We start from the raw sequence: 247,292 nt of genomic DNA, 5'->3' as shown, positions 1-247,292 counted from the left end.
AGCCTGGCAGCCCTGAGCACTTTCGAGTGGTGCTGGGTGCAGGGGGTGGGACACACTGTCCCAGTGCCACCTGCCAGGGCCACCAGTCCTCTGGCCTCTGCCCCTCGCCCGGAGGAGGGAGCAGGGAAGGGAGGACAGCCCCGACAGTCCCCTCCTGCTGTGCCCATCCCTTTTAGGGGGGCTTTTAGGGCCAGCTGGGGGGTGGCACTGTCCCCTCTGCCCAGCAGGTGGCCCCCGTGCCACACCAGTAGCCTCCCACTCTGCCCAGTACAGGGCAGATCTGGGCCCGATGCTGGGTGCCCTCCCTGGGCACCTCCCTGTCCCCGGGCAGCGGCCCCATCGCTGCTCTGTCCCGACCATCCCCTGGGTACCAAGTGCCATCCGGTGTCCGACCACCCTCCCTGGCGGTTTTGGGCTCGGTTTGACCCGGCCCGAGCTCCCACGGGGTCTGGGGAAGTGGGTGCTGCTTGGGGGGGCTCAGTGCTGGGTGGGCGTAGGGGGACAGGGACCCGTAGCTGGCGGTGGGTGCTGCTCGGTGCTCCCGGGAGCACCCAGAGGCCTCACCCTGCCCTGTCTGTGTCGATGCTGAAGGGCATCAGAGGGCAAAGCCTTGAGCCCAAGGGGCCCCCAGGCTCTGATTGCCATCTCACAGGGCGCTGGGTGCCTTCCCCACGGGGCTCTGGGTGACATCCCTGTGGGGCTCTGGTTGCCATCCCCATAGGACTCTGGGTGACATCCCCACAGGGCTTTGGGTGCCTTCATCACAGAGCTCTGGGTGCCATCCCCATAGCCGTACAGCCCCTGTGACAGAGCTGGGAGCCACTTGGGGCTCTGGTTCCGTGGGGTGAGCAGGGCATTCCCTCCTGCTGGCTTTGTCCCCACACTGGTTGCCAGGACCTTCCACTGTAGAAATTGCTCCCATCCCCCTTGGGGACCCAAAGGACCCTGGGGCCTGCCCCAGCTGAGGGGTGCTGCGCGCCCATCCGGATGCAACCCCAAGGGGTGCCAGCGCTGCAGCCTGGCCCAGGCTGCCAACCCTGGGGGGACGTCCACCTCTGAGCCCCACGAGGCCATCGAGATGGGCCACTTGCGGTGACCCCGAGGGCCATGGGGGACACCTGAGCCTGCTCCGCCTGCCCCGTGCCGGCTCCAGTTACTGGCCGAATTGTTCCTCCCAGCTGGAAGAAATGCCGTCAGCGCCGGTGGATCGGTGGCCATTACTAATGCATGATGCTCCAGCAGGAGACGGCTGTGCTTGGCCCCCCGCAGCGGGGCTGGGGCCCCCCTGGACCTCCTGCGCCCCTTGGGGAAGGCAGGAGGGACCAGGGTTTGGGGAAGGGTCTTGCTCCCTCTTCGCTTCATTCTGACCCCAAGCGCTGGCTCAGGCCGGCACTGGATGTGCCAGTCCAACACAGCCGGCCTGGAAACGTGCGTGCCCAGCTGGAGCATGAGCACGGTGCAGCTGGAGCTGTGGCCATGCTGCCAAATGGGCCTTGGCCAAGAAGGACCTGGGCACTCCTGCCACATCCCAGGTGACCAGGAGTGGTCCTGCAGAGAACATTCACAGCTCAGTGCGTGTTTGCTGACAAATATCTCTGTTTTCCCCATAACCAGTGATTTTGACCCATGGGCAGCTGGGGAGTCTTCCTCCCCACGTTGCTCCCTCCCAATTTTTAGCTTTTTGTCCCAGACTCCTCTCCTTCACTCCCAGGTTTCCTCTCCCGAGATGAGCAGCTGCACCCCTCGCCCACCCCAGACCAAGATCCCTCACAAAGCTGGGGTGGTTCAACCCACCGGGGTGGGATGATCGTCCCTGCACATTCCACCTTGGGGTGATACCCATCAGGATGAATGATGACCATCACCTCCCCATCCCTGACCTTCAACCCCATTTTAAGCTGGGATCTCACGGAGGGGGGGTTTGCCAACACCAGCCTCACCAGCGCTGTAAAACACGCCGGGGAGGGCTCCCCGGCTAATGTACTTCGGTTGCGTTCCCTCATCCCTCCGCATCAATATTGCATTATCGTTTCCATCCCCATCTGAGCCCAGAGAAGAGCTGCGGAAAGAAACCCGGCCCCGGCCGAGCCCCCACACTGAGCGCCGCTGGGTCTCAGCGCCGGTGGGGCGGCTTCGCCTGACCCCCCTCCACCTTTCCAGAGGCTCTTCCAGGTCCATTCACATTAAATATTCCATTGAGGAACAAAAGAAGATGATGTAAATTTTTAAACAGAGCCATTTGCTCCGCTCAGTTTACATGGGCTGAGGCCTCGACAAAATTTCGGCCGTAGCTTTGTGGAGCCGGAATATTGATGGTGCTGGGGAGAGGGATGAGCCCAGTGCTGAGGGGCCCCACGCTGTGCTTGGATTGGCACCATGCAGGCCATCAAGGTGCCTCCTGGCTTGGAGATCATCCTGGGATCTCAGGGGCCTTCCCTGGGCACGGGGACCATCCCAGGTGCTTCCTTGCTTGGGGACCATCCTGGGGTCTTGGGGATCACCCTGGCTTCTGGGGATCATCTGGAGTGCTTCCTTTCTTGGGGATCATCTCAGAGTTTCAAGAACTATCCTGGGGTCTGCAGGACCATCCTGGGCTCTTTGGGGACCATCCTTGCACCTGGGGATCATCCAAGGTGCCTCCCTGCTTGGGAACAATCCTGGAGTCTGGGGGATCATCCCTGGGCACAGGGACCATCCAAGGTGCCTCCCTGCCTGGGTACCACCATCCCAGGACCTCAGGGACCTTCTCTGGGCATGCGGACCATCCAAGGTGCCTCCCTGCTTGGGGACCATCCCAAGATCTCAGGCACCATCCTGGGCTCTTGGGACAATCTTTGCATCTAGGGACCACCCAGGGTGGGTCCCTGCTTGGGGACCTTTGCAGGGTCTCAGGGACCATCCCAGGCTCTTGGGGACCATCCTGGGGCATGGGGATGATTTGGGTTGCCTCCTTGCTCATCAACCATCATGGGTTCCCAGGGACCATCCCAGGGTCTGGGGACCATCCAGGATGCCTCCTTGCCTGACAACCATCCTGGGGTCTTGGGGACCATTCCAGGTCTTGGGAACCATCTGGGGTACCTCCCTGCTTGGGGAACACCCTGGGCTCTTGGACACCATCCAGAGTGTGTCCCTGCTTGGGGGCCATCCCAGGTGACCATCCTGGGGGACAACCAGGGTCCATCCTTTCTCCAGCACCACCCTGGGGTGCCACAGACACCAGCATCCCAAATGCAACCCCATCCCCAGCACAGGGGCCACGCTTAGCCCCACCGTGGATGGGGTCACCCCAATGTGCAGCATCCCTCACCCCCATACCAGCCCTGTCCTCCTCCCCTTCTCCCTTCTTCCATTCTCACCCCCCCCCCCCCCCCCCCAACTCTCCTCCCCAAAATTCACTTCCCAGGGGGTTTGACACCAGCCATAAAAAAATCCGGGAAGCACCAACCGGCTTCTCCCACTCTCTTTCCCAGCGGCCTGCGGCAACCCGATCCCAGTCCCAGCGGGCAGCCTGGCCCCAAACTGGTCCGGCTGGTTTGCCGAGCTGGAGCCCAGTGCTGCACGCGCACTTTCGGGGGTGTGTGTGGGGTGGGGGGTGGGGGGGGTCTGCAGTGACACCCCCCCCGGATCTTTCTCTCTCTATTTTTATATACGGTTTGCACCTGTGTGGTTGCGTGGATGTGCATTGGGGGTGTTTGTGTGTGATTTTGGGGGAAGATTTAACTTGGGGGGTGGGGGTGGGGGGGAGGTAATTGTAGGGGGGTTGTGTGTAACTGTAAGGGGAGGATGCACCGGTGTGGCCCATCCCCGTGGCCCCGGGCCGGCGGGAAGCGGGGGGACCCCTTCCTCACCCTGGGGACAACCATGCCCCCCACCGCAGCAGCCACACCAGCCGTGCCCCCCCCCCCCCCCCCCCCATTCAACCGGCAGCGGGGCTGTGCCGCCCCCCCAGGCGCCCATCTACGTCCCCTCGGGGCGGGCGGCGGCAGCTGCGGCCGCGGCGGCTCCTCTCGAGTTGCGGTCCGGGGCGGGGGGGGCGGGATCGTTTTCCGTCCCCGTCCCCCGCCCCCCCGTGTCCCCTCGCTCCCCTTCGGGGGGGTTTGGGCGCGGGAAACCGGATCGGCGGCGGCGGGGCGGCTCAGGTGCGCGGCCGCGCTGCCGCCGCCCGCCGGTGTCCGGTGTCCGACAGCCGGTGAGCGGCCCCGACGGCGGCCCCGGGGCGGGCCGGGCCCGGCTATAAAAATCCCCCCCCGAGGGGAAGGAGCCGCCGGTTGGGGCTCAGCCCGCCCGGCCCCGGCCCCGGTCCCTGCCCGCTGCCGCCGGGACGGAGCCGCCCGCCCCGGCACCGCGGGGATGGGCGGGCGCCGCCTCCCACCCCGTTAGGGATGGGAGAGGGAAGGGCGGGGGGCGATCCTCGCCGCCCTTTTAGGGCCCCCCTCCCCCGCGCTGGGGGGGGGCACGGGGAGGGGGGTCCCACCACCAGCCCCCCGGCGTGGGCGAAGGGGTAACGGCGAGCGGAGGAAGGAAGCGGGGGGGAAGGTGCCGGGCCGGTAGCCCCGGCGGGGCGGCCCCGGGGGTGGGGTACCGGGGGGGTGGGGGGGTGGCCCAAGGTGAGCCCGGCCCCCCCCGGCCCGGCCCGGCTCCACCTTCCGGGGCACCTGGGCCAATTGGCAGCCGCAGGGGGGGTCCCCCCGGCCGGGCTAAGGCCGCCGCCGCCGCCGCTCCCCGCCACTTGGGCGAGCGCCGGGGCGGCGGGCGGCGGCGGGGACCCCCCGGGGAGGTGCTGGGGCCCCCCCGTCTGTCGTGTCCTTTCGCCCCCGCCCCCCCCTCCCAGCCCCGGGGTGACCCTCCCGTCGGGTCCCGCTTTGGCCGCCCGGAGCCGAGGCAGCGCCCGGAGCAGAGGTAAGTGCGGCCGCCTCGGCCCCGGAGCGGAAGGCGGGTGGGGGGTGGTGGTGGGGGTGGTCGGGGCCGGTTGGGACCCCCCGGGGCTCAGGGACCCCCCCATTTGGCTGTCCCCTTCTCCCCGGGTCCCCCTTCCCAGGCAGGATCCGGCGTGTCCTCTGCTTTCCCCGCTTTTCCTAGACATGAGGTCCCCCGCCCTCCTCAGGCTGAGCCCCCTTCACCCCCGCCATCTTCCAGCGCCCCCCATCCTTCCCGGGGTCCCCCTCAAACCCCTGCCGTCGGCGCGAGGAGTCGCAGCGATTGCTTCCCACCAGGGCAAAGTGGGTGACAACGAAATGGGGGTCCAGCCCCTTTACCCACAGCCACAGCCACCCCTCGGCCTGGGGGGGTTTATTTTGGGGTTCAGGGGTGCTTCCCCCGCCCCCCACAGTGCGACGTGTCGCCGCTTTGCAGCCCTGGTGACACCAAATAGGGCCTGCAATGAAAGCCTGGCCGAGGGGGACTCCCCCAACATGGGGGGATGCTGCTTTGTGGGGGGTGTCTGTGCCCCCCAGTCCCCAGGGTAAGTACTCACCCACGCACCCCCCGCCCCCGCTCAGTGCTGCGGAGGGTGGAGGGACCCCCAGGACAGTCAGGCGTGTCCCCAGCCCTGCCTGGGACACCAAAACCTCAGTCAGAGGACGCAGGGTGGGGTCCTGCCCTGGGCTGGGGGATGCTGTGGGGTGAGGGTGGGTCCCCTGGGTGCTGGGGCAGCTGGTGGGGCCATGGCGGGTGTCTCCAGCACTGCGGCACAAATCTACCCAGTTTAACCCTGAAACGGGGCTCCCGGCTGCACACGGCAGCTCCTGTCGCTGTCCCTGACCCCGTCTGCATCTCCATCTGCATCCCTGCCCCATCCCAAGCCCCATCCTCATCCTCGTCACTGTCCTTGACCACATCCCTGTCCCCGTCCCCATCTCCATCCCCATCTGTCTCCATTCTCATCTTCATCTTGGTCTCCTTCCCCGTTCCCGTCTCCTTCCCCGTTCCCGTCTCCTTCCCCGTTCCCATCTCTGACCCCATTCCCATCTTCATCCCTGTCTCGGTCCCCATCCCTGTCCTTGTCCCTATCCCCGTCTCCTTTCCCTCCTTGTTCCCATTCCCATCCCCATCCCAGTCCCCACCCGGGCTCTCCCCAGCCACCCACTGGCGGTGCCCACAGAGGGGGGACCCGCGACCACGTGAATCGGGGTGTCGAGCACAGGCAGGCACCTGCCCCACCACACCCCACGATGGGGAAGCCATCAGCAGTGGCCATGGCCCCCAGCCACCGCGGTCCCATCCCTTGGGGTGGCAGAGGTGGTGGCTGAGCACCATCTTGGTGCTGTTGGTGCCACGAGCATCCCTGGGTGATGCCGGTGGCCTTTTGGGAGTGGGGACAGGGTTTTGCCCTGCTGGGCTCCAAACCAGGGCTCGGGGACCAGGGGACCCCCATGTCTCCATACCAAAGGTGTCGGGCCTTGCGGCAGAGCCCGCCAGAGCCCTTGGAGGGGGCTGCCGGGAGCAGGGCTGGGGGGGGGGCCCGGGGGGGGCAGCATCCGCAATGCGGCAGCTCCCAACGTCATGAGCCGGGGTGCGGCGGCTCCGCAGAGGGGCAGGCTCAGCCCCGGGCCCCGGGCTGCCGCAGTGGCCTTGGGCGGAGGCAAGGGGATGGGGACGAGGGGGCACCCCCAAAGCTGCCACCACCACCCCCACCAGGCTGGGTGAGATGCGACACCCACCGGCATTGGCATCGGGGCGCAGGGGGGTGGCAGGGAAGGGCCGGATCCTGCCTGGTGCGGTGCTGGGGCCAAGCGGGCCAGCCGACGGCGGGGATTAGGCGAAGCCGTCTCTTTCAAAGTCACACCAAGGATGGCGGCGGGCGGATGGCGGCAGGCTCGGCCTCACCCGCGGTCCCCCGGGGACCGGTGTCCCCAAGCCACTGCAGCGCCGGGGCAGTGTCCCTCAGGTGAGGATGGTGCTGCGGCCTCGGGGGGCTCCCCTTCCCTTTGGGTTGCTTGGCTGAGCACCGCGGGGCTTTGGGGGGGCTCTGCCAGGCTTTCGGGGTGCTTCGCTGCAGGGCAAGGACTTTGCCGATGGAGCCTGAAAGGCGGGTGTAGATGGGGGGGACACATCTGTCCCTGCCGGCATTAACCCATCCATGTGCAATGCTCTCCAAATCACGGGGATGGCCGAGCCAAGCAAGCACCGCTGCTCATTGTCAGCCCCAAATTTGAAGGCCAGATGGGGTGCGAGGGGTCAGTCGTCGCATCCTCAAGGGGGGTCAGCTCCCGCCGCTGGATCCAGGACACTCTGAGCTCATCCCGGGGCCGCTGGGCTCGTTGGGGCCTCGGCTTGGCCGACACAAAGGAGACTTTGTGCCTTCCTCCTCCTCCACCGCCGCTGCCATGGCCGCTGGGGATGGTGTCGCAGCCAGCCGGGGGGTTCACAGCCACCCAGGACGGGGGCTTTGCAACCAGCCGAGGGGTTTGCAAGGTTTGGGGAGGGTGTGCAGCCATCCAGTGGGTTTGCAACCTTTTTGGGGGGATCTGCAGCTGTCAAGAGGCTGTGCAAGCTTTTGGGGGATTTGCAGCCACGCAATGGGTTTGCAGCCTTTTGGGCAGCTTGCAACCATTTAGGTGAGGGGGAAAGCATTTAGGGGGTTTGCAACCTCTTGGTGGGGGGTTGTAACCTTTTGGAGGGTTTGTAGCCATCCAGGGGGTTGCAATCTTCTGGGAGGGTCTGCAACTATTTCTGGGAGGAGGGGTTTGCAGCTATCTGGATGCTTTGCAGCCATACAGGGGAGGTTGCAACCTTTGGAGGGTCTGCAGCTATCTGGGGCTTTGCAACCTTCTGGGGCTTTTGCATCCATTCAGAGGGGTTGCAACCTTTTGGGGGGCTTGCAGCCATCTGGGGTATTTTCAGCCTTTGGGGGAGGGGGGGCGGGTTGCAACATTTTAGGGGGGGTTGCAGCCATCTGGATAGTTTGCAATCTTTTTTGGGGGGTTGCAACCTTCTGGGGGCTGTGTGACCACCCAGGGGCTATGCAACTCTTCAGGGGTTTGTGACTGTTTCAGGGGCTTGCAGCCACCCGGGTGGGTTTGCAACCACCTGGCAGCGTCCGCTCCCTGCAGACCTGGGTCTGAAACACCCGTGCAACCCTGCAAAGGTGGCGGTTGGGAAATGGCTTCCAGTGCCGGTCCCCGTATCGCCTTGGCCCCATCCTGCTGCAGCACATCCCCAGAAGTCCCCAGCACTTGACTAGCTGAGCTGGGGACCAGATTTTCCCCATCCTTCTCGGAGAGGCGGCATCAGGGCGAGCATCTCCCTTTGCTTGGCAGTTTCCGAAGCATTTTTGCCAGTCGATAATAATTTATTCCCTTTTTTTCCATTGCTGTTTTGAGGCTGAAGACATTCGGCTCTTGCTTATGGAGGATTTTGGGGGAAATTAAGGAAAAAAAATAAAAAGGAAGGTGCAAGCTCGCTACTCCTGTTCTGTGTATGGCACTGGTAGAATTCACTGTGCAACCCCGCGGTCAGTGAATTACCATAGGGCCATAAACAGAGCAGAGAAAGACCCGCGAGCCCCGTGGGGCCATCACCGACATCGCCTGGCCCGTTTTGGCACTAGCACATTTTTGCTTTTATTTGTAGCTTTTGAGCAATTATGTGTAGTGCCAATATGGGAGAAGGTGGAGAGAGCAGCGCCGGGGTGGGGGACAGACAAGCATCAGTGCTGGGGAGGTGGTTTTGGTGGGGAGATGCTGGGAGCGAGGGATGCTGCTGGGGATGGGAAGGTGGAAACCATTCGACACTCGCTGGGGTGATGAAGGGATGTCTGTCAGCCCCATCCATGGGTGCCATTGAAGAGGTGTCCATCCCAATGTGGTGTCCCAGCCCATGGAGGCATCTCGGCCAGGCCGTGTCACCGTGGTGGCCATCACCAGCAGGATGGGACCCCCAGCTCCTTGTCCCCTCCTGGACCACAGTAGTGGCATCTCCCCGGGGTTGAGCCAAGCATCTGCATGGGGGGATCTGCAGGGGCTGCACGTGGGGTTTTCTGGATGGACAGGTGAAATTATATTTTTTTTTCCTATTTTTTTTGCAGCTTTCCAGGCCTGGCACCGTGGTCACATGTCCCTTGCCCACCTTGGGGCCTGGCTGCTGAGATGGTGCCGGTGGTGCCCGGCCTCGGGGCTGCCTTTGGCAATGGTAGAACTCACACTGGTGCGGTAGCAGGATCCGGTGGTTCTAGACTTGCCAACTACAGCCCTGGGGAACCACGGCAGACATGGACCCCTGGCACCCACGGGTGCAGCCTGGCACCCTGTGCATCCTCCACCCACCCACCCAGGGCACTGCTGCCAGGCTGGGAGGCTGCTCACAGGGTCCTGCTCCATCCAGTATGGATCTGGGGGCAATGTGGTGGGTGGCCATGCACGCACGGTAGGGGTAGGACAGTGATGGTGAGCCCCCCCTGAGGAGAGGGTCTGGCATCCCAGAGTGTCTTTATGGGTGGGGGGACAGGGACCTGCTGGATACTGGTCATCGGAGCAGCGCAGCCACGTGTCCTCATGTGACTCCGGGCGTTAAGGGCTGGTACAGCCCTGTGATGCGGGTGGGACAGCTGGGGGGCAGGGGGCACTGGATTAGGTGGCTGGCTCCCACCCCCAGCCCTGGATCCAGCCCTGACCCAGCCCCCTGTCTCTGGGGAGGGGGGGAAACCGAGACACCCATGGAGAGCTTGTGGTGGCAGCTGCCATGTCCTCTGCCTGTCCCTGGGTGCAGGAGGGATGGTGACAGCTTTTTTGGGGGGGACAGGGGGTAGCATGGGAAAGGGCAGCTCTGGGCTGACATGTTGGGGGCGGGTAGGGGGCTGTGCACCCCCCCTTCACACCCCACACCCCCCCCCCCCATCGCCCTGGCTGCGGGGCGGCTGGTCAGGATATGTAGGGCAGTGCTGGGTGATTATGGGGCTTTCGGCATAAGCCTGCGGAGATTGGATCACGCTGGATTAGGCTGCACGCTCAAATCATCCTCCCTGCGCTGGGGGGGAGGGATGGACGGGGGTCCCCACTGCCCTCCTGGAGCAGGTGGGGGGGTTGAGGGGGGCACAGGCTGTCTGTGTGTCTGTCTGTCCATTCATCCATCTGTCTGGTCATCCAGCTAGTGAATATCCATCTATCCGTTCAGCCGGGCCACCCATCCATTGCCTGTACAGCCATCTATCCCTCTGACTGTCTGTCCAGCCACTGAACCATCCGTCCATGCATCTGCCTGTCCATCTACCCATACAGCCGTCCACCCATCCATCCATCTGTCCATCCATCTATCCAGCCGACCATCCATCCACCAGTGTGTCCATCCATCTGTCCATCCAGCCGTTGATCCATCTACCAGGCTGTCTGTCCTTGCATCCATCCATGCATCCATCCATCCATGCATTCCTCCGTCCGTCCAGGCAGCCACTGATCCATCTACCAGGCTGTCTGTCCTTGCATCCATCCATCCATCCATTCAGTCATCCCTCTGCCTGTCCATCCCACCAGCCACTGAGCCATCCACCAGGCTGTCTGTCCCTCCATCCCTCCCTCCCTCCAGCCGGCTCCGCAGTGGGGCCCTGCCCCAAGGGGGGAGCAGGGGCCGAGCATCCTTCCCAAGCCCCGCCCACAACAGGCCATACCCACACAAGAAACTCCACCCCTCCCAAAAGGCTCCACCCCCAGCAGTCACCCTAGGGGAAGCTGGTGCCCCCCAGGTCTGCCCCCTCCCCAGGACCAGCACCCTACTGGGGGTCATCCCGAGGCACCTCGTCCTGGTCCTGGCCCTTCCCAGCTGCCGCAGCCAGGCCTATCCTGAGCACCCACCGGTGCTTCTGGGGGGCAAATCCTGCAATTTGGGGCCAAATCCTACAATTCATTGCCCACCCTGGGCAAAGCAGCGCTGCGATGGGGCAGGGGGGAGCAGAGGCGGCAAACCCAGCTGGGCCACACGCGGGACCCCGCTGATGCCCAGAGGACCTCCCCATAGGGCTCAGGCTGGGGAGGGGGAGCAGGATCTAGCCCCACCAGCCTCTCCCCAGCTGGGAAATACAAAGCGAAGCTTGCTGGTGTGCCCAGGGCGAGCTCGAGCTGCCCCAGTGGGAGGCCCCGACCTGCTTATTAAAGACCGATTAACAGAGATTAAAGCCTCATGGCAGCGTCTGCCAGGCCAAGCTGCCTCCCCCTCGGCTGTGCTGCTGCATCCTGCACCCCGCCGGGGCACCCCGGATGTCCTAGGGTCCCCAGCAGTACCTGGAGCCCTGGGTCACCCTCCCAGTAGATGCAGGACCTTTCATGTCCAGGGATATTGAGCTCTGCTGGAGATACCCATGAGCACCCATGGGTGTTCTGGTAAAGCAGCCACATTCCTCCTTTCCTTCCTTCTGTCCAGCTGTCCGTCCTCCCAGCCTTCCTCCACTCTTTCCCTTGCCCCAGTCTACAAGAAACCTGCAGGATTCACCTCACTGGAGCCAGGGCTGCAACCATCCTGCACTGGCATTCAAATAAAGCTGCTGAAACCCATCACTGCGCTTCCCTGCTCCTCCTTGGGTCTGCACCCCAAATAATGCACCCTGGTTTGCTGGGACCCCGTGAATGATGGTGCCTGGGCTCGGTGGTGGCTGCTGCAGCTGAAAAATGGAGGAATTCAACCCAAAGGCCAGCTCAGCCCCTGGGTGGGAGTGCAGAGGGATGCTCGAGCACCCCCATGGTTTCCATCCGGCCCCCAGGTTGCTGTTGGAAGAGTAAAAAGGATAAGATAAATTGCTCAAAAGAAGAATTAAGCCCCAAAAATCACCCCAGCTATGCTCGGCTCTTCCTTTCCAGCCACAACAGCACAGCAGGGCAGAGTGGGAGCTGGCTTGGGGAGGGCTCGGGAATATGGGACCAAGCCCCAGAACACCTCTACCAGGTAGGGAGGGACAGCAGGATACACCAAGCCCCCCCCAAATACCCCAGAACAGGACAGCCAGATGCAGGGGTAGACACATTTGTAACAATTTATTGAATGAGGCAATAATAGACACTGGGAAAACAAGGGGGGGTCCATGCTCTGCTACTTGCCTGGTTTTTGTTTTTCTGGGGGGGTGGGAGGGTAGGGGGGAACCTCTCTGACTAAAAGAACATCATTTCATCGCCAAAGAAACACTGACTTGAAAGCCACCAACATCTTCACAACGACAATAAAAAAATAATTAAAAAAAAATAAAAACCAAATTGGAGAACCAGGACTGTTTCTATGGAAAGATCTCCCTCCCCTCGTTAAAGTACAGAAGAAATGTATACAAAGAACATTTGATATTTTTCCATATAAAACAAGTAAATACAAGAATCTGAAAACTTCCTTGAAGGCGGAGCGAGATGTGGAAAACGTTGTTAACAGCCACTTGGAAATAAAAATAATTAAAAAAACAACAACAAAAAACCCCAAAAACCAAATGCCAAACCAAAACCCAAAAATTAAATACCATGCACAACTGCACACGCAGCAGGGCTGCGGCTGACGGAGGGCTTGGCTGGGTGCTGCCACTGGGACACAAGGGTTTGGCCTGGGGGAAGTCAAGTAGAATTTGTCCCCCAAAAAACCCCCTGAGGTTTTTTTTTTAACCCTCCTGGAAAAGTTTTTGGGTGATGGGGATTAAAAGTTCGCAGCAGCAGCAGAGCTGTGCTAGGAGATGCACGTTGGGCAAGGCCAGGGGGGTGTCTTGGAGGGTTGGGGAGGCCAGAGGGGTCCATCGAAGGGAAAGGTCTGCACTCACATCCCCCCCACTACCTTCAAATGAAGCTTTGCTTGTGGGAACCGGACTCTCCGGGGATGGGCAGGGGAGGATGCAGGGTCCTGGGGATGGCAGCGGGGACAGGGATGAGCCCAAGGCAGCATTTTGGCAAGGGAAGTCCTGGGAACATGGTGGGCACGCAGCAGGGGGATGCAGCCAGAGCCCCTCTAGAGGCATTTCCACTCCGGTCTAGATCCACAAAAATGGGAAATAATAGTAATAACAACAACAACAATAATAATAATAATAATAACAATAAAGAAAAAAAAAAGAAGATCTAACATGGCAGGTACATTTTGAGAGCAGAGAAATAAGAACAGGTCTCCAGTGTGCACCAAGGGGAGCCAAGCGGAGCACGGCTGGGTCCGCGGCAGTGCTTACGGCCATCAAAGGCAGCAGTGGCCTCGCTTGCCGGCTCGGGGAGGGCGGCAGTCCCGCAGGCTCTTGGAAGAGCGTTATCCCTTCAAGAGGTTGCCACCCCCCTGCAGTCACACATGCATGGTTTTTTTTCGCCAGGAGAGAAGCCTTTTCCAAACTCGCTTCCTTTTTTTTTTTTTTTTTTTTTTTTTTGTGTGTGTGTGTGTGTGGTTTTTTTTTCACTTGTGTGTGTGGTTTTTTTTGATTTTTTTTTTTAAAATATAAAAGTCCATGTTAAAATCTTTGAAACCTAATTTTCCAAGTGCGGATGGCTGTGCCTGGGAGCTACTGCGGAGGAAGGTGCCGGTGCAGCCTGGGAGCAGAGGTGATGCTGCTGGAGCAGTTTTGGCTGAGGGCATCTGTGCTCCAAACCTGCCTCAGCCCCCTGCCAGGCTTCACCCCACTCCATCCCACGCTGGGCAGAAATGAGGGCTAAGGGGTTGATTTGCTTTGTTTTCTTTTAAATCTCCTCAGAATGAAAGTCCCATCACAATTTGGCTTCTCATTCCGAGAGCAGAGTGGCGCTATAAAAATGCACTTAACACACATCCTCTGCTAGTATTTTTTTCTTATTTTTTTTCTCCTTTAAAAAAAAAAAAAAAAAAAAAAAAAAAGGTTAACAAAACCTTTGCTTCCAAAGCTGGGAGACTCAATGCCACCTGATTGCATCTCTGGAGAGGTGTAAAAAAATTATTCGCATAAGAGACAAGGAAAATCACCATGATCCTGCTCTGGGCATCATCACTGTTCCAAGGTCACCACTTCCACTGCCTGCCCGTCCATAGTGACGGCACTGTCCGCTATCCTTGTGGTAACGGGTGCCATCGCCACCTGAACAGGGCCGTTGCCTTGGGCCAGGCTGGTCACCACAGTCTGGTACATGCTGACGGGGATCTGGACGAGACCTGAGGAGACAAAAAAAACCCAACCGAGAAATAGGAGTGGGGTTGGGAGGGAAAAAGTGGAGCAAGACCAGCGCAACAGATGAGGCTGGTATGGGCACATGTTGTGGCTGCTCCAGAGATGATCCTTTGGATTGCTGAAGTCCTCCCCGACCTGCAGCACTGCATCCAGCTCTGGGGCCCCCAGCATAAGGAGGACACGGACCTGTTGGAGCGAGGCCAAAGGAGGCCATGAAGATGATCAGAGGCTGAGGCACCTCTCCTAGGCAGACAGGCTGGTAGAGCTGGGGCTGTTCAGCCTGGAGGAGAGAAGGCTCCGGGGAGACCTTGCAGCGGCCTTCCAGTACCTAAAGGGGCTGACAGGAAAGCTGCAGAGGAACTTTTTACAGGGGCCTGTAGTGACAGGACAAGGGGGAATGGCTTTAAGCTGAAAGAGGGGAGATTTAGGTTAGATCTAAGTAAGAAATTCTTTACTGTGAGGGTGGTGAGGCACTGGCACAGGCTGCCCAGAGCAGCTGTGGCTGCCCCATCCCTGGAAGTGCTCCAGGCCAGGTTGGACGGGGCTTGGAGCAACCTGGTCTAGTGGAAGGTGTCCCTGTCCATGGCAGGGGGGGTGGAACTACATGGTCTTTAAGGTCCCTTCCAACCCAAACCATTCTGTGATTCTATGCAGGGAAAGCCAGCAACTGAAGACACCTGCCTCCCACCCAGCAGTGTCTGTGCTGGTGTAATTATTTGTGGCTTGGCGGCCTCACTGTGCTGGACTCGCTCACCATGATGCCATGTGGGATGGGAACAGGGATGGGATGGGGCAGAGTAGGGTGGCAGCACGGCAAGCTCAGCCTGCACCGCAGGGCTGTCTGGCCACAGGGAGAGAATAAGGTTAAGGAGGAAAGAGATAAGAAACTTTTGGAGGAGGAACCCAATACTGGGATGGTACACCAGGTACCTGTACAGCCAACCCTGTCAGGCCACGTTTTGCTGGAGGCAGGGATTGCTCCCACGTGTTTCTCTCAGAGCTGTGAGTGTGCCACCACACAGCCCAGCAGTGGTCACCACCCATGGACGAAGAACATACTTCTGAAACATATTTTTCCACTTGACTTGCCCAGAATTGAGAACCCTGGGGCTAAGGATAGGATAAATTTGGCTTCTCCCTACTGTGACTCTTCCATCCCCTGTAACTCTACACACCACTCAAACACCTTCCTGTTGTGATGTGTGAGAAGGATTCCAGGTGGCAGGCCAGAGACCACCCATCCTGCCCACGAGCCCCAGTACAGCTACCAACCTCTCTCAAACACGATTCACTTCCTCCAGCTCACTTTCCATCCCAGCTGGGTCCTTCTGCCTTCACACCAAGATGGGTGAAGGGCAGCATGGGACCAAGCCCTGGCCAAGCCATACTGGCTCCGGGCACTGACTATAGGCACTCTTGCACATGTATACATGACATATAAGAGAAATAAAGGAAAATAAACCAAGTTTCTCAGCTCTTCCCCCATTATGGATGGGTCCAGCAAAGTAGGAAGTATCTTCTTCCCAAGGGTGGCTCAGCTACAGAAAGGGATCAGATGCTCCCAAGCTGAAGGTGGCAAAGCTTAGGGCATGTTTTTGGCCACAGAGGAAATCACCACTGTGCTAAACGCAGTGAGTCCTGGTTAGCTAGGTAACACCAACCAAGATGACAACAAAACAACGAGGACCCGAGGATATTGTGATGTGAATGATGAAAAGAGATGAAAAAAATAACAAGGAGCACTGGTACTGCTTGATACAGCTGGGCAGGGGAATAGCAAATCCTGCCGGCTGGCAAGTTAAACTTCATCCTTCTACTCTGATGTTATCTGCCTGTACCCACCACTGCCTTTGGCTTGGCAAAGTGTGACTTAGACAAGCAAGCCTGTAAACGCTACCTTATACACAACGTTTCTGAAACTATCTGCACCTCTCTTGAAGGGGGGTGGGGGGAAATGCTTTTAGAGGTCATCAAATCCTTCCAGCCAGCAGCACAGGATGGCCAGCCCCTGAAACAGCATTCAAACGATATAAGACAGCAGGTTCCTGACCCAGGCTTTCCCAAAAAAGCAGTACAATCTCTTTTGATTCAGGTTTCTGTGGCAGAGAGCAGACCTCTGTCCTGCCAAGGGCACTTGTTTAATAACACAAGGCAGCAGAATGCGGCTCGGTGTCCTCAGATAACTCACTGTACAGACAGGAAAGCTTATGAGTTAATCGTGCTGACCAGGTGGGTGACCCCAGCAGAGCGCAGCGTGCTTCGCAGTCCTTCAGCATTCCTCCTCTTGGGATCTCAAAGCGCTCTGCAGGTAGGAAAGTTTCATGATCCTCCAACCAAAGGGCTGCCCTATGCCCAGAGACTTATGTTCCATGTTCGCCCAGTTCACAGCCCAAACAAGGAATTGCTTTCCCGGTGCAATGATTCAACACTAACTGCTACGAACGGTGTGGAGCAGTCAGGAGAAGGTACAAAGCTCCCAGAGTGCTTTCTAATAGATGAGAGTTTTAGGCAACGAAACACTGAAATGAGAGCTCACACTCAGCCCTCTTGAAGAAAATCTCCCAGACTCTTCAAGGAAACATAGCACATCCCAGTTTAAGCAGGTGCTAGCACAGACCTGGAGATCTGACCTGGGATGCACCTAAAATCCCCGCTCCAGACCAACAACACAATTAAGCCCTTTGGGTTATGTGGGTTGCTAACTCGAAGACAACTGCTGGAGCTCTCAAATGACAGTCTACTACCCATGGCCAACCCAAAGACCAGAGTCACCACCATGTTCATGGACCACAGAGCATGCAACATTAAAAGCCTGATTCCTCCATGCCTTGCACGTTGGCCAGGGAAGGGCTGCTGCCAAAGATGGGTGCTATCAAAGGACTGAGAGACCTGAAGACCCAACCAGTGTCTTCTTTGTAAAGGATGAGTTCATGTCACCCAAGATTTGACCAAGGCTGGCCACATCTTGGAGCACACAGAAGAGCAGGGAAGTCTCCGTGAGAGACGGCGACACGCAGATCCCTTTCTGCATGGGATTAAACTAAATCGTCTCAGCATATGACGTAGCAGCCTTCCTGCCAGGGGTGGTAACAAACCAAAGGAGGAGAGGGCTGGAAAGTCTGCTGTGCATTAAAGCAGAGATGATCGCCCTTGGGAGAGAGACGATTAAACTACTGAGATACTGTAATCAGGTCTAGGATTGGCCCTGCACTGCATCTGCTCAGGCCTGCACCCTGATTAGCCCTAATCTAGCTGGCATATGTTAATCTAAAGCGTGGATTTGAGACCCTTTCAATTGTATTAAAAACAGGAAATCCATTAGACAAAAAACCCAACTTCTTCAAGTCTTTGAAAAATATGTACCTGCAAAGAAAGTGGAGCTGTGCCGGGGTGCTCTGTGAGGAATGGAGCACACAGGGAGAGCCCTGGCTGAGGCAGGGAAGAGGGATCCCATCGGACCCTGCATGCAGCTCAGATCAGCTCCTGCCTGGGGAGGGATGACAGTGGAGGTGACGAATCATGCACCAAGCAGCACAGACCATGGCCACAGGCTCCTGGCAAACAGGAAGATGCAGCTCAACTGTGTGTTTGCTTCCCCTTTGTGAAGTCCCCAGAAAGCCCCTCTGGAAGGAGCGGTGGGTGAGACATGAAGCCCAGGCACCTCCATCCCTCTGCGAATCTCCCGTTCCTGGCCACCAATCTCACCTACCTGCCAACACTTCCCATCCTTGGCAGGGATGAAAAGCCAGCTCCAGCCAGCTGGGCACAAGGACAACATCTACACAGGAAGCTGGGGCAGAGCCAGCACTGAGGTCCTGCCTCTCTCTTACCTGCAGCGTGCCAGGGAAAGACTTTTTTTGGTGGAGGATCAGATGGCTTTGCTAGGAAGGAGGCCACGGCATGGCCAGCATCACCTGACAGCCATGGAGGGGAATGGGTCAGGACATGAGGGTGGCCAAAAGAGAAGGAGAGCCACGGCAGGCCTTAGGGATTGAGATGGCCAGCATGACTCCAAGGATTATTGTAGATTGACTCTGAGATGGCTGCAGTTGTACTCTAATGCTGGGTCAGGCAACATTAGCAGCTGCATTTTAGCTGGGGGACTGTGATGGGCCGTAAGAGATCATGAAACTCCTGCTGCTTCAGCAGAGAAGAGGTGACAGCTTACAGAAGATGGGTAAGGGTTAGGCTCTACCTGCAACCAGAGAGCTACAAGATTCAGAAGCAAAAAGTCATGTGATGGCTGACAGAGACATCTTACCTGGCATAGAAGGCAGATCATCATCAGCAGCATAAGAACAATTGTTTTGATCCTAAATTACAGGTGACTGCATTAAACCACCACATACAGGGCTGGGGGGGAGAAGGCTGGGTGGGTGGGATGATTCTGTGCCCTGAGAACTGGTGTCAAGGTTCAGAAGTGCCCTGGACATCCACGACAGTCACAATGCTCAGGGAACTGGGCTCACTGGTCCGAGCTTCTGCCTGGCTTTAACACCTCTTCACCCTTGAGATCAAAGCAAGGGCAGCATGAGAAGGAGATACGACCAGTCTCCAGCTGTTGCGTGCATTCCCAGTCGTATCTGCAATACTGTCCTACTCAGGGACACGATACACACTGGTTTTTTCACAGTATCTTTGGCTGAGTCCATTCTGCAAGGTGCATCCTTATCTCCTGTTCAGTGTCTGGTAGTTTAAAGTGACTCAGGCCATCTGCTAAGGTGCTCAAAGTACCCAGATAGCTAACCATGCAAGCAGATGGGCTCTTCAGTGTCCCAGCTCCACGAACTGGTTACTTCCTGACCATAGATGAGGTGAGGTCTATACCACCCAAGCCCATCGCCATGTTGTTTGACCACACCTGGAGACGTGGGCTGAGGTCTTGTTTATCAACATCCCATGTGGCTCCACATCCAAATGCCAAGAGTCTGAATAAAGCTTATTTAGTGGGTATCTCATTCCAGGTATGAACCAATCATACTAGATGTGGATGGAAGATGGGCTAGAATGGCAATGCAGATCCTACCACCGCAAAGGTCCCATCAGTGAGGAAACTGTAACAGCCCAAGGCAACCTTGGACAAAGCTCTGTCTGAAGGTGGACTGTAAGCACCCAGTTGTGATCTGGCACAGATGGTATGAAAAGCCTTGCTGCCTTACGTCCTGTGAATGCTTGGTACGCTCTCATTATGGCAGCAGTGGGAGTTTTCAGCTGGACAGTCAGGTTCTGCAAGCCTTGAAATGCACCCTAGAGTAGAAAGGCCTTCATTGATACCAACAAGACAGAAGTTGTTTCAATATCCTGTATGGACATTCAGTGTAACACTTCTGAAAGCTTAATCTTCACATTAAATGTCCAAAGACACACAGAATGGCTGGGAGAAACTGAACAGTGTGCAACCTCAAGGGACCCCTCAGCTGCCAGTCACTCACTGAGAGATGTCCTCTTCCCAGATGAGACGGGTTTCTCCAGTGAGGAGGACTTGGCATGGCCCTCTACACCATGGAAAGGCTTAACAGCAAGAGCTCACATGTAACTTTTTCTGTATGGAGCTCAAACAGGAACACAAGAATAAAGTCTTGGAGGGTCAGGAGACAGCCCCATTCTGGACCAGACAACAGCAACCCCCATCATCACGCTGAACATCAACTCAAGAAAGGAAACAGCTTCCTCTTTAAAAAAGTGCAAAATCCTCTTCTTTGATAGCATCAGCTACAACAGAGAGCTCATCTCCTGCCAAAGCAAACTCCTGTGGGAACAGCCTCTAGAAAGGGAGGGTTGTGAGCAAGCAAAGGCAAATGGAGAAGCATTACCATTTGGCTCCTGCATCTGGGAGCCAGGAGTCTCAAGCAATGCTCAGCCCTGCTTTGCGGTACTAAGCCAGCCTAGCCCCAACAAGAAAGGGAAGGGGAGATGGTGCAAGCCTCTCCAACACACCCTTCAGGTGTCCTTCATGTGTGTTGAAAGGTGAAGGAAGTTTGAGAGGGGTGCTGTTAGCGGAGCTGAGTTTATGGTAGCAAAAGCTGTGAAGCCACAAGAAACAGTGCTCTGAGTGCAGAGCATGGAGGAACAGGGGGCACAGGTCTGGAGTCATGAAGTAGCACAGAAGTATTGCTCTTGCAATTTCTTTTATGGGGCAAAATAGAAAATGCACAATGACTTTAGCAATCACCTTGGAGCCCTTGACAGGGCACAGAATGTCATCTGTTTTTTAGCTAGGCAACATAATTTCACAAAGAAACAGGACCTCGACTGAGACCTGCGTGTCCCCTTCCAAAAGGAGTCCAAAGCCTGTTTCAAATTGCCAGAAGCATAAGCCACAGTCAGCTGCAGCCAGTGCTGCTCCTGGGGATCCACTGACACCAAAAGCCTACTCAGCACCAAGTAGAGAAAGAATATCTGGTGCAATAGACGCCAAACTTGAAACATCTTGCTCTGTTCTCTTGGATACCAAAGAGTTTAAGTGCTGAAAGTTGTTCAGTTCATCATTTGCTTTGAACATCTGCAAGAACTGCAGAGTCAGGAAACCACTGTCAGTGGCCTTACGAGTCTCTCAGGCTTGCTTCTACGTAGAAACGCTAGAGGTAGAGCTCTGAAAGCCTTACAGTGCTCACACCAACAATGGAGAAGGCTAAAAAGATGAAATTTTCCATTGGACTTTCTTGGCCATTCACCTCAAACTTAGGGGACTTTGTTTGCTCCAGTCTTCTCAGCTCATGCTGAAGGGAAACTAGTAGAAACTTTGCTTTGCATGATCCTGCCATAGCATTTCACAGTAGATACTCCTGCAACTTCTCTCCCCCTGCTCCAGAGGCATGGGGCTGAGCAATCCAACAGCAATCCAACCAAAATTTATGTGCTCAGGAATGCACTATGGGGCCCTAGCACACACGTCAGCAGATACCATCTCATTGCTACATTTTGTTCAGAGCCAAAGCCGACTTCGAAGACACGAGGGAAGAATTCTCATAGACAATTCAAAGTGACCAGTGTGCAGGTTTTAATGCACAAAAATCAAAAAGGAAAATGCATCACTAGAGGACCTCTGAACAATGAAAACATTTGCCCTCGGTAGCTAACACAATGAAAGGGCACTGGGTGTGCTTTGATCTAGATACCTAGGGCAGCCTGTAAATACATCAAGACTGATGCAGGTAAGTAAGGAATAACCTGATCATCTTTTCCACAATGGGGCAGAGTAAGATAAGAACACAACAGCTAAACATAAGGTTAGTGAAGCTCTGGAGCAAAGTCACCATCACTGGAGGTCTTCTAGAGCCAGCTAAGACTGAGGCTGGCTCAGGCAAGCGTCTGGTGTAAGTGATCACATGAATTCCTTTCAGCCCAGTCCGTCAACAAGATTTTGGAGGCTCCATTTTATGTGAAGAAGACAGAACTAGGACATACTGGACAAATCGGTTGGCACTAGAGGTATTTCTTCACAGTAAACTTAGTTCATAGTCAAACACAGGACAGACTTAATTCTCCCAGCCATGTATAATTCCTTTTAGCAACATGGCAAAACAGGAGGGACTCTTGTTACGCTTCACTGCTACCAGTTTTAAAAAGGACAGTCATACAAACAGGATATTGAGCAGCTCTGTCCAGCTGTTTGCAGTCACATACTTGTTCTGGCAACATAGCAGGTATTTGCCTACAATAAAGGTAGCACAACTACCAGTACTTAACTGCAGAGCAACTGTGTCCTTCAACTGAATCCTGGAGCAAAGACCATTCTTATCCTCACCAAGACAGATAGCTGCAGTGCTGGAGACTACCTGGCGTGTTCCAACACAAAAGAGCACTGTTCAGCCTGCACGTTAAAAGCTCCCACAACAGATTTTTATTAAATCTGTATTGCTTTGTGTGGGAACCTGGCTCACCAAAACTTCCAGAAATTATCATCTTGATGACTGCCCTTTTGGGGGACTGACTCAAGAGGCCTTCAAGAGGTGGGGGAAGGACAGGCAACTGGTGTGAGCATGTATTTCCAGAAAAACAAAACAGATCTCTGTATCAAGTTCAAATTACACACCAGCTAAAATGAGTGCTCTCAAAGTCACATGTTACTCTGAAAAATCCTCTGACCGTAAAGAAGAAACATCCGCAAACTAAACGTGTCCCTTAAGATATGAGGTGTTGACGTGACACCATGGATGAGATTTCACCCAAAGTCAGCTGCAGAAATCAAGCATTTCAGGAATCCTACCACACTCAGTGGTGACAAAGGAAGCAGAAGACACCTCTTAACACAGGCACCTACTTTAAGATAAGATGAACTGTCTTTTGAAAGCGTGCCTCTCTCTCTCCCCCCTTCAACTACTGCTACAGCATCAATGACTAATTCAAATTAGCTCTCTTGTAGGACAAAATGATAATTGGAAGGATTTTCACCATCAGAAATGGCTTACTGACAAATCACAAAAAGCTCATGCAGGGATTTAAGCTCTGAGAACTTCCTAGGCAAACAGCAGCCAGGATCTTCCCTATGTATCCTCTACACCATTAATTTAAAAACACAAAAATTGTTCCACCAAATTATAATCTGAAAAAAGCTACAGTTCTTATTCTGCTTGCTGACCACAATCATACCTCAAGATCATCCATTATCTGTCTTTTCAAGAGCCACTCCAGTCAAAATCACAACAAAGACCAATATAACAAGGCACCTGAAGTTTTGATAGTGAAGTTGAGTCATGGCAGCTCACAGATGGAGCACTAAACTGAGTGTTGCAGTCCAGCAGGCTACACCATAGCCTTGACTTTTCCTGAGAACAGAAGATTAGCACAGGAGACAAAACAAGATGCAACACTTCCATCAACAACTGCATGGGATATCGGAAGGAGAGCCCTGGAGCCACTCCATGATCACATCTCAGTCTCTCAAGACTGTGCCTGGGCATCACCTACCTGCTTAATATTCTCAGTGACTTGTTCTTTCCTTAGCCTCGGCTCCTCTTGTTCTGTTTCAATGAGCTTTCCTTCTCTGCCTGTTCAGAGCAATGGGAGCTGCTGCCTCAGTGCCCCAGAAGGCCTGGCTGATCTGGGAATTCCAGCCTTACACCACCAGAAAGGCATGGGCCAGGATGCAACACCATGCTCATATGGCTCATTCTTCCTCCAACTCATTTAGCTACAGCAAAGACTGTTAGATGCTTGGTATTTTGTGTGAAGGTGTTGTTTTAAAACCCAAGTTTGGATGTTTGGGTTTTATTTATCCTCAAATCTCAGTCAGAGACCTTCTCTAGCTGCGAGGGGACAGCTCACTGCACTAGCACCTTTGATACACTTGTTTTCTTCCTCTCTACAAGGAAAGAAGGGTCACAGCTTAGCCAAGTATCTGAACACCTTTGGCTTAACCTCTCTTATTTCTTGGTCTCTTATTTCTTTGCCTCTAGGGCAGAGGAAGGCAACCCATCCTCACAAAGCAACCACCCAGTTACTTTTGGCTCCTTTCAGCAGACCACCCAGGGCAGGTGCATCTGCACCTCCCGCTTTGTTTGATAGATATACAATCCAAGAGAATACACAAGCCCCGTCTTCTCTTCCCAGAGAGATGACCTAGAGGACACCACTCTCCTTTGTCACATGACTAACAAGATCCCTGAAGATGACTCCAGAGCTTTTTTTTTGGGGTGGTGGTGTGAGGGTGTGGTTGAGTTTCTGGAGTTTTTTTAGGGCTTGTTTTTCTTTTTTTTTTTCTTTGAGTTCTTTTTAAGTTGCAGTACTTTCAGACAAAAACACTGGGGCTGGAATTCCTGATTTACAGGAGTCTCTGCTGCTGGAGGGGACAGCCCAACCTATCAAGTGACATACAGACAGGGGCTCAGCTGTGTTCATGGAATTATCTCCTCTGAAGCCCCAGCATTTCCATGGAAATAGGAAGATCCCAATGAGCCAACCTGATACCCAGTCTCTTCCCTGACACAGCAAAGATCCATAGTCTGCAAGCAGTGGTGACAAATACCTCCTTCACCGATGACACTTCACAACTGCTATGAACCTCTGTCTTTCCAGCCCTTTCCTGACATACTGGAAGTCTTCCATCTGCAATCATCTGCAGTGAGGACAGTAACATAAGGAAAAACTTGTAATTATTTTTAACATTGGAAATGATTAATCCAAAATCCTGGGTGTTCTGTTTCATCCTCATTTCGATGTAGCTGAAAACTCCCATGAAAACGGTGCTTGGGAAAGCAGGCAAAGCAGCAGTCTGGCATCCTGACGGGGGATTAGCTTCATGCCTTCAGCCCTTATCTCTTGCGTAAGGTTACCTGTCCCTCCCTCTCCCCATCATAGGGTGCTGAGGGTGAGTTTAGAGCTTGACAACAGGACCTGGACGTCAGCTGAGGCAGAATAAAGCTGTGTCTATTCAAGCTCAGTTCTTACCTAGACCTCACAACACTAGTGCTGGGTCCCCAGAGTACGTCACTCTAAAACCAAGCCAATCTGGTGTGTAGAAGAGGCGACAAACACGCAAGGAGTGTATGTGTCTACCTGTGAAAAGAAAGCTTTTTTTACCAGACTCCACAGATGAAAGCTTAGCTAATAACACTTCTAAGCTTCCTTGATCAGCTGGCTTTGCTGTGGAGTGAAGGGCATACCTGATAAGATTAGCAGTCTATCATGGTCAATCATGTATATAGGAAACAGTTAAAAATAAAGTACAGCAACCCCTAATATCTGCTCTGGTCGGGATTCACTTTTCCTATGATCTGTTTTCTGATAATAAAAAAGATGCAGCAGACCAGTGTCATTGGTGCCAAGCTTCTCAGAAAGCAGAGATAGGTAACACCTAAGAATAAGTTTCTGGACAATCATCTAATGCAGATCCCTATTATATTTTGCCATAAAAACTTTATTGACTTGTCTGCTATGTTATTAACATCCACAGGGGCTCTTCCAGAGGAAGAATTGCCTATCAAGACTGATTCTTATCCTACCTTTAAAACTAGCCTTTAGAGTCCTGTATTTCCTCTATGGTTTTATTAAAGGCTACGGTGAGAATGAAGGCAGGGTACCATTTAAAATTGATAAAACGTTGTATTACTTTAATCACAAAAGTCCATCTTAGAATAAAGTAATCTGAATTGAATTTTTTTTTTTTTTTTTAAGCACTGAAATATTGCCTGTTCTAATGAAGTAGATAATTATTTGGCAGAGTTTCTGCAGGAACAATACTCTGTGCATCCTTGCAGATCATGAATAGCATGCAAGGGGAATAAAGTTGCGTATCAAGAGACAGGTGTGTCCACAGTCCAAAAGCTGGTGGATTTCAGCCAGCAGATGTGTCAACAGTCACACACATACAAGCTCTTGTATCTAGCCTCCTGTGCTGTGTGACACATGGGACAGCCTACTTCTTTACTTAGGTTTCTGCTATAGTGTTCAGCCTATAGTTTCTTAAAGCTGGTGGGTGCTGAAAGTGTATTTGTGGGGGTTTGCCTCCTTTGCATCGTGTCTGTGACCTTTAAAAAGCCAAATTTTACAAATCCAAGAATCACAGCATCCCCATAAACGCCATCCATCACCACAGTACCGCTGCTTGAGTGTCATTAAATACAGGCTCTGAGCCCAGCTCTGTCCTGCTCCTCACTATCTTTACTTAAGTAACAATTATGAGAGAGCTTGGCTTTCACAAGGCTAACAGGATTGGGCTGTAAGATATTAGCACACCCCAAAGGCATGTGCATCTCTACACCAAGCCCAGTGTCAGTGTCCAGGCATAGAGCAGCGGCTCAGATAGCCATTGCAGGATGCCTGGCTGTAAATATATATCTGATGTCTGATATCTTCCCCTTGAAAGTGTGAAAGGAGCAGGGGGGGGGACACGAGGACGGGGGACACACCCAACAGATAGATATAGCCCCTTTTAAACAGCCCAATAAACACCATATAGTCAGGAATCTAAAGGAACAAGTGGCAATACCAGCTAAATCCCATTATTCCAAACCACCACCACAAAAATCCACTCACCTGGTGAAAACTCTGTTAGGCTCCACTTGTAACCTGAATAGTCTGTTGTTAGGAAGCCTGACAATAAAATGCAAGTGTAAAAGGCTGAACAAAGGCCAAATACTACAGTTGGGGAGGGGGGCATTAAGTACGGTAATTAATATATTAATAAGAAATACATCCTTTTGCTTACTAGGTGAATTAAAAAATTCAGTGTCCTCATAAGAGTAGAAAATTCAATATCCACATATAAGTAACACCCCAATACTAGGCACAGTAACTAAACTACCTCTATATAGAACATTATGTACATTACTTACGTACAGTAAGTGGGAGGCAAGCATAAGATAATTCCAGATATTTGTACTGTATTTTACAAGTATTCAGATGAATGGCTTAATTGGACCAGAGAGACCCAGTGAGAAACAGCTGCACAGAAGTGAGAGTAGTAAAATCCATCTTGGAGAAGCTAAGACCACCTCTAATAAAGCTCTCTACTATTCCCCAAGTAGAGGGATGAGAAATGAATGAGAAGCAGAAATGGCTGCCAAAGTGGCATTTCTATATATCCCAAGAGCACGAGGCTAGAAAGTTCATGAAATCCAGGCACTTGGCCTCATCAGTCTCTGAAAAGAGTTCGATGTATTTTTAAGGCTATGACAGACTCAGACCTCGATGAGTTTCACAAGTTCGTACGCTGCACGATAGATCACAGGTGAACACGAACATTAGCATATACTACAGAGCATTTAGCACATGGAGATATAAAGCAGCTATTGTTCTGGCAGTAAGGTAATACGTAACCAGATAGTCTCCAGCTTCATCTAGAAAACATTTTCCCAGCATTTCACTGACTTGTTCAGCGGGAGCCTCTCCGCTACAACAGAGTGCACATTCAAGCCCAACAAATGGGTCCAAAGTGATGGGTTCTCCCCCACAGTGCCCCATTCCTGGCCCCTGTGCCTCTTCGCTGGGGGAAATCATGCTTTTAAGCCAAGAGAGGTGACATAAACCCACAGTCAGGCAAGATGCACAACTCTGGGAGGAGGACGATGCCTTGGGAGGGCATCCAAAGCTCTACCTTGCAGGTATGGAAAGCTGCAACTCTGGTGTCTCTACTGGAGCCTTACCTCACTCTAGTTTCTGCACTAGCTACAAGGAGGTAAGCACTCTTCTTTTTAACTCGGGGGGGGGGGGGAAAAAGGGCTAGACACATACCTTAAGGGTCTTTTTTTCTCTTCTTCAAAGCATACCTTTCAATTCTAGCTATAAAAGCATCCCTGCTACGAACCAGCACACACCCTCATTGCAACGGGTCACAGTGCTTTGGTGTCTGCATCCTGTCTTCTTTATAGGACAAGGGACCCATGCAGCACAGATCCCCCTCTTTCCCCTGTGTAGGGCCTGGCCCATCCTCAGCAAGGTAAACAATAAATCATGGTGAATACATGACTCAGATGTGGAACTCATCATGTAAGGAGCAAGTTTTTACAGTCCACATTCCTCCTTTTTTTGTACATCACTGTCTTCCACTGCCTGGGTTGTGCGGCAGGTGGGATGGGTTCCTACCTCTCTCTCTCAAGAGTACTTATTCTTGGTATGCTATGCCTCTGGCAGATTCCTCCCTTTTAAACTCTGCACATCTGTTGATTAAAAAAAAAAAAAAAAAGCTTGGACTCTGGCCTGGTGACTGAAGGCACAGAACATTTGTGCATCTGGGCAGAGCCCGAGCCACGAGCCACACAGGCTGGGTGGTAGGAAGCCTCTTTGCACACCAAGAGTAGGCGACAACGATGGCTGCTAGGAGAGAAATGACCCTTTGCTTTCCAGAAAGCAGGGGTCTTTTAAGTGTTTTGTCCCTGTGGGCCTCATCCCAGGTGCACAGGCACAGGGGCCTACAAAGGGGATACTCATGGCACAGGGACCCACACAGACAAAAACTGCAAGAAGAATCAAGCAGCCACTCTGTGTAACAGCCTGTTCTGTCGCTTCCTGAAGCGGGACGGAACAGGTTGGAAACTGCTTCCTGAGAGCAAAAGGAACTGCAGTGGCTGGAGAATCCCTTCTGCTTTGCATCTGTTGTGGACAATTCAGACTGAAGTCCCGTTCGCTGGCTGCCCTGGCTCAGACCGCAGGTTCACCCAGACCAGAAGCAAGAAAGCACATCTCTGACAGCAGCAAACAAGCAGAAAGCCTAAAACCTGGCCAAATCCAAGTCTTGTTAATTTGTCACGGGACTTCAAACCTCTTCACACTTAACTCCTATTTGGAAGTACAAATCAGACCCCTTTTTTCCCTGCTCCACCCCCCCACCCCCCCACCCCCCCAAAAAAAAAAAAGAAAATGCACCAGGAAGCCTCAGAGAAGATCTGGCCAAGGACATCATAATGCATCTGCAGGTTGGAGCAACAGGGAACAACCACAGGCCAAATTCACTGATGGTGTGTAATTGAACACAAACACCCCCGGCTGCTGATCCCTGTGACTTCAAAGGAGTTGAATGTACTATATGCCAGCACTAAAACTCGGGTTCCATTAGCTATATGTTCACCATTTAAATGCAGTGGTCGTGTGGTGCACACACCAATTAAGAGTCCCCTAATGCTTGGGAGTACAAAGCTTTTTTTTTTTTTTTTGGAAGGGGTGGAAGGGAAGAGATCAGCTGGCTCAGGGGAATAGCAAAAGAGCCTTTCACTGCAAGGTCTCACGTTCAAATCTGTCACAGGCCAGCAGTAACAGATGGCCACTTCTGAAGGCTGTTCTGTAGCTTACATGAAATGAGGGATTGTCTCGGGCCACTGGTGGACAACTTATTGAAGCCACAAACACACCGCTGGTGGTTTCTGGCACAGACAGTAGAGAAACCAAGGGATTACATGGGTATGAACTAGCTGCTGCCTACCTGATCAAAGGCACCTCCTTCCTGGAGGGAACCGGGGCAAATTGCTGGCAGCTGATGGCTGCCACGGCCTGCGCAGTGTAGGAACCTCTGGCTGCACAAGCCTGGGTCTCTGTCTGAGACCACCTGCTTTAGATGTCGCTGGCTCTTTCAACTCATCAGCACTGTTCCCCATTCACTGAACTTCCCCTCAGACATGCTTCAGGCTTTGAAGATTAAAATCACAGGGGAAAATGGAGATAAGGAAGTTCAGGGATCTGCAGCAGCAAGGAGGCAAAGCCACAGGGAGGGAAAGTTTGCTATGATCTATAAGCTGGGTATGGGAATAACAAATAATACCATTATTAATTTTAAATCAACTCCAAGCTAGTGCTCCCTCAGTCTTTCCCTTCTCAGAGTCTGTGTCTTCTCCAGGGCACACTTTTAACTTTCTGTGGGCTGATGGCAAAAAGTCCACCAGTGACCAAGTGTCTCTGGTGGGGAAGGGAGTCCATGCGAGCAACCAGAAAGCGTTACCTACAGAGGAATTTGTACACATCAGGGAATAAATTAAGCCAAAGGATACAGGGGGTGGGAAGAACAAGTAAAATTCAGGCTTAGAAATGCCACCTCTGGCTTTGGAAAAGATTTGAGGAAACCACTTCAAGAGAAACTGCTTTTTTTTTTCTTCTTGGAACCTGTTTCGCAGCTTCATGTCAACTCACAGAAGCACGTGTGTGCACCTAACCTGGCAAGCATGTTTTGCTGCGATGGCTGGAGTGGCTTCAAACATACCAACCTGTAGATGGACTCATGCAGCGAAAGAGGAAGCAGCCTCCCACAGCAAGCAGAAGCCACTGTCCTGCTCTCATGTGCTGGCCTGCCAGGGTCTACAGTGAGGGGAAAATAGGGCGATTCCCCTGCAATCTTCCTGCACAGCTGTTTACTAGCTGCGGATTACTGCTGTCACATGAGCTGCTTTACAGCAAAGCCAAGCTGTCTTCATGAGCTGAGAAGGTCACTGGGAGACAGGGGCCGCCAGGGACAAACACACCACCCTCTACTGCAACTGTGAGTTACTTCCCAAAGGGATGCCAGGCAGCGAGCAAAGTGTTCCCGACTGATCAGAAGACAATGAAAAATGGTTTTACCTTCAAGCCTTCTGCACAGCTACCATTAGGACTCACCCAGTGAAAGGGGAGAGGAGGGATACCCCCAGGGCTCAGTCTCACGCTGTCCATTTACCAGGCTGCAGTCAAGGTGTTGGAAGGCTGGACAGTCCTTTCAGTGACAAATTTACCTTCTCTTCCTTGTGTGCCCACAGGCGAGGGCATCCCACCAACCTTTTGGACAAGTGTCACCAGCCAAGGGATGCCAAGGTAGAGTTGCATCTCCCCAGGCTCTCGTGCGACCTGCTGATGTCTCGAAGCATACACAAATCAATCCTATAGCAAGGAATGTTGTCCTCTTCAAACCCAAAATCTAACTGCTGAACATCAGGGCCAATGAGGAGGAACAAGTTTCACTTAGAAAAACAGAAGTCTGAAGGTCCAGTAAGGCCACTTGGAAAAATTAATTAAAACCTGCCATCTTCATCATTCTGCCATACACACGTCTGGTGGACAATGAAAACATTTCTGCAAGTGAGATCGCTCACAGACTCAGTGGTTGCAGGCCGGGGCTCTTTACTACGCCCCAGAGGCACAAGACAGATGGGGTTGTGCTTTTAGGCTTTAAAATCAGCCCCTGCTACGGAGATCCAATGAAGAGGATAAATAGAGCCACAGAATGATCCTCTAGACATGCTCGAAAAAAAAAAGCAACAGAGGAACTCAATAGGTCAAACCCTGCTAAGAAAGCAGCTAAGGCTTTTTTCAAAGAGGGGCAGAGCACTTTTTAAGACAAAGAAAACACACAGCCCCTTGAGCAGTTTGGAGAAGTCTACTCTGCATCACACACCTGGGAAGTGGGAACGCACAGTCTGAATTGGAGCATGGAGTAGGGGAGGCTGCGCCGAGAACAGAAAGTACAAATAGCTCCGCAAGGAGGAAACATTGGTCTAATTCACAAGACTATGAGCTTTATAAATGGAGAGACATGCAAACCATGCCTCGATGCACTGAAGAGCTGTACTTGGGGAAGCCCTAGCTTGTGGCTTAGCTTACAGGGTATTTCTCCTTCTAGTGGGGTGCCTGGCAGGGGGGAGAGTTCACAAACCCCATCTCATTTCATAAGATGCCTCACACAGTAACAACAGCTTGCTGGGATTTCAGCCAGCTTCCCATTTGGATCAGATTGCACCCTACGCCCACTGACAGCCATTAAGAGCCTGGAGCTCACAAACTGCCCTCGGGTCAGACAAGCCTCCATCCATTCAAAGCCCAGCAACATTTTCCACAGCTCTCCAGTGTACAGCAGGAGAGGGTGGCCTGATTCAGCCCAGCTCATAGCCACAAGGGTACCTGCTAGGGAAGGCAAGAACTGTACCCTGCTGTCATGAAACAGCAGATTGCAGCCCAGTTCTGCTGTGACATAGGGGTGCAGGGGGATTAGAAAGCCCCTCTCCATCTGCCCTGATTCAGTGTAATCAAAGGCTGCTCTTTCAATTCCCCAAGCCCCTGAATGGTGTAACGGGTAAAAGTGGTACAGCACAGGTAGGAAAAACAGCAATGACATCCCCAGCTTTGTCTGTGGTTGCATTACTCATCCATCACTACATAGATGGGGACGAACAGATGCTACTTCCCTGAGCAGGAAGCCAGCCACCTTGCAAGCTAAAATCTGCACTGAAAAAGGTGCTACAGCTGCTGCACAGCAGGGACCATTGCTCACCTTTATCTCCAGGCAGCAAGGCATCATTTGGAATCAGGTGCAGAAGAAACAATGCCCTACAACTCAAGACACAAGTCTTGCTTTGCTCTGGGAAGCAGCTTGCCATGCCAACGTGCAAGATCGCTGAGCTGAGACCTTTCATTTCAGATTACCTGGAGGAGCAGGAGAATGAGCAGAGATTATGCAAGCAGGATGAAGTTGTCCTTGGTTGTCTCCCATCTGCTGTTAAGCTGGAAGGTTTTCCAGAGATGGGCTACAACACCCAAAATCTCACAGGGCTCAAAAAGCTGAAGGGGGGCTGCCACACGCTCAGCATGTTTGAGTAAGCTGTTATTACAGGCAGAATCCACCACACATGAACTTTGTCCTGGGAGCACTGAGAAAGGAGCAGCAAACCAGAGGCTGATTTTGATCTTGGCTTAATCTACCATCCACCCAGTTCAACACTTACGGGTTTGAATGCTCAGATTCAGAGTTGGGCTCTGCCAGCATAGATGCGTCCAATAGAAATGGCAAAAAGCTGCCTTCCCCAGCCTGATGTTGTCTGTGGTCCTTTCCAGAGTACCACCGCCTTATTTGCAAAGGTGGCAGGAGCCCCATGAAGCAGCTCTGCTGGTATAGTTCTGCCAACCAAGCCTCTGACCTGGGTTAGGTTGGGCATGGAGGAGGAAGCCTGGAAAAGTGACTCACCAGCACCTGTGATGGGTCAGGAGAGTGATGCAGAGCTAGGCAGCTTCACAGAGCTGGTTTTCTGACTCCACCTGTGCCTTTTCTTTAGGCCAAGAGCTATAAATACAACAGCACCATGCTGAAAATCTGCAGCTTGTCAGGAAAGCACCTCCCTACCCCAACTTGGGGCCAAAGTACGGATCCTCAGACAGCGGCACTAATGAGGTCTGCTTGCAGACTACACAAAAATCTCCATCCGTTCCCATCCTAATTCCTGGACTAGAAACAGTAGCAAGTAAGGAAATGTTTGTCTATCCATTTCTGTGCTTCCATACATATTTAGGGAAACATGCTAAGTATATTGACTGCCGTTCCTTTCCTGCCTGTATTCAACCTCATCTCCTTTAGACAAAAGCTTGTCAAAGGATTAGAATACCCATCTCTTGCAGACACCCCAGAAACACTGCTGTAATCAAACAAACTGGTTTAGGTCCAAAGTCCTTCTCAAATGTCTAAGTCTTACAGTAAGCATGCATAGACATTAGGGAGATAAAAAACCCCACAATATACCATCAACAAGAAAACCCACCCCTCTCTCAAATAAAATCCTATACACTTCTCAATCACGCATTAGTTAAAATGAGGACTGTACTCCATAAAGGTGACCAGGCCTCTTCCTTCTCCTGCTCAATGTTCATCTTGGCTGAGCAAGCATGGAGTGGTGTAGAGCTGCCCATCCCCATCACCTTATGTAGACATCAGGTAGAATGCACCTTCTCCATAAGCAAGGGTGATCTCCAACTATCCAGTAAGCCGAAAGCCATATGCTCTGTCACCTCCAGATACCCCGATTCGGGGACGTTAGTATGAGTGGACCAGCAAAGCTCAGGACTTCAGTAACTTGGCTCTCAAAGCCAAGTCGTTGGGGACTTTGTCACCATAAATTGAAACAAATGCCTGGATTTTAATGTGAATGTTGGCAATAGTAAAGTCAAATGAAAAGTCTCATTAAGAGATGGAGAAAAGCAAGATCCAGTGAATAAAAATATATGCCACATACATCACTTCACCTGCCAAAAGGCTTGGCCTCTTTTCAGTAAGCATCCTGCACTAAGCAGCTCCTTCTGAAGCCACGTGGATTACTGAGGGACTGTGAGATGAAAACACAGAAGCGTGGACAAATATACAAATACATCAGTGGGCTTCAAATTCAGTCTAGAAACACAATGAATTACTAGTCAAGCAGCACATTCACTCAGAGTGTTACCAGCCAAATTGACTTATTACTCTTTTGTGATGAAGAGTTACCACGGGAAGGAAGCCCTATCTTGGGAAACTTGGGAAAGCAATAACCCTATGCAATGAGAAAATAGGGTCACTGCTGCAGAAGAGAAGCAGGAAAGCCATCCCACAAAGGCCCTTGTTAAAACACATCTCTGCAAGGAAGGCTATGGAAGACACCAACCCTGTCTGCTTCCTTAAACTCATGTTCATCTGCAGCCCAAGCCCATGCTGCAGCTAGGCCAGGGCATGGTGGGAACAGCACCTCCCACACCCAACACACTCGTGTTTCCATCCTTCCATGCATGAAGCAACCACATCCTTTTGCCTTCTCAGCCCTGAAGATCTGACCAGACATTCCTTAAAATCCACCTGCCTCAGGGAAGCTAGGCCTTTAAGGAAAGAAAAAAAAAAAAAAAAAAAAAAAACCAAGAAGAAAGTTTTCTTCCTGACTGCTGCCCCCAAAACAGCTGCATTTAGGCACTAGAGTGGATGCCCGTGTAAAACAATTGGGGTGCCTCAAATATGAAACTTCCCAACACAACAATTCAGAAGACAGATTGATGAACACAGTGTCAGTTGATCTGAATTTTCCATGAGAAATTCAAGATCAGCAGAAAGAAATTAAGCTTTCTGTTACGATTGCAAAGATGGGAACTGCTTTAGGTAGTAAGACCAGAACTGCTTTGAAGTATTGCAGCCATCAGGCAGCTTCTCTTTTCAAATTTATGGATAAAGAAGAAATCCTGCCCAGCCTGGAGTCTATACCAGTCCTGCTTCCTCTTCCAGACCAGAACAAAAGGGAACATATTGCAACTATGCTGAGAGAGGAGGGCTGCTGTCTATTTCTTTAAATGTAATGTTAATGCCTTGTAATCAGCTTTAATTTTTAAACAGACCCAGCCCTCCTGTCCATTTCCCCTAATTCAGGACACGTGGAAGGTAAATGGCCTATGCTTAAACCCGGACAGCATCAGCTGTGACAGCTGGAGAGCCTGTAAGTCTCAACTGCCTGATAACAGGAATGGATGTCAAAACTCACCAGGGGAGGGGAAACAGGGAGGGCAAGGGAGGTGCTCGAGATGCCGTAAGGTCACTGAGAAGCCAGGAGATAAGGCCAGACGGGGCATGGCTCATTTACTGGACTGAAACTCACTGAAACCAAAAGGACTCGAAGAAATGCTAGAAGCAATGAAACAGCAAAGGACTTGGCAGTGACTCCCCACCTCTAATGAAGTTGGCTTCTCTTTCAGGGTATTGCTAACACCATCACAAACATGCTGAGGAGGAAAGGTGAGCATGTTTTAGGGGACAGCAATAGATTAAGCCAGGAACTGAGCAAGTCCTGGTGTCTCCCCAGGATGCTGTTTTCTCTCTTTGCAATCTCAAAGGCATGTTTCAGAGCTAAAAAGCAACCTGTACTCTCTGTAAGACGTGGGACACAAAACGGGGGCACAAAACCACCCGGGAGGCTCTCCTCGTGCTCCTCTGACACTGCTGCCTTCACAAAAAGGAACGAGACCTGTGAGACATCATGAGAGCTCATCATATAAAAATGTTTTTCCCCAAGGAAATAGAATGACAGAGCCCATAAGCCTCCCCATCCCAAAAGCCAAACTACCCAGTTTGTACCTGCATCTCCATCAAGAGACTTATCAAGGTCACTCAACAAGCCAAGGGAAGCCCTAAAGCCAGCAGCACTCAAGTGCCGTGGCATCCACCTCCAGCCTCCTGCTCTACTCAAACCACCCAAACAAACTCTCGGTGCTGGGCTGTGCAAAGCTAGCTCCACATAACACAACTGCAGGCTGGTGTAGGTAGCACCTGGTTAGCTGGACCGAAGGGAAAATCTGGCTACCAATGCTGTACAAAAGGGACTTGTCTGAGCCACTATTTTTAGTCCCGGTTGGTGGGCAGACAAATCCTAATCAGCAGCAGCAGCCGCTTCGTCACCAGTTCCAAGATGTCAAACCAAAGCCGCCCAACACCCATGACAGCCCAGCATCAGAAGGACAGCCTGAGCTGACTGCACCGCCAGCGCCACCCGAGATTAGTGCCCAAGAATAATGTAGGACAGCAGCAAAAACCATGAGATCCATCGTGATGGGTTTAAAGCATCAAAGTCAGGAGAAATCATCTGTGCTGGCAAGGTTCAGCGCAAATGGAGCAGCAGTCTCAGGTCTTGGAAACACTTTGGCCCTCATTGTACTGGGAAAGACCTAGCAGCACCATGCTGACTGCTGGCATTAAACTTGTGGCTGGTGTCCCACAGTCCCAACATCGCATATTCCTTACTATCCGTGCTGAGGCTCCCCGGAAAGCCAGATGCTGACATGGAAAGGGTGCAGACGCAGAGATGGCTGAGCTGCACTGAAGTACCCCCTCTCTACAGGGCACATGTAGGGAACTGCACATACTTGACAAATAAGAAGCTTGTTTTAACTAAGGTTTATGCCAACATACTTAAGAGCACATCACAGCCCCGTTGCTGACAATAACTCATTTATGCACAGCAGTTAGTCCTCTAGGAAACACCTCTCCCTGTTCCTGGACCTGCTCAGCACATACAGCCAGAAACTCAAACTCATCCACTTCAGCTCTCCTTGCTGGCTGCCACCGGCCTCTCTTCTACCCTGTCATCTGAAATACATCTGCAAAAATTATTTTCCTTACTTCTCCTTCAGACTGGGATTAAATCATACCTGTTTCAGGGCAGCACTCCATCAAAAGAAAATCTGTTTCCACTGGTAAAACCCTAAAAAAAACCTGTCCACTTGGATGCAAGCAAACTGATCTGCACTTTGCCAAGTTGCTAGTGACTCATTTGGGTCCAACTTCCCAAGGAGATCCAACAGGAAAAAAAGTAATAATTTTTCTTTTAAGTGCTGACATTTGCAGCAGATCAGCCTCCAAGCCTCCCCCCATCTTTTTTTTTTTTTTCTCATGCAAAAAAGCCACCAGTTACCAGGGGATCAGTGTGCTGCACCTCCCTGTCCTGAGGCATCAAAAAGCAAGAACAGGCAGTTCCCTTCTCTGGGTTTGCCCAATGTATCTCCATTTGCTTTCACGCTCTCTAGGAGATGTGCACAGCCCAGAGAACAGCATCTCAACTCTTGCCTTCTCCTCCTGGACGTGTTTTCAACTGTAAACAGCCTACACAGAGCCGGACGGGACTGGCAACCACGCTTCAGGCCTGGAGGTGTCTCTGTTGCCGAGAGGAGGGTTCCCCATCTCCCATCTGCCCAGCTGAGGGTGGAGACAGGTTTCCACCTGACACCTTATTGATTTTGTGTGGGAAGCTCAGCAGCCTCACCCAGAGCTGAAGCCTTTTCAGCATGTAAACCACTCTTGATCTAGGAGTCACCAACTAGAACAGCTCTTCGGCGCAGCAAGCATCACCCTAAATGCCGCTATAGGCTTTTTATCCCATGCTAACTTGCAAAATACACTCCTGTACTAACGCCTTATTTCCTCTGTTTACGAAAGCAGAGAGCTTGCTAATCCCTCTCTGCCCACGTCAGAGTCCTAATGCTCTCCCCGAGCTTCCATCACAACTCGATAATCCTGGCTCACCCCCAGCCATAAGCATGGCTCCCTTTGGTTGTACGGAGAATTGGGTTTGGATATTTTGGATGACTAGTGGGGTACGGAGAAGGACAAGACACGTTGTAGTCTCTTAGTACCCACCTGTATGCTGCCACACCACCACCAGGTACATCAGTGCTCCCAGGAGCATCTCCAACAGTACAGGCAGGAATTATGTCAGTAAAATGTGCTTTGGGGCCAGGAAAAAGGGCAGCAGCTGCTGCACATGAAGACCATGGTTGACAAGCAAAGATCTATTGGATCTCTGGCTGTGCCTCACTCAGTTCTGTTAAATTAATTCCCTGGTCACAGCATGATTTCACATCTTCTACTTTTCAGCCTGGAGAAGAGAAGGCTCCAGAGAGATCTTACAGCAGCCTTCCAGTACCTAAAGGGGGCTTATAAGAAAGATGGGGAGGGACTTTTTACAAGGGCCTGTAGCAACAGGACAAGGGGTGATGGTTTTAAACTAAAAGAGGGCAGATTTAGACTAGCTATTAGAAATAAATTCTTTACTGTGAGGGTGGTGAGGCACTGGCACAGGCTGCCCAGAGAAGCTGTGGCTGCCCCATCCCTGGAAGTGTTCCAGGCCAGGTTGGATGGGGCTTGGAGCAACCTGGTCTAGTGGAAGGTGTCCCCGTCCACAGCAGGGGGGGTGGAACTACATGATCATTAAGTCCCTTTCAAACTAAACCATTCTATGATTCTCTTCCCCACACCAGCTCCTTCCACCATGCCTCCCTTCCATGCCATTTCAAACTGCAGCTGGAGCTTCAAGCATACCACCCCTCTCATCTTAAAATGCCCTTCAAAATGCCGCACACTGTGCAAAACTGCAATAACCCCAGGCTTGTGACGACACCAAGGGCATTAAACCAACCTTCCTTGGGCAGGGAGTCTGCTCTGTCCTTCACAGACAGCACTGCGCACTACTACAGCCCTGCGCAGGTACTGCTTAAGCAAAAGCTTCATCAATATTTAAAGATGAAGCCAGGAAGCCTGTAGCCCAAGCAGCTTTCAAGCCCCCGATCAGATCAATGTCAAACAAAAGGCTGCAGCATGAGGATGCTCCAGCGAGCAAGGCCCAGATTGCAGGCTGGCACCATCACCTCTCCTTCCCAATGCTGATCGAGTTTCTCTCCTCTGGCCACAGCGGGTTGGGACAGCTCCAGCACCAGCCCATCACATGGAGCTGCCCACAGCGCACACCAAAAGCAGCCCCAGAGCGCTGTTTCCTCTTACCAGAGCATTTCCAGTTTTCAGCCAGCTTCAGAAATTGGTGCTGCTACAATCCCCTTCACTTGCTTTGATGATTACTTTGCTTTAATGCCAGCCACTTAAGAGCAAAACATCTGAGGCTCAAACCATGGGGTCATCGGTTCCACCATCCCAACTCAGAGCAGATGCTTCAGAGTAGCAAGAAAACCGTAATGCACGTAGCTAGTTTGACACTGTACGGGAGCAGGAGATCTTATTTCCTTTAGCTATAAACGTAACTGATTGTAAGATTACCCACAACCCTTTCGCAGTTCAGCCACGCTCCTGGGCTCCCTACTCCCCCCAAGGACCGAATTCAGCCCTAGCTTCTGAGACATCAATGAAAATACAGAAGTTGCCTCTTTTTAGCTGCCTTGGTTCTCTTGTATCACTTAATTATTATTCAGATGCCAAAGAATGGATGGGGGAAATACCATATCAAGATAGAAACAAAACAATTAAAAAAGAGAATAATTATATCTAATGGCTAAAATCAGGAATTAAACACTTTAGCTGACCACAAGCAATTCTGGTAAACTACTCTCCCTTTCCTTAACAATAAGATTGGCATAGATTTATGTCCCTTGCAGGGAAAGTGGCATGGGTAAGGGATTGCAATCCCTAAGAAAGGGCCTACAGAAGGGTAAGAGCATTCCCAGAGAGAAGTGTTTATTGGAAAAATCAGCAAATTAAGACTTTGCAAGCAATCAGGAGCAGGGGGAATCTGCTGGTTAATACAATTATGGCTCTGGCAATCATTTTCCCCCCTCTCCTTCCTGCAACCAATTGCACTGAATCATTTCCCATTTCACCTCCTCCTGACAGAAGGGCATGCAGAGCTCTTTGCCCCCACTGCATAAAATAACCGAGCACCAGTGTCCAGAAGGATGCTTGCACTCATACCCTGAGCTTCAGGGTACAGAGAAAGCAGACAAATCCTCCACAACAGTGCCAATGCTGAAAATCCATCTGCTCTCCATCCCCAGACAGAGACAGTGGGAATGGATACCAACATCTCCTCCATCCCTAAGGGAGATATATTAGCTGGTTACGTAATAAAACTAACAGCATGGTGCTTCCAAGGACTACCACGCCGACAAAGCCCTTCCCCTTAATACCACTGGAGATTAGAGCAAATCGAAGAAGAGTGGAAACAAGGCAAGGGGCTGTGGGCGAGGTTTTGCACAGTAGAAAATGCTGCAGTCTCTCCCCTTAATGCACTCTAAATCCCATCTGATTTCCAACTCTGCTGCTAAAAAAAAGAAAAAAAAAGAAGGGGGGGGTAAGCCCCGCCTGCATTATAATTATATTAATGCTGGGTGAATGAGGTAGGGTGACTTAGGAAGGGTGTGGAGAGTTGTTTAGGGGAAGCATCCAGAGGAATCCAAACCATGAAAGCATTTTGGAAGCAGACCAAAAGGAGTCAGGGGTGCAGATCTGCTAAAGGATGCTAACGTGCTTTTACAAATCTGATTAGTTACTGGTTTTGAGCATCCAGGGTCAGATCCTTCCTTTGATAAACACACATCACTTATCCCCCTCATGCCCGGCTGCTGGCAAAGGAGAATACAACACAACCCTACTCTATTCTCTCAGAATCAGATGCATTCCCAGCTCTGAGTAGAGGGTTTTCACTTCATTTCTGCTCCCTCTTCAGGCTGGCTGACTCTACAGCAAGAGATGTCAAGTCGAATGCCCCAAGTAAAATTACTCTTCCCTCCACTGCCCGGTTTTCGCTGCACAAAAAATATTCATGTTTTAAACGAGCACATTCCCAATGCAATGAAGATTTTGATGGAAGTCAGAATCGAGGTCTCATTTAGCTAGATGTCTGCTTTACGTGCAAAGTGACAAGGCAAGAAGTCATCGCTCTGCCACCCAACTGCACATGCTTGTTTCCCCTTTGATAATAAGGCTTCAAATAGTACCATCCTCAAGGCGGCGTTTCTTTACAACTTCACACTTTGCATCCTTTTTGAGCTTATTTTGACACCCCCCCTTCCATTTAACTGAAATAATCACAAGTTTCATCTTTGAACTTGGAAAGCATGGTAAAGGCGTCAGGCAGAAGTACAGTGCAACTGGAGGCAGTGGATGAGCACCAACTAGACGTGTTCGTATGTTCCAGTATCATCTCTTGAACCAGTTTCTGTGAACATACTGTATTCACTATGAACTTAGTTTGAATAACTACAAAAGTCACCAGACTTGGCAGAAGATGCATCCAGATAATAGGTGAGAAACACTATGGAGAATCCCTAGAACTAAGTGATTGACTATGGTAGCAAGATGGAAAATAAAGCAGGAGGCAAACAAGCCAAGACTGACTGCTGAGGGATGACTGAAAGGTGTCACCCAAGCAGAAAAGCGACAGTTGCTCAAGAGCAGCCACTAAGCAAACCAAGAAAGTCTTGAGAAAGGAAGGAAATGAGTGGGTAATAAAATGCTGGTCATACTCTACCACTTCTCAGTGAAGTGTTTTGGAGATGAGGGGCACTGACTAGTTGTGTTAGTTGACTAAGTCTGGTCCTCCCTGTGGTAGGCACTGTACAGATACAGAGAGTGGGAAGCAGTTTTTCCCCAGAAAACTAAGGCTAAATAATAAGCTGGCAGAAAGAGGAAAAGAGCTCAGCCACCAACACTACGGAAGTAAACAAGAGGTTAGTGCTACCATTTTTTTCTGAGATTTTAAGTCACAACCTAGTTAGTCAGCATCTGCAGTGAGGGAGAATTATTTTACTAGTGAAAACCTGACATGTCAAGTAAAAGAGAGCAAAAACCCCCAGCTAAGAGCAAAGAAAAATACTCAGAAAAAGTAAAAACTTTCCGGCAGCCTTACCATTGGCATCTTGGACTCCAGTAAGTGCTCCTACCGCTGCTGCAGTTTCACCAGATAGAACAATCTGTCCTCCACCTTGAAGAGTGGCTTCAGCAAGCGTGGCTACTGCATGGGCAGCTGCTTCACTGCAGGCACAGGAAAGGAGAAAGAAGAATTAGGAGAACCAAACAAATAACGCCATTCCAGTAGCACCTATTTTAAGCAGGCACCATATGTCAAGAGAACAAATCCAGAAAGGAGGGATTCTTACTGGGCCCAGATGAAGTTATCCAGAGCAGAAAATCTACAGTGGAGGACAAATATGTGGGAAGAAGCTGCTCCTACTGGCTTTTTTCAGCTTGTAGGTCTCTTTAGTCAGAACATCCCTACATTCTTACCTTCACATTCCTTTGCTTGGGAACTTAAGTAAACCTTTTAGACAATCCAAGTAGTTATACCATGTGACTCCTAGCTGCCTCTGGTTTCTGGTACAAAACTCTTCTTTTGGCACTGTTATGTTCTGGGTCTTTACAGATTTGAGAGCTCTACCCTTCATTACTGTTTCTGCGAGTTCACATTGCAATGGAACAGGCCCAGAGGTTTACCATCACCAGGATCACATCAGCAGCTCTGTATTTAGCTAAGATGGAGTACTACTCCCCAGCCAAGTGGTTTAATAATTCTTTTTAATAAGTGATCAGTAGCTCAGCACAGTATTGTTAAATTTCTTCATACAAATGAGGTCAGACCAAAGGTCCCTCTCATGCAGCAACCCTGCTGTGAGAAAAGCCAGTATCAGATATTAGGAAGGAGTGTGTAAGATCCTTCCCTTCCTACACCCTCTCAGCTTCTGACAGTTAGCAGTGTATTGATTTCCTACATCAGTGACTGCATCTGGACCATCAGGTTTGATTTGTCTAATCCCCTCCGAAGCCCATTTATACCTTTTGCTTCCACAACACCCTGTAGCAATGAGTTCCACATTTAATTTGGTGCCATGTGAAGAAAAATTACATTATGGTACTTGAAAAACTACTGCCTCAGTCTGGCTGGGCAGGCCTTAAGTCTGATATTGTGAGAAACAGAAAATAACTGTTCCCTTTTTGTTTTCCTCACGATTTCATAGATTTCCAGTAATCTCTTTCCCAAGCCAAAGAGCCATAGTCCACTTACTGTGCAAGGACTCTTCCTGGCTTCTGATCACTCTTGTCCTATCCAGATTTTTTCTAATGTAAGACATCTATTTGCTGGGGATGACCATTTCTCACACTATTCAGGACATAGACACACCATGAGTTAGTCCAGGGGTCTAATCCTGGCTGGTTCACTATGCCTTTCCCTATAATTCCTATATTCAACTTACTCTCTTGATAATATCTTCTCAGCAGTGATAAAACATTCCTGGAGGACAGTCCACCAGATGCTTTCTGAATGGTAACTGGTAGCATACAGTTCCTCATTGGATACACAGAGCCGTTATTTCTTTGTATGTGTATCACTTGGCATTCGTTGACATCATATTTGACTGTGCAACCAAATGGCAAATAAGAGTGCTGTGAGAATCCTTCAGCAGCTGTCCAAATTTCTCCAGACCTGTTGGATTAGCCACTTCCGGTGACCAACTGCTAGTCAACAAATTATTCCAAAGCCACCTCCTTCCTGCAGCTGAATCTCCCACCATTTCTACCTTAAACTAAAAAAGTAGGTATTTTCTTTAGCTTCCCCTAGGATGCTCTTTCTTAACTGCCATGCTCATTCTTTGGTAGTCAACGGACTCAAATATTTTCAAAGTACTTCCTATTCGTTCTTTCTCTTTCCTAATTTCCTGCTTAGATGCTGTATTCTTTATTCACTCAGGATGTATTTTCATTTCTAAATAGCACTTCTGTCTCTTAGAGTAGCTCTTAAACACTGTTAGTGAACCAGAGTAGTTTGTTGTTCTGCTTTCTTACTCCCTTTGATCTCTCTTCTGAACCTGCAGCTACATGAAGGCAGTTACACTGCAGGAAGGGCAACTACAACACAGCAAACCTGGGGTAAGCACACATTTATTGGTGTAACCCTGTTTCCGACTTCACACAGCACTTACTTGAATCCACTTTCAAGGGCAATTGAGCATTCTAATAATCTGTTACAGTTCCATCCCTGAAAATACTAATGATCTGTGGCATAAAAGCTTTTTCCAGTTACAGTGTGCTCCATAAACATTAACTGGTTCAAATCAATGAATTAATGGCCCACCTCCACTTCATCCTATTTTACTAGAAGGCCTAATACCTCCCATCCTCAAACCTGACAGAGGTTGCATCATCCGTTATGCCATGCTATTGGCAGGCGTACTGCTCTACATGGGGCTGTGAAAGACTGCGCTCAGCCAGCAGCCATTGGAACAAGATTTAGATGGCAGCTTTCAGCTAAATTAGGCATAAAGTTTCCAGAGCTAGGATAAGCCACCAGCTTTCAAGGACCAGAGCCTTGCTGAGATCTTCTTACAGGCAGGGGAAAGATGGCAGTCACAAAATCACAGAATGGTTTGGAAGGAATCTTAAAGACCATCTAGTTCCACCCCCCCTGCCAGGGGCAAGGACACCTTCCACTAGACCAGGTTGCTTCAAGCCCTGTCCAACCTCGCCTTGAGCACCCCCAGGGATGGGGCAGCCACAGCTTCTCTGGGCAGCCTGTGCCAGTGCCTCACCACCCTCATAGTGGGGAAGAAGTTCTACAGCTAAAAGCTACAAGGAGCATTTCGTGGCAAAGGACAAAGTACACCTCTTCCATGTGGAAGGGTGTTGGAAGGCAGTCACCTAGAAAGGTCTCCAGCGCTACCATGGTCAGCAGACAAAGAGGGTGACAAGCTGGGAAATAAAACATGAGGCCTCTCATTTCCACTGCAATGCTGCTACAGGCTTCGCATCGCTCCTGAACTACAAGCTATTTGAACAGACTTATCATAGGGCTTTCCTGGGTATAAACTGAGCTGATCCTGTCTTGAGGCACAGTAGAGACTAAATGACTTGTTGAAGGCTCTTCCGTTCATATTTTCTAGGAGTTCTAACAACACTTCTTTTTATTATGGAATCTGAATTTCTTAAGTTAATACAGGAAAAGGAACAGCTTTGTGACCTTAAGAGCTAAAAGCTAGTAGCAATGGGATGAAATTAACATGGAAAGCCCACGATGTTCTACTCCAGAAAAACTTCTGATAAAACAATAAAATAGAAAAATCTATTGCCTGGAAATGTGCAGGATAAAATCCTGCAAGTCAGTTTTTGGGAGAAGGGCCTTTTTCCTGCAATTCCATGCCTAGTTACTTCAGCTGTTCTTACAGTGCCGTACAAAGATCACTTGTTTATAAAAGGCAATTTTACAGTGAAACTGCTAGTAAAAAAACCCTACTTAACCAACCTTGTGTGGTAGCAGAAAAGAACTTATCTGATGGTCCTGAATCTGGACCACAAAGAGAATAAACAGTTCTAGGCGTGTTTGTGCTTCAGTTGTGACAGCAATTTGGAAACAAGCTGTTGAAAGCCCCTGCGATTAAAGTGGGTCCTTTAGCAATTTGTGTATACAACAAGGTATTGAAGCTTTACTCCAACCATCAGCAGTGTGGACTTGTGCCTTGTCCTGACCCATGGCTGCTCAGTCAACAGCCTCTAGGCCAGAATCCTGATTCAGATGAGGAAAATATGTCTACACCTCAGCAGTGTGAAGCCTCCCATGCTGTTGGGGCTGATGCCATGTTTCCTACAGTTCTTCTGCTCTCTCAGGGTGCAGCTGTGGTGTGCCACAGCCATTTCCAGTTTTTAAGAAGCAAAGGTTAAGCAACTCACCAGAGCCAAGCAAAGATACTGCTTCCTGCTACACGGACCTGTAGAGAACTATACTGCAGATTTTGGTAACCTCAATAGAATAAAAAAAAAAATAAAAAAAAAAAATCTAACAGAGCTCATTCCAAGCCGAAGAGGCAGCATTACTACTGCAGCTCATTCACCTTCTATTTCAGAAACACATTTGGGAGAAACCCCAAGAACACTGGCCTTGGGAGGAGATTTTTATTCCTGAAGAGAGATCATACTCAACAACAGGGAAATTCAGCCTTAGCATTTTAGTAAGAAACCATTATTAATATTGAGGGAGACCCAGACCAGCAAACTTAAAAGGTGCTATTAGCACATCACAACTCTTGCTTTCTTCACAAGCTCGGTTCTGTAACTGGACCCTTGCTGTACAAATAAGATCATTTAGAGGGGACAGTTACTACCCATCTTTTCTTCTTTCAGGAAATTACCATGTCAGTGGTGTTCTGTGGTTACAGCAGAAATCAGGAACTGTCCTGCAGAGACCTGGACGCTGGCTGATGTAGGAATTTGTTATGGGAAGAAGCAGCCTCTACTGGGACTGTACAGAGTGATCTTTGCACCATTAGAGTGAAAACCTGGAAGGAAATGTCATGCATGCATGCTTCAAGCCTTCGTCTCTCACCCATACCTGTTGAGTGCCATGGTAACAGTTGCTCCTTGTTGCATCTCCTGAGATGCTGCCACTGCTGCTTCTGCTAATGATGCCACCGCCTGCGTGGCCTCTGATGCCTGCGTTGTCTGGATAGTCATCTCACCCCCCTGTAGCGTTGCCCAGTTCTGCTCCACCTATGGGGAAAAACAAAAAGAAAGGCTCTAGGATTGGATGTCATCCCATGAATGGACGGCTGCTTCCTAAAACAAAAAGAGCCAAATTTCAAGAGGTCTGTGCAGACTCCTGCACATGCTCTGACTTTGAGAGATAGGTAAAAGAGGGAGGAATCCTGGGATCCACCTGACATTGCTGGACACTACAACCCTCTATCAGCCATGAGTGAGTTTCTAAAGTCAGCTCATGATTTTAGTTGCTGTTCTCCATATGTTCAACTTCCGAACAAGAAATCTAGTTTTCTCATGCACATGGAAAGTGCACCCCATAAACATCCATGAATCCCCTCAACCTCCCAGAAATCCCTCTCCACAACAAAACAGGACAGCGATGATCGTTGTCGTACTTGTATCACTGCCTGCCAACCAGCCTGGGCAGTTTATTAAGTAGCTGCATTTCCGCAGTGTTAGAACCCCAGTGCGGACAACATCCTCCCATGGAAATCGCCTGCGCTTATCTCACTGTTTCTACTTGTCTGCACCCATCTGCTGTCATTCGAGGGAGCAGTCCATGTTTTACTTGTACAGCACTTGTGAACTCAGATGGGTTTGAGCCAACTGGAATTGGAATTTCTTTGTGCTGCAGCAATATATTTTAAAAGAAGATGGCAGATGGAAAGTACTCTGTTCATATATCTCAGGTACTTTCAATTCCCTTACTTCAGACCTTCACATAAATAGGTTGCATATTACTTGAAGTTCACCCAGTCTCAGTTGCTCATTTTCCACCTAACCCACATTTCTCCACTTGCGACTTCGCAGCTCATGAGATAATGAGTGTATGGCCACAAAATCCACCAGGATGTGAATTAGAAATATGCATTGGACAAAAACAACTAAAGAAATGGAGGATGAAGGCCCATCAGCTGACAAATCCTACTGGCTGCTTTGCAAGATGAAGATCTTCCCCCACCCCGCCATCACTATTCTCATCCCCATAAACATTTTAGGCCACTCACCATCTTGCTGAGACACACAAATAAGAATGCCATAGAAGATGATGAAAAAACCCCCCTCAATTTGTTAAGATGGAGAAAGCTAGAAAGTCCATAGAAGCAGAGCTGGCTCAAGGCTCAAGTAGGTTTTGCACAAGTAAATTTTGCTGCCTTTGGACAAGATAAGGGTTAGTCCCATCACAGGATGGAAAGGTAGAGAGAGAACCTGTCGCGCTCTCACTCACATCTGCTATCACACATTCCTCAGCAGCTGCCAATCTCGTTTTCCAGCACTTGGGCACAGGCAAAACTGGCGCTCGTCGTAGCTCTTTAGCCATCCCCAGCCGTCTGACGTTCAAGGCAACTGCTTCATTCTCCTGTGCCCAGAGCTGACCCTGGGCGAAAGGATCCAAAGCAGGGAGGAAGCAGTGAGATAGTGCATTGTGAAAAGGAGAAAGGAAGTTGATTTTAGAGAAGGCAATGTCTTTTAGGAAAGATTCAACCAAGTTTGAACGCTCACGAGAGGAAGAAGTTGCAGATGGTAGAGATCTCGAGAGAGTCAGATCGAGTTTGTGGAACTCGCTAGCCATGCCAAAACCGAACCAAAGCAAGCCCGAGCTGGGAAAGGCACCCTTCCCACCACCATGCAGAAGAGGAACAGACATATGTTTTTCAAATACATGGCAACACACATTTGAGTGATAAGGCAGGTCTCCACTGTGACACACAGTGCCCTGCAAAGATGCCTAAGCTGCTTCAGAACAGGGACAGAGCAAGGCCTGGAAAAGAAGAGAGGACTGTCCAGGCCCTTCTCCACACTAATGTGAAGGTTGTGCTGCTGAGATACCAGCGAGCATCCCTGCTCCATGTTGCTCAGAGTCCTGTAAACACATCTATTTACTCAGAGCTAACTCAGATCTTCACACAGCAAGAGATTTCAGGACAAAAATGTCCCTAGAGAGGCTGCCAGCAGGCTGTGGATCTGTCTGTGTGGAGAAATTACACCCGTCCCCAAAGCAAGTTTACTTGTGTATTTTTCTTTTGTCCAAGATATCACCTAGACGTTCCATTCACATTAGGAATTAGATGCCTGTCTTCCCCTGATTTCTATTTGTTCCCTCGAAAAATTTCTTTCTGATCTCAAGAGATATAACTGGTTCTTGAAAACCCTTATAGCAGCTGCAAAGTACTTCAAGGTCACGGCTCCAGAGCCAGGCTGTTTCATGATGGGTCTGAGATGGAAACAGGGTCTGGTGCAGGCCAAAGCTGTTCTGTGCTGCCACCTGTCGCTGTGAAAGCTTGATCCACGCAGAGCGGACCAGACCCCGCCGCTCCTGCGCACAGGCTGGCCAGCCAGAGATTCTACTGTGCAGCAAAGGGACAGAAAGTGACCTGCAGCCTGATTCAAAGGTGGGTTTGGGGATGAAAAGGATGAAAAAAAAAAAAGTTAAAAAAGTCTTCATAATCTTAAAGGCATGTTCCTTAAACACACACAAAAAAACTTTATTACTCAATTAAAAAAAAAAATAGTGGAAAAATAAATGTATACAAATTTGAGTGTTCAGATTTAGTAATGGAAATGGCCTGATCGAGTCCTTGACAGAAACAACTTTGCCAAGTTGTAAAGCAGTGGAAGAAACTGTCACAGGAACAGAACGGTAACTCCGCAGTACCTCCTGTTGTCTCTAAAGTACTGTGCATTTATACAGCCGTGTCTGGGATTTACTTGCAAATCTCCCTAAAAGCTGCAGCAAAAGAACAGTCCCATTTCATCCAGAGATCAGTGGCCAAAGACTCACGGGATGGGATCTGCCCACAGCCATGCAATACCCACTACTAACCACAGGCTCAAAATATCCCAGCCATCACTCCCAACCCTGAACTGACAAACAAGCAGCCAGGATCTACAGCACACGTAAAACAGTTACTCAATACGAATACACAAACGCGTACTTGTGTATGTCATTAAGCCTCTACCTGCTACAGCAGATAGTAATTTATAGGAAATATATATTTTTTTAAAAAAGGGTTAAATTCAGGACTGAGTCTTCCACCATAATTTTACAGTCCTGAGTCAAAACGACAACAGTTCAGCACTTTCTATATAAAATTTTACAGTCTCATGTTTACGTGTAGGTTAACCCTTAACACTGCAGGGTGGGGAAACAAGGCTTGGTGTTTTCTGTGACCACAAATTCTAGAAAATTTTAACTTTATTGAAATTCAGACAGGACAATTCTGGTTTGTGCACCACAAACATGACCCAGATCCTTACCTCCCCATCAGTCACTGCAGAATAATTGACTTGTGCGACGGTAACTGTGGTGGGCAACTCTGAGGCATCGGCCAGTGTGGCAACTGTAGCACCAGTGCCAACCTATGGAAGTCAACAAAATGCAGTTAAACATTATTGCAGGAAAATATCCACATAATTCAGGCAAAGGGACACTTAAATGGTCTCAGAATAAAAAGCATTGCACCCACAGAGAATAATAGTAATTGCAGAGCTCACAGAAAATATGGAGCCGTCTCGAAGGGCTGGGGGAGGAAATCACATGCTAGAGCCAGGTTAATCTGTGGTGGCTTCCAGAGTGGATGTGGCCCAGAGTTCACACAGGAGACAGAGTCCTCACTATTCTCCCAGCCTCAGGAAGAGCAGCTGCGGGGTGCTGCTGCCATTCCCAGGTGTGAGCGTGGTGCACAGGTGGAGTCAACACGCTTCTCCCACAAGGTGGAAGTAACTCAAAAAAACACTGGAGTAGACCTGGATCAGAACATCTTGCACAGCAGCCCTCATTTGTAATGCTCCTTGCTTACCATTCATCTCTCTCATCTCCAGGCCCTTGGCAAACATTAACTCATCCTCAATACTCCCACTGCCCTTGGAAATGACCTTTTCCCCATTTAACAGCTGGGAAAAGACAAAGGTGGGGAGATGTGCAGCTTTGTTTCTAAGGAGAATTAAACCTATAAATGCCAGAAATTCAATGGGATCTCAGGTGCCCAGCATTTAAATGAACACTAGTCAAAGGAAAAATGCACCTTAGCAGATGAGCAAACAGAACCAGCTTGGCAAATCTGCCAGGCCTTGGTGTGGAGGGCAGAAAGCTGTAACAATCGTGGAAAAGCTTTCATTTGAAAAAAATCCAAATAAACAAAACAAACCCACACATGTGGTTTTATCTTCATGACTGTGAGATGAGAACACACAACAGAAAATCATGTTTGACAATGAACTAAAAACATGATACTCAAGAGGGACAAGCCACTGGGCCAGTTAGGTATGAGGGGGCAGTGGTGGTTTGAAGGCAGGAGCAGAGGGGAAACAGAGGTTCAAACCTCACACCCACCTGGAGCTTTTGGGAAGTTTCAAGAGAGCACTTACATTTTTGACATCCTGAGCTACCAGAACCTGCCTCCCCACATGGGGAACACAGGGAGAATAGCGGCATCACTGAGCCACTGAATGCAGCCTCTTCTGCCCTGAATCTCCCTCTGTAAAACGGTGTAAGAGGCATCCTTACTGCAGGATGATGATGAGGATATCCTTATCACGAGGATAAATATACATTTGATATGTGTAATATATATATTATACTTCAGGTGTAAGATGAACAACAGAAATACCTTATGCCATAGATTAAGTTATGTTGCATGCCATTAAAGAAATGCAGTCCCACCACCTCTCCTCCCATCACTCCATCCGATTGCCACCACAGATATTGTGTGGCCACATCACAAACTGTATCTGTTCGCAAACAGGTTCATTAAACTCAGGTCAGATCCCTGAATTGCTTGACCAAATAGCTGCAGCAATCCTTGTACTTTCACAACAGGAGAACAAGGGATGGGAGTGTGGAAGAGAGTGGATGGAGACTGCTTCTTTGGAAGGGAGCATTGAGTTAACAAGCCTGCAGGCTAAAACATACAGATAAAGACAAAATTCTTGAAGGACAAGTTAAACTACCCAAAAGAGCTTGCTCTAAACCACCTCCCTGATGAAGGCAACTTGATCCTGAGTCAGCCATGCTGGAAATGGAAAAGCCAGAGGGTTTCACTCACCTGGATGAGGGACACTGTGCCATCAGGGTTACTGAAGGTTTGTACCACTGTCTGTGACGGCACCAGGTGCGCTATACTATGTGTGGTCGTAGTCTGCTGCTGGGTCTGCTGATCCTCAAATGCATAGAGCAGGTCTTCACGCCCATGCTGCTTGTAGCAGTTTTTCACGATAGTCCGCAATGCTTGGGTCCATGACACCTACCAGGAGAATGATGATTGAAGAGTCAGCATAAAAAAGTTTTATGAAAGACTGCAGTGCTGCTACTGCTGCGATTTGCATGCTTATCTTTACTGGGTGGTTTTCAACAAATTCTCAAACAAACAAGAGGCCCCAGTATTTAATCCCTCTCTCCTCATCCCCTCCTTTCCCCAAGACTCAGAAATCACCCTGGTGAGCTATTGCGTTGTTGTATACTGATACAGAACGAGCACATCTGGCCAAGGGAAAGGGAAGCTTCTCAGTGAAATTCATTTCACCAGCTTAAAAGGAATTCTAAGGAATTGGGGCTGACAAGTAGAAAACCATCCTTACCTAGAAAAGCACTGACTGCCACAGCACCATTTCCAGCCTCACTAGGCATCCCCGCTCATCCACCCAGACCTACATCAGCCTGCACAAGTCCTGCCACTTGCACACTCTGGTAGCTTTCTTTGATTATATTTGTGAAAGGTTGGTAGAAACATCACCTGCATAAAGGATCCATAACTACAACTGATTTCCAAGACCTTTTCACCCAGTTCTTTCATTTTTTCCTGGCTGCACTGCACACCTTTGACTGCTTCCCTTTAAGTATAAAGTGTCCTGACTTCGGCTGGGATAGAGTTGTTTTCTTCTTAGTAGCTGGTACAGTGCTGTGTTTTGGATTTAGTATGAGAATAATGTTAATAGCAACAACTAAAGCATCAGTGTGTTAAGTAGTGCTTACTCTGAGTCAAGGACTTTTCATTTTCCCATGCTCTGCCAGTGAGCAGGTGCACAAGGAGCCCACAGGGAGCAGAGCAAGAGCAGCTGACCCGAACTAGCCAAAGGGATATTCCATACCATAGAATGTCATGCTCACTATATAAACTGGGGGGAGTTGGCCAGGAGAGGCTGATCACTGCTCAAGGACTGGCTGGGCAGCCAGGCACCAGTCAGCAGGTGGTGAGCAATTGTGTTGTGCTTCACTAATTCTGGGGTTGTTGGGGTTTTTTCCCTCTTGGATTTTACTCCTCTCTCTCCCTCTCCTCTTCATTACAATTATTATTGTTGCTGTTATTATTTTTACTTTATTTCAATTATTAAACTGTTCTTATCTCAACCCACAGGTTTTAGCTTTTCCCAGGTCTCCTCCCCATCCCACCAGAGGTGGGGAGTGAGTGAGCAGATGTGTGGTACTTAGTTGCTGACTGGGGTTAAACCATGACACAAAGGTCCCTGCTACTCAGGATGGGACAATATTCCTTCAAAGGCTTCAAGAGGCCATGATACAGACTCTACAGTAAATGACCTGCACACCTGGAGAGTAGACTTGTCTTAGGCTGGGTAGGGTGCTTCACAAGGCCACAGAGGCGAGCAGGTTCTGCAGTTAGCGAAAAGGGTACCTGCTGCAGAGAGAGATGTGGTTCAAATATCTCATCACACAAACCCAGCAGGGGACAGAGCAGTCTGAAGGTTATGCCTCTCCCATCTCATTGCTCTCCCAGGCTGAATGTCTGACACGAAGTCAAGGAAGGGCCAATGTCATAGGTTCTTCTGTCACTCAAGGGGAAAACTATTCCCACAAAAGCTGGTTGCAAGCCCCTGTGCTCAATTTGAAGGCAGACAGACATGGGAGATACACACCCGCTGCTTCTGTTCCTCTGTGCGGACATCACTGCGAACGTTGGCCCATGGAATGTCCTCAGGCCACCAGATGGGCTTGCAGCTTTCCTTGCCCCAGCCTGGTTTCCCACGACCCGTGGAATATTTCAGCATCTCGGGGATGAAAGCTCGCAGCTGTGCCTGGAACAAACCACATAAGAGTTCCTAAAAAACTCTCAGCCCTCTTATCTCTGGTAGTGTTGAGGTGCATAGTACCAAGTTAGTTATTACATTTAATTTCCATCCTCTTGGAACCATCAACTGGAAGAGGTCTGAATGCCTAAGGAAGATGGACAAATACTTTACTACCTTCTCCAAAGACTCAGCTGAGAACAGTTTAGTAGCATGTGGAAGAGCAGAAACAAAATCAAGTCAGCCAGTGCAACAATAAGGCACAAACACATACTGTATTAACACACTTCATGGTTCAAACACTACCATGAAAAGAGCTAGCCAACCTGAAAGTGAGCAAGAAAAAAAGGTCAAAATAACACAGAAAAAAACCACACTCCATGTCCCCACAGCGACAGGAACTCAGACATGAGCTGATTTACATTTTACAGAGATGCTGCAAAGAGGACGGGGCTTCAGTGAGCCACTCACAGTAAAAAACAAAATCTCACAAACACGCTTCACCTGTGCAGAACATAACACACTTGACTAATTTTCTGAATTTATTTTTAACTTTTGCCAGAGTGGGGACACCTTTCAACCTGATTTTACTTCAGCTTAGCACCTACAAAAACTGGTCAACTAGCGATCAACTTTACCATCAGAAGACAATACTTTAAAAATAGACCTGCAAAGTAAATTGAGCAGACATGTCACCAAGAACAAATAACATCCTTAGCAGGTTTTAGGACCATGTACCATGGATTGCTTGGAGCCTCAGGAAAAGGTTAGGTGCAGAAACAGAGCAGGAAGAGAAGGAGCGCTCACGACCACATACATGAGAGAAAACCACCTTAACTTAAAGCCAAATAGCTGCGTTTAAGAACAACTCCCTGCATCCCTTTATAGCTTTAATAGCAAGTTATTTGAGTTTGTCACAGTGCCACTGGGAGTCCTCGGGCCACCTTACAACCCCGAGATGCCTGCACATTCAGGGCTCTGGGGCACAGCCAACGGAAGAGCATGCCAGGGCCAGCATCAGTTGCTGCCACAGCCATGACATGGTCCCAGCTAGCAGAGACATGGGTGAGCTCATGGAGGACTTCTCACCGATCCCTGATCATCTGCCATGGGAGTGTCCCTTCCTCCCAGCCATCATCCTGCTTGAATGACATCCTGTTTTCAAGTCTGGATATTGTATCCATTGGCTCCAAGCTGTTAAGTCAACTCATTTACAAGCTGCCTTTTCCACATTAGCATATGGGAGTATGTACCAAAGTCCCCTGTAACATCAATCTGGCAGGAACAGAGGAGTGCTTCACAGGAACAGGAGACTGCAGATTGTCTCTGTGGTCTCTGCAAAAAGCCTGAAGCCCCTAAGCACACCACTAAACACACTGGGATCTGCAGCAGCTCTTCCGGACACAGGACTGCTCTTCAAAGCCAGAGCCCAACTGGAAGATGTAATGTGGGCCCTAGCTTACACAGTTAAATAGAAAAATTGATGTGTTTTGGTAAAAAGAAAACAACTTCTTTGTATGCGCGATTTACTACATTGCACACAGTTTGCAGTAGTGGCTAGGGACTTTAAAGGTAACAAAAATCCAGTATACTTGTGGCTCCATATATAGCATATCTGCTTTACACCCTAGAAGAATCACCCCTGCTCAGAGAAGCAGTTGCATTTCCGTTTTTCCATGGACATCCTGAGCCACCTAAGAGAAGCCGTACCAAACGCCTGAATTATAAATAGCCTTTCTGCCCAGCCCAAGCCAAGCCTGTCCATGATGAATCTTCCACTGCAGGGCCAACAGTCACCCTGACATGCCTCAGGTTCCCCAGTCGAGGCCTCGTTTATTCCAATAAACCTCCTAACGGCATCAAGTTGCCTGGTGCAAAAACAGTTAAAAGCTCCTTCCCTGAATTGCTATCTGCAAGTCATGCTCCTTGTTACCAGATGGATTAATTACTGGTCCTAGGGAGTTCAGTGGCTCAAGCTACTCAAGGCACTTGTTAAGAAGGGTTTGCCTTTAATCCGCCAGGGAGACAATCAGCAGTGGCGTTACAACCAGCTCCTGCGCAAGGACTTCTCTAATTAGTGCCATAATGATACCTCACCCAGGTAGCTTGCAGGGCTCTGACACACAATATGGCACAGAGACAAAGACCCCACATCTCTCGGCACAGCTGGGAGGAACTGATGCGACCACTTCATCCACAAGAGCCATGGTTCTGCTGTCTTCATCCACAAACCATACAAAAATCAAACCTCTGCTAAAAAAAAACAGACAGCAGCACTCTGGTTTGCACAGTTGTCAGCTCTGGAAAGGGTTCATATAATCTCTAGTATGGAGGGTTTGAGAGAAACTGTAAGAAAAGTTTCTTTCACACCCTTTGGTACACAGACAGTGTCTTTTAAGTTTTAACATTAAACTCAAGTGTTAGCAGTAGTGAGCTCATCCTGATTCTACCATTTGCAATGGCCCAGAGAACAGCATTCCAGCGCTGGAAAAAAGTTTTCCTACATGAGGAGCACCAAGCAATTCTCTGGTCTTAAGGTTTACACCCTGGTAAGAAAACTGGGTTCTAGAAGGGAGCAAAACCCGTGGCTGGGAATTTTCTACCTGTCCCTGCAGCTCAGCCTTTGGATCAATATAAAGCAGCACCTGGGAAAAGCAAAGTGGAGTCCATGCAGGACCTCAGCTGCACCTGAAAGTGGAAGAGGGCAAAGCAGCAACTGCAGTAAAGCACACAGGTATTTTGTTCACTGGCCCTTCTTTTTGCAACAGCCAATTTTAGACTAAATGCTCTTCAAGTTTAAAAGTTCCAATCAACATTTAAGCATTTAGATGAGAGAGCCAGGCATCTGTCAAGTTGGCAACCAAGCTGTCACCATGAATTTCCTGCTATGAAAACCTGTGTGGCTCTGACCGTGGGTCAGACCATGTCTCTGTTCTTGCAGGTCTCACTGCTGGGGGCTTTCTGGCAGGCAGGATAAGAGCAGGATTGCCGCTGTCAGAAATTCATCATGGAAAAGACAAGGTGCAGGGTCAGCCTGGGTGTCCTCAACAGGAAGCAATGGCACTCAGCAGACGCAGTAGTTTACGCCTGGCTACAGGAATCAAACCCAGAATTAACCACCTGGTCATCAGTGCAAGAAGCAGGAGGTGCTGTGGGTCTCCCCACAGCAGTGTCTGCTCACAGATTTACTCTTTATGCAAACCTTTCCTCTCTTCCACTCTGAAACCATGGTTGAGTCTTAAGAACAAGTGAGTAACTCTAATGTTTCAGAGGGGCACACCTGAGACCAGGCTTTCCCACTCAGGATCACCACCTCCTAGCAGAGTCTGGAGACCTGAACACTGGACACAACTGCTTGTTCTTGCTGGAAACAAGGCACGATGCAGGCTCTGAGCTTAAATGCTGTAAAAGCAGGCAGCTGCCTGCACAACAGTTCAAAGCAGACACTCATACCTGCATCCAGCAGTACCTTGCAGGACTCCCTACCCTTCCCACTGCTCGAACAACTGTCCAGTGCTAGAGCTCAGCTGCACAGGGGGACCCGATTCCTAACTCTGGGGTGCCTCCACTGCAAAACAAGGATGTTCCCTCTGCCATACACCAACGACCTTCTGGGAGAGCAGAAACGCAGGCTGTCCTCATACCACACTTCTGATGTGGACCAGGAGGCAGCACCAGCAAGCCTCATACCTGGGCAATGGGGTCCAGCACTGCAGGATCCCTGCCCCTACATGTAGAGGATCTGACAGCCGTAAAGTGAGTTTAGGTTCCACCTTTTGCTGCTTGGCTTCTCCTACATAGAAACATTAAGTACGTAAAGGTATCTGCTGTTTGTGCTAAAGCTTTTTGCAGGGCAGTATGCAAACGGATGTCAAGATGATTTTTGAGAGGCCCAGATAAACTTTGTTGGCTTGTATAAGCAGACTGCAAATCATAGGGGCATATTAAGTTTAAAAAATGTCAGATTAAAGGACAAATCACCTGTTCAGAAAACAAATTCTAGTCACCTCAATGAGAGCCAACTGAAGCATCAGCCTCAGCATTACACAATCTTACTCCTTAATCACATCAGCAAGCAACTGAGAGCAAGTTTATAGGCAAACTCAGCTCTGACGTATAGTGTCAACGCAGCCAAAGTCCATAAAGCAATGAGATTTCTCTGTGTAATGGCTGCAGAGTGAAAGTCCCATTGCAATACAATATTTTTTTTCTGCACAGCCAAGGTGGGTGATCCTCTCCATTTGCAAGCTTATAGAAGCATCTTAGCTCAAGCTAGTAGAGGCCTTATTTCCCTCAAGACCACCAGGGAAGCACAGCAATTAAAAGGAGAGTTATTTTCATCTCCTTGTGGAGGAGCTAACGCCTCTACCACCTGCCTGCTGACACCTGCAGCTGCTGAAAGCACAGGCCTCATCCTTCCACTTCATGACACACCTCTTAATTGTGCTGCCCAATTTGTATTCATAAATATTTCAGTTTTCCATAGGGGTTTGTGCAACTTAGTTGGAAAAGCTCATTTCTTGTTAGCAAATACAAAGAACTATATTGGCATCTCTGGGAATCGAGGTTCCCACAAAAAAACAATGGCACTTCTGGCAGCGCAACGGGTTGCAGCAATGTAGGAGTCCAAGTTATCATCCAGTCTCTCAAACAAATGTATTTCAAATTGCAATTGTGGGAAAAAGAAAGAAAAAAAAAAGACAGCATGGTGTCTTCATCGTGTTCACCTTATCTCTATTTTGTTTCTATTTAAAGTTTGCCCCCAAGTCTGGCAAAACTATATAGCAGCTGGATGCTTCTTTCAGCAACAAAATCATCTCCGAAGCACCACATGCAGCATCTTAATCCTTGAGAATTTTACAAGATAGCCAGACCTGCTAGGCTGTGAAAATCCACCCAGGAGTCTGCAGTCCTGTCCATTAATTTTAGTGCTCTGTCCTCACATGGCCTGTAGCCATTAAAGGATCACAAAAAAATTTTTAAGACATTTACATCATCCCTATACAATATGCAGGGAAGCTGAGGCAGCATGATGCTGGGTTCCCACAACACACACATACACCACAGCAGCTGGGCTAACTGGGACAGTGATGGTTGGCCAAATGGGGCACAAGGAGTGTAGACACTGTCCACAGCTCAGGAGAAACATTCTTCACGAAGCTGTTTTCAGAACAATGTGGTAACTCAAAAGATAAATGCTATTCCTAACAAGATACTTGTTTTACCATAATGCACCATGAGAGGACTTGAAATACAAAGCTCTATGTTGCTACGCTGTTGCATCAGCAGTTTGCATGCTTGCTGACCAAAGGCCCTGCAGACCATGGAGAAGAAAAACACTCTCATTTAATAGAGCCACAAGAAGCCTGGGAGCACAAGAGTGTTGCATGTGGACAAAAAAATAAAATAAAGCCCTGCCATCAGCTACTGCCTTGGACTGGAGAGCTGCTTTACATGTGGAGATGCAGAGCAATCAAACCCCAGGGGCAACCTGGCTTGGACTAATCTTTCTGCGAGGCTTCCTGAAAACCAAGGCCATGACATATCTGAAAGAAAAAAAACACCTCTCCAGCCTTATTTTTAGCTTAACATGAAAAGTTGTTATTTCCATAGAATTCTAGGGATGTTAGTATTTTAACCATAAAACCGAAGCAGAAAACACTTCAGCAACCTTTGATGTTAAAATATTTAATTTCCAACTCTATCACAAAAAAACCCAAACCAATAATGCATTATCAATCCAGCTGGAGGCTTCTCTGAAGTGACAGCTTGTCACTTTTATTGCTGCTTTGATGGCATGTGCAACATTAACAGCCAAACAGTTGATAGATCTTTTTATTGACCTTTTTGTATGTGCACATATATTCTGCACACTACAAACCAGAAAAGTTTCTCAGATGTGTTACTGGATTGCAACAACCTTCATGTCCTGATCTCATTATCCATGCCCACTTCTCTCTCTCTCTCTCTCTCTCTTTTCTTTCCAGCACTCCACCAGCAACAGCTCATTGTCTTTGTTCCTTCCTCGAGCCCATGTGCTGTGAGTAGAGGCACAACCAGCTTCACTACTCGCACCATGCTAGGATGGCCTCCCTCTGCCACAGCAAATCTCCAGATAAATGTCTACTTTGCTTTGTTTTAAGCCCTAGGCATGTTTCTGTTACTCAACTACTACAATGATGAGGCCATAAAGAAGTCAGATAAACACAAGCATTTTGTTTGCCAATACAAATGAACTCAGCTACATACCTCTGACCTTTTGGCGGTCTCTCATTTTACTTTAAAAGTAAAATGTTTAAACTTTTTATTTTCCCTTTTCATGTGAAACTATTAATGACACAAAAGCTGTCCATGAACAGCTCTTGCAGACACCACCTTTCACAATGGCTTAAAAATCCAGCAACTAAGTTTTGTTTTATGTTGTTGTGGAGTGGAGCTTAGGTACGTGGTTTAGTGGTGGGCTTGGCACTGCTGGGTTAATGGTTGGACTTGACGATCTTAAAGGTCTTTTCCAACCTAAATGATTGTATGATCTGTTATCAGCCAAGGCACAGTAGATTTCTTTGTAAAATTATTAAAGTGTGAGCTTGTCTGATCCCACCTAAGTAATGAAAATGGTGTTTTGATCAGAATGTGATCTTTCTGCAGAGCACAGAGGAAATCCACACATCTTTGCTCCACTATGACACCTCTTTGTATGTTGCCCAAAGTCTCCTACCTTTCCATCTTGCTACTCCCTCTAAAGAAACTGGCTTTCAGCATTTAAAATTTATCGTGGTGCATCAGCCTGAGTGCATCCAGAGCCTCCCCTGCAAAACACACCTGCCTTGCACTCAGGTCCTGCACCCCAAGGGAAGGAGATTTCCCTAAGGATGATCCCTCTCACACCAAGGAAGCTTCCCTGGGGGGTTTCTCTCCGCTTTGTCCTAGCCATAAGGAGGTCAACAAAGGGCTGGACCTGGAGAGACAGGGAGTCCCCTACATGCCTAGGGCAGATGACTCCCTGCCTTTGTCAGAAGTATCTCACTCGGGGTCTGATCTGGAGTTAAAACCATTGGCAAGCTCCCCTGTGCTCCAATCCACAGCACAAAACAGAGGAGGGAATGAACTAGAGCACACAAGAAAGGCCCAAGGAGCATTAGCCAAAACAGTACTCCGCAAGCAACCCTCCTGACCTCAGTGCCTAAAAATCACTGTGAAGTGTAGAACAAATATCTTCCCTGTTCATAGTTTATGAGAGGTGACAAAAACAGCTCAAAGGGGAATGCTCCCAGCAGCCTGAGCTCTAGTGCTTACTAACATTTCTACTGTTTCATGCAGAAAATAAGCACCAATAACAAAGCTTCATATCTAACTACTATCTGAGCCATTACAGTCCCACAGGAAAGAGCAGATCAAATGCATCCCCTGGAGATGTAGACATAAGCTCCACTACAAAATAACGGGATGTGACTGCAAGATGGCAAATCTATCTCTCTCTCTCTGGTTCTGCCATGTCTGGCTGCTTACCTGGGTCATCTTGTCCACTGAGACGGGAATGCCATCGATGGTGAGGGGTGGCAACTCTGAGTTAACCTCCTGAGGTGCAGGAGCATGCTCTGCTAGTGCAGACTCCAAGTCTTCCAGAATCATGCTCTTGTACTTGCGTACCTGTGGGGAATCGTTAAGCTCAGGTAAACAAGGTAAGGAGCACCAGGAGAGGAGAGGGCAAGGACACAGGGCCAGCCACCTTCCCCAAGGTGCTGCAGAACAGAAGGAGCAAACAACACCACAGCTGGCAAGAAGAAATACCCATTGGCCCCAAAGACTTGGCCAAATCGAAGAGCTGATGATGAAACATCAAGAAACACTGGCAAGTGGAAGTATTTATGGGATTAAAAGTTAAGTTCCGAAGCAAGACTTATCATGGTCAAGGATCTGCTCCATTTACTGTCTGGTCTGTAACAAGGTGCAAGCACTGACAGCTGAGCCGAGTTCAAACATGTTGTCACTACCATCTCCCTTTGATTTTTAATCCAGGACATTCAACCCTGGTGAGATGTGCTAGGCAACAATTCATGCAGAGAAGAATCATGTCCATACAATCTGAACTGTTCTTCCCAGGGTTTTAAACATGACCTTCAGATCAGTACCGGGCTTGCAAGACTGCCTTGAGCAGAATGAAACTTGCAGAAAAGGTGACCAATTTATTACACAGGTTTTCCTAGAGACACCTACCACGTTCTCCAAGGGTGCCGCACCAAATACTTTAAAGACAGGATTGGGTTTCGAGGGCGAGATGCACAGAACGATGGCTTGCTGCCCCACTCTGGTAGTGTACTCATCCAGCGTGGCTCGGAGCTTCCTGAAACAGTGAATAGGTATCAGCTGAAAGCCCTGCAGAAACACAATCCTTCACATTGTGAACTGCCTTTCTTAATGCTACTCATTCACAAACCAGGTGAAAAACAGAGCCACAGCTGGTCAGGTTAGCCACATGTACTGCTTGTTCCTCCGCTCCTGCAAGCCTGCTGTGTTCCCTGCAGTCACCCAGCAGCTCAAATATCAATTATTCTCCCTTCTCTCCTTTTTCCATTGATGTGAAAGTAAAGAGAAATCACCACAGCAGCAAAGCTAGGACAGCACGAGTCTGCATATCCACTCTGTCACCATCTATGTGTATTAACAATACAAAACTTGTGAGGTAAAGGACTTGAATGATTCAACAAAAGAGGACTGCAAACACAGGTTATTTTTACATCCAGCCTCATAACAGTGCATTGTAACTCTCTAGTACCAAAGTCCTGCTCAAACCAGAACTGTTAAGAATATGACTACAGGACAAGCAAGAACCAGAAATATTGCAACAGCTCAGCACAGGAAACCCAGGTATTCAGACACCTGCTACATCAGCAAGTCCCTTTGGAACCATCTCTCTGTAAAAAGAAAATGTTCCATCATATACTTCTCACCTCATTCACCTTTAAGCAATGCAAGAGAATGTGTCAGAAAAGTTGGCAGAAACTCAGAAAGCAAGAGAGAAGTAGTGTTTATCACCAGATAACCCGAGTGCTCCATAAGGTGACAGTTTAGTATCCACCCTGGACATATCAGATCCTGCTGTTAGCAGCAAACACATTGCCAAAAAGCACCAACACCACCACCAGCTACACAAAGATCCAAGAATCAGAAGTTTTAACTTCCCACTTGATTCACAGTGATGTAAAAATCAAGCACAAACTTGTTAAACTGATCAGGTTGGGGGTGGGGGGAAGGCATTTTTATCAGTATCTTACATGTAGTAAAATGAAATAGTGGCATGAAAGAAGAATAAATAATGCTTTTACAGAGAAGTTTATTTTAAAAGATGGTTGTTCATATTTCAAGAGAGAAAAGAATCTGCTTTTCAGAAATGTTGGAATAAACATGTCTGAGTCAGCAGAATTGGGGAAAGGAGAGAAAACCAGAATGGTGCTATAAAAGAAAGGGAGTCCGCTCCCAGGGAATATTATTTAACCCTAACCCAACTCCACTTCGTTCTGGTTTGATCATGCGCAAAAGGTGTTGCAGGGCTCAGCAGATGAGTAGGCAGAATAAGGAAACCAACTTAATTTCTAACCAACTCTACAAGAGTTAGACTAGAAGAGAGGGAGAAAAGGGAAAACTCTTGCCATCACTACTTCAGTGCGTTAAGTGTGCATGCAGGAGGAAGTCAGCAAGAAACAGAGTGATAAACACTCCAGCTCCTCTGATGTAATCCAGTTAAAACAAAACAGTTTAAAAAGCAAAAACTGCTTTGTTCCAAAACCTAGTAAATAGTTCCAGCCAGTATTTACAAATATTTCCTGAAGATGGAATTGCAGGTGATCTCTCCAGGCTTGCAGAAAGCCTGTGCAGTCACTTCAGCACCAGTGCTCCTAGGTGGCCATCAGGTGGGCAGACAGCCTCAGAGCACCTGTAATGCAACACCTGAAGGACTACAGAAGTTTGGTGTATACAGAGCAAGTTTCTAGAGCCAAAGAAAGTGTTTCAGCTCTGGCAGGCATCTCCCTTCAATTATTCTCCCCCAACACTGCACTACAGGCTGGGTCAGTCTTCAGCGTGGAGCTCACACAATGGGATCTGCTGGCAAAGGAAATTCAGGTACACATACACTAGATTTATCCACAGAGCCATTTCATAATGCAGAAAAGACTTTTTTTGTCAGGTAGGCAAGTCCCTCATGCCACTGCAGAACTGGGATATGGCTGTAGCTCTAGATTCTCAGGCCAGCTGCTATTAAACCAGAATGGTGGATCCCCCAGAATGGTTATGTCAGTCCTAGTGATCATAATAACACATTAAAGATGAATAGACCTGCAGTTTAACCCATTCCTGCAAAGTAAAACACAGCTCTTGGGTTCCAGAAGAGATGACCCAAAAAATCCCCAAGCTGGGCAGCTCCTGGACAGCACATGGTCTCACCATGCACAGCACTGGAGACAGACTGAGGATGCAGACTGAGGTGTCAGAGTGCAGGCGGCAGTCCTTACCGTAGCAAACGTGTCTGTTGCCTCTTGCGGATTGATGGGTTGGATTCAAAAACATGTGGTCGCTTTCGTTTTTTACCTGTTGCCACGGCAGCAGCTGCTGCCATCCCCACAGGGCCTGGAAATCAAACCACAAAGGGTGAATCAGCACACAGCAGCTCAGGAACTGGCCAGAAAGGACATTGCTGTTGCCCCCCCACCAAGGATGGGTCCCAAGGGCTCAGCTCACCAGCCTCCACCCTGGACCAGGGTGACCTGAATTCCCTGCTGAGCTTCCCAACAACTAGGATTTCTCCTCTCCAGCACTGGAGATGGGTATAAAAAGGCTCCATTCCCCAGACGGGCAAATCCCAGGCCAGTCCCAGGTGAAAGTCACATATTTCAGTCCAGAGTCTACCTTACAATCACACAACGTATTTTATCCTCCAGACACACTGAAAAACTCTCAAGTATGCCAAGACTTTAAATAACTGACTGCAGTTCAGGATATCCCGGTGGCAGGGGAGAAGAAACAGGGTACAACGCCATGAACCCTGCTCAGACACCTCAACTACAGCATCAGCAGAGTCCAAGGCTTTCCCCAGGAATTAAGGACCAGTTCTAATGGGAAAGGAATTGAAAATCCAGAGTTGCTGGCAGCATCCTACAACAGCCACCTGAAGAACAGCAGGGACCACAGCAGGGCAGCATTATTACTTTAGTGATCAAACTCTAGATACAGAGTCTATAAGGGGGAGTTTCATTAAGGTAACTGGAAGTAAACCAAGTAACACGCAGCACATTGTGCTTCTATTGGTGATCTCCAGAAATGGGTGGCAAGGTCAGAGTCAAAAAGGCCTGGGGTCTAATGTCAGCTCAAGGACTTGCCTTTGACTCCTGAGCAGACCTCAGTTGCTCTGTGTGTAGTCTCTCCATACATCAGAAGTGAAAGAGCACATCAGGGGTCATAAAAGCACTATATTTTTGTGTTTAACAAAGATGCAGCTACTGAGTCTGGAAGTCCTAAGCTACTGATCACTGGAAGCTGGTAGATGATAAAGAAAGTAGTGTCTGATGATACATTTTCTCTAGGCAGCTGCTCTGGGAGACAGTGCGCTTGTAACGGATGGAGCTCTAGGTGACACTCCAGAGCCAGGTTTTGTTAATCAGTAATGAATTACCTGAATGCTACCCATGGCAGGCACAGCAAACACTGCTGCGTACTGCTCCAATGATCCTGTACTTATGGGGAAAAAAAAGAATAAAAAAAGAAAGAAAAAAAAAGAATAAAAAAATAGAATAGAAACGTTGCCTTTTGGGGAACTGGAAAAATATTTGCCCTGGAAGTGAGGAAAAGCCATGCTGGGCTCTCAGACAAGCTTCGGGCTGGATGGGCCAGCTCATGCTGTGAGCTGCAGCCGCCCGCCCCAGGGAAGCAGGGCAATTCCTGGCATGGGATGCCAGGCAGCCCGTGCACAGGGAGGACTCGCGAGCAGACAAGAGCCATCAGATGCCCCTCCTGCAACCACCACCCAGGACTGAAAAGCTTGTGTCCTAGAAGGAAAGGGGGAAAGAAAAAAATCCTGCAGGAGCTGAGGTTGGAAAATGAATAAGCAAAGGGTGTGGGATGCCCAGTGGGGTGGTGGGACTTCACAGGTTCAGTCAAGCAGATCAAGAGCTTTATTAATCAGATAAAAGCTGATAACAAAGTCAGACCAGATTCTGAGTAATTATTTATCACTGCATTTTTCTACCGAGTTAGATCTGCTACAAGGCAAATCTGGAGGACATTTGGCAGGGGCTTCACTAGAGATCTGCTACAAGGCAAACCTGGAGGATGTTTTTGGTAGGGGCTTCACGGGAAGGAAATTGTGATTCTGAAATACTTTCCCAGAACATATAGGCCACGATCCTTTGTGGCATCTCCCCTAGCATGTGAGACACCTAGATAAGCAACATTGTGTAGCACTCCTGGGTTATTTTTGCAGTTGCTTACAGGGGCCTGAAATAAGCTTGCTCTTTGACATATTCAGTATTGTAGTTTTCTTATTTGAGGCAGCATTTACCAGGGGCCTTTTTTATTGTACAAACCAGTCTCTTATTCTCACCATCTCTATATTACACACAGGTGAAGCAATGCAAGATTCAAGCAGCCAGCAGACCTTGCAAAGACACGTTATTAAAGCCAGAGCAATAAGGAAGCATTCACAGCATCCCATGGGTGATGACAGGATCACCCCCCACCCCCAAATGCTGTTTGCAACCTCTGCACAAACACTAAGTTGGGTGAAAGACACTGAGCATCCCATTGACATTACCTGCTGCAGCCAGGTGGGCAGTGACCTCATCGGTAGCCGTAGAGTTGAGGATGTCAGAGTCATCATAGGAGGTGTCCTCTGGCGAAGATGGTGAATCTTCGTCTGCGCTCAGCATGCCATGCTCTGTGTAGGTGGCTACATGGACCTGCTGCACCTGCTGGGCCACTGCATGGGCCTCGATGGTGGCCATGTGCTCTGTTTGGGTCACCCCGTGTTCTTCCATCAATAGTTACTGTCAGAGAAGACAAAACCAAAAAAATCACAGGAAGGGGTTACTGACATTGAGGCACCATAAGGGAGGGCAGCCAAAGGGTTCTGAGCCAGCTAAGCGAGTAGGCTGTGACCAAGAGGGAACAGAGATTACCTCCCCCAGTGATGGTAGTCTTCTACAAAAGGGGAAAATAATGACTACACCAGAAGCCAGAGGAGGAACTTTAAGTTTAAGAGTTCTGAAAAATCCATACTTCCAAACAACATGGCGTGTCACCTAGAGGCAGTCATTGTTGCTGGAGAAAAGGTCTTTAAGGATCTTGTAGCCCCAAGATTATGTGCCCCTCACTCACTACATATTAAGAGGTCTGATCAAAGCTGGAACTTATTTTTGCTACTTCAAGATCTAGTTTTCAGGGAAGATGCTCAAGGGTGATACACAATCTCTCTCCTCCAACCTCAATAGCTCAGGACATGAACGAGGATGCCAGTACAGAAGTTTACTGGCAGCAAGTTAAATTCCGGAGACCACTTTTGTTGCGTTACTTGTTTAGAGTCCGGAAGCAGGCAAAATCATTACAACCCAAGCACAAATATTACACAAAGCATATTTATTTAATGCATCTAGTGGTAAACCACTGAGCAAAGTAGCAGCTTAAAAACTCAGCAGGACACTGGATCACACACCCCGAACATAAATCTGTACAGAAGGAACAAGACAGTAGGTATGCAAATATTTTCAGTGTGTGTCTGCCACACATTTGTGGAAAGGGAAAAGCACATCCTTAAGATATTTTCAAACTACATTAGAAGAATTAGGACACCAACCCTCAAAAACAGCTTCCCCCAAACCCTCAGGGCAAACAGCAGAAGGGAAGAGATGACCAGCTGTAGGGAACAATAAAACATACCCAGCAAATTCTGACCTCCTAAGTACAGTCATTGGATTTAAAGCTCCCGATTGACACCCTCTTCATGGAAAGCTATTCAGCTTGTCAGGAGAAGAGAGCTAGAAGCATGGACACAGACCGCAGGGTGGTCTCAGATACATGGCTGGCTAACTGCTCTATGAACTCAGACAAGCTGTGCCATCACATGCAGCTTTGTCCTTTAAAAGCTTTCAACAGCTTCTATTATCCATATTGTGTCATAAATACATGACACTGCAAATAATCAACATGACAGAACCCTCAGCCTGGCAAAATAATCACCAGGCTTCTACCGAACACAAAAAACATGTCATGATGACCAAACCATGGAATGCCACGGCAGGACTGATGAGATGCTGGGACCCAGACCAGAAGGCACTCTGTCAAGAGGGCTATTTTGACCAAATTAACCAACAGTCACACACAAAGAAGGAACAACTAATCAAGACATGGCAGGAGACTATTATGAAGGTGGGATGCTCCGTGGAAGAAACGGGTAAGAACAGAGGATACCTCGGCTGACGATGTGAACACAGGAGGCAGAAGGAGGTTAAAGAAGAGAACCGAAGTCTTGCTCTGAATTCAGAAGAGAGTACGAAGGGACAAGGCACAACCAAAGCTGTGGAGGAAGAAGTATTTTTTGCAGCAGCATATTAAGCAGCAGAAGCTCAGAAGCAAGGAAGTGGTTGCCATAGTTCAGACAAGAAATGGAAGAAAAGGTAGGGTGGGGAGTGACTGGTATTTAGATGCATTTATTTCTGCCTCAAGTCTACTGACCAAAGACCTGAAATATGACAGATACTTCTTTCTTCCCCATCACCAGCTGATTTCTAAAGGCTCATTTCCACATGCCTCAAAATGTCTTCTGCAGCTCAATGAACTGAATGTTATGGACATTTATAAAACAGCTCTTCCAAAGGCAGTTCCAACTTGAAGATACCAAAAATAGGGATGGAATTATTTTAGAGAGTCCTGTCCTCAAAACAGGATGCATTTTCCACATTTTACTTCAGTGCATCTGTTTTTACAGGGGAAAAAAGCTGCATCTCAAACACAGGGAAAATATTCCCTGGACAGCACTAAGAGAAAGCTTCCCGTTCAAATGTCAGAGGGATGTACATTGTCAAACAGAGGATGAGATGAAGTTTCTGGTGTAGCAGCAGGACCGAGATATTGAAAGGAAACTTGGAATGAGCCAAAGAATTCCACTGAATACAAAGTCAAAACGCTCATTACCATGCATACATTATAACAGCCAAACCATGCTGCTCTCACCCTACTTCAGCCACAGAGGGTGGCTGCAATCCATCACCTTATCTGGACTTGCCCAGACAGCAGAGATGTTTGCAAACAGTGTGTTATCCCTGAAATCCCATCTGACTGCCCACAGCCACCCTCTTGCTCAACAGATGGTGGTTTCCCAACCAGCATATCCTAGGGTTTAGGATGAGTTAGCTCCATGTATTCCCTTGCAAAATGAATTAATTCCTTCTGCAGCTGCGGTAGCAGCCTTGGTCTTCCTGAGAAGCCAAATCTGACCTAGCCACTTCAGCATGGTTTCTCATTTACTAATACAAAGAAATCCAGGTGCATCTTTCCAAAGCATTACTGAACTTTTCAAAAAGCCAAAACCAATTTCCAAAGTGTTTTGCCCTGCTCAACTCTGTCCAGTTAACTGAAAATTCAGACCTTTGAGGCTGGGCTCCCTGGGAGGTACCAAGAGGTACATCTCCGCTGACCAGAGAAGGCCACAGCAACCTGCCTTCCAACACAGACATCATGGGTTTGTAGCTAAAACACAAAAAATGAGGTCAGATTACAGAACCCCTTTATTTTCCATGTCTGTCTATGGCTGGTTTCTCACCAACACTATACACACTTCTAACAAGAAGAATCACATAAAATGAAGGGCTTCTAGTAAGAGACTACAATACTGACGCATAACGCCAACTTCATTGTGGAGCATCAAAGCTTACCCCATTAATTCTGACATCTTCATGAAGGACAGAAGCAGAGAGGAACTGTATGTATGCAGTGGATTTTCATTCATGAGGTACCAACAGTGCTCTAATGCACAGCTATATTCTAAATGTTAGGGTGATACCTGTTTGCTACCGGTTTGGGTGTCCTAGCTCAGGAGAGTCAGTCTGGTTAAAACCAGGGACCTGAATGCTCAAGTGAGATGGAAGGACTCGGTCACATACTTAATTACGCAGCTGGCTGGCATGTAACTGAGGGAAGCATGGTCTAGTGCCTAAAACAAAGTAGTATCAGGATACAGGTCCAGTATCAGAAGCTGCCCAGATGCTAAGATGACCGAGGCACTAGAATTGCCCTCCATACTGGGAAGGCTGGGAAAGAGGCACATCTATATTTACACTCCCACTAACACTGCCCCAAGAAAAGTGATGGGGTTTGTCCATGAAACACTAAGAGGTCTCCTAAGAGCTCCCAAATAGTATGGACACAAAACGAAATTCAAGTTGGAACATGAACAGGTGTGTCCCAGCTTCTGTCTTCTATCCAGGCACATGCTAGAAGAACTCAAGCCTGCAGGACAGCAGAAGTGCTGTTGTGAGACTGCTACAAACCTACTGAGGTTATGACTAAAGCCAAATCACTTTCAGACTCACAATCCTCCCTCAAAGGCTGCTAGAGTTAGATGTTGCTGTTGTCCAACCCTGTTTACAAGTCAGATTGTAATATTAGAACTATCCAAAAATAGCACCGATTCAAATACTGCCAGTAAGGAAGGGATTAAGATGCTGAGGTACATGGAAGCAAACTGAAAACTTCTGGCTGAAAAAAAAGAATCAGCAGTAACCTCCTTCTAAGGAACTTATTTTGCCAGCACCACAGAAAAATGGGGACAGAAAGGAAAAAAAAAAAATTATTTCAAGCAAACCATTAATGGAATAGTTCAGCAGGCCAGCCTTTCTCAAGCCACTGTGCTTTTTCTGAAAGGGTATATTGCTGTTTTTCTCATTGGAGCAATACAACTTTAAGTACTTTTCATTAAAATAAAAGATATTATTTATCCACAGAAAAATATGATTAGAATATAATTGGCAAAGCCTAGTAACCTTTTAGCTCATCAGGAGACAAGACTGCAAGACAATGGATGCTTCTGATGCCATTTGTTTTGGAAGGAAACCTGCTTGAATCAAGAGGCAGTCTACACCTGATGCCACCAAAAACAATACTTTTTTTTATAAATAAAATTGGTAGTAGACTGAAACTATGCATTTCTGAATCAGCAGGTGGACAGCTGAGCAAGCAACATCAATACCCCTCATGGGCAACCATGCAAATTTAAACACACATGCATTTCATCTAGATTTTATGGGCGCACGTTCTGCTTCACTGCACGGTGCCTGGTTGAATTTTGGCATTTTTGAAAAGAGTTAGCTATAAGCAATGACTGGGATAACAGCAAGGTCGTCGTGTTTATTTAAAGATTAAGTCCACTTGGTTCAAACAAGGTTTAATAACCACCAATCTACTACAAACGCTTTCCTCTCTCCACTGCCTCCCTTCCAAAAGAGTCCAAGGTACATGCTGCAGCGTCTGAAGGTCACTTGCTTTCTCAGTGGCCCTATTAGTTTTCCTCTCTCTCTTTCCTGCCTGTATAAAAGTAAGTATAAGATGCAAAAAGGCAATAAACTAATGCAGCTCTTCAGTAAATGGTGCAGCCTGCCCAACTGTGTACACACCACCACCACAAGCTCTAGTAATTAATTTTCAAATTGTAACTTGGATTAATTCTAGTTTAATCTTATAGTTGGCTTCATTCAATGCAGGTTTTCTACTTTTCCAACTTCTGTGCTGTTTATTTTCATACCTGCACATTTTCCTTCCAGAAAATTTCCAAATCATAACTGAAGGTCATTGAGCCTTATCTTTTGAGTGTTGAAACCTTGGGTAGTTATTCATATATTCAAATTATTCCCAAAGGATTTCTGATATAAGTCAGGCTTTGTGGGCAAACACTTTGACTGGCACTTTGTGCCGGTGATGACCAACCTGTTCATACTGTTGCTGCCACAGCAGCAAAGCATCTCTGCTAGGCATCTGAAGCGCCCATACTTGGATTTGAACAGGGATTCAGGTAGAGGATGAAAGTTGTTCATGATTAATTTTAGAATTGAGCATTCAACGTTCCAGAAAAGAAAAATTTATTCCTGTTTTACTTCAGAAACCAGAACAGTTTCAGGTGTAAGGAAACCCTAACGATATGATGATGTCTGCAAAGACATTTCCTGGTAGTTGTAGCTTAGTCCAGGAGCCTTGGATGACAGCCAAAAGTATTTTTAAAGTCATTTAAAGTGCTTAAAAAAATATGAGGATAAAGTCCCTCTCATCACATAGTGCAGTTGCTTTACGACTGTGTCAGAGGTTCCTTTGATGTACTGTCAACTATGATCAATGGCTGTTGACACCATCGCTGGAAGAATACCAGACGCAGGGGGAGCAAAGCAAGCTAAATAGCAGAAGCCATACGATTCAAACCACCAGAAAACAACAGAAACTGAACATAAACCCCATAAATTCTGCATTAAATTTAAAACCACATGGATTAAAGACAAGGTCTTATCTGCTCGGTGTAGTTTGTGGTGTGAATGTGAAGAGATATAATTCAACCCATACAAAACCATGTGGGTTATCCCACTGTAGAAACTGTCCTCTACCACTGCCATCTAGTTTAATGTTGCTTCATGTGTACTTTAAACTGAGCCAAAAATAAAATGTCCACACCATAAAAAACTATGAGGTATACCAGCATGGCTGGAAAAACTCTTCTACACAGACAGGGCCTGGACTTATTTTTAAGCTTTAAACCACTAAAGCAGTTTTCCTTTAGATGCTGTAGAAGCACAAGACATTGCCCTCTGAGACAGTCAACTTAGAGATAAGCATTTATCTGCCAGCATTTTAAATCACACAGCCATTTTTAATAACTCACCCAACACAATGCTTAATTACTCTGAAACCCTGTTCAGATTAACAATAAATAAAAGAATCGCTGGGACTCACTTCTTTGGCAGTTTAAGTAATTTTAAAAGGATGAAAAATGTGAATTATCTGATGAACATTGAAGGAGAAGGGCTGAGAGACAGAATATTTTGACAGAGACCTGCTCTGCGCTCTCCCCAGCATGCATAGCTCACTCCAGCCACGTGTGCTCAGATCCCTCCCAAGAGAGCAGCTGCTGCACAAAAGGGACCTCGAGGAATGCAGGGACACAGGTTTTAAATGAAAAGAGGGTAGATTTAGATGAGATACTAGGAAGTAATTATTTATGATGAGGGTGGTGAGGCACTGGCACAGGCTGCCCAGAGAAGCTGTGGCTGCCGCATCCCTGGAAGTGTTCTAGGCCAGGTTGGACGGGGCTTGGAGCAACCTGGTCTAGTGGAAGGTGTCCCTGCCTACAGCACTGACGCTGGACTAGATGATCTTCAAAGGCCTCTTCCAACCCAAACCATCCTGTGATTATTCTACGATTCTACCATCCAGAAACAGGGTGGTGGGAACAGCTAACAGACTTGCCAACATCCCAAATACCAAATATAAAGTTCTCACATTCGAGTTTTGCAGCTAGACCTTCCTTCTGCTTGGGCATTTGAGCTCACTTGATGAGCAAACCTTTCTTCTGTAAGCCAACACCATACAGCCCAAGTAGTCACTGAAAAAGGGCGTGTTTTCCTTGCAAAACTTGCTGCTTCATCAAATAGAGAGTTCTGTGCTTTCTTTGCAAATAATTCTGGTTGTCAGAATTCAGGCTTCAGATTTTCATATCAAGAGTGGGTCACTATGGGTATAACACCGTAAGAGAAGACTTCACTTGTATTCTGTAATAGCATTGACATAAAAAATGAGGATGACATTTTATACCTAAAATGCAAGAATTAGCAAAAATTAGAAAATAAAAGAATTAGCACAACCTTTCTTAACCAAAGGCTTTGGGAAGAATTCAATCCCATCCCAGCCAGCTGCATAGCACTGAATTAACCTTATTTGTCAGACCCCACAAGCTCAAACAGCAGCTCTGCCTTCTACAGTGATATAAGCAAGGATTTAGAAGTTACACAGAAGGAAAGACCAGACACATGCACTTTTCAGAATCTACTTTATAAGTGATCAAAGCCAGCAATCAGTTTAATAGACATATTAATCTTTCCAGCTTGGGGTACTGCCCCCATACTCATTTCAGACTTGCTCCTCCCAGTGATGAGACCCAGAAGAAAGGCTGCGTTACATGACCCACCTACCGCTTTCTGAAGAACTGGCTTCGAATTGCTGAAAAGATGTTACATTTAGATGATGCAGGAGCAAACCTGATGCTACGGGAAGCCACAGTAACTACTGAAAAAAGAGGCGATAAGCTTGCATCAGCTCGCATCTCTGAAAAAAGCCTGCCAGCCTGCATCAAGCTTCTCCTCATCCTCCTCCTTTCACCTAAACATCAGGAAGGTCAATACCTAAACCTACAAAGGTGTGTGCAGAGGTCTAGGCTGGTGTCCACAGAGGTCTGATTCTCCACAGCACAGATGGCTTGTTTAAAAAGCTACAAAATAGCCTGTTAGCTAGCAAGGGACCCACTGAAATACAGACAGCAGGGCACTGACGAACCCTCACGGCCTGCAAACATGCTCTTGTAGAGGAGAGTTTATAATGGCATTTTCCCCAAAGCCATGCCTTGTATTTGGCATGCTGGAAAGGAAGCAGAAAGAAAGGAAGAAAGGAAAAGGAAGAAAGAAAAAAAGCAAACATTGCAGTTGTTCTGTTGGCTCAGGAGACATCAGATGTTCCTAAGGTTTGTTAATTTATTTATTAATTTGGGTTTTTTTAAATACTTAATTTAGAGGACTTACTCAAGCAGGCCAGTCCTACATATCCACTCTCAAGAATAATCCCTGTGGCTCATTTCCCAATTTGTTTCAAAGGGATGGGAACACTCATGTTTTTTCTTTCCCAAACCATTTTCTGTTTGATCCCTGCACCGTAGTCAATACCAATTCCTTATCAACAGCCCTGCTCCACACAGGAATGCTGCACATAATAACTTTGTCTGACACTACACAGCAGTCTGGAGACCACTACAAAAAAAAAAAAAAAAAAACAAAAAAAAACCAACCCACAAAACAAAAAAGGAAAAAAAAAGAAAAAAAAAATAATCTGGTTCAGCATTCAAGTCGGTCACCCTCTTCATGGTTTTAACTTCAAATACTGCTCCATGAGCTGAGTTTTTTCCAGAAAACATGCAACACCTCCTCCCTTTCTTCTACTCTTTTTGTAAAGTTGACAAGCATCTGGAGTTTAATACGGCCTTAATGGATTCAAGCCTCTGCTGTAAATAAGTTGTTTGCTCTGCATTAAACAACTGACATCACACCGGCACTTTTGTTCTTGGAAGCGATTCTGGAGAGTCAATCAACGGGGCTCCTGTGATCTGGGTGTGTTACTTCTCCTGCAGCAGCTCCATAGGCTGCAGGGTGGCTGCTGCAGCCATCAGTCGCCACCTGCTGAGCCCCTTCTTGCAGCTCTCTAGTGGTGTTCAGCCACATAGACAAGCACCTACCTCTGCTAGGAAACAGGCCTCTGAATAAGGGTTTAGCCATTTCCTGCTCAGTTTGCTTTTCCCCTTCCCCTAGCTTGAAGGGGAACCACAGTACTTACTAAGTGCTGCTTCTTCAACGATGCTGTGAGGAAGTAGCATCAATGCTCAGCATTACTCTCGTGCTTGTCTGCATCCCTTGCCCATTGCAGCAAGGCAGGAGGAGAGTTTTACAGCACAGGATGCAAAGATGCTGGCAGTATCACCCAGGTCTTCACACATGCAAAGCACGTGCCCCCCCTTGAGCCACCTTCCTCGCTCCTAAGAGTCTGCAGTAGCAGGCAAGGTAGACCACACTGCCCAAATTTATTTTAAGAACCACCAACGGTTTGCAGCTGTAACAGCTCATCTGCCTGCCTGCCAAAGCAACCATCAGCATCCAGCATCAGTGTCATCTCATGAGAAGGAGGGATCTAAAATACCTTTGATGATCTGGGCCACCATGACATGAAGGAGTTTTTTTCAGTTAACTAGGTTTCATACTTCATGTATCCAATCAGGTTAAAAAGCTCTTCCTATGCACTTAGTACATAAGAATGTTTTACTTAAAAAGCTATTTCCAACTTCTGGCTGTATGTCTAGATAAACTCCAAATTCCCTGTGAAGAAAGCCTGGAATAATTCATAAGTGAAAATGGATCCAGCAAGAAATACATGTTTTGCCATTTACTAATAAAATCAAATCCTGTTTGAGTATAATTACACCTGTGAAATTGTCTAGTACTGCTTTTTGCTATTCTGGCACAAAGCCCTCTACACATTTTTTAAAGTACATACATCCTTATATAGTTGCTTTCTAATCAGCAGGTTTCAATGGTTATACTAACCAAGAACTAACCTCATTTGGAAACACCACCACCACAAACGAAGAGATCACACGCCATGATTTCCAGAACAAACCTTGACTGAAATCACTCATGTTTGTCAAACCTCGTTAGTCTTCAGACACTTGTATCTACTCTGATGACAACAGTCAGAAACGGTCTGGGTTTGGTAGCTCCCCAAGACGGTCTGAATTAGAGGAGCTGCCAACCTCCAGGTGAGGGAAGAATTAGAGGACAACTTTTAAGAGAAGATGGCCAGTCTCGGTTTGGTGTTGCCCTGGCTGCTTTTCTCCTCTATCTGCGCCAACACTGGCTGGTACCTGGAAGCCACATCTCACACAAAACCATCCACCTCCCAGCCAGGCCTAACTCACATGCGCACAAAGCTTCCTTGAAGCATTTCCTGACGATGCTCATCAAGAAACCACTTCCAGGTAAAATCTGAGATGGCAGGAGGTCTACAACAGCTATTACAATTGCACAGGCTTCTGCAAGTGCAGCTTGCAGCCGAAAGCAGACAGGAGTCACCGTGTCCCACCACTCAGCTGCACTACATACCAACAAGCAAGACCCAGACCTCTTCCTGGTCTTTCCTCCATGGGAAGAAAAGATGTGCACATAAACAGGTGGTTTCAGACTACTGATAGCAGAGATTTAGCGCTTTCTGTGATGTCCACTTGTTACATTGCATTGGCATCTTTCACTGGTTAAATTAATTAATTTACCATTTTTTCTCTATCTATCTATATATATATCTATAAAATTAATTCACCACCAGGATAAATTTGATACTGTTCTTGTACAAAATTCTGCCTAGAGGGAATTACCAGTGCAGGTTTGGTAAGGAAACTATGGTATCCACCAGGGACAAGATTGATTAATATCTCAATTATCAGCACAACTCATTTAAAATGTACATTTAAATCCCTTTTTCCATGGCCACGGGAAAAGCCTTGCCTTGCTCGTGGAAAGAATTTGCTGGCCTACACCTCAATCCAATAAAAAATGGCTCTTTCTGGTGAAGTATCTGTCTCGCTGGAAGCCGCAGAAGGTTTTAGATGGGACTGACTTCCTGGGACTTGAGACATTGCCTCCTGTCAGCAGCAACAACTGATACCCTGCACAAAGGCAAGATAAGACATGCTAGTTTACCTCTCTCCTATCAAGAACAAGGCAAACATCTTATTTCATAGTGGCTTACAGTGGCACATGGACAGTTGCCGCATGTCAGCAGAGATGTGGTAACTCAAGCACTAAGAGAAACTACACAAATTAGCTCTCGTTCCACAGCGTCCTCCTGTGGCATAGTATTAGTATAATGATCCTTTTAATTAGGATGGAAAAAAACCTCCCTATGCTATCAGTCTCAGCATGAAAAGACCTAAAATAAAAATTGATTCTAGAAAACAAAACCAAAACCTCTTCTATTTATGTGATTTTTTTAACAGCATCTCACATAAAAGAGCAAACATATCACACTGCAGGAAAAACTTCACACACAAAGCCTGGAAAAGAAACAAAAAGGATTTTACACATATTTATTAGGCATAAAACTCCTGTTTGCTGCTGAAAGCCACCACTGGCAATGTGATAGGACATTCATTTCATGATGTATGATGCAATTTGCAATGGGTCCTTTTTGCAGCTTAATTTCATGTATTTAGCACCAAATGCCTGCAGGAAGCTATGGGTTGAACATTAGGATGAAGTGGTTTCTACTTGAAGACTCTTCTCAGTCCTTGGCACAAAGGCGATGACAAGGGTGGGCAGGACTTCACCACAGTACTTTACCCAGGTGCACAAGGCGAGCTGGAGCAGATGCCTGGTCTCCCACCTGCCCAGGCCAGCAGGAAGCAGGAGCAGCACATCAGAGAGAACATGAAGCTCTCCAGGAAAGAAAAAAAAAATAAAATAAAACCACCACAGAACCACTTTTAAGTTACCCCAGTAGCTGAGCTGGGCTGGACTGGCTGCCAAAGCAGTTTCTCGCCTCAACCAGAGCAACGGTACTTCACAGGGAAAGCACAGCATGTACATGCAGAAGGACTCCGCTTTTTTTTTCAAGCGATTCATGTAAGTTTTTTATTTAAAAAAAGGTAACAAAAAGTACTATGGTGGAATCAATCCTCCCCATGAAGACAGCAAGAGAAAGGTTAGAACACATCTAGCATTCAGAAACCCATGGGAAGAGCATGCCACCACATCTCGGCCCATGTCAGCCAGCGAGTGTAATCCAAAACTGGAAGTCAAACTACACCATAAAATCGTAAACCATGGGGCGGAATTTTCATTTAGCATTCCCATGCCTCCCCCCAGGTTCTGCAGGTTTCACATTAAGCACGGGGGGGGGGGGGGGGGGGTATGCGATACACAGACATGACTCTCCCTTACCAGTATCCACCAGTAACACCTGGGGCAGAACCTTCTCTCCTAAAATTGTTTGCAGGATGTGTAGTCTGACACGAGTCTAGGAAATATAACATGATAAATGGCATTCTCAAAGGTAGTACTTTGTCAACTTACACATGCTTTCATTTTATTTAAAGAACCACACAGAAACCCCAATTTCATATTATTTTACTTTGACCTGCATAGCCCAGAAGTCATTTTAACAGCGTGAAGCAGGTTAGTCATCTCTAGTCAATACAGCTCTTTTAATTAACACACAAAGTGGTCTTTTAAGAATTACGAACCCAATAAGCGCAACTGCCGAGAAAGCTGCTATTTGCTGATCGCGACAGCATTCTTGGCACCGCACAAAGGCACAGCCCTCGCCCCAACAGGATTACTGCCTAAAAGACACAGCGAAGCCCTAGCTGGCTGCATTAAGGTGCAAATGTTCCCAGTTTTAATCCTCTTTTATCGAGAGAGGATTAGCGGTTATGCTGGACTACCACAGAAAAACATAATGGAAGAGTGTTTTACTAAGGGATTCGAAAAAGAGTGTGGTGATGTGACCGAGGCTCAGCAGTGTGAAGTATCACATTAACCATAACGTCCAGTATGGATAAAGTCTGCTGTCTTCAACCTTGGCTAGATGGATCACCTTAAGGACCTGGTCCTCACATCACATTAATTCAACCAGATCAGTATAAGGTAAAGGCAGATGCCACAACCCTAACCACATTTAATTATTTAACTTCCACCCTAAAATGACAAGCCTGGCCCACCCCTGGCTGATGGCTCTGTTAATGATGCAGTCCTCAGGAAGATACTTAATAGGGTATGGCTGATTCTAAACCCAGAATGAGTTACACCAGTATGACTGTAGCTGGTGTTAAGCAGGGTGGTACCACTGTAGCTGGATGAGGAAGGGTACAGGTATTCAACCTGTGTGCACAGAAGGTCACAGGCAACAGATTAAGCAGTGAAGAGCTGTCCCAGACCACAAAAAAAACCCCAACCTCTCTCTCTCTCCTCTTGCAGTTTTATACTTTCACCCTTTCAATTCATTTGCCTTCCAACCCTGCAACATGTACTGAAGCTCTCTGTTGTCAGCCAATAAAAAAATTAAGAACCCAGACCCAGGCATTCTGCCTTCAAAACAAAAAAAAACCCCAAACCCAACAACAAACAACAACAAAAAAACACGCCCCCAAAAATCCTGTAGGGAAAATACACAGTACAGTAACATTCGTTTTCAGGGTCGTCTTTTACCTAACTTTGAAGGTTTTTTCCTACAGCCGTTTTATGAGGAAAGGTGGTGGATTCACAGGTCCACAAACAGCCTCTCACATCAACTGCCTCACCTGCATCCACACAGGGAAAAATTTGGGGATTTTCCTCCAGGCTCAGGAAAAAGGGCATCTCAAGTTACCCTGCTGTGCCCTTCAGGGCATCTGAGGTGACAGAGTACAGCAAGGCTTGGTTCAGTGCCAGTAAAAAATGGGATACCTCCTCCCCTTAGCACCAGGAGCTGGGAAAAAGGACTGGACAGACTCCTTCCCAATGGTTTCCTGTGGTTCAAGAACACGTCTGCTTGCCTGCCCTGAAAAAGACTGCAGATGAGGAGGAAAAACTCCCCGGCAAACCCCCTGGAGAACTAACTGGAGAACTAACGCGCAAAGACCCTGAAAAGTGCAAGTGTCACCTCTGTAGACAAAGCACCAGACGTGAGAAAATCCAGCGCATGTTACATTTGCAGCTGCATATTGTACAGGATTAAGATTTGTGTTTTCTGGAAAAAACTGCACCTACAGCCCAACTACATGAAAGAGATTTGTGTGTGAGTTAAGTCTTAAGTACCTGCACGCTGGATTTAAATGCTGGTTCAAACTTTTTTTTTCTCTAGTATTGACAAAGAGCCTGTTAAGCAGGCCACAGTGCTCTCCAAGCATCCTGCTTCATCCTCAGCTGTCTTCCTCACAGGCAAAACTGAACAGTCAAGACCCAAGCCGTTTGTTAAAAGACAAAGCGGGGTTATTAGAATCACTCACTCACACACACAGACACAAACACACACAGACACCCCCCAATACTCTTCTTACTACGAACAGTTACTTCCTTCTGCCTTAGTTTGAGAAGGGGCACAGGTCAGTATGGCTTGCAGGAGTACTAGACCAGAATCTCAAACTTCCCGTGCACATGGAGAACATCCGAGATTGAGCCATCATGGTTTTCCAGTCCTGACCCACCTTAAGTCAGTGTTCAAGCAGGGTTTTTCCTGCTTTGAATACACAGCATAGTATGCAAATCCTGTGGGAATTCAAAATTTTTAGAGTTCCTGCAACACACAACCATGCATTTGAAACACTGAAAAAGGACCATGGATTTTTATTTGCTGCTACATTTTGTACTTCAGATGTCTTTCACATTTCTTCACCACCACCTCCATCTACATATGCTTCTCATTATCAGGGTTTAAGTATTAGAACTACCACAGGAAAATACACCATTTCCTTCTCGAGCAAGAGACCAAATTTACCGATTTACCTGCAAATTGCCATGAATACTCATGATGCAGAAATAATAAGCCCGAAAAAAAATATCCAAAAGCCCACTTGTAACCCAAAGCAACTATGAGAAGAGCTTCAAAACAACTAACTCCTTCTAGGGAGGAAAGGGAGCAGCACTATTTGAGGTCTCTTCTCCTTCAAAAGGGAAGCCAGGAACTAAAGAATTTTCTTTGTGCCCAAGAAAGTGGCTGCAGAAGCAGCAGCAAGAGACTCTAATGGCTGACACCTAAAATAAACTTATGGGGAAAATAATTAATTTACACATAGAGGATGTTGCAACATAAATAAAGCATGGAGACTCTGGGGGTGTGGTCTCGTAAGTATTTTTGACCCAGACTATGGGGAAGTTTTCCAAGCCTTGAAGTCACCCCCATTTGATTACTTTAATTAGCTGGTTATGTAACAAACAGTGGGAGGGACTCAGTTTCTTTTGGATTGCATTTCTTGGTCACACTGGTTACAAACAAGAAGCTTGCTCTGTAAGTGAAAATATACTGTTTTTCTGCTTATTCATTTGAAGTCAGGTGAATTTTGTAAAGGTACTGAAAAAGTTGAGTTACCTTCCAAGTTGCTATCAGTCTGCAGCATCTGAGCAATTCATTTATTATTTACAGGCCATACAGACAGCACATAGAGGAAACAGATAAAATTCACACATCTGTCTTAGACACAGACTCACAGAGGCAGAAAGCAATCAACATCCAACAGAAATAACGTGAGGAAGCAGAGGCTCAGAGCGCAGCACCAAGCGCAGAATGCACCTCACCATGCTCCATACCAAGGAGACACCTGCTTTCATCCTCCAGCACAAAAGCAGGCTCCATTACCCACTGAAAGAAGCGTGGTCTCTAAGAAAGGATAAAAACGGGAAGAAAAGGAGATGCTGGACTTTAAATCCTATAGAGCCAACGCTCAGATGGAATACACCTTCCATCATGTCCTAAGAATCTTTGTACAGATATGTCTTTCTTACAGGAGGAAAACCCAAAACAAAACAACACAATAATTCACTGACAGCAAAACATCAGCGCACATCAGGATGCCTATCACCCTCCTACATGCTCCACCAAATACAGTCTCCACCTCCCCATTTTCTATCTGTCAATATAAGGGACTCCTTCTGGGAGTCTGGCAGGCGCCTTATCCACAGCAAAACCAGAGCAGCCTCAAGTCCTTCACAAAGCTAAACACATCAGGCAACCTCCAAAACAAAGTGCGTGCACAGCCTTGATTACTTGGCCATCCTCTCCCAGCTCCCCTCTTACTAAGACTCCTGGCAAGAACACAAGGTCTGCTCCTAGTTATAAACTGTACTGTTCCAAAAAGGATAACAGGCTCTGAGGTTTCACAGCAAGTAGTGCCACTGCACAGGGATGAACAACTCCAGCCAGCCCTTTCAGTGGGACTGTCCAACTGGCCCAGCCTCACTAGTTTTTGGGAAAAAGCAAAGACAACAGGGCCAGAATTATCAAGACACCACAAATACTGAACCTCATTGCAATTGCTGCAGTTGATACAGAATAGACCTGAATACTCCCCAAAGCAGTATGGTGCCTGGATGGTCCAGGTTGAGCCCGGAGAGGTGACAGGTTCCTGCCATTCACGGTACAAAGCCCTGGTAGTCTGCACAACACTGGCTGGACCTTAAAACTTTTCTCCACACTCCGCTGCTAATGGTACAGCCTTTACATTGGAAAGCAGCGAGTTTCTGGTGGAATCTTGTTTCAGGTGGGAAAAAAAAAGAGAACATGCTAGTAATGTTCAGCATTTTATGGTGTGCAATACTTGAAAAACAGAAGGGTTTGCACCGTATTTACCTGATTTAGATTCACATGCAAAAAAACCAAGCTGATAAAGAGATCCACAACAGCTGACACACAAATTCACTCACTAAAGCAAGTGACAAACAGATCGGGACAGGGGCGTGTATCTGCATTCAACAGTGGAAATGTGAGAAACCATTAAACTGACCCTCCAACGAACAACCGTATTCGAAACCATAAAACAATAGATTGCCTTTAAAACAGACAGACATTGCCCCAGCGCGGAGAGACCGTGCTAGAGACTAGGTGCCACTTGACTCCTTCATATGGAGGGTCTACAGCAGTTTGTGAGACTTCCAATAGGACATGTCTTAAGATCCAGAAGAGCACAATAACCAGCAACAGAGTTCTGAATCTTGTGTGAAAACTAAACTGGAACAAGTGGAAACTTTTACCCTTAATTTTGATTTACAATTTTGTCCAAATTTTAGACAAGCATGCTCAACAAATGGCTATCTATCAAAGAGCTCATGAAGTTCATCAGAGGAGAGCCACATCAGTCACAAGTAACCTGCTTCAAGTGCCACCTCAGCACTGTTTTCCATCTTTTTACAACATTAACTACTACATAGTAGAAGATTCCCACCATGCAGAGCTAGTTATTTAAAAAGACCAAGGGGTGTATTTTAACATTATTTTATTTAATAACTCGAGCACTGGGTAATCAGCAATACAAAAAATCATAACTATAGTTTACAGATCTACTTCAGAGGCAGTAGAAGACAGTTAAAGTCAGCAGGTAAATTTTACAATACTTCTTGCACTGCAAGTTATCAATACAAGCCAATTCCTACTGACAGCACGCAAAATTCTTACATACAAAAGTCTGCATTAGATTTTCTTGGTAAGAGAGATGCAGGGGCACAGCAGAGTCAGTGCACTCCACTTGCTTCTTTCCTAGAGGGTACTTCTCCAGATCAGAGGAGGGCAAGGCAAAAAAATAGTAATTCCCAAAGCCTTCAAGAGACTGAGAAGCTGCATGGAAATCTCCCTCAGTTGGTAAATGAAGAGCAGGTGCAAGCAGTAATGGAAATATTCTCAGAGCATATACATGCACATGGCAGCAGAAGTTTGACATGATGTAGCCTAGAAGTGAGATTTACTACAAAAGCAGCTCCAAGTGCTCCCAACCTGGGCTCCTACAGACACTTGTGGTTCTTTATTTTCACGTACAAGCCCGAAATCTTCCAGACTTGAGCTTGCCAGAAGTGAAACTGGCTGGTTTAAGTCTAAGAAAAGATGATTCAGGCTCCCAAGCAACAGAAAAATTATGAAATTCCAACACTTGAAGTAGTACTCATGCCAAAATACCTGCAGTCTGAAAGTTGACATCTGTGCAGCCAACCAGTCACAGGGCTTTTGTCCAGGAAAGTTGAGACAATTAATTGAAGTGCAATATTACCGTGCATAATACCCTGCATGGCCAACCCTACTCAGAAGCAAAGTGGCCTTCGCACACCATAGCTTAATCCTCTATGAACAAGTTTATGCCACATGTTTTCCTCGACAGAGATACAGAGAAGGGCAACCTCCAACCGACACAGCACACACTAAGGACTCCCACTGGTACACCTGGTTTTTGCCAGGATGGCTTATTTACTTCTGTCAGGGTATCTGTTGTTCTGGCACACTGGGCAGCACAGTTGAGATGGCACAGTCCACATCCACAACGTAAACTTGTGTCAGGATAACTTACATGCTTGCTATGCAGAGCACGGCCAGGCCAAGTTACCTTCAAAGGAGCATCCCTGCAGCTCAGCAGGTATGGAGTGAAACGCCATGAGTTAATGGGGTCCATGGAAAGATTTCAATTAAACAGAAAGGCAGCATTTTCACCGCTTCACGCCAAAAATCATATTGCCCACACACATGCGAACACTGGCTCTATCCAGCTGCCAACGAACGACGCTTTACAAGAGCCATGCTCCACTCCACCTATATAACGCAAATGTATATCGGGCCACACACTTTGTAAAGCACAGATGCTATTGCAGTACATGGAATTGTAAGAACTGCACAAAACACGTACTGGATGAGGCAGAGGGTTCCCCAACTTGCTGTATTTATGGCCTGTGCATAACAGCCCATGCCTCACTTGTGGTAAAGCCTGTACATAAGTGACGTGAGACTTCTGAAAAACAACTGTGATACAATAAAATACAATAAAACCCAACTGCAACACTCTATAAAATTGTAAACACATGTAGAAAATTACATGAGCATATGAGATCATTTAATTAGACACTACACTGTAACACTTATCCAAGATGGAAAAGATTGAAAACTTGAGTTAATATAACTCCAACACCTTTCCAAAGTCAGTCATTGTCATACACTTCCTCTTTCACCCTCAAAGAAAAAAAGCTGTTGCTCCCAGTTTTACCATAGGCACAAAAATCTAAATTAAAGAGATGAACAATTTCTCTCTCACCTATTTTCCCAACATTAGGGCATTAAAAGTTCAAAGTAACAGGTTCTACAAATGAGCAACCATGATGCAGATGAACCAGAAGACAAGGTAACACTACTACTAAAGTAAGGATGAACACAAGTTGCCATGATGTCACAAACGAAACTCTGAAAATAACGACTGCACACAGCCACCGCAACACTGAAAATACTCTCATCATGTCCAGGACACAGGAAGAGGGTCTAAAACCCTGCCTGGACAGCACCAAGGCTAATGCATGAGAGACAAAAAACAGAACAGCAATGCCTTTCTTAAGAGAAAAATCCCAAGATCTGGAAAGAAGAAAGATGGTTCCAGTGGAGGAGAAGAAAAATAAAGCAGAGATCCAAATCTTGATGAGGTGCACAGAAAATACCTCTCCACGCTATGAAAATTATCCGTAGCTGCAAGAAAGGTACAACTTAGTAACCCCATGCGCGTGAAGAGTTTTGAGCCGAACACTTCTGCCCTGTAATTATTCTTTACACTAACAAGGTCCTGAGCGCTCCAGTCATGAACCAGGTCTCTCCTGAGCCAGATGTTGTATAACCCATGAACAAAGAGACAAGATTTGTACCCCTTTTGGGGCATATGGGGGGAGGCGGGTGATGCGAATTCGGCTTGCATGATTAGCAGCATCTAAGCTCGCTGCCCTCCCAGCAGCAGCCCCGCTCCCCGACTCGCATACAAAAGGGCAGCGGCGGTCCAAGACGCTGCCACAAGGCATCCATTTGCAGTCAGAAAAATAAAAAAGTGGATGAAAAAAAAAAGGAAAAAAAATAAAGGGGGTGTGGGGGGACATAAGGAGGAAAGAAAATCAAAGGGAAAGGGAAGAAGAAAAGCCCGGCAAACGGCTGCGACCGCGACCCAACTTCCCGCCCCGGAGCGGGACGGGCTCAGGCCAGGGCCGGAGCAACCTGCTCCCGCAGCCTGCGGCACCCGGCTCGGCCGGACGCGTGGGCCCGGCGCCGGCCCGCGCCCACCCGCCCCTCCCCTCCCCTCCCCTCCCTGCCCCCGCCACCGCCCCGTGCCCCCCCGCGGGAGGGCGCTCCGTTCCCCCGGGCTGCCCCGGCCGCGGCCGCGAGAGGCCCTCGGCGCCCCGCAAGGCCCCGCGGCCGCCGCCCCGCCGCCAACCCCCCCCTCCTCTCCGGTGGCCGGGCGGGAGCGGCCCGCGGCCCGCCACGGGGCCGCGCTCCCCCTCCTCCCCGGCGGGGCCTAGCGCGGCCCAGGCGGCCCTGCGGCGGCGCTGAGGGGAGGCGCGGGCGCCGGAGCCGGGGGTGCCTGGACGGCCGGCGGGGGCCCCCGCGTTGCTGCGGCTGCGCCGGGCTGGAGGAGCTGGGAGATTGCGCGGTAGGACACTCACCTCAGAGCGGCTGCGCTGCGGCGGGCCTGCGCCGTGGAGCCTCTGCCGGGCGGCGGCCGGGGAGGGAGCCGAGCGGGGACGCGGCGCGGCTCGCCCTGAGCCGCCGCAATGGCGAGCGGGAGAGGCGGGGACCGGCGGCGGCGGCGGTGGCGGGAGGAGGCCGGGGGGGAGAGGGAGAGAGGGGGGGAGGAGGACGTATGGCGTCATAGCCCGGCGCCGCCGCCATGATGAGGAGGGCGAGGGCCGCGGCGGGAGGCGGCGGCGCCGCCATGTGCGGGAGGTCGTGGGCGGTGTGAGGGGCGACGGAGGAGGTGGCGGGGCGCGGGCGGCCGCCGGCGCCATGTTGAGGAGGTTGCGCTGCCTCTTCCCCCGCTGGGAGGGGAGCGGGGGGGGAGGGGGCACGCCGCGGGGGTGTCGGCGCCATCTTGGGGAGGTCGCCCCGATTCTCCCCCTCAACGAGGCGGTGTGAAGGGGCTTCGGGCGGCGGGCGGTAGAGCTCTGAGGCGACGGCGGGCCGGGCAGGGGGTCCCAGCCTTGGCTGCACTGGACCTGGCACCTCAGCCAAGCAGACTGCGGTCCCAGGCGTGTTTTTCTGGGGAAAAAGCCCGTTTAAAAGCACCATAGCCTGCTGCTGGGCCATGGCTTCCCTGCCTTGCGCTCAGCCATGTGCCACCCTGGCAGTTTTTGGGTAGGAGAAACCATATTGCTGAGCTAATCTGGGTTTTAAAAAAAACCCAAAACTAAGAAAAGAGACACAGATGAAAATAACACGTCAGGAGGCCGGCAGGCTGTGCGAGAGGCCATCTGTTTGTAGCTGTAAATCTTTGCCTGCTCCCAGCGAGGGCCGCTGGCTTGAAGCAGCTGTGGCTCCTGTGCTGGAGCTCCTCCGAAACACAGCTTGGTGTCATGCCAAGGGGATGGGTGTCCCTGCTGCACGTAAGAAAACAGTGATAAGACCATTGGTGGCCTGACCGCCTGTTCTCTGCCCTGAACACCAACGTACTCCACAAGGCCTCTCGTTTCCGCTGCCAACGAGTGGGTATCAAATGGAACTCGGCTTTAGCCCCACTAACTATCCTTCCTGGTATGTGGAAGCTAGTAATTTCTTGTATTATCATACTAGGGCTCAGAGACGTCTGTTGGGATTGTGGCCTTGTTCTGGGGGAAGGTGTTCACATTTGAAGGCTGTTGCTGTCCCAAGGCAGCCAGGGTTTTCAGTAGAAACCTGCAATATAAAGGATTTAAAACAGAGGGAAAAGGAGGTGAGGGGAAATATAAATCTGTGCTTTGTAGGAGGGAGTCTTAAGATGGGACTTGATGTCTCATCCACTGAATCTGTCAAATATGTTTTCCCCACACCTGAAGAGTTACATGGAAAATACAATGAGAACAGGTACCAGGAGAAGAGTTCACAGAAGCTGGTTAAGAGCAGCCTGGAAAGCAAAATATTTTCAGTAATGCTTCATTCAGGATCTTACATGTTTCTTATGTGCTCTGTGCTAAATATGTGGCAGATCAAAAATTCAGTAGACTTTTACGTTAATCATAATTTTATTTTTGTTGGCGTAAAAGGTACACAATTTGTTTCATTTCAGGACATCAGCCTGCCATCTGTGCCTAGTAGAAACCTCGTCCATGGGTATGTCATTGTACTAAAAATGATAAAATTTTGGTCATTATACTAATATCAACTACTGGGATTTTACAACTTCCCTTGGCGTGTAGTACCAGTCCCTGTAAAAGGGGATGTGTCCTACATGCCTGCCAACTCACAGCACTCTGCAAATTTACTGATACTCAGGCAAAACCAGAAAATGCAGAAATAACTTTCATCTGATAGGTGGAATAAAACACAGCCACCAATTTTTTCTATTTACAAATAGAATAAAGCAATAGTAGGTGACTTGTTAGGGTAGGAAGAGATGACCGCACTATACCCATCTGAAGATGCAAGCATATGGAAAGCACAGTATGGAAAACAAATGCTAACTGGTGTGCCTCCTTTGCAGAGCCATCCAAGGCAATTGGCATGTGTATCGGGTCAGCTCAGGATTGACTGTCCACTCTGTAGAGTCACATTCCAGTTGTCACTTGCGCAGTGCCCCTGCATTTTTTTGGGATCTTTGCTACAGCATGCACACTCACAGCACATTGTGGGGAAAATAACACCTCTGCTTTTCACGGGAATGTCACCTCAGACCCTGTAGACTCAAACACGCTTTAAGTTTTGGATGCTCTTGATTTTTGTCATTGGCCCCCCATAGGTATGAAGTGTGGATCCAGGCCAAGTGGTGACTTATGCCAGTTGCTGAGATGAATGTATCTTCTGCTGCAGAGCTGTGAAGGTGTCCTGGCTGGGCTTGCCACTCCTTGAAGAGAGGGGAGTGCCTTGCCAACGCAGGCAGACATGTGGAGGCAGCTGATGCGGACTGTAACAGCAGTGGAATTCCCTTGTGCTAATCAGCAGTTTTGGAGCTGGGCCACAAGCACTGAGACCTGAGGCTGTGCTAGTCGACAGGCCTGGTATAACCCATAGTGACCCAGAGTCTCCACAGGAGGAAGATCACTTCCTGATATGTAACAGGAAAGTAGTTTTAGATGAGCTACCAAGAAAATTTCATAATGGTAGGATCTGATAATACTGGAAGAGCTTTGGGACACTCTGGAGTCTCCCCCGTTGGAGGTTTTAAGAACAGGTTAGACAAAATACCGCTCAGGAATGCTGTAGGTAGAGTTGCTCCTGCCTCAGGGAGAGGGGTGGATGACATGGTCATCTCAGAGTCCCATCCTGGTACATATTTTCAAGGCCACATGTTGCTAATCAGTTTGGAATGGGCAGATCAAACCATAGGCTCGTGAAAGTGCATATCTATGAGCCAATAGCTATTGAGTGTGCTGGGACAGTGGCTGGCACACATACTTACTTTTTTTCCACCCCTCTCAAAATGCTCTTAGTTACATGAAGAGAGGAGTGCACACAGGACCAAAGTCTCTTGGTAGGGAACAGCACCGACATTCATTTGGGATGTGCCAAAAAGGTCCTCCAGAGAGGCAGCATTTCCTAGTATGAACAAACTAACACTTTCTCTTTGAAAAACTGAGCATCAGCATGTCTCTCCCCAGGTTCTCACGAGGATGCAGACCATGCTGTGTCATTCACGCATAATCCTGCGTGAAAAGGGTTGGGAAAAGAATCCTGGTGAGTACAAATCTACATTTGGCCAGCAGAAGGGTAGGTAGCCTGACTTGCACACCCATGGGAATGCCAGGGACTGGTTAGGACATGCTTTATCCAGCATTCAGGGAAAGATGAGGAAGGAACAATGATGCATGGTGGGGAAAGGGAGCTCTGGTGGCATGGCAGGCCCAGAAAGGTTAACCTGTCCACATCCTGGGTCTGAGAAGAGAAAATGTGAAAGGGATAACGTGAGGACAATGTTACCAAGCTACCAGCTGGATGTGTCTGATCAGGTGCTGTCAGGCTGTAAGAGAGAGGTCAGAAGACTATGTACAAGCTGTTCTAGCAGATCCCCTTGTCTTTGGTTGGTGACTTCTGGGACATAACAAGAAAACAGATGAGTAACAAGGAAGGATTGCCTAGGAAAGGACGCACAGGAAAGCATAAGGGGAATGGGAGTGCCTGGGTCAATTAGCTGGTGCTGCTTTGTAACATGGGTGGGTTACTACCATCAGCATAAGTGGCTTTTGAGCTTTGGCCAAAAGCCTCAGACAGGTCTGGCCTGAAAGTGCCACCAGCCTTGGGTCACAGATTTTGTGTGTTTTCAGGTGCCACAGAAGGGTCCATGCACAAATAAGAGTCAGAGTCTTGGCTCCAGTGAAGACTTTTCTTCTGTGGGAGTGTGGCTGTATTACAACCAGAAGGTTTGCAGGTGTCAAAAAGTACTATTAACTTTTGGGGACCACAAACATCAGGTTTTCCTAAGGGGATGAAACACATGCCCTTGCTGGTGTATTTAGCACCTCTCAGACCAGGTCAATCCAACATACTGCTCCTGTCAGCTAAGACAATGTGGGCGGGGGGTGGGGGGGGTGGGGTGTGTAAGATTTCTCCAAAAAGTGTTTCAGAGCCACAGGTGTAGCTGCAGGACTTCTGAACACACCAACTCTTGCATATTGTGTGAACAGATACTGTAACAAACAAGAATCTGTTACTTTCCTGGATTTATATGGGAAGGCTGATCTCTGGCATGCTGGAGGTGAAGGACCTGCAGGTAGTTGTGCAGCAGAAGATCCATTCCTGGCAGCGGCAGCAATGCTCTTCAGGGTCTGATTGCCACCGAATGTCCTAGCTGCCTCGGAGTTAAAACATCTACTACTGCCTGTTGGCACTTGCAAGGCCGCCTGTGCTTGCAAGTGATGGAAGAGGTGGAATCCCAGCCGCTTGGCATCTTGTATCAGCAGGGGAAGAAAAGTGGATGGGTCTGTTGTCTTTCATACAGAGTTCTTATTCTCATCTTAAGCCCATTGAAAAGTAACTGATTAACCCACTGTGCTGTAAACAAAACACCCTGATGATTTAGCAGAACTAACTGAGCAGTTTTTGAACATTCACAGTGGAGCCTGAAGGGGGGAAGAATACAGACACAGCTGCTTGGCCTTTTTCTTTTCTCCCTCTTTTTCAGATTAAAAAAATTGCATCCATTGCTATTCTTTAATGCAAGTCTTCGCAACAGCGATTGTTCAGTAATGTGCAATGAACCAGATTTGCACGGCTCATAAAGAGCCAGGCTGGGTTTCATTACTCTAAGGAGGATGTTGATAGTGCAATGAGTTTGTTGTAAGTAGCCTTGATTAGGCTCTCTGGTTGCCACAGCTTCTCTGGAGCCCGATTAGACCAATGCTGAGTCTGAGTTTTGCAAGGATTCCTGTGATGAGAAGCTCTGTTAGTTTTTGTAGTCACCAAAATCTACACAGGTGCAATTGTTCTGGAGAGCTGCTACTGCTAAAATAGTAGATTCCTGCAGCATATCCCAGAGCCTGTCAGGGCTCTGCAAATATGGATTTCTGGTCATTCATCTGAATATTACATCTCTTCAATTTAGATCCTTATACCTAGTTCACCTTTGTGTACACTCCTCAGGTATTTTCAGCTTATTTTCACTCCTTCTGTTCAAATACTGTTTGGTCACGTTCAGCATACACTGATCTTGCCATTTGTCTGCACAGTCTATGACAAGCACCTAAAGTTGTCCAGTGTTAGGGCAACATGGGACAGAGTAAAGAGGCTGAAGATAATATGTGATTAGCTTTGCCAGGTATGAGAGAGAAGAGGCATTTTCCCATATAATTCCAGTTCTCCAGGCTTATTATTTAACATATTTGGTCTCTTTCCCAGATTGCCAGTACCTCCGTGAAAAAGAGCTTTTTTCTCTATTTCAGGCTCAGTGTCATGAGATCCACCTTAAGACCAGAATTTCCAGCATGGCTTCTGGGTTATGCCATAACTCTTAACTGGAGAGCTTGGGTAATTCTTTGTCATCGCAACCCAGAGCCAGCTCACCCTCATAATTTCACCAGCAAAAAAACCTCGTATAGAAAGGAATTGGGCAGTCAACACTTAATTTCAAGACTGATTTTCTTGGACAGTAATAAATTTTGTTAGGGCTCTGCTGCCTATTTTTAAGTACTGTTTGGCTACTCACCTGAACCAGCAGTGCTCCAAGGCAGCCTCAAAAGGTTTCCCTTGGGAGTAGGGAAAGAGGATCTGTGCTATGGGCTCTGGAGACCTCAGTTTTCTCATCAGCAGGGAGAAAGAATTCATGGTTTGAAGATCTAGAACAGGGGTCCTCAAACTTTTTTAACAGGGGGCCGGCGTGCGGATGAAGTGGCAGGAAGTCATCTGCGGCTGCTTGCTGCTTGGTTTCCGCCCCCCCAACCCCCGGCGGAGGGGGGGGGAGTTCTGTAAATACGGGGTGCCAGATTGAGTACCCTGGGGGGCCGTATCCAGTCTGCAGGCCGTAGTTTGAGGACCCCTGATCTAGAACATACCCCACATTGGGACTGAGACCCCTGTTTTGGCGTATGATTATACAACAAAATGGAGTCTGAATGTGCAGCAACACAAGCCATACATGACATGTTTTAGGTATAACAGCTTTACTTGTGGTTCCCCTTCTGCAGCAGCCAGTAACCAAAAGCGGTCTGGATTTTGGGCTTGCCCCACAGCAGCCAGCTTCTTCACTGATTCTGGTGATTAATCGTTTCTATTCTGTCAGTGCCCAGAGTATTTAGAAATAAAAGACAGCAGTGTTGGATGAGTGCCATTCTCTCATCTCTATGAAACAGCAGTAATAGTAACAACTACTGAGAGAGAATGGCATGTAAGAGCCCACTTAGGCTATTATGTATAGCTTTTCAGTGCGCATTGCAACAATCCTTGCAGCTAAGCACCAAACTACAGTAGATTTTACAGCAAAAACAGTTAATGGGGAGACAAAAATGAGAGTGTAAAAAAAGAAGAAAGGAGATGGGAACTTGTTGGCAGGAAGGCTTTCCTCTCCCATCCCCACGTTTTGCCTGAAGCTTATTTTCAGACACACTGGTGAAGATTTTTTTTTTATTGGTTCTTAGGACAGGGGTAGCCTGACTCTAATTTCCATGCTGAGGCTTGCTGTTTACCAGCCCTGCACTGCTGCTGGAACACCTGATAATCCCAGTCCTCGATTGTGGGACAGAGCTGGCAGGGGTGGCTGTGGCCAGCACTACTCCAGCAAACTTGGGAGCCCAACTTGGGAGCCAAACTTGGGTGACCCCTCCTTAGACCAGCTGCCGTCTTCCTAACGCAGTAGCATACAGCACTTCCAAGTAACATGCTGCTGCAATGACTTCTGTACAGGGCTGCAAATCTGCTTGTTGTGAGATACTTCTTCAGGTCCAAACTGCTTTTCTTAGGGAAAAAAATTCTCTAAGCAGTCACTGAAGACTGATTACACCAAATTGGATATTTATGATTTGCTTTTCTTCATTACTCAAGGCAATTGCACCTAAACTGCGTAACAGGCAAGGTGATTTTCCCCTGGCTGGGCTAGCCATCTGAACACAATTACACTTGGCTATTATTAGCGAGAGTGAGCAGGGCTGAGTTTACAACTGTGCAGGAGTGATAAGCTCAAGACGACTGTGCTTCCTCTCCAAGGAACTGTCTAGCTCCGCTCCACTCCTCCGCATCTGAGACACCACCATGCTGAAGTCAGGAGGTATTTTTGTTCTCTGAACAGGGATGCCCAAATGGCACAGGCCGAGTGGTTTTCTTTTAACAGCAGATTAGACAGACACAATATCCTGCACAGTTTTACTCTCGTCATCCAAGACACTAGTCACAGAGGTTTTAAAGTTTTCTGGTACCCCTTTTTATGGCCTTTAGCCCAAATACCTTAGGACCCCCAAGCCATGATGGCTATGCTAGTTTTTCTGGACTCATCACTTCGAAGAACTTACATTTCTGTGTCCACACTAAATTTGAATTTGCATTTTCATTAAAATCTTAAATATGACAGAGAGTGGGATAGATCTCCCTAGATATTCCTGTACCTAAACAAGACACCTGGGGCTGCTTTAAGCCTCTGCATACATTTAACCAGAGGAATCACATCCTGAACTGCTCTTACTATATGAATCTAGACAACTAGTCCAGGTATTGTTGCAGACATTAGATTTAGGGGAGATTAATCCCATGAGTCTCAGTTTTATGACTCTCATGTAGCAACATGTGAGAAGAAAAACTACGTTGGAAGTATTGTCACCTTCTGCTGACGAAACAGTAGCATTGTGAAGCATGGAGGAGAGCAACAAGAATAACAGGTTTAAAAAGTGTAATATAGGAATGAAAGGCTGAAAGTAGTGCACTTTCTTACTATAAAGAGCTGAAAGGAAGAAGTTTAAGAGAAAGGAGGCATAACAATACTCACTTCATGGAAGATCATTGTAAAGACAGTGATGAACTGTGGGTTATGACTGCTGGTGAGCTCAGGACTAGCACAGCTGTGCCACATGTAGGCATGGGAACAGTCCTGGAGTTACCCGAGAGCTGAACGATCCTGGGATATTTCAAGAGACAGTGAGAAGCTCGCCAGAGACACCCCCAGGAGGTTGCCAGTCTGAAATCTCACAAACTATTAAAACTACTTTCATCTCCTCTTCCAAGTAAGCTTGCAATGCCAGGTTGTGAAGAACTTTTTAAGACCTGTCAAAGCATTGCAACAGACCCTAACTGTGGTTCTAAGCAAGAAAAGCAAAGTATCCACTGCTAGTGTAAGAGCTTGCAATGTTTCCTCCTCTGCTCACTGCTTTCTGGTAATGGCAACAGAAATTATGCAAGCCACATGCATAAGACGATGGAAAAGGATGAGGAATCAATAAAAACGTACTTTTCTAAGAAAACAGACCTATTCCTTGGACAGTTCCAAAAGGGCAAGCTATAATTATCAGGTACTCCCAAAATATTATATCTATTTTCAGAAGGTGCCGGGCTTCCTGGATAAAGTATCTCAGAAGCCAAAACAACAGGTGACAGAAGGACTCTTTCTTTCAAGGACACCATTTCAGGCCGTATCATTTGAGATGAGCCAGACACCATGGCAAGCTCAACAGTTACTACTGGAATAAGACAAAGAGCCTCATGTTTAGAAAGCTCTCATGTGCTCCAGCAGAAGATGCCTGTTTCAATAGGTCTGATTTAACTTCAGCTTTAAATAATAAATAAAGCATTACATACCTTGAAGAACTGAAGCAGAAGGGGAAATGACAAAATGGAGAACACTAGAGAGGGAACTACTGTCAACAGTATCAGAAGAAGCAGTGATTTCATAAGGGTTGGCATTTTCTTCCTTTCATTTCTTCAAGCATTGGATTGGTGCCAATAAGCAGATTGCAAGTCATGTCAGAAGATTTAAACCAACCATAACTCCTTATGAAGCTCTGTTACGAAGCTGCTGATGTTGCAAGACAATTCTTTTCCCATAGAAAGGTCAGATTAAGAAAACAAGGAACGTGACATCATTCCTCTACATCACTTATGATCGATCCAGCCTTCACTTCTGCTGTTTTAGGGGCTTGATAAATTCTGCTTACAACCCAAACTCTACAGACATGAAATAGATACCCTTAACAGGCCCCACCCCTTCTCTGACGAAAAAAAAATTCCATCTTACACATGCAGAGCATTCCCACTGGCTCCTCCACAGCCATCTCTAGTGAAGGATACATTAAATCAAGTATTGGAAACTCCCAGCATCATCAAAAGCAAATGTCACAAAACAGAAATTCTCTCTCTATATATATAAACATATTATGGCTTCAAGGTCAGTCAACCTACATAACATTTTGAATTGCTATGAAAATAAACCCATAGAAGCTGTCACAGACAACATTTTGTGTAAACAAGAGGGGACCCAGATCATTCCTGCTATGCAATGAGCATAAAAGTGGTTGTAACTGTGTATTCCACAAAGTGGAATACGTTCTACGGTAGTACATCCATCAGATCAGATGAGGATTGGGCAGCAGATTTATTCTACAAACATGTTTTTCAGATGAAGAGAGGTCAAAAAAGTCATAGGTAGTAAAATAACTTTTCCAGGAATGAAATAATTAGGGAATGAGCTGTTTGCTATAAATGTGGCAAAGAAACATCAGACATTTTGGTTCAGAAGTGGTCACGCCTCACATGCCTGTTTCCCATCTCCTTTTTATCTGTAAGAGGATCCCAGCATGACTAGCTCAGGCAGAGCTCGATATGCCATAGACATGCAAAGCAAGGTGAGATGACCCATGTTTAAAGACTCTTTCAAATGTGTTGACCATTTAGCCACAGAGAAAACTAAAAAAAGAAAAACCAGCTGCAATAATTTTTGTAACTAATTGCTTAACCAATACAACTTCAATTCGAATGTCAGTTTTGTAGCTTCTGATTTACCATCTCAGTATGCGTGGAGAACTCTTCTCCCAGGCTGGTTATCTTTGTACTTCACAGAAGGGGCACTTCCTATTAAATGATGTGGAAAAAGTACCCCCAAGAGATGTATGACCTACTTGAATCACCCTGAGAGAGAAAAGATTTTCTGAAGTTAAATGTCATTTTCTGCTTGCGCTAGATGGCATTAAGTACTTTTGCTTTCTTCATATAATCCATGTACTGCAGTCTACCTGCTAACATTTAAAAAGGGCTTCCTTCTAGACTGTAGGAGCACTTGGCCTATTGCTTGCAATTTCAGCTATTAAAAATATTCTAGCATTCAGCAATAATTGCAGGTGAACTTTTAAAGCATTTGGTTCAAGAATGTCCACCAAAGAGCAAACTGCTCCCTTCATGGCATATAATCACAGCCATTCCAAGGAAGCTGTTGTAACCATGTGTTGTATTAAATGTTTTCCTCATTTTTCTTAAACATTTCTCTTTTAGTGCCAATTACGGCTAGAAGACAATTGGGAGAAATGCTGATACTAAGCCAGCCTTTTGCATAAAAAAATTTCACACTCAGTTTACTTTAGCTTAGTCATAAATATATCAGACCTTAACAGTAAAGAATAAAAAACCCCTTTGTTTCTCCTGAAGTGATATAGCAATAACCTAGAAGGAACACTTCAGACTGAAAGGGCCCTATTTTATTTTAAAAGAACGAAATATTTCTTATTTTTAACAAAATTAAGTGCAGACTAAATCAAAAAAGCCAAGGAAAAAGGTATTTTCTCCCAGGGATTCTCTTAGGACTAACCTATGATCTGAGACCGTCAGGGTGGGAGGGCCCTAAGCTTTCCCTAAGGGGACAGCAAAAGATCTGCAAAAAGCAGGACTCCAGAATTCAATGAATACCTCCAGAAAGCTACTGGTATATTTCTATACTACTGGATAATTCTATAGTATATAACACGCTGGAATGTAACAAAACCATTCCAGTATCTGAAATGAAAGACATCAATACTTGCAAGTGCCATGGTACCTAGACCGCATGTCTCAGAGAGCAACCGTTTCTGTAAGTTCCAATATTTTGTTCCTTGTGGTCTTTTGTATAACAATTACTAGCAAAAGAGAGGGGGTGGGGGGTGGGGGGGAAGACATGCCTTTTTAAAATAAACAGAAAGCTTGAGAGAGAGAGGCATGTAAGAAAGACAGTAAAATTGGGCTTTCTTTGTTCCTGGAGGACATCTGAAATGGCAGTGGGGAACCAAGACAGTGAAAAATGAGCAAATGAGACAGGAGTTAGCTTACTGAAAACTCTATTTGATTATTTACTTCTGCTGACACTAGTGAGTGCCAACATCTAATACACCTTTTGGATGAAAGTTTTGCTTCAAAAATATACCATATTAACCTCTTCATTATGGAGATACCATTTATAAGCAAAAAAAGTCCTCAGGTCTCCTCCCCTGAAGCTGGGAAATAACAGCCAGTGCATTTCTTAAAATAAGAAATGACACAAAAGGATTCATGCCACTTCTCAAGCTTTTCTTATGTATCCTAAAGATCCACAGTGCTTTTCTTAATGTGAAAATAACGTGCCAGGAGATGCAAGGTAATACAGAAATGCTGACTGAAGAGTAAAGCAGCTGATCACATACAGCTTGAAATACTCGTAATACCAAATGTGGTGAATAATAACTTTTTAAAAAACTCTTGATATCTATATATGTATCCACCACTTACATCACATAATAGTCCTGTGACTCTCCCCTCCCTGTGCCCCACCCACAAACATGCAATCAACATCCAGTGTACTTTTAACAGCTTTGGTACACAACTTCCTACAGGAAACATCCTGTACCCAAAGCAGCACACTGTGCTTGACTACTCAGTAACAGCAAAATGAGGGAAGTACTACACAAATGTGACTCGCTGCAAGACATAATGGACATAACGCCATAAAGTTCCCTTGCAGTGTGACCGTAAAACAAAGGGCCTCTCCAGCTTGCAGTTTCCCCTCAAAAGATTCTGTGTGGATTTGAGCAGAACAGGCTTTATTCATCATAAACTCAGCTTCTAAGTTCTGTGTCCCAGCAAGCAGATAAGCCTGCCACAGAATCACACTCTTACAGGTTGTGATAAACCATAAATATCTCCAAGTGTCACGCCGCAGCAGGAGAGACTCCCTGTCAACTCATGTCCACTTGAGCCAGAGTCTTCCTTAGAAGCTAGAAGCAGAGCCTGCAGCACTCTTAAGCAACACATTCAAATAGAAAATCGAGCCATTTGAAGTCCAAACTTTTCTTTAGAGATGTCTGTTGGTCTTTATTACCACCAGGGATCCTGAATTACATGCAAAATTGAGATGGATCAAGGCATGAGAGAGGTAAAAGGGAAAAAGAAAGTGTGTTTCATTTTTCAGTTTGGGCTGATTGGAAGGGTTTTCTCATCTATTGTCAAAGAAATGAATGGCAACTTTTCAGATACACTAGAAAGCAGAGTCTTTGTCCTTTGCACATTGCTGGTCACCTTTTGGTAAGTGCTCAACTGCGTCATGCAGAATTCAGGTTGGTATTTTAAGAGAAAACATATAATGGTATTTCAGTATTTTTTCCAGTAATTTTGGCATACTAAAACTTTGCAAGTCTTTGTACTCTGGTCTATCACAGATGTAAAAATGGCTTTCCTTACTTGTAACCATTGTATCAGATCAGACCACTCGCCTGTCTTGTGTTGCACACTGTCTCCCACACTGGCCAAGTAACAGTTGCTTCAGAGGAAACTGTGCACAAGGCTGTGATAGGTAGCTGGAGAATAAGTTGCCCAGAAGGAAGTTACTTCCCCAGACACCTGGTCTGCATGCAATTGCTTAAATTGGGTTCTTCAGCTTGGCAAGAAATTGTACTGCTCTTCAGCTGCTCCTGCAAACTGACCTTGGGACCCAAACTGACAGCGATAGGGGCTCCCTCCCGCGATGTTAGGCAGTTCCTACCTCAGTGCTCAGAAACACATGTTCCTTAAAGTTATGTGTAGTAAATGCATCATACAAAAAGGTTTTTTTTTTTTTTTAATTTATGTTTTCAAATGTTTAGCTCAAGATCTTAAATACAGAGGTCACAAGAGATCTCTTGCTTTAGAATGTTGATACTTGGAGGAAATACTTAACACTATACTTGGAAAAACTATTTGCTGTGACCAGAGACTTCCTGGTGGGTGATGGGGAAGCAAGAACATGAGTAAATGCTGAGGAAGACACATTGATGCATAACAGAACAAACTAGTACCGCAAACCACATCTCTGATTCATCAGAACATGCCAACTGCCAACTAATTAGCAAGAAAACACAATATCCACCATGATTTTCTTGACATGTAGATGAAACCGATTCAGTGGAATAGCGCAGTACATACATATGTACAGCTACATAACAACAGTAGCTGGCCTACAAGCAATGCTATGATTTTACCTGTCAAGGCATCTTCATAGAGGAACATTTTAGATGGAAAAGCTGCATAAGGCTTTATCAGTTTGGGCTGATCACATAATTGCCTGTTTTGTTACCCATACAATAAAGCTACCTGGAAGTCAAAAAGGTGCTGCACCTCCTGGAGTTTTAAGTCAGAAACAGCCTTGAGAGCCAGCTCGCTGCTCTGCCAGATCAGCATCACAGATGTTCAGCCCCAAGACAGCAACTGAAATTCTGATGTGATACTTCCTGTGCACATCACAGTACTGCTCGGTTTAAAGAGCAGTCTTGCAGGCTCACAGTCCCTTGGGTATCCTAGAGAACTGGGAAATCTCCCCTCATAGTAGTTCTAACCCACTACAGATTCTCTTTTCCCAACTCTTTCTCCAAGATTGCAGCCCTTTTGCATTCCTCCCCACCTCTCCACAGCCTCCATCAGTTCAGGACGTATCCTTACCCCTCCCAGTCACTGCACTGCATCCTTCCAGTCAGTGTAAGGATCTGAGAGAGATGTACAGTTTCACTCAACATGCTGCTTCACAATTTACCAAGATCGGCATTAAACACATGTGGAGGGAATGGAGTGAAAGAACTATGAACCGTAACACAAAGTTTGTGGTCTCTAGCCAGGATGTTGGGACTAAGGCAGATTCCTGTAAGGGAGACCTGGATGGGGGGAGGGGGGTTCATCATAACCTCTAACTGTGTGTAACAGCATCACTGATAATATCTAAGCCAAATCTCCAGATTTTAACTACAGCCAAAGGAGGGCCGGTGATTTGCTGGAGCTTCAAGCACTGCTTATCTGACCAAAGGTAGCCATTTAGTTTAGAACAAGGTGAATCACGCAGATACACAGATGGCATCACATGGCTCTTTGTTGACCCAGAGAGGGAGCATTGGATGACTCTCAGGACAGATAAGCTGACGTTATAGAAATCATACTTAACACTGTCAACCTTACCATGGTATCAAATTTCTGAGTTCAAGTTTCCACCAGTGCCAATTAAACCAGCTGGAGGTACACCAGCATATCAGGGAGCATGTCCCATCCGTAAAAGAACGGCAGGGGTATGGGTAAAGCAAACTCCACTACAAACCCTCCAGACACAATGTTTTATTCCACACAGGGCTGGAGGGTGAAGGGCCACAGCTGAAATTACAATGGCACAGTGTCACTTACCATTTGTCACTCTGTGCTTGAGCTATAATAAGAGTCTCTTTGTATGGACACAACAGTGATTATGGCAAAATATTTGAGCTAACCACTGGAGAGGTCAGTACAAGTCTAATCTGCAAAAAAGTCTCTTCTTCACTGGGGAGCTTGATTTCACTAAGTCCTTTGCTTTCCAGCCATCCGGTTACTTTCCTTTCTTCCCCTTCTTTTTGGGAGAGCCAGGCCAGGGAAAGCCCCGGAATGCCAGGCAGGCAGGGGCATTGTGACAGATGTAGTAAGCGTTGAGCATGGCAGCTGGGCTGAGGATATCCACTTCCTTCGCCATCTTCTTTCCTTTCTTCTTGGAGCTTTTGCCTTTGCCACGCTTGGGTTTGCTGCTTTTAACTGCCTGCAGAGAGAAAATGGCCAGAAAACCACTCAGTTCTGTGTCTTTATTGTCTCACTTCTGGGCAGAGGATCCCAAGACATCCCGGAACAGCTGTTTCATTGCGTCTTAGTCTTGACTTGCAGTATTAGCTCAGAGCCCATGACTCTCTACTCCTGTACCCTGTGGTGATTTTTATGTGGACTCACAAGCATTAGTACACTTTCACCAAATCCGTATTTGCTCTGTAGGCTGTAAGAATCTTTAAAGTCACTAGACAGAGCTAATTAGTGTTCCCCTGTGCTTCTCTCTGGAGAAGAAAAAAAAAGTTTGTGCGCAATGGAAATTATACATCCTTTTCAACTGCATTTTTAAAATAATGCATTACAATACAATCTTGAAGTAAGCCAAGTCTATGTTCATCCACTACTGCATGTCTACTTGTGACTGGGTCATAAACTAGAAAATCAGGTCTTCCTTCTTAAAGCTGCAGCCTTTTCAAGGCTCTGTGATACCATTGCCCTTCTACCATTAGCAGTAACACAAATGTAAGGAGCAACTCTGCCATTCTGTATGTAGGAAGGTGTTGCCAAGACTCCCCAAAGCCCTAGATCAGCCCAAAAAAATACTCCCGTTAACCCTAGTTGATTAGCACTTGTGCCTGAACACCCAGCCTCTGGCCTCTGAGAGGGATTTGCCAGAGTCTGATTCACTCCCTGGATTGTTTTCTCACCCATTCTGGCCACTCCTTGCAACAAGCCTGGAGCATGTCTACTTGGAAGACACTGCCTCCAGGCATCGAGCAACAGAAATGGTGTCAGGGACCCAGAAGGATCTCTCATTGCTGCTTTGTAGGCAGGAAAATGGTGAGGGTAAACAGAGCCAGAAGGTGGGCAGCTTCCCAGGAATGTCGATGCAGGGACAGCTAGTCCCAGAGAAAAGGCTGAATGGGAGTATTTACACATAAAGAGTGACTAAAAGTATCTGATCTCTGGTCTGATGCCAAGAGCACTTTCAGTACATACCAAGTCACTTTATGCATCTGCCCATCTATTTCTGTTGTTTGCCTGGTTTTGCATACTGTAATTACATGGATCCAAGCACTTCATTAGTAAGAGTCAGCACAGATACAGCCAGAAAGGTCACATGTAACTATCAGTTGGGCATAAACTAGGGGAAAGCAGTATACGTAGCATATTTTTCATGGTATCAGTTCTAAAGAGCCCCTTTACAGCTCAGTACTGTTCAGTGCAAAAAGAGCCAAACATTTGTTCTCTGGGGTATGAGAACAGTCAGGGATACAACCTTCAGAATCAGCCAAGACTGTAATGTGAAGAAATATGTTTGGGTAAAGAAAAAGGGAAAAAAAAAAAGTGTCAGTATTTTTATATAAAACATACAGAACCACTATCCACAGAAGGAAAAAATCAGACAGAAAATAAAGCGTGCAAGCTGCAGCTGACAGCAGATTGTTTCCTAAACCTCCAGTCATGCAGATTGCAAACTACTTGAACTCAGACATATATTAGAGAAGGTGACAAGCCTTTTCTGCAGACCTTAATTGGATAGAATTTTTAGAATACTTTGTGCTGGAATGTGCACACTTCAGAGAAGGTGCTTATGTCAGTTTTTTCAGCCAGTTACCTGAATCACACTCCCTGTTTTACACACTCCCAGCAGGGTCTCTGACAGATTTTGTGAGGACGATTGGGTTCCTGGTCAGAATTTGGCCTGTTCCTTAATAAAATGTAAAAAAAAAAAAAAAAACACAACCCAAAAAACCCAAGAGAGAGAGAAGTCCAGAGGTCCTTATAGGTAAAGGCAAACTGTTGGCTAAGTCTGCAGTGAGAAAGAGGGACTGCCTTTCATCTAGAGCAGCCTGTTTCCACTGTCCCCCTGCAGCAGATACCTCTGACCTCCAGGCTTTAAATGTTCTCAATAATTGCCAGCAACTGTCTTGTCTTCTGTTTCCCATCTCTCATGAAATGGGGCATCAGTAAGCTGTAGTCTGCAGTCAGCTCACACATTCGAGCACAACCAAGAGCAGCGGCTCCCAAAGCACAGAAAGCTAACAAGCTACGTAACACTTTGTGTGTTTATGTACTCATACAGCAGTGCTGAAGCCAATGCCTCACACACCAGCTGAGTAGCCCAGGATTTCTTATGCATTTATCAGGCAACCAGAGGACATGATGCAAATTTTTTGCAGTGTGTATAGGCAGGACTCTTACAAATCAGTCTTCCTACCCTGATCTCTTCTGAGTTTTTAAACTACAGCCCAGCATGACATCCAAACACTCTTCAAAAGTACTGGGAGATCCATATTTCTGCAGCATTTTCATTCACCTACAAGCAGTAAGATTTGAGGCTTTATAGGATGTGTGCAAAGTTTTACAGCCCATACCCATGAAAAGCAAGAAAAGCTAAAAGTCAGAATCAGGTGCATACTTGTACAAAAAGTAAATTTGGTCAGGTCAGTTTATACCCTGCAGCTTAACTTTATTTCCTTAAAAAGTGGTATCAATACTCCAGAAGAGTCAAACCTGTATTGCCATGTCGAAGTCTTTTTACAGAGCAGTGGGACTCCACATCAAGCCCTGAAGATGGACCCTGCAACACACAGCAACGCAGTGGGTAACGCACTGTGCAAAGCACTAGTATCATTCCTCTCTAAACTTTAAAGGGGGGGAAAAAAAAGTTAAAATGAGTTCCTTGCAAAAACAGGTGGACACGTATCATAGCTAAAAGCATTTCTTTGTAGACAATCACCTGTGAAGTCACCTAGTAACTGCCTGAGTCGAGGACTCCGAGCTTTTCAGCAAAGCCCTTGAGATTCACCCCAGCAGCGCACGCCTAGGCAGGGGGAAGAGGAGAGCCTGAACCCCAGCCCGGTGCCGGCCACCTGCAGAAGGCACTTGCCCGGCCCCACGCCCACGGCAGCGCTGCCAGGCTGCTCCAGCCCCCCTCACCCACCGGCCCCGTCCCGCGGCCCACCGGCAGGACCTTACCTCCCCGCCTCCACAGCACCCTGCCCCCTCCTCCCCTTTGGCACAGGCAGAAGGAGCGAAGTCGGGGGGAGAGCCTCCTCCGCGCGGAAAGACAAGTTCTCCACAGCCTTTGCCCCGCCGCCACCGGGGGGTGAGAGGCAGCCGGCTGGCTCACAGAGACACAGCGCTCCAGAAATAAAAACACAACGCTGAAGCGCAGCCCCTGCTCTGCCTGCAGCGGGAGCGGGACCACCGGGCGCAGCCTCCCCCCATCTACCTCCCGCGCCCCGTTGCCATGGCACCCACGCCGCCTCCCCGGCCCACGCACGCGCAGTGGAAGGCGGGAAGCGGGGTGGGGCGGAGCCGCGCGCCGCTAGCGGCCGTAGCGGTAGTAGCGGGCGCGTCAGGAAAAGGGCGGGAAAAGCTTTTCCGGCGCTGAGGGGAGCTGCCGCCGCCGCCGCCCCGCCCTCCGCGCTCAGAGGGAGCCGGGCGAGAAACAAAGCACAAAGACGCTGCTCCACCCACAGCCTAAAGTACTAGCAAAAGGTCAGTGGGGTGAGGGGAAGGGAGAGAAAAACCCAGAACACCAAACCACAACAACTTGTAGCTGAGAGGAGGAGAGAAGAAAGTTGTGCTTTTCAAAGTTATAGGGAAGACTGACGTTCAGTAGACTGTCTAATGAGTATTCACGTTATTTGTGGGCAAAAAGCATCGGGTTGGGAAAAAGCTTCGGCTTCCCGCCCTTGTTGAGGGAGGAGCAGACCGCGCCCTCACCCTCTTAGCTATTGCTGTGTGAAAATCGGGGGGCGCTCTTTGTTTAACCAAGTGACCCAGCGTCCTTTACCACAGAAACAATAGAAAAAGCTCTTCTTTTGCCTCCTTGGAGAGCCACAGTGTCGCACAGCAGGCACCAAAAATTATGCATGAGTTTTGTGAGTTCGAAATCCCCATATAGGTATTAAAAATTACGCTGAGACCCAAGGGAAGCAATGGAGGTGGATGGGTCGGAGGGAGGAGCAGACAGCTGAAGGGTTCATTTCAGTGTTCTGCACCTTTTTTAGGCAGCATTTTTTTCACAGCCAAGATACTAGTGCTCATAAATACACTTTTTAAAAAAATTTGGAGGAAGGATGGGAGACCAGTGTCTCTTCTGTGTCCCTCAGCAGCAAGCTTTCACTTGTAAAGTGCTAAAAATCGAAAAGTACAAGTGAAAAACAACAGTAGGAGCTGAATTGCCTCATAGGAAAAAAATACTTCACAATTTCACTGTTGCCAAACCCCAACATATTAATGAGTCTGCCTAGATCGTGCATTTATTTTTCTCTCAAACACTAACCACTCTAAATCTGTTCTCTGGTATGTAAACCCATAGGATGCACTTTATCATGTTTTAAAGCTCTTATTTGAAATCTTGACAGGTAGGAGCTTAGAGGGTTTTTTATTTTAGTGTGATTTCTTAAAGAAATGGGGTTTTTACTGGCATACAGGCTGCCCATCAACCCATCTGCAATAACTTTGGAGCTGGTTGGCTGATTCCAACCGATACTGATGCAGAAGTAAGAGTTCAAATACATGAATTCTCTATGCGTTTCATGAAAATCATCAGCTGCACAGTGTGGGAGGGAGACACTATTAATGTCTCTGTTGAGGAAATGTTAACGCAGCTCAGCCTGTCCCAAGGCTGTTTGGCAGGAGCATGTGCTGACATTGCAGTGGGGGGGACGGGGCAGTATTTAAAGGCAGTGTGACATGAACCAACCTGTAGGAAGACAGCTTTTTTTTTTTTTTTTAACTATTAATTTAACAAAACAAGGTTTCTCTTCATTTTGGGAACGAGAGGCTATAAAAGAAGTTTCATATATCAGAAATGCTCATCATTTTAATACAATGGTAAGTAATAAAGGCCAACATAACATTTCATTTTTTAAAATCCACTTCTGGGAATAGAGATGCCTTTACTTTTTAGTTTGCCTATTGGACATAACAGCTGTCCAGCCTTTGTTTTCTCCCCTGGTATGAAGTTTGTACATATTATAGTCTGCTATGTACAGACATTTAAATAAATCAGCATTGGAAGGGACTGTGGGTAGAGGGCTATAAATCTCATTTACAAAGACATCCAACCATCTTTCCCACTCTTCGCCTCTTCCTGGCGGCTACAGATATTGTTGGGTTTATTACAAACACAAATTTCCATCTCACAGAATTAATAATGATTAACAAGCATTCAGCTGTTGCTTTGGACACTGTGAAGTGATGCAGTAGTTAGAAGGTATGCAGACTCTAAAGAAGTTTTTCTAATACTAGTAGTTGAGTGGACATACTTGCCTATGAATGTACAAGTACTGAAGGAGGACAGAACTACTCTGTAGTGGTGGAAATGTTGGCAGGGGTGGTATTTCAGCATGAAAATAGAAGTGGATATAGAGAACGAGCCAGACCAGTGACTGAGTGGAGTAAAAAGCAGTTTAATGAAGAATGATCAGAAGAACTCCCAGAAATGAGAACAAAATAAGAGAACAACAAAGAAAACAAGAACCTAATAAGACATGAATATAAATAAAAGTACTGGTGAAAGAAAGGAAGAAGGCGGTCAGGATGAAACTATTGAAGGAAAATAATTATCACTGCTTGAAGACTAGATGTCAAAAAAAAGCTAAATGACAGGAATGAGTGCAACAGCAAAATGCAGTGGGTGACTAGAGGAGGAGCTCAGGAATAGAGGAAGCAAAGAGCAAAGGCACTCCTTAGCAAAATAGAGGTCTAATTATTATCTCTTTTATCAAGAGGGAAAGTTGAGCCAGGAGTGCAGGTTGGATGCAGAAATGAGACCAGGAAACTTTGGAAATAATATCAGCTGGGTCATCACCCAGCGTCGTGGCTGAGTGTGGGTGTCGGCAGGGAGCAAGATGCTGCTGAGGAGGATGTTTTGAAAAGCAATTTAGAAATATAGAATGGAAACCATTAGACCTATTTATCTTGAGCTGAAAGGGATTGAGTTAATGGAAAACATAATTTTATCTTTCCAAAGTAATGTGTTTGAGTGCCTGACCTGTGAATGCTTGAATGCTGTTCCTGTGAATACGATGCAGGCCTCTTTCTGAATCCAGTGGAAAAAACTTCTCTGTTGTAATCGGGACATGTTACATGTTTTCAAGAACAAGTGGTAAGACATTCAGTGTAGAAAATACACATCTCCGATTCTTTTCCTTGTCGTGGATATTTTGTTTCCTCTGGAAAATACCAGCCTTTTCTCTATTGCGACTGTTCTCTGTTGCCACGAGAGGGATCCAGGAGAATGTGCTCTTCAGAAGGAATTGCTTTCTGATCAGTGAGGAATATCGAATTTCACTGAGGCTAATGAGCATGTTATCTCTCTTCTACTCAGACTAAATGATGGAGCAGTTGAACTTCTTTGTATTTAGTGGTGAAAGAAAATGAAGGATAGTGTTACCCTGTCTCATAGGCCATTTTCAGGGCAATGGAGAGGAAGAATTGTGGAGGTTCCTTGCCATTTGAAAAGGTACAGCACCTTAGTCTCTGGTTGGTCCAGGCAAAGATGTAGTTTGCGTCTTGTTTTCAGTGTCTAAGCTCCTATTCTTCCTTTTCTCTCCTGTCTCTAAGAGGCCACAGGCAGCTGAATCAGTTAGCTATTTGAGATTAAAGTAGCCCGGGCAAAAGAACAGTTACTGCTGAGGAAAATCTCAGAGGAAGCCTCATGCCTGATTAGAAGGAGCCAAAGACAGTGAAAGAAGCAAAAGATCGAGAGGGAATAGGGAAAGGCTTGGTAGCATAGCTCAGAAAGAAGGTCTGCAGATTTTCTGAGCAAAACACTTTTGAATGCATCTTGGGATGGATAATGAAAGTAATAATGAAAGAAAATTTTTTTACTGTGTTCAGGGAAGAATGATATTGTGTAATTTTTATTAACAAACCACATGGTGTAAAAGAAGCAATCATAATTATACTCATTATCTCCTTTTAGCAAACACAAGTGTCAAGAGACAACATTATACTCACTATTGAGGCTAAAAAGAAGTAACAGTAGTGACAAATATGTCTGAAATATTAGAATAAGGAGACAAAAGTTAGCCTGTGCAGTCAACTGTTGTATTTTGTAAAGATGCTTGGACTTGGCTACAAAACAAGTTACACATGTGAGGCTTTTGATAAATAATTAAGGTAAGTTTCTGCAAACTACCAGTAGTTTGCCTCATAAAGTCATGGCTGTAGCTACAACTGGATAAATAAAGAGTGCTTTAGCTATGACAGCTGTCATGCCAGGACATCTCAGTATCATTATTTTTATGGAAATATTCTCATAAGAGAAAGGATATTTAGGTTATGGTCATTTTCACAGAGAGAAAAAAAATGTGTATGCAAAGGCAGGGGACCACATCCAGACAGACAATCAAATGACTACTGAGAAGTGTGTGGTGGTAGAAACATAATATCTTAAGTTCACTACTTCAACAAATTGATAATATATATATTTTTTTTAACAAGTTGTTTTAACAAACTGTGGAAATAATGAAAAGCCAGTGTCATACAGATTCACATCCTTTCCCTGCAGTGCTTTCCCTCTTGTCTTTTCCCAGCACTAACCATGAGCCTTCCCTATGTCCTGCAGAACAGAATTCCTCTTTCCCCGACCCCGTCATCTGCCAGGCACACACAGATCCATCAGCCATTACACAAGTGTGAAACACGGGCTGCTTTCTGCCAGCCCAAATGGATAATGGCTGAACTCCCCCTGTCTTTGCCTTGGTTGGTGAGGTAATAGAGTTGCTGCCAACTTTCCCAACTCTGAAAGGAACTTCATATCTTTGAGGCCTTTTATCCTCCAAATTTTCATGAAATTAGCTAACCAGTTGGAAAGTTGCCTATAGAGGACTGAGAAACTAATAGTGTGATTGCATGTGCCTTACATCCCTAGGAAAGAAGGCTAAAAATAGAAGAATCTGTACTGAAGTACTGAAGAAAATGACTTACCGATGGTGAAACTTGCAGCCACCACCTGTAGGCTGAAAAAAGTAAAGCTCTGCATATACCAGTTAGAGTAGGAACTGAGAACACACGAGCATTCCTGGAATCAACAGTCATGTTTGGGGTAAGATAACAGATGTTCCTTCAGCTGTACAGAAACCACCAGAAACTTTGTTCTGAAACTTTTTTGCTATATGTCAAAATTATTATTCCATAGCTGCTGTTTCCTAGCTCTTTTGAGATTCTTTTAAGAAGAAAATCCTCACCATGAAGCAAAGTTTTAAACTGCTACCTGCTTGCAGTTTGAGGAATGCAATAGGAGGATGAAGTCTTTTCTAGTACTGTTAGAGAAACAACACATAGGACTGTACGAAGTACTGGTAACGGAGTTTGCTAGAGGGGCCTCAGTTAATATGCTGCTCAAACACCTTGAGGGAAAGTCTTTGGAGTATTACATTGTTTGAATTTCCCACATCTGTCTGTAAGTGGAATAAACTTATTAAAATAGAGGTTCCCTCTGTTCCTGCTAAACTGGCATTTCAGCCCCACAGCTGCTCTGCTGAGTGCTGTGTAGTCCCTAGCGGGGTCAGCAGTTTTTATCAGCATGAACTGAAACCCACATTTTCCAGCTTTTCAGAAGAAACCCTCACTAAACATGGTACATCTCCATAGAAGTACAGTCTTTGTGACAACTATGTGATAAGAAACAAATATTAATTAAAAGGTGTACCTTTCCCTAGCGACTTCTTTATGCAGAGGTTCAGGTTTTGTGTAGAGGTATATCTCTAGGAAGCATAACTTTTGGTGGTGGTAGTGGAAACAGTTTGAATGAGTGAAAACATTCAAAGATAACAGTTTGTACCATCCTCTACCATACAGGCAATTCAGGTAAGCATTTGTATTCCTATTTTCTACCTCAGTAAAAATAGAAGGCACTGAAAAGTCATAGAAACCTTATCTCAAGCACTATTTAAATATAAAATGTAGAAAGATTACATTGTGTATGTACTGGTTATTTTTTTCCAACATAAACATTGTGGGAAAGAGCCTCTTGGGGAGTGGGGGAAGTTTTGAACCAAATACCAGAGCTTTTCTAATTTTCTGATTCTTTAATCAATCAATTTAGATTGATTAAATTTAGGTAATGAATTTAGGCTTCTTGTTCCTAAAGGTTATCCTGTAAGGAAATAAATCATATGAAGGTATGAAGTGTGCTCTCCTGTACTTTATGATTAAGTGCTTATAATATAGACAGTCTCTAAGCCTCAGCTTTTGCTAGGAAGTTCACATCAAAGGTGAGTTAAGTCTTTATTATAAATACATGGTAAAATATAGAAACTGGAACTGCTTTAAGCTGGGAGATCCTCTGGTTTCAGTAGAAAGACCTTTCTTTTTATCAACTCATTTTACAAGTGATGTCCCAAATTTATGCTAATTATTTTCCCCTTGAAGAAACACTTACCTTCATGACCTTAGTTTATTAAGACTAAAAGGATTTGGATATATTGATAGCACTTCCTGTACATTCACACATAGTTGTTGGGGAATTAGATTGTTTTCTAAATTGCTGTAAAACAGAGAATACCAGAGGAATCATAAAGCAAGGGGAGTAATTGGGTTAACCAGAAAAAAACCACCACTCCAGACTCTTCAGTGTGTGACTCTTTCAGGGCACCATGTGAGGGAAGAAAAAAAGGAACCGATACACCAAGGGGTGTCCCTTGTGTCAGGATACATAAAACCACACAGAGGTACAGCTAAATTCCCAGGACCCTGGCCTGATGGGAAAATTGCACATTTGATAGGAAAATATGAGCCAAAATACCACAGAAAAAGTCCTGAACTTTCCAGCTAGTCCTGGGCTCTGAACCCTAGTACAGGCTGAAAATAGTAGTAGTTATATGCATTCCTACTACTGAAATATTTCACAGACCCTTCAGATGTCTGCCATCTTTAGCTGGGGCTTGTTAATTTATTTGTGCTTATTTAATCTTTAGTTTATTTACTACCCGTAGGCGCTAGGGAACATAGAGAAATACTAGGTGCTGTATTTTAGAAAGGGAGCTAAAGTACAAATGCTGAAATGACTTACCTGGAACTACAGCACTCTCCCAGTTCTGGGATCTCTAAAGAGAGCACCGTGCTTCAATTACAGATCGCATGTCTGTTTTCCAGGCCTCACTGCTTGGACAGGCTTTATTTATTTTTAAATAACTTCTTACTTTTTAACAAGCATGGACACTGTGAAGACATCTACAGCCCATAATTTTGTTTTTTAGAGTTCTACAGATACATCAGAATAGAACATCCAAAGTACGTCAGACAGAAGGCCCTTCCTCAGTGGATAGAGTGGATATGGGCACAGGTGAGAGCTGAATTTATGGGTTTGTTTGTGGGGGATGTTTTTGTCCTTTAAAAACAAAAAAAGGCATCAAAGGAAGCATTTAAATTAAGGTGCAGGAAGAAAAAAAAGCTTAAGTAAATGTACGTGCTTTAAAAGTTGCTCTGGTTTATTTTGAACAAAAGCATATTTAAAAAGGTGAGTGGGTTTACTAATGCTATTTCCATGAAAAACACCTTTTACAAACGCCATTTAGGAAACACTCTCAGTTGAATTCTACAGCAATAAGCACAAACCCTGTAATAAGTAATACTTGTGGTTTTATCACTTGTGTGCTTGATATTTTGTTAACAGTACGGCCTAAGTGCTTGCCTGCACTATATTAACACATGCTTCTGTGACAAAAAACAAACTCCTGGCTTCATGGCCAGAGGGAGGTTAGAGCCAGGACTCCCTGTGCTGGACTGATAAAATTTTGTAGAGGAAAGATTATAGTTTGCAGGCTCTGTCATAATACTAAAGTACTGTGAAGCCCACCCTGCCTTCTCAGTGTAGCCCTCAGAAAGCACCATTGTCTGAGGAGAAGGGACTGTCACTCTGCACAGTGCCAAGGGCTGAGATTCACTCAGCAGGTCAGCCCACATGGGTTTCCAGCCTGCCTTCAGCTGCCATCCCCATGCAGGGCAGCTTTACTCAAGTGTAGCGTTTGCATTGACTTTATAGAAAGTTTATAGCTCTAATATGCTATTCATTCTGAAAGTTACAGACTGCAGTGTCTATTCTTTTCCTCATATGATGGCAATAAAGTGTTAACCAAAGCACTTTTCCTCCCCACTTTAAGACTTGGCACAAACATTCCCCTGAATAACCAAAAATCTGTGCAAAAATTAGGTTATTTAATGCGGCATTCACGGTCTCCTCCAGGGTTAGAAGGGCTAAAAAGCAATGAAGAAAGCTATCTGGAAACCTAACAGCTGCAGTAAGTATCCTTCAAAAACAACCAGGTGGAGAGAAAGAGAGGCGATCAACATCCTTTACAGCTCTAAACACTGCACAGTGAACAGAATGGTGGAGGAAAAGTGGAGCAGTGAAAAGGTAATGGATTACTATCCCTGGTGATGCAAAAATTGTCAGTTGTGGAAGCAAGGCTCTGTAAGTCAGGTTGTGTAATCCCAGCAGCAGTAATGCCAGCCTAGGGACAAGATGTAATGTCATCTCCTTTGGCCAAGTCAGCCTGTCATCTCTGACTGAGACTGTCACAGCCAGTGCCACATATTTCTTATTTTCAGCTTCATTAGGAAAGCAGGGCAGCTTGTTCATGGCAGCAGGGTGTTTGAAGCACATTATCAGACAGCCATAACTGAATAAATGAAAACAAATTCAGCACAGCGTGGAGCATTTGGGAGAGATGAAAACCTTTCACAGTTGAGATACTTTTACAACAAATTTACTTACATGCGTGAACCAAGCTAAGAGACAGACCTGGACTCAGCTCTCGTACACTGGTGTCAATCTGAAGTAAAGACCAGATAAGCTCACTCTTGACACTGCCACTATTGTGACACTGGAGCCTCGTCTGTGGCCTCTGTGCAGGTCAATTGATGCTGCATGGTCTACAAGAAGTCACAGGAAAGGGATGACCTCCAAAAAGACGGGAGCTGCATACTCAGGGGTCTCTGGGTCTCTTTGGAAAGACCATAATCTTTTTCCAGCTGTGCCTAAGAACACCCAGGTCCAAAATAATCTTCCTTTCCTCAGCCTGTAGCACCTTGAGTCCTTATTGAGGTGGGACTGGGGCAGGTGAAGGTGGCCTTCTCACTGGTAGTGCAGCAGCTCCTCCCAGCGAATGGGCTGGGAAAACACCTCCCGTTCCAACCAGAGTTCGTATGAGTACTGGAAGTCTTCGGGGAGCTCCAGCCGCTGTCCCAGCACGCTCTGCAGGCAGTTGTCCACTGGTGCAAACTCTGAGTCTTGAGGTTTGTCGTATCTCCGGCTATTGAAGGCTTCAATGTTGGCCCTCAGGGTGCATTCTTCAGCCTGGAAATCCCATGGTCTTGCATCAATATCTGCATTGAAGAAGAAACAAGACCGAAGTATTGTGGAAAAAGTAACTCTGGTAAGGTTTCAGCAAAAGTAAGGATGAAGATTTTACAGCAACCACATGCCTGAATTGACCAGAGTATTAGCCACTCAGTTATTCCTAATCAATTCCCATTATGTATGCATTTCAATTTAAGGTATTTAAATGAAATATGTTAAAATAACTTGTAAATTAAGCAGAGTCAGAAAGCTTCCTGTAGAAATGCAATTATTTCTGCTCTGTGGTGCTCTTTAAGGACTCTATAATTACCAAGCTCCTGCTTTTTTCAGAAAGGCCCCACCACATCTACTGAAAATCTCCATAGATGTCTCAAGCAGAGACCAAGATTTAATGCATATAGCTAAAACCTGGTGAACTTCTTATGAGCTACTGAAAACATTTTTTAAAATTTAGACAAATCTAACTATGAATGATGTTGAAAAGCTAATAACTAGCTGTAAGAACCATGATATTTGAAACAAGTAGTATTACCTCAACATGTAACATGAAAAAAAAAAGTTGTATTTTGAAAGTTGGTCTTTATGAGCTCTCAGTCTATATGAAATAGTTATTTGCTCCATAAAGGTTCCATAAATTCATTGGCAAAGCTCAGCTGTGCTCAAGGGGGGGAAAGGTCCAAGCTGAGTATCAAGCCAGACATACAAAGATAAAAATAATTACTCCAGGAAAAACCCTTCCAGACTGTGTCTCTGAAAGCCAAGTTCTTCCCTGGCAAACTGTCCAGGTCAAGATGCAGTCTCTGCTAAGCAGTAAATTGCGCAATCGAGTGTTGCATTATGTTGCTGATTTAACTCTTTTCAGGGAAGTGGGACACACACAACAACTTATCCTTGGCATCTGTCTTAAAATTGCATTATTCTCAATATTGCCATGTAAATTCAGTTGTTACCGCAAACCCTTGCTCCAGGCCAGGTGATGTAGGTACTCGTCTTCTCCTGCTCTTTTGGAGCATATAGTGCTCAAGCTATTTAAGTCACCCAAGGCAGGCAGTATCCCATAGCTGTACCCCGTTAGTGGCATAAGGCAGCCCTGCTGCCGTATTCATCCCAACAGGGAACAATCAGCTGAAAAAGGCAGTGACAGGATAGCGTTTCCCATAAAAGAAAAGTAGTTCCCAGTCTTCCCCAGCCTTTCAGCTCTTTGGTTTTTGGGGGAACTCCACTAGCCCTAAAGTAAAATTAAAAATATCAAGTTTACTTTTTCATTCTTCTGAATTAATGTCATAGGGGTATCATGAGTATCAAAAGCCTACAAGTCTTCAAAAATTTATATTTTACAGTTGAACACCCTAACATAATTATAATGCTTTTCTGCCTTGTAAAAAACTTAGGTTAGGCTTTTACTTTTTGCCCTGTTTTGTTTTAAAACAGGAATGCTACCCAATTTTCCTACTTGATCCTTATTAAAAAGAAGATACATGCAGAGCAAAAATTTCAGACTATATTATGGCAAAATGTCATTTTAATACTTTTTTTGCTTGTCCTAAGCTTGGCTCAGTTGTTGCAGCAACTGAGTGTACTTACAAGGGAATAAAACCATGTGGTCTGATGCACCCTGTGGATTAATACATGAGGAACATCAGAAACTTCATGGCGTCTCTCAAAAAATATAGATTTGGATTACATAAGAGCTGTTTAAACAGACCAGCACATCTAGTCTGTGCTTCAGCTTAAGGATTCAGAGTATCCACACTGCCAGGATGTAACCACTGCTATTTCTGAGGTGTGAGCTGCAGAGCTATCAGTCAGATCTTCACTCCATGGCCATCCTAAGCAGATACCAGGACAATTTAGTGGCTTGATGACAAAAGTGATTTAGGAATGCAAAAGTGCAGGCCTGGGCTTGGCGGAAACTCTTGTCTTGGAGACTCAAGCTGATTATGTCTCATTCTGATCTGATTATTCCCACCTTTCCTCATGCAATCAGTTTGTTCTCTTCTGATGGTGCTGAATGGTGCCTTAAAGCTTCTGAAAAAATCCCCAATACTGACTCAAAAAAAGTTTATAGGCCAAACCACACCATACCCCTGCGAGCCGATTTCAACTCTGCAGGCAGAGAAGATGCTTCCCTGGCACTACTCACCATTGCCATAAGCCCAGTCATCGTTCATGCGGTGCCGCACCTTCTGGTAAATGGCAGACATGGTCTTCATGTTGCTTTTTCTCCACTGGCGCCCCAGGTATTTGGTCTGGATTTTCAGCAGTTTGAGGACATACAGCTGCATCATGGCCTGCTTCACCTTCAGAGCTCGTTTCAGTATTGGGGCTGACTTAAAGACTACCAACATCTGTCAAGAAATCAAGAGAAATTAATGCAATGTGTTCAAGAAAGCCCACAAGTACTGTCTGTGCAGCTTTGGGCACTAACACCCGGGCCACGTACAGTACAAACCCCAATCAGGTCAAACAGGAGTGTTCAACATAACCAACACTTGCTGCACAGGGCTTGAGGGTCATAGAAATAAGTATTACTTGCAGAACAAAAAGCATTTCTGCATTTAAGGCTCAGTCTGTGAAACAAAAATGGGCAGATTATGAAGCAGCAGAAGCTTCACCACTGCCAGAAGAAAGTCTCAGCAGGAAGGCTGGGCTGAAGCCCACTGTATAGAGCCGGTGACATGCTCAGATTGCAACACTGGCAGCCCACAGCAAGTCTTGGGGAGGCAGGACATCACCTTACCATTGTCCTCGAGTGTTTCCACTTGGTCAGCTTGTTGAGGATCCTCAGCAAGTTAATGCAGGAGAATAAATTTCTCCAGCAGAACTGGTTGTTGTCTCCAGCTTCCTGCAAGTGGAGAAGGAAAAGTGTAACCCTAACTGCAGCGTCCAACACCACTACCACAGAGATATCCTTATGCTGAAAGTCTATTTTTACTGTCTGCACAGGTCTTTTTTCCAATGGAGAGTGAGCAGTGGAGCTCCCTCCTCACTTGGGTTATCATCATGCAGCTGACAAGCCAACAGATTCTGGGGAAAACCGTTCTGAAAGACTCAGATGTGATCAGCATTTTAATTCGCATTTAGGTTTAGAGTAAGAGCTAAGATAAATCACATTATTCCATCATGGGAAATATATATTGTGGTAGATTTGAATTCGTTGTTTACAGTCAGAGAGCAAATTACAGCCTAGTGATCAGCACTGCTTAGAGAGCAGGTTTTTGTTAATTATATAAATTAATTCCTAAATTACCACATGCTTAGAGGACATATTACAGACAAATAAAAGGCAGTCACATAATGCAGGATGACAAACAAAAGCATTTTTATCAGGAGGATAAGATTTTTCTCTAACAAAGTTCCCTTCCAACTTAAGTGCAATTGATAGATTATTTTAAATATTAGCTAAGCATAAGCACCTCCAACTCCAGGTTGCGTAAATATTGCCTGTGGCACATTTGAGCAGTAATTCCACTACAGTAACTTGCTTTATGCTTGAACAGCACTGAGCACAGCAGAAGTGTCCCACAAATAACCTATTCAGCGATGAGAGCGGAAACAAATGCTGCTTAATTTATAAGCCACTTCCAGCAAGCTACAGCTTCATGGCTGTAACAACTCATGGCAAAAACTGCAGCCTGGTGCATGATCCAGGTTCTGGGCATCCTCGGGAGGAGTCTGAGGATGACCCCAGGGAGCCCGTTCTGTCAGAGTGTCTAATCCAGCTTTGAAACTGGATTTACCCAAGAAAATCCTGCCAGCATAATACCTTTGTTCTTAAAAGCAAGCACCAAACCTATCATTTCAGTAAGCCTGTAAAATGCTATTGTACATACAATTTTTAGAGGCCAAAAAGAAAGTGGTTCTGACATTTTATTTAATTCTGGGATTTGGTACAAGCCACTTTGAGCCAATGCACTTTTCTGGCAGTAAAGGCTATGCCTGTGCTGGAGGCTCCTGTGCACACAGCAGAGCCCAGAGGTGGGATGTCACCAAGGTGCTCGCAGATGCTGCATGCAGCTCTGAAGGTGCCAGCTCAGGAGCAGCGCTCGTGCAGTTTCGTATCAGTGCCCAGTCCTAATATGCTCCCTCTGCACCAAGTAGGTTTTTTTCCAAAAAGACCTCAGTAGAATAAGCTAGTACCCCTTTCATAGGCAGCTGGATTTATTTTTGTCACCAATATGATGTTGTCTCTATAGCTTCAAATAAGTGAAAGGCTTTCCATCAGATTTACAGAACGAGGGAATAGGCTAAATGGACTTTAATCCTCCATTTACCCCTGTCTCCTGTTCCCCTCCCCATAGCACCACGACACAGTACAGCAGGGTCCTCTGCAGCCCCTTCCTCAAGCACAGGGAGCTGTGACAGAAGAGTGGAGATAGGGACCAGCAAGGAATCAAAGAGCTTGTCCTACAGCAGGAGGGGTGAAACCTGCGCGACCTTGCTGGGACTGCAGCCACTCCTGATTTATATCATGTGGGGACAGCAGTTACCCCACTGCCAAAGGATCCCTCATCTGGAAACAGCACTGCTGAACTCAGCCTGGTTTTCCATGGAAGGAAACTGAACACACAATATCCTGTGTGCAACCCACTGAGAGTATAATCATCTGTTCTGTCTGCTGAGATATGTGTTACGGCTGGGATGTTAAAATCAGTGCATCAGAGTGTTAAAAAAAAAGCTAAACCAACACACAAAGTGTTGGCTGAAGGAACATAAATACGTGCATAAGCATATGCCTCAATTACCATGGCATGTTTAATTTCTATTAAATCCTTACATTCATGGGTATCCTCCCGAAGACAAACACATGGTAAAATTCAAGTTGGTTTCTGCATATTTTTTAATTAAATTAACCTCCGATAAGGCTAACGTCCATGTCTGCTGGAGGAAAGTGAAGAGGCACTGTCATTTAATGCAACAGCTCCCAAATTGGGGACCAGTCCCTACTGGGAATATTTTTCCTAAAAACGTTCAGTCTTCTCCTACAGCCGTAAAACTTAGCATGAGTGTTAAGGATTAGCGTGAGCCATGGGAGTACTCAGCAACGTGTCGCTAGATGTCCCCATTGGGCCAGGACATGTCGCTGGGAGCCTGTCAGGGGGACAGCCCTCAGCAAGTAGCCCACGGACCAGCACAAAACAGGAGACTGATGGTGTTGATAAAGAGGAAGACAATGTCCAGGAGTTGTCACCCCGAGCAGGTACCTAGAAGGAGGCAAGAAGCACTGGCAGAAGGGCACATGGAACGCCAGTGGAGGACTGAGCCAGCACGCCGGCCATGCATGATGATCCCACATCACATCCACCCGCATGTGCTCCACAGCAGGTTTTTACATAAATTTGTTCTGGCATAATAAACTCACAGTGGGAATTTGCATTGCAGTTGGCACATCAGGAAAGCCATGGCTACAGATCCAATAAAACCAGTTTGGTTGTCCTGGCTGACCGCAGCCTCAAGCATTCATGAGCAACTTTGGTTAGTAGAAACTAGGGAAAATCTTCCACTTTAACGATTTTAACCTTTACACAGCTAAGGAAAACAACATAGGCTCAAGATTTTAGCAGCCAGGCAACGTGAGATCATCCTGGCCCAGACTGGTTTTGGTCAGGCTGCTTCTTAATGATTCCTGCATCATTTAGCAACTCACTTCCCTCTGATCCCCCTCCCTGTTAACTCCAAAGTTTGTCCCTGCTCTGCACCCTATGCAAGTCTAGCCTACTCTGCATTTGAATTATTGCAGTTATGAACCTGCCAGCATTAATGTCTCATCTATAGTCCATATATTCACACAGGTCATCATGCTGGCTGGTCTTCATAACACTTAGGCTCCCCTCTACAGGGAATTTGGCTCATTCCTTAATCTACTGGCATTTTATGAAATGTGAGTGCTCATGGCAATTTAAACCTGGGAGGCAATGGCCTCTGGGCAAATCCTCTTCAAAAGGAGGCTCTCTCATTTAGAAAAGTGAAAGGGAAAACTCTAAACCAAACTATTTTTATGGGTTTCACAAGGCCAGCAGTGCCTCCTCCCCAAACTCCCCACAGCTGATCAGAATAGCGATGGGAGGAATTTTCAAGTCTGGGGGGGGGAAAGAAGTCTAATTTTGGAAAGGTTGGGGGTACAAAAAAAGAAGACAGAAAAAAGAAAACAAAAATCCTTCCTCACCCTCTCACATACCGCAATACTGTTTACAAGGACCCTTTCTGTGCTGCTTACCAGGCTTTCTGCAGTGAGCTCAGGCAAATCATAGACTGTACAATGTGGATAATCCAGGACGGAGATGCTGCAGAAGGCACAAAAGAAGGGACTTGTTAAGAACCAGGTAAATATGAAAGCAACTTTTTAAGATGATCTACATGATTATGCCCAGCAATCTGTAATGTCTTCTTTCCCTGTGCTTGGGATTTGAATTGCAAAGGCAGCAATGCCTGATGCAACAAGTAGTTTGGATGCGTAGCAACAATCCCATCTCCAGCAAGCCACATTGGGCACATGAACCAGCCTGCAGCTGGTGCCACGTGGACATGCCTCCTTCCTGCACTTCCGACTGCACAGATGGCATCCAAATGGGCTCGCAGCCTCACCGCTGCCTTGCGTCTCAGCTTAATGGAGCACGTCGATTCCTCTTGGCTCCAAAGCACATCCTGAGTGCATTAATAAGGACTCAAAGGATTTGGATCCATTAAGACATGAAAGATTAGTTATTCATATGTATATTTTTAAAAAGGGAAAAAAAAACCACAAACCCCAGATCTTAGGTTATAATGGAGTATCTGATTATCAGCAAGAAAATTCATGAGGGCATCAGGTCTTTTGAAGCCCTCCAAGCCTATTGCCTCTGTAAAAGTAGCCAATAAAAAAAACCAAGAAAAGTATACAATATGTGTGTGTGTATATATATATATATATATATATAGTGTATGTATACACACACACACTCTGATGCTATCCATGCCAAGACGTATACCAATCTAAAATGAAGCATGCATTGTCACACAGCTTCAGTTCTTGTGTCCCCTCTTGTTTGCTATTTTTTGTTTTTAACTTCAGCAACCGAGCAACAAGCTGACTTGACAGTCACTGAGTCAAAGGCGGTCCAGGATGAAGACCCAAGGTCAGGAGATCCCCTCAAACAGGCTTTCATTTAAAGCATTTAGCCCAGGAAGGGCTTGTCTGACCACAAGGACAGATGCTCCTGCTGGCTCCTATCCATCATAACCCTAAAGCTGGAAGCGCCATGCAGATACAAGCAGGAGAGCTCAGAGGGAACCAGGTCAGGACAAGGAGCCACACAGCTCAATTGCCACAAGTTGTCATTGTACTGGCATCACTTCTGATACTTCCTGTTGCACCATCACTGGCCTCAGGTCCATACATCTGAACGTGGCAAAATTCCATGATCCTTTTTGCAGGGCAGTGCCTGACATTGCTCACTGTTATCTGACAAACTGGTACTCTGGCTGGACAGAACAGCTAAACCTCCCTGGATCAGAGCATCCAGCTGCAAACCCCACCTCATTTCACAGGTGCATATCCTGCCTGTGAAGCCTCCATCAGAATGCAGAGGAGGAAGCTAAGTGCTCCTGGGCTATGTTTCCTCCTCACTTATGTGGCTTTAAAGCACAGGACCAAAAGCGGAAATATTTATCAGCAAGATAATTAATATATTACTTTCTATTTTTTGATGCGTGCCTTCTCACATATACACAACCACACCATGCAGGAGACAAACCAGCCTACACACAGAGCTAAAGTGCATCAAAAAGCAAGAAAAGGGATCTCTTCATTATTCCAACAGCAACACTCCCCTGCAAATGGGGAAATCCAGCCCAGTGCTACTGAGTTGTGAAAGAGTTGTGTTCTTTCAGTTCTTACACTGAGTTGCAGTAGTCCAGCCAGTCCCTATGCAGGCTCAAACTTGGGCTAGTGTCTTTCTAAAATCAGAAGTAAAAGGCAGTAACAGCTACACAAAATCTGAAGAAGCCAGGCAGAACAGCTGAATTATAGCTCTATGAAGCGGAAAAGACCTAGAAGACTCTTCCCCACCTAATCTTCTTGAAGTTGTAGCCCATAGATGCCCAGTGGCACTGGACTGCTTTCCAGGAGTCCACATAAAGATGAAAATGGGCCTACTGCCAGCAAGGGAGACAGGTCTACATGCATTTCAGTAGTCCAGTGAGAGACTGGACACACCGCCCCCCCCCCCCCCCCCCGCATCTGTCCTTCTCATTAAGCAGAAGGTATTTGCTCCATTCCAATGTATTCCTTTAGTGAAGAGTATACTGCCCCAAAGCCAGGCTAGGGACCAGAGGTCACTTGGTCCCACCACATAGTCATGTGTTAGGGTTCCTCACGCACAAAGCCTCCCTGCTCCATCACCACTGCCTTTCCCAGAAGTGGCTGTACCTGTTTTTGGCAGTGATGTATGACATGATGTTTTGGTTGAAGAACTTCAGGATCAACGGGATGCAGTTGGCAAACACCAAATGTTGGGACACATACTCAAACTGAGGAAGAGAATTGAAATGGGTCAAGGTTAGCTGGAACAAGTGGGAGCATCACCTGGGAATGGAAACCCATTTCCAGCCAAAAGCAAAGCAGTCTTGATGGTTTGCTCTAGACACCTTGCAGAAGTTTGCTGTGTAAGGCTTGCATCATACACAGCAACTTCCACCAGATGGAAAACTCCAGAGCCATGAAGTGGACACACAAAATTTGTCAGTAGTTTAGGAATAGCTGCATGTAATGACTGCAGTGTAGCTTTTCAAAATATAATCTGTGGCAAAACAATATATGGATAAAAGGGAAGGAGATGTAGCTATTACATGAGAAAATATGATAATTCTATTGCTGTCACATGCTAATCCCAGTCCCTTTTCAAATTTTGACTGAAAAAGCACCCTTGCCTTCATAAATGCTTTTAATTTCTCTCCCCCTCTAAACATGAAATGGTCTGGGTACATACAGCTACATAATACAACAAATCTCTACTGTCCTCTAAAGAGACAGACACAAATAGCAGCAATATCCTATCCTATCCCATCCCATCCTATCCTACCCATGTCTGTCAATAATCTGCAGTCAACACCCCAAACCTGAGAGCAAACAAACAGTTTGTTCCTACATGTCTCATCTCAGCCTGGTACAAGCTGTCGACACTCTGCATGCCATCGATGACACCGCTGCCATTATTTGCAAGTAATCAGCAGTTCCCACTAGCTGGGATCTGAGATGCACTCACTGCTTGGAAATGCAGCTGCCAGCGACTAATATGTTACATAGGATACAAAGGTTACAAAGATAATGCTGAACTGCAATAATTTGATGGTGTTTCTCTGTTGGCATAAGAAATGCCAAATCTCAACACAACCGAGACAAAAAAAAACTTGATTTGTGTTGGTGTGCAGGTCTGTGCAGTTGCTGCTCTACCAACGTGGCAGCCAGTGAGCACAGGGTGACCCCCAGCAGAGCCCAGACCAGCCACGCTCTCCGTTACCCTCCACTACTTTCTGAAAGCATTGTCTCAGACCCTGCAGTGGTTTTTGGGGTGCACCCTGAGACCAGCTTTGGCACTGAAAGAAATTATGATGGCTCACCCAAAATCAGACACAAAAGCAGAATCAGGGGAGAAAATCCCACAGCTTTCTCCAGACTTAGCAACAGACTGCAAGGCTCCTGCTGTCATGAAGGAAGAAAAGAGAGGAGCTGCTCTGGAGTAAAGTGAGAAAAATTAGTGAAGAAACGTGGGGGAACCCTGAACAAATGTAGTAACTGTTGTAAAAATGTAAGGTTTTGTTTCATTTTATCCAGTCTAATATATGGATTTATATTTATCCTTAAATATCAGTGGGCTTCATAACACAGATGGATTCGTACCATGTTGAAACTTTTAAAAGGAAAAACATAAATTGAAAACACTAATTGTTTGACTTGCAGAATGGGTGGAGAACTGAGCTGAGGCTCTGTAGAAACCAGAGCCTCAAGATCTTGATCCTGATGAGGGACAGAAGACTAGATTAGTTAACCTCAGGAGGTTCTACCAGCACTATTTCTGGTTGTTGGAGATTAGAAAGAGCAAAAGAGGGCCTTGCCTAACTCCCATTCCCTTCCCCCTTCTACCGGGGAGGCTCATGCTCATGATAATCTCCTAAATTTTAATCTGATCAGCCACAGTGTGAGTTTTTCCAGAAGTCTGAAAACTCCTTCCACGTGAGTGGAAACAATTCTGTCAAAACACAGTCAGAGATATATTGCAGACAGGTTATTCCTGCCTGAGTAACCCTATACAAATCCTTGCCCAGGGCTAGGGTTCACTGCTATGGACAAGCAATCTGCAGCTCCTCATGGAAACCCTTCCTGGACAGGTCTTTTAGGAGAGGGTCTATCTGGACACACCGGCTTCAAGACCAGCTTGGCAGTGGCTGACCCCTTCTCTATGCTCACCTGGTAGATGTGGTTCAGCTTGAAGTGCTTGAGGAGCAGGAGCAGCAAAGCTGAGATGCTCTTCACGATGATCTCTTTGTGTCTGTTCACGTCAATCCCCAGTTTCATGCTCTGAAGAACGGTAATGCTGTGTTGGAGGGAAAGAAGGCAGCAGCACAGTGGATATGGGAACAAGGAGGACTAAGGGACTGTTGAGTTCATATTAATCTGGACAGGTTCTGCTGAAACAGGGACCTTCAGTTCCCCCTGGGACTCCCATTTCCATCCTCTCCTGCCTGGTGACACCAAAGTGCACTAAAAAAAGGGGAAAAAAAAGCTGATTGCCCTCCACCAACAGTCCTGGGGGAGTGGTATGAAGGACACCTGCCATATGTTCACGTATCTTTTTGATTTGGGTCAGTTACCATGATTTTATGATTTATGCCACTTAGCTAGCAGAGCACAGTAGCTGGCAATTGTGCTCAAATTGTTACGCTTTTGAAAAAACAGCATCACTTCCTTGACTTTCACTCCTCTGCCCGGCTGGCAACAGTAGCTTGCACCTATCCAAAGAGATGTCCCCAAATCTGTAGCACTCCCAGACTTATTGGCAAACCCCAACTCTCCTGCTTGGCCCAAGACTTTGTGGCAAAGCTGGGATGGCTGGTGGCCATCTTGTCAGGGACTTACGGCATCTCTTCAGGCAACACATCTGCCAGGATATTGATGGAGTCGGTCTTGGCTTTGGAGGTGGGTGCTGCAGCAAGGAGGATCTTCAACAAAGCTATCTGCAGAAGAGGGCGGGTGTGGAGAGATGGTCCCAGGAAGAGGCATTCCTTCCTTCCCCTTCACTTGCTGAAATGGGACAACTTCAAGCCAACTCTATGGGGTTTCACTACTACAAGCTTGGTTTACCATGATGGACTGACTACACCACAGCTCAAATTCTCCTTTCATACCTTGGACAGACAGGCCAGGTGCAGGAAGCACAGCAGCTCTGTTTCAGCCTTAATTTAGGGCATCATGAACCCCTGAGCTCTAGTAGTATGAATAAAACAACGCAAGGGACACTTGGAGCTTAATACATTTAAATCAGTGTTTCTCTCTCCCTACAGACAGAGTGCACGTGACCCAAATAGCATCTCAGAATCACAGATTCACAGAATGGTTTGGGTTGGAAGGGAGCTTAAGGATCTAGCTCCAACCCTTCTGCCACAGGCAGGGGCACCTTCCACTAAACCAGGTTGCTCGAAGTCTCATCCATCCTGGCAACATAGCTGAATTTCAGGACATGCATTGTATTCCTCTGGGAATCTCTTGGGGCCATGGGAAGGCTGCAAGGGATGCCCCTGTAAGGAAGATCATAACCTACAGAGTCTCCACGGTTTGAAAGCTATTGAAAGCACAGCCAGGTTGCCAGAGACCTGAAGGCATTAGCACCTTGTTTGCTGAGCCATGTAAACCATGATGATGGCTTAGTTTGGTTCCTGGCCCAGCTAGCCACCATGCTCAGAGATCAGCACAATATTGTAACGAAAAATTAATCTCAGCAAGAAAAACAAAGGCTCAAGGGACCAATAAAGTCTGTAGGTTGCTGCTTGAGGTCAGAAGTGAAGATGCCTGCATCAGTATGCAGTAAGTTGCTGGTAAATAAATTGCTGGTGAGTCACAGCTCACGCACCTCTAGAGATGACACGAGGCCATCCCTGGCTAGGTCTCCTTGCTGTCCAGAGGGAAGGAGCCAGCTTTGAGCTCCCACCAAGGTGAAGAACTTGGTTCCTTGCTCCCAGTCCTCTGCACACATCCTATTTTCCAACCACTGACATATCTCCAACAATTTGACAATGTCCCTGCGTATCTACACTCCTTGATCCTCTCAATGACTCTTTCTGGACTGTACTTTACACCCAACACTGCTCTGGATTCCCACCAAAATCTCATCATTCAAGTCCTGAACACACCCCAGCAGCCTCGTGCTGAGCTCTGCAGCTCACAGATTGGGACCATTCCCCACTCAAAAGCTCTTCTTTGCTTTTAAGAAACAGGGACTTACCATATACTGGGGGAGATTGTACAACATTGCTCGATACAAGACCTCACAAGGGGTTTCTTGGACGTCCTCTTCCCCCTAGCACACAGAAACATTAGAAACAAGGGAAAATTAAGTATTTCCAGTCCACACACTTGAGATATGTCAGTCATCTCCATAAAACCCAGCCTGGGGACTTAATGATGGACATAGCTGCATGCTGACTGCAGGAAGCTCCAGGCCTTTCTCCCTTAATACAACTAAACAAGATATGGACTTCTACAAAAAAGAGCATCCCAGGTGTGTCCTAAGGATCATGGAGAATGTATGGATTTCTATGACACCTTGGAAATCTTGCACACATCTGTCTAGTGATGGGGTGCAGCAACTTCTTACCAGAGACATGGGGCACTTCTCCAGCTCCTCCTCGTTCTTGATCTGGATGTCTGAGATGGAAACATATTTGTGCTGGAAAAATACACAGAGGTAGAGCAATATCACAACTGGAGGTCAGTGATGACAACAGTTGACGATTTCAGTAATATCCGAGTTAGGTATATAGGTCACAGCAGATATATGGAGAACTCATCTTTGTGTGGGACATCCCTCTGTCCGTGAAGCCCTCCCCACATCATGCTTTTGATTACTTCCACCTGCTCCTTCTAGGATCTCTCTGTAAGTAAATGGAGAGGGGCAATCCCCTCCAAAAGGCAATCCAGACCTTAGATAGGGACAATTGGCCTCTGGAGGTGTCTCACTCAGCGTGGAACGCTGCAGGAGCCAAGACTGGCCATGCTTCCCCCTGAGAACAGCACAGGTCTGGGCATGTATGTCCAAACCCAACTCTGAAAGTCTGTTATCTTCAAAGCACATGGTAAATGCTCACCAGGACAAAGCAATGCCCTTGGATAAAGGGAAAGTCCAAGCACTGGACAATTTACTTGGAATTGCAGTGAGGACTCGGTTTTCCAATTTTTGCCCCAATTCTTGCAAGAAGCTCCAGAAGGCTTTCCTGTCACAACAAACAAGGAGGGATCTTCTTACTCCTTCCAGCAACTGTGTTTCAGCCAGAGGTTAGATGTGAGGCTACCACACTGCATGTGGTGGATATCCAGCCCCTCTCAAGCTGTTCAGACCTTGAATAGATTAATCAGATTGTCTTCCCAAGGCAGAGAGCAAGAGCTCAGACTGAATATGTTGCCGTACATCAGCTGAAGAGGAGCAGAAGACTAAATTCACATGAAACATTTACTGTGGGCTGAGAGCATACATATGACGAACCTGAAACTCATTCCAAGTGCTGTATCACAAAATTTGTGTGTAGACTTGATGCCCTGCAATCCCCCTATGGCCTTAGTGATCTTGGTCAATGATTTCTCCACCCCCATGAGATCCCCATGAGTCTAATCCCACCTCAGAGTATCTGCTGAGTGCCACGGAGCAAAAATAGCAAGGGATGAGGTTAGACAAGCTGACTGCCACTCAATAAGCCTTTCTGGGCTGCTTCACCCAAGCACTACACATGGAGCCACCATCTCACCTGCTTCAGTGTCTTCACGCTTTCATGGATGGGCCGTGGTAGCCCTATCAGGGTTTCAGTGTCTCTGTGGAGGAGGAAAGAAGGTAAGTACAAAGCTGGGAAGGAGATCTGTGTTCAAACACTTCCATGTCATACAAGGTAAAAAAGGGAGCCTGTAGTCTACTGAGTCTATCGAACGCATCCCCAGTGTGTCAGGGATTAGAAGAGGGGTTGGTGTGAACTGTCCACCCTCCACTCCTCCCAGCGAAGCCTGCACAAGAGAGGAGTGACACTGGGTAAAATCAGGTCTCCATGTGGAGCCAGCTTGAGCCCAACACTGCACCTAAAAATGAATATACCCTGCTGACACTGTACCAGGACAACTGTGCACTTGCAGCTTGATTTATTCACAAACTGGGTAATTTGTTGTGGATACCACATTGTCTTGACTCCCTCCCACATCAAATCAGTTTCTGGCTTGGGCCAGGGGTCACTTATTCTGGGTTAGGTGTGATTTTAATAGAAAGAGGTCCTTGGAGACCAGCACCTCCAGAACATGTTTTTGTAACACTGAGTGCATTGCTGCAGCCCCAGCAAAATCCAGTGCTGTGCCACATCATCCCGAGCGTGCCTTAGGCTAGCTGAGTTGAGAAAACCTGAGCTTTGTGGACCCCTCCCACCAGTTAAACTGCACTGATGGAAGCTATGGGACAGACTTTGTTGGACCTATACATGTAACACTCACTGTCCCAGCGTGAATCCAATGAATTTGTTCCTACTTGCTTCCAGGAAATGCTCGATGTCTTTCTGTCTGATGGAGCAGCAGAGAAACAAAAACAAAAAGGTTGGAAAACAGACATATACCAGACCACTGCCTACATTGCCTAGAAAGCACTGCACTGTGGGACCAGCAAGAACCTTTGAGCTTTCTAGGATTTATTTCTGGAGGTCTTAATAGCAGCAGGTGAGAGCCACCATTGCTCTTGTTGGTTGGGAGCAATGTGAACCAAAACCATGTGTATTTGCTGTGCAAGCCCATGGAAGAGTGCAAATAAATGGACAGGAGTTCTCTACAATCAGCACCTTATTTATCCACCTTCTGTGCTCCTACTACATGCATCTTCAAGTAGCATCTGCTCTCTTTGAGGGAACAAATGTTGTCTCCACAGTCTGGCAAATCATGTGGTGCTCCGAGAGAGCAAGCTGACATCTTGTCCACCCTGGGCATCTTTCATGAGAACTGGTCAGGGTCTCAGCATGACAAGTAGGACATGAACTGTGAGCCAAGGCTTTCACAGGCAGAAAGAAACCCAGCTGCATTTCCAGGCACCAGCCAAGAAAAACAGCAATCATTTGATTTCAAAGCTGAGAGCATTAAGTTACGTGGAGTACCATGGCACCATGTGTGCAGAGACCCATGTGGGAAATGAGTTCTTGCTGTGTCCCTGCGAGGAGTGCTCTGGATAGACACACTTACCTGTCACTGCTCCCGCATGAAAAAGAATGTATTTGTTCCTGTGTTTTAAAGATACTGTATTAAATCCAAGTTTTGGATCAAGAGCAAAAAAACTCACGTGGATTAGAGGGAAAGGAGCAGAGGTTTTCACTCTCTGTTCCTAACGCTCCCCCATATCATGTGTAGCATGGTCTCAGGAAGGGAAGGCACCAACTCCTTTGTTCTTAGATGTTTTTCTCCAATCTTTCACCTTAGAGCAAGGCCACTCAAAAAGGCAGAAGATTCCCACTCAACAAGCAAGAGGCAATATCATTAACCAGTTCCCAAGATGATTAGTCTAGGACCTTGCCTTACTAAGACCCATCGATACTGGTTGGAAAAGCTGACCCTGCTCCCACAGCACTCTAACACAAGCCTCCTTTCCAGTACAACCTGGCAAGCCAAAAACAGCATTGCCTTTTATTGGCCAAGCTTAGCCATGCTTGCTTTGTAAAACCTGGGGAAGGGCGCAGCTAAACCCAGTCCAGAAAGGACCAACCGAGATAAAAAAAAACCAAAAGAAGTGGAGTCACTTCAGTTCAACTTGCCAGAGGCCAACAAACTTGCCACAGACTGATGTTCAGCCTGAAATGAACTCCAGGACAGGTCATGCCAGGGGAAGATGGCAATGACACCAGATGGTTTTACCTGACTTTGGGGGCCCAGGGGAGCCCTTTGGGAAATGACACCCTTTCAATAGGCAGGCGCTGAGCAGGCATTGTGGGGATAATTGCATCCCGCTCCATCAGGTCCAGTTCCCCCTCAATCCCGCTGTCCACGTCATCATTCTCCTCTTCATCGACTCCTGCTTCATCATTCTTGAAAGGGTCTCTCTCATTGTAGATATCCAAACTGTCTTGCTTCACCAGGGGCTGCAGCAGAAGGGGAAGGAAAAATTCAAGTCACTCTGTGGATTTTATTTCCCTCTCAGCTGCTGGCACCAGACCTCTCTATCCTGGAAGGCTCAAGCTCCCAGACGTTCCTCAGGTGAAGATTTCCCTCCTAGCTGTTGCCACCAAAGCCTGGACAAGGAATAATCCCCTCTGTACCTCTAAACTTGCTGCTCTAGGAGGTGTGACGCCATTTTCCATCTTTACTTTTGGAGCTACTATCTGACTCTCCCCTAGTATAACAAGTGTTTTCATCCTTGGACCATAGCATGGCAGCTCCAAGAGTGGAGCTAAAACAAGGCGAGCTTGCTGTAAGCAGTTTGCTCCTTAGTGCTTATCAGCCCTTTGCCATAGGGTCAGGATGTCCTCTTGCTTCCTCCAGATCAAGTGCATTGTGGGGCGGATCTGCCACAACTGAGACTGGTGGATGAAAAACCGGACATGAGTTGGCGATGTGCGCTCACAGCCCAGAAAGCTGATGATATCCTGGGATGCATAACAAGAAGTGTGACCAGCAGGTCGAGGGAGGTGACTCTCCCCCTCTGCTCTTATGAGACCCCACCTACAGTACTGTATGCAGCTCTGGGGCCCCCAGCACAGGACAGACATGGAGCTGTTGGAGCAGATCCAGAGGAGGGTACAAAAATGATCAGAGAGCTGGAGCACCTCTGCTATGAGGACGGGCTGAGAGAGCTGGGGCTGTTCAGCCTGGAGAAGAGAAGGCTCCGTGGAGACCTTAGAGCAGTCTCTCAATACTTAAAGGGGGCTTGTAAGGAAGATGGGGACAGACTTGTTACTAGGGCCTGTAGTGGTAGGTCAGAGGGTAACAGTTTTAAGCTAAAAGAGGGTGGATTCAGACTAGACATAAGGAAGAAATTTTTTTACAATGAGGGTGGTGAGACACTGGAACAGGCTGCCCAGAGAGGTGGTAGATCCCTGGGAATATTCAAGGCCAGGTTGGACGGGGGCTCTGACCAACCTGACCTGGTTGGAGACATCCCTGCCTATGGCAGGGGGGTTGGACTAGATGAAGGTCCCTTCCAACCCAAACCGTTCTGTGATTCTATGAAACTGGAAGACACAGGAGCACTTGGGGGGAAAGGGAACCATGCTCCCAGACACAGGCTGGCTTCTTGAACAGGTGATGGTCTGCACTGGAAAACCATCCTGGGCCACGTGCTAGGAGGATGCACCTGCTCTTACCCTCCGGCTGCGGTGACCACGCTTCTGCTGCTGCTGCTCCATGAGCTCGATGGAGTAGGTGGGAGGCGAAGCAGCACGCATGCTGCGCATCACCTGGATACTGTCCTCTGGCAAGGGTGGCAGCCCCAGCTCCTCCCGCTTCCTCACCTTCATCACCTGCAGGGCTTCAAATCCACCCAGCGTGAACTAGGGACCAACAAAAGAGTTGAAAGAGCAGGGAGCAGACATCCCACCTGGACTGCATGGTGCTTCCAGGGGAGCCATCAAACTGGAGAGTTGAGGATGAAGACACCATGTCACTGGTTCATTCTCCAGACTTCTCCCCCACCCCACATCCTCTGCATGGCTCAGACCAGCCTCATCCCAGAAGAAACTGCTTGCCTTGTGTCAGCTTCCTGTGCCATCCTAAATAACCTCGTTATGGTTGGATTGAATAGTAGGGAACATCCAGGCTGCATCAGCACTATTCCCAAAATGACTAGTCTCTGGAAAAAGGGGTTTGCACCCACCAGAAGCACCTTCCAGAGCAGGAGCAGGACCTTCTTCATGGGGAAGTGTGGAGCATGGCCACTGCAGAACTTGGTCACCATTGTGAAAAGCAGAAGAGCAAATGGCTCTTCAGTGTGAACAGGGAAACCTGGTGGAGAGAGGGACCAGGAGCAGGTTCAGGGAAGATGCCCTGTCCCTGACGTCTCCCCAGTGGTCCAGCATGACAAAAGGAACTTGTTAGGGCACAATGAACTTTGTGGCTCACTCAGCTCCATCCTGAAAGTCTCCCGGCAGGTTTTCCACTCAGGAGGATCCACCTCTTGCTCCACACGGATATTCTCCACCATCAGGTACATGACACTGAGCAGCACTCTGCCAGGACAGCATGGCAGGCAGGTGACACTGCCAGCCAGAGGCCACTTTTTCCCCACAGGCTGTCCCATGGCCTCCACCCAATATGCTAGTGGGGTTCTGAGAGGGTGTACCTGAGCTCCGTGCTGTCGGCTAGCGAGATGGCTGGCTTCCTCAGGGCACTGCTGCAGGCCTGGCTGTTGCTGCAGGGAAGAGGATGCGCTCAGCGCCAGCCACTGGGCACAGGCTGCTCCTCATCCCAACCCTCTGCCTATGTCCGCAGTGGTGGGAACAGCACGCTGGAGGACATGCCGTGGCTGCAGCACCTCCCTGGTCCTCAGTGAAAAGGATGAGGTAGGAGAAAGAAGAGGACAAGAAGGATAGGGAGAAAGAAGATGAAGACGAAGGTGAAGAAGGAAGAAGATGTCGAGGAGGGTGGGGAGAAAGAAGATGAAGAAGAGGAGTGTGAAAAGAAAGAGTAAGGTTAAGAGGACAAGGAAGGTGAGGGCAGTGTGGGTCCTCTCACTCAATCTCCATGTTGAGGAGCTCCAGGAAGGCGGTGAAGGTTCCCAGCTGGTACAGGAGGAAGCTGTTGTGCCGAGACCAGTGCAGGACATCGCCTTCATTATCGCAGTCTCCAAAGACACCTGGAGAGGCCCAAAGGAAGGCACTGGTTAGCGGGGAGCTACCTTTGAACACCTGGAGCACATGGGACCATCCTGGGAAGGAACTTCACTGCACCGACCTGCACAACCCCAAGAGACGGTTTCTCCCAAGCCCCCATCCTGAAGCCAGGCAGCAGACACGTGGCCACATCCAGACATGGGGGATGTGGTCCTTACCCTGTGCCAGGTAGAGGATGGCCCGTGCTACTTTGAGCCGCTTGTCCCTGCTGACCACCTCTAGCCCATCCAACAGGTGCATGATGTAGGCCTTCTGCTGAGCCCCATCCAGCTCCAGCCACCTCCTGTCCTGCACTGGAAAGGGGACACAACAATCAGCTGGGTGCCTCCCCGGGGGTCCCACTCTCACCTTGGGGGGCTGCCCTGAGCCCTGGGGTGCCAAGCCCAGAGCTGGTACCTTGAGTGTGAAAATCCTCCTCGAAGCACCTCCTGTTGTTGCTGAGCTCAGGCTCCTCGGTGTAGCTGTAGAGCTCTGATGGAGAAAGGGGTCAGGAGGGACCCAGAGGACTTTCACCCTCCTCCTCATTGCCAAATTCCTTGTGGGGCTGTGAAGCATCCCTGCACACCCAAGGAGATATGGGGCAGAGACCTAAACTTATCCCTGAGCTCTTCTGCAGCTCCAGGGAGCATCTCAGAGCCACCCTGTGCTAACAAATTCATCATTTTTATCCCCACGCCCAGGCTGAGCTGTTTCCACACTCCTGTCCACAGCGATGGTGCTCAACCTGCATTTGCAATTTCATAGGCCTTTTTGGAGGGCCATTTTCTGTCCCAGTTAAGGCAGTTTGGAAAGGGAGGGACCGTCAGAGCACCCAGGCAAGACCTGTGCTGATTTCACACCCAGCAGCTTGGCCATTTTGGGACCTACAAATAGGGGCTGGACTTGAAAAGACACAATGTTGTGCCTGTTCCTATATAATTCCTATAGTCCTGTGGTGCTGAGCAGCAGCATGGGGGACTGAAACAGTCCTGCAAGGGAGGAGGAAGGATCTGTTGCAGAGAAAATGTGCTTTAGCCAGGCCAGCTCATGCAGCTGAGACACACAGAGCTAAAAATAACCCCTTTGCTGGTAGAGACACGCTCAGGACCCCGAGGGTTACAGGGCAGAAGCAGCCAGAGTTGCCGCACAGCAGGAAGATACAGGATGAGGACTTGACCCATAATGGCACCCACAACCAGGGGTGACACTTCCCAGCCTGGGCTGTGCCACTAGGCATGCCACCCGTCCTCCCACCCCCTGCACACCTGTCATCACATCCTGGGTAATTTGGAGCACAGGGTAATCCCTGTGCCCCCATGCATCCCTTTTGCTTGTCCCTGGGGAGCGAGTGGCTCTCTATTAATAAATCCCTCTTGCTCTATTCCCGAAGGATGATACCACTCGATATCCATTCCCCTATCCCGCTCACCCAACTCCCTGAGGGATTTTTTTTCCCCTCCCTGGCAGGCATCTATTAATAGCAACGCAGCTCCCAAATGCCACTTCACCTGCTAACTCGGAGCCGTGGCTGTCAGCATCCCCGTATTCAAACTCCAGGTTGGGGCAATCCACCGAGCCCTGCGGAGAGCATGTTGGGGTTAGGCTGGGGGGCCGGTGCATCCCCACGGATATTTTGGGAGGCAGGATGGCTGCCAGTGCTCTCTGCCTTTGCATTAAAGGTCCTCCAACCACCGGAGCAGCGATTTGTGCACGGATAATCTTGATGCAGGTTTCCAGGGCACAAGTGGGACGTCTGCATGAGGCTACTTAAAATACAGTGCAAATTTGGAAGGCGAATGTAAAAATAGCATTTCTCAAGTCCCGGGGAAAGAGAGGCAGGACCCAAAGTGCCAGTGAATGTTTGATGCATTTCAAGAGCCTCACATCTGCTTAAAAACATTGTCTGGAGCTGGTTTGAAGCAAAGGTGCCCAGGAGGATGCAAACCTACGATGTTCTGTCCTCAGCATCCCAGATCCAACGGCTTTTGGGGCTGGGCTTTGGCTTTCTGAAGCCCATAGGGTTGTGGATCTCCCTCCCTCTTCCCCTGCAGATGAGGAACTGGAGCATGAAACTTCGCCAGAGGATTACGGCCGGGCAGTGAGAGGGCGACCGCAGCCAGACAACCCAATGCCAGCATCGTGCTGCTGTGCCCCGGGAAGGGAACACATGAATGGGTGATCAACTAAATTAACATAATTTCTCATTCTGAGTCCCAGCAGCCCTTCTCAGCAGATGCACATCATCACGATTAATATTGATGACCCCAGAGGATGCGCAGCTCCGGGCTGAGCCCGACTTGCTCACAAACACTGGTTTCTCACCCAATTTTTGCAGCCAGGCCAGCGGGCTGGTTCAGGGAGCTAAAAGCCGACAAGGAATTTGGTGAAGTGCATGCAGCGCTAATCCGCTTTATGAGGCTGAGCCAAAGGAGAAAAGCAACCCCCAAATTCATGGGCAAGGCTCGGGGGGCCACGGCTCAGGCACCATCCCCGGGGCAGGAGGGACCCTTTGTGGGTCAGCTGTCCCTGGGGAGCCCCTGGACCCACAGCTACTTGGTGGGGAAGCTCACAGGGGTCCTGCGGTGGCTTTATGGCGGCTGGGGGCATCAGTCCTGGGCTGGATCGTGGTCTTGCTCCCCCAGCCTGGCATCTGCGAAGCTGGACAAGCACAGCTGGGGCAGAGCAGAGTGATGCAGCCCGGGGTGGTGGTGGCTGTTTGGGCAGAAGGGGTGAAGCGGCGGGGAGGTGGTGGTGCATTGCGACCTCTGGACCCTGGCAGGGGGTGGTGAGGGTAAATGGGTGCCTGGAAGGTGTAGGGGAGCTCGGCGCCTAGCTGGGCCCCCAGAACACTGCCGACAGCTCTGGGAGTGGGACGCAGAGGTGGGGGGCAGCCTCCCTGGGGTCCCCACTCCAGACTGGGCACCCTCCACCCCCGCGGGACCCCCTCAAAACCCCAAGCCGGGGTGGAAGGAGGGGCGGGGAGCACCCCCAGGGCCGGGAACCCCCCCAACCCCTGACTGGGCTCCTTCCAGCCGCAGCCCCCGGGGACCCCAAGTGGGGGCGTCCCCGCATCACGAGCAGAAGGAGCCCGGGGGGACCCTCGCCCTTACCTCGGACTCCTTCCGTTGGCTCCTGAACAGCTCCCGGCTCTTGGGCTGGGGCTGGGGCTGCGGCGGGGGCTGGGGCTGGGGCTGGGCCGGCCGAGCCCGGGCCGGGGCCGGGGCCGGGGCCGCGCCGCCCGCCGCCTCCATCCGTTGCGCCCCTCTGCAGCGCCGCCGAGCACGTGGGGGCCGGGCTCCGCGCCCCGCCCTTGGCCCGCCCCCGCCGCGTCCATTGGGCCGCCGCTCCGCGGGGCGGAGACAGAGGGCACACTCCCGCTTCGCTATTGGGTGGGGGGCGGAGCCAGAGGGGTCGTGGAATGGGGAGGGGGGTCCCCGGGGGGTGGTGGGGACGGGGCGGGTGTCCCGGGATAACGGTGTGTGTGTGGGGGGGTTGCGGTAACCCAGGGGGTGCCGGGGGGCTTGGGAAGTTGCAGGGCTGTGGGAGACCCTCGGGACTGTGGGTGCTGGCAATAGGGGGTGCTGGGGTGGGCACACACAGACGGGGTTTACCTGGAGATGACAGGTTTTGAAGGGCCGTGGGGTGTCCCAGGGGTGATAAGGTACCCCTGAGGGGTGCTGGAGGCAAGAAATGCTTGGGAGGGGGCGTTATCGGGTGTCCCTGGGGCTGCTGGCAACAGGGGTGTCCGTGGGAATGCTGTGGAGGACACGGGGTGCCCCTGGGGGAAATGGGCTGGGGGAGCTGCTGGCTGCAGGAGGTGCCCTGGGGCTAATGAGGTTGCAGGGAGGGCCGGGTCCTGCTGGCACCCGGGCGGCTGCAGCTGCCCCACTGCAGGCAGGGGCCAAGGGTCCCCAAGGCACCCCCAGCATCCCCCACAGGGTCACCTGCTGGGCTGGGTTGTCCAAGCCCCCCTTACCACAATGTTGATTAAAAGCAACTCCTGGAGGGCTGGAAACCAGGGATGGGAATGCTCCAGACTTCCCTCCCACTCCTGCTCCTCTCCTCCCTCCCTCTCCACCCCATATGGGGGGGACGGTTGCTTTTGAGGGGGTGACCATAGGTATGCAGCCAGGGAGGTGCTTGACAACCCATCTTGGTGCTGCTCGCGTCCCACATCATTCCCCAGCCACTGGAAAAACAAAGTCTTTAGGTCGGTATTTCCCTCCGCCACCCCAGCAGCATTTTCAGGTCCGCGCCAGGGATGTGACAAATCAGGAGCAGAAAAGATAACGGGATTTTTTCCAGCACTGCTCAGTCTGCTTTCCCCAAGGACACATCAGCTGCAAAACAGCCACCCACAGCCCAAACAGCCCTGGCTGCCACAAGGATGTGTGGCCACCGGAGCAGCTCTCCCAACTGGGTTTTACATGGCAGCGATGGGAGCTCAGGGCTATGGCACCACATCGAGCTTGGGGACAACCTCCCCATCCAGTCCCTGGGCATCGCCACCCCTCACCCCCTTGCTGTAACCCCCCAGCCCCAAAAATTCCCCATCTGCTCCTGCCAGACCTGAAAGACACTCTGGAGAAGCTGAATTTTCCAATGTTTTATTTGTGTTTTGAGATTACAGAGTCTTTATTGCTGATCTAATACAATCACTCAGACATTAATATTTAAAACATCCTTTTGAAAATGTTACAATTGCAAAGTTTTTGTTTCCTCACTGCAAGCTGATGACAGATTTTGTCTTATTATTTCTAAAGTTCAGAACATAATTTCCTTATACAATTTTGCTGGTGTTACCTAAATCTCCTTTTTCCTAATTCTTTAAAAATGTGTTACATTAAAAAAAAAACAAAAACAAAAACAACCCATTACACGTCTAATTTAGAGATGATCATAGAGTATGTTTCCAGATTGATTAGGAAAAAGCCAAGCAAGCAAAAAAGCTTACAGAACAAGCAGAATGACATGAAGAAGAGCTTTAAAAATTGAGGTGGGAAAAGCCAGTTGGGGTTTTATTTTGATTTTTTTCTTTTTCTCCTATCTACCTGGAAGATAAAATGGGCTTAAAAATTGTCACGAAGGAATTCACGGATGAGAACAGCACCACTGTATGCTGCACAAATAATGGACGTGAGGGAGGTAAGCGACTGCGTGAGCTGTACCGAAGGGTCATGCGGATGGAGGATTTTCCCGGGGCAGAAGTGGCTGCGGTTGGGACACCTATTTTCCAAAAGCTGGTTTGCTCAACGTGACCCAGCAACCGCATTTCACCTCGACCGAGAGCAGGATTTCACGCTGCGCCTCTGTGGAGAACAGCAGAAATTCTGGGGTTCACTGGCTGATGCAGACCAAAGTAATCCAGTGTGGGGAAAGACCCGAACGTGACATTTCAGATAGCTCAGGGGACTCTTCCCAAAAATCTTAGGATCTGGATAAAACTCATGAGTGAGCAGAGATTATTTCAAGCTTGTGGTTTGTCATCAGTCTATGATGAAGCCTTCTCAAAGCCCTAAGGTCTCCTCAAAGCCTTCTCAAAGCCCTAAGATCTTCTCAAGGTCTTCCTTCTAGGCTTTGAGACATTTCAAAGAGAAACTTGGAATAAGCAAGCATATGAGGACATTTGCTCCAAAGATGAGTGGCTTGTGGTCAGGCTGACTTCAGAGCTCGGCATCAAGAGCCACGAAAAGGAGTTGGCTGCTGAGACCGTAATTCCAGAGTTTTTTCTTTCTTGTGCATGAATTTGCTGCCACAAAATATTTTTTTCATGATGGCAAAGAAGTCCGCAAGGACAAAACAAGAATCTGTAGCTGACGAGAGACTCAGGTACCAAAGCAGTAACCACAGGATACAGGCTTTTGTGCTCACGGGGTCAGGCAATTTTTGGAAGGACCATGTTCTCCATGTGAACCATAGAAATTACTCTGATGAGACGTGGAGACTTGGAAAGTCACCTTGGTAAGCATGCCATGCTGTCCACAGCATTCAGGGGGGGACATCCTGGGCTAAAACAAGTAACTATGGTAAATTTGTTCTTCATTGGCTCTGATGCATCAAGATTTGAGGTGACTGAAGGGTTTTAGTGATGCTGAACTCTTCCCTGCGCACAGCATTGGTGTGGGGATTACTCTGGCATGTCTCATACACTCAAAGGGGATTTCCAGATTTTATAATACAAATATTACTAGAAAATAAACGTCCAAAGATTTCCAATGAGGACTGACATTCAGCTGGGGAAAGACCTCGTGTGGACACGGCTCCTCCCAGCTGGGATGGCTGATGAGCTCTGCTTGGATTTGCAAGAGCTCCCTGAAACATGAGCAGCATTTGTTGGTGAGGTTGCAAGGCTCTTCCACCAGCATGGGCACGCAAGGCTGCCCCATAGCCCCACCAGGAATATGACTTTGGTTGAACCATAGAAGGTTGGCACTCATAATGTAAGCAGCAGGAAAATACTGCGGAGCTGTGATGAAGGGAGTGGCGGTGGGTCCTACCCCACCACCACCACGTCTGCCTCCAAGTGGGCACTGCTCTGCCCTCCCCGCTCCTACCACGTACTAAGGGCTACCCCTGGCTGACGCTAATGACTGGACCCTTCGTTACAGCTTTCAGCAGTGCTAAGGCAAAGTTCACCGACTTGCTGGCAGAACTGTCCCTCAGGCAGTTCAGCAGAGTTACGAGAGGTTTCTCCAGCAATCACCGGCGAGATTTACCGCTTTGCTGCCAAAGCGGCACCTGGCTGGTTGGCAGCACCTGGAGCAAACGAGGTTTTTGGCTGTGTTGTCAAACGGTATGAGAAATGCAAACCCGGCCACCCTCTGGCCGGCTCTCATGGCTGCCAGGATCTGCTCCGCTGGAAGAAGTGCTGGGATGCAAAGGAAACCAAAAGCAACGTGCGACCTCGAAGTTGGATCCCGCGGCTCCTGTTGTGCACATTGGATTAATGGTGATAATGAACTATTCCAAGTACATCACAACAATTCGATTCCACCAGCTTCTTCCTCGCCTCCCCCATCCTCCCAGCCCCAAAAAAACAACCCAAAGAGAAAAATGAAATAAACAGAAATGCACCGTCTCCCAGTCCCGTGGCAGTACGAACACCAGTGGCAGAGGCCGCATGTACAGTATTCTAATTTAATAAATAAATAACCTAAACACACTGTCTACTATGTGAGCAAGCCCAGCTCTAACTTAGGAAGCTTGCGCTGTTTCATCCTGTACAGTAGTTGAGAACAGACTTGGGTTCTTGTTCCTCGCGATTCTCCAGGACACAGCAGCAGGAACTTAGTATCTGGGGAAAAGAAGAGAAAAGGAGGTTTTGGTGCGCCACTGGGGAAGAAATTCAAAGCTCCCCCCCATCAACATGGTGTATTTTGGGAGGGGTAGACAACAAGAAAATAAATGATTTTGAAAAGGACTTGGACCGTATCTACTCCCCCACAAATATCACATTATATTTAGCTGCCTGCCCTCGCTGCTTGAATGCTGCCTCTCGCTTTGAGTACAGGAAAGGGAAAGAATTCAGCGGCGCCTGAGTGATTCAGGGTCTGAGTCCCACCAGTTTGTAACGTCAGTTCAGAAATGGAAGGGGATGCACTGAAGGTGCAACAGCAATGCCTTAAACACCAAAGCCTGGCTCAAACTGGCTGAATTTATCAGGAAGGCTCCTGTTAGGCTGGGAACTAAAAGCAGATAATGCATATTGCAAATGATATGCTACATGTAGAAAGAGAGAGGTGCTTGTTTTAACGAAGCAAGCTGTTGAGCTGCCCGGGATGAAGTCCAATTGCCTGTTATATCCAGAAAAAGAGGGTACATGCACCTGGAGATCTCTCACCTCCCGCCCTATGCGCCTACACATCAAAGTAGGGAGCTTTGGAAAACAAGACTCTTCTCCTGTTCTATTTGGAGGCTTAAATTCCTGCAGGACACCAAACCAAAGCTGTCCAAGTACACCTCCACCCCACAGTGCATGGGGGATGTTTGTCATCATGGCTCTCCTTTGATGCAGGGAATCTGACGTAACCCTCTACTTCTTCTGACTTCTCCACACATGGGACAAACCACACACCCCCACAAGGTCAGGACTACAGCCAGACACCAAAACCAGGCAAAGAAAATTAATCTGGAGGGAATTCCTCCACAGGAGGGCATGTCCATGGGGCAGCACCATAATTTTGCATGTAACATAGGGCAGGAGAAAAAAAAAGCTCTGGCAAAACCCACTAAACCCCAAAAATCAAAAACCCACAAACATGTGAACGCTGAAGACCTGCACCTGAGAAAATGCCTCTTCCTGCAAGAAAAGGAACTGGGCTTCAACCCACTGGCAAACTGATCTATGCATGCAAAGCCATTTATTTTTCACAGTAAAAAATGCGTAGCAGTGTTGGCTACAAGTGTAAGCCTGGAAAGGGAAGCGATCCAGGGGCTCATATTGAAAATTATTATTTTGGGGGGATCAGCCCAGCCCACGCTGAGGGAGCAGAGCCACGGAGCTGAGCCCGACCAAGCAGCCCCTGGTGCAAGGGGCAAATGCTGCTCTGCGCCATCTCATTCTTCATCAAACTTTAAAAATAAAGCTGTCATCTGAGTTGGCCGGATGGCATCACTCTCCCATTTGCCACGTCTGGGTGACAGCTGCTGCCAGATACAAAGGGCTCATGTCCTGCCAAGTGCTCTGCGTCACAGCTCCAACCGCACCGTCCCCAGCCAGACTGCTTTCTACATGGCAACTGGAATTATCAGAAAGCCCGTGATATCTTCTGAGAGGACTGGTGGGATTACACCCCATACCCTCTGCTGCCCTCACATGCGGACCCCACATCATGGCAGAAAGAAAGAGAGAGGCTGAGGAGCAGCACCTGTAGTAGTTTGGTTTGAAAGGTCCATTCTTATTCAGTCCCAGGTATTTTGCTTGTTCATCCGTTAGCTCTGTCAGGTGGGCATCAAACGTTGGGAGGTGAAGGCTTGCCACATACTCATCTGAAACAATTCCAAGCCTCATTAGTGTGGGTAAGGGGAAGGCAATGAGTCCCCGCCTGCTGCACACCAGGTCACTAAAGCCCCAGCTGGGAAAGGCACCACTCTTCACGCCTTTGCTGGTAAATTGTAGGACTGCTTTTCACCCTCAGTGGGGAAAACCGTCAGCTGTTTTGAATGAAAGGGGAAAACCTTCCTCTGAAATACCCTTCTAACAGGACTCCTGGGCCTGCTGCTGAGTTACACTCTACCCCTGGGCAAAGGCAGGCTGAGAGAGTTGGGGTTGTTCAGCCTGGAGAAGAGAAGGCTCCAGAAAGACCTTAGAGTGGCCTTCCAGTACCTAAAGGGGGCTTGTAAGAAAGACGGGACAGACTTTTTACAAGGGCCTGTAGTGACAGTACAAGGGGGAATGGCTTTAAGCTGAAAGAGGGGAGATTTAGATTCGATATTAGGAAGAAATTCTTTACTGTGAGGGTGGTGAGGCACTGGCACAGGTTGCCCAGAGGAGCTGTGGCTGCCCCATCCCTGGAAGTGTTCAGGGCCAGGTTGGATGGGGCTTGGAGCAACCTGGTCTATTGGAAGGTGTCCCTGCCCCTGGCAGGGGGGGTTGGAGCTAGATGATCTTTTAAGGTCCCTTCCAACCCAAACCATTCTGTGGTTCTATGAAACTGGAAGATGCAGGAGCCTTTTCCTGGTAGGTGACAACCAACACCCAAGCTAGGGACAAGCTGCACCTGGTCTCAAAAAAATACAATTAACATCAAAAAGTCCTGTTTTGCAGCAAAAACACGGTCAATACAGCTTGTGGCCTCAGGAGGGTTTTTTGCTGGCAGAGCTGTTGGTCAGGGACTATGTGTCTTCACAGCCAACAAAGGCAGCTCAGCTGGCAGAAGCCCTACATGAAAATCCCCTGCATCACCACAGACAGACTCTTGCAGTCGGCCAAGTGCGTCAGCCTGTTTTCCCCAGGTGGGACGGAGGAACAACATGTCCAATTTAGTGAAGAGCCCAGACCCAGTGGGAAGAACTTGCTGGAAAACCCTGAGCTTGGCAGGGAGGCAAACAGGAGAGCCCAGGAGGCTGTGATGCCCTGCTGTCCTCAGCTCAGCCTAGCAAAACCTCCCATCTGTTAAATCTCAAAACCAAAACAGAAGGCAATGAGTACATCTTTACCCATTTTCTTAGGCAGCAAGTACACATCTTGCTTGTAGCGGCCTTCGGGAGCATTGTAAAGCTCTATCAAAGCCAGAGCCTGGATGGAGAAGACATTTAGATAAGTAACTGCTGCCCGCTATGGAGCAAGATGCTGCTTTTGGCTCAGCCCAAACCCTACTTGCCTGTGTGGTGGCAGTGATGGACAAGACGAAGGTGGGGACGGTGGAGCAGCTTAGGTTCAGCAGGCGGCCCTGGGAAGCAAAATCTGGTTGTTATCTCAACATAGCACCAAAACCAGTTTACAACCCTACAGAAGGTACAAGAACCACTGGTGGAATGTGTCCCTTCTGGGATGAAACACCATTTAGCACGTGCACTTGAAGCCCAAGATGTTGGTTTCCTTTATAATTCAGTTAAACTACTTAGAAGTGAAAACCTGATAAAATACCCTGTGAGATATCCTGGAGTGGGATACAGAAAACCACAGGAGCTTTTCTGTGTTCCAGTAAGTCATGGGCCAAAACTGGGTTACACTAAGCCTTTCGACCAGAGGGACTATTGAGCTGCTGAGGGCCAAGGAGGTGATTTCTGGACACACTTTAGCTCCATCGCTCATCCAGCCCTTGTTTTCTTCCTCCACAAGCAGTCAACAGGCTGCAATTCCTGCTCCTTTGCCAGCAACTCACCTCTGCCAGAAGGACTATTCTCTTCCCATCTGGCCAGATGACATGATCCACCTGTGACCTCACCCTCTCCCAGGTCAGCTCAGGTGTACGCAGGCTTGCCTGAAACACAGTGTTAAAATAAAGTGCCGGCAAGAGATCAAACCTGAGAAGCTACATAAAAGGAACGAAAAGGGGAAGCAACTCACTGACACTGTCCTGGGCTTATAGTTTCCTTTGGGTCCAGTTGCAGTCCCAGACCAATGAAACCTTTATGAATCATAACCTGGTACTATTTTTATGATTACAATACATCAAAGCTCCAGCAACATCTATTGTTCAAAGTCTTCTGGCTGAAGAGGATTCATGGTCACCTGAGCTCTGCATGGCTGCAGTCACTTCTTTCCAGCACAGAAAATAGCTGTAAACCCATGGGTTTGGCCGAGCAATTCTCCACTGTCCTTCAGACAAGACCCTCCCGTTTTTCTACTCATCTCTAAGCACAGGTGAGCAGATTTTGGTGCCATTTGGTAAAACATGGTGGGGTTGAGTGTGCTGTGTTGCACCAAGCTGAACTCTTGGCTGGGTCTTAATGGTATAACACAATAGCAGAGGGACTGGGCTAGAGTGGGTGATTCACTGACTTTCCATAGGAAGTAATGAGGCTGGTGGATACACAACACTGGAAGCTGGAGCAGTTTGTCTGGCCTGCAGTCCTTTGGGATTGCAGGAATGATAGTGACATGTCTGCCGGTGTCTGCTGAGACACAGGAGCACAGGATTGTTTTAGCTCCTCCCAGGCGCTCGCTAAAGCAGTGTGTCAGACAAAGCTGCTGACGGGTCCCACAAACACTGTCACCCCACACCGTGCTGTCCCTGCGCCCACCACACATCCCTGTGCTCACCACATCGATCTCAGTGTTGGAGTGCCCCATGTTGCAGACAATGCAGCTGTTCTTCATCCGATCCAGGTGTTCCCTGGTCACCACGTTCTTGTTGCCTGCCAGACAGCAAAATCCATACTAAATACCCACATTCACTTTCCCCATCTTTTTGCCTTTTCCTTTGGACAAAGATGCACCCGATTATGGAGTGCGTATCCCTGAAGACCAATCCTCCTGCCTCAGGGACCACGTACCTGTGCAGGTGATGACGATATCAACTTGTCTGATGACTTCATTGAGTTTCACGAGCCGGAATCCATCCATGCTAAGAGGAGGGGGGGGAAAAAAAGTGGTCTCAGAAGCAGCAAAAACAGAAAAAAACCCATCAAGTGATTCTCAGACACTCATTTTAACTTTTGAACGCCAGACTGGAAAACAGCAAGGCAGCATGCGAAGGGCCACATACCCCAAGCCGTTAGGAGGGTTTCTGGAGTCAGCTTGGAGGATTTGGGACTGTTGTGGGGAGAAGTAAAAAGAGATTTTGGGGGTTTCACATTTTCTGTCAGGGCTCCGCATCTGCAAAACTCAATTTTCATTTGAGACGGCTTTTTTAAAGCTGCTACTCCTGCCAAGTACATCCAGAAGATGTAGATATGCCCTGCTGCTGCAGAATCCTTTCTGATATGGATTTAGATCAAGCTTAAAAAAATCCCAAGCCCAAAGATGTCTATCACTAACCTTGCAATGCATATTTAGGCATCTACACAATCCTTAGAAGTGCTGAGCCCTCAGCAAGTCTTTCCTGACTTCACCGAGCAAGGTGTATTCAGTGCATCAGATAAAAAGGGCAGGATTTTTTTAAAGATTTGTTGAGAGTCCTCCCAGGAACTTATTTCTGTGACTCTCACAAGCTGTGAAATCATAGTTACTGTAAAAAAAAAAGCAATTTTTTTTCTGCTGTATGTTCCATTTACTGGTTTTTTTTTTCCCCACTGCAAACTCCTTATGAGAGGGGCTGCATGGTGTTGCCTCGTGCAGAGTCAGGGAAGGGGGTTGCTGCAAACAACCAAATTCACAATTTAGGCTGCAGGTGCTGGATGTGCCACTTGTGAAGGCTGCAAAGCAAACCAAAAGTTGATCAGCTCTGCTAATTAAGCAGGTCTTATTAGTTTCCTGACCACAATAGCCCTTTGAAAGTTTGCTGTTGGGAAGAGGCTGCGAGTTTAATAAGGCTCTGGATGTTTCTGGGACTCTGCTTTCATAGTCATGTTCTGTCTCACACTTTGGGATGCAGAAGCAGCATCTCTGCACCAAAACAACCATTACCTGGAGGAAATGAGGTCAGGTATAATTGCAACGTGCCCGTGTGAGGGGACAGCCATGTGCTTTCAGCTCTGCGCCACAGTACCAGTGTTAGCGAGGAGAGGTTTGTGAGGGCAGGTGATCACAGAAACCAAAATATCCCTTTGGTGAGGTGTGTGCACAGCACAGTAAAGCCCAAGTCTGCACTCCAAAGGTCTCAGTTCACTCCCACCATCCTTTTAAGTCATATCATTAAACTCACTCTTTCAAGCCATATCGTTAAACTCTTGGCCACTGTGGTTATGATTATGCAAGCTGGCATGTAGGTTACAGATAAACTGGGTGATGCTTTAGTACAGGAACCATTTTCTGGCCGTAGGAGAGAGCTGTGGGTCCCTCTGAGGGTGCAGAGAAGCCATGAATTCCTCACCAGCATCCCACTTGGGAGGGACCACTGCGGAATTGTTACTGGCCACAGTTTCCTGGGGGGAAAAAAAAGCCTAAAGAAGAAGCCAGGCTCGGGGCGACTGCTTACCAGGCCTGGAGGGCACAGATCGGATCGATCTCTGTCACGTACACTATGGAGCCCATGGCCTTCAAAGCAGCACAGCAGCCCTTTCCAACCTGGGGAGGGAGAAGAGCACAGAGGAAGAATGAGATGCCGAGAGCTCAGAAGACACTGAGCATCAATACGGCTGTGGGAAGTTTATTGGGGATGTAAACTCCAGGCAACTCTTCTGCAGCTCCAAGAGCCTTTTGCAACCCTCTTAGCAATTCTGGTTGCATGTACTCCATTTCTGGGTGCATAAAATTCCTGGATTTGGAATAATATAGAGCCTGAGTCAAGCCCAGCTTAGATAAGAGAGGCACTAAAAAATACAAAAGTGCCGTCAATTTTGGTCCCAGGGAGTTCTTTTCCCCAAAAAATGTCCTGGTATCTAGAAGACACCACAATAACAGCAGATTACACTTATCTCATGGAAAGTTTAAGAGTTTCTTGTAACCTTTACTCTATTTAAGAAGCGGAATGGTTTAATCTCTGAGGGTGAACAAGCTTTAACCTTTATACAGCACATATGGTGCAGCCGGCAGGGGAATTCAGGGGAGCAGTTAAATGACCAAGGGTTCCCAAAAAATGTGACTACAAATGAGAAAATTGTCCCAATTTAGCTCTTTGGAAAAAAAAAAAAAAAGAAAAAAAAAAAAAAAGAGTCCCAGTAGAGCACGCACAGTACAGCCCACCATAAGTGGTGTTAACTTGTCCTGATAAGAACTGTCGAAGGGTGAATATCCCCACCCTTGAGAGAGGATTACTCCGTTTGGGGGTGAAAGCACAGGGGTAAGTCAAGATTAACTTATCTTTCTTGACCACACTTCAGCATGCAATGCTGCAGCTGCACAATACATCTGCAGAACCCAGCCTCTGAATATTTTAGTATTATATTAAATAGAATATAATATATAATACAAACATAAAAGATAATATTAATATATGATATGTTAATATCTGGATATGTCAATATTCAGAGATTAAAGATACTCAGTATACTTAATACTCATGTCTTTTAAGGTTCAGGTTTGGTATCTGTTTAATACTAAAGAAATATACTGGAAATCAATGAAATCTTCAATTCTGGCAAACCCATCAGGTTTGAAGATATCTGCAGATACAGATAAAAGCCACAAGGACAGAAAAGCCCCGCTGGATAAAGCCATGCAAAGGATGTGTTGATTTTACATGCAGCACCTGCATGTAAAATATGAACCCCTTACCTCCCCGTAGCCACAAACCACTACTTGTTTTCCTCCAAACATCATGTCTGTTGTCCTTTTAAGGCTAAGAAAAAAGGAAAAAAAAACCAAAACCAATTAAAGACCAGCAGTAAGACCTAGTCCACTAATGATGCTGTGAAGGACAGTGGTCCTTCTCAGTTTGCTCCTCCTAAACACCATGGCTGTATCCTGAATCCCTGAGGACACACAGCAATTCTGGGTGCACAGATGACCCGAAGGGCACCTAAAAAACCTGACTTTTTCCTTTGGTAAGGGTGGGTGCTACCAGTGAAACACAACAAAGCAGACAGATTTGGGGTCTGGTTCCCTTTTTTTGTTGTTTTTTTTGGTTGGATCCCTTTGTTTCGGTACTCCAGAAATATTTAAGACATTTTCCAAAAGTACTTTTTCTGGAATTTTCTTTTTAAAGTCAAAATACCCCACAGAAATAACTAGAGAAGAAGCCGTAAAGTGGTAAATTATTGCCAGAATCCCAGTGCTTTCCACAAATAAAGCTCTCCCTTCCACTCGGTTTCCTTCTGGTATCTCCCTAAGAGTGTCCTACATTAGAGGCTATTTTTAGCAGACAAGTAAATAGGTTAGCAGTGCAGGGAAGGTGAAATTCCCTTACATTCCTGAAAGAATTTAGATAAAAACCACAGCAGATTTAATTGCACCTCTGCTTAGATTTCTCTTGACCCTGTTTGAGATGCCTGGACCAGACTTAATCCAAATCCTAATTTGCCTACCCATGGTGTCCATCACCCATCACAACGGAAGACAAGACAAAGAAGATTTTAAAGATTTTAATATTTCTTAGCCAGTGACAGCATCTGCCATGTATGGAACAGAGAGCTAGAAGTTGTGTACTCAACTTAAAATCTGGGGGCAACTCCTCACCAGGCAGCTGACCCCCACACCAGAGGCTGCCTTGTGTGCCTTGAATCTTGTGACCACAGAGCAGAGACATGGCCATAATGAAGAATGGCGGGCTACTTCATTAGAAGAATTACTTCATCAAGATGTTTTCATAGAATCACAGGATGGTTTGGGTTGGAAGGGACCTTGAAGACCATCCAGTTCCCAGCCCCTGCCATGAGCAGGGACACCTTCCACTAGACCAGGTTGCTCCCAGCCCCATCCATCCTGGCCTTGAACACTTCCAGGGATGGGGCAGCCACAGATGCTCTGGGCAGCCTGTGCCAGTGCCTCACCACCCTCATTTTCCCCCTTGGAGTACGCTGTTCCACATCGCAGCTTCACAGACTGTACATGTTTTGGAGACCGCTGATGATTTTGATCAAACTTTTCCAGTTTTGATGGGCAGGAAGAGCAAGAAACCATGGGCTGTTTGTAGCACCAGGTTCTGGCTCACATAATAAAATGTCTTGGCAGGGAAGAGCCAGATACCATCACCACTGGACTTGACAAGGAGCCCAAAATTTAGTCTTTTGAACAACATGTGATGGAAATGTGGGGAAAAAACTGCACGTGCATTGGATCATCCAGAGAAGAATATTCAGTGGTTCACTAACTCATATGGCACTTGCACATATTTCACATGTCATCTTCATGCCCCTGTATTTGGACACACAGGTTTTACAAACATGAGTCTTCTTCACTTCTCCTGGTCAAGATGACCACTACTAGGAAGACTGCTTCAAAGCCAAGGTGACAAATGAAGCACTCTACCACACATCTCCCAAAGATTTGGGAGAAAGATGTTAGAGCAGAATCCACCACCAACAACAGGGAAGCCTGTGCTGGGTCTCTGATAACCTCTGGTGCCACCAGATAGAAGGCAGCAGTACCAATAGCACTGCCAGGTGGAGTTTGATTAAATAGAAGGAATTTCTACAGTGGCAAGGAACCAAGAACTGCAGATCTTGAGACTTGTTTAAACTTTGAGCCATACCAAGGTATCAACATGAAAAAAGTTTTTTCTCTTGAAGCAGTCTGTCTTCTCCAGGGAGGGTTCCTCCTCTGTACCAAAGCTACCTGGCACAGAGCAGGCAATCTTTCTTCTGGTATTCATCTCATCAGTATCAACACCAGTCCAGAAAGTCAAGTTTGTCCTTGCTTCTGTGCTTAGTTGTCTACTGGGATCTCTACCAGATGCTATTTGTCATAGTCTGGAACTGTCAAAATAAAACTTGTCCTAATCTCACTTGGCTTTGACAAAATTTTGTGGTGGAGGTGGTGGGGACATGAGCACCCAACTCCATCAACGTAAAGAAAAAAAAAAAAAAGAGAGAGAGAAAAAAAAAATCACTGAGATTTACACTCTCTAGATCACAACTTCAAGTATTTTGCGCTGCATCTCAAGACCAACAATCTCAGAAGATACATCGTGTTCCCAGTGCCCACGTATCCGTCAGTGACTGATTCCCATCCGATCCTAAAAAGTACAGCACCATCAGGATGCTGCAGAGCTGCTCCCAGCCCCAGGTCTGCCTGCTGGGAACTCTGGGGGAAGGGAGCACAGAGGGAAGCAGACAACTCTTCTGTATGGCATGTGGCTGTAAATCCTGCAGGACCAGGGTGGGGAGAGGTGGATAAAGTGTTTGTCAGCCCCATCATTCCCACCTTCTGCACCTATGTATTTATGTTCAGCTGAAGGACAGAGTGTAATCCTCAGACTTAAGTCTGCACTTTGGTCACACAACTGTTAAGGGATAAAGTCTCAGTCTACCACAACCTCTTCTGTTTTCTTTCTTTCGCTTCATTGTATATTCACAGGAGAGGATAAAAAAGGAAACTAGAAAGGCAAAAAATGTGATGAAGCAGCTGGTTGACTCACACACACACAACAGACACAGATGGGTTTTATCCTGATGCCATAAAGGTAAGAGGGACAAGAAGGAGTAATGTAGCCATACGTGAGGACTTCTGGAGTCGTCACACAGGAGTACGAGAAGCTGCAGGGCTTGAACACAGCTCCCATCACACTCACCAGGAAGGGAAAATGCATGGAGTCACCTACACACATGAAAAGGCAACATCACCCTGAGAGCACAAAGACTCGGTGAGCTCCCTTGAAAGGCACTGGGAAGTGGCTTACATCGATATGACTAATGACATATCTGATGTGTATTCCAGACACCCTGAGAAAAGAGAAGATAGGCTTTCCACAAAAAGAGGAGCAGAGGCAGAATTTAAGTGATGTGCCCCGTTCATACATGTAGCTGGGTTAAAAATACTGAACCCAGACTTCCAGAGACATTAGCGTCTTTGCTGCGAGATTATTCTCCTGCAAACACAAGAATCAACCTTTGTTTTCTGCTGTGCATATGTCTGCAGAACTTTACATACAATTGCACAAATAAATCTCAGGGCTGTCTGACCCACAGAGGCATAGCCACTGTCTCAAAACACTTTGCAGATCCATCTTTGATACAAATAGGATGGACCAGAGGTAATAAAGGGTCTTTGTTCTCCTCTGACACAACAAGTGATCTAAAAAGATCTAAAGTGGCAGCTAGGACAGACTTATGGATGCAGTTCCCTGCGGGGTCCGAAGCAACCCAAGCAAGGGACACAGCTACGTTTGGGTGGCCATGTACGTACCCGTCCAGGATGGACTCTCTGCAGCAGTACAGGTTGTCAAACTTCTGCTTTGTGACCGAATCGTTGACATTCATGGCGGGGACACAGAGCTTCCCTGCTTTGGACAACTGGTACAGCCTGTTGTGAATATGGGAAGAAAGAGATCATCAGTGGAAAAGTATTTTCCTATGCTCTACTGTTGTGTGCTCTTGAGGTCCTTTTTGCTGGAGTGAGCAGTAGACATGTGAAGGGTCCAAGATAATCTCTCAATAGAAGCTCCTCATTTCAGAAGAAGGTAGCATTCTTCCTTCCACAGATATTTGCATCTGTTTTCCTCCCCTACTGAAGAACTATCAGGTTGACAAGAGGCATTTCCTAAAAATTTCAAATAGCAAATCGGAAGGTGCTCTAGACTCCATGTGCCTCATAACTGTTGATATTACAACTGTCCTCTGATGTCCTCAAAATGACAAACCCTTCAAATCCTACTTCAGATAACATAAAATGAGAGCTCCTGTAATTCCTCAAGATGCTACAGCTCAAGACAAATAGGAGTGGCCACAGAAGAACATTCATGGCAATGTGAAGCTGCTGTGATCAATGTCTGCAGCAAAATATCCATTTGAACAGTAGTAGGAATGTAATCACCAAGGTGTAGTGCAAGAAGTCACCAGGGTGGAGAAGACATCAACCTGACCTCCTACTTCTGAGCGCTGACTCAACTCCTGGCAGCAGCAAAACCACTAAAAATGAACCTAAATGCTACACTATGGCTATGAAAAGAATCTGAAAATCATCTCCCTGCTCCAGAGCTTGGGAAGGAGAACGTGCTCCTTCGGTCAGGCTCTACAGACCACCTCCAGGTCACCCCAGCCTTTGTCATCTGGAGAGCCTCAGTCCCCATGTTACCTGTCCCCTGAAGGTAAGGGGCACACATTCCCCACACGCAGGCATCGATACCACCAACCTCAGGAAACAACCTTGCCCCTGGCACAAGAGCGTGGGGAACAGTTTTTTTAACATCGCTTTGGTTTTGCGCATCTAGGGATTTGCCCATATAGGGAATGAATCCCAATACTAAAAATATTATCAGGTCCTTTTCTTGACCCTACTGGCTGCAAACCTGAGTCAGTCGCTTCCTTGTTTTAAGTATTTCATTTCCCTGTTTTGTAGGCTGCCTGCACCTCTGGCCAAACTCTCAACCAGCTCCAAGAGCTGCAGCCAAGCCTTTCTTCCTGCAAAAATAAAGGAAAAATCAGAGCCTGCTGCTCTTCTCCTCAGTGCTCTATTTTCTGTCACCTGTGATACAATTAACTCCACTGGAAAAGCACCTCTGACACCCCTCCTAACCCTAGGAGCCACTTCTCCCATCACAATTCCGCTTCTGCTGCAGACTGATAGATGTCACTCGTTCATACAGCTGCATCTCTGTTCTTCTCCCTCCCTGGACACCCACCCCAACTAGAGACTCATTTCCTCCTCCCAAATCTCACTTCTTCCCATAGATTTAGTTTAGGACTATGATGCTGACACTCTCCAAAGCCCAGCCCTTCTTGTGCAACACCCTCACCCCCTCTCTTTTTCGTCTGCAAAATGAGGTGAGGTAACCATTGCCCCTACTTCACAGGTGGATAAACAAGACCTTGTGCACTTTTTGCACCCATGCAATGGTCAGTAGGTGCTTCTGCTCCTCGTCTGAAATTCAAAGCAGTAGTTCCAAGTCTATTACTTTTGCTATATGCAAGATTTAAAGCAGCTTGTATGGGAAAGCCAAGCCCATGCTGAAGGAAAACTTCAGACCACATATTAGGAGGTTCAACATTCTTAATGTTGTATCTTGGCATCTTACGTCTTGGGGATCTTTTGCTACCAGTGCCCTGAGGCAGAAGATGCTTTTGTCCAAACATCTCTGTGCTCACAGCCCGGCCTGTGCTGTTACCTGTGGACACCAGTCACACTCTCCTCTACTATCCCCTTGATCTTCTTAAACATGTTGGGATATTTCTTGTAAATCCAGTGAGTGAGATCTCCTCCATCATCCAAGATCTGTAAGAAAAATAACCACAAAGTCACCACTCTGAAGATTCAGTAAGGCCTGCTGACCCCAGAAAGGTATAAGAGATAAATCACATGCTCAAATCATTCCCAACCAAGCCCATGTTTTGACAGCTCAAATACAACATCGTGACAGCTTAGGTGAGACTACTCTGCTTGAGTGTTCAGTAGTGCTGCTTCATCAATATTGCACTGGAAAGGCAACAGGTCAGACAAACACGGCAGACCTTGATGTTTATAATGATCTGAGGAAACATGGAAAACTGCTGTGGAAGCTCCTCTCTTGCCGTCTCCCAGAAGCACAGATGGAAATGCCCTTGAACCATACAGAGACATCAGTTTTTGTGATATGACTGCTGATGGAGAAGGAGCAGGATGGAAAAGGATGGAGAAGGAGGAGGATGGTGCAGAACCACTAATGCCAGTTATAATGTAACTGCATCATAAACCACTGCATATTAAAAATACTGAACCTCTGTTAGACAACAGCTTTGGCCATTGCAAATTTGCTTTGCCCATTTCATCTGGCTTTGAACCTCAATCTTGGAAGCACAAAACTCTTTTATCAGATGACGAGTCTCCCAAGACACCCATTTCCTCCTAATGACACATTTCAGGGTGGTGGAAAAAGGCAGAGACTTACTGCTTAAACAAAAACCTTAAAGATGAGTAAGTAAAGGTGCCCTTTGAAAAAGTGCCTTGGAAAGGACAGACATGAAAACAATTCGGTCACAGAAGTCTAAAACTTGCAGTGAAAAGAGATGTCTAAGAGCTTGTCTATTCTCTGCTGGTGAGAATATGCATTATGTGTCTTTCAGCATGTGGAAACACACCTGGTAATGGCTTTGGACACAAAAGTTGTAACACTGCTAGAAGTCTGACACATACATCCAGAAACACCTTTGCATGGGTTGATGTTATTCAGGTATTTTTGTGATGTCCTACAGTGTCACCAGGATAATCAAAGGCTTTAAGCCAAGGCTTATTTTTTACCTCTGGATGTACAGAACCTCTCACAATTACAGAAAGTCTCAGTGCTAGTGACAGCCAGTGGAGTTTATGAGGAGTCTCATCATTTGCATCCTACACACATTCCTTGTAATGAACGTGGCCCCAGTCCCAACCACTTTGGGTCATCCCCTGCTACATCTCAACACACAGCCATACCCAAGGAGGGTGCTGAGCTCTAAATGCTTCAGAGGGCCCCACTGGGGTACCATAAAGAGGTGTCTAGGAAAGAAGAAAAGATACAAGGAAAGAAAGAAACTCTAACACATGTATTCCCTGAGTCCTCCTGCCAGGTGGCCTCAGGTGGCGCAAGCAAGGTGTGACAACCCCCATTAGACTCAGACTCAGGAAAAATTAGGGAGTAGATTTCACTGGGCGGCAGGTGAGGTGCCAAGGGCAACGACCTGTGCTAGCTGGGCTGGCTGACAGCATATTGCCCCATATTATTATTATGACCATCCTCATCCTCTTTGCATGTTCCCTACACCAATGTCAAAGACTTCTGACAGCATCATCATCATCATCCTCTTTGCACATTACCTACACCAGCGCCAAAGACTTCTGACAGAATCATCATCATCATCATCCTCTGCATGTTCCCTAGCATCCTCCTCCTCTTGCCATATTCCCTACACCAACGTCAAAGATTTCATACAGCATCAGCATCATAATTGTGATCACCACTATCCTTCTCCTCTTCCTTCTCTTTGCATGTTCCCTAACACCAACGTTCAAGACCTGACTGCTGAGCCAGCCCTTATTAACCCACTGGTGTGGGTGCAGGTGACCTAACATGCAAATGTCAATCCTGGGCAGCAGCACCTCTGCTGATCGGCTGGTGGTGGAGCTCAGCAGAGACCCTCTGCCACACACATCTGTAGCCACCTAAGAAAAACTAACACTCCCAGCATGTTCCTGTGACAGAAGCCCCATTGTGGGCACAAAGACAATGTTTCTGAGCTTTGTAGAATCACCACGCTGACATCCATGGGCAAGAGCTACTTGGAAACGCTACATACTCATCCAACCTTTTTCTCTCTAAATGGCAGGATTTTCCACTGATGGCGAATGCTGTGGGTAGCAGCTGCTCCTCCATGAATGTATGGAAACCACATGGTGTCCTGCCAGAGCAGAGCACGCATCTTCCATGCAGACCTGTCTCTTGAGTCTCCAGGGCCACCTGCTGGAGACCACCCAGATCCACCTCCCACTAACAGACTGGGAAGTAGAGGCAGGTAAGGGTTAAGTGGGTTAAGAAGCTCTCCTGGGCCAGCCAACGTAGGAATTCAGCAGCCTGGCTCCAAGGACATCTTCATTTCATTAATCCCCATTTAATAGTGCACATAATCCTCTTTCTAAAAGCAAATTCTGGGGGCTGGCAGTTTCCTCTTTTCTAGGAGGGCAGGAGATTAAAAAAACCCAACCCAACCCAACGGAGGAACTAGTTTTTGATGGAAGGTCACCTTTGTGGAGCATCCCCAAATGGCCAGCGGCAAAGCCCGTGGTATCTGCCCCATATTCCTGCAGTTTTTTCAGCTTTACACGGGTTATCTGCCTTCATTTAAATTCTTCCCAGGCTGATTTTTTCCTGGGAAAAAAGCCTCTATTTGACATGCAAAGAATTTTTCATACAGAAAACCAGCCATTAGAGATGTGAGCCTTGCTCTGCCTCTCAGTGCTGCTGCCTGACGCCCACTGAGAGGCACAACCTGCAAACCAACGCTCCTGGCTGCAGTTCATCAACCTCCCTCTTGATTTTGGCACTTTCATCCTGGAGCAGAACATGCTGGGAGTCATTGTGCCTGTAAAAAACATCTTCCTTTCACCCTGTGCTGTGCCTACAGGGACATTTCTCTCTCTGGAGATGGGACCACCCCCCGACCCAAGCACCAGGAGATATCTAGCTCTGCTCCTCCACAGCAGTATTCACCTTGAATCTGTATGATTTTTGACTGGTTTGATGTATCCATATTCCCTTGGTAGGTGTTTCTCTCTCAGTGCTTTTCTCTCCAAGCAACCAGTTTCACATTGCTTGTCTTCACAGAAAGGCTGTGACTTCTCACTCCCTCGGCCCTTCCATTTCATGTTTTCTCCAGCAGAAAATCTCTGGCTCTTCCATGAAAGAACCTGGTGTCTCAGGGTGCCATCTTAACAACCTCTTTAAACCCACCTAAGTCCCTGCTTCCACTGAACATCTTACCCTGTCCTCCTTCCAACTCTGTTGGGGCAACAGCTGACATCACGTGGTTGATCTTGCCAAAAGCAAGATGATTAAAATTAGCTAGGATTAGCTCAGCAACATGGTTGAAAATAACTCACTATAGAAAATGACTGGTGAAAACACAAGGAGATGGCAGGAAGGCATGGTTGGAGGCGGCACTGAAATTCCCCGGCAGCAGTGTGGTTCTACATCAGTTTATGCTGCAAAGGAAATCAAACTCTCAGGGCTGCAGATTTGGTATTTTTCAGGAAAATAAACCTCTGAGCCATTCCTGTCCAGAGAGAGCACTCCTCCGAAGGTCTGCCATTCCCACCAGAAAACCCAAGGTGTCTTGTTTCAGAGACTCTCAGTATTTGCGGCTAACTGTTACTGTGGACTGACGCCACACCGAAGTCCTAACATTGAACATTCAGACTTTTGGTCGGCGAGACATCCCTGCTTAGCTGTGTGGGACATACAAGGTCAACTCCATCACTCCTTGCAGTGCCTACCTGGACACAGGACTGGTGGGGGGGGCAGCGAAGCAATGCTAAACAGGACTCCTGGGGTGTATTTCAAGCCCCGATATTAAGTCCACAAGGCTTACAACAAGCTGCTGAACTACGTTGACTCATAATGCTTTCTCTTAGGTAGAAATAGAGATTTTACTTCTCTTATTGAGCTTAAAGACACAGAAGCCTGGAAGTGGAGACACCTTTCCATGCTACTTTCATCTCGGATCAACTAGTACAAGCTGGATTACTTATGCTCTGAATTACTCTTCACTTTATAAGAGTCCAAATTGATTATTTCATGCTGGGCAGAGACAGGCATGTTACTAAATCACTTTTTACAGAGAGAGAATTTCCCATCTGATCACACTGTGGCATGTAGTGCTGCCCAGAACATTTTCAAAGCATTGTATGACCCCTAATAATCATCAATGACTCTGAAAGGTAGTGTTGGTATTTTGTTGATGGGAAGAGAAGACAGGACAAGAGATGATTTTCACTATGAGAGTGATGAGGCACTGGCACAGGCTGCCCAGAGAAGCTGTGGCTGCCCCATCCCTGGAAGTGTTCAAGGCCAGGTTGGATGGGGCTTGGAGCAACCTGGTCTAGTGGAAGGTGTCCCTGCCCACAGCAGGGGTGTTAGACTAGATAACCTTTAAGGTCCCTTCCAATCCAACCCATGCCATGACTCTATGAAAAGAGGTTAGATTTAGGTTTACACAAAGGTCACAGGCTGCCAGGAGCAGCAGCTCAGCTCAGTCCTACAACCTGGGGACATATGTCCTTGATTCAGGATATCAGGGGAAATTCTCAGTCTCAAAAGGAGAGAAAAAATATGATGCATGCTCTAAAAAGTTGCCATCAGCACAGCAAGCAGAGTAGGTCCATCTCGCTTCTGCCTTGACACTGGATGGACTGGAGAGGCAAATTTCACCTTGCTTCTTTGGCCATGTTTGCTAGCTCCTCTCTTCTGAAATAACCATATGAAGAAGATCCTTTCCACACCTGCTCTTCACCCCGTGTCCAGCATTCTATATCTTATCTCTAAAAATGTGGACCTCCAAAATCCAGTGTGCAAGTCTTTGAGAACTGCTAGATCCAAGGTATTTGGTGCTCCCTAGCAATTATTTCTGTGCTTCAGAAGCAGGTCTGAAAATACACGGATGGTTGGAGACACATCGCAGAATCAAGAGGTCTGAAGAGATCCTGGGAAAGCGTAATATGCATATTCTGGCACACTGACTTCTTCAATTACTGACATTTTCAAAGGGAAATTATTCCTCAAAAAGAAGAAGAAATCTGCTATCATGTCTAGACTCAAATTCATAGCTTGGGGTTGGTTTTTTTGACATTCACGATTCTTTTTAAAGGTGACATCAAGGAAGTGAGCAGGTGTAAACTGGAAGGGACAAAACACCCACCTCAAACAAACTGGTATTGGCAAACAAACAAAACAGATACATGCCTATCTTCTACCTTTGATTACTTTTAATCTGATTTACATCATAAGCTCCAGGGCTCAAAACCTGTCGGGAAGCATGATGAAAACGGCACATTTGACAGCTGCAAATTATTCCGCTCACCTAGTTCAGGGTTCTCTGTTTTCCATAGAAACAAGGGCAGAATAAAACAGCAAAGTATGGAGTGGGGTTACCTGAGGTTTTGTGTTTGTACAGTAAGAGCAGGCATAAAGTGTGGAAATCACCTAAAAATCTAATTTTTGTTCTGAAACAGAGGCTTTGCCTAGATACGAAAAATCACATCAACCAAAGGTGTGAATGCATGGTAAAATGGATGTGACCCCTTTTCAGAACACACTGATTTTGAGTAATGTTTTAACTGGCTAGATTAAATGAGTTTGGTTTAAACTGTAGCAAGCTACTCTGGAAGAAAATGAAGCACCCAATCCAAATAAACTTTGCACTAATGCAGATATCCTCATTTAAACAATAGTAAACAAAACCTTGCTTGGTAGGCAAGATCCACATGCAGAAGTCATTCAACCCACCTTCTCCCTGACTTTACACCTGTGAGACTGAGGTAAGTTAATTTCTCACATTGCGTAGTTAATTGTAAAGCAGTTTGAAGGTAAGTGCTGAGTTAGCACCAAGCCTTGACTGCTAAGTTAGGTCTAAATTCAGGAGGAAAACAGAGACTAGCACTAAACCTGCCTCCTTCTCTTTAGATGAGAGCCACCTGTGCTTCAACTCATGCAAAGTATTTTACAGTCGGCCTTGTCTCACCATGTTGGGCTGCCATCCTTCGACGTTGACGCAGCGATCAATGCACCACCAGAAGTCATCTTCAGATTCTCCCTTCCAGGCGAAGACAGGGAACCCTGGCACAGAGAGGAAGACAGATGCTAGCACAGCAAATCCCTTAGGGATTGGCTCTCCCTATGTCCACACATGATGAACTGGGCTCCTGACACCACTGTGGTCTTGCCTGCAGTCTGATTTTTCAACATTGAGCTTCGAGATACACACTGAAGACACACACTGAAGGCAGCAGACAGGAGTCAGCTTTAGCCTTCCCAGTTTCTTCCTCTCCCCCAAGAAAAAGCTGTAGCCACCAGAAGAGAGGGCAACACCCTCCTAACAATAACATTTATTTGTGAAATCAAGCTTTCGCTCTGAGTTACATGTCCTACCTCCCTTTTAGGCATGTTAGCCACAAATTTACTTGAATGCATTCTGACTCATAAGCAATTATTATTCAGCTTCAGCGAGGAAGACAACAGGCAAGCTAGTGGGTTTGGCTTCTTCTGGGCCTCCCAGCTCTCACGGTAGAATCCTGGCCTTGCCCAGGTAAAACAGGATTTGAATTAAGGCATCTCCCAGGTGAGCAGCAACAGGGACAGCTTCTGTTTTGTGAATTATGTCCCCCAAAAATTCCTTCTTTCACTCCTTTTAGCCAAAGTTATGACTCAAATTTATAGACCTGAAATAAAATTTAGCTTTGTTTCTCTTAGCAAAACAACTTCCAGATTCACAAAGCCTGTTCAGCTAATAATGTGCATCACCATCATTTGTACTACGTACTTCTATACTCCAAAGAAAAATCATTCTAAGATTTTCACAGCCATGAAAGGGATTGATCTTGTGCTGTTTACCTCCTATAGGTTTATTCTAAATTGAAGAGAATGAAGGGAAAAAACTGTAAGAGATGGTAAATGAGCTAAATACGATGGGACAGCAAGAAATCTTTTTAAAAACAGAAAGAACAAAGCAGGTGATGTTTCCTACCGCTTTCAGCAAGGGCAGCAGCCACTTCATTAAGAGTAGAGTAGATGTTGCATGCAGCCCATCGGCACTGCGCACCCAATGCACCAAGAGTCTCCATTAGGACCTGGATTTAAACATCAACAACAAAAAAATCAGAAAGAGCAATGCAAAGAGCAATACATAACTGGGATTTTTATTTGCTATTTATGGGAAAGCTTCTGGGGGGTATCTGAAGTTGGTTTTAAGCAGCATCAGGGATCGTTAGAAAGTTGCATAGAAACCAATTTTGCAATTACTTCTTTTTTTTTACCATTTCAAATGGATTTAGCAAATAAGAACTTCAAAGCATATTCTATATGCAGCCTATATATGTGTGTGGATATATGTAGAAACATATATATATCTATGCAGATTTCAATCAGCAAGGTCCCAAATCTAGTCAGGAGAAAGCACTCCTGGTCCATGTTTGGAGAAGAAACTACAGATCTTGAATGGCATTAAAGCTCTGATCAGTGACCACTTCTTCTGGCTCATACGATACAGATAATTCAATTTCCTTAGTCTCTACTACTCAAGCAATGCCTTACAGATGCATGCATTACATCACCTTTAAAGCACTGGCTCTATTTAGAAACATTTGCAAAATCGACCATTCTATTTTTGTTCAATGTAAGGTGCTGGACTCAGAGACCACATCTCTGTATTATCTGCTTGGGGGTCTATTTTAGAGAACAATCAGAGGAAAATCCCTGTCTGGAGTTTGTGGACAGGGTCTTACAGCTGTCTGGGCTGTAATGTGTGTGCAGCCCACGATCTTGGCCCCGGCCAGTGGCTTCTCTCCCTGAGCTCTCTTCCTCAAAGCCATCAGCGCGGGCATTTCTGAAAAGTAAAAGTAAAAAAGAAGTCCATCAATGTGATGGAAAGAGGGATGAGCATGGAATAAAACAGCCAGCATAACTTCTTGCCCTGCTATCTGGTACTCCTATGAATTTGTACAGCTATGGCAGCTTCAAAAAGAGCTAAAGCCTTGAGAGCAAGCATCAAATAAGTCATGGCACAGCTGAAAAGGACCCAATAACCCTCTGAATTTCACCACACACACACACATACACACCCCGTTATTTAGCATGTAGCATCACTGCATTTTCAAATTTCTACCTGCAAATGCCCAGGTGAGGCTGGAGGAAAACCTGCTTCAGACTGAGGACTTGGGACTCGTTGCTCTTGTCAGCCTCTCCAGTATTCCTGCAACTACCTACACACTGCATTGCCTTTGCTACGGATTTTTGGAGACAATCATGCCAAAGCAAAGTTGTTTAATTTATTTGATGGATTTCATCTTTTCTACTGATTTTAGCAAAATGCATTTGACTACAGAGTAGTCCTTCAGCAGTTGACTGGCTGGAGCTACACAGTATAACCCTGTTACTCCTTTCCATTCCACAAAATCCTGTAAAAGTTTTCCCATCTCTAACAGGAACGGTGTCAAGAAATCACCAATGTACCGACCCTCACAAGAAGAGGATTTGGGGGAAAGAAGAACCCCACAGGACAGCCTAGGACAACATGGAGCATGAGGAACGTGCCCCATTTACCTTGTTCAGCAATTTCAATCTCTCGACGCCCAAATTCTGCCTGCTTTATGTTTTTCACACAGAAATCACTACTGCCTTTGGAGTTCTTCTGCTGTTTGTCTCGCGGGGAGGTCTCATCATCAGAGCTGTCTGTGTAGGAGGCAGCTGGAGGAAGAAAAGGAGGTAAGAAACAAAACAAAATATTCCCTAAAGCCAAACCACCTGCAGTGGAAGGACACAGATGATCTGCTGAACGTGTCTATGGATGTGCTTCTCCATGTGTACATGCCAGCTCCCTCTGTCCTCGGCTGGGATTTCCCCTCCTCCTTACGATGACAGTTTCCCCACAGTCAGCTCTTACCTGCAATGACTTACTCACTCTCATCTACCTCTACCTGAACACCACACCAGAGGTAATTAGCTTAAGCACTGCCCATGTCCCCTGTGGTCACATCTCCTCATGCTTTGCAACTCCTCTGTGGCCTTCTCCCATCTTTCTTCCCAAATTTTAAGCCTTTACAGCTCTAAGATAGCCAACAAAAAATGCCTATTAATGTTTTCAGTACTTCCAAAACATTAAAACTTGTAATTAAAGACAGGATAGGTGCAAGACCCTATTTCATTTTAAACAACAGCATGGTGAAGGCCACTAGTTAATTATTGTTCAGTTATGGTGGTATTCCCAGTCCTTGGATTTGCTCAGTTCCAATGTTCCTCAATAAGGGCAATGGCCAAAAGTTGCTGCTTGGGCTTGGGAGGCTCACATGGGATGGTAGGGCGAAACTTCTTCATGGGGAGGATAATGCAACATTGGCACAGGTTGCCCAGAGAGGTGGTGGCTCTCCATCCTTGGAGGACGTCAGGAACTGGTTAGAGGGAGCCATGGCTCACCTGATCCTGTGCTGGCAATGACCTGCTCTGACTGGGTGGGGGGAGAGATGCCCTTGGTGGTTCCTTCCCACCAACAACTCTGTAAATCTACAGACAGCTCAATCCAGCCCTTGGGTATTCCCCTTCTTTTCTATTATAATTACAAACAATTGGACGTGTATTTAATCTTTTGCCTTTCTGGATCTTCTTTAACCCCTCCTCCCTCTTGCTCTTTTGATAAGAGGAAGAAAGATGGCACTACCTCTCTCCAAAGTGAGGAGCCTACAGCGGATAGCAAACATACAGTCTCACAGAATCAGATTATGCTTCTTGATGATATATGGCTTCTGGGTGTAGATGTGCATGTGAACACAGAATTAATTACAACTGCAGTCAAGAACTGCCTTCCTTTCCTATCAACATGCTCCAAACTTTTGGTTAGGCAACTAGTCTATAGCAGACGCAAGAAGATTTACTGAAGAGCCCTTCAAGGAGTTAGAAATCCCCCTTCCCACTTATTTTGATTACTAAAATCACATGTAGAGTCCATTTTCAATTTGAGCCACAATGAATTAGCTACCACTTCTGCTTCCAGTTTACCGGATCAGCTAAAAGACCATTTGTGCCACGCTCTCCTCTGGAATATTCTCCCATGTGGGAAACCAGACCCCTTTCATCTTCTGGTCAAAGCAACACGTAAGGCTTGGAGATGAACTAGAAAGCATTACTCCTCTTTCCCTTCCAGAGGACCTTTCCAGGACTCAAAGCCTCATCCACACGGTCATTCCCCATTCCTCATTAAATTGCCCTGAGCTTCTACTCCAAGTCTTTACTCCCCAGATCACGTGGTTCATCTAAAATGAACATGAGACCTGGCATCAAATTATTTGTTACAGCAGAAGAGGACCACCTTTGTAGAACAGCACTATCCATGACAGCCTCGGTGGAGTTAGCCATTATCATGCATTGCTAGCAAATGATGCGTACATGTGTGAGGGCATCACATCTGATGATGAGCTCTCTTCCACAACATTGGAACAGCATTAGTTAAATCTTTACCTAGGAAACGTTGCATAGTCAAACTCAACAGCTACTGGCTTTGGGCAAGGTGTTGCTGTGTGTGTGAGCTAGCTTCTCTCCCTGGCACAGTCTCCAAGAGGGAATGATCTACACCAAACACCCAAGGGAGTTCTACTCACCAGTCAGTACAGATTCCCAACCTTCTACTCCAATTCTGCCAAAGGAATTAGGTAGTAGGAAGGGTGAGTACTTCTTACACAGTGTTACAGTAAGAATGGCATGCATGGTTGAACCACCCACCAGTGTTCCCAAAGAGCTGCAGCCTTCCAGAAGCATCCAGATCTCAAGTGAAGACCGAAACCAAGAGCGCCCTCAGAGAACTTGAAGTAAAGGCAAACCACCCCTCTGCCCAGAATTTCAATGGCTCTGTTAGCACTTTCACAGCAGAAAATCCAAACCAAAGAGTTAAACCCTTCCTCCCCAACACGGCCATGGGTTCGTCTTTCCTGCAGCACCCAGCAAGCTGATTACTTTCTCTTCTGGCCCATGTGAAGCGCTTGAATGATCTGAAGGAAAAAAAGCTTAGTGCTGCCACTGTTGGTGTGCCAGGCTCCCCAAGACCCGCTCAGGTCTTAATCCGCTTACAGAGAATTATGCATTGCTGAAATTTCTCTGCAAAGGCTCCATCCTCAGCAGGGTGTGAAAGGCAAGTCCGACCCTGCAAACAACACGCTGATGGCAATGTATTTCTGAATTTGTGCTCACAATCCCACAGCAGCTCTTGAAGGACCAGAAGCCTGGCTTAATAACAAAAGAGCACCTTATATAATACCAAGCGCTTTTGTATCAAGGACTCCAGAAGGAAGGATTAATTAGTTAAAGGAGGATTATTTCTTTGAAGACAGCTAATCTATGCAGAGGTTTCTTTAAAACCACAGATCTTCATTCTGGGGGCTGAAAGTAATTTTTTCAAACAAAAAACCCACCTAGATGGCAACCATATTTTCATATGCGGATGGTTCTTTACCGTTACGTACATATAACATAGAATAGTGCATATAGCACTATGGTAATTAAACTAATATTGTTAGTGTAGTATAATAGCATACTAATACATAATACTAAATTTTGCCCTTGCTTTTCTGTAAAATGAAAATGAAGCAGAGAAAGGAAACGATTCTTACCACCTGTAATCTAGAAATATCCAATTAACCAATGGGACAAACAGCCTCCTAAATATCATCTCCAATCACCCAGAAGTTGAATAATGAAAGCTTCATAACTGGGATTGGCATTCTGTAGAGCCACATACCATTTTAATATAAGTTGTATTATTTCAATGAAAACAGCAGCAGGTCTCAGGCACTGTTATCCAGGGGAAAAATGTTGGGGGAGGAAAGCAGACACCTGCAGCCCATGTCCTGACCGAGCAAAGACCAGGTCAGAGCCTAAGTTCAGCTAAACTTAGCTTTGGTAATATTTTACTATTTTACATGAGGATCCACTTGCATCTGTAGTATTGGCATTGGTAAGGGCAAAAAGGGGTCAACCTTGCCCACAACAGCCCAACTAAAAAGAAAAACCTTGTTTCCTTTCCGTATAGCCTTTTGAAAGTTATGAAACAGCATGAGGATGAAGACATTGCCCTTTAACTAAAGATATTTATGGTTCTAATTCCATTTCACTGCCCACCTAACGTGTATGCGGTGCACAATACACAACGCTGCGTGCTTTAGTATTCAAAGCACTGGGCTGATATAAACCAGCTGATCCCCAAAAGCCTTTGCTCAAGCAGATAACACTTATCTGAGTTTTGCAGAAAGGGAAAGAACAGTTAGTGAAATTTAAGTTATTCGCCCAGCACAATGGCAAAACATGCCCTCAACTCCAAAACTGAGCTGTCAGGTCAGTGCCTTTCCCTGGTTTGCAATAGCAGACGCTGTTAAACATCCTGGTGCGTCCTTGGGCATGTAAACCCCTCCCAAACAGCACAGAAAACAATTAATTCCTCTGGTGAGAAAAATGACTCATTTTAAATGAAGTGGAACTACTACAGAAAACTGGTGGCTAATAGCAAATATGGATAAGAGACTTTTATTTCTAATTTGAAGAGTCAGATCAGCACAGATTCTTAGTATTTTCATTCTCGGTACTTTAAAGCAACCAAGTGATAAAAGTTTTCATGTTCAGCAGTGTTTCTGCTGTTTTTTCATAGAATCATAGAATAGTTTGAGTTGGAAGGGACCTTTCAAGGCCATCTAGTCCAGCCCGCCTGCCATGAGCAGGGACATCTTCAACTAGACCAGGTTGCTCCAAGCCCCGTCCAACCTGCCCTTGAACACTTCCAGGGATGGGGCAGCCACAGCTTCTCTGGGCAACCTGTGCCAGCGCCTCACCACCCTCATTTTTCCCATTATTGCTTCTAGCAGAATTCAGTTAGCCACACATGGCACCTTGGAATAAGCTTTTTCACATCACAGCTTCACGGACTGTACCTATTTTGGAGACCAGCTGATGATTTTGATCAATTTTTTCCAGTTTTGATTGGCAGAAAGAGCAAGAAACCACAGGCTGTTTGCAGAGATGCTGTTTCCACACCCAGGCCTCTCTTGCATCACTAAAACACCACTGGCACCTCCCCATCATTTTGAGCAGAGATGCTGGGATGACTGCCTTCCCACCATGCATGTTTCAGGTAAGAGTCACTTGAGTTTCACTCCTTCACTCACGCCCACCACTTCCAAAGCTGAGGACCTCCTCACTCCTCTCATGTGTCCAAAGAGCAACGCAGCTGGGGAAAGGGCTGGAACACATGTCTGATGAGGAGGGGCTGAGGGAACTGGGAGTGTTCAGCCTGGAGAAAAGGAGGCTCAGGGGGGACCTTCTCGCTCCCTCCAGCTGCCTGGAAGGAGGTTGCAGCAAGGTGGGGGCTGGTCTTCTCTCCTAAGTGACAAGTGACAGGATGAGAGTAAATGGACTCAAGTTGTGCCAGGGGAGGTTTAGATGGGGTATTAGGAAAAATGTCTTCACTGAAAGGGTTGTCAAGCATTGGAACAGGCTGCCCAGGGAGGTGGTGCAGCCACTACCCCTGAAGGGATTTAACAGATGTGTAGATGTGGTGCTTAGGGACATGGCTCAGTGGTGGGCTTGGCAGTGCTGGGTTAATGGTTGGACTCAATGATCTTCAAGGTCTTTTCCAACCTAAATGATTCCATGATTCTTCCCCTCCATTATCATCTCTCTGCTCCTCACGCTTCTTTTTTTTCCAGCCTTTTTCCATCCCAGGAGGGCTTAATGGATTGTTTACACTGTGCTACTGCTCACCCCTAAAAAGAGAATGACAAAGATCCATGCTGAGAGGTAGTAATGGGATTTATCCACCCATCTTGCAACTGTCGTGGGAATAGAAGTCTTCCGTCCTGACTGTCAGGCTAGCAGCTTTCATTAGGAGGGAAATGTAATACTTTCACAAGCTAATTAATTGCATTTGCTGATGCTTTAGCAGGAGATGCTAAGTGCAAGGGGCAGAGGAGGATTCCCCAAAGTTGCTTCAAGTTCTTTCAGCTCTGAATCAGGAGCAAACACAATGACATTAGACAGGCTAATCAGCCTATTAGTCTTAAAAAATGAGTTATAAAATATACCCTGATTAGATATTGGATGGAGTTGTAAAACCTGTGCAAATGTTATATTAATCACAGACCTGTATTAGGGAAGTCTAATCATTAAAGCCAGCTTAAAACATGCTGCCCAAGATGATACCATTATAAACATAATCCAGATGGCTTACAAAGTGCAAACAGAGCCCCAGCTGATTTCTCCCTCGAGAGGACCCAGCATGCACATTCCCCAATTTCTCCTAAAAGCCCTTTGTGTGGGAACACAGCCACTGCAGGGGTGATGGGTCGTCCAGGTTGTCCCCAACCTTGGGGGGCTCCTCCAAGCCTCTGGAGGAGGCTCTGGAGGTTCCTCCAAGAATACAAGGCAACATGAAAGAAGCAGCAACCCAAGAACCTGGAAAGGAGACAAAGAACAGTCACTTGTTCCACAGGAACCAGGGTGAAGCCATCAGACTGTGCATGGCTTTCACTGTTTGTGTGCCCAGGATCAGATCACAACCTCCAGCAGCTGCACCTTCTGGAGGTGAGCACCTGCCTCTGCCCAGAGCTGAAAGGACCACATAACCACAACTTTTCCACTAGTTACCTTTGCTCTTCTAAACCTGGGTTGCTGAAAAAGGTGAAAAGCTTGTAGGTCCTCATCTACCATGTTTTTCAGGGAGCACACACGTAACCATCTCTGTTACGGGCAATGCACTACTGCCACAAAGCCACTTCATATAAATCTGCTCAGACATCTTATCTGACTGGTTCTGAGATACGTTACAGCCCGAAGGGATGGGAGACGGGCAGGACTGATAATACTGCCTCAACCTAGTGGGTTGTCACAGTGTGCTCCTGTCCCAGCTCAACCCCAATAACCTTAACATCAGAGAAATGAGTAGAGAAATGAAAAAGAGGCTTTCCATCCCTACGTCAGGAAGACTTCTGGCCCACCACCTAGGCTCAATTACAAGTTCTGTACACAGTGTCTCATTGCAGCAGTCAGCCAGGAGCCAGATCCTGAGTTCGTGGAGGCTTTCTACACTTCACGGAGCTAAAATGTCCCTGTTTAAACCTCTCAGACTTCCTGGCTCCTCAAACTTCCGCTACTAATGTGGTTGCCCTTTAGTGTTGGCATCTAGCTCATCACTTGTGCTGGCAGAGAGGATTGCTCCATGCTTTGCTGCTCACTCACATGCTGCTCTGTACACCATCTCCTGATAGCTCAAAAAAACCCCATGAAACCACGTTCATCACACACAGGAGGTTTTACCCTGTTTGCTCCCAATAGGTTATGGCACGTACCATGGCAGGCCAGGCACAAGAACAGGGACATTCTCTAAAGCTTCAACAGTGAAGATCTACTAGGACTTCAGATGGGCATCAAGTTGAGCTGTAATTGTCAGCTGCATCCACCCTGGGAAATAAAATAGGCGAGGGACTGGTCTTTGGTGCTGTGGCTGGCTGGCACAGCAGGGCTCGGCTCACATCCATCCATGCACACAACTGGACAGCATGGACAGCCCTGCGTGAGCCCATGGGCTCTGTCCTGCTTCCTTCAACAGCAGACATGCAGCTGGAAGCTGCAGGAGGGATATGACCCAAAACACCCTCATACAAGCAGATATGGGTGGACTACCTTCAGATTTGATTTTTGGCCACAGGCTTTCACTGTGCAGAATGGCAGTTGTCCATGGCCAGAAAAGTATGCAACCTAAACGCAACCATACCTCACAGCACATAATCTACCCCGAAAAAGAATTATTTCTTGTTATACAAGAGGTATCTAGCTGGGAGGGTCAGGGTAGGATGCACTTTTGAGCTCTTGTGGTCTCTGATGCTTCAAACTACCAGATACCTAGCCAGGTTCTCCTCAAATACACTGTGACCTGCCAAGCATCCAAAAAATGCATCCATATCATGGATGGGTGCATCCATGGTATAGACAGGGACTAAGTGAAAGACTGTGGTGGAGCCTCACCATGAATGATCCTTATTCCCCATGGCCCTGGCATAAAGCCAGACCTCTGCAAGGTCTGCAGACAGACCTTGGCCTCCAACCTGAATACTCATCTCAGAGCTCTTGACGGTACTCTAACATGAAGTTTGGTACACATCACCAGAAAGGCCTGATCATTTGCCTTCACAGTCAGGAGGAGCTGAGAAATAATACCTCCGCCAGTTTCAAAGACACTTACATCTCCAATCCTTGCAGCCTTGTGTTAGAAGCTGATTTATTCTGCATCTTCTTCAAGAGGCCAGGACCAGAAGGGGATCAGAAGCATTAAGACTCCTTGAGGGATGGGGAATTGGATCCAAATTCCCTTCTGTGATGGTCTCAGCTAGGACAGTACCTGCAGTATTTTCAGGTAGCAAGCAGTATTCCCTTCAAAGTGCCAAGGATCCCAGATGGACCTATCCTGAACAATTTGAGAGCATCCCCGATGACCTCTCCCTATTCCTGGAAAGCCACTATCCTCATAAACAACTCCTGAAGTGACATAAGGTCTCCAGCACAGTAACGGTACTTAATGACACACTTGGAGACAAAGAAAAGAGGACACTGGAAGGTGAGGTGTGATACCAGTCCCACATGGATGTTACTGGACTAGGGTAAATTTAGCTGAAGGTGCCACTTGGGCACGTAATGTTTTACTGAATGGGCCCGTGACGTTCCTACGTGCTGGGAAGTGCAGTTGCACTGAACTTCCTCAGCACTCTGTGGCCACTGGCAACTTATTTGTTGCCAGTCTCTAACAAACATTAGAGACTGTTTGCAAAGCACAGGGCAACTTCGCCTTCTTCACTCGAAGTCAAGGTAAGTTTTAGCAGTCATTCTCTCAAGGCTGCACTCTTTCCTGTAGGGAAAAAATGCCAGTTTCCACCAGGAGATTTGTTTTCAGGACTTTCTTGTGCTGCCTTTTTTGCATCAGTTTGAAATGTTGAATGTTTGATTTCTAAATGTCGGATGTTTGATGAATGGGGCACTCAGTGTAACTAACCTGTTTTTCATGGGACCTCCCTTTGACTGGGTTTTAAGAAACCTTCATGGACTGCTCCAGAAATTAAGTTTCAGTTGTCTCCCTTGAAAATGATGCATGTTCATAGAAAACAAAACAACCTATGCAGGTCAAAACAAAACTTTGCTGTGCCATCTTCTCAAAGGAACGAGCCTCCTACCAGGGGGACCAGAGCCTGAAGGTTTCTGGATGGTGCTGCACAACCACCAAATATTAGTCCAGACAAAGCAAGTTTCCAGAACCAATCTTTGTAAATATACCTGGTGCTTCAGAAGAGCCCTGAAATTTAAAAGAAAACAAAAAATCCCCAGTAAACCCAACCTCCCTCTCCAGTGAGTTCCTGTAAGTACAACTAGCAAGACCGAACGAGAAGTCCACTGCTTGCTTGCTAAAAATTTCATTTCACAGATTCCAGCAGGAAAGGCACAGAAGACACACGCAAAGCCTTCAAAGGTCACCACTGCTCTTGCAAAGACTCCAATTTCATGTGCAATGGGCAAGTCCAAACCTACAGTGGGATCCACATGGATTTATTCAAGAACAGGAAGGGAAGATGACATGCAAGCACGAACAGTGGAAACACTGTTTTGCTGAGCCTGGAAGGAAAAGGAAAGGGAAGGGAGGAGGAAAGCCAGTAACAACTGCACATGAGGCTTATAAGGAGAGATGAGAAGTGTTGAGAGAATCAGAGTAACTTCATTTCCTACCCAACTATACATGAAGACAAGAAAAAAAGCAACAATCCTCTGTCCATGCCTTCCCTCTGACACTACCGACCGCACATCAGATCTGGGAGTTGCTTGAGTAAAACACAGGACAAACCCTGTGGTCTGCAGAGATGCTGTACGTGCAGCTGATGGCACACACCTGAGCTGTAGCTATCTGTAGAGGACTGCGAGATGGAGCGGGAAAGCGAACGGCGGCCAATCTTCGTTGGGCGCTTGTTGAATTCTTGCTTTTGGTCAGCAAACTGGATCTGTTAAAAGGAAATTAATAGTTAAGTCAGACATAAAACCCCAACAGTCTGATAGAGAAGATTAATCCCAAGAACCCAAAGCCTTAAGCAGACACTGACACCACCTCAGTTATGCGCTGAATTGTTATTTATTATTATTCCTGTTATTTAATTTGGAACAGGGTATGCTAAATTGCCTACTTTGTTTAATTTCAGACCTTCCACCAGACGCAGCATCAACACACTTGTCCTTCAAATACCTTGAAACTCCTCTTTTAACCACACAAATTACAAAGCTGCTGTCCCCGTTACACACAAACTTATTTTCCAAAATGCTGATGATAAGGGTTATTCATTGCAAGAGAAGCCCTATTAGGGCCACCCTACATTTGCAGAGCTGATGCGGACACTGACCCTTCTCGCAACGTTTATTGCGGTGACTAGTATGAGATGCTCCCTATATGCTATACAAAACACAAAAGGCAAAAATAAAAACACTTCGAGTAATGAATACAGCTTCCAGCTGCGCTCTATATTAAGAAACATTTCAGATTAGATACATCACTCAAGGCTGTTGTAACTGTTGGGATCATGGACGCCTGGGGAGCACAAGTATTTAAGAGTATTGCATTCAAGAGTACACAACTTTATAGAACAAATCAAGAAATGAAGGATAAGGCATGTAAATGAAGTGATGTGCAGGCTGGCAAAATGTGATTATCCAAGTTGGAGAAAGGGAACAAACTATCATTTACCAGCAGTGCCTACAATAATACCTCAGCAACGGATGTAACAGCAATATTTTGTGGCATTTTGCATCTACCTTGTTTTTTCATGGAGCTCATCTCATTGTGACAAATTGTTATGAATGACAAATAGCAACCTTCTCACCCAAGATGAAGAATCAAGCCCATTTCCATTTCAGTCATCACCAAGGAATGAAGATTTCAGACTTCCCAGGAACATCTGTGAAGCCCCAAGACCACCAGTAGGTTTGAAAGCAGCTGAGCACAACCAGGCTCAGCCCTGCCCATGCTACAGCTGCAATAACTGCCCAGCCAAGAGATAAATATTTAAGTCAGCAAAGCTGATCTGCTCCAAAGCACAGAGAGGACAGAAAGGATAGGTTAAGAAGTGTCACTTTTATCTATGCACTTTTAAGGGGAAAATGAGATTTAACACTGGTACTTAAAGAAGAACATCTTTCTCCAAGCTTCATTTTACTCCTGCCCTTGGTTGAAAAGAACAGCAAGAAAGCCAGTCAGTATTTCCTTACCATAAACTCCTCAAATCCAGGTTTTCACATACACTGAACATCTGCTCTTACAGATGACTGTTAGTGATTTTACAGTAGAAACGCAATTCTTCCGTGCCCTGTTGACGTCTACCTCATGTTGAACTTGTCTTAATGCTTCCCTGCTCACATCAGCACCGACCTGCAGCTTGTGACCCCAAAAGAGCTTCACAGACATCAGATGCATTTCAGCAAACACCAAGCCTGCTCAGAGCCCAACTGCCTTACCCAAGGGACACAGCACATCTCAAACCCACACCAGCAGCTCAACATCCTTTTTAATTATCTCTATGTGGCTACTGGGCCATATGTAAGCATTCAGAAAGAAAAACCTGTTAGAAAATATTCTAACTCTCTGTGCTCATCACTTTGTAAGCCGACCACTGATGCTCCCACTATGTTCACGAGACATGATAAATCTCAGGGAAACTGGAAACACAACCTCCAATTGCAAATTTCCTTGGACTTTGCTACAAGCATAAACTGACTCAGTCTGGTACAACAGGGTTAAATATTTACATCTCCAAAATACTGAAAGCCATTAATTGAGTCTATTAACTAACCCCTTGGGCATATTTTGAGAAGTTAGTTTTGTTTAAAGAAGTCACCTAACCAGAAAGAATTTGATCCTGTTGGGAACTCAAGTTCAAGTTCAATGGTTTAAGTAACGGCACTTGACATTGCACTTGAGATGGACTGGTGATGCTACAGAGTTGGTGCTCTGCTTTTTGGGCCAGTAAGTGAAGGAAAAAGGTGATCAGCATCTCAGGTAGCTCTTTCAGAGTCCCCTGTGAACCTAAGTCCGAGCTGGCCCAGGGACAGCTAGTCCAGGCTGCTGGGGAGGAGGGAAAGAACCTGGGAGAGCATTTGCAGCAGCCCCTGGGAGCTCCTTCTTTTCTGCTAATCTCAAACCAAACAACAGAGTGACACCGGATCAGGAAACACACAGGGGAAGAAAAAAACCCATGTCAAACTCATATTACAGTCAACACTTGCATTGTGGATTAACACCTCTGATCCCGGCGGGATGGGGTCTTTGTGCACATATGCCAGTTTTTATATTCCTTTTCTATGAAGCTGTTGGCCTGAAATAACTCCCCACCCCCCTTAAAACAAATCCCTTGACAGCTGAGCAACTTCATCTAAGCATCAGGTTATTTGTGTGAAACTATGCTCTCAGCAAAGTGAGAGTCTGGAAATCTAACAAAGGGTGAATAATTTGTATTACAATTAACATTTTCCTTTCCCACATAATCTCTTCAAGGACATTCAATGCAACTATTTCCAGTGACACGGTACTATTGATAATTGCATGCAGAGCTCTTGAAGTACTTCCACATCCAAGACTGATAGGCAAGTACATGCCAAAAAGCAAAGTCATGAACCAAATTAGGCAGAACCAAAACTAGACTTTATAATAAACCCTGCCCTCAATGCCATTAAGGGTTAAACCCTTTAAAGGCTCCCACAAAACGGGTTTAGCTTTAGCTGAGCAAGCCACTGACAGCCAAGAGGTAGAAGGAAGCACCAGAAGGGGAGAACATCAGGAAGGGGCCAGGTCAAGGCTCAGGTCTACTTTTAGGTTGTGTTGACACTTCACCAATGTCTCTTAGCTTTATCCTTTGAGCAGCAGAGAGACCAGGCAAGAAAGGATGCTGGAATCTGATTTAAGACATCTATTGTATCCACCTTTATTCAGTGCTAAATTTTGTATTGTGTGGACATGCAAAGGGTACACAGATATACCCTTAAGCAAGTTCCCACAACACGTTTATTTTTGAGTTGAAATCTCAGCAACGTACACTCAATCCAGACAGAAGGAGAAAACCAGACCTTGCTTACCCAAACCAAAACTCTGGTTTAAATCCTTACCGAACGGCACAAGGTGGGTGATGGCAAGATGTGTCATGTTCCAGCCTGGCTAGAAAGATGGGGCATTCAAGACGGGGATGAGAACAGTGATTTAGTATCAGGATGAACTCGCTCAGCTCATGCCAAAATGCTTCTGGAAGTAACAGCCAACTTTGCACAGACTTAACCTCAAAGTCTGTGCAGGTTTTGTGAGGCTGTGAAGCTTTTGAGAGCTGCAGCTGCTTGTATTTAGGAGTCGAACCTGCTCTGCAGCTACACAAACGTCGCTGCTTTCAACTTCCAACAGGAAAAAAACATTTCAAGCTGAAAAACCTCACCTCCAGAGGTACAAGGGGTTAATGACTTCTGAATACAGGTGCATGCTCATTACATTTCAAATGAGCTAAGTCTCACTTCGACCTGGGATTTCTACCGTGAAGAGCCACTCTACGCTGCTTCACCCAGAGAAAAAAGTTTCATCATCCGAGGTTTTCCTGGGCAATCTCCCTGCTTGCAAACCCATGGACTCCTCCATCATGGTACTCTGAAGAACAACCCCAGAGCAACATATTTGGCACAACACTTCATCATTTCAAACCTCCTGCTCCCCAGAGAAAATGAAGAGAAGTCCTCCAGAGACTGGGATTTTCTCTAAGCAGGGGGATGCAGTCAGCTCCAGAAATAAGTGACTGTGGGGGAACAGCAAGAAAAGGAGGGAAAAGGTTGGGGTAGAGAGGAACAAATGTACTTTCAAGTAGAAAAATGGTATTACGGTACTAAAGACTGCCCTCACCTGGGCTTTAATCCCTGAATCTCCATTCACGTTGTACTTCTTCTTGTTCAGCATGACGGCATCACTGACAGCCCCTCTGCACTGTCTCCCGCCAGGGCAGGGGCTGCCCCCCCGATTTATACCTCCCAGCCCTGCCGATCCCGATCCTGCCCGCTCTGGTTTCAGCTGCGAGGTGGAGGAAGAGGGAGGGAGGGAGGGAGGGAAAGGGAACCGCGTGGATTTTCAGACTCCCTTTTTCTGGCAGGAAAGGACCCCAAGACTTAATGAGGCGTCCCACCAAACAAGCCCTACTTCTGTTTTATGCTGCATTACAGTGATTGCCTGACCTCTTAGACAGTTAGCGGCAGTTTTTAACATGGCCTGGCTTGTGTGTGCATAACAATAGCTTATTTATATAACCAGAAAATTTCCCTGCTCGCTATAATTAACTTGCTAATTAGGCTCTTTTTAACTTGGGTTCTCCCCCCCACTTTCTTTTTCCCCAATGTCAGATGATTACGTTAACAGAGCCTCATTAGAAGAAAATTAACTAATGAGGAACTAAAACAATGAAGGCATTTGTTAGATGGCAAAGTGGTTTTTAATTATGCCAGTTCCTGCTCCGTCCTCCAGGTCAGCAAGTGCAGAGAGTCCGTCCTTGGAAGGGTCCAGGCCCCAACAGCCATCCCACTGTTCCCGCACTAGACCATTCCTCTTAGAATCACAGAAACACAGAATGGTTTGGGTTGGAAAGGACCTTTGAAAACCACCTAGTTCCACCGCTCTGCTAGGGGCACGGACACCTTCCACTAGACCAGGTTGCTCCAAGCCCCATCCAACCTGGGCTGGAACACTTCCAGGGATGGAGTGTCCACAACTTCTCTGGGCAACCTGTTCCAGCACCTCACCATCCTCATCTTAAAAAATTCTTCCTTATATCTAGTCTTTTCCCACCTTGCAGGTACCTACAGCAGCAGGAAAATGCTGTGGATAATCCTAGAGGGATGCTCATGCAGCAGTAGGGTTTGGGAAGTGTGATGCTTTCCTACCAGTGACCAAGCAGACCCACTCCAGGGCAATTTTTTAAATTTTTATTTAGTGGTTGGAGCTGTTATCCAAAGAGGTTTGCCCCTGACAATGTACCCAAGACAATTCCCATAGAAAGCCTCAGCATCTGCTTCCAAAGAGGGAGCTGGCAAGTGACGAGGCATCACCGATTGACTCAACACCAATTCTAACGAAATATGAAAAAAAAAGCTCCCCTCAGCTTTCTGTATTGTTATATACACCTGCTTTAGAAATAATTTACCACTGATCTGATCTAATATTGCTCCAATCTGATAAAATATTGCTCCTTAATAGTTGTCACTGTTGTCTAGTGGATGGTACAGCACAATGGGGAAAATGCTGCCAGCACTGCTTGCAAGTGCTCCTCCAAAGTGTTTCCATAGACAAGCACATGCCATGACAGCATTTTACATCTCCATAGTGGATTTCAAGGATTCCACAGAAAGAGAAAAAAATCCTGGGCTGTATGAAAGCAGCATCTGCTTTGTGAAGGGAAAAAAACAGAATTCCTGACTTTAATGGATCTGTAGAATAACTAGAAAATGGAAATATGGGATATCTCCCCTATGGAAATATGTCAGGGAATACAAGACTGGGATTAGCACCATTTGCTTCAACTGATACTACAGTTAAAGCTGTATTTTCAAAGTAAGTTTTTAATTTTTAATGTTATTGATGACCCTTTTCATGCAAAATCCTAAGAGAGATGCTACTTTAGTTCACTGTAAGTAAGCTAAAAGGCTTTAAAGGGTGTATGAAGTTCACCTTGGTGGTACCACCAAAGCACAAACTACTTCTCCAGTAGGTTATCACATCAAGATACTCAAATAGCTTTTTTTTTTGGGGGGGGGGGGGGCCCCCCTCCCCCCCCCCCCCCCAGTGAAGACTGAGTCTGAGACACTAATATTAAGAACCTCTGCTTTATATAAATTCTAAAAATAAAGTTATTTCCTGCCTCTCCCATCCACAGCTCAGGTGTCTTCTGCAAGTTGTATGTCAGTTGTATTCTGGCTCACTCTTCAAATAAAAACAGGGAGAAATACATTCAATCCTAGTAAAATGCAAGTTGTCACTACAATTTAATAAACCATTCATTATTAAAATCAGTTTTTTAATCATGGCTGGAGCCCCACCTTACTGCAGCCTCCCTCCGTGTTAGTTTAGCCATGCCATGTGCTTGGAATACCTTCTACTCTTTTAAAAACTGCTAAATGAAACCTTAAAATACTGTAACAGCTACAAAAACCACCACACACACCCCTTGTGCAATGTGCAAGAGGAAGCACCCTTGTAAATTCTCTCAACTTTCAAATTTTGTGAGCACAGCATTTTTGTAGTGCTAGCGTCTCAGATTTATTCCTAGCCATGGGTATTTATTTTTTTAAAGGAACAAAGGGAGAAAACAATAGTTTTCTGTGTGATTAAGTCGCACAAGCTCTCTGACCTTGCCAACAGCTTTCAAATCCACCTGCAACAAACTTGGGAAATAAAGAGCAAGTTATGGAGCTAATTAAAATCCATCTATTCGCATATGAAACAGCAGGTCAAGTTTGCGGTCTTCAAGAGCTGCCATTACTTGGTTATTCATGTGACAAACTGCCTGGAAGGTCTCTTCTCAGTGGAGAAACTTCTCATGCATCTATGATGCCAAGTGATGAAATTAATTTAATTTTTTTTTTTAATGAAGAAGGGTAAAGATGGCGACATAATTTTGCAGCTGTGACTAAAAGAGAGGGGACCAACAGTACTATTCTGATATTCCACCAGAGCTCAGGGCTTGCAGCTCCCAGACCCAACCTCCTCCTCCTGCCCTCTCATCCCTATTCATGAAGGAAAAGCCGGTTTCCTCCAGCACTCGACCTGCCAAGCCAGATATTTCATCTCCTGCTCCACTTTCCCCCATGAAACCGGAGATGTGTACGGCGACACCAGGTGTTGGCATCTGAAAGGCAACTGAGAAGAGACCTGCTCCCCTTCCGCCGTATCAGCAATGCCTTCCCCACTCCACGCTTGAAATGATCTGCACCCCTCAGCTTCAACAATTCAGGCAGCTTCTATTCTCCTGATCCACCTTCTGAGCCTAGATCATATCACTTCCAGAAAGGGACTGTTCAAACCCATTTATTCCATAGTTTCACATGCCTTAAATTAATATGTAATCCTGACAATGCTGCTCACTGAGCCAAAACTTTAACTGGAGCTCAAAGCCTTTAAGATTCCAGGTCTCCAGCCAAAAGGTCACACAGAGACCAACACCAGGATTAACACAGCCATTTAACCCTTTGGCATCTCTCTTCTGAAAAAAACAGCTTGAGAATGTGCAGGTTAAGGTTGATTTTGCCTACAGGACTTGGAACAGAAAGTATGGGAACGAAGAGTCACCCACCTGGGCCAAAGTGGTTTCCAAGCATGTTAGAAACTCAAACCGTTGATTCAGGAAGACCTCACACCAGTGGTGCACCTGCCGTGCTCTGCCAGCTCTCAGCTCAGTGTATTTCTAACTCATGTTCAGCATTGGGCTGAGTTTGTGTACAGTGCAAACATTAGACTGCAGCCCCAAACACCCCAATTTACTATGTTTTATTAGGACTGAGACCAGTTTCCGTCCTCTGACCTCCAAGACAACTGTTAATGAGGACAGCCCATGTCTATCAAGACATTGCTCTCACTCTAGTGGCTGAAACCCACTCTCAGGTTACCTCTTTTGAAAAAAAAATCCTTCATGGCCCACAGCACTAAAGCTGCAGGTGGAAAACCTGGAGATAGAACTAGAAGCAGCTCTTCCAACATTTTAGTGCTTACTGACATAGAGCATACTTCCATGGTAGCAAACAGCAGCACCTACATCCAATGCATGGCAAGAATGAGTGTGGCCATCCCTGCTACTGTAACTGGTGGGAGCAGAAAGGAGGTATCTTTGAAAAAAAGAAAATAATAAACACCTAAACCAGGCAGCTCCACTGGGGATGATGAGAAGGACAAGGAAGAGAGAAATTTTCTCCCCCAGCTGTAGAACAGATCCCTCAGTCCACCCCGGCTCTGTTGGTCACAATCCCGTGACAAGGCAGGCAAAAGAGGAAACAGTTATTTCTGTATCACTTCAACTTGCAGCAAAGGGGCAACTTAATTTTACAATTTAAAAAAATGTAGCATCTCAAAAGTCAGAGATGGAAAACACTACTGAGTCATCACGAGCCAGTGCATCATCTCTAGCAGTAAGTGCATTTGTACTCGGCCAGCATCCATTGTTCGTACAGCTCCTTCATGTGTGTGATGCCACAGCACAACCCAGGAGCATTTACACCATTACAGTGAGAGCCTCTCCTGTTAATTCCCTAAAGACTAGAGAATCTTTACGTCATTCAGCAGTGGGCCCACATTTTCCCTAGTTACCCTTTTCCTACTGATGTACTTGAAGAAGCCCTTCTTATTGTCCTTCACATCCCTCACCAGGTTTAATTCCAACTGGACCTTACCTTCCTCACTGCCTCCCTGCATGCTCTGACAACAGCCCTATATTCCTCCTACATGGTCTGCCCCCTTTCCCGCATCACGTTAACTTCCTTCTTCTGTCTGAGGTTTGCCAGAAGCTCCTTGCTCATCCATGAAGGCCTCGTGCCCACTTTGCTTGATTTCTTACTCATCAATATCTACAAACACCTTAAGGACGAGTGCCAAGAGGACGGGGCCAGGCTCTTTTCAGGGGTGCCCAGTGACACGACAAGGGGCAACGGGCACAAACTGCAGCACAGGGAGCTCCACCTGAATATGAGGGAGAACTTCTTTACTGTGAGGGTGACAGAGCATGGGACCAGGCTGCCCAGAGAGGCTGTGGGGTCTCCTTCTCTGCAGACATCCAAGACCCACCTGGACGTGACTGTGCAGCCTGCTCTGGGAGAACCTGCTTTAGCAGGGGGCTGGACTAGGTGATCTCCAGAGGTCCCTTCCAACCTCAACCATTCTGTGACTGTGTGATTCCTATTAAAGACTATGCCAATAGAGATTAACTAAACTCTCGATTATACATCACTCAGTTATACAACCTGAAATTGCTGAAGCCTTCACAAACAAGACACGAAGTCAAACAGCACTTCTGCCTCACGCACTCACTGGCTGCAGAATTTCAGGAAACAGAAAATTCAGAATTTCCCCTTCTTCTGATCCCATCCTCGTAGGGATGACAAACTCATGTGTCTCACAACTGTACACAGAAGTTTTTCCCAGACTACTGTGGGTACATAGGTGCTCAGTGTCAATATTAAATCCAAGTTGCAGATTTCAAAAACTGAGGTTTTTACCCAGTAAGGGAAGTACTGTGATCCTTAATTTGGCTCGCAGCAGAATAAATAACTTCAGTTTGTGTTGTTGCTCAGGTCTGCAAACCCCCAAATCTCCATCACAGCTCAGGTGCAGTTCTGCAAAACCAAAATCGACCTGCCGCAGATCTCCTCCCAACAATCAAGAGCCACAGGATTATGGGAGAATTTGTATTTTAACTTTCTCTTCTGAGAAGTAACGCAGAAGGGTTTATTATTATTATTCCCTAATAATACCTTTTTCCAATACTTGGTTATTTGGTTAATAATAAGAGGCACACTGTAGTAAACAAAAGACCCTGGTAAGAACATTAAGACATAAAAGACTGTTTGAAATAATGACCTTAAAAATAATGAGCATTTTAAAGCTTAGACTAATTAAGTCTTGAAATGTGGCTGTTCACCCCCACACTGTCCTGAGAAACCACATAAAATGCAAATCAGTCAAGTTAAAATCCTGATTAAAAACTTTGCTAGAGGACATAGCCCCAAGCCCTTTGTAGATGGAGTCTGATGCCACAGCAGCTTTAAATCATCTATAAAATCATACATCCATGCTGCAAAAGGAAATTGCTATGGCCATAAGAAAAAAAGGTCTACTTAAATAAAGTTTCTGTCATCTAGTCTAGATCCTAGCAGTACCAAATTCATAAAGGAGAAAATTACAGAGGGGGACAGATCCATAAGGAGAGATCTGCTGCTTGTTTTTAAGTAGAACTCCACACTTCTACAGTTGTAACAAAAAAAATCCACATTTGAAATAATAAACAAAAGTTGTGCATTATGCAAAACTTATCACTGCTAACCCTTAAATACAAAATGAATTTCCTCACTGTTGATACGACACAACTGGGGTGAAGCCTGAAGGAACTGCAGTCTATAAAAAGTAAGTGAGAAGCAGCAAGATAAACTGCAATTTCACAAAAACAAAATCCAGAAAGACTAAGAAAGTGACAGTAGGGAGTACACAAAGCTGGATATTAAAGGGGGATAACGAAATTTGAATCAAATCACCATGCATGGACTCTATTTGTAGATAAAGATCAAAGCAGCAAGACTACCTTATAAGAGCACAAGAATATCAACTTTTTATTATAGTGATCTAAGTATTTTTAGAAGAACTACCAAGAGGGATGACTCCAAAAATAGAAATGGAAGACATGAGCAGAAACCTAGGAAGAGGTAACAAATACTGACACAGAATTTCAGTGCTTCTGAAGTCATGAATATTTCTGGACCACAAGATACTGCACAGACCCTCAGGGGACATGGGAAGCCAACCTCCAGACACGCAACCTTCTGTCTTCCAAGCACTGCCTGCTTTTTGGAGCAATGTCATTATATTTTCAGCTGCTTTGGGAATTCTTTCCACCAGGAAGCAAAGCAAAGCGAAGTCTATTTTAATATTTGCTGGTATTTATTCTAACCTCTTTAACCACCAAAATGAAGCGGAGCAGCATGCAATGCCCTGAAAGGTGTCTTAAGTTTTAGAGGTTTTATTCCAACAACAGAATCTAAATTGATGATACAAATTAAAGTAGCTGAAAAGACAGTATCTGCAGTGCTGATCCTGATGAAATTCCAAGTCTCCTGGAACACACCGCAGTTTCTCACACTCCTCCTCACTGCTGGTCCCAAACTGCTACAAAAATTAGTTCTTAATATAACAAATCTGCAAGATGGGGTGGCCCATGGGGGGCCATTCCCTCCGTCACTTGGCCATTTTCAGTTAGGCAGCTCGCGCCAAAGAATGATGCTGCGTTGGCAGGGGAGGATGTCTAGCAGTCCTCATTAATATCGGACTTTTAATGACCCTCGTTCCAGCTAAATGGCATCACATCCCAACATGGAGCAGCGAGATGTGAAGCTCCCTCCAGAAATTAAGCAGCAATCAGCTGGCTAGGTGCTGACTAAAACAACAAGCTAAATAACTCACCATCCACTCGGGCACATGGAAAGCAGAGGTGCTGGCATTGCTGTCCCACTTCTCCATAGGTGAAACTCTCCTCACTTACATTTGTTTGGCAGAGGGGATGCAGAGGGATGGCAGCGGGATGCACCAGTCCAGCAGCCAAGCCCCCTTGCTCTTGAGCTGCTTGCTGGGTACTTTGGTGGACAGATGTTCTCCCCAGTGAGGTCTTCGTTATGAACCAGCCTCATTAGCCAAGTATTCAGGGGCGAGACAGGCAGCTTGGTTCCTCATTTCTGTTCAAAATCCCGCACCGGGTGAAGCGCTCAGATCCAGCCCATTTTTGCAGCCGTGATTTCACACCAACCCCAGCTCTGCTCAATGTTAGAGCCGAGAGCTAATGAGAGCAACCTCACTGTGGCATGGAGACATTCATCCATCGCCTGCCTATGCCCCTAGCCTCGGGTCACCAGAATGCCAATACCCTGATCAATACAACAGCAAGGTCAAACAGGCACACCTATATTTAGAGCTATAGGTCTCCTGCAACAAGGACTGTACTTCGCACTATCAAAAGTTCATGCAACTTCAAACAAACAGCACACAGACACCTCTCACGCTGAACGGTTTTCAGCTTCAAACTCAATATAGTTAGAAACGACCTTCATAATCCCGTGGCTGCACACTGAACCAGATAAATATGTTTAAATGATTTGCACTTAGCCCTATCTCAGGGAAAAGCAGGGATGGAGCAGGCTGGCGGGGCTGCAGCTCCCTCTGCTGAGCATGCTCAGCCCATGCTCTGCAGAAGGCAAAGAGGACAATAGAAGATTTTGTAGGCAGAGCAATTGCAAAAGGATCTTCTGCTCCTGCAAAGGCACATTTCCACAGCCAGTGGCTCCACAATGGCCTGGACTGCAATACAAACAAAATTTTGCCACTTTGCAGTGCTGAAGAGTCGAGCTGAGGGTTCAACTTAACTGAAACCTCTCTGGTTCACTCAAAATAATGAAGGATTCCGCCCTCAGGAATTAATGAGCCATCTGTAACCATTTTCTGAGCCCACTCTGGTATTTTACCAGTATGTTTCCACCCGCGAAGTGAACAGGGTGAAGCGAAGGTGGAGCTGGCACCATCTCACTGGAGATGCACATGGAAATCCCCCTTCTCTGCCAGAAAGGTCCAGCAGCCCATTGGCCTGCACAAACATTTCCTTGTTTTACTTTTCTTCACATAAAGCATTTCATTTGGGGCAATAGTTGACACAATCCTCCCTTCACCAACTTCCTCCTGTTCCAGCAGCCAGGCAAAGAACTTGGCTTGTGAGCTATGGGCTTTGTGAGCCACCAGCTTGCACACGACCAGCACACATATCCCACTGGGCTGCCAGCACACCTAGATGGATAGAAGAAGTTGCCAGGTTCCCTTCCTTGTTCTGCTCTTTCATCAGGTGAACAATTTAAATGCCAGAAAGTTTGACGTTTGCTATTTCTGGCTAAGACAGGGTGGCACGAGGCTACAGGTGAAAACAAGCCAAAGACATGTAACTCAAATCTTCTGGACAAACACTATGCACAGCCCAAGTCGAGTAGATATATTTTGCTGCGTCACCACCTAAGGCCGTTAGCAGTAACCGGGAAAAATTGTTATTTTGGGGTGATATTTTCACACTGTTGGGAAGCTCGCCCTTCCAGATTGAAAGAAGCTTCTGTTCAGTGCTGCCTTCAACCCTTCAGGCCCTTCAGGCCATTATATTCCTATCTCCAAGCAACATTAAGCCAGAAAAAAACCTCTTTATCTATTCACTCCCCTGAACAGCATTTCAGCCAACTGTGGCTACTGGTCACATCCCCTCCTGCAGCAGGAGGGACAGCAGTGCCCAGCGATCCCTCATCAGGTGGACATCTCAGACACTCCCACCAGACCCACCACACCACCAGGCACCAGACATACAGGCTTTGCACACCAAGCATATTCCCATACAGCCAGCTAAGTGCTTCCTAGAGCACTAGCTGTCCCTGCACAGCAGGCATCCCAGCCCGAGCACAAAGCATTTCCCAGGCTGCTCCACTACCTTCGTGGCTTGAAAGCAAACCCCACAGCAACATCCATGTAATAATGATGCCTTCCCCAACTTCTTTATAAGGTTCACCATCAGATGCCGTCTACCTACTCTTACAGTGGAGGTCGCTCCTTAAAACAGCTGCTGCCACCACCAGCACCAGTCATCTTCAGAGCCTGCTGTGCAACACAGTCATGGGCAGCCTTATCTCAGATGTCCCCTGTAGCAACAGAGGGAATGGTTTTAAACTAAAACAGGGTGTATTCAGAATGGATATAAGAAATTTTTTACACTGAAGGTGGTGAGGCACTGGCACAGGTTGCCCAGAGAAGCTGTGGCTGCCCCATCCCTGGAAGCGTTCAAGGCCAGGTTGGATGGGGCTTGGAGCAACCTGGTCTAGTGGGAGGTGTCCCTGTCCCTGGCAGGTGGGCTGGACTAGATGGCCTTGAAAGGTCCCTTCCAACCAAAACCATTTGATGATTCTATAATAAACAGGGGCTCCTACTGCTGTAAAATTAACCTCAAAACCATCTCATACCCCGCTGGTGTCACAGGTGAGCCAGTTTCAGTCTTGCTGTTAAACGCAGGGAGGGTGGGTCATTTGAAAGACAGAACCAACTATAGTTATATATATATGTGTGTGTGTATATATATATATACACACACAGAATATGGCTTAAAAAGGAGAGGCAACACAAAACCTTGCCAAAAATACTGCACCAGCACAGCAGCCTGCAAAAAACCCCATGCAGCCTGGCTGCTGTAGAACAAAGGGACAAATAGTTTAGCCTGTTTGAGTCATGTTTTTCCAAACTAATGTAAGAACCGACCAGGATTCGCAGTTTCAGAGTTCCCAGGTGAAAGGCACAGCAGAAGCTCAGTCTTGTTGATTACCCACATCTTTGGCATAAGCCATAACACCTACTGCCTTACTGACACCACAGATCATGGTAACTTCCCAGTTACTGCTTCAACATATCTTTCAGCCTTCAAAATACTTAAGAAACACTGACAATTAACCCTCCCTTTCAATAAATTAGCAACAGCACAGATTGGAAAAGAAATTGTAAAGTCAGCTAATATTTAGAATTTGTTGTATATGCTGGCAAGTCCTGCACAGACATTAGTAAGCAAACAACAAAGTGGAGTGAATACAACTCGCCCAGAAGGTTGTGACTGGTGGCATGAAGTCTGGCTGGAGGCCAGTCACCAGCAGCATACCCTGGAGTCCATACTCGTGCCAGGACTGTTGCACATCTTCATTGATGAGCTGGGTGATGAGGCAGAGCAGGAGTCTGATCCACCTGGAAAGCACGGAGAAATGCGCAGAGAGGATTCTCATGAAGTTCAACCAAGGGAAATGCCAACTCCTGTCACTGGGGAGGGACAGCTCCATGTGGTGGGTTAACCCTGGCTGGATGCTACGTATCCACCAAAGCCACTCTGTTACTCCCCTCCTCAGCTGGGCAGGGGAGAAAAAACAGAATGAAAGGCCCGTGGGTAGAGATAAGGATAGGGAGATCACTCACCAATTACTGTCACAGACAGACTTGACTTGGGGAAAAATTTAATTTATTGCCAATCAAATCAGTGTTAGGGTAATGAGAAATAAAAGCTAAATCTTAAAACACTTAACCCCCACCCCTCCCTTCTTCCCAGGCTCAACTTTGCGCCCGATTTCTTCTACCTCCTCCTGGGGACAGGGAATGAGGGTTGTGGTCAGCCCATGACACATTGTCTCTGCTGCTCCTTCCTCCTCACACTCTTCCCCTGCTCCGGCGTGGGGTCCCTCCCACGGGAGACAGGCCTCCATGAACTCCTCCAGCGTGAGTCCCTCCCACGGGGTACAGTCCTTAAGGCCCAGGCTGCGCCAGTGCTGGTCCCCGTGGGGGCACAAGCCCCACCAGCAACCCTGCCCCAGCCGGGGCTCCTCTCTCCATGGGACCACAGGTCCTGCCAGGAGCCTGCTCCAGCATGGGCTGCCCACAGGGTCACAGCCTCCTTTGGGCATCCCCCTGCCCCAGCACGGGGTCCCCCATGGGCTCCAGGTGGGGATCTGCTCCTCCATGGACCTCCAAGGGCTGAGGGTACAGCCTGCCTCACCATGGGCTTCACCATGGGCTGCCGGGGAATCTCTGCTCTGGTGCCCGGAGCCCCTCCTGCGCTGACCGGGGGGCTGCAGGGATGTTGCTCTCACATAGTATCACTCCTCTCTTCCGCTGCAGTAGCACAGTTTTCTTTTTCCCCTTCTTAAATACATTATCCCAGAGGCACCACCACTGCCACTGATGAGCTCAGCCTTGGCCAGCAGTGGGTCCATCTGGGAGCCGGCTGGCATTGGCTCCATCAGACATGGGGGAAGCTTCTAGCAGCTTCTCACAGAAACCACCCCAGCAGTGCCCTGCTACCAAAACCTTGCCACACAAACCCCATACACGCCACACACCAGTACATCCTGGAGGCCAACCAGGCTGGAAAGGAGCTCTGCAGAGAAGGCATTGGGTGTCCTGTGGACCATGAGTAGCAATATGCCCTCAAGGCAAAGGTGGCCACCAGTGCACTAGGCTATGTTGGGCAGAGCATTGCCTGCAAGAGAGGGAGGTGGTCCTGCCCCTCTGCCCATCACTGATGTGCAGGGTCCAGTACGGGGCTTCCCAGGACAAGAGAGACAGAAACACCCTGGAGTGAGCCCAGCACAGGACCACGGTGATGGTTAAGGGACTGGAGCATTGGTCACATGAGGAGAGGCCAACAGTTGGGACTGCTCAGCCTGGGGAAAAGATGGCTTAGCTCAAGAGGCCTTTAGCAGGGTGAAAACACCTGATGGGAGGGAATGAACAAGAGGGAACCAGGGTCTTTCTCAGTGGTGACCACTGAATGGACAAGAGGCACCAAGCACAAACTAAGATACAAGAAATTCCATTTAAACACAAAAAAACCTTCTTCACTGAGAAGGCGACCCTGCTCTGGCACAGGCTGTCCAGAGAGGTTATGGAGGCTCCATCCTTGGAGATATCCAACACCTGACTGGATGGGGTCCTGGGTAAACAGCTCTAGGTGGCCCAGCACATGGTGGGCTGGACTTGATGATCTCCTTCCAGCCTCAATCACTCTTTGAGGTTTGATCCAACTCTGCTTACTAACAAAAGGTTCAGCTATATTAAACACCCAGTTGTTGCATTTTTCATTGAAAATGCATGCAAAGCAAACCTTTAAAGTTTTGGACAGTATCTTGGATCACCAATTTCAATAACATATTTGTCTGCAAAGAACAAGTCTTGTGTTCCCATCACTTCTCACGCTGGGCCCTACAACCTTATTTTAGCAAAAGAAACCTAGAAAATGTGGGTAAAGTATTTTTGCCTGCCACTATTTAAGTTCTGTTTAAGTTTTAGATTAAATGAAGTTCTAGCTCAGAATGAGCAAGTAAGGATTTGTTTTCTCCTTCTCTAACATGATCCCTTCATATGAGAGGTGAAGACACAGTGAAAACACATTGAAACAAAATCTGTCAGATGCTACCCAACATTTAGCTGCCTGTGGATGGTGGTTTCTAACATCCATGACTCAAATCAATGTTTATTATTATAAAACACAGGACACCAGTACTGAGCTGCTCAGAAAGGTGCACTGTGCTAAGTACGCGGCTCCAGGAAAACTGCAAACAACTAGAAAAAGCTTTTTAAAACTTACTTCAGAGGGCAGATGAAATGGCCACCAGGCCAAATGAAGCAAGGACACTCTTATGCTTAGTAATGTGTTTCACAGCAGAGAAAAGTACTGATTCAAACCTCAGTGAATGTACAACTTTCAGTTACTGAAAGCTAAATGGGACTAAAGACCAGAGAACAAGCATTAGCAATTATTGCTCAAATATGCAGAAGTGCATGGATTGCCATTTCTGTTGAAAAGCTGGGTACAATTTAATGACTTGCTTAAGAGTTGTTGCAGCAGAAGCATGAAAACAAGCTGGCCTTCAAAAGTAACGCCGTGCTGTCGGAAGAGCAAGGTAATGAGAAATTAATGCAAGGCGACAGACTGCAAAAGCCCTGCGCAGACACTAGGGGGAGCAAGAGCCTGCAGAAAAGATCCCAGGTTAAGCCTTGACCTATCAAGAAAAATGGTAGAAAACTGAGTGGCTTGAGGACCATCCAGCTTTATGGTCAGGTTTTGTCGAAACTTATTCCAATCTGCAAGCGTGATCAGCTGCTCAGGAAATTAATGCAGACTGGCAAGAGATTAATAGTCTTTACCTATGTAAAAGGTGAGATAAGGAGTCCCTGTGTGATGTCCTGGTGTCCCTGAGCTGAACTAACACACACACAGAGGTCCCTGTCAATGGCTTTCGGCACGGCTCATCTGGGATATGGCTACAGGCTGGGCACATCCCCTTCCCTCGCTGCTCCAGCAAAAGTATTTGCTATCAGGTAGACTTAAACCCCACTAACTTCTGCTGAAACTGTTCTCAAAATCAAATTCTCTTCAATCCCAAATGCACCCTTCGCCCCATCGCAGTATAACCCAACCAACTGGGAGACACCAGCGCAGCAGCACCTGGCAAACACTGGGCTGCCTCTGTTCTCCCATTCCTGGCTTTCAAAGAGATGTTTTCCCAAGTGAGCTATAAATTTTTCCACTTTAATCCTTTCTGCCAAGTCAACATCAGAATGGTCTTTATAGGAGTTATATCGTTTCTGCAGAACTTTTTCAGTTTTATATAGTATAGTTTACCATGATTATTACTGCAGCCCAGACTGTTAAGACCACAGACTGACCCTTTTGCAACACAGAGGTGCCAAGCTCTTCAAAGACTTGAGCAGCAGTTTCTCAAACATTTTTTCAGTCGTCCTTGCAGCTGTGCAGGTGCAGTGCACGAGGGAATGGTTCCAGCTCAGGACAACAATATGAAGAAAGACTGAGAGCTGGGGTCGTTCAGCCTGGAGGAGAGAAGGCTCCGGGGAGACCTTACAGCGGCCTTCCAGTACCTAAAGGGGCTGACAGGAAAGCTGCAGAGGGACTTCTTACAAGGGCCTGCAGTGATAGGACAAGGGGGAATGGCTTTAAACTAAATAGAAGGTAGATTTAGATGCAATATTGGGATGAAATTCTTTACTGTGGGGGTGGTGAGGCACTGGCACAGGCTGCCCAGAGAAGCTGTGGCTGCCCCATCCCTGGAAGTGTTCCAGGCCAGGTTGGATGGGGCTTGGAGCAACCTGGTCTAGTGGAAGGTGTCCCTGCCCCTGGCAGGGGGTTGGAACTACATGGTCTTTAACCCAACCGAAACCATTCTGTGATCCTGTTCTATGATTCTATAATCTACATGTACTGAATCCACTGGAACGCTCCTACAGGTCAAGACAATGATTATTTTTTTTTATAAGATGATGACATACTATAAAGAATAATTTCTATTTCAGTATGCTTAGATTTCCTCTTTTATTAAATCTTTAATCTTGTTAACAGCATGCATTTGGAAATTATTTTTAAGTTTATCCATCTAGGGAAATATTTTTGGAGCTGAAGCTCTGAACTGGAGCTTACATTCACGGGCAGCCCCACCAACCTGTCTGATCCTGTTACACAGTCCCTGCCATTTCCCCAACTACCTCTTCTCCGCACAAAAGCAACAGCATCTTTCTCTCCCTCAGGAAACAGGCTGAGGGAATGGATGTGCTCAAGGTATTATCAACAGACATGAGACGCTTGGGAACTTCTGAGATGCTGGCAAAAATCTCAAAAGGAAAAATAACTCAATATAAAATTTCCAATGCAGAAAATAGTTAGGACCGAGAACTCACTCAGACTGGACTGAAGCAAAATGAAGAGTTCTCCTAGAGAAATACACCTCCAGAAAAAAAAAAAATCCTAAAACTGCAGAGCCTGCCCTCCCAGCAAGGGTATTAAACCTAGAACCACCAGAATTGTTCAGGAATGCAGCCGATCATCTCCTTGGGGATATGAATATTAACCAGGAGATGAGCCCGGCTGGAGGAGCTGAACAGTCCCTGCTCATTAACTGGAAAGGAAGAACTCAAAGGTCAGTTTCCAATACGGGTGTGCATATGAATCTTCACTAAATATTGGGGTTTTTCACTGTTCTTTGTATTGTGATCTTAGATGGGTTTATAGCAATTAAACCATCTCATCCACATTCAGTACTATGACCAGGGGTCAGATATTCAAAAGTCTAGACTGCAAATTCTACATCACTTTGAACAGTGGACAAAAAACCCTGAACAATAAATTTCTGTTAAAATTAAATTTGGAGAAGAGGCACAAAGAGAAGCAGGACAGGAGAGTGAGAAAGGCAACACCACTGCAAGTTAGCGCCTGCTTTAATTGACCAAGCACTCCTTTGATATAAGATTAAGCCATACTGAATCCACCCCACCAAAACCTTGGTCATAAGAAAAATCCTACAAGAAAAAAAAAAAAGGAAAAGAAAGACACACAAAAAAATAAAAGCGCTATTATGTCCATTCACTTGCAAGTCTAAACCAGTATTTTATAGACACCACCCCAGACAGACTGACCAGTTCTTTCAAAATATGCCAAATAATTTCTGCTATCTAAATGTTCTATCCAGCGGATGTCAGCTGAATCATTTTGTTTGCCACCAGCCTCCTACTCTGTTACACGCAAACATTTGGACTTCAGTTCTCCTCCATTAAAAACACGGATGAAATCTGCAGCAAGGGTCACATCTGCTCTACTCCTGACTACCGCGATGCACTCTGCATTGGGACTATTTTATAGGACAGATTACTTATAAGCTTCAGATACAACCAAAATATCATGCCTTTAGCAGCAACCATTATATATATAATATATATAGCAGTAACCATTGTATATAGTCTGTGTGCATGTGTGTATATATATATATATATAAATATATTAAAAATAACCATTTAATACCAGTACTGTGTAATCTCTCATGCTCCTACTTGCTTCTAAGGGCAGGTTTAGGCAAACTAAAAAGGCTTGGGTTTGCTTTTTAAAGCATGGTACTCATTATTTTATACTCGAAGTCAGGCTCTTTGGTAATTAGCTGTACATCTGATTTCTTTCACAGCCTCTTGTCTTTCAGAGTTCAATGGCCTTCAGAGACCAATCTACAGTTTATTTGTGGAGACAGAAGTCTGATTACCAACCTGTCAAAACACAGATCCTTTTAAGAGCCAAACAAAGGCTTAGTGGAGCCACCCGTATGACCAACTTACCCAAGTTTTTTACTGTAATCTCTTAGGCACTCAGCGGCATGACACTAATGGTTATTCAATCAATACGTTTGCAGTATACAGGTTTTTTAATTTAGTAGGGATGCACGCCACTTCTAGTTCTGCCCATCGTGAGAATGACTTCATGAAACCAGGACATCAAATTTGGTATTTTGCCACAGACACAAATGAAAATTAGTTGGAAAGCTTTAGTCTAAGCTTGCTTTCTGCGCATAAAATCCAACTATAAGACAGTTTCTACTGTGAAAGCCTCCTGTGTGGGATGGTGAAGCCAAAACGGCCATGACTGTGTTGGTGAGAGTGGTAAATAAGAATAGAAAGCCAAGAACTCACAATATTTTGGGGACATAGTAACAGCCAGATACCCGCTCAGTAGCCCCTCATGGAAGGAGGTGTAAGGACAACATACAGCATCTTTACCGCTACATTAGATCTCACTAAAATATCTTCTAGCAGGAGAGTCTCATTAATGGTGTAAAAAAGGTCATCTTTCCTCCAGCCAATCTGAAATAGCAACAGATAGATTACAGCTCATCTGTGCTTCCTCAGCCCTCACCGTTACAGCTTTTTAAGCTTTCTGCAGTCTGTATTTCAGGTTGACAGAGCCACAGCATCACATCATTTGGACAAGAATTAGAAATTTAAACTTGGGAGAAATTTGGAAATTTTCTTCAGGCTTTGATGTGTGGTGGAAAAAGGAAGGTTAAGAAATAAAAAATCAAATTAAATTAAAAATTAAGGCTCCTGGGCTCTCTAAATATGGCTGCCTTACCCGACTGCCACAGTGCTAACAAGGTGGTGAACTAGTATTATGTTCAGAACTCTGCATTTGGGGAAAAAAAATGAACACATGCAGCCAATGAGATCAGGGGGGACATCTCTCAAAATCTGAGTGCTGTGAAAAGACTCCAAGCCGATAAGAAAACCATGCCCTGATCCAACACCGAACCCAGAACTTGGGTATTTGAGATGCAAAAACTTCCCTGCTTGCATGCTAGGAGCTATCAGGTTAGCAAGTCTTATTTATTCCTGTCTCCATGTGTCAATGGCTCGACATAAACCAAAGCCTATCTCACAGAGTAAATCAGCAATACACACAGAAACATCACCCAGTGGAACTCGTCCCCGCCAGCAGCGAGACAACGGCAGCAGACTGACGAGGTTGTCTGACTGCAGACTCACTCTGGCTTCCAGCATCCCCAAGCAATCCCACCTCCCACACGCGGTACCCACGGCAGTAGGGCTTCTGGGGGAACTGCCAACATGCCAAACTGGTGCTGGAAATGCCACTCCTCGCCTTGCGCGAGCCGCTCAGCTGTCAGCCAACTAAGGAAAATGAAGTTAATGAGCAAAGCTTTAATCAGTGGACCTTGGTGTAATCAGAAACAGAGCCCCTTGAATATGTAATGACAGGCCATCTCTCCCTGACTTTCCATTTTCCCATGGGAAGAAAGTTACAGTGCTTCGAACAGACGAGAAAAAGCCTTCAAGTCAGAGATTAAAGATTTCTGTACACAAATGCAGCTTTTCTCTAAGCACCCATTTGTCCCATACATCCTCCCCAGGGCAGAAAGCAACTGGTCTGCAGGAGATCCAAAAGCAGAATCATCAACGGCTGTAGTAAGGTGAACATTTGCTCATATAATATTGCAGGTTTGCTAATAAATTTACATAAGAGACACGCTTCATTAACTGAGGAACAGTGTAATTCAAGTCTGTGGCATATAAAAACAAATGCTTATCTGAAATCAACCCAAAATACAAGGGTTTATCCCTGTGTCCTCACTTCACCTGTACAGGTCAGTGCTTTCTTAAAGAAGAGCCACGGGGACTTTCTCCAGGCAAGATGCTCATCAGTTTTACTCCACAGAACATCTAGACCCCACCCCAGTTTAATAGTCTTTACGGACCCTTAACAGGCCGTTAAAGATCCCAAATCACAAGGAGATTATTATAGTGGTTAGCCAACAGAACAGTCCCCAGCTGATGGTTATTAGATCTTCACTTTCCCATGGTCAAAGCACAAGGACTGAATCTGAACAATCTTGACCCATTTAGACTTCATGAGTCTACACTCCACCACCGTTTGACATATTTAATGGGTATTAAAACCAACAGACCACTGAGCCTGACCTCCATTTAGCACACCTAACCCGAGTTTATAAACCTGTGTTTGGCTAAAGCAAGTCCTCCTCAGGCAATTCCCTTGACTGCTTACCCCAAGCGTTAAACCCATTTAAAAATTTGCCTTATAAACCACTAGATTAATTTTTCCCCCCTGACTTGACTTTGGCCTGAATGGGCTCCCTGTAAGTGTACCTTGTCATCAAGCTCCTACTGAGTCTTCTCAATAACAACAAAATTGTCCTCTCGGCATAAGGGAACTTCTTCAGCATCTGAACACCCTGTGAGGCTCCTGGGATGCACTGTGGGTTAACTGCTGCTATCAGAAATGAAGATATTTGCAGAAACCATGTTATCAACACTATAAACAAAGACAGGCCATTCTCCATTCATCCCCAGTTTGTAGCCTTTATTTTTCAAGGCTTTAATTCAAGCTTTCTATCACAGCACTCATTCATAGGTCTTACCAGTTTTCTCGTCCACAGTGACCCTTGTCTGAGCAGCCCCGATTAACAAAATAGACTTCGCTGCCCCTCTGCCCACTCATAGCTGTGGTCTGCAAGTGCTGTACCCTGCACAAAAACTGGAAAAGATCTGGGTTTGCACACAGAATGAAAATGTAATACTCTGAAATCTATCCATATTTTTTAAGCCATTTTATTTTTATTTCAGAATTTAAAATAATTTTATGTAAGGATTGAACCCTTCCCATTACTTGTAACTTAAGAGAAATCCCTGGCTATTAACTAATGTGACTGTCACTCTGTGCCTTCTTAGCTTGCAGAAATTACAATGTAATTCAAGTGATTTTAACCTTCCTGCATTGGAAGCAAAGTTATAATCCAACCTAGGTGGTCGCCTTTCGCATGAGGAATGTCTTTTTGCCATTAAGGACAAAACACTCCATAACGGGAGTTAGCCACAAGAGCCATTAATTGTACTTTACCTTCTGCAGACCAATCTTAATGACATCACCCTGCTACCAAGCTTTCAGACAAGCCTGAAGGTTACCTAAGGGGAAGCTGTAAAGAACAGCACACAGTATGAATTTCAAGCATAAACTCACTTTATTAATAGAAAGTTACCAGGGAGGGGCAGATAAAACATAAACCACTTGGTACAGAACAAATGTGGTCTGAGAGGGAGGGAAACAGTTACTGTAAATTAAACAACCTAGCTTACTTCTTTGTACTTTCTCCAGGTTAATCAGGCCTCAGTGAAATCAAGTTTGACAAGAGCTATTAACATCCGTTAATTTACGCATTTTAATCATTTAGCATCCAGTGCAATGCAGAGCGCGACGTGTGTTGGCTACGACTGGTCCCAGAGGAACAATAGCTGTTAGCGAACATTTTTGTTAAATGTGCCTTGGTGCCTCGGTCCACAGGAAGCCATTGAAAAACTCTACCCTGCTGTTAAACATTAATTTTTCGTAACAACCTCCCAGTTCCAAGCACTGACATGGTATCACCAGACTTCTCAAGGTCAGAAATGTTTTATTCAGCTTCCTTCTCTCTTTATCCTAAGCAGTCATGAACCCAGTGGTATTCAGCAATGATGCCACAATGTCCAAATCCATACCTGTCTAAAATACAGTGTTATTGACCGTATTGAAAATACAACTTTAATAATAAGTGAATTATTTCAATGATCAGATTTATGCTCTTCTCTCTGATAGTTGGATTACTCTGGAAAAGAAAACCCAGCAGCATGCTTCAATCAAATTTATAGTGATTGTCTATTCAATTTTGTTTCCTTATTTCGTTTCCTACCTGTGGCTCTCAAGGTCTGAGATACAAACGCAACAGAGATTCACCTCCGCTGCAATCTCCCGTCCCATTACTCAGTAAAACACATAGCAATCCCCACTTAGTGAGCTATTTTAACAAAATCTGACTGGAGTCAAACTGAAAACAAAGGTGTTCTTTATACTTTGAATTATTAAGGAGCCATTATCAAAACCTGTGTAGTCAAGAGCCCTATTAGCGTTCTTGCGGAGCTGTCATGCCAGTAGGACTAAATGGGAGCTCTGACACCCACCAGTGCAAGAGGACTAAGCTCAAACGAGATTAATAAATCCTGCATTACAAGCACAACAGAAATGAGGAGTACAGGTAAATCAATTAGGCACTCTTCATGTGTATTAAAAGATCAAGAACAACATCTAAAAACATGTGAGATACTTAAAATTAGACTAATGAGGGATTACTAACAATTTCTCTCTCTCAAACCAAAATGCTCTGACAGTTTAAAAGTCAAATGCTTTATTATTTTGCACGTGGGCTTAGCATTTACTCCCACACTTAGGAATGGGATACACGGAGGTGACAGGCATTTGAAACACATGGAATTCACTGTGTATGGATTGAGAACTCTAAACAAAGCACCAAAATCCAATAAAGAAACCATCCTTCACCAATATTTGCAGAAGGATAAATTGATTACATATTTATATATTTATGTGTGTGTATATATATATACACACACACATTTAAAAAAATCAATTGCACTGATATTTTCACCCTTCCATAGCAAAACACCCAAATAGTTTGGCCTTCTCGTTAACAAAGCAATGTGCCCTTGTATTATTTAGATATAACAAGAAATTACAGTTTATCTTTGTAGCAATCCTGCCAGCAGCCCCCTTTATCCCTCCTGTGCTGCCCTCTCCCCACACATATCCGTCTAATTGCTGTCATTATAGCACAGCTCTAATTTGCATCCCACTGGAGGACGAGCCAGCAAATTAAATCAGTGCACACTGTCCCAACACAGGGCTTGGGTTTCTCAGGCTGGTTTGGGTTTGCTTTTAGTAGAGACAGAGAGAAGACAACTTGTCCTGCAAGAGCCAACCTCCACTCGATGACAGCATTGCTCCCAGGAAACAAATCCCTTCCAGGGAATTGCCAGAGACTCATTTTAGCAAAATGAGAACCATCGCCACTGTGACAGATACAAGTTGCCTCCAGAAGCTTCACATGATAAAACTTGTTTAAAGCTTAAATGTCATTCAGACTTGGAAAGGTTTTTTTTAAAATAAGCCATGCTGTCAAAGCCAATTGTCTCCCCACAATTATTTTTTTTTAAATAAACATTAGGTGCCAGAGGCATTTTCATGAGCAGTTTAGGAAACACCCACTGCAACAACAGGTCCCAAGAACACACAAGGCTTTGGCCCTACATAACCTCAGATATAGCACTATACTTTACTATAGATTCATGCTGAAGCAGCAGCAGGATGACTCTTGCCTGCCCCAGCTGCCATAATGCAAAACTCAATTGCAGCCTGCTCAGAGCCCATTTTTACCCAAAGAATGCCACATGCAGCTTCTGACTGTGTGAGAGCAAAGGTCACATTGCCCGCAGATGCTCTGCATCATACACCGAGGGTGCTGCTGACTTTTAAGCAAGGACTTGTTTCCAGAGCGACAAAAGGAAGAGATCATAGAGCTCAGACACTAACGTCGCCCTAACAAAAAATGAATAAACCATAAATGGCATATATTACAGACCACGTAAGAAGATACTCCTGCAGAAGATGACATGTCAGCACTATAAATCTTGAATGACCCAACAGGATACTCAGTGTTCATGCACCACATACACCGTCTTGCATTTTTCAAATGCTACCACCACCACACAAAATAACATAGAAACAATAATTGGCTTAAGGGAGCACTAATGACATTTTTAAACCATTTAACCTGTACTCCCTTTGTTTAACATGGCAACTAATCCCTCCAGGTGACCACCACCTCGTACCTAACCTGCGTGCATTTGTTACTACAGGCCACCCACCAGCTGTGTTCAGCACTGGCACGACACCAGCCATTACTGATGTCACCGGGCTTTCATCATAAAATGCAGAGACAATTTAACCATGCAGTAAAAGCCAGCATCAAACTGAGCCGACAGCACGCATTTGTGTGCAGGCAGCAATGATTGCCATAGCTACCTCTTGCTCCACAGGTCACAAGGAGCATCCTGCTTCGCGGGGCTGCAACAAATCCCACCCTCACCCAGATGCTTCATCACACATTTCAAGCACTTGATCGATTTTCTTTGCTTAACTTGCAACTTGGATTAACACAGGCACAGACTGACACTTCCCCTTGGAAATCCAAGTTCACTCATGTCCTTTGTGAAGGTACACTCTTTTGAGAAGGATTGCACTTGGGTCCTGCCCATGGGTCACAACAGCCACACGCAGCGCTACAGGCTGGGGCAGAGCAGCTGGAAAGCTGCCCCGATGAAAAGGACTTGGGGGTGCTGGTCAACAGCCAGCTGAACATGAGCCAGCAGCGTGCCCAGGTGGCCAAGGCAGCCAACAGCATCCTGGCTTGTATCTGTAACAGTGCGGCCAGCAGGACCAGGGCAGTGATGGTCCCCCTGCACTGGGCACTGGTGGGGCCGCACCTCGGATCCCGTGTGCGGTGTTGGGCCCCTCACTGCAGGACAGACACTGAGGGGCTGGAGCGTGTCCAGAGCCGGGCAGGGACTGGGGCAGGGGCTGGGGGGGGGCAGCGGGGGGAGCTGGGGGGGTTCAGCCTGGAGAGGGGGGGCTCAGGGGGGACCTTCTCCCTCCCTACAGCTGCCTGGGAGGAGGTTGTAGCGAGGTGGGGGTCGGTCTCTTCTCCCAAGCGACAAAAGACTGTATGACAGTAAATGGCCTCAAGTTGCACCAGGGGAGGTTTAGATGGAGTATGAAGAAAAATGTTTTCACCAAAAGGGTTGTCGAGCATTGGAACAGGCTGCCCAGGGAAGTGGCGGAGTCACTGTCCCTGGAGGGATAAAGACCTGTAGACATGGCACTTAGGGACATGGTTTAGCGGTGGACTTGGCAGTGCTGGGTTAATGGTTGGACTTGATGATCTCAAAGGTCTTTTCCAACCTAAATTATTCTATGAATTCAATTGGGAACCCAACCCTGCCTCCCACCTCTCAGCTAAGTGAGTCCAAACATCTCAAAAAATTCATCAAAGAAATCTCAGTATGGACTCTTTTGCTTTTGCATTTTGTAATGAATATTTTTAAAAAGTGTTTTTCCACTGTTTCTACTTCTGGGGTATTTCTTTATTAAAAGGAGCAATTAAAACACATCTGAGGAAAGGATGAAAGGGACAGATAATCTATCACATGCTCCTCGCAGTTACTTATAAACACTTAAAACTTTCTTATTAACACAGTCAGAAAGTCTTAAACTCTTAAAACTTGTCTCAGAATTCTCCTATTGTTTTAACAATATGGAATGACACCTGTTCCTTCATAATCACTGTACTTGCTTTAACAAACTAAGCTAGATAATGGGGGGAACAAGGCTGGCAGGTAGAAGTGCCCAAAAAACTAAAACTGCTTAATTAAAAACAACCAAGTAGTAAGCACACACCATTAGTGAGTCCTGAGGTGTGTATAAAAGTGATTTAGCAAACATCTGTCTTGGAAACCAAACTGAGACATACAACACACAAAGCTTCCCATCACCAGTGACAGGAGATGTATCAGGATCTGAATAAGCCAGCACCATGCTGTCACACAGACGAATTCACACATGAATTCAGACTTTTTAAAAAATCAATCCAAAACCAAAGTAATTTGCCCATTTGCTTCATATTCTGCAGGGGAAAACAAAAATCGCAACTAAAAATGGAAACAACTTCACTTACCAAGCACAAAGCATGCCTTATAACTCCTTCCTCACAAAAATCAAACCAAAAATCAAACTAAAATGAAAGTTTACAATCATAACAGTAGGACAGAAGCCTTCCAGTCTGCAGTGGAAATTATGGTCTAGAATGTTGAAATGGCACATGAGAGAATATTCCTCGTCATAGAGGTCAGAGGAAAGCTTATGCTGCTCCAGATGAGAGAGAAAGACTATTTCACAGTTTGATTTGGAAGACAGTATTTTATTTTTTAAATAAACCCCAGAGATTATATCAGTGGTCACCATGATTCAGCATGATCAAAGAAAAAAAAAGAAAAAAGAAAAAAAATCAAATCCTGAAGCAAGCCTACTCCTGTCCTCCATGTGCCTTCTCTCCCATCTTACATCTTGCAGTCATTCATATTCTCTCCAAAACAGTCCTCTCCGTGAACAGGTCACAAATACCACAATCACTGCCTAAACCCTCATCATGAGGCTTGCAGGTCAAGGAACACATTAAAGTAGTGATTTGAGGAGTGGCTGTGTTAAAAGAGCTTTCATTCCAATTATTTTTATGAGGAAATAAACCAATGCTCAGGATTTCTGGTTAAAAATGCAGCTATTGCAGGTTTGCTGGTGCTGTGCTATGTAGCAGCAGCCCAATGTAAGATGTAAGAAAAGCCAGAGTGTGTGTTCCTATCAAAATTGTGATGGATTTCCTCACTCTGTTCTCTCATCTCCATTATTATTCGAGTAAAGGCTACGCACACTGACAAGGAGCTGAGCGGAGGAGTAATCACTGCCTTCCCTTCCTCCCACACAGGACAAGTCCTCCTCGCTGCCACAGCCTGGAGCCTTGCATCATGCGGTTTTCCAAGCAGCAAAAGCACGTGCGGCAGCGTCTCAGCAAGGTGAGGTATTGCCTGTAACTGCCATCAGAGTCTCTGCCTCTTGGGAGAAAGGGCAGAGCATTTTGTAGGCTGCAAGCAGGCAGAGTGTCACATGTATTAACATTTAACTGCTTTAAAGCAGATTTAGTTAACGTGTGACGCTGATTGCTTTGAGTTCTGTATCAAAGACTGCTTCTGAAAAATACTAGGTGCTAAGCATTGGTTTTTAATGAACTGATTATTCAAAAACATTTGCCTGAATCGGCTACATGAGCAGCTTAATCATCAGAAAAATACAATCCTTTACTGCAGCAGTGTTTCCCAATCCTTCAGCATCAATGAAGCATCAACCTTAGAATCACGGATGGTTTGGGTTGGAAGGGACCTTAAAGACCATCCAGTCCACCCCCCCTGCCAGGGGCAGGGACACCTTCCACTAGACCAGGTTGCTCCAAGCCCCGTCCAGCCTGGCCCTGAACACTTCCAGAGAGGGGAAGTTTCCCAATTTTTAGGCCAGCACACAAACTCACAGCTAAGCCTCTAATTGCAAACACCAGCAGGAGTGCTCTTCCACGGATCATTTATCACAACATCAGGACCACAAGCACAAGACCTTTGAGAGCCACCTTCTGTTTTAAAGTGGTTTTCATGCTTGTTCTCCATTTGCATTAACCCCCAACACTACTTCAAGGGAAGTAAGAAAACAGCTGTATAGCACTCCTTTCAATACTTAAAGGGGGCTTATAAGAAAGATGTGGACAGACTTCAGTAGGGCCTGTAGCAACAGGACAAGGGGTAACAGTTTTAAACTAAGAGGGTAGATTCAGACTAGATATAAAGAAGAAACTTTTTATGATGAAGGTGGTGAGACACTGGAAAAGGTTGCCCAGAGAGGTGGCAGATGCCCCATCCCTGGAAACATTCAAGGTCAGGTTGGACGGGGCTCTGAGCAACCTGATTGATCTATTTGAAGATGGCCCTGCTCATTGCACAGGGGTTGGACCAGGCGGTCTTTAAAGGTCCCTTCCAACCTGAACCATTCTGTGATTCTGACTCTAAAACCAGTGATGTTAGTTTAATGACTACAAAAAGTAAATGTATTATTGTATCAATAGCAATCTTTTGCAGAGCACCAAGAGCCTGCAGACTCAAGTGAAAAACAAAAACATCATGGACTTGTTGGTCCTAGCAGTGTATTGCATAAAGATGGCTCCTGATAGCACTTGCAATTTAGATGTTACATAGACACTTACAACTGAACTGGGAATTGCAATGGAAATTCTGGTATCAACAACAACAAGACGCACCAGTCTCAGTGCTGCTGGTATTATTTTAGATCCCAGAAGTGTCAGTCAGATTGACATCTCACTGCACATCGCAGCATGCAGTCAAATACTGCAGGTACATAGCTACGTGACCCAGAGTATCCATTTCTACATGTCAACATAGAACAGCGACATTACACGCTTGGAAAAAGTCAGCAGATTCCTTCTGGCTCTTGTAGATAATTCCCCTAATGCTACATGCAGTAAAAAATATTGTACAGTTGGTTGCACACACAAGGGACCGTAGCTGAAAGGGAATACCTGATGTGACAAACCAAAGGTTTTGTACTGGGTGGTACATGCTGTTCTGACACCTGGAACACAGCAATATTCAAAGATTAAACATCCACGCTGAGACTCAAAGCATTTTGAACATTAAATTAGAACATAAATTAGAAACTATTTTCAGCTTTAATCCTCACTTAAAACTGAAAGCATGTAATAATTTAAGGGGTAACTGATTCTGCGCCTGGTGCTTTTCAGCACAAGTACTTTGTGTCCTTTTTCAGAGCTTTTCCCTAATGTCCCCACAAATCCAGTTTTCTTCCATCTGCTTTCCTTTGTGAAACTGTCCCTGCCTTGTGTACTAATACATATAATTATGAAAAAAGACCACTACAAAAATCAAGCAGGTGCTACACGTATCAGTTCTTAACCAAGAAATTACTGATAGAAGCTAAATGCTTCCCTTCAGTTACATGGTTTTCATTGTAACACATGCTTAATTTATGCACAATTTCCTTTTTTTTTTTTATTGAAAAGATGTTAAAACCCACAATTTTTGGCAGACTTGGGTATGCACACTCTTCTGACTACAGCTAGAAGCACTGATGTTACCAACTCTAGCCACTTATTTACCCCAGTAAAAGTTAGCAGCCCCTGCATTCTGCCCAGTGAAACATTTTTGGGTGTTCCTAATCTGACTTAGTCAAAATAAGCTAAAGTGATTTACATAGCAGGTTATTGCTGAACCAGCTCATTCTGACATGTGCCACCATGGTCAGAAGAAAATATCTACATCCCTGGATGATAAAATTCATAGAATCATTTTGATTGGAAAAGACCTTTAAGATCATCAAGTCCAACTGCTACCCCAGCACTGCCAAGTCCACCACTCAACCATGTCCCCAAGCACCGCATCTACACATCTTTTAAATTCCTCCAAGGGACAGTGACTCCACCACCACCCTGAGCAGCCTGTTCCAGTGCTCGACAACCCTTTCGGTGAAAATGTTTTTCCTCATACCCCATCTAAGCCTCCCCTTGTGCAACTTGAGGCTGTTTCCTCTCGTCCTGTCACTTGCTACTAGGGAGAAGAGACCGACCCCCACCTCACTGCAACCTCCTCCCAGGCAGCTGTAGGGAGGGAGAAGGTCCCCCCTGAGCCCCCCCTCTCCAGGCTGAACCCCCCCAGCTCCCCCTGCCGCCCCCCCCAGCCCTGTGCCCCTGCCCCAGCCCCTGCCCGGCTCTGGACACGCTCCAGCCCCTCAGTGTCTGTCCTGCAGTGAGGGGCCCAACACCGCACACGGGATCCGAGGTGCGGCCCCACCAGTGCCCAGTGCAGGGGGACCATCACTGCCCTGGTCCTGCTGGCCGCACTGTTACAGATACAAGCCAGGATGCTGTTGGCTGCCTTGGCCACCTGGGCACACTGCTGGCAGCACCCCCAGGTCCTTTTCATCGGGGCAGCTTTCCAGCTGCTCTGTCCCAAGCCTGTAGTGCTGCGTGTGGTTGTTGTGACCCATGTGTAGGATCTGGCACTGAGCCTTGTTGAACCTCCTATTAGACCCTGAGCAGCCTGGGGAGACAATTTCAGTCACTGACAGAATTTTCAGTCTTTATTAAAAGCAGCGGATGGGGAAACAGCACACATGAACACAGCAAATTAACATGCATGACAAGAGTTGCAGTATTAGTCATATTCTGCGTGAGAAGGGTCTATTAACTGGAATATCTATCTTAGAAAAATCTATATACAACTGCTACATTATCTGGCCAAAATTGTCTAGATTCTTGCCTTTTTATTTTTAAAATGGATATTTTATATAAGCATCCAATTCTGAAATCTACACAATTTTAAGGCTTTTAGAATTTAGAGTCTTATAATTGATTAAATGAGTGGTTCAGTAGGATCAATGGAATAACTGAATGGATCTACTAGTGATAAACAACAACATTTTGCAGAGGGGGGGAGGATGCACTTAACCACTAGCTTGCTGGCTGCCTTGGTTCTTCTCCTAGGATTACTGAGCCCACAGGAAAACAAGCAATGGAGCTTGTGCCTCCTAACCTCAGCATGTCCCAAGCCTCAGTTCCCTCACCACAACCTGCCATGTGTGAGTGGAAGTGTCTGATTTGCGTATGGAAAAACTCTACACACTCCCTTCTTGTGGGGTGCTGCAGAGCTACAGCTGCTTGGACATCAGTGGGAGGGCAGAATCAGATATCACCTCAAAAAAAGAAAAGCTCCTTCAGGATCATACCTAAAGGGATATCTTAAATACATATCAGGGAACAAAATGTGAGGCTTTAATAAAAATGTACAATTTGGCAGTTTAATAAACCGCAACAGTTGCAGTAAGTAATCCATCTGTACCTTCCTCTGGCAAAACCTTGCCTGAGGAGGAGGGTAAGAAGCCTTTCAGAATCCCTGTACTGAACATGAAAAGCTACAGAAATGTTCTTAATCTGCATGAAAAATGACATTTTCTCAAGCGCTAATCAGTCAGAAGCATCTCTTGATTACATTAGTTATGAATACAGGCTTGAGAGGTGAGCCTGTACGAACCTCATGAAGTTCAACAAGGCCAAGTGCAAGGTCCTGCACCTGGGTGAAGGCAACCCCCAGAATCAGTACAGCCTGTGCAGAAAACAGACTGAGAGCAGCCCTAAGAGAAGGACTTGGGGATGCTGGTGGATGAAAAGCTGGATGTGGCATTGCAATGTGCACTTGCAGCCCAGCAAGCCAACCAAACCCAGGGCTGCACCAAACGCAGCGTGGCCAGCAGGTCCGGGGGGGGATTCTCCCCCTCTGCTCTGCTCTGGTGAGACCCCACCTGCAGCGCTGTGTCTGCTCTGGGGCCCCCAGCATAAGAAGGACACGGACCTGTTGGAGCAAGTCCAGAGGAGGCCACAAAGATGATCGGGGGCTGGAGCACCTCTCCTAGGCAGACAGGCTGAGAGAGCTGGGGCTGTTCAGCCTGGAGGAGAGAAGGCTCCGGGGAGACCTTACAGAGGCCTTCCAGTACCTAAAGGGGCTGACAGGAAAGCTGCAGAGGGACTTCTTACAGGGGCCTGTAGGGATAGAGCAAGGGGGAATGGCTTTAAAATAAATAGAAGGTAGATTTAGATGCGCTATTAGGAAGAAATTATTTGCTGTGAGGGTGGCAAGGCACTGGCACAGGCTGCCCAGAGAAGCTGTGGCTGCCCCATCCCTGGAAGTGTTCAAGGTCAGGTTGGACGGGGCTTGGAGCAACCTGGTCTAGTGGAAGGTTGTCCCTGCCCCTGGCAGGGGAGTTGGAACTTCCAACCCAAATCGTTCTGTGATTCTATGATACATTTATAACAGGTTGTGCTAGAACACTTTGCTACAGCTGTTAAGAGAGTAAAATAAAATAAAATAAACACTCAAAATAAACCCTTCCTAACTTTCCTGATCATTAATCGCTGGATGTTGACTATGGCAATCTTGTGTTTTCTAAGAGGGAGTTTACCCTTAATAACATCAAAATACAAACCTTCTTGGTGAATCATCTCAAGTCTCACTAGTTTCTGTCACACAGCTTCCCTTCCTAAGCCCCTTCTCCCACTACAAACACACAACTGGTCTGCTGGTTCTTGGGTTGAGGTTTTCCTTCCTCTCCCCCAATCTGGGTTCAAAAGTAATTCCCTCTAGAATGCTTCCCCCCTCCCTGAAAGTCATTGAACAAAACCTCTTTCCTTTTTCTTTCCCTACTGGGGGGGGGGGGGGGGGGGGGGGGGGGCACGGGCAGAGAGTATATTTGTATTCTACTGCTTCTAGGAGTTTTATAGCTCTCCTTTTAGAATCTTGATTTTCCCATCAGTTGGGGCTCTGCCTTGCTTTCTTCTATAAACCTGGTACATTTTTCCTATTTCTTGGGGGAGAGCGGGGAATATCTGTTTAAGATACATGAGAGATGGCTGCATGGCACACTATCAGTAAATCTATTTTAAGAATCTGTCTCTGATTTTAATGGGCAGCTGAACTTCCTCCAGGACCCTGGCCAAGTCACTTACTTGGTGCTCTGCATTTCAGCTTCTCCATCCATGAAGTGGCAATAACAATCATTTCCAAGAAAGTGCAACCCTAAAGTCTTTAGGAGTTTGCAGAGCTCATCAGAGAACCCAAGTCCTTTACAACTGGGGATGCAACTAATCTCATTGTAGTTGAACTTCAGATCAGTCACCACATTTAGTAGCATTCATAAGAGCTTGCTTGGAAATGGGATTTAATGAGAATGGCAGAAGCAAAATTGAAAGGAGCAATTTAAAAGACCAAAATTTCTAAGTAACACCACTTCCAACAAAGGATGCCCATAAATTTAAATGTAACCTACTGAGATAATAGAAGAAAACATCTGAAGAATCAAATGTGGGTGGGTTTAAAAAAAAATAAGGTAAACCTAGTGAAAAGCCCAAGCTAATGGAGAATGTGGGAAGAGAGGTAATCAAGGACTGCCTTCAGCTGCCTCTGCACAAAAGGTTAATAGCTGAACCATTTGGAATCTCAGCAAGTTTCTGTCTATAATTTTCATGATAGAAGAGAATGCATCTGACATTTATTAGCTCAACTAATGTTCACACTCGAGATAAAAAGACTTGCAGACTGATTCAAGGTCTTCACATTTAAAAAAGGCTGCTAAACTGTTTGTAATACAATAAGGCAACGATATTACACAAATAATATTGCTACATAACCTCCTTAGATAAATCTGACTTAAATGTAGCTCATGGCCTCTAAATGTTCTCCTGTCTGTAGCAGTGGAATGCAGAAGCCCCCAGCACGCATGGATCCATCAGCGCCCGGCAGAGTGCATTGCTTTCAGGAACTCAGCTATGCGCTTGCAACTTGCATCAAGATCTGGAAAACTTGTGCCAAGCATGGTATAATGAGCTATTTCAGCTCAGGCAAGATCACATCAGAAATCTCAGAAGATGTACCCTAAACACTGGAAGAGACAGCCATGCCTCTGTCAGTTTCAAATCACCTGGGAAATCGCTAACCCCACCTGAAAGCAGTTCTGCTTATGCAATATAGAAGCTAAATTTAAACGCAATGAATAACGAACAGAGAAAATGACGAAAGATACAGAACCCTGTATGGTTAACCACAGTAAGGCATACCATAAATAGGAATACAGACATATTCCTTTCAGATCCATACAGACAGTACCCTAAGCCAGAGGTGTAAGTCAGTCAGGTCTGGCACGGTTCTGCTAGAGAACATAAAGTGCAAACAAGGCATTTGTCCTGCATCCAGGGTGAGAGGCTGGGATATAGTGAAGAAATTATGCCAGGGAAGCCAATGTCCACACAGCATATAGCTCTTCCTACCAGAAGTTACAGCAGACTATTTTGGGTTTACGGTGTATAAAAGCTGCCAGGTTTTTTGAACTTACTCTAGGTGAAGTTCATTTGATACGGGGTAGATAGAGACGCCAACTTTCTGAATGTTAAAGGCTGTCAAGAGCCCAAACTGAGCAGACAAAATAAAAGAATCCACCCAGTTCCCTTGTATTATAGCATTACTAAAAGCCAAGCATGTAACTTTGAGCTAACAACACTTCGCAGCATTTCCATTGCAAAGATATACAGGCCTTTTACAGGGATTGCTTTCAAAATTTGGGATTGGATTTCAATATAAAACTGGACTGAGCCAAATTAAAGATCTGCCCCCAAAACACTGATCTATACTGCATTCACAGTACAAGCTCACATTTGTGTTAATTCTTCACAAATTATATATACACTAAAACTCAATAACGTATTGTTTACAGAACAAAGCAGCTGGTAGTGCCAAGGCCAACAACAAATGAGATCAGTTAGAAGGCCTTCAGATAAAACCATCAAGAGCTGAAGCCAACAGGAAAAAAAAAAAAAAGAGCCTAATGTTTCACTTGAAACCACTCATTATAGCGGCAAGAATCACACAACGTATATGCAAGAATATACCATGTAATTACCATGCAAAGGCAGACTTGCATGACGCTCTGCTGCACTGGGTGAAGGAAAGAAGAGAGAGAAGTGACACCTAACTTATTTTCTGTACATACCAGTGGGATCAAGGCATGAGCGATATGGCTAACCTGTACAAAAGGTTAACCTTAAACAGGAACAGTCAACATGGATTTGCACAGCGCTATGCTATGCGAGAGCTGTTGTAAAGATGGTACTAGGTAACATGCTTTACAGACACTGGTGAAAGGTATACAGGCTAAGAGAGCATAGAAAGGAAGGAAAACTGGGGGAAAAAAAGCCCAGCTGACTGTGGTGGCATGCTGAGGAGTCCCCTCAAGGTTCCCCCGAGCACTTGATGCTGTGCCATCTGCCACTGACCCAACACAGGCACTTAACCCAGTTATAGACTTATTGGATATCAGGAAAAATGTCTTCACTGAAAGGGTGCTCAAGCATTGGAACAGGCTGCCCAAGGAGGCAATGGGGTCACCATTCCTGGAGGGATTTAAAATATGTGTAGATGTGGCACTTAGGGACATGGTTTAGTGGTGGGCTTGGCAGTGCTGGGTTAACAAACTGTTGGACTCCATGATCTTAAAGGTCTTTTCCAACCCAAATGATTCTATGATTTTATAGCACAAGGCAGCAGGTGGCAATCACCTGCCGCCGTCCACTGTCCCAGGACAACATCAGCAGAAGAGGTCAGAGCTCAAGAAGCTGCTGGCTGTCACCCAGCACTCTGTATGCACAGATCCCATCAGCCGAGCTGCATTTCACTTCCATGGTTTCTACTGGGTAGTTCCATAAAGTTGCATTAGTCTGTACTTTTGGAAGCTGGGGCTATAATGTTTACTCTGCCAAAGGTTCTCAGGAGCTTACAGCTGTGTTTTCAGAAAAGTCTTCAGCACTTGAGCCAGGTTACCTGTTAAAAAGCACAGAATGGGCCTACCTTACAGGGAACAACATACCCCTTCTCTCTTCAAGATTTGCACAGAGTCAAAAAAGCAGCTTAAATAGCAAATAAAATAAGAAAGCGGGGGTGGTATCCTAATCTTTGGAGCAAAGGAAAGAATCAACAGCTGATCAACAACAGAAGCACTAATTTATGATTTAAGAGCTGTGAATAAAGGCAAGCTACAAAAGGTATTTACAGATTTTATCTAATTATTAAAAAAAAGTAGTACTACAGTGATTTTTTTATTATTTAATAAAGATCTAAACAGCAGGCCACCAGAGTTTATTTGAAAAGCAACTCAAACTGCTTTTCACCCTCCCACCCCCCCATTGTTCGTGACTTTTCCAACAGCATTTGCTCTGGAGAGGAACCCAGGATGTAGGCAGTCCAACTCTGTATTTCAATGGAGCAACCTCCCTAATTACATCTCTGAACAGTAGCTCTTAATTACCCTTCACTCCTGAGCTCTTGTTTAGTTGACTAGGGCTGCAGCAAGACCTTTACAATTCACTTTCAAACCAAGTTGGTAAGGTTTGTTGCAAAGGCTCTAGTTTATTGTTTAGCCCAGTAAAGAAACCAGGCTTCTGCTACATCCTGGGATGTCCTTTAAGTCATGTCTTCCAAATTTATACCCAACACAAGGTTCATATTTCAGTATAAGTTTTTAGGATCCACCACAATGTAAAAATACTACTTCTATATTGAGAAGCACAAAAATTGGCCAAATTGTTTAACAAAACACAAAAGTATTTTTAAAATGCATTTGTCTAAAACACTCAAACCATATTAATGGGCTATAATCTAGACCCCCAAACTCTCGACACATGCACATACATGGAATATCAAAAGCCGGTTGCAACAATGTGCCTTCTCTGAATAGTTTCTCCTTAATGAATACACATTCCCTCTTCTACAGCCACACTTCCAATTACTGCTGCTCCAAATTGCTTTGGAAAAACAGTCTATTTGAGGAGCTTTTTAACCACTTCTTCCAACTAGACTTCAAAGATTTAATTTTCACTGTACAGATGCTCTTTGGCCTTTCTCTGTATCTAGGCTTCCTTCTACTCATCACCTAGCCAAGACATTCATCCAGTCCTTTATAGATCAGCCACTGCTACTCTCCTATATTTTTTTTTTCTTTTGATAAGGTTCATCAGCTACTGCATATGTATCTTGCAACACAAAAATGCTAACAAGCACAATAATCCAAATAATGTATTGAGCTATAATAAAAAGCAGCCCTTAAATACTGTATATGAACAAACCGGAATGGTTCTGCTGGCTCAGCAAGTCCAACAGCCTCCACAGCGGCAGGCACTGAGCCCCATGGCCTTTTCCATCAGCTGCTCAGGCTTCATTTCAGGCAACCACTCTCCTCTATGAAGTCCAGAGCACAAATACAGGCTGTGCAGAAAACAGACTGAGAGCAGCCCTAAGAGAAGGACTTGGGGATGCTGGTGGATGAAAAGCTGGATGTGGCATTGCAATGTGCACTTGCAGCCCAGCAAGCCAACCAAACCCAGGGCTGCACCAAACGCAGCGTGGCCAGCAGGTCCAGGGAGGGGATTCTCCCCCTCTGCTCTGCTCTGGTGAGACCCCACCTGCAGCGCTGTGTCTGCTCTGGGGTCCCCAGCATAAGGAGGACACGGACCTGTTGAAGCAAGTCCAGAGGAGGCCACAAAGATCATTAGAGGACTGGAGCATCTCTCCTAGGCAGACAGGCTGAGAGAGCTGGGGCTGTTCAGCCTGGAGGAGAGAAGGCTCCGGGGAGACCTTACAGCGGCCTTCCAGTACCTAAAGGGGCTGACAGGAAAGCTGCAGAGGGACTTTTTACAGGGGCCTGTAGGGACAGAACAAGGGGGAATGGCTTTAAAATAAATAGAAGGTAGATTTAGATGCGCTATTAGGAAGAAATTATTTGCTGTGAGGGTGGCAAGGCACTGGCACAGGCTGCCCAGAGAAGCTGTGGCTGCCCCATCCCTGGAAGTGTTCAAGGTCAGGTTGGACGGGGCTTGGAGCAACCTGGTCTAGTGGAAGGTGCCCCGGAAATAGATGATCTGTAAAGTCCCTTCCAACACAAACCATTCTAATCACAATGCTGAGATGACAGAGGAACGTATCAATCTGGCTCATTTACAGCATTAAAACTCTGTTTGTTGCTTTCATCACTATGATGCAAGTAGATCTCAGTTGCTGGACAACACTATGCTTTACAATTCAGCTGTACGTGTAGCAGGCAAAGAGCACACCTCAAGAACAGTCTCAGTGTCTCAAAAGAATTACAGCCTGACTAGCCTATGCTGTTCTAAACTGGTTGGAGAAAGAAAATGTGCAGATAGGATATGTCCCATTAAAAGGCAAACCAAGTTTTTGTTCCTAGCATTTACACACAAATGAGAAAAGGCTAATTGCACTGAAGTGTAAATGTTTATGTTTTTAGTGAAAGAAAATGAAGAAATATGAATGTGAGCCATAGAACAGCCTGAATGCAAAGGGTTAAACATGTTTAATTTTGCACTTTTAAGAGTGATGAAATTAATACCCAAGCATTTCAATTTAAGACTTTAAATCTTTGTTGTATTTGTGAGCCAGTAGGTAAATCTGTCCAACCACCCCAAAAGGTCAGGAACCACTTGAAGTGTTACTGTTCCCTTATACATAATTAAAACTCTGGTTAGTGTAGCTTCCTACCCCTTTGAAACTAACAGTCTCCATCAAACAATGTACAGGATCAAGAGCATCTTATGATAGAAGAAACAGCCAAACTGACCATGCATTGGAAGAAAAGTCAAACTCTTCTATACATGTTGGTCAAATATTGATCTCAGCACTCTCCTAATGCATTAAAACCTTTTAGAGTAGATCATGCTCACAAGCATTATATTGATGTGAGATCCAAGAGACACCACCACTTGTTGCAACATGAATAGAAGCAAATAATCAGTCTTCAGTAAAGGATTTATATGTGCATCATTAAAATCCAACCCATTACAAAAGAAGCCTCCAAGAAATAAAGCAGCTGTGCAAGACTGATAAAAAAAAATTTACTTCTTAACCCAAATGTTCCTTTCCAATCTCTCAAGTTCTGTCTTCATGTGAGTACCATCGTCTCTTCTTAAGGGCTTCAAAAACTGAAAATTAAAGGAAATGCCAAAGGCAAAGCATTTTCTTCTCCTCCTCCAGTATTCAAAAACTCCATGAAAGCCAAAAGATGGCACATTCATTACAAATCACCGGATGGAAAGAAAATCACTTCCCTGTTACAGTATCTATCAACTACACCGTAAAGTCCTTTTCTGCTAATCAGCACTTTCTCAAAGCTTTCAGTAGGAAAAAAACCTGTTATCCAAGATCACAGCTGTAATAGTTTGGTTGTAAAAAGAATAAAAGAAACAATGAAAGTCTGAGAGTGCTGGCCTTGAGACAAAAGTTACTAAAGCATGAAGCATTATCCATTAAAAAGCATTTTTTGCAACCAAAATATTCAACAGTTTAAAATACATTTTAGAAATTTACATTGTCACTCTCAATTTAGACCAAGCCCTCAATCCAGATTTTTCTCAAAATAGTCTAGTAATAATAAATGCACCACACCTGCCCTAGCTTCCCATGAACCAAACGTTAAAATGCTTTTTTTTTTTCCCTAAAGTTTTAGAACCCCCAAGCCAAGGGATTCTGCTTGCAAAGAAAGGTACTAAGATCTGCTATGAACTGGGTTTTGCTGTGCAAAACTGAGCAAGGGCAGAGAAATCAAAACATACCAAACTTATTCTCAAGCTTATTTAAAGAATTAGACAGAGACAACATTTGTAAGATACCCAATGGATGATCATAAGGTTTTACAGTCCAAGTAGAGGTTCAGCTCTGTAGCAGCCACCTTCTTCTCCTCCAGCAAGCTCAGCAGGTTGCAGCCCAGCATGCAGCAGGTCACAGCCACCTCAGCAAGAAAGCTGCAGGTGCCATACCACAGGCATGTCACAGCTGGTTTGAGTGGAGACTGCTGCCGTGAGGGGCAGCCACAGCCACAGCCTGACCCTTCGCCAAAAGTGTTGCACCAAGGAAACTACCTTGCCCCTAAAAAAAAAAACCACACACACACGAATGAGTTTCCTGAATCCACATTACCTGAACAGGGACCATGATGTTGTGGCCAGAGCACACTGCCAGATGGATGGGTGTCTAGTGGCCTAGCCTTTGAGTAGATGTGGAATTATAGGCTGAGAGAGGTTGGATTAGCTAAATTAATCTCAAGGCTAGATTAAGTAAAATGTGGAAGAGATCCTTCTCCTCACCACTGGCCCAGCGGGTACTGCCATCACCCTGCTTCTGCCAGTACTGGTGCTCCTCTGAACTCCACTGACTCAAAGAGCTAAATCAACAGAAAACATGGTATTTATGGGAGTATTTTTTGCAAGGGCAATGAAAAAGGAGTTGCTGTCAATAATCTAAGCACATACTGAGTACCAACTGCAAAGAAAATAGTATCTAACACACAGTCAAAATACACTACCAATAGTCCTTACTTCCATTTAACTTCTGGATGGCGAACGTGATGCTCTCCAGCCAGATGTACACAACCTCTGGGAAGCTTTGTTCCCTTTTTTGCTATACTTAAACCGCATAACACATCAGAAACCACCGAAACCTGCAAGGATTCTGTCTGCACATGGGAGCATTTGGGATGAGCCACTTCAATGAACTCCCCACCTGGTTATCATTACTGAGAACAAGAATCCCCGAACGCATCTTCAGGAATAGCTAATGCCCTTTGAAATTTGTTTTACCATAGTAAAAAGCAGCTTAAATGCAGAAAAGCTCTAACACAGTTTTAAAACTGTTTTTATTAGTCAAGCCACCGCATTTAGTATTGTGTGCCAAAAACTGAACCATTCTTAAGTGTTCATGAAGAACCTTCATGTAAAACATCATTTTGTATGTTGGCTGGTCAGATAAGGAAAAAGCACTAAAAAGAGTCACAAAACTTGTTTCAATGACACTTCAAATATTTAATTTTGACAGACATCACATTTGCTATACCATACATTAAAAATGTGTTCAATTTTATGTTTTTTCTTGTGTTAATTTTAACTGAATTCAGAGCACAAGGCAAGGTGCAGAAGAGCAAGTCCACTGTGGGCTAAGCCTCTGAATGTTTTTGGGTTTTTTTTTCAACCATCAGAAGGAAAACTGCAAAGTATCACAAGCAGATTTCAAAGTTAATGAATAAGCAAATACTTCCTAAAGCCATTTACTCATGTTTGTAGATACTGATCTCACTGCACTGGTTTCAGCTCAATTACCTTTTGAAGATTCTCTTGTTGCCACATTAAAAAAAACCAAAAAAACAAACCAAACGAAATGTTTTTTAAAATATTAAACTATTTTATAGCAAAGGGCAAGTTTTATGGTTAAGGCATTGGAATGCACAAAGCACTATTTAGGAGAGGCTGTGGTCTGTACGTGCTGAAGAGCGTGCCCAGCAGTTGTATTTATTGCAGTCTCTGCACCCCGGTGCTCAGAAGGTTCTGCCACTGCATCCACGTGATGGTAAGCAAGACAATACTTGGATGAGCGGTGAAATCTAACACCTTCTTAATCCAATAGCTGTGAGAAAAGCCTAGATTAGAGTGGGTTTACATTAATACCACATCCTCATTCTGTTTTGACTGCCCAAATGCTGTAGAAATCCACGGGGTGTAGTTAAGTAATTAGCAAGTGACCCATTTCCCCTCATGGGGACTTGCTTCAAGTCATCCTAGGGAAATGCAAAAGCACCTCTTTTCATCATGACTAATTTAAAGAAAACACATCTAAAACCCAATCAACTCTTTGGAGAAAGGAATGGAAGCCAAAGCAAAAAGTTGATTTCTCAGTCTCCTGCTAGCAAAAAGGAAATCTGGAGCTTGTATCAAAGGCACCCATCTTGCCTGGGCAGCAGGTTATGACACAGGCTTTACATTCAGCTTTCTGATTAATTTCGGGGAGGAGATAAAGGTCAAGGCAACAAAATTAAGTTAATGGCAGGTTTTTTACTCTCAGAAATACCCCATAGCAATTCAGCTATCAAATTGTTTGATTTTTCCTTTCCCTAACACCCTGACAGTCATCACTGGGACAGAAAGTATTTTCAGTTAATGAGATTATATCAGACTCATTACTCTTCACTGCTCTACTCATTTATTTACCTTGCCAGCATGTTCAATACCAAGAACTAGAAAGGAAAGTGCTCAGTGTGTGGCAGCTGAAATAGTCCAATCACCGGTGTTAACTTAAGAAAAGTTAATACCAAAATGGTTTCAGAGAAAGAAATCCGAAGAAATTTATTTTGTGAAACATTATGATATAACTTCAGTTGACATTCACAAAAGTGGTATTTTTAACCTGAGTCTCCATGGGTCACTGAGGGAAAGCAAGTTCTGTAATTGCGTAGTCTCATGATGAAGGGTTTGCATCCCTACTGCAAAATCTGAAAAAAGCTGAGTCATCACTGTACCATCACTTTTTTCACCGACAACAGTTTCATAGCCTGTTTCACCACAGGGGTTTTCATTCATTTCTTCTGTGGGTACACATTCCTGATTATTGCTCTTGACTGCTTAGGTTACCACAAAACTATTTACATTCAAACCAGCAATTAATAGTTGGTTCTTTGGACTATACTGGGGAAACACTGGGTGCACAGATATTAAATTAAACAGTATTCTCTTAATACAACAGAGAAAAGACTGGCATGCCATCAGGAAAGCACCTGAAAGTTCTTCCCTCTTGACTGCTTGGGCAAGAAGGGTGTTTCTTGGAAGAACTGATGGACAAACTGCAGTGGAAATAAAAGGACAACCATGTTGGAAGGTCACCCAACTACCACAGCAACACCGCAAATGGGCACTGGAGTAAGAAGGATTAATGGCGCGGTAAACCATAGATTTTTAAACATCATCCTCAAGCTTACAAGACTACAAAGCATAAGATTTTTGCTCAATTGCTCAAAGGGACAAGTGTTAAAAAGATCTATCCACTGATGTGTAGTGAGACAACCCCACAGCTCTACCCCAAAGGCCTGCCCTCTACTGATGTTCTACTACAAGCAAACACATATGCCTTGCATCTTCAGAAATTCGGAGAATACCAGTCAAGCACAGACTCTGAGGAGGCAAAGGTCTGCAAAACATCAAGCCTTAAAAGGGTAATTAACATACCATGCATAGACTCTTACAACATGTTTATCACTATAGTTATACGCTTGCCAATAACGTTAGATTTCTCTAAACGTCTGTCAAGTTTGTTTTCATCTTCTTCCCAAAGAAATGAATCTTGCCTTTGGCACCATCATTGTTTTATAGAGTGGTTCTGTAAATCAGATGCTGCTCTGTATGTGCCGGAGCAAGGTTTTATCAGCGATGAACAGAGAATAGCATGAAGTCAGAAACCCAACAAGAGTCTCCCCCACAACAGCCATCCTTCCAGGTAAACTGATTTGATGGCACCAAAGCTCATCAAACGTTCCTCGGAGAATTTTCAGTCAGAACTTTAGACATTTTGGCACCAGGCTGGGAGTGCCTTGAAGGATCAAGACTCTAAATCTGATTTGATGTTTTACTAAGAAGAAGCCAATAAGCAAACTCAGTGCTTTCACAGTAGGCTTGCATTTCTGGGCACGGTTATGCTGTAGCATTCGCAGCATCAGTCGGAACTTCTAGCGTCCAAGGTTCACGTCCAAATACAACCTGTCAGCCGATAGCAATGAGAGGCAAAAATTACTGAAGTCCTGGGTCTTGCTGTGTTAGAAACATGAGTTGTGTACCTATACCAGGAGCTTATTCTGGCTACTATTTTCCAAAGAACTTACCACAACATCAGGTGGCCTCTTTTGAAAGGGCAGCATTGCTGAAATGCTAGCATAAATGCAGCTTACACAGCTAACACAGCCTCCATGCTCTAAGGCTCCTATTCATCTAAGCCTCCTATTCATCATCCTTCTATTTAACATACCAATGCGAAACATTTACAAAACAGTCTTTGGTGAACATAGTCCATTAAAAAGAGCTGCAAAGTCATCACACTTCCAGTGATAAATGTCTTCTGGCAGGATGCTAATGCAGGATAATACCTTGTTTTCCGTAGCACCTTTTCCTCAAATAGAATATAAGGTCTTGATCAGGAGAAAGATCTTGCACAATCTTCTCCCTCTAACAGTGAGTTCTGGAGTGATGCTCAGCTCTAAGTGATCCTCCATGGTACAACATAAGAACTGCTCTGGGAAATATAAAGAGACAACTGAAAGAGTTTTCCCATGAAGAGCATGCCCTTATTACCTGCTATGGTTTCCTACCCTCTTTACACCTGAAAAAGCCCAGCAGAGACATTTGGACAAGACCACCAGGAATGAGGCCGTTGGTGTTCAGGGCTACTGGCAGTTTCCAGGAGAAACGTCAAGTGCTCCAGCAGACTCTGGACTTTGCTAAATGCACCAGAGATGCTGATCTTCTTTTTTAGAGGCAGCAAAAGGTTGTCTGGCAACAAAGATAAAGCTAGCCCTTGAACCAGCTACCCCAAAAGCACATATATTTTTAGTGAGTGGAGTTTGTCAGCTTCAGTAGGCAACAGGGAGAGATAAAATTATGACTTCGGTTTACTATTGCACACATCAGTTATAAATGCAGACAAAAATGATAAGGTTTATTACATACCGGTAGCTATATATTACAATAGTCTCTGAAAAATGTAGTTTTCAAAGGCAAAGATTTATAGAAATGTGCATGCAGACAGAAAAAAAAAAAAACCACAACATAACAGCTCATCCTCCCTCTAAGACACAAAGGCCATTACATATGAATCCAGCAAAGAACTTGCTACCAAACAGAAACACACCCTGCTCGCCTAATAAGAAGTCCAATAAACGGCAAAAAACTGCCAGTTAACACAGAGATGTTTGGATGTATTTCAGGCAACACTGAAAAATCACTCTCTCCGGCACAACATTGTAATGCTTTGTAGAGATAAACAAGAAAGGCAAACTTCCACGGCAAGATAAGAAGGCTGCCGTGTTGGACAGGACTCAACCAAGATTTCCCTGTTGTCATCTAGTGAGAGTCCCTGAATTTCTATACACTTCATCTCAATCCTTGTCCTTTGCCAGCCTCGCTGAGAGATGACACTACAACACCAAACTTTCGGAACACAAGACAATTCTTCAAAGCTGCTCATTGGTCTCATGAAGTAGTATTACGCCTTCCACCCCTGTCATAGCTGCTATCTTATGCAAGTTGGCTTTGCAATTATGAGGACAGAATATACGAGATTATAGTCTTTAAAACATAAAGAACATCTCAACAAAATAACCCAAACCCATCAAAACCAAAACTCTTCTTCAAGACTCTCCCAGTGGTGCTGCCCACCACCATCTTCCAGAACTTAAGTGTCCTCTGGTATTGGCACAAGCAGAAGGAAAACGTGCAACAGAACACCCAGCCTGCAGGACAGTGCCAGCACCGTCAAAATGCATTACAAATGGGAAGAACAAGAACTATTAAAGAAGTTTCACCACTCATTTTTAGGTAACAGGAAAGCCAAGCAGCTGATATAAGAAGGATCTGGACTTTTTAAAGAAAGAAGAGGGTCCACCTCAAGAACAAATGTATCTTCATTCAGAACTCCATTACAATGTTATTTTTTCTGTGCCCAGAAACAAGAGGCAGTTTAATACAACACAATTTTCACTCACCTGGATGTACATATGTAATTCATAGCTTCACGGGGCACAGTTAACTATGACACTAATTCTTTGAAGGGTTTCCTAGAATTGTTAAGTGTTGGCCACTATGCCAGTGTGCAAGTATATTTAAGGATTATTTGGTTTATTTAAAGGTTTCTCAAAATGTGTGCTTTTCTTGGAATACAAAGGCAGAGCTTAAGTTCTTCTTCCCCTTATTTCTCAAACCTAAATATAGGTGCTGTAGAATGTAAATTACCAAGTCCCTGAGCTTTTCAGCAATTGTTTGACATTTATTAGAGAACTCCAACGCTCAAAACGTTCCAGCAATACCCTTTCAAGGCTCACAACACAATCACTTCAATTGTATAGCTAAGATTTCTTAAAGCAGTTAATATGAATAATTCTTCCATAGTTAAAGACTGACAAGTTTCTTTCCTTTTATGTATTTTCAGAGTGCCAAGACACAAACCTTTCACTGAAGGAAAGAGGTTTCTGGAAATACATGGAAGATCAACACACGTTTGAGAAACTCCCAGCTCATCATCATGAGATATACTTAAAGAAAAGCAGCTGCTACAAGGGTAGATAGAAACAAATAAAAATTAAACCCAAAGTCAATGTTGGCCTTTCTATCTTCATTCACGTCTGCTCTCCTTGTTGACTTCTCACTCGCCCCTGTGTGTAGCTAAAGGTTTTGGTTGCTGCTTTATGCTTTCAACATATTTCTGTTACAGAAAAATTGGCAAAAGACTATATATAAAAAAAAAACCCTGATTACTACGTATTTACCTAGAGGTTTGTCCTTTAATATGGACTAGGTGATCAACAGACTGTCGTGCTATATTCTTTATGATTTTAAGTGCTTGACTCTGCTTGTGCTGGTCCACAACTGACAAGACCGAGCCACAGTTTTGGGCCAGATCTTCCATTTGCAACTCAGAAAGCTAACTATTTTTGAAGGAAGACTCTGGTTCAAAAGCTGCATGTTTTTTTAGATTTGTTATTGTTTAAGCGTGCAAGTATTGTGTGCTCCATAGTGACACGCTCTGAAGACAGTTTTGGGTTTTTCCCTTCCGCACAGCCACCTACTTACATAACAGTTTTCAAAAAAACTAATTTTAATGAGAACTTCAGCTACAGGCTCTAATAACTGCATCTGTAAGGCACGCACATACTGGGTGTGTAAAATAGCAACTGCACATTGAACAGAAACCTTTTACAAGAGATGCATAATTCTTTCTTCTAAAAATTCCCTTAGCATAGAGAGAACATTTATGGCACACTTACAGGCTTCTGAAGGTGGGGGTTACATTGGAAAGATTGATCCAACCATCAGTGTCAAGACCAAAGCAGCAGGCACTGCTGTAACAAAGCTACAAACCTCAAAAATACTTTTCTGAAGTCAGTATCTGCCAAAAAAAAGCCATAGATGAAGCTGATATACCTACAAAGACCCATTTCTCTACATGTTTGTGTAAGCACGAAAATCTGCTAAAATTAGAGTCTTGAACTATCTTCCTCCATTTTCTCTTCAAGTTTGTCAAAGTCTAACATTTCAGGAATGCAAAGGACAGCGTTTTGCCAAGTCATCAGCTGGGAGAGTGAAACAAGAAAAGGAAAGAAATCTCTAGGCTCAAAAGACCTGAAACATAGGGCATGACTTTTTTCTGCTTGGATTTTATAATCTAAAAATATAAGATCAGTAGAGCAGTGTATCTTCTCTGAAATTTCACTTTTCTAATAAGCATACCCAGTCTGCTGGAAACTAAGTCTTCACAGATTTCATCATCTCCTGACAGCACCACAAACGCACACCTCATTGTCAGGTTGCTGTGAATGGCCATTTGGGGGGGGGTGTCAACTGCTGCTTTAGGTGACTGCTCACTACACTCATGTGAAGGCTCGGGCCAGAGGAAAGTTTGGGTAATGATTTGGGTTGGAAGGGACCTTTAAAGACCATCTAGCCCAACCCTGCTGCATAGGACACCTTCCACTAGACCAGGTTGCTCCAAGCCCCATCCAACCTGGCCTGGAACACTTCCAGGGATGGGGCAGCCACAGCTTCTCTGGGCAGCCTGTGCCTCGCCACCCTCACAGTAAAGAGTTTCTTCCTTATGTCCAAGAATCTCTAAAAGCAGCTTTCTCCACAGACCTCAAAAAAACCCAGAACAGTCCAGAAGCATCACATCTCCGCACAGTCTCAGGAAGGGCATTACGGTGCAATTTTGTAAATTGTGCTAAAGGAAGAAAGAAAAGGAAAACACCAGAGATGCCTCTCCTGGTTCTGATTTTTCAACAGTGTACTCTATAAAACCACCTCTTTCCCAATACTAACTCCTTCCTAAACCACTTTTATTAGAGGAGATGTAGATATTTTTTCTGTATTAGGAAATAAAAACTTACTAAAGGCCAGAAAATCTTGTGTCTATCTGTGTTTATCTTAAGCAATATCATCCACTCCACAGTCTCAATAATTTTAGTTTTAAGTTAGCGCTGGAAAAAATCTTTCCCTTTCCTGAGGAACACAATCATTTCAGAACATAGACGAAGGCATTTTCTTTGGGAAACGATCATGCGGTTATTTATAGACACCTCTGCTTTGCATTGTAATTGCACTCCCAGGCTTTTGACAGTCCAAATTAGAATAAATAAAAAATAAAGGAGGACATACAGTTTTACAGTTTGTGTGATATCACACTGAGCCAATGCAGCTTCGTCTCCTGTAGCATCCTGAAGACTCAGTGCTGCCCCAGCTCCAAATAAAATATTCCCTTTACTCCTCCTAGTTCCTTTAATAAAATTTTAATTACCCTGAAGGCAGTTAAAGCTGCATACGAAGATGGATGCCTCATAATTAATATAACAGAACACCAGGACTACTGTCTAACAACATTTTGTAAGTCTGAGAAGATTCTATTGGGCAAAACACTTTGGCAGCCACATTTTTGTTTTATTTTCTTAAATGGCTGGAAGTGTCAAGAAGCAGGAGCATTTATCACCCCACAAAACCCCATGTGACACATGGGCAGGCTCCCTTCCTAATTGGAAAATTATTTACGTCCAGCTTGCACTCTTCTAAAAGTCACCTAGGAAAAGCAAAGACATTACTGTCTGGGATAACTGCTCTACATGGCTTATGCACACAGGTTCTTCTAACAGTTCATAGCCAAGCTCCAGGGCTGACTGATGATGCTAACCAGTATTTGCAAATGAATCCAACAAGAAGCTTTAGAAATCCATAGGTGAATGGAGGGGAATAAAATTATATGGAGAACTACTGGTGGAATTATGGAAAATGGATTATGTGTGTTATTTATATTTATTTACATGGAGTATCTTTAAACCATACTATTCAGAGCCTGGTAGTAACTTTCACTTAGAGACTTTAGATGACCAAGTTGTGTAAAGTGGTAAATTCCATCTTCATGACAAATGTTCACATCACAAGCCCCAGGTGGTCTCTGCAGCACTTTAGTTGCCTATCTTGACAAGGGTAAAGACTAAACAGGCTGGGGGGGCAGGGGTGCAGAAGAAAAATCAACTCCTCTATTCCCACATGTTCACCAGATAAAAACTAGAACACAGTTCACAAGGATGATTATTTCATAATGATTTGTTTAATATTTACTATAAATTGGACAGAAATCAAGAAACAAAGTAAAAACCCAAACACATACTACTGAACAAGGAATAAGCTTTTCTTTAAAAACTTCAATGTGGACAGGTAATAAAAAAACAAACTCCTAGGTGTTCCCTAGAGGGGAAAAGTGACTTCTGACAACTTCTTCAGGACAGCTGTTGTTAACATTTTATTAAAACAGAGCTATTTGCAATCAATGGGAAAACAGCATAAACAATCAGGCACTAAGATGTAGAAAGTCTCCAAAACCACAAGTGGTAAAGCCCAGATCACTAGAAGCAGAAATTGCCTTCTGACAGCTAATAACTTATGTTTTTTTCCTAAAATAAAATAAAAATTAGCTTCAGACAAGAGTAGAAAATAGACAATAAGATGTTAAGGGTGTAGCAAGCCTGTCCAAGAGAGGAAAATGTAGGTTAGGTGTATAAGGAGACCAGGATACTACAATTAATACAAATCTTGCTTAGCGCTGCATTAACGTCTTAAGAATACTATTGCCCTAAGAACAATTCAGACAGGAAGACTATGTATGGAAGAAGCAGGGACAAAACAGAAATACTAGCATTAAGTCAGCCTCTATCAAACTGCTTCAATCCCACCTCCATATACACATTTAAGAGTCTCTACTTTGCTGAAAATTGAAACAAAAGTGCATGCACTCAGAAGTCAGTCAGACTTTTGAATTAAGGGGAAATTAAAGCAAAGTCAAGCTTAAGGCATCAAGAGAGCTAAGCTGATGCCATTTGTTCAGAAAATTGTCCATCACCAGTGCTCCGCACAGAATTACTCTTGATCCTTTTTAAAGAAAGTTTAAATCATATAGTTCATATGGCGTCTAAAAGGACTGTTTTGCTGAGCTCCTTTTCTCACAGGGACTGTGCGGTTTAACCTCAAACACAGACCAGACATAAGGAAGCCTAGGTGCTAGAGGACACTTCCGAAGGGTGACCTTAGCTCCGCTGTGTTTCTTAACATTCCCCGAGAAGCAGCTTCTTGCTGAAGTATCATGTTCATCAGCTGTGAATGGAAAACTATTATATTCAAGCATTACTTGACTTTTAAAACTGCCAGAACAATGATGCCCCACAATGTATCAGCCTCTTGCCGAAGTGTTGCAACACTTTGCTCCCTTCCATCCCTCCACATTCACGAGAGAAATGTACTCCAGCACATGGGTCTAAATAAATCTTACTACCTGGGGTGAAGCAGCAAATTTAAGCGATTCCTGAGCTGTCAGTGTAAACAACCTAGAACTTCGGGTTAAACATCTCAATCCTGTTCTTCCAAGTCCCCAGGAAAATCAGGTCCCCAAAGCCTACTCTGCATCTCCAGTCCTAACCTGCAGTATTCCCCAGCAAAAACTTAGGTATTTAGGTCACCTACTCTGCCTCAAATCAGCTGCAAGTTATTTTAAGACCCAAACATTAAATGCACTGTGTCTATATTAAAGTAGCCATCTGCATACCCAAAGACATAGACAATTGCTTAATACAAGCAAGGTCCCTACTGTGAAATGATGATGCAAACCTCTGCAGCATTAAAAAAGCTAAAATTTGCAACCTCTACTCTGCCTGAGACAGCAGGACACACGCAGGTCTCTGCTGGGTACTCTTTCAGAGTTGAGTATTCTTTTTGGGTGTAGATAGTTGACAATCTAAATGCATTTTACACAAAGAAAATAAACAAAAGGAATAGGATCGGTGAAAACCTCAAGTCAAAGAGAAGGTCAAAAATCTTTACAGTGACTCAAGTTCCACACTGATTTATTATAATACACTTGAAATGTGCCTTTTAAATGGTTTTCTGCTCTTGTTCTCTCCATTTTTCTCTGAAATACATTCTACCACACTTATTTTCCTCTGTTGAAAAAAATCTCAGAAACTGAATAAAGACAGTGAAGTTTGACAGCTCAAGAACTTCACGTGTAAAAGAGTCTCTCAGAACTGAGTCAAGGCTGAACTTCAGATAAGAAGAGGCCAAACAAAGCTGTGTGAAAAGGAATACCTAGTATTTCAAAATTGGCATTCATCTAGAATATTTTTCCAATTCTTTATGACAACTCAAAACCAGATTTGTCTAAGACCTGCCATCCTGATTTCATCATCCTCACTGAAGAGAGTTGGGTTTTTAATTCAATGACAGTTAATGAGTAGTCAGTGGGGAAACCATAAAGGCTGGTGTCAAATGACTTTAGGGACAGGATAAAATCAATATAATGGGTGAAGTTATGAGGCTCCATGATACAATCCAGCAGCTCCATGGTACCAAAAGGCAAAGGTTCATCTTTCCCCCCACTCAGCCTTCCTCCTCTTCTCCTGACCATGTAGCACATACCTCTGCATCCAACAGATCCTTCTATGAACCCGTTCAACTCAGCCCCACCCACATCCCTCCTGCAACCCTCCAACATTTTTTGCAACCTAAAATCAAGGAGCAACAAAACAATGGGTGTGGAACCACACAAGCACAAGTGACATCTACTTCAGGCAGCAGTAAGCGGTTGAGATGATTCAACACTCTTGCCTAACTTTAAGATGAAGAGGGAAGAAAGTTCTCACTGACAGAAGACAGTGGTTATTATATACAGATTTCTACCTCGCCTTTCTGCCCGAGGTCACCATTTCCACAGGAGACTCAGCAGAAGCTAACACTTGCCAGCATTTCAGCAGCATTCTAAGTTAATATAAAATGCAGGCAATGGCAATTTAACATATTGGGCTATGAGTCATAGTAGCTAAGACACATCCAGTTCTTTCATGATACCTCCAGCAAGGGAGAGGGATGGACAGCTAAGGGCAGATGTGTCAAAATGCTTCACAGAGAAAGGCAAAGCTTAATGAAAACAAAAACACAGATGCTCATCCCTCACCATGCTTACAAAAATAATAAAAAAACCCCAACAACAAAAAACCCAACTGCTTCCCAAACCTAGTTAAGGAAGTCCAAAGAAACCACCGAAAGAGCAGATATTCATCCGATCTCAAAGACAAGGTCATTTGATATAATCTGTTACACCTTTCTTCTGCTGGATGAAGATGAAGGACAAATTTCAAGATAGTTTCATGGATACTTTTTTTAACTGTATGGGGAGTACCTAAATTCCATTTGACACAAGCCTGTGGCTGTCTGTGTGTGTAAACCTAGAGCAAGGCTGCCTCCCTACAGTTCAATAATGAGACAAGTGTCCCTTTAATCAATGCCACCTGTACTAACTTATTGTTCCTTTAGACAAACAACAAAAAGCAGGAAACAAAGAACAAATAAACAAGAGAAAAAGCAGCTCAGAATCCCTAAAGTACAAAAAGACCATTGTCTGGGTTCAGTTTTGGCCAGGATGCTTAGCAGGTCTGTACACACCTACTCAGCTTTGTCACTGGATTACTTGAGGAAAAGTATCCAAAAATCACATCCGAAATTGCAACCAAAAAATCATTTGATGAATCAGCCAAAGCGCTACTATCCAAACTCTGGTCCTTCCTCATGCAAGTTTCTAAAACACGCTTTTGTCAGACTTTTCATGTGATTGACTGGAGAAGCAGCTTTTCTTGCATTTTATAATCACTGTATTAGCAGCTAACTTCTCTCTAAATTCAGACAAGACAACAGAAAATGTAGCATGGAAGTTGCAGCACGAAGTACGTTGACTAAAAACGCTTTACATGTTCAGGCAGCCCAATGACTCATTTGTGGTCATTTTGCTGCATCTGCCACAATGAAACCAGAAAATGTTTCAGCTTATTTATATTAAAAATAAAAAGTTGAGGAAAAATGAAAAACAAAGCACAGAAAGTTCCTGGCATTTTGTGTTACCCAGCAGCATCTTTACTGTGGTGACCAGATTCCTAACCCAAAAGCCTCCTGCGGACAGTGTATGGGCACCACCTTCCTGTAACCATCAAAGGGAATGAAACCAAAATAATTCTTCAATAAGTCCAGCAAAGCTGTATACTGCACAGCATATCTCCAAAGCTCTGCACTGTCTCAAAGAAACTGATTCCACTTTAAGACAGTCCCACAAAAATTACATTTATAAGCAATAAATTTCAGAACTTGAGAGCTGGAGATTTATGCCAGACACTTTTATGGATGTTTGAGTCATCACCAATCTAAAAAAAAAATAAAAAAAAAAATAACTGATTTAGAACAAACTAAACCCTTTTTCATTCGGGGAGCTGCTCCCTTTTAAAAGCTCAAAAGATATCCTGGAACAGTGTGAGCACAGTGCAGCTGGGAGCAAACTCTCTCCACATCTCCACACCCAAACGCTACTTCCTATCCTCTCAGGATACATTCACCCTTCCCTTGAACTCTTTGGATGTCCGGAAATGAGTCCCAAAGACCATGCTGGACCGGGGATTATAGGGGATGATGGAAGAGCATGGGTGTGAGAACTAGCTGGTCGGCTGGCCAGCATCCAGGCAAAGTAAGAACAGGCAGGAAGCAATCTGGAGCGTGGAATAATTCAGCAGACACACACAAGCATTTCAGGAAACAGAGCTGGAAAGGCACAAGGAGTTATGGTGAGACGCCAGACAAAAAGTTCTCCAGAAGCATCAAGCTGATAATCGTTTCACCTATCATGTAATTGCAAATGGTCTTCAAACAGCAGCATACGAATCCAGCACAGGATAAACATTCATCCACCCTCCCATCTGCTTGTGAGAGATAACTGATATTGTCTCATTTTGTAAATAAGAGAAAGGTACACACAGCTAGAGCCATTTGCCCAAGGTCATCTTAAAACCACAAGATAGCTAAGTTCAGAGAGTCACGTGAAGATTCTCTCTTCCTCACTTCCCCATTTCTGAAAGCCTCTTCCTACCCTACAGATTAGTGGAAGGTTTCCATCCTGAACAATGACAGTTTACATGTCTTATTTTTTTTTCTTCTGCCATTTGGGTTAGAACCGATGCTTGCCCACCCAGTGTTAGACCATAGTGAAGTAAAGACCGCAGCAAAATCTTTACTGCATAGCATTTCACAAGTCAACTGAACAACACAGAAACAAAAGGCTTTCAGTGCTGTGTTCATGGCTCAAGAACAAGCCAGGAAAACAGTAACGGAAGCACTTTTTTCTGAAAGCCTCCTTCAATTAGGAACTGATACTTCAGCCCTTCTGTGCCTGTTGGTGATGGAAGAATGAAGGATCCCAAGCAACTCCCTTGAAGCAATTCCCTTCACAAAGGCATACATCAATGTAGCAATGCTGGTTTGCTTCTCTCTTCCCCCGCACCCAGGGCCAGAAGTCAGAAAGCAACTTCTCCTTCCCAGCACTTCTGCTATTTGGCCATCTGAAGGTACCTGGAGGTCTCTAAACCCGTGGACGTGTGCAAGCCCTAATCTGCTGTCAGGCAGCTTTTCTTCAGCCCACATACGCACAGGCTCGCCACCAATAAGCCTTCTGGGCTTCTTCATGTGCACTTCTTCTTACGTGTACTGCCTTTGTCTGATCTTGTTTGTTTGGTAACCACAGAAACAGTTTTAAAAACTACATGAGCAGACATACAACCTTCAGAGACCAAAGCTTCATGCTTTGTTTCCATTTAGAAATACCCATTTGGCACCTACTCATCTGCTCCTCTTTTGTTAACACTGCTGGGTGAAGGATGCACTTACCTCTTAAGATGCTTCTCTTGCATGCATTCCACACAGACCTGCTTTAAGGCAAAATGCTTCTTGTTTTTGTAGGTGACAACTATCCAGCTCTCTTCTGAAGGCTTCCTGCGCTACTGCAGGTCTTCAGCGCCACTCAGACACCATCGCTTCAGATACAACCTCACAGCGGTTTACATGGGAATTTGTTTACCAGTAGTCATTCAGGTATCATAAAACCAAAGCTGGAATGTGAAGATTGCAGCACATCACAACAAGAAACACCGTTAATAAAAGCCTGCTCTACTTTAACCATGGCTTCCCCCGCAACCAAGCTCTTTCGGCACCCATGACGTGCATAACACTGCTGTTGGTATCAGTAACAAAGCAGACTGCAAGCATACAAACACATTCATCTACAAAACATCACTCGTTCCTTTATTACTTTTCAGTTGAAAATTCTTATTGCTGAAGACTTCCCAGAGACCTATTGCAGCCTCTTTCCTCTTCCCCACCAATGCAACTGCCTTATCCCTTCACACAACCCAGCAACTACTCTTAAAACAGCCTTCACTACACAGATGGCTTTTCTGGACTTCGCTACCTCCCGAGCGATGGGGATTTAACATAAGGATCTCAAGCAACGCTTCAAACTAGTTTAGACTTTTTTCTTTCTCCTTCTTTTTACTCCTACTTCTGTACCAGTTTGGACCATATTCAGCTTAAACATCATGAGATACAGTCTGTATGGAAGGTATTTACAAAAGAAAGTCTGTGTGTAAAGCACTTCCTAGTGATGAAGGCTTTGTTATTGTGCCCTTATGGTACCTTTACACCCATCAGGAATAGTTTCCAACAGAAGTACATGAGCCTGCACATGACAGGGTCCTGTCCTTGCACTCACAATAGGGCCAAAGCCAGTATAAACATCATTTTCAGATGTGGCCTGCAAAACAGGCAGCAGAGACGATCTCTAAAATATTCTCATCCTACTTGACAACTAAAAAGTCAGAGAAGCATAAGCCAACATCCATGAAATAGCAAATGGTGAAGGGGGGCAACTCAGAAAAAAAAAAAAAAAAAAAGCCTCTTTTTCCCCCCTTCTCTTTTTCTCTTGCTTGCTTACTTTCCTTCAGGTGTTGACCAAGACACAATTATCACTTTGAAAATCATCTGTTTCAGACAGACTAGAAAACCAGTTGTTCCATAAATGGAAGAACATTTAAAAATTAACCAAGGAGTCACCAGCAAGGAATATTGGTCAATACAGAAAAGGAAGAATGAGCGATTGAACAGGCACTGCCGAATGCATCAAGAGAAATCTCTGGGTGATTTTCCACTTAAAAATAACACAAGATGCACATAAACAATGGGCTTAAAAAACAGGGGGAAAAAGTTTTGAAAGTGCAACATAGCATTACAACTGTTCAATACCCCATGTTTTTCCTAAAAATTCATACGACTACTAGCTTTTTACCCCAGCTTTGACATTAAGGATTTCTCTACCATTATTCCTCTGTGTTGCTCCTCTGCTTTCCAGCAGTACAAACATCTGAAGCAACCATTGCCAAACTCATCAAAATAACAGCACTGAACCACACTGTTAATTTTGTATTTTTCAAGAGCCAGAAGTTGGTATAATTAGCCTGAATTATAGGAACTGATTCTCTGCACAACCTAAAGGAACCATTAAGCAAGACAAGAGTTAGCTGTGCTCACTGCCATAAACCCACATACATATCACCACAATTACTTGGAAAACTCAAGCGATTTGGTACATGCCGAGCTCTGCAGTCTGACAGCATCTGTACTCAAGAGCTGAAATATTACAGAAAGAAACATGCAAGAAATGAATTTGAGAGAGCTAACAGTTCTTTGCTTTTCAGAGAAAAAGCAGCAGATGAAAATGGGTTGGTGAGGATAAACGCTCACAAAGGATGCACTCAAAAACTGGTACAGTCACCCCAAGTGCCAGGGCACTGAACATTTTACATAACCCCGTGCCGCTGCACAGGGCAGGAATGAATGCAGCAAATGTGTACACATGGACACACACAGCCTTGCTTCCCAAGGAAGCCTATTTTAATTATAATGGTTGCCACGGTTACTTTAATTCCATCATAGCTCCAAGAAGTCTCACAACTCCAACTCCACACCACTAATCAGGAATCTTGCATAACATTAGCACTGAATAACCCAATTTAAACCAACTTAAAAGCCTGGATTATTGGAGAGGATGTTGACAAAAAAGAAAAAAAAAAAAAAAGAAAAAAGGAAAAGAAAAACCTGAAAAAACAAAACTGTTTTGTTCAGGGAAGCACCGCTTCTATATCCGTCTCCAGCAAGTGTTCTGTCACTCTTATCCACATGGAAACTATGGATGAGCCCAAGCCAGAGCAAAACCAAAGTTAAATACTATTTTCTTTAGTCAAACATGCTCCCCTCAATCTTCTTCTACAGGAAAAATAAAGAAAGTACAATGACATCATATCAAGTCAAAGGTGACAAAAGAATTAGTCCTACTTATTGGCAGAATAAAACAACATGGCAACCCTGGAGTATCAAACATGGAAAGTTTGGCACAAGAGCCCATGAGCTGCAGGAAGAAGTTTCAAACTGCAACTTCTAAGTTTCTTCTTTGAACACTGCCCATAGTATGGCTGGCAACGTTGTTTGGAAAATATTCCTGTAATTTAAACACAGCTGTAACAAGCAAACCTGACCTTAGTCTAAACAAAGGAACTCCCTAAAACCTACTCTAGTCTTCCTTTGGGGCTTCAGGTCTATAAAATGAGGCAAGGAGTAGCAGTCTAGCTAGCTCAGAGGAAGAGAGAAACACTACATTGTTCCATCTATAGTCCTTAAGCAATTCAAACACAAACATCTTGGCACAGGACAAGTTAAATATCCAACACGTTAGGATGTAACTCTTCCTGCAAAATAAAGCCAGTCTGGATCCTCTTTCTGGGAATTCTGAAAGCAGGACTACTGGAGACCAAGGCTTTCCACAGGTACCCAATCAGCAGTCAATTACCTGGTATAGTAAAGCCAAATATAATTTTTCTCCCTATTAAAATACAAATTATTTTCTTCATTTCATTTTTTTTTTCTCCTTCATAACCTCTGCTCTCTGGAATTTCTCCTGGACCTACAGTACTAATGTCTGTATGGACGGTTTCGTAGGCACAACAGGATGAAGCTCCATTTCTTACTCTGGGAAAGTGAAAATGACATTACATTTCTCCTTCCCAACGTTCAATGTCCAAACCCCAGCATTTTTCCCAAAGGCAAACTAAGAAGCAGCAAAATCTGACCGTTAGTGATATCAGCTTTGGTCATCTACCCTGCAGACTGTTTCCTGTAAAGTTGCATATGATCCTGCATTAGCTTTAAAAGGGGTAGCAGAAAGAAATGTTTGCACTGTTTGCAGTATCTCCTTAGAGAGAATGTAGATACAGAAGCTGTATACATGGTCCTCAGCTCCTAAAAATTACCAACACAGTCCTAACTGACTTAAGCCTGGGAACCCTTTGAGATATAGCTTTGTGCCACACTCTCAAGGCACTCCTTTGACTTAATTCCTGCACAGTGAACAACGGAGCCTTTCAAAAAGATTAGCTACTTCAGTGTCCCAGAAAATCCCATTTTCTACAATGTCTTCCAACTCACGTGGCTACAGATGAATCACATTGGTCAAAAAAATGCATAAATGACTGAGCAAAATACCTTATCATTTGATAAATGAAGCACAGAGGTGAGAACCAGAAAAGCTAGCAAAGTCTGCCATGTGCAACATAATGCCTTCAGTTAGCAAACCTCAAAGACTAAATTAAAAAGCATTTATAGAATAAGCAGATACCACTAATTTGATGGGAGCTGTGAACACCAGCAGCACTGGCGAGGTTACCCAGTAAGTCAGGACACTGCTCTGGCAAGGAGATGCAACAGTAGTTTAACAGACTTCCCCTCCCACAATCCTTGTATTGAAGCCTAATTTGTTCTGCTTGTACTGTGCTCATCTATGCATTACTTAAATGCATTACAAAGTCAGACAACAAAAATCAGGCATAGTCTGGTATTCAGCACTTCTTCCACTATTTATCTTGTTGCTTGGGTTTTCTCCTCTCCAGGGTTTTTTCCCACTAGCTAAAATTCATGCTTGTGTTCAGAAATAATGATTACAGCAGGAAAGCTAAAGTGGTAACAAAACCATCCCCCTGTCCCCTCTATTTAAGCTTGAAATAAGATTTTCCATGCAAGACCGTAGATATTTCAGCAATACTTAACAGCGGTGTTCAAAACACTGCAGTCTAAAATACCTTCATTCTAAGCTGCAGCTCTCCTGTCATCAGTCTCAGTGGCAGCAGGTTAGATCTCAACACCCATCAGAGCACAAGAAATAGATCACAGCGGTACTAATAAAGCAGAAGCAGAGGAAACGGCTAATATTCATGCAGAGCTCTGGCATGCTCTTAGCACTTTCTTACTTGGTAGCTAGGAATCTTTCATTTCTGGCCCTGTACAAAATCACTTCTAGATCTAACAGCTAAGTTATGATGACTTTCAATATTTGATCCAAACAGAAAAAAAACACGTTTGGAAGGATGCAAGATCTAGGATACTGAAATAAAGTTACTGTTTTATGACAGGAAAGTGTTGCTTGTTAGGGTCTTCACAGCAGCCCTGAGCCCAGAAGACCATGGATTCTAGATAAGGAAAAGAGCTGGATGAAAGCTGACAGGAAATAGGGAAAGACAGTACTAGCCAGTATTCCAGTCCTTGGGAGCTGCGTTCTGACATGAACACCTCAGCACTGCAGGTCCTCCTACCAAATCCTCCACCTCTGTCCAGACCAGGATATCAACTGTGTTGTCTATCCCTTCCTTTCCAAGCCAAGATCTTTAGTCTCCATACTCCATCTCCTTCAGTTTTATACTCCTGTATCAGAAAAAGAATGAAAACAGGTTAGTTAAGTGTAACAGTAGAGCAAGCCACACACTAATGTAGCTTCCAGCTCCCCCTGTGATGAGGGGTGTGACCGCATCAAAAACTTTCTATTGTCAGGCTTCCATCAGCATCCAACAAAGAACTTTAAGAAGGATAAATGGCAGTTTTACAGATGACTCTGCCAAGCTCCTTCAAAGCACAAAGGCAATATGGAAGATGAGATTCCAAGCAAGCCACCTCTGTGCTAACAAATGGCTGGTGGGAGTTGCCATCAAGGATGACAAAAGGACACTGACTTCCAAAGGAGAAGAGGCTGTGAAAAGGTCTGAAAACACAGGTAAGTCCTTGGTGGAGTGGAGATGAGAACTTGTGCACAGTTACAGAGAGCCATTGCATAAACCATCAGGAAAATTACCTCTGCAGCGCATTCTGGAAAGAGAGCAATAGAAGATGATACTTGTCAAAAATCAGGTAACGACACAGTAACCGATCACTAAGAGGAGAAGCCTGGAACTGCTTTTACTGCACAGATGGCCTCTCCAAACGGTATCAAACACTCTTCCCTTCTGAAAGACAAGTGAAACCTGGACACAGACCAGCAGGGAGAAGAGTGAGAGTGCACTCCAGGCAACACCTTTGTAATCTCTGCTACCAAAAGAGCCGTTTCTAATTTTGCTTAAAGGAACTAGAAAGTTACATTCAACTACCACGGTCAAATAAACTACTAACTCTATCCTTCTTGAAGGAAAATAATTCTTTTCCTCCTGCTTTTTTCAAAATACTTAAGACCAAAATAGGTTCACTCTAAAGCTCCAAAAATTAGTCTCTACATTTTCCTACAAAAGAATCTTAAAATTACACATTTAAAAAACATGTGACATTAAAAAAAGACAAACCCATGGATGAGGGAAAGGCTGAGGTACTTAATGCCTTCTTTGCCTCGGTCTTTAACAGTAAGACCAGTTGTTCTCCAGGTACCCACCACCTGAGCTGGAAGACAGGGATGAGGAGCAGAATGAAGCCCCCATAATCCAAGGGGAAACGGTCACCGACCTGCTGCGCCACTCAGACACACACAAGTCTCTGGGCCCAAGGGTACTGAGGGAGCTGGTGGAAGTGCTCCTCACTGAGCCACTTCCCATCACTTACCAGCAGCCCTGGCTAACTGGGAAGGTCCCAGTCGACTGGAGGTTCACAAACATGACGCCCATCCACACAAACGGCTGGAGGGAGGATCTGGGGAACTACAGGCCTATCGGTCCAGCCTCGGTGCCGGGGAAGGTTACGGAGCAGGTCATCTCAAGTGCCATCACACAGCACACACAGGACAACCAGGGCACCAGGCCCAGGCAGCATGCGGTTACGAAAGGCGGGTCCTGCTTGACTCACCTCATCTCCTCCTGCAACAAGGTGACCCGCTTAGCGGATGAGGGAAGGGCTGTGGACGGTGTCTCCCTAGACTTTAGTAAAGCCTTTGACACCATCTCCCACAGCATTCTCCTGGAGAAACTGGCTGCTCGTGGCTTGGACAGGGGCACTCTTCTCTGGGTAAAAAGCTGGCTGGATGGCCAAGCCTGAAGGGTGGTGGGGAATGGAGTTACATCCAGCTGGAGGCTGGTCACAGGTGGCATTCCCCGGGATTCAGTGCTGGGGCTGGTCATGTTTGGTATCTTTATGGATGATCTGTATGAGGGGATCGAGTGCACCCTCGGTAAGTTTGCAGATGATGCCAGGTTTGGGGGCGGGGGTGGGGGTGTTGATCTGCTGGAGGGCAAGAGGTTCTGCAGAGGGATCTGGACAGGCCACAATGGGCCAAGGCCAGTTGTACAAGGTTCAACAAGGCTCAGTGCTGTGTCCTGCACCTGGGCCACAACTACCCCATGCAGTGCTACAGGCTGGGGCAGAGCAGCTGGAAACTGCCTGGTGGGAAAGGGCCTGGCGAGGCTCAGCAGCAGCCAGCTGGATATGAGGCCCCAGTGTGCCCAGGTGGCCAAGCCCAGCAGCATCCTGGCTTGTGTCAGAAACAGTGCAGCCAGCAGGACCAGAGCAGTGATCATCGCCCTGCACTGGGCACTGGTGGGGCCGCACCTCGGATCCCGTGTGCGGTGTTGGGCCCCTCACTGCAGGACAGACACTGAGGGGCTGGAGCGTGTCCAGAGCCGGGCAGGGGCTGGGGCAGGGGCTGGGGCAGGGGCTGGGGGGGGCGGCAGGGGGAGCTGGGGAGGTTCAGCCTGGAGAGGGGGGGCTCAGGGGGGACCTTCTCGCTCCCTACAACTGCCTGACAGGAGGTTGTAGCGAGGTGGGGGTCGGTCTCTTCTCCCAAGTAAAAAGTGACAGGATGATAGGAAACAGCCTCAAGTTGGGCCACGGGAGGTTTAGATGGGGTGTTAGGGAAAATGCCTTCTCCAAAAGGGTTGTCAAGCATTGGAACAGGCTGCCCAGGGAAGGGGTTGAGTCACTGTCCCAGGAGGTATTTAAAAGGCGTGTAGACATGGTGCTTAGGGATGTGGTTTAGTGGTGGACTTGGCAGTGCTGGGTTAATAGCTGGACTTGATGATCTTAACAATTCTACAATTCTTGACATCTTCACTCCCCTTCAGATTAAAGGAATTAAGCATCTTTTGATGCGCACAGAAATAACAAAACACGGGATTTGACACCAACTACAATAATGTCTGGAGATGGACTTAATTTTCGGGCTAGCAAGATTCAAAAGGTAATCGATTTCCAACAGGTTTTCAAGCCAAAGAATGGGCTGGAGTCCAGGTTTAACTTCACAGAGAGAAAGTATTGCCTTACAGACAGCAAAACACATGCCCAAACCCAGACCCTAGCAAAGCTAACCTCTTGGAGCAACCTGTTTGTTTCTCTTCCCCTCTCCCAGCTTGTTTAAAATGCAGCAGCATGACATCACTACTGTATATCCTGACTTCCAAAAGCTGTCTAGCAGAAGACTAATTCTCAAAACAGTTACAGCAAATGTCACTAAGTCCTGTGAACTTCTCACCTTCTCAGCATGCACAACACATGGCAAAAGCTAGCATTCATGTTGTGGACAGGGCATGAAATAAAGTGACAGTTCACCAGCTATCTACTTGTGGCTTCTCATGCTGTTTGCCTGAACTTGCCAAGTGGCTTATCACAATCCAGAAATAAAAACTTATACAAAACCAATATGTATACTTAATACGTACACTCCGAAATATTACTCCTTGCCTTCTGGCCTTTATCCCAGTTCATCATCTCTACAACCCACTACTGTGCAGCCAAGGGAAAGCCCAGCAAACGAAGACAGCATGCAAACATTTTCATTTCTACCACATCTTTCATCATGGGAAACCAAGTATCAGCCTCAACGTACTTGCTAAAAGCACACAAAAGTAATAATATCTTATGCACCTGAATCACATCTTCAAGAGAATCAACAATTTTTTACATTACTTGAAAACAAAACAGATTTTATTGTTGACTCTTGAAATCTCACACACTAACAGCAGACAGCAAGATTGAAGTGGGATTCAATGCCAATGAAGTGTCAAAAAAATCACAGCAGTTTAGTACTGCAGAAAGCCACTTCAATTAATATCTAACTGGTCAATGTGAAATGCTGGAAATTATGGCAGTAATCTCTCATCCCAGATTGTAGAAGGTTGACTTTAAAAAAAAAAAAATCCACATCAAACATGTTAGTGCATTCTGCAAACAATAAAAATTATCTTAACTGATACTGAAATGGATCCAAGCAGATTTCCCCACCTCCATAAACACTAAAGTCATGGAGAGAACACCAAATCTGAGTCAGCAAGCTTTTGGGTAGCTGGAAGGAAAGCTTGCTGGGAACAGATACCAGCATGAACTGCAGTAAGCTGCTCTCCTAAATTGGTGCTTGAGTCATTCTTATGGGAACAGACCATTCCCTGTTTTTTTCTCACATAACTTCAGGATTAAAGGTCGATCACTTTACTTCACCTCTACGAAGTAAATAACAAGCAAAGCTTCCTAACTGTCAGATGAAGCCATGTTCATACTTCCTCTATTTTTAAATACCTTTGGAATAAAATTTGAAATAGACTGGTTCAGCAATTCTGTGTAGCTAACTAATTTTTCAACTGACTTTCCTATTCTGACACTCATGAAAAATGCAACTGCCTGCCTATTTAAGGCTCTGTCAGGAGAAAAGAAATAAAAATACCTGAAGTTCCAACATTGCCACCCCTGCAATTTAAAGTAAGGTCAGCACACTGCAGCATTCAAACATTTCACATAGCAAAATGCTATTAGAAGACTATTCAGGCTCAAAACCGGACCAAAAATAAAGAATCCCAGAATTAAGGTTGTTCACTCAGCCTGAAGTCACGTACGCTGCACATAAGTGCACACACACACACTATTGCTTTCAGAAGAACCTGTCTCATCAGTGGGCAGAACACAGTTCTAGGGTTGGACTTTGCCGATGCTTTTCTTCCCCTGTTGCCTGTTGGGAAACTGCAAAACACACAGAGAAAGAGGCAGGAGACTTCAAGAAGAACCAGAGGGTTTGCTTAGGCTGTTAAATGCTGCCCCACATAATTAAAATCTGTATTTTTCTTTGCCAAACTTGCTACAGGCAAGTCTACACAGGCAGGTGCAGACAGACTGGAGCTTAAGCTGGATGGACAGAAGCCAGCTCCGGTCCAGAAGCTGCACAGTGGTGGTGTCGGCTCATGCACAGCACTGTGCTGATGCATCCCAAAGAAAACAAGACATTAGGTGACTCATATCTGACCAGTTTGGCATGTGCAAAGCAAATGTGGGTCTGCCTGCATCTGTTTAGGCATGTCTTCAGTAATGCTAGGCAAGACAACCTCAGTAAACTTTTCACATCTGGCCACTAACTGTAAGATCATCATCTTCTCATGGCTTGTGATCCAGAACTGAGAGAAGCGCTGAGCAGTCACAGCTCCACCTGAAGTCAGTGGGAACTATGCTTCAACAAGAGTGCTATTTAATAACAACACAAGACCTCTGGGAGAAAAGGTCAGCTCACCTCCACTTCATAGTGGAAACCCCAAATATATTGACAAGCAGTCTTAATTTCAGTGCATCTATACCCAGCTACAAATCTGAAATGAAGCAGTGCTATCCTGCAAAAGCTGGAAAACACAAAGTGTTCCAGCACTATGGTGAGCTTTTTGAGGGTGCAGAGGAATGTTAACTCTAGGCTCTCACCCATCCTTGTTTATTCTAGAGCACTCCAACGTTACATTTGCAGAAAAGCCTTTCATTTCAGGCATAAAAAGAACATAAGCAAGACCACATCATTCAATTCTCAGAAAAGTCCCTGCAAGTGTCATTCACTTCAGGAAACCATTCTGCTGGTCACCGAATCTTCTGGAAAGTCACACGGAAGTCTCTGTTCTCTTTAACAACCATTTCACCCAAGACACCTGTGCATATTTCTACTATTGTAAAAATAAAAATTTCAATATGTATTTATATCATCATACATGTAAATTTTACAATAATAATACTGTAATAAATTTTAAAAAACACCAAAGGTTCTCTCTGCCACACAAACTGTATGAAAGCTCATACTTAGGGGAAGTGTTGTAAATCAGGATGCCAATTCAATCAGCTTCATGTACACTTTTGCAGAATAAGAATTAACAATTTCTGATTGATATCATCATTCTTTATTCTATGAATTGTATTTTGCAGTGAGCAGAGATTAGGTGAGCTGCATCTACAAAAACTATGAAGTTTCAAAGTTTCATTAGGAAACCAGTAGTTCATCAACAGCTCTGTCTGCAACGCTGAATTCCTGCTCTAGGAATAGCTGCACAATTTTTTGATGCAAAAACCACCAAGACAACATACTTAAATACCATTGGCCTTCCCAAAATACAACTAGAAACAAAAAAACTCAACGTTTTCTAGAGGTGTTCAGTACACATCTAGTGTGCACAAGCATGACAGCAATTTATTGCTTCAAGGCCTTAAGCAGGGAAACGGTCAGATGAGAAGTGCTGTCAAAAAAAATGTATTTTTTTTTTAAATCTTTGACCTCAAAACTCCTTGAAGAACTACTATTTCATGTTCTTCAGTCCTATTTTCTCACTTACTGACTTTTCCCATTTCAGAGTCTGAATTAAGCTTAAAGCCCAGAAAGCCTTCCGTTAATCCAGCACACATGCACTGAATTTAGGTTCCAGAATCGACCTTTCTTCTCTCCGTCATCTGCAGCACACCTGCAAGTGGGCACTACACACTTCCTCTACAACTGCACAACAAGAATGTGTAAACAGTTTTACTAAACCTTCACTCCTTTTTACCTCATTGCAATATTTCATCTTAATTTCAAGAAGACTGCTTCTAACAGAAGACAGAATTGCTGTTGCAACTAAAAATACAAACATTTTTTCCCATTTCTGTTTGCAGCCTGCATCAGTGACTCACAGCAACTGTGGAAGTCTGGTGGTAAGGCTCCTCACCTTACGTTTCTGTTTACAAACTTTCTATCAAGAAAGACCCTAAGCTGACATTGGTAGCTATTCAATAAGAATGGAAGAAATTAGTTTTATTATGGCTTCTCTAAGCTAAAATTGAGGCATTTCAGTGAAATTTTTCTGCTACAAATGCCTTTAACTGCAGACCTGAGCTTAGAGGATTTTGTGCAAGAAATATTTAAAGCTCATTTTATCCTTAATTCACCCTTTTCTTCCTAGTCAGCTTGTTGCTCATTTGAAGCCCTAGAACCTAACAGTTTTTCTGGGACTTAAAGCAAGCAGCCTCCAGTATTTTTATTTAGAGGCTGGACCTTATTTCTCAGGCTGTCTCTCTTCCAGTCGTCATTCAGATTTTGTAACTTGCCCATAGCTCATGTCTCTACATAGGAATTTAACGGGATGTCAGGCATTGTACTACAGGGAGGATGTTTCCTTCACATGGCCGAGGTTCTACTCTTGGATCTCTGGCTTGAATCTGCAAAACTGAAGAAGAAAATAAATATGAAAGAAGAAAATTAAGTGGCTATTTTTTTTACCCTAGCACTGTGGTAGCTCTACACAACATTTGGAACAATTCTATTCTTTCAGTCTTTAGTATTCTTCAATTTAACCAATACTGCAGGTCACTCAGTCATACAGAGAAATCTGCCTATTACACGTGAGCTACCTGGCTCATTTCTTTCTTTTTAGTTTTACCTCCATCTCTTCCTTTTTCAAGCTAAATCATCATGTTTTACAATTCACTAGACAGAGTTAAAAAGAAAACTGAAAAGGTCAAACATGGCTCCAAAATTCAGAATTGCTTTACCTTGCTCAACTTTCAAGCACCAAGTCAGGGCCAAAGCTAAGACTATGCTTTTAATTGCTTGTGAATTCAAATACCAGGTTTCTGTCCCCCCAGGAAAGATATAAACACAAAGATCGTTACGTGCTTCAAAATTTTTTACCTAAGAAAGCAACACAGGGACAGTGCCACAGCCTCCCAGCAAAACTAAGTTTGCCATTCCCAGTTACAAGGTTTGTGGTACCCTGAACCACACCTCAGCTTCCCATTTCCACGTCATTACGTTTTACAGCCTGCCATCTACCTGCATTCATAGCCATTATTTTTCTACCACTTTTTCCCCCCAATCTTCTTTTATCTTCCCTTCTGTTCCTGCGCCTCCATCCCAAAGGCTGACATACTGATCTTCATACACAGTTCCAAGCAGTCACACACAGGCACCTTCTAAAATTAAACCACACACATCCATAAGGAGACAGACCGACGAGTATTATATGTAATAAAAGAATATGGCCTCCAATGATAAGATTTTACTAAATAGCATTCAAACCACACTCATTATGAGCAGCACTTGGGAATTCAGCCTCAGGGGAAACATTTATTACCTAGCATAAGTGATCACTAGGGGTTAGAACGAAGCTGAGAAAATAGAAAACGCACAAGCACGTCAGAGATCCTTAATGGAGCACACACCTGCTAAAAAAAACCCAAATCTCTGCCCCACAAAATGATGTGGGAAGATTGCAAGGAATTTACACACATTTACAAGGGAAAAGCTACTTTCATCACAGGCAATGAAATCTGCTGGGAGTCAAGGTCAGAATCATCATTTAGACAAGCCACATGAGAGTCATTTATAGTCTTAGCAGAATAAAACCTCCCATCACAGCTCACCAGTCAGGTGATGTGCCAGTCTAGCGAGCACCAGGCATTTATTTTGATGTAATCCCTTCACCTAAGAATTTTACAGTGGGGAGTTTTAGAAAGGTTATACTCAAGCAGCAACATTACACAAGGATGTGCATCTTGTTACTGTTTACTTCTACACCCTGTTTTTTCTGCTTTGCCCACAGACAAAAGCCACAGCTTTCTACAGCCACTGGCACTGCAGAGGCGGTGTAGCTCTGGAAAAGCAAGCTGTGCTCTGCTCTAGCCCACTAAATGAATCAACAGCACTGATAAACCAGCAAATCAATCCTTTCCAATTCTAAACCCTCTGTTTTAGTGATGCTAAGGAGCAAAAGAACACAGCTTGAAATTCAAGAAGTAAGCTGTGCTTTCCGTACTGAGTGGATGGGACAAAAAAAAAAAAAAAAAAACAAAAACACAACAAAACCTTTCATTGTATAAACTGGTATATACTTAATATAAAACTTCGCGGCTACATAATTGCTGTCATTTAAACTTCCCAGTATGGTGTACAAGCATTTACTAAGCCTTACTTGCCAAGTAGTTACGAATCATTAAACTGAGAAGTGCATCTGTGTAAGTGTATGTTCTCTCAGCTAACAAAAGAGGGGCACAGAGTTGTCATTACAAGGCTAAGATCATCCAGCTAATCAGTTGGGGAGTCTTAATTATAGCCCCTCAGTGCACTTGGGGTGGGAATCAGTAACATTTGCAGGAGTTCTGCAACTTTCAGCTGCTTTGATCTAGGAATGCTCTAAGAATTAACACAAAACGTAAGTGGCCACCACCACCCCAAAGCCAATGAGTGATCATCTAATCATCAAAACACTGTTCAAATCTAAAACTGTAAACAATTTGCATGACTCAGGGTCTTGACTCATATCCATGGATAAGTTTAGCCTGGGACACCTGAAACTGTTACTCAGCCTCATGGCTCACCTCACTCTGGGAGCAGCAACGGCAGAACAAACCACACATCTCCTGAGTCACCCCAGCCAGCTGCTGCCAGCACCCCATCACTAACACTACAGCCGAGCCAATACACCATCCAGCCGCTGCTGGAGAGGCCTTTCCATTCCTCCCATCTCCACTAACCTGCTCGTACCACTTCTCCTATACCATTCCTGGCTCTTCCTTGACCCCACGCTGGAGGGAATTATGCCAACAGAAAACTAATTCAACTTCAAGCAAGGAATTTTATGCAGTTTAACCTCCCTGAACTGCCTCATCTTAGAGCCACCTGAGAACGTGGCAGGAGAGTAAGGACACACAGTCAGAGGCAAGAGAAGGTCTAGACCACCCCAGAGCTTCAGGCCATCAGCCCCCATCTCAGACACTGGTCAAAGACCCACTCACCAGCCCTTATCAGAAGCAGTAAGCTCTGAAGCAGCGCCAGACAACCAGGGGTTGGCTACATCTACCTGGGTAGATGCATGCAAAGGTCGCAGCCACATCCATTAGTCAGAGTTAGCTGTAAAAGTCAAAGTCCAGTATCATCTCAGAAATAAGGTCTTCTAGCCATTTCTTGAGAGGGCGGATCTACAGCAAGAATCCAGAGAGAACAAAAATGTGATGACAGAGATCTTCCCCCAGATGTGATGGGAACCACCTCTGCAGGTGTCATGAAGACAAGCCCAGCGTACTTGATTTTGACTTCTGGGTTTGCAGGAGTGCCATCATTTCTTGTATGAGCAGGTGTGCAAGACTGCAGAACCAGGTCTATACATCAGCTGTGATAGTACAACAAAATGAAACAACTGCCTAAATAAATGAAAATACAAACTTGCAAAGATGTTAACACTTGCCAGTCCAGGCACGTATACTGTGCCCATGTTATCAAGGTAAAATATTACTTTAGCACACCTAAAGGCAGACAGACACAAGTAAAATACTAAACTTTAGTACATTTTAGTTTTAAAATGAAGAGTAGTATTACAGGAAAGAACAGTCATGGCTGTTTACTGGGATCTCTGTGCTGTGTCAGTACTATGAAATAAACATTTGGTCACACAGTACTTCAAAAGCGCATGTTAAAATTTCAAGGAAAGGGAAAAAAACACAGAAAAAACAGTATTTATGTATTTAATACATAAATCAATCAAGAAAAAAATACTGAGATTTTTTTTCTTCTAGACAAACACTGTGAAGAGCTACAGTTTAATGTTTCACTGCAAAGCTGATATGATCTTACTTATCTATTTTGAATAGACCCTTACCTTTATTTCAGGTCCTAAAGAAAGTTCTATTGGATCTGACAAAAAAAAATTATCTGCTTCTTTTAGGCTTATTTATGCACTAAACCTTCTTTCAACAGATGCTTCAGCTCTGTGTGCCCAATTTTTTAGTCACAGGACTAGGAACAATTTTATGGCTACCAAATCTGGTGTTTTATTTAAATAACATGACTTCCTAAGAGACGGTGGAAAGGACTCTGGATTTGTAAATCCAGTAAATGAAATACCTCAAGTCTCTGGAACACACACTGAAGTCACTGGAAAGCAACAGTATGAAGGGAAAGAAAGAGAACGAACAGTATGTACTCCCAGATACCCTCCATCAACACATCTCGCTTCCTTTAGCAACCAGACAGATTGTCAACTCCTAAACAAACTCATCACCCAAAGCAAAGGAAACCAGCTGGGGTTTTGCTGCTCCATAAGCTTGCTGGCTGTTCCTCGTGCATCCAGGTTTCTCCTGAAAGCCTGGCATTCTTTGCTTCTCCCTTATAAAAGGCACCCTCTGCTGCTTTTAGGAGTATAAAGGGAGAGCAATGCAGATAATAACTCCATCACTTGCCATCCTTGACTTATCAATGCTATTGTGTCATCTAACACCACGCTCCTCTCACCAGACAAGAGCTGGACTTCAGAAGGGGAATGCAAGGGAAAAAAACCTATTTGTTGTTTTTTTTTAAAAAAAAAAAAGGCAAGAAAGAAAGAAGATCAATAAAGGAGGAGTTTAGAAGTATTAAGCACACTTGAGGAGAAATAGGGATACCCTGAGGGTCTCTAAAAATGGAGAGATGAGATTAGTATATCAAATGGAGAGGTCTCCATACACTGGGGACAGAAGTCACAGTCTTAGTGGAAAAATGTCCTTTACCAAGGAACTGAGGCATTTCTAAGAGGATGAAGGAGCTCTTGATCCAGACTCTCTTCATAGGGAGACATTGCCTTACAGAGATGCACTCCTTCCCTGAGAGCCCCTAAGAGAGACTCCCAATTTCAGGGAGGCCACAAAGGAGAACATCAGTTATAGAGACAAACCCCCTCACCCTGCACCTTCTGAAGGGAGAGGAAATATTAGAATAACAATGAAAGAGAGTGGAAGTCAATCAATATGTGCTTTTTACCCCAAAGTTTCAGGAAGAGAGAGATTCCCCTTATGACCGCAACACCTCTTCCCCTACATTCCCTCAAATTGGTTCTTGCATCACGGGGGAGAACTCTTTCTCCCAGGATTTCTGAAGGGAAAGGTGCCAGGCAGCAACATCTTAGGTTGCTCCTGCTCAGGAGTCCCTGTGGAAAATGTGCATTCCCATGGAGGGATGTTTGGCTGTATCTATAGGAAACTACACATACCCCACACACACTATAGGGAGTATCTACGTTCATGGGTGCATCCAGCTGAGAAGCATGGATACGCATGGATGTATCTGTGTGAATGGGTCAGAGTGGACTTGGGTGCATCTATAGGTGGACACTGGTATGGGCATCATCTGTGTATGCAAAGCATACGAAATGGGGATGTCTATACATGACACACATGGGGCTGTCTGCATGCATCTGAATGCATCTATGTCTGCTGGGTGTGGGCAGATGTGCAAAGGTACAAGTACATGCCTGAGCACGTGGCATACAGGTGCCTGTATGCACAAAGGTGCTTCTCTGCACCCATACATAGGCATCCAAAGAGAGCCTGTGTGCCTCAGTGCATATACACCCATCTCTGTCAGTGTTAATGCAGCTATAGACACATGTATGCACACCTGTATGCATACATGTGTACTGACAGGTACAGGCATGTGCACCTGTTTGCATCCCTATAGATATCTAACCATGTAAACTTGCAGGTATACTTCCCCTGCATGTGCAGGTATGCATCACACATGCATATAGCTACAGCACATAGACAATTGTTATGTGTGTACACATCTATATGCATATTTGTACACATACCAGCATGCATTATGCAAGCGTGCAGATCCACATCTGTCTACTTACCTTCACATGTGTGAGTTCATATATTACACAAGTGGATGCATACCTATGGATAAGCCTACATATTCATGTGTAAGTAAAAAAACGGTTGCAAACACATGCATAAGCAGCTAAGGGGACCCCTGTACACGCATATATACCTAGGGGGTATATATACATAAACAATGTATGCATCTAAAGGTCATGCACCTGTGCACATAGCACACCCATGGTGCAGATGCACGCTTGGTGACAGCACAGGCACAGTTGAAGGGGGACAGTGTGTACCTGCCATGTCCATAGGTGCACATCCAGCACACACATGCTGGGCAGACAGTGGTCTATGCATTCCCAGCATGCACCCATACACCTTGATGAGCAAGCACCAGGACAGGAGCTGTGCAAACCCAGCCCTGGATGTGTGCAAGTGTGTACCCAACGATATACCCAGAGGCACACACCTGTGCACATGTACACCCAGCATCCATACTGGGTATGCCTGATTATCCCTTGCATACGATGGGATGGGCAGCTCTGTACGTTTTTATGAAGTGCATATCTGCATTTCCAAGCAAGCAGATAACGCCGGGGACGTGAACCCAATGTGAACCTACACACACCCGGGAGCTCACATACCTGGCACCCGCATTTCCCACAAACATTCCAATAGCCAGGCACAGTTAAGTGTGCAGGAGTGGGGCATACACACACCCAGTGAGTACCAACACTCCTTGGCAGACGTGAGCGTGTAAGCAAGTACATACCCTAGGAGGCAGGCACACCTCTGGACACACTGACACAGACGAAGAGAGCAGGATCACGCTGGTCACACGTGTCCGTGGGCATACCCAAGGCCTGTGTTTGTGTGTGCACCCCATAATTACCCACAGGGCAGGGGCACACGGGGACACAAGGAGCCGATGGGACCCCACGTCCTCGGAGGAGCATGGCCCTGACACGCGGTCACGGGCACACCCCGGGGCACACCGACACCCCACGCCTGCGTACCAAGGACCCCCACGCCAGGACGGCCTCTGCCCGGAGAGAGGCAGCGCCGCGTCCCCAGGCACCGGCAGGGCTCCCCTTCCCCGGTAGGGTCTGCCTGTCCCCCGGGGATGTCCCTGTGGGGGTGCAGCGGGACGGGGCGCACAAAGACGCGGCGGGGGGTCCCCGCGCCCGCGGGCGGGTGCCCTCCCCCCGTGACACACACCCACAGCTCCACTCGCCGTTACCTTCTTGACGGTGCGCGGCGCCTCTGTGACGGTGCCGTCGGGGCTGACGAGCGCCTCGGCCGCGGCGCCGCCGCTGTCGCCGCCGTCGCGGTGCCGGTGCTGGGGGTGGTGCGGGTCGCTCCGCTTCATGGCCGAAGCCTGCGGCACCTTGGCGGCGCCCGGCGGCAGCCCGGCAGCGGCGGACAGCCCGGGGCAGCCGCTCAGCGGAGGCCGCTCACCGCCGCAGGAGGACGCCGGGGCCGCCTCACGCTCGGTGGCCGGCAGCGGGCAGGGGGCCGCGGCCACGCCGTGCCCGGGAGCGTGAGCGGTCACCGGCTCCGGCCCCGCCGCCTTATCCATGGGGCCGCTCAGCTCCTTCAGCTCCACGGCGGGGGCTGCCACCTGCACCGACATCGCCGCTACCGCCGCCGCCTCCAGCTCCCTCAGGGACCACCCGCCCCCTCAGCGCCCGCTGGGCACGCCGGGACGTGCAGTCCTCCCGCCCGCCGCCCCGCCCCGCCCGCCGCCCCGCCGCGACTACAACTCCCGGCAGCCTCCGCGCCACCCGCCGTGCCCCGCCTTCCCGCGCCGCGCCGTGGAGGCGCCTGGGAAATGTAGTCCGGAGGAGCCGCGCCGCTGTCCCGCCGCGGGGGCCCGCGGGGACAGAGGCGCGGAATGGCGGCGGCGGCGGCAGGCGGCAGGCGCGGTCCCGTCAGGGCCGTGGGGCTCCCCGCGGCCCCCGCACCCTCTCTGGGCGGCCGGTGCCCCGCTTGACCCCCCCCCTCCCTCCTCCCCCTTCCCGTGGAGAACTTTGCGGGTTTTTTCACATTTTAGTGGAAATGTCAGCGTTGTGGCCGGTGCCCATCGTGCCACTGGTCGCAGGCCGCTGAGCACCTGCAGCGCAAGGGACTGTGCCAGGCTGCTCTCCTGGGCCCGCTGCGCCGCCACAAGCAAAAGCCTCGCAAACCAGGAGCCAAGACGTTCTGGCGCGACGAGTGTGACATGCGAGAGCCTGGAAAGCTGCTGTCTGCCAGGCCCAGCCAGCCCACCAAGCCCCTGCACGGGTCAGCCCTGCTTCAGGGCCTTCCTATGAGCAAAAGCCAGTAATGAGTCACGTTTACCAAAATCCAGTTCTTCAGGAAAGCTTCTTTTAGGGAAGGGGCATTCAAACACGTCCTTGGTTTGTTTGTTTGTTTCTAGTTACTGTTATTACTGTTATTATGATTAACACAGTATCCCTGGGCACACGCCAAGGAGCAAAGCCCGTGGGTTAGGGGCTGTGCAAATGCTAAGCAAGTGCAATGTTCCTGTCCCGTTCGAGGGGTGGGAGGTTGCATCCAATGTGTCAGGCCAGTTGGAGGCAAAACAACTGTTTCTTGATACCAAGGGGGCTGTGATAGCCAAGCAGGAGGGATGCAGAGGAGGATGGAATATAGAGAGGCACGAAAAGCTTGCGTGGAGTTTCAGGATCCTCCAAAAGCCAGAAGTTAGAAAAG

At 46.1% G+C, this 247,292-nt stretch overlaps 5 protein-coding genes across 19 annotated transcripts; 1 reads left to right on the top strand and 4 right to left on the bottom strand.

Annotated features, from left to right (window-relative positions):
* Window positions 1-11,933: 11,933 nt before the first annotated feature.
* NRF1 (nuclear respiratory factor 1) lies at window positions 11,934-85,596 on the bottom strand. Of its 6 annotated transcripts, XR_005104366.1 has the most exons (15): window positions 77,780-85,596; window positions 65,812-66,043; window positions 63,518-63,632; window positions 61,224-61,350; window positions 60,516-60,656; window positions 52,857-53,015; window positions 51,032-51,229; window positions 49,245-49,346; window positions 47,215-47,364; window positions 45,838-45,995; window positions 41,371-41,495; window positions 26,051-26,107; window positions 24,464-24,571; window positions 24,042-24,131; window positions 13,983-14,058 (listed from the first exon to the last, which is right to left on the bottom strand). XR_005104366.1 is itself a non-coding variant. In XM_037388332.1 (14 exons), exons 2-13 carry the CDS (start codon window positions 66,032-66,034, stop codon window positions 13,895-13,897), a joined length of 1,719 nt encoding a protein of 572 aa, XP_037244229.1. In that variant the 5' UTR covers window positions 66,035-66,043; window positions 77,780-85,596; the 3' UTR covers window positions 11,934-13,736; window positions 13,873-13,894. The 6 variants fall into 6 exon arrangements, 4 of the variants coding, with proteins under 4 accessions (XP_037244229.1, XP_037244230.1, XP_037244231.1 ...); XM_037388332.1 differs by lacking the exons at window positions 24,042-24,131; window positions 24,464-24,571 and adding an exon at window positions 11,934-13,736 and having other exon boundaries at window positions 13,873-14,058; XM_037388333.1 differs by lacking the exons at window positions 24,042-24,131; window positions 24,464-24,571 and adding an exon at window positions 11,934-12,925 and having other exon boundaries at window positions 13,873-14,058.
* LOC119148307 (formin-like protein 5) lies at window positions 84,659-90,654 on the top strand. Its single transcript, XM_037388283.1, has 4 exons — window positions 84,659-84,684; window positions 85,545-85,965; window positions 89,102-89,177; window positions 90,125-90,654. Exons 1-4 carry the CDS (start codon window positions 84,659-84,661, stop codon window positions 90,286-90,288), a joined length of 687 nt encoding a protein of 228 aa, XP_037244180.1. The 3' UTR covers window positions 90,289-90,654.
* Window positions 90,655-97,028: 6,374 nt separating this feature from the next.
* Window positions 97,029-109,104, bottom strand: SMKR1 (small lysine rich protein 1). Of its 5 annotated transcripts, XM_037388340.1 has the most exons (4): window positions 108,885-108,956; window positions 106,945-107,511; window positions 103,449-103,515; window positions 97,029-100,929 (listed from the first exon to the last, which is right to left on the bottom strand). In XM_037388340.1, the coding sequence occupies exons 3-4, from the start codon at window positions 103,458-103,460 to the stop codon at window positions 100,726-100,728; spliced, it is 216 nt and encodes a 71-aa protein (XP_037244237.1). In that variant the 5' UTR covers window positions 103,461-103,515; window positions 106,945-107,511; window positions 108,885-108,956; the 3' UTR covers window positions 97,029-100,725. The 5 variants fall into 5 exon arrangements, with proteins under 5 accessions (XP_037244237.1, XP_037244236.1, XP_037244233.1 ...); XM_037388339.1 differs by lacking the exon at window positions 106,945-107,511 and having other exon boundaries at window positions 108,885-108,963; XM_037388336.1 differs by lacking the exon at window positions 103,449-103,515.
* Window positions 109,105-111,363: 2,259 nt separating this feature from the next.
* Window positions 111,364-135,574, bottom strand: STRIP2 (striatin interacting protein 2). Of its 3 annotated transcripts, XM_037388329.1 has the most exons (21): window positions 135,432-135,572; window positions 133,830-133,899; window positions 132,739-132,813; window positions 132,501-132,635; window positions 132,185-132,305; window positions 131,793-131,861; window positions 131,573-131,679; window positions 131,328-131,455; window positions 130,819-131,004; window positions 129,374-129,597; window positions 127,976-128,041; window positions 127,252-127,315; window positions 126,108-126,179; window positions 125,736-125,810; window positions 124,373-124,470; window positions 123,704-123,830; window positions 121,667-121,767; window positions 119,477-119,543; window positions 116,000-116,104; window positions 115,403-115,607; window positions 111,364-113,285 (listed from the first exon to the last, which is right to left on the bottom strand). In XM_037388329.1, the coding sequence occupies exons 1-21, from the start codon at window positions 135,570-135,572 to the stop codon at window positions 113,035-113,037; spliced, it is 2,487 nt and encodes an 828-aa protein (XP_037244226.1). In that variant the 3' UTR covers window positions 111,364-113,034. The 3 variants fall into 3 exon arrangements, with proteins under 3 accessions (XP_037244226.1, XP_037244227.1, XP_037244228.1); XM_037388330.1 differs by lacking the exon at window positions 135,432-135,572 and having other exon boundaries at window positions 132,739-132,899; window positions 133,830-135,059; XM_037388331.1 differs by lacking the exons at window positions 111,364-113,285; window positions 115,403-115,607; window positions 116,000-116,104 and adding an exon at window positions 116,111-118,463 and having other exon boundaries at window positions 135,432-135,574.
* A 1,338-nt stretch (window positions 135,575-136,912) lies between these two features.
* Window positions 136,913-246,265, bottom strand: AHCYL2 (adenosylhomocysteinase like 2). Of its 4 annotated transcripts, none has more exons than XM_037388451.1 (17): window positions 245,818-246,265; window positions 170,581-170,689; window positions 161,223-161,366; window positions 160,406-160,506; window positions 159,649-159,751; window positions 158,647-158,741; window positions 152,568-152,674; window positions 150,650-150,766; window positions 147,083-147,146; window positions 145,845-145,933; window positions 144,262-144,332; window positions 144,029-144,123; window positions 143,148-143,246; window positions 142,644-142,712; window positions 142,480-142,558; window positions 141,189-141,309; window positions 136,913-139,615 (listed from the first exon to the last, which is right to left on the bottom strand). In XM_037388451.1, exons 1-17 carry the CDS (start codon window positions 246,208-246,210, stop codon window positions 139,609-139,611), a joined length of 1,863 nt encoding a protein of 620 aa, XP_037244348.1. In that variant the 5' UTR covers window positions 246,211-246,265; the 3' UTR covers window positions 136,913-139,608. The 4 variants fall into 4 exon arrangements, with proteins under 4 accessions (XP_037244348.1, XP_037244349.1, XP_037244350.1 ...); XM_037388452.1 differs by lacking the exon at window positions 245,818-246,265 and adding an exon at window positions 181,906-181,977; XM_037388453.1 differs by lacking the exon at window positions 245,818-246,265 and adding an exon at window positions 174,607-174,829.
* Window positions 246,266-247,292: the final 1,027 nt, after the last annotated feature.

The sequence above is a fragment of the Falco rusticolus genome, chromosome 5 (genome assembly GCF_015220075.1).
Source record: "Falco rusticolus isolate bFalRus1 chromosome 5, bFalRus1.pri, whole genome shotgun sequence".
Classification (NCBI taxonomy): Eukaryota; Metazoa; Chordata; class Aves; order Falconiformes; family Falconidae; genus Falco; species Falco rusticolus.
The sequence above is the reverse complement of the archived record's forward strand: the minus strand, read 5'-3'. Positions and strand labels throughout refer to the sequence as shown.

What these genes read in the sequence shown, in the direction of transcription:
- AHCYL2 (XM_037388451.1), bottom strand. Translation starts at nt 246,210, where the DNA reads ATGTCGGTGCAGGTGGCAGCCCCCGCCGTGGAGCTGAAGGAGCTGAGC. An exon ending in AAGGATGGCAGCCCAACATG is followed by an intron (nt 152,675 to 158,646) that starts GTGAGACAAGGC and finishes TTTTTCTTACAG; the next exon opens with ATCTTGGATGATGGAGGAGA. An exon ending in CCAACACTGAGATCGATGTG is followed by an intron (nt 143,247 to 144,028) that starts GTGAGCACAGGG and finishes ACTGTGTTTCAG; the next exon opens with GCAAGCCTGCGTACACCTGA.
- STRIP2 (XM_037388329.1), bottom strand. Translation starts at nt 135,572, where the DNA reads ATGGAGGCGGCGGGCGGCGCGGCCCCGGCCCCGGCCCCGGCCCGGGCT. An exon ending in TGCTCTGGAAGGTGCTTCTG is followed by an intron (nt 131,005 to 131,327) that starts GTGGGTGCAAAC and finishes GTTGGTCCCTAG; the next exon opens with TTCACGCTGGGTGGATTTGA. An exon ending in ACAATCTCCCCCAGTATATG is followed by an intron (nt 124,471 to 125,735) that starts GTAAGTCCCTGT and finishes CCTCTTCTGCAG; the next exon opens with ATAGCTTTGTTGAAGATCCT.
- NRF1 (XM_037388332.1), bottom strand. Translation starts at nt 66,034, where the DNA reads ATGGAAGAACACGGGGTGACCCAAACAGAGCACATGGCCACCATCGAG. An exon ending in GCACAGTGTCCCTCATCCAG is followed by an intron (nt 49,347 to 51,031) that starts GTGAGTGAAACC and finishes TGACTTCCATAG; the next exon opens with GTTGGCACTGGTGCTACAGT. An exon ending in CTGCAGTGACTGATGGGGAG is followed by an intron (nt 47,365 to 49,244) that starts GTAAGGATCTGG and finishes CCTTTCGCCCAG; the next exon opens with GGTCAGCTCTGGGCACAGGA.
- SMKR1 (XM_037388336.1), bottom strand. Translation starts at nt 107,067, where the DNA reads ATGTCTTACCACTTGTTCTTGAAAACATGTAACATGTCCCGATTACAA. An exon ending in CAGCATTCAAGCATTCACAG is followed by an intron (nt 100,930 to 106,944) that starts GTCAGGCACTCA and finishes TTCTCTCTGCAG; the next exon opens with GCAGTTAAAAGCAGCAAACC.
- LOC119148307 (XM_037388283.1), top strand. Translation starts at nt 84,659, where the DNA reads ATGATGCAGATGAACCAGAAGACAAG. An exon ending in CAGATGAACCAGAAGACAAG is followed by an intron (nt 84,685 to 85,544) that starts GTAACACTACTA and finishes CTGCTCCCGCAG; the next exon opens with CCTGCGGCACCCGGCTCGGC. An exon ending in AGGAGCTGGGAGATTGCGCG is followed by an intron (nt 85,966 to 89,101) that starts GTAGGACACTCA and finishes GTCTCTCCCCAG; the next exon opens with GTTCTCACGAGGATGCAGAC.